At 41.0% G+C, this 288,358-nt stretch overlaps 1 protein-coding gene and 1 long non-coding RNA gene across 12 annotated transcripts; one reads left to right on the forward strand and one right to left on the reverse strand.

Moving 5' to 3' along the window:
- Window positions 1-42,136: 42,136 nt before the first annotated feature.
- FAM110B (family with sequence similarity 110 member B) lies at window positions 42,137-166,544 on the reverse strand. Of its 11 annotated transcripts, XM_084864306.1 has the most exons (5): window positions 166,185-166,544; window positions 145,266-145,325; window positions 134,711-134,873; window positions 98,243-98,328; window positions 42,137-45,968 (listed from the first exon to the last, which is right to left on the reverse strand). In XM_084864306.1, exon 5 carries the CDS (start codon window positions 45,633-45,635, stop codon window positions 44,469-44,471), a length of 1,167 nt encoding a protein of 388 aa, XP_084720432.1. In that variant the 5' UTR covers window positions 45,636-45,968; window positions 98,243-98,328; window positions 134,711-134,873; window positions 145,266-145,325; window positions 166,185-166,544; the 3' UTR covers window positions 42,137-44,468. The 11 variants fall into 11 exon arrangements, with proteins under 11 accessions (XP_084720432.1, XP_084720428.1, XP_084720434.1 ...); XM_084864302.1 differs by lacking the exon at window positions 134,711-134,873; XM_084864308.1 differs by lacking the exons at window positions 134,711-134,873; window positions 166,185-166,544 and adding an exon at window positions 145,923-145,940.
- On the forward strand, window positions 104,211-115,272 carry LOC311611825. The gene is made up of 3 exons (XR_014793152.1): window positions 104,211-104,431; window positions 114,283-114,519; window positions 114,962-115,272. It is a non-coding gene; the product is annotated as an uncharacterized lncRNA (long non-coding RNA).
- Window positions 166,545-288,358: the final 121,814 nt, after the last annotated feature.

Consider the following 288,358-nt stretch of genomic DNA (forward strand, 5'->3'; position numbering starts at 1 on the left):
GTCCATCACTTCCGGTGATCCCCTTAAGGAGCTGTGTAGCCCTGGTGCTTCCGGTTCCCATGACTCTTGGTTATGGTTGTTTAGAAGGCCCAGTTCTGAAGGATAGACTATTTCCACTGGAGGATACAGCAAGTTTCCCATTGAATTATAAGCTGCTACTGCCTCCTGGACACTCAGACTCCTTGTGCTCCAAGAAGATGAGTCACCTTCCTGGAAGGTGCCATGGGCCTTGGTCATCAGGAGGAGGTGGACTGCTGTCACATCACAGAAGAGAGAGGGTACATATGGCATCCAGGTGGTCCCTTGGCTCAACTTTGATGGTAAATGGACAAGTGCGGCGGCCATGGCCTGAGAAGTGCAGGTTTCCCAGGGGCTTTGGCCTCTCGCGGAAGAGAGTCTTGGTCATGCCATCAAGTAGGCCACCAAGAGCAGCGGAAGTGCTACTTGAAGGTAAGGGGAGTCTAGGATGGAGAGTGACAGAGGGAAGATGAGTCATCAGCTGCAATCCCGAGACCAGGAGTAGCGACAAGCATTATAGTTTATGCAGCTGACCTCTTCTTCTTCTTTCCTGAAGAAAGAAAGGTCCTCTAAAATCCCGAAAGAGCTACTTCCCGGCTGACAGGAAGCAATGGGACTAAGTGGCCCAAGGCACAGGCTTCAGTGAACATGCAGGGACACTGCCTAGATGACTCTTGGAGAAATCTAGTTATTGCAGACCATCTCCAGATGTCAGCTCCTAAAGGGTTTGCCTCAGCTGCAGAGTTGCCACTCCCAAAGGCAGTGTTTTTCAACCTTTTTTGGGCAAAGGCACACTTGTTTCATGAAAAAAATCACGAGGCACACCACCATTAGAAAATGTTAAAAAATTTAACTCTGTGCCTATATTGACTATATATAAAGTAATTCTCTTGAATAGGAATCAAATAAACACAAAGAAAGTATTTTATAATTACTTTATTATGAAATATTAAGTAAACAAAATAGTGAAAAATTATAAAATTCTTGTCTTGTCTGCACCTATGGCACACCAGGCAACATCTCGCGGCACACTAGTGTGCCGCGGAACAGCGGTTGAAAAACGCTGCCCAAAGGCATGCCCATCCAATGACTGCCTGAGGCAGGGACATAAAGGCCCAGCCAATACCCACTACTCAGCTAGTCTGTATATGCTGTGCAGCTTCCTGCTGGTTAGGTGAGGCTTTGCTGTGCCCTCACTGTGCTGGACTTTTCCATCTGCCCAATTCTGCCTCTGTCCCTCCTGCCCACAGGTATTGATCTCAGGTAAGTATCCTTCATGCCAAACTCCATCTCAGCATCTGTCTCTGGATAATCTGACCTGCAACAGCTGATGTCACCAGAGGCATTTAGCATGTTGAAAAGTGGTTTTTAAAATCTCCGGTGAGGATTTTGATTTCAAAAGGCCTGATTATCATGCCCTTAATATGAATGAACTCTTCAAACTTCCCTTAAAATAACTGTGTAGCCCTGGTTGATGTGGCTCAGATGGTTAGAGCATCACCAGTGCACCAGAAGATCAACAGTTTGATTCCAGGTCAAGGCATGCACTTAGGCTGTGAGGTTTTATTGGGAGGCAACCAATAGATGTCTCTCTCACATCAATGTTTCTCTCCCTCTCTTCCTTCCCCCTTTCTAAAAATCAATAAAAAGAGCACACTGTGCAGATGGAACAAATAAAAACACACAGCATTGATGATCAAACCCTTGCTGTGGAATTTTACTGTGAGGCCAATGAAGATGGATTAAAATATTAGGCTGGTATAATTCAAAATTTAGCACCATTTTTCTTGATTATAAGCATGGCAAATTGCCATGCTACTGCTGTAACTAGTACATTCATGGCAGAGTTGTATAACTCACTGACATTTCAGCCAATTTTTCATGTGCACTAGATCAGGTAAATTACTAAAACAAGTACCTTTCTCAGCCTTACCTTGATAAACATGATGGATAGTCCTATTGCAGAAATTGGGGAGGGACATAGTATGGGTGGTTGGGTCCTACTAGAGGTTTGTTACTGGGGGTGAGTGATATTGTCTCCATTCCCTTTGAAGATGTAATAAATGTTCTCAACCTTGGTCATAGACAAATGCCCAGACTCACCTACATTCATATGAAATTGAAGTTCATTGATGACTGCCAGGTATCCATAGATCCTTGCTTAAAGAATGCTTGCAATGGGAACTTAATAAATTTAACTGTAATTTCTCACTAACCAGATATTTATAAAAAACCAATACCGAATCAAGCAATTATGTATTAGATGCTATTTTCCTTTTGATTGTTTCTACCAAACTTTCCTGGATTACAGTCCTGACTCTACCATTTACTGATGGCATGACCTTGGGCCAGTCACTTAAACTGTTGATGCCTCAGTTTCCTCATCTGTAATATAGTGGTAAATATAATTTCAATTTCAAGGGATACTGTAAGAATAAATAAGCAATTCATATAAATACCTTAAAACATTTTGGATGCATAAGCTCTCCAAGGGTGTTAGCTACTGTTGTGGCTAGGGGTGGGGTTAAGTTGTCTGCTGTTACTCTCTCTTTGTCCCTGTGAAGAGTAAAAGTCACTTTTTATGTCTTATCTCTGACTATCTGTAGGGAAAAGGCAATTTTAAATTCCAGACTTCACTGCAATGTTTTTTTAATTCACTTGCTGCTCACAGACACTGTAGAAGCAGATTATGAGAGGTGCCACATGCAATACCATAATTAGCAGAAAGTCTAGTTTATTGGGCTCTACTTTCCGTGATGCAAGTTCAATGATTTTTGCACGGTGACCTTGCAGGTGTCATGAAATCAAAATGAAGGTAGAGATTAGCCATTTACTAAATCCTCAAAGATAACATGAAGCCATATAAGGAGGGATTTAGGTGGTGGCTTGTCTATTTAGTACAACCTCTAAGAAGAAGAATCCCTTACTTAAACTTGTCCTTGGTATAATTTGGAATGTAGCTATTAATATATAGTTCTTTTGATTGAAGAAAATCAGCCAGAATCCAGTTGGTAAATGGAAAGAAATAGAGATTAGTCATAATATAAATTAATAAAATATAGTATAAATTTAATTATTTATTTAGTTCTCTCTGAAATGGTTTATATGAGCCAATTTAGGAAAATTTAACAAAATAAAAGTTTCTAAGGTCTTCAGGACTTCCCCAGAGAAAGAAATGGCCAAAATACTATATCCACGTTTACCTCCAGAGGGAAATGCGGGAGACAAAATTGCTATAATTGGATTTTCTCCAAAACATATCAATGTACTTGCTTTTGCAAAATTGTTCATGGGTCATTAATCATAACTTAAGAAATGCATCTCATCTGAAAACCGAAAGATCCTCCTTTGGCCACAGCTCAAATGAATTCCAAATGGCATAGAATATTTAGTTTTCAATTTTCCACAAACTTATTATTGACCCACCTCTGAACATGTCCAGAAATAAATTCCATTTTTTAAAAATTTATTTCTTAAATTTCCAAACAGTGAGAATGATTGAACCCTAGACCATTTTTTCCCCCTCTTCTCTTGGTGTCCATAGCACAACCATGCTCTCTTCAAATGATCCCAATCGATTCCCTGGCACATGAAGCATCAGAAGCAGAACAAATCCTTCCAGAATGTTCTGACCCTAAAGAACCTGCATGCCCAGAGCTGTGGCAGGATCACAACCAGAGGACATCACGAGAGGCCCCAATGCTTTCTGAAAAGTTGTGCTGCTCATGAGTTTCTCTTCAGGATTTTCATCGAATTCTAGAGACAAAATCAACATCTAGGATCTGGAGAATTGGGCTACTGCCTTTATTCCATACCTCTCACAGGGACAGGGGTAGCGGGGAGGGGAATATTTTAACCTTCCATTTACAAGCTGTGTGTCCTGTAGAGCAGCAGTTGTGTTTTTTTTTGTTGTTGTTTTTGTTTTTGTTTTTTTCCAGGCATGATTTTTGCATTTTTTTAAAGCCACATACTTTAAGCTCCCTGCCAAATTTTGTCTGACAATATGCCTACACTCTTAGGATGTAAAATAACTTACATGGAACATTAAATTACATATTTTTGAGAGACCTAATATATATATATTGTTTTCTATAAGAGGAAGAGAGAGGGAGAGAGATATAAAAATATAAAACATCGATGAGTGAGAAACATTGATTGGCTTCCTCCTACATACCCCCTACTGGGGATCAAGCCCACAACCCAGCATGTGGCCAGACCAAAAATCACCAAACTGGTGATCTCCTGGTGCATAGGTCAATACTCAACCAAGTCACACCAGCCGGGTAAGACCTACTATATTTTATGGTAAGAACATAGTTTTGTATTATTCTCTTAGAACTTGTAGAACTTTCTACAGCTTATTTTACAATCCCCAAATATTTAATAATATGATAAATCACGTTTCATATGCATTTTGTACTTGTGCAAACGGTATGTAGAATCAAAAATAGAAATGTGCCTTTGAGCTTTCTCCTTGAGGTGTATTCCACAATGCAGGGATATCGCAGAGTGTCACATTTTCCTACAGATCATCTCAAAACTCCTTCTCCAGTCCCATCAGGAAGTCAGTGATGAGAGAAAATGTCAATATTGTACATTTATATGCTTAAATATCATCTTCACGGGAGCCTGGGGTTTCTGGCTGTTCCGAGTGTACTGCCAGCAGTTGGAATTTGCACAATGCTTGAGTTCAGGTCTCTTGGTAAACAAGAACTCGGTACGTGGGGCAGCTTTGCCTCCCTGATTTATAAGGAGGCAGTGTGTCTTGTAAGAGCAAAAAACACCCAGCCCTGCATGCAGTTGGGAAAGTGATGAAATGCTCTTATTCCAGATAAGATTGTGGATTTATGGATTATGCTCTCTGTGTTCAGCATAGCATCCCATAAAGTGCAAACAGCAAAGAAGATTTCTTCTGTCCAACCCTGAAGGAATGAAGTGATTTCTCCTGTCTAGTTTATGGCCTAACTACTCTATGGCAGATCAGAGTTCAGTGTGGGATGTTTCAGAACCCACGTCCCTTTAGTGTGAAAATGGCAAACAGTACTACTTACTTCCTGTCCCAAGTAAATGTCAATCACCCCCATGCCCGCCCATCAAGTGAGGCCTTGCACTTTTGTGCCCACTCTTATTCAAATGAGCCTTAAAATCCCCAGCTGTGTTGCTAACATGGCTGAAGATATTGATTCCCTAGGTTTGGGCTGTGAGTGGCTTTTTATGGAAAGCATCGACTCAGCTGTTCAACTTGGCTGAACTACTTTACATGCTCAGAATGTGTTGCTTTTGCTGCTGAGTAGTGAAAATCAAAGAGGATCCTTTAGTCTTTGGAAGTCTATTCAGATAACTGTGGAGGTTTTAGTTCTTCCTTGCAGAGCTGGGAAGAGAAAAAGAAAAAAGGACTGCTTTCACCATCAGGGGGTCCTGCCCCATGCTTCCCTCCACACAGAGGCGTGAGATATCTTGTGAAGAGACGGCACCATTGGTGATGTTATTGTAAGCTTTCAGAGCCAGTGTTCACAGAACGTTCCTGGAGTCACTGAACACCACACTTGTCTGTCATAGCCAGCTTAGCTCTGCAGATGAACGGTGGTGACTTTCTTTGATTGTCTTTTTTAATAATCCAAACATTGCTGATTAACCAGGGTCCAGAGATCTTGATAGACAGGCTTTACAATATAAATAAATCAACAAAAACCCTCCACTACACACACCATTTACTTCTGGAATGCAGATTGCAGATTTCCTTGAACCAGAGATGGCTGGGGTTAATGAAAGTCAGTAATAATCATGTGCCAGGGGCGCTCAGTAAGCATCTTTATCATCAACATCACGAGCAAGCTCTTAAACCCTACTCTTGAGACCCAAAGTATCCTCTGAGGCGTCAGTGACCATTAACCTTCTTTGGGAACAAAGCAAGGGCAATAAATTCCTCCTAAAACATGAAGTGACAGTGAAATAGACTACATGACATCAGAGACTCTAGGCATGCATTGACCCCACATGGCCGAGCACTGGCTTTAGGTCCTCTGTGACTTACCAATAATGTACATAGTCCTAACGTGCTGGAGTGGATCGTTTGCTATTCCTTATTATGGGGGTTGTGTGCTTCAGTGCCAAAAGTTTTACCACTCATAGTTCTCAACATGAAGTGCAGACAAGTCCAATCTCAGCAATGCATACACATTTCCAAACCTGAAGAAAGAAAGTGATGTGCTTCAATGTTCAGACTTTGCCATAGGGCTGGATGGCACCGCCTGGCATAGATCTGTGCACACCTTCGCTATGTCTGGAACAAAGCAGATTCTCCAACATTAGAATGATTGTTGTAAACTGGCTTAAAAATAGCAGCTGCACTATAGTAATCTACTCCACTATACTTCAGAGTAGGCCCTCCAGAGAATGAGGTACGGCCACAGGCCAGGCCCAGTGAAAATTGTTTTACATACAGCTATTATTTTAATTCTCACAACACTTTAGCAGTTAGATGTTATTCTCTCCATCTGATAGAGAGACAGAATTCTTTACCTTTATGCCAAACCTGTGCTGTCTGGTGTGGGAGCTGCATGACCAATAATTACATATGGCTACCGAGCACTTGGAATGAGAAATATGGCTAGTTCAAGGTCACATGTGCTGTACACACTGGATTCAAAGACTGAGTATAAAAATACACCAATGATTTTGCATATTGATTAGATGTCAAAATGATATCTTTAATCAGTGAGTTAAATAAAAGATAATATTAAATTTTACATTTTTCTTTTTAAAAGGTGGCAACTTAAAAAAATCTAAAGGCCATCTGTGCCTCTCATTATCTTTCTAAAGGACAGAGCTGTGCTAATCTGTATTCCTTTTTAAAACATCTTCACTCTTACAAATAAACAGCATTTTGTACCTGAGAAATTATTTTACCTTTAAAACAAAACAAAACCAAACATAAGAAAACAATCCGTGATTTAAAATAAAAGGAAGAGTGATAGTCTAGTTTTACAAATTCAAATTATATTATTTACAAATTATAAATACATTTATAAGAGAAGAATAAAAAATAATTTTCCTTTTAACTTTTCTCTTTTAAGATATTAGTATAATTACTTTATAATGTAATTTTCTTAATTTTCCTTAATTTTCCTCAAGTGGCCACTGTTTGTTTGTCTGTTTAGTAGACCAAGTCCAGGAGTATGGGAAAAAGTATTTTACCTTAATACAATATTTTTCTCTCTTTTAAGGTGTCTTTTGTAATCCACTCATTCATTTGAAAAACATGCACAATAATATGAAACCTTTCTGAATTGTTGGCAAAATAAGACAGGAGACTCCACAGCAAGTATTTAAAGTCTGCATGTCTCAACTTTAGGAACATGACATTCAGAATATTACATTTTTTAAATACATTGCACAGTAGCATTTCTCTGGTGACTATCATTGTGTGTGTTGGCTGAAAACAGAGTTCTGATATTAAATCACATGACAACCTCAGGTGTTCTACTTCTTTCTGTCCTCTCTCTGATGTCTCTTTATTACAGTCAACAGAGGTTTTTGTGCTTTTTTTTTTTTTTTCTTTTGAGGCCCTGCACCTCAAGACTGAATGGAGACCACCATTTCCAGGTATCTGAGAATGGTATATTCAAAAACTACTGCAAATTTTTTAGACCAGAAGTCCCACTAGGTTAAAAATACACACATAATCCTAAACCCTTGCTGGGTACCACTGGGAGACAGGCAATAAAAATCAGTGTCTGCATTCACTTATTTCTGAGTTGGACATTCTGTCTTCAGAGACAGCTTTAACCTGATTCTTAGAGAAAAAGACACCCCCATTCCCCAGATAAGGCACACCAAAAAAGCAGTGCTCTCCACTTCCAGGCCAACCATGTTCCAATCATCACTTAAAAAAAAAAAAAAAAAAAAAAAAAAAAATATATATATATATATATATATATATATATATATAAAATATATTGTATATATATATATGTTTATATATATATATATATAAACAATATATATATATATATTGTTTTCAGAGAGGAAGAGAGAGGGAGAGAGAGAAACATCAATGATGAGAATCATTTATGAGCTGCCTCCTGCATGCTCCCTACTGGGGATGAGCCCACAACCCAGACACATGCCCTTGACTGGAATTGAACCTGGAATCCTTTAGTCTGCAGGCCAAGGCTCTCTCCACTGAGCCAAACCAGCCAAGAATCAATCATTATTTTTAATGTGTGAGGTATTTGGGTTTCTTTATTCTCATAATGCATTTTTTTGTGTGTGTACTGTTTATTGTTGTTGATCAAATGATTTAATCTTTTTTCCAAATTCAGCTACAGAATCTGCCTCTAAGACCTCAATGGCAATGAATTTTCCAAGTTCCACAGAATAGAGTATATGCTCCTTACCAAGAAGTGATGTGGTGAGGCCACCAAATCTGTCTTATGACAAACCAACAAAAACAGACCACCATCATGTGTTCGGTCCAAAAGACTAAATTGTCAGGTGACTTTTTAAGCCTATTCTCTTTGTTACATAGGAAAAGCCATATGTAATAAGTCATTCTCTTTTTGTTTGTTAATCCTCAACAGAGGATATTTTTCCATTGGATTTTAGAGAGAGTGGAAGAGAGGGAGGAGACAGAGAGTGAGAGAAACATGGATGTGAGAGAGACATATCGATTAGTTGCCACCTGCAACTGGAATCAAACCTGGGACTGGCCATTCAGTCTGCAGGCTGACACTCTATCCACTGAGCCAAACCGGCTAGGGCAAGTCATTCTTTAAGATACCAAAATGGAAATAATTTATCTCCCTGATATATTACCCTTTTATTACAGGAAAGGTTGAGATAACGGTGCCACTAGTGCAGAAATGACGTTTACAAACAACCAGGAGCTTGCACTGATTCTTTGTTTTTGTGACTTTCATTAATTATTTCCTAGGGAATGATAAAGACCTCATATTTTCCTGTGGGAAGCACATTATAATCACACTCTTTGCTTTCGATGTGTGTTCCAGGGGCCTTGCAATCTGTTTTCCTTCTCAAATAATCTGAGGACACAAAACACCCTTAGACTAGCTTTCTTGTCTTGGAATTTGGTAGGATGCTTTTGAATTCCACCTAAGAAAAAGTGCTTTACTATGGGAGCAGGTTCCAAATATTTGAGTCTTTATAATGACTTCATTCTTTACCTGTTTACCTGGAGTGTGTGTGTGTGTGTGTGTGTGTGTGTGTGTGTGTGTGTTTAATCAAGTAGTGAAGCAAAATTCATCACTGCAATTTACTAGGGCACATATCCCATGAATAAATTCACAACAATTTTATGAGAATGCTGACATCCAAGAAACATGGCAACATGGTGTTAGAATGAATGATAGTTATAGTGTAGGTGTGAAGTGGGACTTCTGGTCTGAAAAATTCGCAGCAGTTTTTGAAGATGCTCGGGGAGAGGCATAGAGTTGAAAAGACACCAGAATCAGGAACAACTTTTAGCTTCTGTTGCTCATGCGAACCAGAGAAAGCTGGGAAATATGACTGCAGAGTTTCTCACCTCACATATGTAAGCGCCAAGATCTTTAATCTATGCAGATCTGCTTCTCAGAGATCCTACAAGAAAGCACCAATTTTAAATATTCGCCAGAATGGCTTTAACTGTGCCCACAATCTAGGGAATCAGTGAGCCCTCTTGGATAAGATTCTAGACATTTCTCCTCTGTTCATATCTTCTCTTCTCTCCTCTCAACCACTACTAAAACAATTTGTGATGAGAATGGAATTAGAGAAAGGGAGTTTTTTTGTTTGTTTGTTTGTTTTTTTGTTTTGTTTTGTTTTTGTTTTTTACCAGGTATATGCTATTAGCATTATGATATAAAGAATTTTTATAATCTTTGCAGCAATACAATGTATTACAGTAAAGAAATTAGGGTAATTAAATTATAAGCTCTTAATTCAAAAGGAGCACACATTAAAGTAATTCCATACAAGTGTACTAGCTGTAACACTTTGTTAATTCCTTCCCAAATATTAGAATAAATACATTTTTGAAAGAAAAATAAAATAAAAATTATTTTTGAGACTTTCAGAACTGTCACTATTAATTCACAGTTATATATCTTAATAACTTTATAAAGACTGGATTATCTCTCCCTATAGAGATAGTATTAGGCTATCCAAAGGGTGAATTTAAAAAAAGATGAATGATAACCTCAAAATTACTTTCATCATCATTTCTAAATAGTAAAGCACTAATACATTTAGAGAATATGTAGGTAAAGCATGGGGAATGGGCCTGATTGTTGGGGGTTCAAATCCTCATTCTGAGTAACCTCTCTGTGCCCACTTTCCTTATTTGTTAAGTGGGGGGTCTTAGCAGCATGTGATTTATACAAGTGGTTGTGAAGAAAACTGAGTGTGTTCATACGTTTTCTGCGCTTAGAACAGTATGCAGGAGATGTAATCATACTCAGAATATATTAGTAGCTGTCGCTATTTGTAAATCTGGTAGTAAAGTGAAAACACTTGGACACTTCTTCAAACTCGGTGTCAACCCATCTGTTAAAATGGAAAACGAATACATCCGCAGTATCACAGGCTGCTTTATTCTTACTGAAAAGTGCCAACCAGAGACCTATCTGCATAGATGCAAAGTAGAGGAGGCAGATAGATATTTGGAAAATATGAAAAAAGTGGGAGCATAAATTACCTTGTAATATAGTATTTTTTTTATCATTTAAATATTGAGCATGTTGATTGTTAAATCGGGGACCTGATGAATATCAATGTTCTAGAACATTTAGAAAACATAATTGTAACATTTTATTTCTGAAAATTCTTTTTTCTTCCTCTATCTCTGATCTGACATAAAGAAAGTAATTTTGCTCGAGATATGATAATAATAAATGGAAGACAAAAACTTTCACTGATTGATTTAGACAACAAATAAAAATCTGAAGTTAATTAAAGTAAAATGGTAAAAGCTTTCCACTCTAATAGAAGAGTCTCTAAATCCCAGTTTAATTTTTCCTGTCATGTAAAATTCCCAGCTTCAATAAAGAGCAGAATTGTTCTAGTCTCTGTTTTTGTTTACAAATTTTATACTCTCTTTTCTTCACTAAAATATCATCAGATAAAAAAAAATCACTGGTCAATTAAATCACTATCCCCAAAACAAATACATATTTGCCTTAAATTCAACAGAGCTTAAAGTTTAAAATAATGAGCTGCATTTATAATAATTAAATGTAAAATGGTAATTTATCATATTTTATTAACAAGATGGCCAGAAATGACTTCTTGTGAAAGAAATTTTTCAATAATGATAAAAGTAATGTAGAAAATGCTCTATATACTGAGAAAAAATTTTAATATTAAGTGGTTAAGCATTTCATAGTTTAGTATTGTTTATGAGAAATAATACTTTAGATTCTTCAGGATTTGGGATGATTGAAAAATTTTTAAATAGAATGGGAATGTAAAGTGAAGCATAAGAAGTACAGTAATTAATCCTAACTAATAAAAGGGTGATATGCAAATTAACCATCACTCTGTCACAAAAGATGGTGGCGCCCATAGCCACGAGATAGCGGCACCCAGTCCTCTCAGCCCTGCCAGAGTTCCCCAGTCCTAGGGGGGTGGCTGCTGAGAGTGAGCAGCCTGGGGGAATGCTTGCCTCGTCACTGCGGCGAGGAAGCAAGCAGTCCACGCCTGGCTACGGATGGGCCTGTGGCCAGGCCAGGGTGCGAATGGGCCTCTGGGCAGCAGGTGTGGAGTGCCCAGGCCCCGCAGAGAGCTACCGGCACACGGATTTGTGTGCAGGGCTGCTAGTATTATAACAACTGTGCATGGTGCCAATTGGGTGCTGCAAATCAGGGGGAACCCTTTGTAAAGCATATGACTATTTAAAAACTGTGCTGTACACCTGAAACTAGTACAGAATAATATTGAATGTAAACTTTAATTGAAAAAAAAATTAAAAACTAGAATTGTCCCTGTAGGTCCATATGGGACGAGGAGGAATCAACCTAAGAGACAAACAGATTGATTGTTGATGCTACTTAACTAGCCATTGTTGTCCATGGGCAAAGGCTATTTGTACCAGTGAACCCCAAGTCAGATCTAATAAAGGAAACCTTGTGAGGCACCACAAGGATATGGCAAGGAAATGGCACCCAGTTCAAATAATGACAGCTCTCTGGGAACAGGTCCTGAAGGCGCTTCACCGGCCTCATTCTGCCTCCAGACCCTGCCAGGTTGCTGTCTTTCGCTACGATCTCTGACTGTTCATTCTTAAGGGTCCCACAGAACTCCAGAGGAGAGAATCAGGATCGAGTAAGTGAAAATGCCACAAAGCTCACTGTTCTAAGATTTAGCTTTTACTTGAATAAATGTTCCTCAGACTGCTGCAAGCTTTGGTTAATTTCCAGAGTGTAGAAAAAAAAAATTGATGCCCCTCCGTTTTGCCAGTATGTTCATTACTTTTATGGAGGAGAGACGTCTTGACTCCACTATTTCTGTAGGTGTCCTCCACTTCTTTGGTCTGATTGAAAACAACGTTAAATCTGGTCTTTCCTAGCAAAGGCGAAAGAAAAATCTCTCCTAAGTCTGCCTTGCTTCCTTTTGTTTAAGTGGAATTATAGTACCCTGTTCAAAAGACTCCTTTTAAATCTCAACCATATTTAGAAAATATTCTCCTTCCCCCACTCTTTCTTTTATTTTCTCCTATGTTATTTGAATCCAAGGACAGAGTACCTAGCACACCATACACATTTGCTCCCTCCTGTTATTTTTTCCTCCTCTCATGATACCCATTTATCTCTGGCCCCAATGTTTGTAGCTGTCTCTTCCCAGCCCCTGTCCTTCAAGGTCCCTGCCTGTGGTGTTTGCGGGAACTCGCCATGCCAAGGCAGGAAGCACTTCCAGACCGTGTCCCTCTCACATCCCGCTGGCCTGCAGCTGCTCCTGCAGCTCAGAACTTTATTTTCATTCTCTCTCTGTCTGATACATCGGTTTCTTTTTTTTCTCAAGGGCAAAGGCTTTCAAAGGGAAAGCTGCTGAACTTGGGATGTGGGGATGGGGGAGTCTGGGAAAGGCCATGGGGTCAAAGCTTCAAGCCCCAGTCACGCTGATCAGATCGGCTCAGCTTTTATCTCCTTCCTGTGCTTAAATCTCCCAGTAGCTCGTCTTAACAAAGTGCTCCTTGGCAAAAGAAAAAAAAACTTTGAAAATTACTTCTCGAAGGAAAAACAACCCCATTGTTGCCACAGATGAGATTGATAGACCACAGAGCCTAATAAAGGAGAATCCTTTATTAAACAATCCTTATTTCAAAGACCAACTTAAAACTCTTGGGTTCTCTAGACCTCTGCACAGCAAAGTTAAGCCTTCTATTTTATAGCTAGAAGTCTGATGCATGAAGGTTCATGCCAGAATGGGCCTTCCTTTTCCTGGTTGCCAGCACTGCCTTTGCTTCAGGCTGGAGCCACCTTTCCACCTTCCCATGCTGCTCAGAGGCCCAGAGCTGCCAGGAGTGGGGTGGAACACCTGCATCATTGTCATGGTGATGATGCAGGGGTCCCGCCCCACCCCTGGTTGCTCAGCACCCAGATACCCAAATTAACTCACCATATTTGTTGGGTTAATTTGCATACTCACTCCTGATTGGCTGGTGGGTGTTGTGAAGGTACAGTCAATTAGCATGCTACTCTTTTATTAGACACATAAGAATATGAATGCCTAGAGAAGGTAAGTGACTTATCCAGGGCCAAATAATGGTGTAGCTGGAGCCAGAAGTGAAATCAACACTCTATTGGCAGGTGTGGGTCTTTCTCAGGGTTCTTTGTCCATAGCATGCTTCTGGCCTTCCTACTTCTTAGCCTGTGAATGTGTGACTCTCCTGCTCCCAGTCTAAAGCCCCTCTCACTTTGTTCTCCTCTCCTTTACGCTTTACTCTCCCCCTTCTCTAGCCTCCTGTGGGTTTAAAAGATGGCAGTAAATTTCCTGATTATTTCAATGTCTCGTAGTTCAAATCCTTAAGATCCTAGATTCAAATCCTTAAATGCCTATTTGGTTCAATCTAGTCAATGGATTAGCTACCCTCCAGATCCCTAGTCAATTATCCACCCCTGGTCCAGTAAATTGTAGCCCTGGGCTTAGCTAGTATAATCATGGCCATCCTGACCTGCTCCTTCACTGGGTGGCAAGTATGCCAAGAAGTGATTGTGGAGCTAATTTTTTAGAAAAGTCATCTTTAGAGTGGTCTTAGAGACCAGTAAGTCTCTTAATGAACAACTGGTATAATTGGTCTGTTGATGAATACTGTCCTATCTCCCTCCCTCCCTCCCTCCTTCTCTGTCTCTCTCTCAATTTATAAGTAATTCAACTACATGGTTAAGGAAACAGGAAAATCTAAATCCACAGTGTGAACCAGTAGGCTCAGTCCCAGGAGAGCTAGTGAGAAGTTCCAGTTGTAGGCCCAGCAGCCTGGCACTTGGGAGAGCCCATGGCGCCCATGTAATCCAAAGGCAGTCATCTGGAGAACCCCTCTTACTCAGGGAGGTTAGTCTTTTTGCTCTATTCAGGCCTTCAACAGATTAGATGAGGCCCACCCACATATGGAGAGCAATCTGATTTCTCCAAGTTCACTGATTTAAATATTAACCTCACCCCAAACACCCTCCAAGTTTACACCTAAAATTAACCATCATACCTGAAATACCTGAAAGTAATACAAATAAATATGGAATGTAAACTGTAATTGAAAACTAAAATTATATATATATATATATATATATATATATATAGCCAGTCATTGGGTGGTGGGGGATGGGATTAACCATCACATCTGTTTTCTAGGATTAAATCCAAAACAGCCCAGGTTCCACAGAGTGAAAGTGATCTGACAGTCTTCTTCAGTAACTCACTTCAATTCACTTTTTATTTACCTCAAATCCTTCTTCCTTTTCCTTACCTAAATTTCTTGAAATTTCACATGCATAGAACTGTCTGGAAGAACAAAGGGACTGCCAAGAAGAACAAAAAGAGACTTTCCTTATGCAGAGGAAAGTGGTTGTGTGATTTTCATAGACTCTTCTTTCTGAAAGGCCCATTAAGGTTCCTGGCAGGTAAACAGAGTCATATTTTGGCCAGTGCATAAGTGAGTGTTTCAGAATGATTCAGTACATTCTGGAGGGCTAGAGATTCCTTGATTATTCACCAACTTTTACATGAACTTCAATAATAAAAGACTTCCAACTAACATGACCAAATAGTGAGATTCCTTACTGAAAAATGCCTTGTTCTACTCCAAGCATGTCAAACTCATGGCCCGTGCCTCATTTATTTAGCCTCTGGTTAGCCTTTGAGTTTGACATGCTTTTTTTACTCTCTCTCCTCTTTCCCTTGCAAATTAGAGTGACCCGTTTACCATCAGTGCTAGGTGAGCTATAAAAATTAAATAAGGCCATAAGACCTAATTCATAGAAACCTAGTATTGATGAACTGATTTATGATCAATACATCTTTCTAAGGTATGTGAGTCTGTTATGCAATTGCTCAGTGTTACTATTGTCACTGTGAAGAGATTGAGTCTGACTGTCGGCGTCTTATTGCTCAGAGGAAGAAAAATCCTCTCAAAAAACGCACCTTTGTAGATATGTGGGCAGTAAAGGTAGGACTAAATGTCATGTACTGTAAACTTGGAAAGGACATAACCATTCTTAATATCATAACCAGAGATATTAAACCAGTAATGTTTAGGCATATTACCCATTACATTCCTGGGGTAATCTGAGGATCATTTTCTTTTTTGGTATGTAAATAAATTATTTGTCAGGGCTTTAAAAAAAAAAATAACACAACTTTCAAGATACTGCCTTCATCTCAGAACTTCTAGACAGAGCAATGCTTTATCTACTTCATAGTGCTGAAGGGCATGACAATATTTTAAATTATTCTGAAAAGAATACAATGTAGAATTCATTTTTTTATGTTATGACTTATGCAATGGCTAATCCGCTACTGAAACAGTGCCACTACTATCAACTTGTGTTAAGCAATGTATTGGGGGAAATGAAAAATTAAAATATGTTAAAACAGCTATTCTCTTTGTACAATGGAGCAGCATGGCTTCAATGTAAGCAGGTGACTATGATAAAACTACACAGATTACAATGCCTGAAGCACCATAGACCAATAAAGACACGAACCGCTGATTATCTGTGGACACCATAATTTTCAAGCTCTGCTTTTGACAATCCTTTTAAGTTAGCCCTAACTTCAGTGTTTTCTAATACTGCCTCGAAATTGCTTTTATGTCATGTTTATACATTGTGTTATGAGGCAGCAGCTTGGGAAATAAATTTTTAAAAAATTTACTTAGAAGATGTTAAAATTGTATTAAATCCAGTAGAGCTCCCATCTTTGTTCTTTTAGGTTAATTCAATTTTGCAATATCAACTAAACGATGCTTTAGAAGTTTGAGCATGTGGCCTCCTTCCATTGCTAGATATGGTTTCAAGTTTCCAGGAATATTTCTAGGTGTCTTATTTCCCATCCCAATGTCAATTCTATAATAGCTACTGAACATAAAGCAGTAAGTTTGTCACTTGGTTCAGTAATATTTGTTGAGATTGTACAATGAGACCTCAGGTAGATGTATACTAAGGTAAGTATGTTGTGCTCCTTATCTTCAAGGAACTCCCAGTCTGGTGTCAGAGAAAGACCCATACATGAATATTTACTGTATAACTTGGCATGTGCACTGATTGTGTCTGTGCAATGTTGTATATAAGCTCAGATAACTGCATGAAGATGATAGGGCCTCAACCAGCATAGATTAGAATTATAAAGCACCTAATGAAGCATGCAATTCTGATTTTTTTGTGTTTCATAAGTCAGCCCAGTGGTAGCCATGATATCAGTTTAATTAATCACAACCCCCATTTTTATTAAAGAAAAATAAACTAGAAAACTTTTGCTTCTAGTCTTACCTTTCTCCAAGCCATTATCCACCATCTCTCTGAGATGCAAATTTGATGTTTGTTTTTCTGATCAAAGCCCTTCTGAGTCTCCTACAGCCTGATTGATAAGGTCTAAATTCCTCCATCTGGTCTCCTTCCCATCTCTGGCTCTCCTAACCTGCCAACCTCATTGCCTGTTACTCACCTTTCTTGTCCCAATTCTTCAGCCATACTCAGACACTACATATATTTGTCAATTCCCACCTCTTAGAATGTCTGTTTGCTCTAAATGATATCCAAACCACTGTGCAAGATATAGCTCAGGAGGCTTCTCCTCTGGGAAGCCTTTCCTTACCTCCCAAGCAAACTGATCCTTTGTGCTATCACTGTAGATAATTTGTAGCTCTGTAGTATAGCAGTAAGTTGCAGTGTCTTTCAGTTATTCATTTATATATCCATCTTCACACCTGGCCTCTAAGCACCTTGACAGCAAAGAAAATATTTTGTTTTTGTCTGCTTGACATCTAAAAAGTACTAAAAAGGAAACTTGTAATGAATAACAAATTACTCTCTTTGCTTTGTCATAGCAATTCAGTGTCTTGTGAGTATTTATTTTCACAATCCATTCCACTTCTATGAAATGGAAGTTTTTATGGTAATTATTATGTTGTTGATAGTCATGATCTGGTAGAAAAAGATGAATTGATAAAATGGGAAAGAGAGGAATTAATTATCAGATCTTGAGGGTAGAGATTAGGCCTTAAGTTAGGCCAAGTATCTTGAGGGCAGAGATTAGGCCTTAAATATGTTTATCTGCCAAGCATATGAATAAAGAAACAAATGAGTTAATTTGGGAAATTAACTATCAATAATAATTCTTTATATCTGCAATCACCATTACATTTTCCTCATAGAATTACTGCATTACTTGAGAAAGGTATATAAAAAAAATGTTGCTCTGTGAACATTATCCAGTAAGGTGATTTGGAAAGAATAATAATAACCCTGTCATTTTCTCCCCCTTCCCCCCTCCCCCTGCCACCTGCCTATAGATAATGATCTGGAAGAGATGTGGTACTAGATACCCTGGAAATAATCAATAAATGGATTAAAGTGAGACTTTAGTGACATGAAAAATGACTTCTATTTGGCCATGCCATCACTCTCAGGGCTTGGGAGAGATCTGAGTCCTAGAAAATCAGCCCATGTTGATGCTTATGGCAATCTACAAAAGGGACTTAAAATTACCAGGTGCCCCAGATTTAAGAGCAGCACCTGCCCCTGGTAAGACCTTTCTTCTCTCACCAAGACTCAGCCCCAGAACATTAAAGGATCCCACAAAGCTGCAGGATTACCAACTTTCTGTTCTCACAATGGGTCCTATCCAAGGAGAACATCCCCTCTAACAGCAAGAGGCCAAGCAGCAAACACTATATGTATTAACTTCTCTCTTTTTAGTTCACTTTCATTAGTTTCTCTATTCCAATAGTTCACTATTAGACCCCATCAAGACCTCCAAGCCATTGACAATCTGTCACATCCTCATGTGTCTACTTCATACATTACCCAGCTTTGAATTACCCAGATATTTCCCAATATAATAAGTCTCTTGAATATACTCTCAATTCCCTAGTTTTGGGATGATCCCTAGATGGATGATCCCTAGATGGATCAGTAAACTAAGGCCCTTAGGAAAAATCAACCCACTGATTGTTTTTACAAGCAATGTTTAACTGGAACACAGATAACTCCCACTAGTTTATGTAGCATACATGACTACTTTTGCACTTTAATGGCAAGTTAAAACAAGCCTAAAATATATAATCTCCAAGACTCTTTCTCCATCATATTCACTTGGAAGAACTCCAGTTTTCCATTTACTCCTAATCTGATCATGAGCAGCAGAATAAGCTGAACAAAACCCCACACCTAAGCTGAATAAGCTCCATTTAAATGCATGACCACGATTTTCAAGTCAGCCTTCAACACTGTCCAAAAATTCAACTTTAGTTCTCTAATCAATTAATCCTTCCATCCTCTGAAATTACTATTTCACTTCTGATCCCTCCAAAACTCTAACTACCCCTTTTCTCTTCTCTTAGAGGATGGCTTTACTTCTCATTTCACTTACTAGTAAAGAAATAATAACTATTTGGAAAAGAACTACCCTGTCTGCCCACCACCAATTCTCCCAACCTGTTGACATATCTGCCCATTTTTTTCTGTGTATCCCTTTCTCACAATGCATAAACTATATCTACTCCTGTGGGTAACCACTTGACAAGTGTGCACAAGGACTTAGATCCAGTAATTAATTCCTCTCTTACCCATTTTATCAATTCATCTTTCTCTACCAGATCATGACTATCAACAACATAATAATTACCATTAAAACTGCTCTTTCAAGAATCCCCATTCCCTTCAGCCTCAGTCCTGCCTTGTAGCCATCCATCTAAAAAAGTCTAAAACATTATAGACTTTTTCTATGCTTCATCTTGAATTATCCCTTCAATCCACTCCATTTCAACTTTGCTCAGGCCTCACAGACTGAAAACAAAGTCACAAGTTCATTGTGCTCAACCTTTCAGGAACACATAAGGATTACTCTCCCTGGCCCCTCTGAAACATTTTCTTTTATTGGTTTTCAGAACACTGTAACTTTCTGGCGTTTTTCCTTTCTCCCTCTGTCTCCTCCATCTTTGTTGCTGCCTCCTCTGTTCCTCAATTGCTAAATTGTGGGAGGTGTCAGAGCTTCGTGCTCAGTCCTCACACCTCTTCATTATTTACACTCATTTTCTAGAGGGTCTTGACTCATTCCATGGATTCAAATATCATCTATATTATGATTCTTACCAAATTTTTATCTCCAGCCCAGACCACTTTTGTGAACTCTATGCTAACTTCTCTAATAGACATCTCAGTCTTAACAAGGCCATGCAAAGCTCCTTCCATGCTTCTTCCCCATTCTTATCTGTTTCCATAAATAATTTTATTCTACTAGTTATAATCCCACAAATATTCTAGACCTACTATTCATCTCTCCCTTATCATCCAGTCCATCAGCAATTCTTATAAACTTTTCCTTTGAAATATATCTAAGTCTCCACCATCACCTCCTATCTGACTTTCTTTGCTTCTTCTCTTTTTCCTTCCTCTCCCCCTACATTCAATTCTTTCCATAGCAGAGGGATTTTATTATAAATATAAGTCTGTGAATATCACTTCTGTGGTGCACACTTTCCTTTGACTTTCCATGATGCAGAGAGGAGAATGCAAACTCCTCCACATAATACGGGAAGCCTTTCATGAACTGACTTTGGTCAGTGTCTCTGACTTCATCTTTAAAGAGGGTCTCCCTTGCTACATCTTAGCCTCATTTTTACTAATCCTTTGATGTAAATGTTATTTCCTCTCAAGGCTTTTACACTCGCTGTTCCTTGGCTTGGGATACTCCTGAAACCTTCTTCATGTGGCTTATCATTGTCCATATACATTCTGTTCAAGTGTCGCTTCCTGAGAGAAATCTTCTCTGACCACCAATCTATCTTCTGCCAGGTCATATTTCACCCACCTACTTTGTTTTTAGTGCATTTATCACCAGGGCCATGGCATTGCACATTTCTTATTACCTGGATCTGCCTGTAGAATGTAAACTTTATGAAGACAAGACAATGATTGTCTAATCACCACTGCATCCTGGGGCCAGGAATAGTGCCAAACATGTGGTAAGCTTACAGTAACTATTTTTTTAAAATAAATAAATGAACTTGTTTATATATGATTCTGTGTCTTTGAAATCATTATAAGGGGAAGAATGAATTTCTTCAAACTAAAAATCAACAGGGGAAGAAATGAATTGCTTTCTGTAAAGAATTGAAATATAGTTTTAGAATGACTTGATATTCTATAAGGCCCATTAAATCTCTACAATTTACTTTTGTTAAGGCCCTTATGATGTGTCAGAGATCCCTTTCTCAGTTAAGTTTGTAGCTATCAGGGGACTTGATCAGGACTTACATTAGGAACGAAAAAAGAAGGGTTGTTAAAGAGTAAATGAAATGAGCTTCTCACATCAAGAAGTAAGGGGACCATTCTGGATGTGTTTGGCTGCCATAGGAAATATTTAATTTTGTTAAGTATTACTTGCCAACAGTTTGTGACTTATACAAGAATGCATTTTCCTTTCAAATATCCACTGAGGTAGTGAAAAATTCTGTGCGACAACTAACTTCTATCAACTTCTAATTTATGGGGGTAGATTTTCCTTCAGAAGAAACCTCCATAGATCAGACCTCACCAGACATACAGCAGACCTTCAAAATACTCCTCATCTACTATTTCTGATAAATGTAATAGCATTTAACAAAAAACATAAACCCCATAGTTCCAATCAAATGAGCCTTTTGTAAATACTCACATAAAAAAATGACAAGTTCAGAGAAGAAAACCTACCCATCTGAAGAAAAACACATGCAAATTATTCACATTCAAGAATTTAGTCACAAAATACAGTTTTAAGAACCAACATATGCATTAGATTATCTCATATACCTACAATTAGGATTTCCTTTACATTCTTTTCCAGCACGGATATTTCTCATGATTATAACTCTGATACACAAACAATCTCACTACTTCTACATTAACAGTGTCACCGAAGCAGCTAGTATAAGGCCAACAGGAAATGAACTACAGTTCTGACTTTATCCCAACAGGAAAGAGATATGTTTATAATTTCCCAGCAGGAAATCAGATCTAGTTCTCTGAGTAGCTTGACAAGATAATGGTATGTCTCTTCTTTCTGTATCACCTTAATATCAAAATAATGGTAACTCAGAGTTTAACAAATAAGAATATATTTCAATCAATCAAAATATATATGCCAAATGTACTTCTATTGTCAGTTGCATGAAAATCAAGTTAATTACTGAAACTATTTGTCATTTTCTTTCCTTGTTTTTCTAAGTCAGAGAGAAAAGGACCAGGCTACAGCTTTAATCATATCATTTGAAAAAGAATTTTCTCCCACCTGTCCTCAAACAACTGACCCACCAACCATTTTTAGCTGGAAGGTGACATAAGAAATAGGTGATACGCTGCTTATATATTTACTTGTAAAAGTGAGCATAAATCAATTTATGCAAGGATGATTTCTTAAATCAAATTTCCAGACTCAGAAACCTCTGCTTTAATTTGCAGAGGCAGACTCAGATTAATTTTCCTCAGAGATACATTCTGTTGCTTTCCAAGCTGAAAAATGTATTCTAAATGACTAATGTTTCAGCGCTATTTTTCCCTAAGCAATATAAAATGGACTTTACATTGGAAGGAGCCTGATTTACTGACACAGCTGTCTCAGCGGGGGGTATTGCCAAGTGCGTCCATATGTGCCGCATTTAATATGCAGCTAGTAGGAGGCTTTCATCAAAACAAATGTGTGAAGCAGTGACACTCCTGGGGGAGTTGCTGGATAAGGAAACAACGAATAGGCGCCCAAAGTTGGCCTGAGTTCCTATTAGAACATCTATAATTCTTCAGCTAAAAGTTTTCTTCATCCTGGACAGGTGATCATTTGGTTTGTGCTAAGTATGGGGTTGAAATTTAACAATGGAGAGGAGAAAGACTCAACTTGGACTCAACCTTGTCCATTTACTCAGTGGACATAGGAAGAAAAAAATGACAGACTCTGTGTTCCTGGATTCCACAGAGAGTAGGCAAAGGGTAAAGGAATAGAAATGGGATTGGTTATATGTCTTCATATAAAGGTTTCTATCCCTATATCTACTTATCTATCATCATCATCTATTTATCTATCTATTCAAGAGAGTGTACACCGATAAGATTTATTTATTACAGAAATGTCTTTGGAGAATACACACCTAGGGAAAATTCCTCCACTCAGTGCTCACACTTCTTAAATATATAACTGTGTGATTAGCTAGGTAATGATTTTGTAGCTTAAACAATAGCCAAACTCTTATCAGCTCTAATGCTAAAAATATTTTTGGAGGAAAAAAATTAAAATTGAGTTGTTTTCTATATCCAAATTGTTCTCGTGTGTTTATTATGTACTTGCATGTGACCCTTGCTATGTCCTCTGACTTTACACCCTTCTGTAAGCCTGATGAAAGCTAAGAGGAACTCCAAAGTTGTCCCAGTCCACTGTGAATGCCGCCCCCATTAGTGGTAGCTAGGCCTTAAATTAAATGAAGCTGTAAGATCTCCTTGAAAGGGCTCACGCAGTTAACACAATGTTTTGAAAGAGTCATTAGAATCATGACTTCTTTTTTTAATTTTAAATATAATAAAAGTAATCTACACTAATAAAAGAGAAATATGCAAATTGACTGTCACTTTGCAATGCCCACAGCCAATCAGGAGTGATTATGCAAATTAACCTAGCAGAGATTGTGGTGGTCCTGCCCCCAGCTGCTCCTGGCCTCTGGGCAGCATGCATGCAGGTGCTAAGTGGCTGGGCGGGGTGGGACATCTGCTATGAGGGGGGGGGGGGGCAGCGAGGAGTAGAGGGAACTACAGGAGTGGCATTCTAGCTGGAGCAAAGACTGAAGGCTCCAGCTGGAGCGAAGATGGAAGGCGGCAGCCAGAGTGAAGGCCTGGGTCCCAGGTGCCAGAAGAAAATCAGTGCTGGCAGCTAGGAGAAGGAAGGCCTATTGCACAAATCTTCTTGCAACAGGCCTCTAGTTAAAATATATTTTCAAACTTGTAATGTGGTGATACCTTCTTTTCTCTCTCCGTGTCTCTCTCTCTCTCTCTCTCTCTCTCTCTCTCTCTCTCAAACATATTTTTATTGTCTCCCATCCCTCTCCCCTTCTTTTCCAGCTGCACTGTGTGCTCCTTCCTCCCCGCTGCCAGCACATGGTTGGCATTCTGCCTGCTGATGGTAAACCAAGGTAGGCTCTCCATAAAGCTGCTGTCAGAACCACTGGCAGTGAGGGATGGCTTCAGTTTTCCTGTCTTCACGTGTTGCTGTTGTTTTCATTTCCAATCTGTTTGTAGACCAGTGTTTGTTTTTTGTCTTTACTCTGTTGAATGAGACATATCCCTGGATCATATGCTTGAATGTCCCAGCCATGTCAAATTGCCATAAATGTTTCTAAATGTCCCTCATAACTTCCACACTTAGCTGTTTGCGAACTAGTTAACCATCATTCTGAAGACCAGCACCAGTCCCCAGGCCCCTCTCTGAGTAGTGCTGCTGTACATTTTATGAGTATCCTCAGTATAGAGTCCCAGGGAGAATCTTGGCCAAAGAAAGCATGCAGATAAGAAGGTGCACTTTCCTGAGAGCCTTCCAGCCACTGAGAGCCAAGGGGCAAAACCATCCTTTTCCTTGTCAGTGGTTTTCTCTCAGCTCACTTGTCCCTGCTTTTTCTGCACAGCCTGGTTTTCTTATAAAAATTACTACAAAAATGGCTACAGATGCAGGCACATGAGTCTAGTATTGGGCCAACTCCAACAAATTCCCCATTGTGCAGCTCAGGGGCCTCTGAGAACGCTTCAAGCCCTGACACCTTTCCAGCGAGGGACTGTCACCACCCGGGAAAGAGCGTGGCCTGTGCCAGACATGTGCGAGCACTTTCTCAGAAGCTCCCGGACTGTCAATAAAAATTCGCTGAGAAGCCAGACAAGTGCTGCAGCCTGAGCATAAAGTATTTATAGGCTGTTTCGCTGCTGTCTACTTCTGGATGCTCAAATAGCTCACCGCATAACCTAAGTGGATCTCCCAATGGCAGCTTTAGCTTCAGCTCCTTCTGTCTAACGTAGGCCTGGGGAGGGATCCAAGCCTGGAGCAGGTGTCCAAGTCTCCGCATCCCTTCCTTCTGCACCTTGCTTGCTGTCCATCACCATGGCTCTCACAGGCCTGGCCTGCCTACACTGGAGATGCTCTTCTATGGGGGAGAAGGGTGGCACAGCAGCTTGGCCCCCCTACAACCTCCAGGGGCTAGTGGAAGGGCATGTGGCAGGGTCACACCCCCTTCCTCTTGTTCTCTGCCCCAGGGGGAGAGTAGCCTCTCTCCTTCCTCATCCCTCTAATGCCCTAGTCTCTCTCTGAACACCCCCATTCTCCACCATTTGGGGCAGGGTGCTCCTTGACCTGTCTAGATTTGACAGCTCAGGTGGGTGCCCCTGCTATCCGTCCTCCCATCCCGTACCTCCCATTTCTTTTTTAGGAAAGCCTTTAAAAAAAAATTATATATTTTATTGATTTTCTTACAAAAGGAAGGGAGAGAGATAGAGAGCTAGAAATGTCGATGAGAGAGAAACATCGACCAGCTGCCTCTTGCACACCCCCTACCGGTAATGTGCCCGCAACCAATGTACATGCCCTTGACCGGAATCAAACCTGGGACCTTTCAGTCCACAGACCAACACTCTACCACTGAGCCAAACTGGCTTCGGCTCTGTGTACATATTTTAACATTGCCCCCCCACTCCCATACATACCCTCCCTCCCCAGAGTTTTGTGTCCATTGGTTGTACTTATATGCATGTATACAAGTCCTTCGGTTATCTATCTCCCCCAGATCTCCCTACCCTACCTGCTGTAATTTGACAGTCTGCTTGTTGCTTTACTGTCTCTATATCTATCTTTTGGTTCATCAGTTTATAATGTTCTTTATTATCCATAAATGAGTGAGGTCATTTGGTGTTTCTCTTTCATTGACTAGCTTATTTCACTCAGCATGATGTTCTCCAATTCCATCCAGGTTGCTGCAAATGATGAGAATTCCTTCTTTTTCATGGCAGCATAATATTCCATTGTGTAGATGTACCATAGTTTTTGGATCCAATCATCTGCTGACGGGCACCTAGGCTGTTTCCAAATTCTGGCTATTGTAGATTGTGCTGCTATGAACATAGGGGTGCATATATCCTTTCTGATTGGTGTTTCTAGTTCCTTGGTATATATTCCTAGGAGTGGGATTACTGGGTCAAAGGGGAGTTCCATTTTCAGTTTTTTGAGGAAACTCCACTGTTCTCCACAGTGGTTGCACCAGTCTGCATTCCCGCCAGCAGTGCACAAGGGTTCCTTTTTCTCCGCAACCTCGCCCACACTTGTCGTTTTTTGATTTGTTGATGTTGGCCATTCTGACAGGTGTGAGCTGGCCGTACCTCCCATTTCTAGGGCCTTGCCATGGTGGGTGACAAATATAAAGTTTTTTTTAATATATTTTTATATTTGTCACCCACTGTCTAATATTTTTATATCTGTCACCCAATTTTTATATATTGCCCCTCACTGCTAATGATTCTAGTTAGATTTTCCTGAAAGAAAAAACATAAAAAAATTGTTCTTTGTAGTCTCTTCCACACCTGGGACTAGGTGAGGCTGAGCGGGGCCACTAGGCTCTGTTTGGGTCAGGGCCAAGACAAAGCACATGTTTATTGGCTTTGTACCATCAATGCTCTTTTAGACAATAAGTCAGTGTGACAGTGAAGGGACTCAACCCAATACAAACAACGTTTACCTGTTCCCAAGCTAATATGATGGGTTATTTCTGAAAAGATTCATTATATATATATATATATATATATATAGTGCAAATTGTACCCTCAGGAGTTTGACTGAGAGATCAGGAGTTAGATTGCTCATTATAACATGTGCTGACCACCAGGGGGCGAAAAGGAATGAAGGAAGGCTCTGCAGGCAGATGGAAGGCCCCCATTGGCCCTGATAGACGGCCAGGCCTAGGGACCCTCCCCATCCATTAATTTCATGCACTGGGCCTCTAGTATTTTATAAGGACATATGCTTTCCAGTAAACTGGCTAAAACTCAGACATCTAAATAAGGCTTACTCTTCATAGAATTTACTATGGGAGATGAATTACACATTCTCACCTAGGTGCCAGTTCCTAAAATATTCTGGAGCTGTTTTTGAAATGGTTCTCAAGATACATTTTGAAAAACTGCATAAGAATGATCAATGTATCATTTACGCTATAGTTATATCTTATTCTAAACTAAAAATAAAATTTGCTGACTCACATCATTCTCTTTTGGTTGTCTCCCAAAATGGATCCAATTTCTAACCATGAGCCTGATGCATGCAAAGTGAAAGGTATCCTATTTCAGGTCTGTGGTCCAAGGTCATACAAGGAGGACAGGCCCTTTCCCGGGATGAGGGCTGATGGAAGCCAATGAGCAGCAGAACTTAGCGTAGAAAGAAGAATTACGGTTTGGTTGTATCCTGGGGGAAGAGAAACCAGTGCACGATCACTGCATCTAACACTGAGTGAAACTCAAAAGTCTAGTAAGTCTCTGAGCCAAAACAATGGCAGGTCTGAGTCCAAAACATTGGCTCTTTAGAACCCCACCTAAGCTCCCCTAAATTCTATTCTGCAGGCAGCTCAGCAGGGCGTGGGGTCCTTATTTCTTGTCTCTTGCTGCACAGAGCCTCATTTATCCCTGCGTGTCTTGCAACTATGATTTCTCACTGGGGCTTGGAAGAACCACATTGTGCTGCATATCATTTCATTTATCAATTTGCTCACTATTTTCATTGACTATTATGCTTATTAGGAGGCAGGCATCGTGCTAGATCTTGGAGCTGTCTGTGTGCTTAAAGTACAATGGAGGGATAAACAAGAATTAGCAACATCTTCATCTGTGTGAATATAGAGACTTATGGAGAAAGGATATTTTTCCTTTTCATCTGATCAGTCCGTTCCCCCCCCCCCTCGCCCTAGTTTTTCTATAATTGTTATGTATTAGGAACCCAGTGCACGATTCGAAATTGCGCAGTGCCGCCCACCCTGGAGTTGCAGGTCCAGCCCTGCCTCCCGCTCTGGCCCTTGAAGCAGCTGAGGCCCCTGCTGTCCTACCCCCGACACTGCATGCACAATCTCCTCCTGTCTGGTCAACAAGTTATAGCATCCTGATAAATGAGCATATTTTATATATATATATATATATATATATATATATATATATATATATATATATATATCATACATAATGAAAACAAATAAGTTTATGTTTTAAAGTGCCCATAATTTCAGAAGGAGCCCTGATTTGGAGAGTCTGAGGGACTGTTCTTTTTTTTTTTTTTTTTTTTTTAAATTTCAGAGAGGTAAGGGGGAGGGAGAGAGAGGTAGAAACATCAATGATGAGAGAGAATCACTGACTGGCTGCTTCTGGCCTGAAACCTGGACATGTGCCCTGACTGGGAATCAAACCAGGTTCAAAGGTCAATGCTCAACCACTGAGCCACATCAGCCAGGCTCTGAGGGACCATTCTTAATACAGTAGCCCACCGGTGGTTTATGCTGGTCCTACTCTATGTGCTCCTCCTGTGAACCAATTTCCAAGGACAGCACGAGTCTAAGAAGTTGGCTGAAGCCCGGTGCGATTAGCCAGTGTCTTTAAACTGACAGACTCTCAGAGACACCATACATAGAGTATTCGTTCAGCTCCCACTAATGCATGAAGATGGGGGATGCCCTGCTCTCAGCTAAGGAGCTGAAGGTCAGACGGGCTGACTTAGTTGGGCCTCACTCTAGGTGTGGCCACCAGAAGCTCCAGGGTCCCCACGGGCTTGGTCTGGCGAGCCTCTCTCCATTTCTAAGGGAGGACCTCTGAGTGGGCCTGTGGCCAGGAGATGGGACACTTGAGAACTGTCCCTGAATGGTCACAGGCAAACCCTTAGCTGACAGAGAGCTGGCCTGGGTGAGGGGAAGTGGTAGGGATGGGAGGGTAGCTCAGCCCCTTAAGGAAGTTAGGGGTGTTGTCTGGGGAAGGTGGGACTGCACAGACAGAACCAATAATGTCCACAGCATGATCTCTGAGGATGGTAGCACACAAAGGAATAACTAAAACTAATGTGGTTTACAAGAGACCAGTTATACCTCCCTCATCTATAATAATACAGGTATAATATGCTAATTAGATCAGACACCCTTCCTGACGAAGCCGGGGCTGTGAGGGAAGCCCGGGTCCTGGGTGCCAGAGGGAAGCCAGTGCCAGTACCCAGGGGAAGGGAGGCCTACTCTTGCACAAATTTCATGCATTGGGGCCTCTAGCAGTAAATGAAACAGAAACAGTGCATGAGAGAAGGGCAGCAGTGTGCAGACCTGGAGTGCACCTGCCTGCCAGTGGCCATGTGGCCAGAGCTTCAGGCTAGGCGCCAGGAAGCCTGGTCATCTCTACAGGCTGCTGTCCTCATTCTGTTGGGAATCCACTCGGTGCTTTCACACAGTAGCAATCAAGTCACAGCAGTGACATCGCTGCTTGACAAAATATTTAGTTGTTCATTTTGAAAGAGAAGAATGGTCGTTAGAGGCTAACATACTCTGAACACTTACAAATCAAAACAACAACAAACTCTAGGCTGGCATCAGTCACTGTTTGAACTGGTTAGGCCAGTGGTCGGCAAACTCATGAGTCAACAGAGCCAAATATCAACAGTACAATGATTGACATTTTTTTGGAGAGCCAATTTTTTAAAACTTAAACTTCTTCTAACATCACTTCTTCAAAAGAGACTCGCCCAGAACGTGGTATTATATTTTGTGGAAGAGCCACACTCAAGGGGCCAAAGAGCCGCATGTGGCTCGCAAGCTATAGTTTGCCCACCAGAGGTTAGGCTGTTAGTCCTAGGAGTGTCCTCGGCTTGCCTCCCGCACCCATTCCTGCCCCTGAACCGTCCCCTTTGTTCTGTGGAGAGCCCGGGTGCCCCATCACTAGCTACGCATCCTTAGGAATACACTCTCTTCTGCCCAATGCCACACTACTGTCACTCACAAGAAATGCTACCGCAGGACGCAGAAGTCCGGGTTGGAGTTTTAAGAAGCTGTGCTGTTCACTGCTTGCTCTTTGAAAAGACAGAGCCATCATTTCCGTTGGCCTGGGACTGACTGGCGTATAGGGAGGGAGGGACCAGTCCGGGTGAGGATTTCTCTGCATTTGCCCCCGGCTGCTGCGCGGCCGGTATTCCAAACTTGTGTATTATCGGTGGGAGCATCCTTTTCCTCTGCCAGTGCTCCAGTAGAAATAAGACCAGCGTGCCTAAAATACTGGTTCCGATGGAGTAAGAACCAGCCAACATAGACCACATGTCAGAGTCCTGTCCCTTCTCTCTTCACACATTCGAAAGGCTCTCACTTACAGAGCACCACTTCACTAACCAAGTATGATTACCCACGCACCAACACGCTCACGCACACACCTATCTGTATGTAAACCCCTGGGTTTAACACTTCTAAAGTGCTCTCAAGTGTTCACTGTCGGAGCATCTGAGCACCATTGGGTCCTGTGCATTGGGTCTTGCAGCTCCTCCAGTTTCCTGGGAAGCTGGTAGTGGGGGGCATCCCCGTGCATGCTCTCAGGCAACGTCTGCAAATGTGCTTGTGAGCACTGAGCTGCTGCCCTTGGTCCGTTTTCCAGCAAACTGCCTCTCTCTGTGTCAAGTTCAGTGCCATAATACAATTCTGCACAACGAGACTGCGTTACTGTGCAGCAGTATACATTTGGTGTAGCCTCATTTCTAACCGATGGAAAGCTGTAACATATGAGGAATTCTATAAAAAGCAGTATTTCAATAAGTCAAGTTCACCACAGAATACAGCACTTTGCAAAACTTCTCTCCCTATCCTCACCTACCCCCCACGTCACTAAAGTTCCTATTACTTTGCTCTAGCCCAGTGGTTGGCAAACGGCGGCTCGAGAGCCACATGAGGCTCTTTGGCCCCTTGAGTGTGGCTCTTCCACAAAATACCACTTGCGGGCACGCACATACAGTGTGACTGAAACTTCATGGGCCATGCACAGAAGTCGGTTTTTGGCCTGGGCAAGTCTATTTTGAAGAAGTGGTTCTAATGCTGAGCCACATTCAAGGGACCAAAGAGCTGCATGTGGCTCAGAAACCAAAGTTTGCCAACCACTTCCCTAGCCAGTTTGGCTCAGTGGATAGAGCGTTGGTCTGCGGACCGAAGGTTCCCGGGGTTCGATTCCTTTAAGGGCACATGCCAAGGTTGTGGGCTTGATCCCCAGTGGGGGACTTGCAGGAGGCAGCCAGCCCATGATTCTCTCTCATTGTGGATGTTTCTATCTCTCTCTCCCTCTTCCTTCCTCTCTGAAATCAATAAAAATACATTTAAAAAAAAGCAAAGTCCCTGTCACTGTCAGAATGCAGCACAATGGAAAACCCAATCGATTCAAGTGATGCAATTCGACCGCAGGTGGTCACAATGAAAGGAGTCGCAGTGTTCAGTTCAGAGTATAGATCGTGGAGCTACGTTTTAATTAACTGCACATTTCTCCGTGACTCCACACTCCGTTTGAGCCCAAGCGGTTTTTAGGACTGCCGTTAGTTTTGTAGGCAGAATAAAAACCAGCAAGTTTTCCAAAGTGAATGGGAGTTAGTGTTAGTGCCCTAACGCCTGGCAGCATGCACCCAAAGTGGGTGTTCCCAGTGAAGCCACAGTGGGGGCCTTCACCTGGGTGCTGTTCCCAGGAAGACGTGACACTGGGCCATATAAGATTTACCGCCAAATGTTTCCTACAATATATAAGTGTTATAAACATATGCAAAGAGAGGTGTTTTGTGCTGGGAAGGCTGGGGGTGGGGTCTAGGGTGTGGTTTTGTGGCAGGAACAGGAAGACTGGAAAGGAGGTGGTTGGCTTTGGGTCTCAGAGGATCTGAGCTGGAAAGGGGCCAGAGGATGTCAGGGACAAGGAGCCGCAGGTGGCTGGATGTCCCCAGGCATGTGTCCTCTCTCCCACTAACCTGTTGGATTTCTCTTTGTGTTAAAAACAACAACAACAACACTGAAATCTGCCAGCCTGCAGGGGTGATTCTTATTTAAATGAATGAAAGGAGTTTTCCATTGGTTAATAATTTCCCAAAGCTCAGGCCCCCATTCTGGTGACAACTCTTTGTGTTTTTCATGGAAAGGTGCAGCAAAGAGGAGGGGAGATACCAGGCCCCATGGTGATCTACTGTGTACACAAATGTAAGCCTCACAAAAGGCCTACTGTGTACACACCTTTTACCTTCACAGAAGGATTGCTGGTACCCACTGCGGACTGTGGACCTGCAAAATGTCTCCATTTCACAGATGATGAAACTGAGGCTGAGAAAATGAGTGGCTGGAAGATCATAACAGGAAGAGCTGGAACTGGGAGCGGCACCTCAGATCCCACATGGGTTTCACCCTCTCCGCTGCCTTTTGGCAGGAGTGGGGAGACGGGAAGGGCCTGGCCCTTCCCAGGAGCCAACAGGGGAGTGTCAGATGTTGCCGCTGGCTGCACTGCCAGAGACTGGAGTTTCAGGTTCTCAGATCCTCAGCCTCTGTGGTTGGCTCCAGTCCTGGTTCCAGATGTTTCTGGCTCTAGCAGACTCCACCCTGTAAGCTTCTGCTGGTCTTCATTGTTTGGTTGGTGTCTGATGTCTGCTCTCCAAGTGGGATTGGTGGCAAAAACTTTCTCCAGCTAACCACTGGAAAAGAACTCTGAGCTCAAGTAGGGTGGCCAGCTCTCCACATATATATGAAAATAGCGTTTATGTAATATATATATATATATATATATATATACACACACACACACACACACACGTATACACACACATATATATATACACATATATGTATATATATGATATGTATTATGGTATCTGTGTGTATCTATAGTTATATATGTATATTATATATGTGAATATATGCCAAATGTATTATTTTATGTATATGTACATTGTATATGTATATATGGTATATGTAGAAGGTAAATGTATACCCACTATATACACTGAGTGATCAGATTATTATGATCTCTGAATGCATATATATATATATATATATATATATATATATATATATACAGGATTAGAGGCCCGGTGCATGAATTCATGCATGGGTGGGTGGGATCTGGCCAGCCTGGCAGGGGGAGGGGAGACGGGCAGTTGGCTAGCCTGCCTGCTGGTCAACCTTCTGGTTGAGGGGATAATTTGCATATTAGCCTTTTATTATATAGGATATACACTGAGTGGCCAGGTTATTATGTGTTCAGAGATCATAATAATCTGGCCACTCAGTGTAGATATGTATATATGAGTATACACAGGTGTTACTACTTTATTATAAAGATATGAAAATTGGTGTTTATTCTGTATTATTTTCTTTTCTGTTTCATAAGTACTGCCAATTAAACAGAATAAACTAGGACTCTCTAACACCGGCAATTTTAACAGTGTAGTACAATAGCTAACAGTAGTAATTAATGATAGGACTAGGTAAACAAATCTATATGTAAGGAAAACATAATATTTGTAAAATGTTTCTTTTGTCATCGACACGGCAGTTCACTTCAGCTTGGGTATCCTTCTGGGAGAGCTGGCTGTCCTAGGCTTGGTTAGGATGCACGAGGGACAGCAGTCGATGGGTGGGCCACAGCATCCTTCTCTACCACCCCCTCCCAGTCCCTCAGCTTACGTCTGCCATCTTTGGAGAACGGAGTTCCCCCCAAAAGGACTCCTGACTCAAATGCACTTCGGAATAAGTTTGTGCTCCCGCTGCCTCTGAGAGAGTCAGGCTCAGACCAGGACCAGAGAACCAGCCTGTTTGTTTCTCCCGGAGTCTCCCAGGTGGCATTGGATTTATAGAACTGTTTTGCCCCTTCGGCACTTATTACTAAATAGCTAACAGGCCCGAATGGATGGCCCTTTTTCTTCCTCAGCCCTACCGGCCTCTGGCAGTTTATTTGTTGTGTCTGCAGCCTAGATTGCTTTCCCCAGTATCTGCAAGGATCTACCCTCACTTCATCCTTACTCAAATGCCACCCCTAGCCAGCCCTCTTTTACCACTCACCCCTTTTCTAGTCCTACTCTTAAGGGTGCATCTTCACTATGTATCTGACTGAGGGAGCTATTTCTTATCTGTCTCGAGAGGTGACCAGAGCTCCCTATGGGTAGGCATTGTGTCTGGTGGGCTTGCTGCTGCTTGTGCAGGCCTAGCACAGTGCCCTGCACAGCATGGTCACTCCTGGAAGGGAAACGGATGGAGAAGGCCGTGTGCGTGCGGAGCTCTGGGCAGGGACAGGACACAGCTGATGGGAGGCCTCTCACCAAGCCTTCCTGGTCTCTCCCCTAAAGTGACCTTGGGTTCTCTCTGCCCCACATTCACTCAACAAACATTAAGCACCGATACCCAAGGACACCATACTGTGACCCGGGCAGTGGTGAGACACTGGTGGGAGCAAGAGTGTCTGTCTTCAGGGAGTACCTCCTGGCGGCACATATAAGGGGGCAGCGAGAGGAGCGTGGAGCAGCAGGACCTCACGAATCAGCTGCAGCCTTGCCACTCGGCAAAATGTTTGCTTGGCTTTGTTTTCTTTCCCCCTAAACATGAACGTGCAAAAAAGCCACTCAATCCCCAGGAGAAGAGGGTTCAGAGCAGATAAATGCCAAAGAAAAGAAGATGCTTTACATTTTCCTTCCCGCTGCAAACCAGCCTTACTATCAGCTGCTCAGCATAGATTCAAATCCCCTGAACGGCCCCCCAAAATCACCAGGATCTTAATTTTTAAAATAACCGGAGTGGCATTTGAGCCTCAGCACATTTGTCTGGAATAAATTCTTCAAGGAACCCAACAGGTGCACGCGTCTAAGCACATAATCATGGAAGCGCAGAAAGCACAAGCAGCCATCTCGAATGTTTGATGGGATTTAAACGGCATCAGGTGGTGAATTAAACGCTGAAAACAAAACCCTGGGAGCCGGGAATGCGGTGCAGCTCCCAATTCACGGGTTCCTCCAACCAAAGCATTCTCAACAGGTGGAAGCACACCCACAAACTCTCAGCAGAGGTCTTTCGGGGGGGTGGGGTTCGTTTTGTGTCAGGTGCAGAGCTCTGAGACCCTCTGAGGCATGTGATACCTGCACAAAACACACCCAGTCTTTGTCCAGACCCAGCGGAGTCCTCCCCTGCGGCCACTGACATGGCCCCACTGCCCCCAGCCCGGTGCAGCTGTCAGTTTGTTGGGAGAAATAGGAAAAGCCTTTTGTGAAATACCCACAGGCCCGTGAAGTTACAAATGAAACATTTCACCGTTTTCCATGAAAAAAAAAAAATGCTCAGCAGCTCAAGTCCTTCACATGGTCTAGAGCTCAACAGAGGAAAGCGATGCGACTGAGCAGAAGCCGAGCTGGTGATGCACAAAAATAACTCACCTGGCTGCTGTCCTCCTTCCTGATGGCAAAGGGACAACCACCGGGAGCGATGACGCACGCCTAGAAATCCTGGAAAGCTCCAACTTATTTACACTCAGGAGGCAAAGCATGCGGCCTCGGCACTCAGGGAGGTGCCATGTGAGTTCTCCCCACTCTGGTCTCCGCCGCCCACTGGGGCTCCCATATGTTATCAATTAGGAGCCACCAAGTTCAATTCAGCGGAGGGAGCAATTGCATTCACACACGCTTTGCCTTTCTCTTTCCTCCCTCATTAGACTTTTCAGAGAGCAGGATGGTGCACCCATGGCTGGGAGGTCAGTGTGCACACAGTGAAAGGCTCAAATGGGAACTGTTTCTGAAGCAAATCTCCCTTAGAGACAGTCAGGTGGGGGAGGAGGGGTTGGCACCTCAGTGGTTAGTATCCAATAGTGTAACCTTGTGTATGTATTTTCACATAAAGGGGAAACATTTTGTATTTTGGTGAAGAAAAGACATGTGCTACTCCTTGGCTTTTAGGACAAATATGAAGGAGTCAAGATCGAAATCATGTCAGCAGTCTTGGATTGTTCCCTACCTCCACCTCCCCCCAACACAAACACACACACACACACACACACACACACACACACACACTCAGCTGTGCATCTCCCTGCTTGGACTATAGTGCTTGGTGAACAGAAGACTTCCTTTCTTTCCAAGGCACATGCACAGTGAGTGAAAAATGCTCCTTATAAATCCTGTTATAGGAAAGGTCCATACCGTGGGCTCTATTGCCTTAAACAGGCTGTCTCTTTAGTTTCTAGGAAGAAGCTCTTAGTTGCCAAGCCCAGTGCCCATTCATGGAATGATGGAGCCACTGATGGAGACAGGAAGGGGATGAGGAGAAGCTGATGGGAGCTTCCACCGCCCTGAGGTGGGATTAGATGCGAAATTTGGTTTGTGTTCGTTCATTCCAAAGATGCATTTCATTCACCAGTCCTGTGCCAGGCACTGAACTAGTAAAGGGGGTGATAGAATGCCCAAGAAAGACAATAACTTCCTGAATAAGAGAAAGTTGGGCTTTGGCAAGAGCCAGGAAGGAAATAGGCAGTGGACAGAATAATACAAGGGACCTAGTTTACAGAGTGGCAGGCAGGATCCTCGGAGGAATTACAACTGAACTTTTAAGACTCTAAGATGAGAAGGTAGCCCCTTAAAGGTGGAAATGCCAAGGGGGAAATGGACTATGAAGAAGGAGCAGCATGATCTGGGCCATGGGAGCAGGGTGAGAAGAGCTTGTATGTTCTACAACACAGAGTGAGAGTAGAGAGAATGGGGAGCCCCAGGGTCAGGAGGCAGGGCGGGGAGGAGACACATCTATGGGCCCAGGTATAGCAGGTTTTAGTTTGTCATAACTGCAATGGAAGATCACTGGAAAAGTTTAAGCAGTGGAATAACACTGAGTATATCCATTTTTCAAAGATCACCTTTTTTTTTAAAAAAATGGGAATACCATGAAGGAAGTGAGAGCACGGTGGGCAGCCACTGTGGATCTATGGGAAGGGCCCGGGAGGTGCGGTGCATAGACAGACACTCCAGTGTGATTCCAAACTGGCCAGTCTGTTTATCACAGCTGGCAAGCAGTCTCCAATGCATTTTTCATTTTTGAAAATAAAAACTCCAAAAAGTTAGTGCTTGCAATTCTGATTCTGAAACGTATCAAAAGTCTTTTTAAATATCTGGTGAACTACAGTTTTTCTTACCTGTTTTCCAGTGAGTAGCACTGAAAGTTACCTGTGAAAGTAGAGACCCTGGAATTTTAACATATCTAAGAATTTCTGGAGGGCACTGGTTGAAAAGGCAGGCCCCGGGGCCCACTCCCTAGATTCAGCCTCGCATGGTCTGCAGTGGAGTTCAGGAATTTGCTTTGTACGGAGAACCTCAAGAAATGGAAATATGGTGTTTGGGGCATGCTTGGAGAAACTGTGTTAAAGCTGGCCGCGATCCTGCCTCTGGCCTCCATGGACTAACATGGCACTCTTTTATGTGCCTGTTTCTACACCTGATAGATTTTCAACTGAAGGTGCTACAGTAAAAAGCATCTCCCAAATTTTAGGGGGATTACAAGGCCAGGGTTCACACCAGGTAATCATATCCATTCTGGGATGGGGGTGGAGGGCTCTGTTCCACACTGCCCTAGGTCAAGATCCTATGGTGCTCTACCCTCTGGAACTCAGCGCTGCAGTGTTAGGGAAATAGAAATGCAGAGTCTGGGGTTGGCTGTGCCTCCTCCCAGCTGTTCCATGAGTCACTTCCATTCGTGGTTCATTGTCCAACCTAATGCTATGGGGTGTGAAAATACAATCGTCTGGTGAGTAAGGAAGGAGAGGGAAATAGATGCTGGAACCATCTCCAACGTCTGCCCCAGGGGACACAGGAGGGGAGAAATCAGGCCTAGAAAACATAGTTCCTAAGCTCTTGAGGAGCTCTGAGCATCTCTGAACTGTGAAGGTACTAAAATCATATTAAAACAGTGGTAATCATTTCCAAACACTTTAGAGAAATTTCTTAATCTTTGCTAAGTGTTCTGCTATGGTTAATTGAAAAAACAATTAATGTATATTAACAGGAAGTCTCCGAGTTGAAGTTTCTTTAAATAACTAACAGTTTATGAGACAAGGAACACTGCATAGGAATAACAGAGCATATGTTGACCAAGTTGTTCCCAAGTGTTGGAAGGTTATGGTAGTCAGTTCCACAGTTTCCTGACCTGGTACTTAGTGAGGGCCTTGGAGCATCCTTCTCCTCTGCTCCCGCCCCATCTACAATCAACCTGCTCATCACCATGGCCGACTCCTGCCACCTCATTTCCCTGCATCTGTTTCTGCCTCTGTACAATTCTGTGGAGAGGGACAGATGATCACTAATGCCCCTCTCAGAAGAACCTGGAAGCCTCAGTCCTGATTTGATAAACTAGAATGAATAGAGAGTCCCTCACTGGATAGAAGGATCACAATACAGTACACACACTAGTGTGTTAACTTTCTGAAAAATAGTCTGCAATGCACCTTACTGCAGAGGAGCAAGCATGCCCCCCCCCCCCCCCCCCACACACACACCAGGTGCTAAAATTTCATGATGAAACGAGTCTGAAGAGGTGCTTTACTACTTTTTTCACTTATTGGATGTGTGCCTGTGAGAAGCTGCTTAATCCTAAGATCCCGCATGGGCAAATGGGTTCTAATTTACTTCTAAGGTTCTAATGAGAAAGACATGAGATAATGTGATAATTTAGCATCACATCTAAGATTGCTGGTAGTTGTTTCCTGAATGTGAAATGAATGAGATGCTCAATGAGCAAAAGCTTCTCCCATTATTATGATTCGCATAACTTTGTACATTGGTGTGTACTTGACCACGTTCAATTCTGCCTGCTTCTGACAACCTAAAAAGGTTTCTGGAGACTCCTTCCATGTAGAGAAGACTCTGCTGGCAGACTTCATTTCTTCCCCCAACTAAAACTCTCAAGCAGCAGACACATAAAACGTAATTCAGTGAGCTGCTTGGCCCATCAGGCCTTGCCTGCCATCCCACCTGCCATGACACGATGAACCCAGTCTTCTCCTCATTTTCATATCCTCACACCTCAAACTGATGCTCCAAACCCAGCTCTCAGCGCTGTCCCAAAGCCCCGGGGCCAAGCGAACACATGCAGCAAGTGGCTTTGCTCCCATTTTACACATGTGAGAATGGAGGCAAACTCTTATGCAGATGGGTCCCAGGTGTTGGACACGAAGAGGTTCCAAAAGGGGCCTTTGTCTATCTGGTTTTTCCTTCTTCTGGATTTCTGCCAAAGCTAGGGGGCATGAGCTAAGCACATGAGAGAAACCCGCTCATTCAGAACCGAATGTGCAGGCTCTGAGCCTGTGGTCCTCACAGTTCTGCCTGTGAATAGCCCTGCAGAAGCCCATGGAACTCTGCCATTGCACAGGACAAAGGGGAAATGTGACATTTTCAACATGCATGGTAGTGCCCTTCCTGAGTTAAGGATCTATTCAGTTCCTCTGGAGCACGCTTAACTTTTTTATTCCTTCCCCGGTGCATTTTCTGGTCTGACCACACCATGAAAATCCTCAAGGATGGGGGAATGGAGTGATGCTGAATCACCAAATTGTCCAAATGTGTTTCCTGACTATTGAATTGTGGCCAGGCATTCTTCTCTACCGCTTGCCCTTCTAAAAGTCCTTGATCAAAATAGGCAGGATGTGGCTTCAAAACATAGCACTTTCAAAACTGAAAGAATGCAATTCCAACAGCCTTGTCTCTTTGAACTCAATGGGCTGTATGCTACCCCTAATAGAACAGCTGAAGTCTTTTTTCTAACTTTTATTGGTTACCGTTTAGGTAAGAGTGAAATTGCTGAGTGTCTGACTGAGACATGTTTATATATGCAGGCAGCAAATAGAAGCATGAAGATGAAGATGAACTTGAGGGCACTTCTGTTCTCAAGTACAACACTCAGTTTGCCTCTCCTTGTGAGCTGGGCTGCAGGAGGGCAGAGGCAGACTCTGAGACTTTAGTTCAAGTGCCATTCTGTCACTTACTTTCTCTGGGATCTTAGTTAAAGGGCTTAATCTCCTTGGAAATTGAAGTTTGTAACCTCTAAAATGGGGCAACAACTACCCCTTTAGGTTCATTGTGATAACATTTAAAGTGTAAGTGACACAGGACTTGAACGTGTTAGGTTAGAAAAAATTCACTCAACACCTAAGTATTGACCATATACTCTGAGCTGCGTGGTATGCACTGCCCAACTCTGGGCCATAGTTTACAACATAATTCTCTGGTATTTGTAAATTTACTAGGACAACAGGTGTGTTCTTTTCTTGGTAGAAAAGAAACCTTTTTGAGAAAAGCATACCATTTAAAAATTCTCACAAAGGCACAATGTAGGCTATGTAGCTTAAAGGGCAAAGGCAACATAGAAACTCAAAATAATCTCACTGGTTGATAGTTATATTGGATCTTGAAAGAGCAAGGATGTGAAGGACAAGGAGGGAAGAGAAAGCATTCCTCACAGAATGAAAAGCTACTGAACCACAGCAGCAGCAGCGATTTCAAAACATGTCCATACCTTCTTGAATATTCCTTCCTTTAAAATAGGGGTGTCGAACTCAATCAGAGAAGGGGCCAAAATCTAAAATCCAGCCTAAATCGCGGGCCGAATGGTTTACTGAACAGTCATAAACTGACAATGTCATAAACTGACAGCGGAGTGCAGTGATGACAGCGCGGTGCGGGCCACATTGCAAGGCCTGGCAGGCTGGATTTGGCCCGCAGGCCTTGTGTTTGACACATGTGCTTTAAAAGATGAGTTCTACAATAACTCGCCTCCACGAGTGCAGGCTAATTTGGTGACACACACTTCTCAATGAACTGACTGTGGTGGGTGGGTGTGCGTCAGCATACTGGATCACAGCAGGCATCGTGACTTCCTCCTTGCTTCCTTGTGGGTTACTCTCTCTGGGGGAAGCCAGATGCCATCTTGTAAGGATTCTTTCCAGCACCAAGTGAACCATCTTGGAATGAGATTCTCCAGCCCCAGTTGAGCCTTCAGATGATACAGCCTTGGCTGATGTCCAGTCTGCAGCCTAATGAGACACCCTGAGCCAGAACCATATGGCTAAGCCACTCCAGGGTTCCTGAACCACAGAAATGGAGATAATAAATATTTATTGTTGTATGTTGTTGTTGAAGAAATTTGCTACATGGCAATAAGTCATTAACACAGTGGTAACATGTTTCCAATGGAAACTTCCTTTGCTTGGAGCCTGGCACATTGGATGGTGAAGGGGACAGAGAAGATGAGACCTGAAAGCCCAACATTCTTTGTTTAACAAGCTAGGATTTATACTTAACAGCAATATACCCAAGCTGGAGGATATTTTTACATAGAGGACATTTTTACATAATTGGAGTTGATTTTGATATCTCTGGCATGAAACGGGCTGTGAAGAGCCTGGCTGAGGGGGAGGGAGGTTTCCAGTTAGGAAGTTCTAGGAACAATAGTTCAGGTAAGTAAGAGAAGATGAGAGTTAGAATGAAGAGAATGGCAGAGGAGGTGCATATGGGAGAATTGTCTTAAAAATTGCTGTTTTTCAGAAAGAAACCACAATTTCCAGGGCTATCTAGTGCAATCACACTTCACTCTACTTTGTAGAGGGGGAAAAAGTGTGCTGAACTGTATGACAACCCTGTATTCATACCAACATCATCATCATCATCATCACCACACACACACACACACACACACACACACACACACACACACACACACACGGTACTTACTTCCATGCACTAATAGAATGAGCATTTTGCTTAAAAGACTTCACCATTAGGAAACATCTCCCTCTTAGGATTTACTATTAAGCATTTGAACTAGTCCTTTATAAAAACTCTAATTTCAAGAACAAAAAGAAAATGAGTGCCCGCCTTCCATAAAGGGAACCAGAAATAAGGCCACAGAATATTAGACTGAATTATAGTGAGATGATTTATAGCCCCGTTGTAATACAATTTAATGTGGTTTCAAAATGTTGAGAGATTCAATAGGATTTATGACTAAAACAGCATAGGCATAGATATCAAATTAGCAAAGATGTGCTCATCTCCCAGACAAACTGGTTTTCTTAGAAAAAGAATATCTATTTTTGGTATTTCAATAGCCCCAGAAAAAGTGGATATATAAATGCTAATAAGGCTTGAATATTTTAAATGGCCACATTTCTATCCCAATGGTGAAGGAAGTGTGTGTGTGTATGTATGTATGTATGTATTTTCATCCCATTATCTTAATTGCACTGTATAATCACCACTCATAGATGAATTTTAAAATGTTTCTTTTGGGAAGTACAGTTCTAGTTGAACTGAAAATTAATCAGAGAAGCAGAAAGAATTCAAAACCAGTAGAAAGAGAGAGAGTCAAGGAACCAAATTTGATTTTCAGAAGAAAAATATTTATGTACAGTAATAGCTGGGAATCACATAATTTCTGTTTCTGAAAATGACGTCTTAAATAATACTTTCTTTTACATTTACATATTATATGGAATGTTGAAGAAATGTTAACCTTCAAATAATTTGATTCAATAAATACTCGTTGAATACTCAGTGTCCTAACAGGAGATAAGACATTTCCACTAAGAGGAATATTTCTCTTAAATAAAAAGTGAAAATCTAAGTTCCTTGAGGCAGAGACTTTGTTGTTGACCACAATAGTCACGTGTCCATTGTGAGGCCTGAAAAAGGGACTCACTGGACAAGTGACCTGTTGAAAGAAGAATGAATGAATGAGTGACAAATGCATGAACGTGTGTCATGTTAAATGTGTTGGGGCTGTATAAAAATAAGAACAAGGCTATAAATTTCCAAGGTGTGCCTCCACTGTAAGAATTCATACATAGTTACAACTCCAGAGTCTAGCAGAAGATGTAAAAGGTTTTGCTGTTTAAGAAAAGATAAAAATAACTGACGTGTGAGCTAAGGAACAAAGAGGCTGCATATTTTAGGAGCCTTGATGCAACTATTTAGGCAAAAGCACATTGCTGGGGCTACAATGAAGAACACCGATGTTCAAAAATAACTGTGATATAGGGAAAAATAACTTAATTAAACAATGTTTCTTATAGACGATCAAAAATCTGCTTCTGGCTCACATGCCAAAGCTGAACTTCCAGAAAAATACAAAGAGAAACCACCACCATCAGTGCCTGCACCAGAGCTATTTATTAGCATAAGTTTCCCTTCGTTTTCTTCAAGTTTTCATAACAACTGAAGTATGTACAAAGTCTTACAGCATTTACACCATAAAAAAGTTTCTTATTAGCTGACGAAGTCTAAGGTAGGGCTCCTGAATTTCAGAGCGTACGTACAAGAGCAATGAAGCAGACCACTGCATGTGTACCTTTTGCTACACCACCACAACTGTCAGCTGGTTGACAGCTAACTGGAAGACAGGTTATTGGGGGGGAGAAAGGGAACGAGTTGATATGTAGCACTAGAGACCATGGGGGCAAGGGGGACCTATATAGCGTGTGTTTCTAGTTTCCTAGAGCTGTAACGAAGGCCCAGAGCCTGAGGGAATAACATAGGCAAGACAACACCATCACACCTCTCAGATATGATCAGCCACCAAAGGCGTTCACTGTTGAAAAGGAGGCTCTATACCAGTGGTCGGCAAACTCATGAGTCAACAGAGCGGCAAACAGCGGCTCTTGAGCTGCAGTTTGCCGACCACTGCTCTATGCTAACATGGCTGGTATTTCCGTGTGTGTGTGTTCATGTCTTCAGACAGCACAGACCTGCACACTCCCTTGTCCTCTCTCCCAAATAAAACAACAATAAAGAAAGGGCAGGAAGGAGGAAAGAGACTCAGCATGACCAAAAATACCCCCTCTCCCCCCAATTTAAAGACATTGAGTAACAACTTCCGAGTGGCCATTCCTGTCAAAAAGATTAATAGTACTGCACCAACCCAAATCAGAAGACTATCAACAGAACCCCGGACATTCAACCTCCTAGATATAACTGCCTTCATTGTATCTGATTGTCTTTTCTTGGGGTCAGTATTATGCAGAGCCACCAGTTTTTCTTTACACACTACATAGGACACAGGACGTAGCATTGTTGCTCCAACCGTTACTTGAGCAAGGAAGGGGCAAGAGCATTGCAGTGTGTAAGGAGTTAACCTCAGCCTCACCACTTTCTTTCCTCAGAAAACCCAGCCTGGTTCTAGCTCAGGTCAGTTACCCTATCCGTGTGGTTAGCAGATTCCATTTATTTCTCTCTTGTTTGGGTGTCACACACATAGGCAAATTGGCTTTTTTTATTTTATTTCAAAAAGATGCTCCTCTCAACTTAAAAGCCAGTTGGTAAAACTTTTAATTAAGACACAATAGAGCGGGGTATAAAACACAAGAACCACATAAATATTGAAGAAGTCGTATACTGTTTTTCGTGTGTGTAAACAGTTTTGCTTGAGATCAAAGCCCTCACATCAGGTTCTAGCCTGAAACTATTTTTTGGCAGGTGACGTGTGTGTTCAGCCAGGCTCTGCAGCGATGATGGTTGTGTGACCGGGACCGCCGGGGTCAAGTCCCCTTTTGTTGACAGGCATGCAACTTGGAAAACATTGCACAACGAGCAACACAAAGAAGAGTGGAGAAGCTCACAACACTTCAAGGAGAGACCTCACGACCTTCACGACGGCGGATGCACAGACATAGAGACCCACCCCCTTTCTCCCTCCTTCGCACACGGGCACTGTGTGTCTCTTCTTACACGTGGGAGACCTTCTGGGACTCTCTGGCCTGCTTGATGCTATACAACCACTTGATGATCCTGGCATTCCTCTCGATGGCCGAAATGCCGTAGGGCACCCGGTCGTTGGCACTGTCATCGTTCCTAAGGTCGCTGTTGCTGTCCTGAGACTGCTCGCAGTCCGAGCTGATCATGCTGGCGCTGCGGAAGTTGAGGGAGATGATGTCCGAGTTAGCCCTGGCGAAGTTCTCCATGCCGAGGTTCTCCAGCTCCTCGGGGTCCAGCCCGCAGTAGTTGAAGAACCTCTCCACGTCGGCGTCCACGCGGAAGTACCTGTCACTCAGGTCCGACTTGGACCGCTGCAGGGAGGGCCTCCGGCTGACCCCGCAGGCGGGCTCCACGCTGGGGTCGGTGGCCTCGGGGGGCTTCGTGGTGGTGGCCACGGCTGCCACCTTGGGCTTGGGGGGCAGGGGAGGGGCGGAGCTGCTGCAGGGGATGGCTCTCAGGGGCTTGCCACCGGTCACTCTGCGGATGTCCGAGGAGCTGTGGGACACGTGCAGGAAGGACTCTGCAGCCGTCTGCTCCAGCAGCCTCCTGCCCACGTGCGAGCTGCTCTCCTGCGGGCTGCCCCGGCCCGGCGTGCTGCTGGTGCTGGGGTAGACCTTGAGGGACTCGGCGAAGGAGTGTCGGTGCAGGTCGGTGGCGTCAGGCCGGTGGTGGTGGTGGTGCGCAGGCCAGTTCCGGGAGCCGCCGTGCTTGTGGCCGGAGCCCGAGCTGGAGCCCTCCGAGCTGTTGATGATGTTCTTCAGGATCTCGAGCTTGAGCGTCTCCCGGTGCACGCCGCCCCCGCCGCCGCCGCTCTCGGACTTGGCGCTGGGCCCCAGCACCCGGAGCGTCGGGCTGCCCAGCGCGCGCTTGGCGCCGGGGCACACGGGGGGCTTGGCCAGCACGGCGGGCTTCACGGGCTCCTGCTTGGCGTTGATGACCTCCTGGCTCTTGACGTACTTGGCCTTGTCGGCCTCCAGCCTCTCCACGGCGCTGAGCCGCTTGGGGTTGGGCTCGGCCTGCCGGCGGAAGTAGTCGGGCCCCTTGTTGAGGATGCGCAGGGGCACCGCCGAGGTGAAGGTGCCCGCGGGGCTGACCGGCTTCACCATGCTACCTGCCTGCAGGGTCTCCGTGGGCATGGCGGGCGGTCTCTCCCCGGCGGCCGTGTTGGATGCTCTGCTGCGCGCCTCCGGATGCGCTGAACAGACTCATGTACACGGAGCGCAGAGGGCAAGGGATGGACCCTGGGACCAGAGTGTCAGCAGCGGTGGCAGCAGCAGCGGGGGCGGCAGCGCCTCATCTCACAGCCCATTCACCGCCTCGGGGGCTTTCCACTCTCTCTCTCTTGTGCAGGCAGCCCTGGTGCCGAGGACAGGAGCCACAAGTTCCTTGAATCCGCGTCGCCGCCTCCTTTCTTCTCCTCAAGGATGTGGGAGTTTCCTCCGGGCCTTTGTGTTCCACTGCAGGCAGAGCTGAAACACAAAACAACCAACCGCGGGTTAGGATGGAAGAGTGACATCACGGCTGTATCAACCCGGAGCCCCGCTGCGGCGGGCGCCCCGCCTCTGCCTGCCCGCCTGCCCGCCGCCTGCCCGGGTGCCCGCCAGCCCGGGAGGCGGTGCCCAGTCCCCGGAGCGCACCCAGGCCTGGGGGCGAGCCTGCTCCCCCTCGTGCTCCGCAGGCAGCAGCTGGTCGGGCCGGCCTCTGGGAGAAAGCTGCTGACATTTCCCACGCGTGAACGCTTCCAGCCGCCTCCCCGTTGGTGGGAACGGCCTCGGATCACGCCAGGTTAGTTTTACTGATGTCAAAACCCAGGAGATGCTAGGCGAATGTAGAAATGCTGGTTTAGCAAAGCCCAGTTCCCAGTTCATGATCATCCTAAGAATCCCTCTATGGTTTACACTGCAACGTGGGGGAGTGATGTCTCCTTCGCAGTGAAACCAAACTTGTGACTCCATGCTACCCACCTCTCAGGGAACACCTGCGACAAGCACTGCTCACCTCTTCAACAACTAAAACGATGGGCGGGGATGGGATTGGCAGTGCAGATGAAAAATCTTTCAGAAAGCAACGTTTCTGTTACCTTGTTTTTGCCAGTCAATATATCTGAAAATCCTTTCTCCTGGAAACCAAGAATGCCTTTATGAAGTTCAAGCTTATTTTTTAATAATAATAATAATAATAATAATAATAATAAACTAGAAGCACTTTTAGATTAACTATAGAAGTAGTTTGAAGTAGTTTGATTTTAAAGGCTCCATCATTTCCCCCACACACACTCTTAATGAGCAGAAATCAAAAGTTTCTCAGTGGAATGTATTTTCCCATCTCCCCCAAGGAAACAAAGCTCTTAAGATGTCAACCAAGCCTAAGATGTTACTGTAGAGCAGGGGTCTTCAAACTACGGCCCGCAGGCCACATGCGGCCCGCAGAGGAGTCTGATCCGGCCCGCCAGGTATTTTGGGCAGTGAGCGCAGCCGAGGTGTTACAGTAGGAATTAGTAGTTCATATAGTCCGGCCCTCCAGCTCTCTGAGGGACCGTGATCTGGCCCCCACTTTAAAAAGTTTGAGGACCCCTGCTGTAGAGCGAACTTGTATAATAGCTAAGCTTTCCTGGAACTAATTCATGGTTTTCTGAATCTGCTACCTCCCCCCCCCCCCCCCCCCCAACCTCCCACTCCCCTGCTCCCATCCCCAACCAACCAATATGTATCTCTAGGTCTATAGGGAGTTTTTCTACTTGCATTTACCTCTGCAGTCCTGGAAACAACTGCCTTTGCCTGCTCCTGCCGGCAGAGAACACTTAGGAATGCATCAGCATTGGAAAGTAACTGGCTAACGACCCTTTTAGCTCCTTTGGTTATAATAAGGACTGTAAAGAGAGGAATGTATTCATCTAATATATCAAAAACCTAATGCACAAAATAAGTAAAGTGGAATTAACTATAAAACATCTGCTGTCATGGTAAGAAAATGAAGTGTCTATTAATAACGGGGGGAGGGGGGATTGATATTTCTCCTTATCATCCTTTGAAACTCTTAATCTCTAAATGCACCCCTTGTCATGTTTCATTAGAGCTGGTTTTTGTAATCTGCAAAAGGATTTGTTCCAGCAAAAATATTTTCCTGTGCAAGATTTGAGAAGCCCCAAGGCAATTCCCACATAATGATTTTCTTTGGTTGCGTGGTTCCATTATAATACTTTAATTTAGCTTAAAAAAACCACCTCCTCTTATGAAGATGGAGTGAAATTGTTTCTTTGAACGTATTTGGAATGACAGGCCAGAAGAGGAGCCGTGCCCTCTCTGCCCATCCTCTGGGTCTGCCATCCACCACCCTGGGCCCGCCTCGCTGGGAAGATGACCTGGGGCCCCTCCACTAAGGGGCTCACAGTCTGGGCCCCCAGACAAACCCCCTGGATCACCCCCAGGTTTGTCCCCGGGACAGGCCATGTTTCTCACACATCTTCACCGATTACCTCCACAGCTTCCAAAATTCATCCAGGGAAGGGGCACCACCAGGAGGCTCAGGGGCAGAGCGAAAGACAGGATTGGCATCTGCACTCAGCACCTTGCTGCCGATGGACCCCGGCAAACCCCTAGCAAGCAGGAAGAAGGCCCAGTGGGCAACAGGAGACAGAGCTCAGACCTCTTCTTCTGCGGCCTTGTCCCCTCCCCTATGAATGACAAGAGGTGCTTGGACGAGAATCCGATCCCTTCTCCATCTAAAATCACGTGGTTCTGGGGAGCTAACAAGAAGTGAGTTATTTCCAATCTCAAAAATGGCACCTGGGATTGAACTTTTGTATGGCACTTGCTGTTCTTAGGAAAATGTTCTTTGAATGCTGAACTGTAGTTAACATAAAACACCCACTGGCGATAAAGTGTGAAATGGCCTGTTTTCTTTTCTTTTGTTTTTAAAATATATTTTATTGATTTTTTACAGAGAGGAAGGGAGAGGGATAGAGAGTTAGAAACATCAATGAGAGAGAATCATTGATCAGCTGCCTCTTGCACACCCCCTACTGGGGATGTGCCCGCAACCAAGGTACATGTCCTTGACTGGATTTGAACTGGGACCCTTCAGTCCTCAAGCTGATACTCTATCCACTGAACCAAACCGGTTTTGGGAATGGCCTATTTTCCAATTCCATCATATTAGGACCAGAAGTCCAAAATGTCCACCACTCGTGACCAGACTTGCCATGTGGCTCTGACGTTAAGGCAGGCTTTGGTACCATTTGGAACACTAAATAACAATCATTACTCTAACTCACAAGAATGAGAAACACCTATTTTGAACACAACTCCAGCTTCACCCATAGAAGTGAAAACTGGTCATTGCTCATGCATGTTATGACAGAGGAAAGGGTGTATATTGTTTGAAAGAGGGTGTCTGATTAATTCAACTCTAAGTCAACTAACAGCTCAGTGACTCGATCTTAACTGTGAAAAGAAATGTGTTGAATCAGTGAACTTGAAAATATCTTTAGATTAAACATTCTTGGAGGCAAAGAAGCAATTTCAAGAATTCTCAAAGAAGTGATTTTCCAGTTTGCTAACATGTCCGATCACAAAACATTTACAATATGAATAAAATTGTCCCATGCTCCCTTTTGATTTTGGCGAATAGTATTTGTGCTTACTGACTTCAACCTAAGAGTACAGCTTGACTGGGATCACTCTTATGCTTTTTTAAAAAATATATTTTTAATTGATTTTTTACAGATAGGAAGGGAGAGGGACAGAGAGTCAGAAACATTGATGAGAGAGAAACATCTATCAGCTGTCTCCTGCACACCCGCTGCTGGGGATGTGCCTGCAATCAAGGTACATGCCCTTGACCAGAATCAAACCTGGGACCCTTCAGTCTGCAGGCCGATGCTCGATCCACTGAGCCAAACCAGTCAAGGTTTTTTTTTGTTTGTTTGTTTGTTTTTCCCCCATTTAAATGCAAAGAAAAAATAAAATAAAATAAAATAAAAGCAGAGAAACAACCTGGCCACTGAAGTAAAAATGCAGTTCCCCAGGACAACTTGAATTCTTTACAAATGTAATAGAAATGCACTAAAAATATAAGATTGCTTACTGAAGTGTGGACTGTGTTCAATCAGTTAATTGACTAGTACTTTTAACTGAGCAATTATGTGTAAGTAACTAAAAAAGTCTTTTAGTAGAAGATTCAAAATACATCTGATGACTATTAATTAAATAACGTTGATGAAAAATATGGCGGGATTGTCACAGATGACTTCCCACAAACAGCTTCTCAGCAGTTGGATGGAAAACCAATGCTGGGGGGCGAACTGGAGTTAAAGGCACGGGAGACAGGGCACCTGTTACCAGAGCAGCTCTCGATGGAGTTCATGGTACATTCAAGGCAGTGAAAGGGCACTGCCAATGGCTGGCAGAGAGTGTTAGGGGACATCAGGGAGAAACCTACCGAGGGAGGGGAAAAGGGAAGATGGACTTGGATTCTACAATATGTGGAGCAATGGGAGAGCACTACAGGGGAAGGAGGCACCGGCAAGATCCTCCAGGCGGCACTGAGAATTGAACAAGTCTGGAGGGAAGAGTGGCGGGGGACAAAGTCTTAACCCCTGGGTTCTCACTGATGTCAGGTGGGCCAAAAAAGATAGCAATGGAGACAGCTGCGCTTCAGCTGAGTAGGACTGGCGCAGTCCTCAGCTCTTTGTGTGTGTGCAGGGCAGCAGCCTAGTGTGCCTCCCTCACCTCAGACAGGCGGAGGCTGGACTCAGGGCCCTCTGGAAGCAGAGGAGCACGGAGACTGGCTGACAGCCCAGGCCTGAGGGGCTTAAAGGCAGAGCCTGCCATGGCCTCTCCAAACACAGGACGTGGGCGAGGGGAAGCTGCATTGCCATGTGTGCGGGGTGAGGGTGTTCTGGGACCATGCGTGTACCTGGGGGAAGGTAGGTGTCAGTGGTTATCTTAAAAGGAACTCTCACCAAAGATTTTCCTTCCCCGAGGAAAGGCTGTGAGCTTCCCCTAGTGGTCCGAAAGTTCCCCAAAAGTAAGCTGTCTGAAGAACCCCCCTGCCCAGGGGACACCGGATCCAGGAGTCAGAGGTGTGGAGAGGTATGCCATCTTTCCCTTACCAAGCTGTCCCCTCCCCCCTCACATTCATACTCCCACGCGTGCCCTGAGGGGTTAGAAATGGCGCCTAATGCTTGGGAGAAGAGCTAGAGCAGGGAGAGAGGGAAAGCAGGGGGAAAACAACCTTTACTGAGTTCCCTATCCCCTCCTCTAGAGATTTCCAAGCCAACACAATCTGCGCTGGGAGAGGGAAGAGGTCATTCACACCGAAGGGGTTGGAGTTCTGATCATGATGCTGCACTGGGCTCTATGCATGCCTGAAACGGATCTGAGCGCTTTGAATAATTCACAACTCGCTGAAGAGGCTCTGTGTTCCGTCTGAGATTTCAGCCCAGGGTAGAAAGGAGAGCTCAGCAGAGTGGATTCCTAGGGCCCTGGAAAAAGAGGATACTTCCTTCTTCTGTATCCTAAGGAATCCAGGCCAGACCATAAAGCAGGCCCCGTGGTATTCCCTTCAGGCTTTCTGTTCGTTTGCCTATTGACTCAGTGCCCTCTTCAGTTCAGAGCCAGGTCCCGGGGTCAAATGGGTTTCTCGGTGCCCGGCGATGTACAGCCAGGAGACCCTGAGCAAGCAACTCGAGCTCGGGGCACCCCAGTTTCCTCATGTATGGAAGGTGGACCGCAATGGTCCCCACATTTCTTGGGGCTCATGTGAGAATTCCGCGAAGTACCCCATGGCAAGTGCTCAGTGTGGGATTCGGCCCCCAAGTGTGCTCAGCGAGTGGGAAGCTGTTATTAAATTTCGTCCCCGGTGTCCACAAGTTGGCACCGATAATCACCGTCATTAGGTTTCAGGCTGTAGGGTAACTGAATGATCTTTTGTCCTAAAACGATTCCATTACTCTCCTCCGGTGACAGCGCGTGCACTATTTCTGTCAAAGTGGGTTGACTGTGCAGTTTCTGTTCTCAAAGGTCACTCGCGTGATCCCATTTTTATTTGAGTTACAAGGAAAATATGCGGTTGCAAATTTCAAAGCTAACACTTATGTGAGTGTAGCAGGCCACAGTAAATAATAAAGCCATTATTGGAAATGAAATCAAACCAAAAGTTGCTCGGGGGGAAAAACAGCAGGTCAAGCCTCAATCCACGAAGGTGTCTCTGAAGTCATTTAAGAAAACTCGTTTCCCGTGCTTTGTAAGCAAACCCGTTACTTAAAAAAGGTTATGGTTTCTCTTAAAATGCCTTCCTCCCATTTAAGACACTCCAAATGAAGTAGAGAATAAGGCCAAAAAATAAAAAATCACGCTCTGATTAAACACCTCACTTTGGCCGGAGGTAAAGAAAGTGTTGCTCTGAGAAGGCTGACTTGAATGAAGGTGAGGGAGTCCCCCCTTGTACCTAGGATTACAAAAATGGGTGCTGTGCACAGCCAGGGCCCAGAACGTTTGGAAGTGGAATGATTTGCTTGATGAAAATAACTAAAAGTAATTAAAGAGGAGGGCCACTAGAATTCCTAGTGAAAATCCAAGAGGACTGCTTGCCTTACCCAAAACAAACATAAAGTGACCCCACTGTGGGCCACTCTGGCCCCCTCCCAGAGGGAGCTGTACATGGCTAAGTTCAGTTGTGAGAATGTGTAAGGCCACAGCCAAACTTTAAATCAACATGGAGCTCAAGAGACCATCGTCTTCATCATAAGCCAATAGACTTAAATCACAGGTTTTAATTATTTAATATATATATATATATATATATATATATTATTAATTTTTTTATAGAGAGGAAGGGAGGATAGAGAATCAGAAACATTGATGAGAGGGAAACATAGATCAGCTGCCTCCTGCACATCTCCTCCTCCCCCAAATGGGATGTGCCTGCAACCAAGGTACATGCCCTTGACTAGAATTGAACCTGGGAACCTTCAGTCTGCAGGCTGATGTTCTATCCACTGAGCCAAACTGGTTAGGGCTAAATCACAGGTTTTAGAAGACCCACTAGTTACCTGAGTCCAAGTGTTAGCTGTTTTCCCCAGTTACAGGGACCAGGAGTCCCTTCAAGTGGCAGTAATCACATCACAAGGAACTCAAGGATTATGAGCTCTAGAAGCATTCATGGAGTTTATAAAAACGTGTGCTGAGAGCTCACACTCACCAGCCCATCCATCCTCCCAATTACCCTTTAGGCCGTAGGGGTGTCGAACTCAATCAGAGAAGGGGCCAAAATCTAAAATCCAGCCTAAATCGCGGGCCGAATGGTTTACTGAACAGTCATAAACTGACAATGTCATAAACTGACAGCGGAGTGCAGTGATGACAGCGCGGTGCGGGCCACATTGCAAGGCCTGGAGGGCTGGATTTGGCCCGCGGGCCTTGTGTTTGACACATGTGCTTTAGGGAGTGGTCTGATCCGCCTTATATAAGTAAGAGGGTAAGGACTTGTGAATGGCACCCGCACAGCCCTGCTCAGAACCCAGGCTGTGCAGATCTGGGGACTCTGCATCCAGTTCTCCCACCAAAACCGATTTTGAGCATCTGTACTTTGCATATTGCTTTCTCCTTTAACTGTGAGAAAATACCCTCTATGGCAACTGCATAGCATATACAATAAGAATGGTTAAGATTACCCTAACTGGTTTGGCTCAGTGGATAGAGTGTCAGCCTGCCCACTGAAGGGTCCCAGGTTTGATTCCAGTCAAGGGCATGTACCTTGGTTGTGGGTACATCCCCAGTAGGGGGTGTGCAGGAGGCAGCTGGTTGATGTTTGCCTCTCATCGATGTTTCTGACTCTCTATCTCTCTCCCTTCCTCTCTGTAAAAAAAATTAATAAAATATATATTTTTTAAAATGTTAGGATGGCAATAGAGCAGAATATTCAGTTCTGCAAATATTTTTAACTTCTAGTGGACAGCCTTGGGGCAAAGAATAAAATATGCTCTAAAATAAATATTAAAGTATTCTAAAGTAAAGTAGTGAAATACTTAAATTTGACAGGAAGGAAAAGTAAAGAGCATTGTTTTCGAGAATGAACCATGTTCATTGTGAATATAGTAGGTAAATTGCTATATAAACTGTTTAGAAATTACTAGTTAATAGGAGCATTTCTTATTAAGCATCTATGATGCCCCCAGAACCATACTAATGCATGTCAGAGATGTTTAAATTCAATCCCACCAATATCTCTAAAGCAGGTATTATTATCCAAACTTTGAAGGTGAGGAAATTGATCTCCAAAGACACTAAGAAAGTTGTCTAAGGTATTCAGCTCCAATGGGCTTTATATTTAAATGTTATGGCTCAGGAATCCACACTAATTATGTTTTAGTTCCTAAAATTTACTCTTTTGGCCATTTACTGCTTAGTACCAGGTTCTCCCATAAGAGGAGGAAAGGAAATCATTTAGCTTGTTACAGCAAATAACCATGCTCCTTGCTAATAGCGTGAATGCACAAGCATTCACGGAAGACGTTTACAAATTGGCTTCTATTCTTTCAGTTTTCTTCCTTGTTACTACTGGCTGCAGATGTATCAAAGTTAGCCAAACTTTGACGAAAATAATGATGATTAAAATGAGTAATCAGACAACGTAAGACTATGGTTTCAATCTGTCTTACTCCACAGGGCATTTGGAGAGCAGGGAATCACATGTTTTTTAATTGCAATATGTACTAAAGCTCCCATCCATGCACATCACTGACCTGCACTAACATGTGCATAGAATTAAATAAAATGCTAAGTACTCAGAAGATCTAGCACATTATTTTATATTGTAAAGGCTCAATAAAAATGCCGGAAAACAAGCTCTGGATTTGAAATAGCACTGCAAGTGCCTCCTGGTGATTGGAGATCATGGTGTAAATGAATGCACAGAAACTGCTTGTTCTCAACTTGAGGAACGTATCGGCCCTGACTTGTACTGAGAACGCAAATCTGGTGCAAAGAGAAATCAATACAAGATAGAATTTTAAAGCAGAACCAGTAGGTTCACTAAATATATATATATATATATATATATATATATATATATACACACACACACACACACACACACACACACACACACACACACACACTGTTGGTCTCATTTGCCAGGAACACCTGGAATCATTTTCCATCTCTTGAATAGCTCTTAGCACATCAATTGTTAGAACGATTAGTGCTTTGCCTCAAGTGTGCTCAGAAAAGACAAACAGTCTGTTTTCATTTTTTGGGACTCAACCTGAATGGTGGGACAAATAATACGTTTCAAAATAAGACATGGAGTTGACAGACACCTTTGTCTGCAGCACATATTTTAATCTTCAGCACTTAACACTTCTGACGTGAATCATTTTCAGGCTGAGAGCTGTACAGGTAAGGCTTCACCACAATTTGCACCTGAAATGCTATTTTTGGGGCCAAGTGACAAGGAGCTGGGAATGACTCATAAATGCACTCCACCTTGCCTGTGAGCTCGCTGGAACTTAAAACAGCAGGCAGTGTGTCTATTTGTGTCTGGAGGCAGGCAGAGGGGTAGGAGGGACATGACCGAGGGAGGCATCCAGGCCTCCATTCACAGGTCTTCTTCATTCTCTGCCTCCATCTTCTGCTCCCTGCCCTGGAACCCCTGCCCTCCTGGGCCAGACCCAGGTCAGAGTCTTCACAGCTGGAAAAACTCCCCAAACACACTGGGATGCTTTTTTCTGATTTCTTGGTTGATGTCCATGTCCTCCCTGACACTTCTCTTACGGTTTTATTTTTTTATTTTTTTTATCCAAACCATTTATTTATTTATTTATTTTTTAAAGTATATTTTATTGATTTTTTTTACAGAGAGGAAGAGAGAGGGATAGAGAGTTGGAAACATCAATGTGAGAGAATCATCGATCAGCTGCCTCCTGCACATCCCCTACTGGGGATGTGCCCACAACCAAAGTACATGCCCTTGACCGGGATTGAACCTGGGACCCTTCAGTCCGCAGGCTGACGCTCTATCCAAACCAGTTTCTGCTTTTATGGTCTTTATTATGAAAGCAGCGGTGACCCCTGCCCCTCCTGGCTCTCTCCCACCCCAGCCCAGTAGGGGATGCTGGTGGACAGGAGAGTTCAGACTCTCTTGTAGGAACCCTTGTCTGATATCGGTTCAGTTCAGGATGTGTCTTTGCCTCAGCTTAAAAGAATAAAAAGTTTAAACTACCAAAAGGTTTTGCTTACTTTCCCCACCTTCCTACTCTTGCTGCCCAAACAAACAAAGCTAGCTCACCTCCTAGGCTCTCTAAGGGTTATGACCACTGAGAAGCTACAGTCAAAAAGCCAATCTGATAAATGCTTGGAATAAAAAACTACAGGCATTGCTGGATGGACACAACAAGCCTGTCATTGGATCCGCCCCTTCTGCCTGCAGTATCCATCCTAAGACAATGCACTTTTTCTGCTCTGTTTCTGGGTGCTTTCACTTTAAAATGATACTATCTGCTCATCTTGATTCATGTTTAAGCTTCTCATTCCTGTTTACTAACGAACAATGACTCATCCAAAGTGAAAAAAAAAAAAAAAAAAAAGAGGGACTTAAGCCTTTAGAAATAGTTTCCCACCCCCCTTAGTCTTGAGTATTTCTTCTGTTTCTTTAGTGAGAGATGGCATTTTTTCTATTTTTTTTTTTTTAACATGAAAGAGAATAATTTTGTTTGTGGATATTTTGTGCTTCGTGATCTCTCAAGACTCTGTGCACAATCTCGTACGGCTGAGAAATACAGCAGTACCGATTATAACCCGCGTGCCTTCCCCTGCCAGACCGGACGGGCACCGTGTGTCCATCAGCCTCGCCAACAGGTACCATTCATCCCTCTTAACAGAGGGGGGAAGTAGGGCTAGAAAGGTGAAAGAGGCTTCCCTGCAGCTAGTGAGTGGAGGGAGCTTGCTGTCAACCCCAGGCCGGTCTGCCTCCCACAGCTGTGCCCTGGGACTGCTGCTACCGCCATGGACATCTCCGAGGCTGGGAAGGGGGGATGATCGGGATGTGAGCCAGAAAGGGAAGGAGGAAAGAGCACCCGCTCGTGCCCTCCTCACTGCCTCTCGCCCATAGGATGCCAGGTCCCCAGGCTGCTTTCATAACAAAACCTCCTTCCTGCCGCCAGGGCAGAACCTGTGCACCCGCTGTTGGGAGAGACTGTGTTAGCAGTACGTGCTGTGCCGGAGGATAAAACGGTGAGGGGGAGGAAGAGGCAGGAAGACGTTCTGAAAACTCTGTGAGAGGCAGGCATTCATGAGACATAAAATAATAGGCCCCATAAATCCAGCTTGTGGCAGTGACAGTGAGAGCTCTTTGTTTGGTAAGATTCTCTGAGGGGCTATCCGCATTTGACTACACCCTCCTTGGTGAAAAACAATTATTCTGAAGTCTTCCTAAGGAAATGAGATTACTGAAAAAATAACAACCCGGTTATCACCTGATTCTATAAAAATCAGACTGTTTTGAAGAAGCCTAAGCCCACAGAAGGGCACGAATCCTTCAGACCACGAGGACCCCCTGAATGTGACATGGACAGCTTCCTACAATCCCCACTCCTCAAGGGAAGGAACTCCTATCGGGACATGCTTAAACATGTTTATACAGACATAGGATCTCGATGCAGGTAGCGTCACTAGTGTTTACTGAGCATCTACTATGTACCAGGCAGTGACCAAAATGAACTATATGTGGAACTCACATATTTGGCAATTAATAAGTTAAATAAATAAATAAAAATATCTAGTAGGATAAGTACAGGTGCTAAGAGGAAAAGGAGAGCAAGGATTTAGAATAGTGGGATTTATTGTTGACTTCAAAAAGAAGAGTTTTGGTAAAGTGATTGGCAGGGTTCAGGATAGAATGAGAAGACACTGGGGACAGTGTTGACGGCTTATTTCAGGAATTTTCATATTCAGTGATAGCTGGAGGGGTGAGCAGGATCAAGAGAGAGTTTTTTTTTTTTTTTTTTTTTTTTTTTAGATAGAAGAAATCACAATATATGTGTATGATGTTAAGAATAGTACGGTTGCCGAAACCGGTTTGGCTCAGTGGATAGAATGTCGGCCTGCGGACTGAAAGGTCACAGGTTCGATTCCAGTCAAAGGCATGTACCTTGGTTGCAGGCACATCCCCAGTAGGGAATGTGCAAGAGGCAGCTGATCGATGTTTCTCTCTCATTGATGTCTCTCTCTCTCTCTAAAAATCAATTTAAAAAAATCTTGAAAGAAAAAGAATGATGTTGTTGTGGGAATGTGTACTAGAGCCAGTGAGCTAGTAATTACCTTCTAGGAGATTCTCAACTGTCACTGAGGCAAAACCTAACAGTAACAGGAAGCAGCAACTCTCCATTTCCTTTTCCTTCTGCCAAAAGCAAGTCATCTGATGAATTAAAACTTTAACTCCTACAAGACAGAGCAAGAATGTATTGCTTCTGTGAATTTAAAGTTTACCAACAGGGAATCAGAGACCCTGGGGGAAAAACCGTCTAGAATCTGTAGTGTATGTAATAGCTAAGGAAGGGAATTCAGTCATTTGACAAGTAGCAGTCAAGTGCCTCCATGTGCTGGGCACCATTGTGGGCTCTGGAGAGAGGGATGTGAAGGAAGCAGACGTGTGGCATTCGCAGACAGGTTCGATTCCAGTCAAAGGCCTGTACCTTGGTTGCATTCGCAACATTCCATGAAGTACACAGCAGATTCTGAGTGACGGTGGGGAGATTCTGTGGCTGGATTCTAAGGAACAAAGGCAAGGAACACACCACTAGAAAGTGGGAGAATACTCACAACCTTTTCAATGGAGAAACAGAGGGCAAGGTGTCTGAGAGAAGCAGATTATAGAGGGCCTAGTGGGGTAAGTTAACAACGTGGAAAGGAGAGAGACTGGTCCCTGGAGGAGAGAGCATAAGGAAGGGGCCAGTGTGGCTGCAGCCTCCAGGTGGTGGGCTCAGACAGTCCGATTCCCCACCCTGGCTTGTTCCACCTTTTACTACTTGAAGGTCGCTCTGACCTTCAGGTTTCTTACCTGTGCCATGAGAATGACACTGGGACCTGTCTTACTTAGCACAGGGGACCATACATATTAGCCACTGTTCCTTCTGATGAGCTGGAGAAAGTACTATTGCAGACTGATTTAAGGAAGAATTTTTGAACAAGTGAAAGTGTCCCTATTGGAATTAACCCCTTTGTCAAGAGTGAGCTTTCTATCTCAGGAAGGGTTTGTGTAGACACAGGCCTACTATCTTCCATTCTACTAACATTTAAGAAATGTTAGCGGGGGTTCCTAAGGGGTGGGAGGGTGTGGCAGATAAATGTCAAGCTTCTTTCCAAAAAGTTCTGTGTATCTTTGGAACTTTTCTTGCTGCCCAGGTTCAAAGCAAGAAGAAAGGAACAGGAGGACGGGGAAGACACGAAGACAGAATGTGAAGACAGAAAAGAGGAAGATAAAATGTAATAAGCTATTATGTTCAGAAAGTACAGGATGTTATAAGAAAGTGGCAAGAAGGCTTTTGATAAGTGGATCAAGTCTCCCAAGAAATAGACAGCAGAGAGGAAGAATGAGCAAAGTGGGCTAGATCAGTGATCAGCAAGCCTAGGCTCACGAGCCACATGCGGCTCTTTGGCCCCTTGAGTGTGGCTCTTCCTCAAAATACCACAGCCTGCGCGAGTCTATTTTGAAGAAGTGACATTAGACGAGATCGGGCACGTTCAGGGGGGTATGGCCATAGACACATTAGAATAAGTTTAAAAAATTTGGGTCTCAAAAGAAATTTCAGTCGTTGTACTGTTGATATTTGGCTCTGCTAACTAATGAGTTTGCCGACTACTGGGCTAGATGGATGTGAAAGAGAAAGAAGAGGGAGCAGGACACCTCCTCAGTGAGGACCACGGACACCCAGCGGGACCCAGGGAGGCTGCCCACCTTCCTTCCCACTCTGCTCCAGCAGCCCCGGGTCTGTGCCACGGTTGATCCCCTACATTCTATTTGCCCCGAAATTCTTGTGCTTCTTATACAGCATGTTTCTATGTATAGAATGTGTAGAGTTCTTCAAGCAGCACCCAGACTCTTAAACTGTCCAATGAGTTTAAGGGCTGACTCAGGAAATCATCACACAGCAGCCATTCATTGACCTACGGGGCTACAAAGGGGTGGTTGATACCCGGAGGCCAGAGGCAGCTGGATGGTTAATACAGTAAATGTGTTAAGTGTTCTATCTGCATATAATGTGTCAGCCTTTTTTGAGATCACGTCAAACTTCAATTCTTTTTTTTTTTTTAAATTGTATTTTTATTGATTTCAGAGAGGAAGGGAGAGGGGGAGAGAGATAAAAACATCAATGATGAGAGAGAATCATTGATTGGTTGCCTCCTGCATGTCCCCCCCCCCTTTTCTCCCCCTACCCTCGGGGATTGAGCCCACAACCCAGGTATGTGCTCTTGAGCAGAACTGAACCTGGACCCTTCATTCCATAGGCTGATGCTCCATCCACTGAGCCAAATCAGCTAAGGCCCAATTCTTTAGGAAACATTTGTCCAACAACTGCAGTGCAGTAATAGTTATTAACCTGCAGTCAGGACCTCATATGCTCACGACAGGAGGCTGCTGGCTCCAAACTGAGAGATGTTGCCAGAAGCCACTTCAGATGCAATGCCTGCATCTCCAAATGAACGTTTTGATTCATGTAATTTCCTCCTCCATTAGCTTAGAGGGACTCTAATTCTTCTGTGACATTCTTTTTTTTCTTTATTGATTTCTAGAGGGAAGAGATTGGATTTTTCTCTTTTGTTTAATAGCTTTAAAGATAGACGGAGGCTGTTAAACCTTCATCTGTTTTACTTACTAAGGCTCCCCAGGATCACTCCAATTGTTTCTAAAATTCGAGGAGGTTAAAGCCTTCCTGTGTTTACAAGAATTGCTAGAAAAACATTTCAATAAGTGAAGCCAATATATATATGAAGACTAAATTACCCCTTTTATCAAGCCACAATTGACCATTAAAATAAAATTTATCTTAAGGAGACATTGGGAAAAAAAAAAAGAAGCTATATTAAAAAAGCTTTTGTTCTCCTCAGGAAATAGTTCAATAATCCTCTAACTTTGGGACAAAGAACTATCAATATTCAACTTCTCATTTTTCAATGCCAGCTTTTTCAAACATTATGATAAATACTCTACAGTGACCTACTTCTCCTGACACCAAAGAAAAGTGATATGTCATTCCAGACCCATTTTTCCCACTTGCAGGGAGGAAAGAATACTTCCAAAATCATCCTTCTCTGACAGATGGAAAAGGCTCTTTTAAATGAAAATTAAAAAAAAAAACATATCTGAAAATTAATTATGACATGTTCCCTCACAGCTGGTCAATGTAATATCACCTTGGATTCAGCTTGCGCCCTGGAATTGGAATGTTCTGATGGTCTGGGAATACTCAAATCAAAGCCTTGCAGGGAGCTAAGTAGAGAAGTGATAAAAGGATTGCAGTGATTTTTCAAAAAGCAGCATTATCTGAGGGAGGACCTGGTGTGAGTCTCCGCTGAAACCAATGAAGATACCAAGAGGGGCGGGGGCACTGAATGCACGCAGGGCTCAAGGCGGTCTATGTTTGCTTCCTGCTCCCCTATCTTCTAGCTCGGTGATGTTGGGCAGGTAAATTCCATCAATATGCTTCCAGATTCCCACCTGTTAAGTGGGAATAATAACAGCACTTTCCTCACAGGATGGTGCGAAGCTTACATGTCACTGGATGGAAGGCACTGAGCTTGGGGCCTGGCATACAGAGGCAAGCACTAAATTTTTACAGTCAAAAGTACTGGAAGTACTTGGTATTGTTAGAAAATCATTTCCCTGGTCAATTCATCATTTTCAAAGCACATGAAAATTCTAGATGTTCTTGTGGAAAAGAAATTCATCAAAACCAGAACTGGATCTATAAAGTTCTTTCTTGGGTTTTGAGAGACATTTCATTACATTTTGGGAGAGCTGCCATCTTTGCTAGGTTGAGTTTTCAGAGCATTGATTTCTCCATTTAATTTAAAGTCTGACTTTTTTCATCAAAGTTTGATAGTTTTCAGCATACAAGTCCTATATTGTTTTGTTAGCTTTACCCTTAGTTATTTTATTTTTTGAGCCATTGTAAATAGTATTATTTTTATAACATTGGTTTCCATGTGCTCATTGCTAGTATACAGAAACACAATACCTTTTTATGTTGACCTCGTATCCTACAACCTTTAGTTCTAGGGTTGTGACTTCCTTTTTTAAAGATCCCTTAATATTTTCCAATTAAACAATAATGTCAGACAACATAGACAACAAAGAAAAAGTAGATTTGAACAAAGTGAGGGAAAAATGGAAAGACAGAAGACTGATTACCAAGCAAAACTTCCCAAGTTATATACAAACACAAGATTATTTTTATTTTTAAAATTTAGTGGAAAGGCAAAAGAACTATAATAACTAAAACAATTTTAAAAAAGAAAAATAAAGTGTGAGGAATCACTATGATCAATTTCAAGACTTATTAGATGGCTATAATGATCAAGACTATGTGGTACTGTGGAGATCAATGGAACAGAGTAGAGAATCCAAATATAGACCACAATGCAGTTAATTTATTTTGACAAAGGTACAAAAGCAATTTATTGGAGGAAGAATAGTTTTTCAGTAAATAGTGCTGCAGCAATTGAAAATCAATAGGTAAAAATACAAAACTCATACCTATGCAAAAATTAACTCAGGGTCATAGACTGACTTGTAAAACCTTCTAGTACTATATAATTTTTATGAGAAAATGTGGGAGAAAATATATTTGGGAACTGGGGCTTAATGAAAGATTATTATATATGCTATCAAAAGCATGATTCAGAAAAGAAAAATATTGATAAATTTGATTTATCAAAAGGTAAACACTTTTGCTCTATGAAAGACCCTGTTGCAAGGATGAAGACACATGCTATATAGACTGGGAGAAAATATTTGCAAAGCACATACCTGAAAAAGTTCTAGAATATATAAATAACTCTCAAAATACAACTTTAAAAGACCAAATGATCCAGATAATAAATGGGTAAAAGCAATTAGAAACAGCCAAAATGTCCCTTAATAGGTGAATGGTTAAATAGACTATGATTAAATAGACTGTGTTATTTGAAATTGTTTCTCAAAAATATTTTTCATGTATAAATTCTATATAATTCACACAGAATAATTCCAAACTTCAATGAATTCCTACTCCAAAATGAAGTGCTTTAAACTTATCTTGATAAGAGATGTTAAAAATCACCATTCAAGAAAAAGGATTTGGGTCAGAACTGACTTCTTAGTCTCCCAACTTTAAAAAATTGAACCATTTTTCTTTTTAAATTCCCCAGTTTCCCTGTAATCTACTTAGAACAAGATTCGGAAATAGCATATTTGACATTTCCGAAGATTTTCCTCATAATTCTATATTTTAGATGACCCCACTAATAGAGATGTGCGTAAAGTATTGGGAAAATTTTTAAAAACACAAACTTTACAAATTTAAGTCCTATTTACTTATGGAACTCTTTTCTAGAATTGGTGATAAAAAAGGGGGTTTTCCTATCCTTTGGGGTATTTCTTTTTAATATATTTTATTGATTTGTTATAGAGAAGAAGGGAGAGGGATAGATAGCTAGAGACATCGATGAGAGATAATCATCGAACAGCTGCCTCTTGCACACCCCCCACTGGGGATGTGCCTGCAACCATCCCTTGACTGGAATCGAACCCGGGACCTTTCAGTCTGCAGGCCGACGCTCTATCCACTGAGCTAAACCTGTTTCGGCTGGGGAATTTCTTAAAACAGTCCCAGTTCAGGATATATCCTTCTGGTCCCAAGGGTGCAGGCTATTACTGCTTTCCCAGGACTTAAAAAAAGTATAAGCCAAAGACAATAAAAAAGTCTAATGAGAAACATTACATGTGCAGTGTGATATGAAATCCTAACCTCTATTTGACTAGCCTATTATCCCTGTTGGGCTTTGAGGATGAAATTTTTCTGCTAGAAAGGGCAACCCCAATATGAATCTATTAGGGCTTTTCTTAGCAATGGCCCACTGTGTCTTGCTATCAGGAAGCGGAGGATCTCAGTCAGATCTTACAGTCAGAAGGACCCATCCAGTCCAACTCATTTTACTGTGGGGTAACCAAGTATCCTAATTAGTTCAATACTAAAGGTTCTGCCAGGACATGTGGTCTCTAGTCTGTATGCAGAATAAGACCAACCCTAATTATTAGCCCTCCTGACCATGAAGATGTCACTCAGGATGGTCTTCCCTTTTAAAGCTGAATGATCCCTACTTCCATTATCACTTTTTCTAGTTGACATTTTTACTAATTACCCAGGCACACCCCCACCTGCCTAAGAGCTTGAAATAGATAAGAGCCAACTTACCAAAGATGCAAAAGAGAACAGAAAATTAAAAAGGTCTTTCCCCCCCCCCCGTATGGATATCATATCTTCCTCATTTGTAAAGAATCAGCAAAACACATTTTCTATATAAATAGAATGAAATTGAATCCCTGTCACAAACACTATTAATTAACTTAGAAATCTGCTTTTATTTTGTCTTCCAAAGGAAGTCTGAATAGGAGGAAACTGTATCAGAATCAACAACCAGGACAGATACAAAAACGTCTGGCAACTGACAAGTTCTTTCTCAAGGAATCCATATAAAGCACAAGTCATGTTAATCAAATAACTTATAATTACTAACAGCGTATAAAATCTTTACCATATTATGTTCACATTGAGCATTTCCTCAATTATACACAATGATTTCAAAAGCGGAAGCTTCGTGCGGAGAATGTTAGCTAATGGTACTGACTCTTATAGGTGGAAAATAAGTGAAATACATAAAGAAAGTAAAAAAAGAAAAATATCCCAAATGTTACTTTTCATTCAGAATGGTAGCATGAATTTATCTCCTTTCAGTCTCAAAAGAAAAAGAAAAAAAAAGCCTGTTAAAATGAGAATAAAGTCTTAAAAGGGGCAAGAAAAGCACAAGAGAGACTCACAGCAGACAGATGAGCAGTGCCTACCCTAAGGGGACAGCCTGTGGAAGTTAGATCTGGGAGTCTGCTGGAAGATCCCAGGACAAAGCCAGTGGGTTTTCCCTCACGTGAAAGAGGCAGGACCTGGGAGCAGGACAGACCCAGAGAAGCGGCGTAGAAACCAAGCTGAAAATATGGAGTCTGGGAAACTCCAAAGCACTGGTAGGCCTGAGACACACATCTATTACCCCTCCTCGGCCAGCACTCACAGGATTCCCGGGTTGGCAGGGATGGCTGAAAGCATGGCTGAGTTAAAATGATGGTGCCATGCCCTGGTCAGGTAGCTCAGTTGGTTAGAGTATCATGAGATATGCCTAGGTCAGTGGTCAGCAAACTGCGGCTTGAGAGCCACATGTGGCTGTTTGGCCCCTTGAGTGTGGCTCTTTCACAAAAATACCATGGCCTGGGCGAGTCTATTTTGAAGAAGTAGCATTAGAAAAAGTTTAAGTTTAAAAATTTTGCCTCTCAAAAGAAATTTCTATTGTACTATTGATATTTGGCTCTGTTGACTAATGAGTTTGCCAACCACTGGTCTAGGTTATGGGTTCAATGTCCAATCATGGCACATGAAACAACTAATGAATGTATAAATAAGTAGAACAACAAGTCAGTGCCTCTATCTATCTATATATCTATCCATCTAAAGTCAATAAAGAAAAATAATAGCCCTAACTGGTTTGTCTCAGTGCATAAAGCCTCAGCCTGCGGACTGAAGGGTCCCAGGTTTGATTCCAGTCAAAGGCATGTACCTTGGTTTCGGGCACATCCCCAGTGGAGGTTGTGCAGGAGGCAGCTGATCAATGTTTCTCTCTCATTGATATTTCCAACTCTCTATCCCTCTCCCTCCCTCGCTGTAAAAAATCAACAAAACATATTAAAAAAGAAAAAAAAAATCAAATAATGAAGGTGCCAAGCAGTGGGGTATTCCACTCCTTCTTCTGCAGAGCTCTCCCTACAGAGTATCTGGAGTTAGGACATGTCCCACAAGGAATTTTTCTCCCTCTGAAGAAAGTGATCAGCCTTGGGTAGGTGTTGGGTGGAGGAAGGGAAAGGGAAATTGGGGGAGAAGGGGCCTAATGAAGTTTAGGGGCTCCAGTTTGCAGAAAGCTGCCTCAGCTTTGATTATACAAAGTGCACACCTATCAATAACTCCCACCTTCACTCATGGAGACCCCTGCCTGATCCTCAGGAGCTCTTTCATTTAAAAAAAAAAAATGTTTTTACTGATTTCAGAGAAAGGAAGAGAGAGGGAGAGTCAGAAACATCAATGATGAGAGAGAATCAGTGATCAGCTGCCTCCTACATGTCTCCTACCACAGATTGAGCCAGCAACCCGGACATGTGCCCTGACCAGGAATCGAACTGTGACCTCCTGTGGTTCATAGCTCAACTACTGAGCCACATGGGCCAGCCTCAAGAAGTCTTTTAGTGTGAATAAGCAGCCATAGCTCCACCACAAAAGCCAGAGACCCAGATCACCCAGTAGGGAAAAAAAAAAGGAACCCAGAGGACCATGGAATATTCAAAGGACATTTGAAGAAAACTTTAAAAGGCCTATGAAATTAAAGAAATAACTGAAGCCATTGTAGCCCTAAAATAAAAACCAAATGCTCTTTTTGAAAAAGGCAAAATAAGCATCGGAAATTAACTACTTAACAAAAATAAAGGTTCCACTGAAGGGTCTGAAGTAAAATAGAAAGCTGCCTAAAAAATAGAGCAAAAATCAAAAGTTAGAAAAATAGAAAAGAAATGATAAAAAGTGAGAGTGTCTCACCCTTTCCCCTAAGTTTTAATACTTAAGTAATAAAAATTCCAGGATAAGGGAACAGAATATGAAGGGGATAATTTAAAACAATAATATTAAAAAGTCAGTCAAGTGGAGGTATACAGGCATCCAGAGCCAGAAATAGCAGCCCAAAGAATAAAGAAACAAATGAAAAAACTCCACACGAAGTTATGTCCCTGTTAACTTTCAGAACATCAGGTTAAAGAGAGGATCTTTAAAAGCTTCGAGAGGAAAACAGGCCACAGGCAGGAACCAGGACGGCATTGTTCTTTTTAAAAGCAGTGCCAGATTCCAAAAAACTTACGGTGCAATGTCTTCAAAACTGAGAGCAAATAGCTTTTTAACCTCTAGTGTTATATCAGGGTGATCCTTTCTCAAACACAAGGATGGAATAAAGACACCTTTCAGGCATGCGGGCATTTAAAAATATACTTCCCAGGCACATAGGTGGCTTACAGAGGATGTGTTTTGTAAGGTGGAAGACTAAACCTAGAACGAAAAGATACAGGGACCCAAGAAAAGAGGTCCCGCCCCAAACCCAGGTGCGGTCAAGGGCGATTCTAGGGTTCTGGGGACTGGAAGTCCCAGCCCAGCAGCTGCTGAGCAGCTTAGAGAGCAAATGGCCCAGAGATGGCCCTGGGGGGAAAGAGCTCCGGGAAGCAGGCATGGATGAGCATTTGTGAGGAATTACCAGAGGCACGTGGCAGAAAGGAGGGCACATTTGGGGGAAATGGACTCTGGGTATACTAGAAAATAAAGCCAAGGACAAAAGGAGGCCTCGAATACCTTTGTGACAACCGGAAATTTTTCTAAAAGAGAGGAGTTATGCTTGCAGTATGTGGAATGTGTAGCTATATTATATTACCTATAATAAAATCAACTTAAAAATAAAGTAGTTATAAAGATTCTAAACTTTATATAATTTTTGCTGCTTGGCATATTGCCTGGGCTATTTCAGGGGGAAAAACAACACAACATGGGTTTAACAAATACCTATATCATATCTGCCTATAGGACAAAGTAAACTTTTTAATTCAAAATGTTACATACAGAGCATGCTCAGTTGGGTGTTTGGAATCTGGGCTCCTCCTACTGACTAAAATGCAAATAACTTTCTCTTAGTTTTGATGAACTCTTCTAGACTCTCAGTCCCACATCGGAATTAACCAAAGGCTTTATTATGCTGTCCTGTCAGGGAGAGGACTTAAGCTGCATATAGTGGGGTGCATATGGACTAGAGATCAGTGACTATATTACCTCATCTGACCTCTCCTCAGATGTCACTTCCACAGACCAGCAGCCACATAGCCTCTGGACTCCCATCATGCCCCATCCTGTCACCAAGTTTATTTTTCTGCATGAACTTGCCATGAACTGAAACCTTATTCATTCATTATCTGTCTCCTGCACCAGCAGTAAGCTCCATGAAGACATCGTGGTGTCTGTTATTCACCCTTTATCTCCAGCACCATTAATATTCAAATGACTGAGTGAACAGCGGGTAGGTGGAAAGGAGAGGTGTCTGATTTGCCTCCAAAGCAGTGTCCATTGAGCATCCCTTCCCTTCTCACGATGTGCACGCCCCATAACGAACCTTCAAACTCCACCCCATGTGGCTGTTGTCTGGATGGGCAAGGCATGGGTCTATTGAACAGCTGCCTCAGCGATTCTGATCCTAGTCACTCCCCCAGGGTTTTAAATAACCATCACCTACACTTAGAGCCCAGTTACTTCCATTCTCATTTGCTCACCTTGGATATCTCATGGATCCCAGAATCATGTACTTACTAAATTGGTAGGGTCTCAAGTCAAAACTTCAACAATGTGGGCTGGTATCCCTCCCTTTGAGTTCTCCAGCACTTATCCTCATCTACAGCAAAGGGGCGGCCACTTCCGGGATGGGGTCCAGCAGTATGTAAGGGCATATTCTGACACAACTTTCGACATATGTGTATTCCTTCTATAATTTTCGTGACGCTGAGTACCCCTCATACTCATGAGAATGTAGAATTAGGCGCAGCTAAGCACGGTGCAGTGCATATCCCCACCAAACTCCGGTACAGCGCGTACCTCCACCAAACTCTTCCCATACCCCTGGGGGTACGCGTACCACACTTTGGGAAACACTGATAGAGAAAGAAGTTCACCTGTTGAAATAGGAACAGTGTTCTTGAGGTACCCTGTCTGAATTTCTTTGAGTAGATAATGGTTATATCTATGCAGTTATTCTTATTTCTGTATTCTCCATCATTTTTCACTATTCAACAATTTACAGGATAATTCAGACAAAAAAAAAGCTAGATCAAAAAGATCAAAAGGAAGGCACCCAAAGGTACAAACTTCCAGTTACAGAATAAATAAGTAATGAGTATATAATGTGTACATGTTGACCATAGTTAATACTGTATTACATATTAAAAAGTTGCTGAGAGATCTTAAAAGCTTTCACCGCAAGAAAAAAAATTTTTTTTAAACTATGTGTGATGATGTTAACTGGATTTACAGTGGTCATCATTTTGCAATATATACAAATATTAAATCATTATGTTGTACACCTGAAAACTAGTATAATGTTATATGTCGATGATACCTTAATAAAAAGGGAAGCATCCAGAAAAAGTGACCTATAAAGATTTCCTAAAGCAATCTCAATAAGAAAGCAGCGTATATGCACAGGGTATATTTTTTTAAAAAAATATTTTTATTGATTTCAGAGAGGAAGGGAGATGGACAGAGAGAAATATCAATGATGAGAGAGAATCATGGGTTGGCTGCTTCCTGCATGCCCTCTACTGGGGACCGAGCCTGCAAGTGGGGCATGTGCCCTTGACCAAAATCGAAACTAGGACCCTCCAGTCTATCCATTGAGCAAAAATGGCTAGGGCTGCACAGGGTATCTTAAATAATGATAAAATATTTATGTGCAAATGCAGTGTGGTTATCTTCTTTATATCTAACCAAAGGGACGTGCCTTTCCTCAGTCCTCATTCTATTAGAAACCACATGCCCTTGCGGAAGTTGTCTGCGGGAGTCACAGAGTCACGGACACAAGTCTGGGAGGCAGGATGTTTTGCCCACTTGTTCAGTGACAGTACAAAAGTTGACTCAAAGAATGAGCTTAGAAGTCAGAATGACCTTGGCTTAACCTTGGGCTCCATCATTTACAGGCTGCATGTCCCGAAGCAGGTAATTTACCCACAGCTGAGTCTTGGCTTTCTTGACAGTGGAAAGATGCATAACCTACCTTACCAGATGGAGGCAGACTTAAAACTAGACTTAAAGCACTAGGCATCATGCCAGGCCCAGAGAGCACCAAAGGGTTGCACCATCACAGCCATTACCTATCCTCCTTCTGTACAGGTCAGCCTGGGAAGCAGTCCGATCCTGAAGAATGCCTGCCCTTAGGCCAGTGAGGGGAACTACAAGAAGACCTCAAGAACCCATGAAAAAAAATAAGGAATATATTTCAACCAACTTCTCAAAACTGTGCAATGAGAAGCAAGCTATTTGGGGTGTTAGATCTTCTTTCACAATGACAAATTTCTCTGCCCCTAGTCTCTCCAAATTCAAATGAAGATAAAACAAATTAAGAGAAGGGAGAAGGGAAAGTAAGGGAGGGTGGGGGTAAGTAAGGGAGGGTGGGGGGAAGGGGAAGAGATCAACCAAAGGACTTGTGTGCATGCATATGGGCCTAGTCAGTGGCCATGGACAACAGGGGGGTGGGGGCATATGTAGGGAGGGGTTTGGGATGGGAATGGGGGAATAAGGACAATTATGTGAGACCAAAATCAATAAAAAAATTAATTAATTAAAAAAATAAATAAAGAGATTTGCTGATTGGTAAAGAAAACAAAACAAAACACAAAACAAAACAAAACAAAACAAAGGGAGAGAAAGAAGGGAGAGTGTGCAGACTGACTTGCTTCAGCAATGCTGCCTGCATTTTGCTCGCTCCATCTTGGGCTCCCGAGCAGCCTTCCTGAGATATAGGGCGTGCGGATGGGCATATATCAGACTGTGTTTTCTGGCCACTAAAAACAGACCGTGATCCCACTTGTTCAGATAAATCGCGAATACTATTAATTCAGAATGTTCCAAGTCATCTCTAGGAATACTGTCTGTAGGCAGTGTTGAAATGAGAATCTAAAAATGAGACTGGACGGCTAGAAGCACAAATGCGGTTAAGAGGTTTTACAATTTGTCATTGTTACTGCTGTTCCTTGAAGCAAAGGGAAAGTTTTCCCCAGGGTGCATCAAACTATTGTCTGAAGATATATCCGTGAAAAAAAAAGAGAAAAAAAGAGAAAAAAAAGTACTTTTCAACCCATACTTTTAATGTCCAAAAAGGAACTTTTGGAGTTTTTAATCTGTAAGTGGCCTGGAAGGTGTCCACAGGAAGCTTGTGGAGCCTGCTGTTTTGCAGTTGATAATACGAGTGTGTTGACTAAAAAGCATACGCCTTACTGCAGCCTTTCCAGAAACATCCTAGTTCCTTATGCCACGGCTGTGCCCCCCTTACCCTGCTTTTTGAGGAGTCTCTGTGTGGAAATAAAGACTGGTGATAAAGCTTCCCACCAAAAGCTAGCCACTTGGTTGAAGTGGCTAGCTTTTGGGGTATATTAAAAATATACCCTCCACCATTCTGCCAAGATGGCGCCCTGACGTGCCCTTTGGTTCCCCCAAATCCTGCACAAAAAGATTCCATTTCAGGATGGGAAGAGTTTAAAATCTGAAATCCCTGGACTGTGTGGCTAGTCTCCCCTCTTTTAAAAAAATATATTTTATTGATTTTTAAAAATATATATATTTTATTGATTTTTTTACAGAGAGGAAGGGAGAGGGATAGAGAGTTAGAAACATCGGATGAGAGAGAGACATCGATCGGCTGCCTCCTGCACACCCCCCACTGGGGATATGCCCCCAACCAAGGTACATGCCCTTGACCAGAATCCAACCTGGGACCTTTCAGTCCACAGGCCAACTCTCTATCCACTGAGCCAAACTGGTTTCGGCTAGTCTCCCCTCTTAAAGTCAGTAGCTCTCCAGAGGTTTTTGGCTTTTGAGGAACGACTCATACTTCTTGGCTTATCCGCCTGCAGAGCCCTTACTGGAGGGCCCTGCATTTCCAGGACAGAACGTGCTCATTCGTCAAATGTGTGGCAAATGATATCACAGGACAAGGTGGATGGGGAGGGGAGGAAAGAGAAAAATAATACACTGCATTAAGCCCCATGGGATAATGGAAATGGCACTGTTATCAATAAACAAATAGATGACAACTGGATAAACTTTTTAAAAACTTAATGACATTTGCCCAGCCAGTATGGTTCTGTGGTTTGGTGTCAACTTGTGAACCAGGAGGTCATGGTTCAATTCTCAGTCAGAGCATATGCCAGGGAGTTTCAGACTCGATCCCCAGTAGGAGATAGTGCAGGAGGCAGCCAATCAATGATTCTCCCTCTCCCTTCCTCTCTGAAATCAATAAAAATATATTTTAAAAACCCAAAATGATTAATGCCATTTGTACACATTAGATATATCTTTTTCATAGCTAAGAATCTTATTCTAGAATCCTGATATCCTGATACAGTACTCACATTTTGGAGGCCAAGATATTTCATAGCATTACATAATTTTTTATTAAAAAGAGATATTTTGCTTTTGATTTACATTTTAAAAATGGTGTCCTGTATTTAATGTCTTTTTGTTTTCTAACACAACGGAGAACTCAAGTCTCTATTAAGTTTAATGTAGATTAAATCAGGGAATTCCAAAAATGCCGAGTTATAAAGACAGACTATGCTTATTAATGTACATACTTGTCAGATATGTACTACATTATAATAACGATTATAGCATGAAATCCTAGATGGTGCTTACTATGTCACAGATCTGTTCTAAGGTGTTTTACAAGTATTAACACATTAACTCCTACAATAACTCTATCAAGTAGGGGCTATTCCTCTCCTGCATTTTACAAATGAAGAAACTAAGGCCCAGAGATGTTAAGACAGTCAGTAATTTGCCATGAAAATACTGGCACTACCAGAGCTAGGAAGTGGAGCTAGAATTTGAACAAGGCAGCGCAGCTCCAAGCTAGATGCCTCTGCTGGTCACCATTTGGCCAATGAAGAAACCGAGTTGTTGAGGGGTGAAGGGCGCCCTGGCTTTGGCATGGTCGGTGGCTCTGGGCTCAGACATAAACCCCGAGGCCTCTGCGCTTTTCCCTTCCTTAGTTTTCTCTGGCTCTTCTCCTGCATGTTAGTTCATGGATCGTTGTACTGGGGAGTAAACTTGAACAAACTACTCTTTGTTCCCATATCCGTGTCCAGCTGCCACCGAAAAAGAATCACAGAATCACAAGTTAAGTCTTCCCGTGGAGCTGAGTGCGCCTTCTGCTTTATTAGGCTCAGAGAAACGGCTTCACTTAGATGCCCTAATTGGTTTACCTACTATCGATTTTTCCTTTTCCTGCTTAAGGGATTCCGGACAGAACTGCATAAAAATGCGATACAATAAACCTGTCACAAAAGCAGCTCTTTGCTCTAAGCCATCCCATGGGGTCCTGAGACATACTTCCCGGCCTTCTCGCTGCTTTTCTTTAGGTCTGGAGGGAGCTGCTCGGATTAGAGGCCCGGAGGCGGCCCCCGAAGGCTGAGTGCATCATGCTAAGGAGAAGCTTGCAGTGGTTTTGGGTTAACAAACTGGTCCAGATCCTCTGCGATCTGTTATATCCTCCTGTTGCTGGAACCCAGAATGACAAGCCTGAAGGGGAATAAATTCTGGACACGGGTGACAAGTGAGGTCATTTACATGCTCGTCTTTTCCTAGGCAGCTACATGCTCGTTCATTCGTGCTATCTGGTTTATTATCATGACGCATCCAAATGTCAGTGTCCGGTAGGAAGAGAACTCCCAAATCTGGACAACTGATTTGGGTTACTGAGCTATTCAAGTATTAAAGGACCTATCTGGTCTGGATTTTAGGGTTGGCATTTTGTATATTCAGTAGATACTTGAGCATTTCCTACCTCCAGGATGGTTCTGTCAAACAGAAGGGGCTTCACTGGAATGTCTTAACCACGCTTTGAAGGGGGTGAGGGAGTGATCTAAGATGATGGACAAAGTCCAGTGCAGAGGGCTGCAGGCACAGGTGTGGCCAGCATGGGCGGAAGGAGGCGGGCAAGCTAACAGCATACTGGGTGCATGCCATGACCAACTCCACGTCGAACAGGCACCACATTGGCATTTTGAGCCCAGGAGGGAGGGCATGAACTTATGAGTTAAAGGGGCTCCTGTGGATGCTCTGCTGGGAAGAGGGAGCAGGGGGCCAGGATGAAAGCAAGGACCAGTCAACAGGCTATTGCAATGGTCCCAGGGAGTTGTACACTGGTTATAGTAGTGGGGCATTTTCTGGATAAATATTAAAAGTGGAGCCAGCAAGATTAACATGTATGTATTTATTTACTGTCTGTCTTCCATAATAGCATTAAATTCCACTGGAGCAACTTTGGTCTGTTTTTTGTTTTGTTTTCCTTTTTTGTATGTGTGTGTTGTTATTTTCTTTGCAGCTCAGTACCTTGCACATCCGAGTCTACCAATATCTGTTGAATAAGTAAATGAACCTGCCAAAGGTCAAAGCCCTAGCCAGTGGCTAAGCCAGAATTCTAATCCAGGCCTTTCTCACTTTCAAATCCCAGTTTGGAACAGTTGCAATTTTGCTCTAACAGACTATTTATCAAGAATAAAAATCACCCCCTGCCCTCTAAATTATACTTAGTGTAATTCGTTTCTCAATATCTGAATGGAGCCCCTGCATCATTGTCAATCTGCGAACAGCACTGATGAAGGGCCAGACATGGAAAATTCCCAAGAAACTCCCACACAAAACCTGACTAGCCCAGCTCTGGCTTCAGGCTGTGTGAGTCCGGAATGTATTGTCTAGTAAAGATACCATATAAGTAACAATTCTGCAGTTACACAGAGTGCACGCAAGGAGAATTCCTTTCTGTAGTTTTAAAGAACATGGAAAATGATCCGGGAAAGTGGTCTTTAAGACACTCGGTGAGGGTGGTGCCCAAAGAAATATTTTGGAAAATACTGTTAGTCCAGACGAGTCACAGATTCTGAGGAAAGTGGATTTTCCCAGCATTTACAGTGACCCAACTACTAATTGGAACAGCCACCACCAACAGGTAGCCCCAGAGCCCCGGCTCCTCCAGAGGTTTGGTGCCCACTGAGACCGGTTCTCCTGCTGCCTTCAACCAGAGGACCGCACAGCGTGAAGTCGGAGAGGAAACTGCTGGGCTTAGACACTGCCCCTCCCTGGCCAGCTAACTGTCCTTCAGCAAGATACATACATTCTCAGTGTCTCAATCTCCTCACCTGTCAAAAGAGCTAAACTATTATCCATCTCCTAGGATTACTAAGTCAAGATGAAGTAAATTAACACATGCCCAACATTTAGAACAGAGCCGGACTCATATTGATAGCTGAGCCGTACTGAGCCCTGGTTACGTCGCCCAGTGTGTGGGTCTCTCACTTCAAATTCATCCAAAGTCTCCCAACCTTCCCAGGTAACGGAGGAGGGAAATCTCCTCCTGGTGTCTGAATCCAGAAGGGAAAGCCTAGTGTCCTGTGCCTGGGGTTGAAGAGAGAGATGAATGTGGAGTCTCACATCAAGCAGGTAGAGTCCCCGGGGCCAGTGGGAGGCTGGCCGTGAGGACAGAGGCCATGGGATGAGCTCACTCGGAGAGGATGCCAATAGCTCTTTCTGAGTGTTACACGCTCCAAGTCCTGAGAATCCATGGAGCTATGGATTCTTGTGTCCTCAGTGGAATACATAATTACTTGCTGTAATATCACAGGACTCCTGAGGAACTGCAGCTGTGGCTTCCAGGAGCAAAGCTCTCTGACCAACGCAAGCCCTTCTCCTGGAAAGGGGACCATCATGGTCAGGCTCTGACAGGACTGCTGGTTCTGCCTCCCGTCACAGCCATCGTCTGGGAGTGGAATCTCCCTGTGCAAATATTAGCCTTGAGTTGTGAGTGAGTATTCCCCTTCGGAAGGGACAGGGCATGTTCATGGAAGTCTCAGAGGGCAGGCTAGAGCAAACTTGTTAAGTTTGCAGATGACATTCAAAGCAGGGCCCAGTGTGAGTTACTTTAAAACACAAATACCCAAATAAAGGGACGGGAGGCTGTGAGGGAGCACTAACCTTTTCAACAATGATGGGGAGGTCACTGACACTGTCCTCTGACATTTATCTTCTTTGTTTGCTAAGTCTTAGCCAAGGCATGAAGCAAAGCAGTGTGCAGATGTGGACGCCAATGAAATGCCATGAAGATCCGTGCCCGGAGGCCCTTCTTTATGAATGAATCACTCCGAGAGATTTCTTCCCTTCATTCGAGGGAATCTTAAACAATCCCTTAAAACCATAAAGCTAGATGATATTTCCTATGGGTACGATCTTGGAAACACACTGCTAGAAACTGCTCCCAGGTTTAATGGGAACTAGTGCCCAGCTGGAATGAGGCCGGATTAGGCCAGGCTATCACCACGAGGCAGGGCCACACGCCCACCTGAGAGCCCTGGGACTGGGCCCAGTGGGTGCTCAGCAGCACCCTGCGCTGTGCAAAAGAGAAATCGCAGCCATGTGAAACTGAGCCATGGGATGCATGGGAGTCATTACTAATGCCACAAACAAACGCTCATGGTAACAGATTGGATACTCAGACTAAAAGTGATTTTCATTATTTTAATCCTCAATCACTTCCTACTTCAGGGAACAAGGGGCTTGTGTACACGTGGGGAGTGGGGAGAATGGGAAATGGAAGCTTATGTCCTCCACTCACTCACTAACTTTGTTTAAGAATCAGAAATGCTTCTTTTTTAAAGAAGCATTTGTGATGGAATCTTTGAAAAGTAGTTTGCATGCTTGCACGTCTTCCCTGGATAATTCATGGCTATTGCATTAGTACAGAACACAAAAGTATGCCTACAGATGTTTACTTTCTTAGATTTCTGGTGTTCCACGTGGAACTATTTTGTTAGTTACTCATTGTCTTGTTATTCTTGTGTCCAAATGTCTCCCAATCCATTCGTAATTCTTGCTTCTAATCTACTAAGTCTAAAAATGAGATAATGAAAAATTTTAAATTCACATTAACTATAAGCCCAAAGGCATGGAGTGAACAGTTTAGGAGTGAAAAGCATTATTTTGTGCCATTATATTGAGAGAGCCATTTTCTGAGCACAAGATTACTTTTTAAACAACAAGTAGATGAGGGTTGTGTCTGGAACAAAATTAATTTATATATTTAGAATGTTGCTTTTTGTTTTCAAAAAGAGATATGCAGGATTGTAAATACATACAAAACATGAAGTTATTTTCATAAAGATTAATTCACATTATTTAAACACCCAATATTTTTTCTAACATAAAACTTAGGAATTTCTACAATAATATCCAATCAAATCAGTTTTATAGAATTAGAAATAATGCTACCTTCAGAAAAGAGAACTTCCGAAATGACATTTAGAAGATCATATTTGGCCTATTATAATTTGGACTCTCTTTTCCTATAAGCATCTGTGCTACTCCTTAAAGTGTTTGGCACAATTTCACAGCAGTGTGCCAGGGACACACATTCAAAAACCTAGTATATAATTGACTTTCTGTCGAAATTGCCTCAAAAAATTAAAAAGAACTGTTCCTATTTTAATCTCATTTTCTATCCTGTTTGTCTGCATGTGAAAGAGAAAAGGAAGTGTAATACTTGGCTACCAACACAATCCAAGCCAACTTTTGAAGTAATTTTCCCTGAATAAAAAGAATCCTTGGTCAGAGGCTCTGGTTTGTGGTGAAGAAGGAAATGTTAAATAAAAATAACGCTTCCAGGAGAAATGTATTTAAAACACTGTTCCCTTTCCATAAAACGGAATTAAATTTTCATTATACACGCATCAGTGAAACATTTCAGACTATATTCACCTTCTGAGCCATTTTGAGTTATTCATTCTCCAAAGAAATTTAAATTTTAATCATCCTAAACACTGCCTTCCCCTTTTCTCCTCTGCAAATTAAAATGCATAATAATGGCATAAATTTCATAAATAAATAAACACAGATTTCTTTCTTTCTAATCATAGCATTTAGTAACACTTTCTGGCTTGAGGCATATTAGACTTGTAAGTACATTTCCGCCTCTAAACAAATGAGTCTGATAATATAATCATTTGCCTCGAAGAATTTCTTGGATAAATAACTCTAAACAGTGCGAATGTAAAAAAAATTGGATATTAAGCAGATAGCAGGTTTACTTCTTGCCAGCCCCAAATTACAGATGACTTCTTCTGGATTGAAGCTTCGGGCCTTCATGGCCCTATCTGGGTTTCTCAGGGAATTCTGTGCACCTGTGCTAGTTAGCAGATAGTAATGGAAGAAGCATCAGAGTAAACACAGAGGCGCAGTGTTCCGAATGTCCAATCTGGCTGTGACTCCCGCTACAGCCTCTGAATCCGTAAATAAGTTACAACAGGCTGTTTCCTCCAGGCCTGTCCCTCACCCATAACAAACTAGAGGCATGGAAGGGCAGATGCATGATTGCAGGATGGCGGCATGTTATTCAGTCTAAGGCAGTGGTCGGCAAACTCATTAGCCAACAGAGCAAACTATCAACAGTACAACGATTGACATTTCTTTGGAGAGCCACATTTTTTAAACTTAAACTCCCTCTAACACCACTTCTTCAAAATAGACTTGCCCAGGCCGTGGTATTTTGTGGAAGAGCCACACTCAAGGGGCCAAAGAGCCACATGTGGCTTGAGAGCTGCAGTTTGCCGACCACGGGTCTAAGGGTTAGCAATGACTTCAGGCTGGGATGATACTGGCTCAAGCGGCCACTCTGATGTCAGTGGGAATGCCTGCTGGCCCTTCTGGGCCTCCATCAGTGTCCTGGGCACCTTGCCACTGTTCAGGATTGTTGACCCAGTTTCCCTGTGTGTCCTTCTGCTGTGGCATGGGAGTACACAGCTGGGGATGGGTACAGCCACCTGGGCAGCAACGAGCCCTCTTCCCCAGACTGCCTGCAGGTCCCGCCTGGCCTGTCACCAGAGGAGATGCCTACCCAGGATGAGTGCTGCAGAAAATGAAATCACCCTTTTCCAAAGCCCTTAACAGAAACAGCTCCCGCGTCTTCCTTGGAGGCCAGCAAGTAAATCACGCCCTGGAGTCTTTAAGAATTCTATTTACAGAGACTCTCGCCATAGCCAAATGTGTGTGGCAGGAAATATGTTAATTTTGTAAAATTGGATTTTAGTCTTTTACTCTGTAGCTACTTGGGAATGGATTCAAACTTCCATTCACTCACTCATCTGGTCCTCTAATAAACGTTATCTAGGGGAACAGGGGCTGTGGGCCAGGTGTGGGGCTGGATGCCCAGGGTAGAGGTGGAAGTAATAAGCAGAAGAGACAGAGGACTGTGTAGCCCAGTGGGGAAGATGAGAATGAAGCAGGCAGACAATCATCATGTGATGGGTCAGTGGTAGGCAAACTCATTAGTCAACAGAGCCAAATATCAACAGTACAATGATTGACATTTCTTTTGAGAGCCACATTTTTTAAACTTAAATTTCTTCTAATGCCACTTCTTCAAAATAGACTCGCCCAGGCCATGGTATTTTGTGGAAGAGCCACACTTAAGGGGCCAAAGAGCCGCAGTTTGCTGACCACTGTGATGGGTGATGGTATGGATCCTCTCTGTACTAGTGACATCCTGGGCAAGATAGCTCTTTCCTCATCTGTTGGCATTTGTAATGGGGTTGAGCAGGGTGGATGGGTGAATTGAGATCATGCATGTCAGGTGACTGTCCCAAGTGACACTCGGGCTGCCTCTGTCCTACAGGACTCTGAAGGTCTTTCCAGAGTTAGTGCTGGCTCAGGTTCTATATTCCCCACATTTTTATTTCTGAAGTAGCCCTTGTTTATGGATGTTGTTAAACAGAACAATAATAATAACCCGAATCTGAGAATTAGCGAAGGATGTTCAGAGTCCCATTTCAGATTCCCTGTCTTTACTGTTACCAGTATCTTTTTGGTCCTCATGGTAATCTTCACTTCCGGTTCAGGCAAAAACTATTAAAAGAGTTAATTTTTAAAAAATATATATTTTATTGATTTTTTTTATTTCAGAGAGGAAGAGAGAAGGAAAGGGATAGAAACATTGATGAAAGAGAAACATGGATTCAGCTGCCTGTTGCACACTCCCTACTGGGGAGGTGCCCGCAACCAAGGTACATGCCCTTGACTGGAATCGAACCTGGGACCCTTCAGTCCGCAGGCCAACGCTCTATCTCCTGAGCCAAATCAGTCAGGACTAATTTTTTTTTTTTCTTTATGAGGCTGATGAGTATGATGAAACAAGTCACATGGAAAATTATAAAATAGAGGGCAGATCCCGCAAAGAACAAAATCAACTGGATTCCTTGCTATATGACGGCTGAAGGGGTTACTTTAGTAAAAAGTTGGAAAGGGCAGGAGGAAAGCCAATCTTTCCCATCTCGGAGAGCTATGATTAAACCAGCTTCATTCCCTGAATGTGATTAAATCAACCTTTGAAAGCACAAACATCCCCCCAGGCTTTTCATTACTGTTTGTGACCAAGCATGCTGCCAGTGTGAGGCCGGGCAGGGAACAGCAGGACCCTGTGGGATGCTGGGGGTACAGGGAGCATTCTCCCATACTGTCATCAGGTTCCTTTCTCTGACGTAGGCCATAGCAGAGGAACGAATGCATGAAAAATAACTCAGAGCCTCTAATATTAGTCACTATACTAACATCTTTCAAAACCAACCAACTTGGATATTTCAAATTCAACAAATGATAGTATTTCTTGTGAGGTTTGGATGATACAAGGCGGTTTTAATTATTTCAGAAGTTTTGAAATCAACACATTCTGCATGCATACTACAGAACACACACTGCAACCCACAGCTTGGTGACTCCATGCTCACCCCCAGGAGACCGCGGATGTGAGTGCTAACGCTCCAATCCATGTCATTAAAACTTGCCATGTTCAGTGCAGGGACTTGGCTGTTTGCCTTATTTTACAGTGAAAACAAACAGAAAGAAAATGTTTATACTGCAGAAATAGTTCACAAAAGCACTGCAAAAATACGAGTCTCTGAATATTTAATGTCTGAATTTCCTGAAAATTAAAAGTAAATATTAGAAAGTCAGAGAAGTTTTATAATCAGCAAGGCACCTGCCACTCTATAACTTGCCTTTAAAGAGCTGGGAAAGTACCTGAAAACACAATATTCAAGGAGATGTATGAACACATTTTTTTTTTCAGTAAAAGAAAAGTCCAAAAAGTAACAGAATTTGTTTGACTAATTTGCATGACAGATGAAACCCCCTTAACTTTTTAAGGTTCCGGCTGTGTAAAGAACCATATAAGCCGAACCCATGCACCCTGCACTCCATTATCAATGGTAAGAATGATGAAGGTTCTGGAACCTTTAAAAAATTGTGTTAAAACTCTGCATGGTTGGTTACAAATGTACAGAGAAACGAACACTATAATTGAAAATACTATAATTGACAACATAAACACACTGAGAGTTTATTTTTCTGGAAAAAATTATCAGGAACTTTGTGAATATTCAATGCTTGCCTTCCTCAACTCATCCTATCACACACGAGCGAGGCAGGCACCTTTCCTAGGCCTTGCTGAATTGTCACAATCCTCACTGGATCAATTTCCACCTTATTTTATTTTTTTAGTTTAATGCTGTTATTTTATTAGCTTCTGCTATTTAATCCTTTGTACTTTCAATGTCATAAATATCTCCGAGAATTCCTTTCCTGTGGAGCTTTTGATGGCATCACTTCCTCTGGGACAGCTTTATTCCCTTTTTCATCACCACATTCCACCTTTACGCTGTTATGTTCCCTCCCTCAGCTCCTGTCTGCATGCTAGTCTTCCCAATGTGATGGCAGTGCCAGCATTCACACAGTGAGCTGAGCCTTCTATCTGCCTTGGATTTGAATTTTACTTCCTGCACCATCACTTTCGTTGCTTCGCTGCCCTTCCACCTTGGTTGGCCAATTCCCTTTAAAACACACACACACACACACACACACACACACACACATTTCTTTATTGATTTCAGAGAGGAAGGAAGTGGGACAGAGAGATAGAAGCATCAATGATGAGGGAGAATCATTGATTGGCTGCCTCTTGTACTCCTCCTACTGGGAATTGAGCCCACAACCCAGGCATGTGCCCTTGGCCACAATCGAACTTGGAACCCTTCAGTCCACAGGTTGACTGAGCCATATTGGATAGGATGGCCAATTCCCTTTTGAAGTATTCATTTTTATAAAACATCTCCTTATCATGTTGCAACAAGGAAGCAACATGAAGCAACATGACTACATGTTTTTCCCTTTGGGAGTGAACCGAATAACAGATGTGCAGTGACCCATCCCTGATGGACCCTGCATGAAGTGACCTGATTGATTGTCCATCATGATAAGCATCTGCTATTTACAGAGTGATCTGTGGATGGAAGAGTTAGCGACGCAGTGTGCACTCTATGCAATTACAGTTAATGTACTATGGGAACTGAAATTTAAACTGCGGTGTTGACAACTGGGTTTATTTAGCTAACAACATGTAATCAAAATTCATGCTAACTGGAACCATGTAAAAGCAAAGAAAAATAATTGGGCAGAATTCAAATCTGCTAGAAACTTTTGCTCTAACTCTGTGGGCTGCAATGGAGTATTTCATATTTTTTTATGCTGCGCCAACAACCAGATTCCCAAGCTTTACCCAAACATTCAAAGTTGGAAAAGACATCTGAATACAGGAAAAAATGAGACCTTCTGCGCCGAAACCGATTTGGCTGAATGGATAGAGCGTTGGCTTGGCGACTGAAAGGTCCCGGGTTCGATTCCGGTCACGGGCATGTACCTTGGTTGCGGGCATATCCCCAGTAGGGGGCGTGCAAGAGGCAGCTGATCGATGACTCTCTCTCATCGATGTTTCTAACTCTCTATCTCTCTCCCTTCCTCTCTGTACAAAATCAATAAAATATATTTTTTTAAAAAGTTAAAAAAAAATGAGGCCTTCTGAAAAAGAACCCAGCCATTCTTTTTTTGTTGCTGTTAATCCTTATCTGAGGATATTTCCCCATTTATTTTTAGAGAGAGTGGAAGGGAGGTGGGGAGGGAGACCCTTCAGACTGTGTGCGGACACTCTATCCACTGAACCAAACCAGCTAGGGCTCAACCATCCTTTTTAATGCAATAAAAACTGGACCATCAAAACAACAACAAAATAACACTATATGCTGACTGTTTTATATCTATCATCTCAGTTAATGCACACAACCCCAAGGAAACAAGGCTCCGAAGTTAACTGGCTCACCAGCGTCACCACAAGAGTAGGTAGCAAAGCTGTGATAAAACCCAGGTGTATCCAGCTCCAGAACTTGTCCTCCAACTTTATGTCCATGGAGCCCAAAGCAATTTCAGAAAAATGGCAAAAATCTTTGCAAGAGTCCCTCCCCTCTAGAAAGGACAATGCCACCCGGAGCACCTGGTTCTACTGCTGTTTACAACTCTCCTCTGCACCTTTAATAGTTACCCATCTGAGGGCCCGCTCAGTGCCCAGGGAAGGCAAAGGAAGACATCTGTAGAGACTGATGGGAGAGAACCCACAGCCTACTATGTGCCAATAATATCATGTGGCTGATGCAAGTTACCCAGTTAAAATTCAACCTGTATTCCCAGAAGATAGACTGGTTTTCTCCATTAATAAAGTATTTTTTTCCCCCTTAAAAAAATCACTGAGCCTTGTCAGTTGAGAATCTTTTTTGGAATATTATTTCAGACAATGTAATTTTATTTTGGTTGGTTGTATTCGCATAAAAAATTCAATTTCAAATATTTAAAGAGCATTAAAAAAGTAATAAAGTCTGATGATTTTTTTTGAAAATACATAACTATAATATAAAACTAAGGGATTTTAGTATAAAAACTGTGGGGAGTAATTATTTTAAAAGCAGATAAATATTGTCTTACCAACATAGAAGGCTGCAAACAAATTATTGCAGTTCAATTTTAACACATATGGTCAATTGTATATGATATAAAAGATGTCTGTAGTTATTCTTTCATTTAGTCTCATTCCACCCTCTAGCATTCCCCTTCCTGGGTACAAAGAAAATCATCCTTATGTAAAAAGACACATTTACATTTCATTTTTTATTTGCAGTTTCAGTGGATGAGTTTCTACTTTGTCCAGGAACTCAGGGTCTGCCATCTTTTCTATTAGACTTTCTCAAAACCCACTGCACACACTTCACCTTGTGAAGGCTCCACTGCAATTCTTGACAACAGACCACTTGGAACTAAGTGCTCCTTTCTGACCACGTGATTCTGCATTACACTGTAAGAAACATCTTATCTAACCAATGTGCTTCTTAGGTTGAAAGATAAACTTGGAAATTGAAGTCTTAGGAAAACATCAAAGCATGAAACATAAGTATGCTGAGAAGCAGAGGTTAATGAGCTGGATATAGAATCAAGACCTCTCTGTCCTATTCTTCCATTCATTCATTTTGCAAATAGGAGTTACTGAGTGGATTTGAGTCCTAAGCACGGTGCCCCATGCTGAGAAGTAAGGCAAAACAGCGGCACAGGTCCAGCCTCTAACACGCTGCACTCCAGCTCCGCAGGCAACAAGGCAATTAAAGGGGAAGTGTGATACATCATCTGCTAGAATCATGATCAGAGCACTAGGGCAACTTGAAATAAAGGCACTAAAAGAACAGTGTGGGGCTGTGGGAGGTGGAGAGAGGGGTTTTCTAGAAATGGATTTCAAAGGACCAGAAGTTCATTTGAATCCTGATTCACATTCACAGTCTACGGGGTGCCAGGTGAGGAAACAGAATGGGCTGGACCAGTGATTCCCAAAGTGGTCGATATCGACCCCCAGGGGTCTATGACAACCTGCAAGGGGTCTACGTCAGCGGAAAAAAAATTTGGGGGTCCATGAAATGAAAATGGGGGTCCACAATAGTGGATCTCAACATACACTGATAGTACCTATTTACTTACATCATATTATCTTATAATATAAAAACATATAAATTATTTATAAAAGTACCTATGAAGTAAAAAATTTATTATGTTTATAAAATTGTGTAAGTTGTAGGATAAAAACCTGCACATAATGATATACCAGTATCATCTTGTTACAAGCATACGCGCAGTAAACATTCTTGCCAATTTTTGTCTCAAAGCTTCGCGAACTTGCACCGACTTGTTCAATTCGTCACTCTATAAATATGAATGTGAGAAAAATACGTTCATTCGTTTTCTGAATCTTGAATAGGAAAGTGCTGAGAAAATATTAAAAAAAATATAAACTGGTAGTTTATCATACAAATTATAGTGAATCAGTGTTATTTTCTTTGAGAATGCCAGAGAAAAGTAGGTACATTATTTTTTTATTAAATTTTAACACTAAACTTTACTACAGTTAGAAATTTACAAAAAAATCAATATCAGGTAAGTAGGGGGTCTACCCAAAACCGGAAAACATGGCAAGGGGTCTACGGCACAAACAAGTTTGGGAACCTCTGGGCTGGACAAATAAAACTACTATGACTCATTTTTGCACCTTTGTATTTCCTGGAAGGGGCCAAAGTAATGAAAAGGGTGGGATCTGGGGCATTGTATCTGTACACTTTATAACCAAGGTTGGCTGATGTCTGGGAAGTGACATGAGTATTTGCTTATAGAAATATATGTCATAATTTATGTATAGCATTAATTGAATCAACTGTATGAACTTCCTGCCTTCCCCACTTCCTCCCTTACAAAGTTTTACAATTTCAAGGAGTGAAACTTCTCAAGTGTCCTAGCAATGGTTACTTGGCATATATGAAGTATCATTATTAGCAATATCAAATGTGACACTTTTCAGATGAGGAATCTATTTACAACTTGAATGCTTTTCTTGCAATAATTTTAGCCATTCAAAAGCTAGATATTAATTTCAGATTTATTTTTTAATACTAGCACAGAGTTAATGTTCCTGAAACTAGCCGGAGGGATTAGAAGCTAGTGCGTGTGTTTCCATGGAAACAGACTGCCTTGCCTTGGAGAGATCATTTCATACATATCATATAACCCAGCAACCACACGGGAGAGAAGAGAAATCTGCATTTCAGGTTTTTAGATTCACCATCAATTTTGATTTTTGGTAGAATTTTTATTTTTATTGAGAATGCAGATAGCATTCATGTTAGGAAGTTACCTAAGCTTAATTAAAGAAAAAAATTGAATTTATTGGGGTGACATTGGTTAATAAAATTATATAGGTTTCAGGGGTACAATTCTATAATATAGCATCTATGTATTGTTCACCACCCCAAATCAAGTCTCCATACATCACCATTTCTCTCCCTTTTTCCTTTTCTATCTCCCCCACCCCCTTCCCTCTGGTAACCACCATACTGTCCTGTGTCTAGCAGTTGTCACCTTTCCCACCCACCCCCCTTGAATTCTTTACTCTTTGTCTGTCAACGACCATCGGGCATGTGTGCTGATGGACACATGGTAGTGATCAAGTCACCCGACGCTTTCGGCTTTCACTTTCATTCATGCTGCGAATCACAGGACACCCGATTACAAAATCTCTGGATCCTGAGAGGAGGGGCTGAGCCAAAGGCTGGACATCGGCGTCACCCTTCAAGGGATGAAACTCAACAAGTGGCTGCTGTCCAGCTGGGGCTTCAGGAACACCAGCTGGACAGCCGAGTAGTGGCAGCGGACCAAGTGACCTGGAGAAGGACCACGCAGAAAGCATGGACCAGCGAGGCTTACCCCCCAACTAGAAACAAGTGCAGTAGATGCCCCAAACCTGAAGCTGGGTGGTCGCAAACCCCTAAATTAGGACGCCATCCTTGGGGCTAGTTTTTTGTTTGTTTGTTTATATATATATATATATATATATATATATATATATATAAATTTTATATATATATATATATATATATATAACAATTTTATATATATATAACAATTTTATATATATATATATATATATATATATATATATATATATTGATTTTTTTTTTATAGAGAAGAAGAGAGAGGGATAGAGAGTTAGAAACATCGATGAGAGAGAATCATCGATCAGCTGCCTCTTGCACACCTCCCACTGCAGATGTACCCACAACCAAGGTACATGCTCTTGACCGGAATCGAACCCGGGACCATTCAGTCCAAAGGCTAACGCTCTATCCACTGAGCTAAACCGGTTTGGGCTATTTTTAAAGAAAATGTTTTCATCCTCCTGTGCCTCAAGTATAAGTCTGGCTGGAGAGATGAGCATGTTCACCTTTTGGAGTGGCACTTACTTTTGGCCACTGCAGAGCTGAGTGACCATCTAAGGGGCAGGATTTACTGGGAGGGCCCTTGAATAGGAGGGCGAAGGCCCAGCCAAACCCGCAGTGCACACGGACCCCAAGCAGCAAGCAGCCCCACAGGGCTGGGACTCAGGGGCTTCGGTTTCCCCATCTGAACCAAGAGCAAGTGAGAATGAAGTGAGAAAAGCCAGGGGAGAGCTCACAGTGGGGAAAAGTGCACAGCCTTGCAAGCATCCAATGAATGTCAGCTGCTGTCATTATTCTGGTTCGTGTTATTAGTATTGTTAATACTGAAAACTAGGCACTGTCCTCTGCTGGGCCTTGTGGGGTAAAACTCAAGACAATCTTTATAAAGGACGAGAGAAAAGGACTGAGATCCTGAAAGAAACTCTCACAAGAGTGCACAGACACTTTAGCTTGATTTTGAATAAAACTAGAGAACTGGAGATAAGCTACCGAATCTTGCTCATGGAGGACCCCTTTGGGGACGAGAGCACGAGATCACACTTCAGATGCATAATGAAGAACATTTTTTAAAAGATGCCATTAATGGTGAAAAAAATGTTTTTAAGGTAAAAAATTGGTTTCAGTGGTATTTTACTTCCATGAAAATGTTTTCTTCTAAACGGTGACCTCGTGACCTGAAAATAAACAGGGGCTGTGTGAACTCTTATGATGAATAACTTTAACTTAGAAGTAAAACTTCTCATCGATGCCTCCATATAACATCTGTCCCTCAAATTTTCTGTACTGTATCATTACAACGCTAGGATGTTTATGCTCTTTCTGCCAGTGAGTTTCTTTTCCAATTGTCGTAATTATGTTGGCCGTGATCCAGTTAGCACACCAAGTAGAATAACCTCGAAGTAAAAAATCATGGGCTCCAATCAGAAACAATTACCAGGGGAAGACATGTACTTTGGATAGTGGAATAGTGGCTTTAAGCTCAGATTTGATTTTTGTGTGTATAGAGCAATAAAATAAAACAAAACATAAAGTAAATTAAACCACAAAACTAACCTACTCTGAATCTAAGGCCCCTTGCTTTAAGCTCCACAACAGAGGAAAGCGACAGTCAAGTATAAGCACTAGACATCAAAATACATCCCAATGCAAAGAATAAATTTGAGAGCGCTAATTTTCTCTGAACTGTTGAAATTATAGCTTAGCCAAAGATGACCTTCAAGCGGTGACTTTATGATCCTCGTACACTGAAGGTGACCCACTGACGCCAATAATGCACAAAGGCAGAATCTGATGGGCGGTATTAAGGCCACGTAATTGATATGAAATAAAACCATTCATCTGCGAAGGTTTTTAGTTTAGCTTCTCCCTGCCCTTTGCTGGACAATTTAATCCTCATCCTAAACTTGAAAGCTTCCCTGCAGAGTTTCCACCACTATTAAAGGAATATTCATGGCACAGGCTCTGAGCCTGTCAAAGGCAGTATTTATGCACATGAGGCCATAAAACTGTTGTAACAAGGAAAAACGCTGCAGATTTACAAGAGGAGATGTTTACAAGGCAGCGAGTTGATGGGCATGGGTTTCACCTTGTGAGACCTCGGAGCAAAAAGTCAGTATAAAAAGCAGAAACCTCTGTCCTTGATGGTGTTTGGACAAAGGAGCGCTTCCCATTGGAATGTGGAACTCCCATACCCTCTTGCTCTTCCCCTAGGATGGGTTGCACCCAAGATGAGGACGGGACTCTGACAGGGTGCTCAGTGTTCCTGGAATTTCCACCCACATTCTAGTGCACACATTCAAGTGACCTTTCTGAAGTTTGGGAAATGAAGGTGGAGATGGAGGAGGTCATAGAGGGGATAATTGATGATGGGGGGGAAAAATAAAAAAATAAATAAGATTTAAAAAATAAAGGTTGGGCAATGAGAGAAGTATTATTTGCTCATTAAGCTGAGTGTTTATATTCATAATATCCCATAAACAGAAGCATATACAATCCCTTTACTCAAATCTCTCCCAAGAATAAAACACTATATTATGGAAAGATATATTTACTGAACTCAGAATTTAACCACAAAAGAGGAGCCATTCTGTCAGGAATGTCATTTTGTTGAAGGAGTTCTAAACTGGATATGTGACTTAAAAATATGTGGCTCTGGTGGAACTGGGAATTCAACTCAGTAAAATCATGACATCTACGGAGAGATTGGGCAAGTGGGAAAATTGTTTTATACAGACTCACTCAATATATGCGTGCACGTCATAAAATGAGATTTGATGAAAAAAACAAAAAGTTGTGATTATGTGTCCTTTAAAATTGTGAAATTATTTATAATCCCAGGATAATAGGTGTAAAATAAGTAGATTTTTTTAAAGTATCTTGTGCAATGATTAAAATAGGTACCATAATAAAATGTACTTTTCCATTTAATTTCATTTTAGCCGGCATTTACTGGGCTTCGCCTATGAGCCTGGTGCTATTCCGCCAGGAGGGATACAACAGTGACTGAAAAGGCTGCTCTGCCCGGGGAATCAGACGAGAGAGCAAGAGATACCACCTGGATTGAAGGGGCTGTTTCAGTGCAGGGATGATGGGACGTGAGGGACTATGGCACCACCACAGAGCCGCATGTGGGGGTATGTCACAGAGCCCCAGGGTTAAATGAAGCCATTCTAGAAGCAATGACCTCTGGGAAGGCCTGGGAACAGTACAAGCCTGAGCCCAATGGCACAGAGGGCTTGGTATTCACAGGGACTGTGGGTCCGTTGACCATCCTAGAGGAAAACCCTGTGTGTGTAGGGGGTGGGAAGGAGGGAGCGGGGAGAGAAGGAACAGTAGAGGTAGACAGACTGTTGTGGGCAATCTTTTATCCAAGTGAAGGGGCCTGAAACTGACCTCCTAAGTGATGGGAGCCATGAAATAGTGGGGAACAGGGAGCAACTGGATACTGTCCATTGCTAGTGTGCTGAACCGATCTGAGGGGCCAAACCCCAGAGAAAGTGGGACCAGGGTCTTAACTGGGTATTTGGTACTGAGCGAGGGAATAGGGACTTTCTCTTCTAGGGAAGTCTCTTGGCCTTCCCCAGCAAGTCTATTTCTGGGGAGCTGCAAATTAATTTTGTAACCCAAATAATATTTCCTCATTGACGATGTACTCATGTTTATATTAATTCCATTGATTTTCTTTTTAATTGGCATAGGTCCCTAAAGGATAGAACTCAGAATGCAATAAGAACCTTGATGTTCAGTAGTCTTCAAAGTATTTTTAGCTTCAGAAGCTTCCCCGAAGTGAAGGCTTTGTGGAATATTATCAGTACAGAAAATAGACAGGTGCAGAGTGATTTGGGCTGGAGCAGGGCCTCACATCTCAAGGCCCCATCAGCCTTGAAACCTCCTAGTCAAGTACCTCAGGGAACAGAGAGTTTGAAAGCCACTGCTGAAGCTGAATTCCTTCCTTCTACTCACGAGCAAGTGAGGAGCTGGTCCCTGGCAGAGGTGTCGTTTTCGAGTTGTGATGTAGAAGGAGGCAGAGGGGCTTGTGGTCTGGCTTTTCCAGTTGGGAACCACGAAATTTTGAGAAGGCATGCTTCTCCTTTGCTTTTGTTGTCTCATCTATAAAACCCAGACAATAGTTCCTCTTACCCATCAAAACTATTGAAATGCAAGTTCTTTGTAAAATGTGTTAGTTCAGTGGTTGGCAGACTGCGGCTCGCGAGTTTGCCGCTCTGTTGACAAATGAGTTTGCGGATTACTGACCTAGACTCTCGATTCCAATAATTACAGGCTGTTATTGTTCCTTGTAATTAAGCCCCTATCCCAGTGGTCGGCAAACTCATTAGTCAACAGAGCCATAGTTTGCCAACCACTGTGTTAGTTTATGAAAGAAAGAAAGAAAGAAAGAAAGAAAGAAAGAAAGAAAGAAAGAAAGAAAGAAAGAAAGAAAGAAAGAAAGAAAGAAAAGCAAATTGCTGCTGCTGTATCAGTGCCTCAAATCAGAGAACTGGGAGCAAACCAGGAACCTGGGTCCCAGATGCCAGGGGAGCCATCCAAGGGCCACGGGATGAGGACCGAGGTGATGTACAGCACTGGTCTCTGCAGCCACGATGATCAACAAACCCCGAGTGATTGCTTGGATGGCACCTGCAGCAAATTATTTCGTTCTGAGAAACCTCTTGTACCTCTGATCTGCCAAGAGACTATGGTTCCTAAAGAGAAAACAATTATCTCCAAAGTCTGAGAAACACCTGGCACACAAAACCATCACACTCGACGCACGCTGGCAACTTGTGTGAGGAAGCTGGATCGGAGCCAGACAAACTGGGGCTCGAATCTCGCCCCAGGATTCCCTGCTTTGTGCTGACAAGGACCTGTCCTGAGAGCTGTGGGAGATGATCCACATAAAGGACTCGGCATCACCGCTGGTCCCCGGACACGCCCAATAAATGCTCAGCACAACACCAGCCTCCAGTCTTCTGCTCGAGCGACCTGTCATGTAAGTCATCACATCCCAGAGCTACCTGCCCACCAACATCCCCATCTCCGCGGGGAAACACGCCAGACGGAAACGCACTCTGAGCATCAGCACCCACTGCTGACCAGCGAGGAGGCTGGAGACTGAAGAAGGCAACTTGTGAAGGATTCTGCACATTGCAGCAAGAATGCACATGTTTCGCCAAAACCAGTGTGGCTCAGTGGATAGAGTGTCAGCCTGCGGACTGAAAGGCCCCAGGTTCGATTCCGGTCAAGGGCTTGTACCTTGGTTGTGGGCACATCCCCAGTAGGAGGTGTGCAAGAGGCAGCTGATCGATGCTTTCCTCTCATCGATGTTTCTAACTCTCTATCCCACTCCTTTCTGTAAAAAAATCAATAAAATAAAATAAAAAAGAATGGGCATATTTCAAACAGAAGTGGCACTCCCTACAAAATACCCTAAGAAGCACACAGCAGTCTCACTTCCGAAGGAGGCAACGTGCCAATGAAGTGGACAATAAAGTAATAAAAACTGCATATTACTTTTAAAATATAAAAACACTTCAGAGAGCACTTCAAAACCATGTCTCAATAATCTGAAAAGAGATCAACTGGGTGCAAATGTCTAATATATAAAGTGATGTGAGACACAGTTGTATTTAAGATTAGTAAGGTACACTGCAAACATATACAATGTCAAGTACCATAATAAGATCCCATGAGAAACCCTAAAATGTTGCAGATCTGGCTTAAAATGTCTTCAAGGGATCTCTCAATTTCCTGTTTCTGCATGGGAAAATTTTAAAAATATATTTTATTGATTTTTTATGAGAGGAAATGGGAGGGATAGAGAGTTAGAAACATCGATGAGAGAGAAACATCAATCAGCTGCCTCCTGCATGCCTCCCACTGGGGATGGGCCTAAACCAAGGTACATACCCTTGACCAGAATTGAACTTGGGACCCTTCCGTCTGCAGGCTGACTCTCTATTCACTGAGCCAAACTGGTTAGGGATGACTGGAAAATTTAAAATTACAACCTACTATATCACTTTTCTTAGTCACTCAATCGATTGCTTCATGAGCAAAGGATGTTAACAGTAAGAGAGAAAGATGCTCTCAAAGGCTCCAAATGATGCAATTTACTCAGACCTCCCAGTCCTGGAGACTCCTCCCCTCAGAAGTGCTGAAGGTCCAGTTAGGACAATTATCACTGCACACAGCTATTGGACTCCAGGGCAGTGGGCAATGCCACCTGGGCAGGCAGGCAGCACTCAAGGAAGGCAGTGAGGAGTAACAGCTATAGGAAAGCAGAATGCAGCACATTACATAATGGGGACAAGTCCTTGGCGGGTTCAAAGCAAAGAAAAAATATATATCTGGTGTATGCTTCTGGGGAGAAAGTAAGCGTCAGTCTTAAAATGCTTTCTAAATTCATGTGCCAGGTACACTTCAGGGCAATGCATTATCCTCTCTAAAAGATGCCAGTTTCCTGAAGTGAAACTTTTTTCAGGCTCAGGTTCAAGAAACGTATGCATCATCCTGGTTTATGACAAGCCAACGGTCAAATGTGTAAATGAAATCTATAAAGGAATTAGCTTTCCAGCATTTTCTTGTACTCAATGGAGGGGCATGACCAAGAGATGAAAGAAGGGGCTCTCTTTTCCTTATAAGTACAAGATAAAATGTGGAGCCACAAATAAAACCAGGAGAATAAGAGAAAACGAGGCTCTGCTTTTTCTCCTAATTTTGCCATCTGCTGCCAGGTTTAGAGCAAAGATGCAGAGCCTGAGATGCAGAGATGGCAGTGGGCTGGGGAAGAGAGTCATGAATCCATATGCCCAGCCTCTGCAGGCCTCCTATGACCATGCATGACCATGCTGACATACCCTGTAAGGCAGTGTCCTTACACTCGGAGGGAGTCCTGGGAGAACAGAAGGTGAGAGATACTCCATGGGCTCTGCTTAGAATCTAATGCTACTGGGTGGGAATATTTACCATATTTCTCCTAGCAATGGTGCTATGAAAACTCCACTGGCGCCTGAGAGGAACCTCTTGGGAAGTAATCCATGAACAGGTGAAGAGTGGCACTTCATCACCCTCTCTTCACCTGGAAGAGGGAGACTGGTAGGTATTCAGGGCGTTAAGCTTACCAGCAAGAAGTCGTGATTGAAAAAAACAAACTGAGATCCAATTTTTTCCTTCTAACTGGATAGAACGAAAGCATGAGAATCTTGTATCACTTAAAACTCTGACACTATTTATAGGCTAATTGTCATTTCAGTGATGCTTCAAAATAGTTTTTTCATCTATTTTAAAAAATATATTTATATATATTTTGATTGATTTCAGAGAGGAAGGGAGAGGGAGAGAGAGAGATAGAAACATCAATGATGAGAGAGAATCATTGATTGGCTGCCTCCTGCACGCTCCCTACTAGGGATTGAGTCCACAACCGAGGCATGTGCCCTTGATAGGAATTGAATCTGGGACCCTTCAGTCTGAAGGCCGATGCTCTATCCACCAAGCCAAACTGGCTAGGACAGTTATTTTATCTTTTACATGAGGTGCATATCAGCAATACATTCCACTACCTTCTTTTCTCCTCCATAGGAGATGGGAAGGTCAGCCAGCCAGGTCTTGGTCACAAGCACCCTTCCAAAGGAGTCTTGACCCTCAGGAAAAACAGGCTGCACACTTCTCAAAATACACAGAAAAGACCCTGGCATTCACTGACCCTCCTATGGTCTATTAGAAAAGACCAAAGCTTTGACCGCAGAGTTCAGTAGTGGAACATTTCCTCTGCTGTAGAATGAACTATTGCTGAATTAACCACACTACTCTTATGCAAAATCAGGCTTCAGTGCTGCCTAAAACCCATCACTTTCTTGGACTTCACATTTTCTTCACTTCCAACTCCAGGACAAATAGTTGTCCCTCTAAAGTTGTTATCCCTTCACAGCAATGACTGAGAATGTGACTCAGGAGCAGGAAACATTTCTTATTCCCAGTGGACCCCAAGTGCATGAGGCACCAAATCCACATTTGTTATGGAAACAATGAATGGTTTACATGTAGAGCATGAAGCCTGTGAGTGTGAAGAGCGGACGGCTGCACTCACTCCCTATTTTGCATCAGCCCTGATGTGTGGTCCTGTGAGATGGTACCTCCTCCAAAGTGAAGGATATGGCAATTACTGAATTTAGGCCAATCATAACTAATTGAGTTGTTGAATGTGAAATGCATGAATCTCTAGGGAACACTCAGTTTGAGCTAAAAAAACAAAACAAACCAAAACAAAACAAAACAAAAAAACAACAGAACATATCTAAGTAGGATTTTGTAAACAAATCCCTATTTTAAATGCAGTTGAGAAGTCCAGACTTAAAGGGCCTTTGATAAAGCTAATTATGCCTTGATTACTCCCTACTTTGATTAGTTTAACATTTAGGATAGAGAGAGAGAAACATCAATGTGTGAGAGAAACATTGATCGGTTGCCTCTCATACATGCCCCAACCTGGCATCAACCTGCAATCCAGGTATGTGTTCTGACTGGGAATTGAATCACCACATTTTGGTGCATGGGCCGAGGTTCCACCCAACTGAGCCATCCTTGAGGCAGGCGGACCAGCACATAGCTTAGTCATGAGTGGTTGATTAAGGGACAGCAATGCAAATGCACGATGGATGAGGAAAAGTCAGCAGGGCTTGATGCCTGATTGGGCCTACGTGGTCCAGCACCAGGAGTTACTTACTCACCAGGGCTCCCTTCCAGAGGAAGGGCTTTCTCACTGACTATGATGGTGAAAACTGTCTCTTTTTGACCAGAGAAAATGCTTAGCAGCTCTGTTTTCAATGTGTCCTATCAAGAATTAGACCCATAACACTCAAGTACAAGGAAGACATACATTTTAGCACAAGGATAGACCAAGAAAGATATGTAAAGCTATAAGAGGAGGTGTGCCCAAACACTACCCCAAAAACAGAGACCACTTTTAATCTAGGTGTCTTCATGTATTTGGGTGGCTATAACAAAATACCACAGACTGGGTGGCTCCTAAACATGAACATTTATTTCCCACAATTCTGGAGGCTGGCAATCCAAGGTCAAGGTGCCAGCATGGTGTGTTCTGATGTTGGCCTTCTTCTGGGTTGTTAATTTCTCACTGTGTCCTCATTGGACAGACAGGGCTATGGACCTCTCTGAGCCTCTCTGATAAAGGCACTGACCACTTTCCAAAGGTCCCACCTCTTAATGCCATCACATTGAGTAGTAGGATTTCAACAGATGAATTGGCAGGGGACACGAATATTCTGCCCACAGCACTGTGGAAGAGTGCAATAATTGCACAGGCTGTTAAAGAGACAGACCGGAGAGGAGAGAGTACGCTAATGCTCACTGATCACACAGTCCTGATGGACTTCACATCTCTCTGAACTTCTGAGGAGCCAGAACACAGGAACCCTTTCTCAATCCACACCTACTAATAAGAACAGACACTTAACAGGTTGGAGAATGAAGTATGGAAGCACTGACAGTCTAGCTCTTCTCCTGGCATAACTGCAATCACTCTGTATCTCTAGTGTGTGTGCTGTTATGGTCTCCATCTCTCATTTCTTAACTTTTTGTTCTCTTCCCTTCTTTAATTAATTGAAGACTTTCTGTGGATTCTAGAATATTCCACCAGAGATCCATGTTTCCTTGTCATTTTCTCATTCTGCCTTCTCCACTGCACAGCTTCCCCAACCAACTTTCCCATTCCATTTGTGACCCATCATCACACGGAAGTAAACTGGTCTGAAAGGTCTGGTAAAGGTTTGATAGAATAGCCATGGGAGACTTGGGTTTTATACCCAGCACATGTGTTGCCATTGGCTCCCTTTTGGTATGAGGTTTAACTCTTTAATTCTGGCATCCTCATCTACTCAATGAAGATTCCAATACCTGTTCTGGCAGGCAAGTGGAGACTGTGATGAAGCACATGGCACCTCCAGCACCTTCTCCGAGAACAGACTTTCCACAGATAATGTTTCTGCTGATCTTTGTAGGAAAGCTATGATGACACTGACAATGGACTGATTTATATTTGCAATAGTCATGTGTAACTTTTAAAAAATTAGGTGCACATAGTAATTTACAGAATTTGTCTTTCACTTGATTAAATATGCCAAATAAATTGGTAATTTAACAATTTAATTGTAATCAATAGTGACCTCTTGAACTTCATAATAAATATATGTTAAATCTAAAACAGAACTACACTTTCCATGTGAATATAAGAGTGTTTTATTTCAGAGAGGGGAACAGCCCTATGTCTATACTTTCAGCAGCCTACTGAATTCTTATAAATATTAGTAAGCAGAATAAAACTAAAATCCTAGCTACTTTTTTTCCAGAGAATGTCCCCTCCTTTCTCTCTCTCTCTCTCTCTCTCTCTCTCTCTCTCTCTCTCTCTCTCTCTCTCTCTCTTTCCCTCTCTCTCTCTCTCTCTCTCTCTTTTTTTTTTAAAGCAGCAACACAAGGTCAAGAGCTTGGCTCTGTTCGACTGTCTGCTTGGGTCTCATTACTGTGGCCGGCTCTCCCTGGCCCCCAAGGACACCTTGCTCAAGGTCAGCTGAGACGGCTTTGGAGGAGCCACACCTGACTGTCCTGGTGGAACCTGAGCTCTGAGTCATTCACTTGGCAAAGAGCTGATCTAGGAAAAGGCAAAAGTCAGAGAGATTCTGGCGTGAAAGACAGATGAGTCATGGACAAGAAACAAATCACTCTCGATGGAGGACCAACTTTAGGGAACATTGAAATGGAGAAAAACAGTGTTTGGGGAAAACTAGCACTTATTTTTGGTCAGGACCATTTAACACACACACACACACACACACACACAAATAAATAAAAATAAATAAATAAATAAATATCTGCAAAAGTTTGTTTATGCTCCCAGCAATTTCTCAAGTATCTACCACTCATGCTATAAAGGAACAAAAAATCCCTCCCAGGGAAGTTGTGAAAAAGAAAACTTTCCAAGAGGAACTATCAATTACTTAAGTTTGATAAAGATAAGGAGAAACTAAAACCAAAGGGAACATTATAACCTGAAATTCCAATCACATTAATAATGGATAGAAATTGGTATTGTATTCCTTTAAAGATGACTTACACATACATACATACCTTACACAGGAGGTTTTATATTTTAACTTCAAAAAACTCAAAAAGTTTGACTGAAAGACTACTACAAGGTCATTTTATGCCTTCATTTTCTTTTTATTTTATTTATTAATTTTTTAACATGGTAACACTTTTAAGAAAGATTTGTCCTTGTATTTTAAGAACAAATCATAAATACATGAGTTGAGGAGTAGTGAAAGAAGTTGATGACAATATAATACACATATCTTTATAAGACCCCAGTTTTAATGAACTTTAAATGAAAAAAAAAAAAAAAAAAGGCCCAAAATAGTTGAAAACATTTGGCCAATAAGACAAAAAATATTCTTTTCACAATATTTTTAAAGCACTAAATATTCCTATCTTATTCATGGGAAAACTGATATAAAACCAACTTCAAGTAACTCGTACACAATGATCTATTCAAGAATTAGATGTAGGGGCCAGCATTTAGTGTGGACAACCCAGGTGACATTATGTTAGTGAATCACATGGTTAAACCCTTTTTAATCTTCCTAGAGCAGGACCTAGCTAAATAATGATACCGACAAAGCTCAAGATGGCTATGCCTGCAAAGGGAACGGACTGTCTTCTCCAGATAGTTCCTCTGGGAGGGAGGAAGGACGGGCCTCCACTTCTGGAATGTCTATGTGTGTCAGGCACTTCCAGAACTATGCCATGTAACCTTCCCCAAACCCTGACTAGCTTGCTGTTATTTTTATAATGACACAGGTTTTCAGAGAAAATCAATAACTTCTGCTGAGAATGGGTCAAAGCAAAGCAATATACTTACTTGAAAGGAATGAGTACTTCAGGGATGGTAGGCAGAAGTCAGGGGAATCCTTCCTTTCTTAAAGTACTTCCTGCAGCAGGAAGTATCTGAAATTAGAGAAATAAAAGACTGCCATTGTTGTTTTATTTGACAGAAGTAGGCAATCTATTAAATATATATGGCAACAGAAAATGATAACTCTTAAAAGTCTATCAGTAAGTTTTAAAATACAAATAACAAACATAAAGGTAAACCAAAATGTGTTAGTTTTTATAAACTTCATTTAAAGCCAAGTGTTTTGCTTCCTTCAACTGTGTTTTTTTAAAAAAAATTCTCACCAAAGGATATGGTTTTCATTGATTCTAGAGAGAGAGGAAGGGAGAGGGAGAGAGAAAAACATTAGTGTGAGAGAGCAACATTGATTGGTTGCATCATGGATATGCCCCAACTGGGGATCGAACCTGAGACGGTTCAGTACACAGGGCAACACTCAACCACTGCGCACCCCAGCCAGGGCTCAGCTGTATTTTTTTTAAGGAGACATTCAACCTTAGACAGCAATTATACAGAAAGGAGAATATAAACAGCCAGTTGTGAGAAGTCATTTAAACAAAGGTCTCCAGGACTTTATCTCATTTCTGGAACCGAGTCAATCCACCCAAGGTTGATAGATAGGGTGTTAAGAGTTTCAAAGGGTCTTAGAGCCCATGTGGTACACAACCCCCACTTCAGACCAGGAACCAGAGGCCCACTCAGGAACCAAGTTCTGTTCTAGGCTCTGGGGGTTAAGACCAAAATCTCTGACCTCTGAGTCTATACTCCAGAAAGAGGAGACTAAATATAATAGATACTATCTCAGAATGTCCCACTGGGCTGGAAGGTGGAGACATCTGAGCAAAATCCTGAAGGCAGTGAGGACATGAGCCATGGGACTATTGAGGGAAGCAATTTCTTGGCAGAGGAGGGCAGCCAGGGCCCCAAGGAGGGACACAAGAGTGGCAGCTAAGTCTGTGGTAATGGATAAACCAACCAATGGAAAGCAGGTGACAGGAAGCTAGTGAAGGTTAGAACCTTGGGGGATATCTACTTAAAAGGTGGTAGGAGCCCTAGCCAGTTGGGCTCATGGATAGAGGGTTGGCCTGCAGACTGAAGGGTCCCAGATTTGATTCGGGTTCAAAGCATGTGCGAGAGGCAACCACTTGATGTGTCTCTCTCACATCAATGTTTTTCTCTCTCTGTTTCTCCCCTTCCCTTCTATTATCTCTGAACATCAATGGAAAAATATCCTCAGGTGAGGGTGAGGATTAACACACACAAAAGGTGGGTAGGACAGGAGACTGGGAAGGAGCAATCAGAGACAGGGGACACAGGAGGAAGGTCATCAGGGTTGGAGAGCTGCTGCCTTTGACAATCAGCTCTGAGGACACTTCCCACTCAGGGAGTAATGGCTGGGGAAGGACGGATTGTGGAAAAGGAAGTATGGAAGCCTGACCAGGGCAAAACACTACAGCATTAGGAGGAATTTCTGACTGCGTGCCCTGCAGCATTGAAAATTTATTTTCATGTACACATTTTACCTGTGACCCTGATAGTGGACTTGCCTCCCAAATTTGGCAAGGTTTAAAATATGTCCAAATTCAATTAAGTGTATTAGAAAAGCAAAAGGCCTTAATCATAGTAAGATTAAATGCAAGTGTTATGACCGAAGCCCACATTTTACAAGCTTGTCTTTAATAAGCATGAACAAAACAAATGACTTTAATAAATAAAAGAGTCTGGTTAAATAAATGAGTCAACAGGCATCCAACAACAAATGCTAATCCCTGGCAATGCCAACAGTTTCAGAAATTATCACTAAATTACTTAAGAGTACAAGAGTAATGAAAGTATTTTGTAAATTCTTTGAGATGCATTTTTAAACTTTTACATACATTTAAAATTTTTTCAAATCCCATGTGATATAAATCTATTAAAATAAATAAAAGGACTTCCATGCAACATCTAATGTGTATTCTTAGAAGAGATAGAAGAAAAAATTACAATTTATACCTTTGACCACTGATCACTGTTTTGAACTGTGCAGTTCCGCACTTATAAATGGATTATTTTTCAATAAATGCCTGTTTTCTATCCTCACTTGGGAGTCCGTTGATACAAAGGGCTGACTGTATGCATTGATCTAGGCCATTTTATATCAGAGACTGGAGCATCCTAGGATAGTGGTATCTGGGCGGGGGGGGGGGGGGGGGGAAGGGGAGGAGTCCTGAAGACAATCCCCTCCCTCCCCTCCCCAGAGATAATGAAGGTAGTTAAGTTTTTGGGTAGTCAAAAGCTATATGTGGATTTTGGACTATGAGGGATTCAGTGTTCCTAACCCTCACCTTGTTCAGGGGTCAACTTATTACATTTACTACAGGTCACAAATAAGACACATGACGAACCTGAAAGTCAATATAATATATAGATGAAGAGATCTGTGGCCCACACCAACCCCCACTTAACATTAACTGTAGGGAATGTGGTTCAAGATGGATGGGAAACGGTTCATTCTGGATCAGGCACTACCAGCTCTCTTATCCCGAAGCCTTCTGGCTCCCCCAGTCCCCTCTGTAGAGAGCTAGTGACCCTGCATGCACTCACCAAGCTAAGTGCCCTGTTCTGCTCTTTACACTCCCTATTATTTGTTTGCTGTCTCCCCTACATAGGCTGTTGCTTGTGGGGTGGGCTGTGTCTTCCATCTTTCTCTGGCTAAGACTTAGCACAGAACCTAGCACAGGATAGGTGCCTCTAATTACTGAATAAAATAATGAAAGAAAAAAAAATGCACTTCGATAACAGGACTAAGGTCTCTTGAAATGTTTTTCAATCCAGGAAACTTAGGAGGGTCAACCCTGAAATATTTATTGATTGCTAACGACAGATCTTCCTCAGTTCTTTTCATATCACAAATGGCCAAGAGGCCAGCCACACAGCCACCCATACTCCTCCATCCAATAGCAGGCAATACCCAGTGCTCCTTTCTTGTCACAATCAGTTCAGGCCTTGCTCAGCCCAGCTGCTTTGTGGCACATCATACTCTACAGGAAGTGACTTTTCATTTTCAAACTGATGGCCACTTTTACAGCTGTGATCATAAGTCGCTAGGAGAAAAACTTCGCAAGTCTTACTTATAACCGAGACTGTCTTAATTTAAAAATGTTATATGTTTTATACTCTGGTACATGCTAATAGACCTATTTGATGGGTCAGAAATGTCATTCTCTCATCAGAAAAGAGCTATGAGATTACAAAGAGGGGAGAGAGCAAAATGTTAAAGTGCCCAAGGAATCTACTTTTTACTTTCTTATCTCAGAAATATCTGAAGATTCTTTTTACTGTAGTTTAAAAAAGGTAAGAAGAGATTCAGCTGAGGTTAAAAGTGCAGATTTTGCAAAAAATGTAAGTAACATTTTATTTGGTGCTATTAGAAAAATACCCCTTTAGCATACGGTGGAAGGCCCTGTAGGCCATCACAGTGCATTACCCAATATACATACATGTACCATTTATGCTACATTTTGAAGAAGTGCCTTTCAGGCACCAAGAGTCTTTTAAGACCCAGCCCTTGGGAGTCAACAGCACTTAGAATACCCCCACAGCTTCCATGGCACACAGCTTAACACAGGCCTGAGCTCATAAAAGGAGGCTTACTAGTACCATGTTTACACCTGACAATAATTTATTTTTAAAAATTATTTTGAGAGAGAGAGAGAGAGAGAGAGAGAGAGAGAGAGAGAGAGAGAGAGAGAGAGAGAAATATGAAAGTTAAACATCCATCAGCATCAGCTGCCTCCTGCATGCCTCCAACTGGGGTTGAGCCTGCAACCCAGGCATGTGCCCTGACCGGGCATCCAACCAGCAACCTTTCCATGCACAGGAGGGTGCCCAACAAACGGAGCCACACTGGCCAGGGCAACACTAGTTTATTTTGAAGGCACTCTACTTCTTAGAGATTCTCGAAGACCAAGGTAATTCAGGAAGCAGTTTGGGAGATGAAGAGGGGGAGACGATTATAGAATGACATCAATTTGTTCTTCCCCAAATGAGTGTCCAAGCTTTACTGTGGGTACAGAGAATGAGGGAGTGAACCGGGAGAGCAGGATCTGCACACGTGAACAAGGGCATCATCGTTGCACTTTCTACCACTGCTCTGCCCACTTCTGGAATCGGAAGGAGGTGGGGCTTGTTCCATGGGAGTCCAAAGTAGAGCACCCTTTCTCATGTTCATTTCAGCACCCATGGTACCTTAAAACAAAGCACTGCAGATGGTACCTTAAAACTAAGCACTGCTTAAAGTCATAGAGAGCCTGTATCACAATGCATGACTATCAACCTTTCTTATTATACAATAGATGACACTGCATTACAATACACGATAAAGTTTCATAATATTCCTTATATTTCCTTAAGACTAATAATTGGAATGAAATATTACATTGGATGAGTTATTACCTTCAGAATGGACTAGGGAGGGGTGTGGGGAGGAGCAGTGGAGCAGAGTTAGTGATCTGAAGTTTTCCTCAACCAAACAATACACGGAACCCCTGTAACCCATATACGGTTTTAAATCAAAGCATTTTTTTTTTTAAACAAAGTGCTTAAATGGCCACGTTTGGCTTTTTAGGAGCAGGGGACTAATTCCTGACGGCTTTCGGATATCACTGGGCTCTCCACGGAGCGCAGACGCATGGTGGCAGCCAGCCAGCCGTGTGACTGGTGACTCCGTACACAAGTTTCTGTGGTCTCCACGATCGGAGACTCTGAGCATATCCACGTTCAAGTTTGAGGACTAAATGGTAGCAGGGGGCTCTTATGAAATAAAAGAGACCTCGATGGAGAAGGTACACAGAGAAGCAAAATCAATGCATTTGTTTGGGTTCCTTTAAGCTCAGCCCTGGCCACTTAAACAGGTTTCCTTCAGAATGGACCTTCTTTATTGCACAAATTTTAAGATTACTTATTGTGTGAGGTGGAAAATAATCCAGGCAACCATTCACAGAAGATTTAAAATGTTGCCAGACATCAGTCTGAGTGGTAAGGACCCCACCTTCCTGTGATGAATTTCAACTCCGAAAGCAACATCCCCGTTAAACAAAGCCCGGAATCAAACATTCTCTCCGGCACAGGTGAACACACACACCTATACACATTTTTGGCAGAATGAGATACGCTATCATCCCCCTTCGTGGTCTGAAGGCTTCATGCAAACTACCGACGGGGAGACAAAGAAAACCATCCAAAATGAAGGCTGCGCTCAGCTTCGCAGAAACAAAAGCACTTACTTCCCTCAGGACCCGGCCCCGGCCCCAGGAGAACTGCTGCCCTGTCCTAATTCACGTGTGTCTCCCCGCACTCTCCCAGCCTGCTCCTTATTCGGGAGAGCCTGGGCTCGGTGCACACACAGTCAACCGGGTCCTGCAACGCCCCTCCAAAGACACCTCCATCGATGCCACCTCGGGCTTCCCAAAACAGAAGGGAGCCAATAAGACCACATGCACGCCTGGCTCCAGGTAAAAACAATCTCCCTTCATGCACCGAGCGACAGGCTGTTCACCAGCCAAGGTGAAAACATATTGTGGGACGGAACGCCGGGCTAGGCATGCTATGCACAAATAAAAGCAGATCATATTGAACAGAGGACAGGATGAACGCGCTTCATTTCATGCATGCCTGGGTTTTTCCCTGCGAGAGAAAGACTCGGAGTAATTACCATGCACTGAAACTTCCTCCCTGATCTCCTCGGGCAGCTGGCAGGGGCTGACTGCCGATGCTCAGTCTACAACAAAGAAGGGCGCCTTCTCTTCGGTGCCTTGCTCCTCCTGTAAGGCTGCCAGCTAAGCACCTCCACCGCCGTTGCCAGCGCACAGTGGAGTCGCTCTGTATCTATGTCTCCGGTGCATAAGGAGTCCAGTGGAAACCTATCAAGCCGGCGAGCAGCGATGCTCGCAGCCAATGAGCAGAGGCTCGGGCGGAATCCAGCACATGCTCTCTGAGGCGCAGGCTGTCACCAGCGTTTAGCAGGCTGCTAATCTAATTATAGCGAGTTTGCTAGCACAAGGGCTACTGGAGCAAAGCACCACGAGCAAATTAAATTTTAATAAATTAAGCCCCAAAGACAACAGCGTCTTGATTTCCTGTCATGCGGAGGATGAATGTGCCACCTTGTAAACTGTAAGTGATTTTTAAAGCGCATTCTTGCTTTTCTTCCAATCCAGAGAAAACAAAGAGGGGTTATACCCCTCACGTCCAGTCCAGCTGACTTGCACTGCAGATTCCGGCACGGAGGATAAATGGCAAAATCAATGCCGCGAAGGTCTTAGTGCTGGTGCTGTAAAATCTGAGTCTTACTTTATTTACCCTGATTAGCAATGTGCCACTTATTTGTCCTAAAGTGCTAATGAGTCTCCAATAGACTTTGAAATCCCATGTAATTTCCATGCACAGTGGAAAAGTGCTCATCAAGGTGCCAAAAATCATACTCCTGAGAAGAGTAATCAATAATAATTTAGAGCTACAAGAGATGGAAAGGATACCAGAAATCACTGTAAATTTCTTTTAAAAGAAATTTGCCTACTCTTGAATCCAGGTAAAATGATTATGGAGTTAAAATTATTGTGGAGTTTTTGGATGATCTTCAATAAAGTATTAAATACTTTGCCTAGATTAAGCCTAAAATGATGACCAGCTATCAAATAAGGTATCTTATTTTGAATCTGTTCGGAGAATAAAGTGGAGTGGAACTTATACCAAGAAAAACAAAATGAACATCCAATTTTCAAAGTAAATCTGTTAACTTCTATGATTTCTAATAATCAAACAGCACTTGATGATATAGTCAGTCTAATAATATGTTGGGGTCACATTGAAAAGTTTACACGACCACACTGTGTATGTTAACATTTATCTCTTCAGGAAATGATCTGTGTACTTCTTGCTTGTATGCTCCTTGACCTCTTTGAGTTTTCCCAAGCCCTTCCATATCATATTTACAGCACATATTTTCAATAACAGAAAAGTTTTCCCACTGCACAATTTAATGGTAAAATTAGGTCTAGGAGCCAGATCCTGTGAGAGGCAGTTTGAAGCCTGGGTGAAGAGCATACATTCTAACAGCCATACCACCTGTGTCTACATTCTGGACCAGCCACTTCCTACTTGTGTGACTTGGGACTAGTGACTGGGTGCCTCTGGGTCTCAGAGGCAATAATGGAAGGCATCTTGCAGGACTGATATTGAGGATTCGGACAAGGCCTGGCACAGAGTGAGTTCTAAATTAAGCTGTTATTAATAGCAGCAACCTTTTCACTACATCGTATTGTCTACCTTCTTTCCCAGGAACACACAACTCAAAAAAAAGAAGTGTCTAAACACTTCTCTGTTGTACAGTTTTGTCAGAAACACCATTTAGAAGTAATTCATAGTGACAAGCTGGCGGCAGGCTTGATTAATGGTACAGAGCCATTATGGGGATTCACTGTGATAACCAAAATTATTTCTCCAACTTCTTTTTTTTTTTTTTTTTTAAATATATTTTATTGATTTTGTACAGAGAGGAAGGGAGAGAGATAGAGAGCTAGAAACATCGATGAGATAGAGTCATCGATCAGTTGCCTCTTGCACACCCCCTACTGGGGATATGCCCGCAACCAAGGTACATGCCCTTGACCGGAATCGAACCCGGGTCCCTTCAGTCCCCAAGCTGACGCTCTATCCATTGAGCTAAACCGGTCCCGGCTCTCCAACTTCTTTTTGGCTAAGTAACACTCTCTAGGTTCACTTAATTCTATATGAAGCAGTCTTAAAAGGAATATTCAGAAAAGTAAGAGCTTATAATTATATTTCACTAATGACTTGCAATATAGATGAAATGATATTATATATTTGAAAAGTGTTTTCTATGAAATATAAACCAAGGAAAGTTTGTAATGAGGTGTTTGATTAAATTTAAAATAAAAAAAATTATGGGAAAAGAAGAGAGAAGTTAGCCAGACAAATGCAACTTTTGTCCCTGCAGCCTATATATTTATTAGTTCTCCCTTTCTCATAACTACATTCTACAAATTTAATAGTCCTGGGGTGATATTAATCAAATCTGTTAAATTGTTAAACTTATTTTCCAGCCCTGACTCAGTGGCTCAATAGGTTGGAGAGTTGTCCCATATACCAAAAGGCTGAGGGTTCAACTCCTGGTCTGGGCATGTACAGGAGATGACCAATAGATGTTTCTCTCTCATATTGATGTTTCTCTCTCTCTCTCTCTCTCTCTCTCTCTCTCTCTCTCTCTCTCTCTCAATAAAAACACAGGGTGTCCCCCAAAAATGTATACAGACTTTAACAGCTATAGCTCAATTTTGAAAATGAAATGTATTTTAATAAACATTGCTTTTATAATTATTTAAAGTGGGTGATGATTAAAATTTTTTTAAATTTCCATAATTCCCAGAAATTGGTATGTTCTACCACTCAAGCTCCAATCCAGTGATAATATGCCAACTTCTCATTTCTCTACTCTTGTTTCGCTTTGATTTTTTTTACTTGAAAACCTTTACAAAATGCTAACATTCTCCACAGCCTTACGTCCTGCTCTAAGAAACCAAATATTCCCAGGGATTAATTAGTAGCCATGGAAAAGGAAGACTGACTCAGAGGCATTTTTCAATCTTTGTATACCATAGACTGTTTGGGAAATAAACCAGAGAAAGGAATGGTATGGCTCATAAACTTTAAGGGGAAGACAGCAAAGAAACCCACGGTCCATAAATTCAGGAGTGAAAAATGGTGTACCAATGCAGACATAAACACGAACTTGCAAAACAAGATGGAGACATGCCTCTTAAAGAAACTGCCACCTCCAAGCAACATCCACGGAACTACCAAAGTGCAGTCACCATCATCCGGAGCTCCAACTCCAGGAGGAATTGGCTCCCATGATTTGGCCTAAGGCACAGCTCCCTGGTGGCTGCCAGGATACAGACTGGTAACACTTCTAGGCATTTATTTCGGAAACAGCCAACAGCTCTGCCTTCCTCTTCATTTAACAGACTGCGAGCTCAAAACAGGGCACTGTTTTAAAAAGCTGTTTCATTTGTCTCAGGCCTGTTTAGTATAAGACATTAAGCAGATGCATCCTAAGAAAAGGCCACTATCTTTTCTTAGGTCTTATCTTTCGGCATATTTACTAAATATTCGTCTGAAATTGAGTATTAGCTTGTTGGTAAGCTTTCTTACTACCATTCGACTAGCTAGCTCTCTATATTTTTTTAAAAATCTCAGGAATAGCACTTTTATCTTTGAATTTCAATCAACTCTCCCTTGAATCTGAAAAAAAGTATTCATGGACTCAATAGCTTCAGGCACCTACTATGTGCAAGGACGGTGCTGGACGTTGGGGACACTGAAGGCAAGGAGACCGTATTCTGATTCCCACTGGACCGTCCATTCTCATTGGGAAGATAAACATGAAGTGACTCATTAACAGCTGAGTGGTTCTGGTGGGGAAACTGCTGGGACGTGCAGGCTGCTGTGAGAGCACTTTAGTGGGCATGGGGGGGAGGGGTGTGGTCTATGACTGAAGGAGGCTTCTGGCTGGAGCGTGCGTGAAAGGCAAGGTCCTGGAGAGCCCAAGACCCAGGAGCCCAGGACGGAGAGCAAACAGCTGGGAACAGCTCCCACAAGAGGAGGAAAAACGCCAGGCAAAGCCCTCTGGAAATCTGATGGCTGACTCATTCCCCAAGTGCTTTCTAGGAATAGGTTCCCATGATCTTCCAAGTCAGAACCCTTCATCGCACAAAGAAGAAAAGCGTGTACATGTCACGTGTGCTACACTGGGCAAGTAGGAGCAGGCGGTCACCAGAGAAATGATTGACCTCACTGACGGGGTTTCTTTCTTCACGGTCTTTGGGATTCTCTAGCCTGGGAGAAGGAGGAGAGGAGGGCCTGTGTATTGAGAAGTTCCAACAGAACCTTCGGCTTTCTCCCCTTGCAAATGAAATGACTCGTGGCTCCCACACATCTTTAGACAGGTCAGAATATTCTGAACAGAAGTGTCTCAAGTTCAGTTGTTTGTGAAACTCCATCTCGCTGGAAGGGGCCCAGGGCAGTGGTTTCTGCTCTGAGGAACAGGGACCTGGGCGTGGGGAGGCCCGATCACAAGCTGGGCCACCAGGGCTGACATTTCTCCCATTTGCTGCGGAGCTCCCAGCTCAGGTCTATGCCTCAGTGCTGCCAGGAGTGGGGGAGGGGGCCAGCAGTCCTGGGTGGCCCCCGTATAGAGTGATGGGCCAATGAGTAATGCAATAAACAGCCTGTCAGTAGCATTTCCACGGTGGCATCTCAGGCCACCAACACGAACTCACTGCTGGTGGAACTGGGCAGACGTGCTAGCAAGCGGCTCCCCCAAGCCTACGTGAGGGGCTCTAGCACACCGCCCACCCCCACTACGAGGAAAAAGAACAAGGGTCCAAGCTGTGAAAGTCTCCTCTGGCTACCAGGAACTGTAGGACAATTGCTGGGCAAACAAATGGGTAACTGGTGCCCACACATCAGCTTTTTTAAAGAATGTGGCATCTGGGGTACTCAATGCAGTTATAAGGTGGCTGGGCTGAGAAAAACTGAGTCAGGCTGCTGGAGATTACTCCAGCGGCTCCAAGGGGCATGCATGGTCCTCGGCTCCTCCCTCTTTTCAGAGTCTTAGCATCAGACTTGCTTACCATGAAGTGACACTCCTGCCTGAATGGGGCCTCGGAAGTTCCTTTGTATGCTGTGCAGTCAGCCCTCTGTGAAGCCTCCCGCTGAGAAAGATGCATATGTTTGGACAAGTGTCTTAGCAGGCTACATACATACATAGACTGCATGAATCCTCTCTGTGGGGTGCAGTTTACCATCTAGTTGGGCATTGTTCAGTGTCTCCTCAAAGCCTTTTTTCCCTTCTAGTGATTCGCATTTTATAGTACTGGTGAAGGGCAATGGAAGGGTAGAACAATGAGATAACTAAGGAGTTTTGAATTCGAGGGGAGCTGTTGCTTGTTGGAAGCTACCCATTGTCTTCATTATCAGAGGAGTGTAAACAAGGAGCCCGGAACGGAGCCGGAACGCTGGTGAACCTTGAGCCCAGGCAAGGGCCAGAGCTATGCACCGATTGTTTAGTTGAGTAAATGGTGGCTCAAGCCAATTTCCTGACCAAATAGTCTCAGAGTAAATCTTTACTAATATTTATTGCCCTTTAAGACAGTCTGTCTGTTATCAGAATTTCCTGCCTAAGGGTAATATTGTGTATCCAAAATTGAATAAAAGGTTGGCAAGACCTGGGCATCAGCGAAGTTCTTCCACTAGAGTTGGATTCTCCGCCTGGCCTCCAATTTCCAAATTATTATTTATTATCTCATCTCTGTCATTTGTGTGCTGCCTTTCTCCAGATTCTGAACCCTGAACCATGTGGGATGGGGTTCACACAATTACTACAAAATTAAGAACAGAAGCTCTGGCTACCTTGTCTATCTGACCACTTCACACATTGTATCCATGTGTAGGCTGACGATCTAGCTGCAGCTCACACACGCTGGTCAGGGGGGGCTTCCCAGGACCCACCCAGCCTTGCACAGCTGGACAGCATGTCACTGGTACTTGACCACAGTGCTTAGCTGGATTGTCTTCCGAGGTCCCTTTTCCTTGGCCACTTTCCCGCTGTAGCCTCTATAATAAACCAGTGAGGTCTATGTGAGCTCAGCCTCTCTTGCCAAGGATATAACTGCATTCTTAGATATAGAAGCAAGAAGTCACATGATAGAAGAGAAAAAAAAAAGATTTTCTTAGGTATGGCACTAACCCTAAAAAAGATTTATACAAACAAAATTTATACCTGCTATGTTTCATACCTTTCAGACCTCCTAACACACAGCACCCGATCCCAGAGGGCACAAGTACCACGTGCATATAGAGGTAGCAGGCCACATAGGTCTGCCCAGCCCCCGGACCTCCTCATGTCCTAAAACTACCCAGCCAACCCCTGTCCTCTTAAAAAACATGACCCCTGCTCATACTGAGCTAGTCTATATATATAAAAGACTAAGTGACCATTACGACCAGACTACCGCCCAGTAGCTATGACACACTGACCACCAAGGGGCAGATGTTCAATACAGGAGCTGCCCGTGGTTATCAGTGCACTCCCCCAGCCAACCTCCCATGCTCCCTCCCCCCAATTGGCCCTGATTGCCTGTGAGACCGAGGGACCCCCACCTGTGCACGAATTCATACACTAGGCCCCTAGTGTTTTTGTTTTTGTTTTTTATAAGAAGCATACACGCTCTCCTGCCTGCTAAAGCAATGGTAACTGCTACGTTCCACAATTAAGAAAAACCCACAGGGGCTTTTGTGCAGGTGGACACAATTGAGAAGAGAGCTGGAATGTGGTAGTCCTGCAAAAAAAGGCATTTCCCCACAAAGTTGAGAAAACTAAAGGGTTAGGGTAACACAAAAAGTTTAAAAAAAATTTTTTTTAAATATATTTTATTGATTTTTTTACAGAGAAGAAGGGAGAGAGATAGAGAGCTAGAAACGTCGATGAGAGAGAAACATCGACCAGCTGCCTCTTGCACACCCCCCACTGGGGATGTGCCTGCAACCAATGTACATGCCCTTGACCGGAATTGAACCTGGGACCTTTCAGTCTGCAGACCAACGCTCTGCCACTAAGCCAAACCGGTTTTGGCAAGTTTTAAAATTTTTATGCATTAAGAAAAGTCTTCAGTATGATGGTTACAGTCTCATTTCAGGGTTCTACTGTGTTTCCCCGAAAATAAAACATCCTCCAAAAATAAGACCTAGCGCATGGAAAAATAAGACATTCCCTGAAAATAAAATCTAGTCATCTTTGGGAGCAAAAATTAATATAAGACACTGTCTTATTTTCGGGGAAACAGGGTAGTTCACAAACACATTCTTCTTAGGAAAGCATCTTTTTTATTCACCTGCCTTCTAGAGCAGCTCATTTTTATCTAAGTTACTGTTTCTTAATTACAAAGTCAAATAATCAATTACAGGGAATTTTTAAAATTTCTCACTGCACACAAATTTAAGCATTGCATAATAAAATAACTTTTACATTCTCTAGAAATAAAAACTGCCACCTTCCCTTCATTTACATGTATACGGATCTATAAGTCAAACACAGGTTCATTCATGAGCTGATGAGGTAGGATGCACATCGGCATTTCATACAAGTGCAAGTACCTATGGGTATCAGAACACACATGTCCCAATGAACGGGCATCCTGGCAGTTGTACACTAATGTTTCTGCTCTGCAAGGTTATATCCTGAATGATAGTCCTTGGGAAAATTAATACTGCAGCTCTGGCTCAGTGGGTTGGGGCATTGTCCCATCTACGGAGTGGTCTCAGGTTTGATTCCCAGTCAGACCACATACCTAGGTTGTGGGTAAAATTCCCAGTGGGGGTGCGTATACAAGGCAACCATTCGATATTTCATACATCAACGTTTCTCTCTCTTTCCTTTTCCCTCTCTCTAAAACCAGTAAAACACATCATCAGGTGAGGAATAAAAAGAAAGTTAATGTTGCTAAGAAAAGCTATCTTTAACATCTTCAAATAAAAAAAATTACTTACTCCTTGGGCATACTAATTGTGTTATTATTAAATAATTTTATCTATGATAATGTAATAATTATACTCAGTGGCCATTTTATTATGCTCTCTGAACGCATAATAATCTGGCCACTCAGTGTATATCCTATATAATAAAAGGCTAATATGCAAATTGTCCCCTCAACCAGCAGACAGACCAGCCAACTGCCCATGTCCCCTCCCCCTGGCCAGGGTGGCTGGACCCTACCCATGCACGAATTCATGCACCAGGCCTCTAATACACACACACACACACACACACACACACACACACTGAGTGGCCAGATTATTATACATTCAGAGATCATAATAATCTGGCCACTCATTGTAGATATAATAACCTAATAATCACTAGGTATAATAATAATTAGATATAATGATTAATATGATCTATGAATTAGGTTGCAGAAGTAGTTCTGAACTTATTAGCTTCCCTTCTGTTCTCAAATCATACCATGTTTTTTCAGACACTGATAGGAATCTTCTAGGATGTGAGCCTATTTACCTCATCAATAATCTCTCTACTATGAAAAGGACCCAGGACGAGACCCTCTTTCTACTAACCATCTGATCGAATCATTTCTACAAAGCTTCGAATTAGAATAAGTGTACGGATGTCCTAAATTTCAGTTTTGTCTCCCAAAGTGTAATGCCTTCAGATTTCAGGTACTAAGTAAATTTTCTATAACTTCAGAAGTTCTGTATCTCATCAGCACTGGTTCTTGAGTGGATCTCTACACTGTTGTCCAACATCAGTATAATCTCCCATGAGTAATGCATGCTGTTATTTTAAGCAAAAGCTTCATGGAAGAACTACAAGTATGCATGGCATGAACATTCATCACTGCGTTTTAAGGTTACAAACTTTGAAAGATTAGACTTTTATCTAAACAAATATGCAACTACAAGAACATGATTTGTTATGAAATTCAACTTGGACCTTTCTGACGCTTTCAATGTCTTGAAAATAGGTCATACAGAAACTTCCAAGGTTATATCCTGAATGATAGTCCTTGGAAGAAATTAATGTTGCTAGAACAATACCTTCTCATCTTCTACCCCTTTATATTTTATCCTAATCTAGCTACTTTCCAGCTGCTAACTTTGGGTACATTACTTAACATCTCTTCGCTTGAATTTTCTCATCTGTAGCATGAGGACAAAGAAATTATTTACTATATAAAGAAAGCATTTAGGGAGTGCCCAACATTTTGCAGACATTATCTAAGTTCTTCCTGCTTGGCTGATGACAAAATTAAAACATCCCGGCCAAGTGATATTCATGCTATTAGAAAAACGATCCCCTTTCCTGACCTTTTTCTGACCCAGAAAAAGAAATTATATAGTATAAACACAACCATCATGCCCTGAGCACAACCCAGATGGGACATGTTATACTGGTAAAGAGTTTGTTAATAACATCCAGAAATTCTGAGACTTAAACAAGCACAACTTCCTTGCTGGGGTAATTTGCAAAATGTTCTTGAAAATCTTACAGATTTTGTAGACCTTTAACCCTGGCCATTTGCTTTGGGAAAATATCCTAAGGAATTTTTATTAATTAATTACAATTAATTAATACAAATATTAATTCCAAATAGTAGAGGATATACGCAAAAAATATGGAAGCCATGTACTTATCATAGCATACTTTCTAGAGCAAAAACACAACAGCCAACATGATTACATAAACGATGCCGTATACATAAAAGGTAATGTTATGTTGTGCAGTTCTTCAAAAGTGATGTTACATATCATGAAAGAATATTTATTAAATGGAAATGTAGCTGACTAGTAAGTGGAAGTCATAAATCAATGTATGATGCCATTGCTGTTTACATGATCTGTCTGTGTACATATACATACATCTCTGTGTATACATGTGGAGAAAATATTTAGGGGCAAGGCCACAAGGTGAATAGTTCTTGTCTCTGCATTGTTGGCTTGTCTGAATTGTTTAATTTTTCTCTTCACATTGAACATAAACTGCTTGTTAAAACTCTGTATTTTCCCCACCCATGGGGAAAACTTTGGGTGGTAAGTTTTTCATGAGTAGCCCCTCTAAAGTCTCTGGCTTGGAGGTTCAGGCTGCCTGACATGCCCTGGTCATGGGATCTGTCCTACAGTCAGTCTACATGGTACAGCTTGGCTTTGTGTGTGCTAGTATGTGCACCATCAGCAAACGCGACGCTGATGTAGTAATCGTTCCCGGCCATAAATCAAACCATTAGGGTGGGAATCTGGATTATCGGTCTATTTGCTGATTATTCTTAAACATTAGAGCAAGCCTCTGTTGGCACTGGGGCAAGTGCGTCCTGCTAAGTACGGCTCAGATATTCTTTCCCATAGTTATTTGGGTAATTTTCTCCTTTTATCTCAAGGCATTCTTGTACACGTGGAAGATATGGCCAGGTTTAAATGCCTGGAAAGAAGCCAGGGAGTTTCAATGATGGAGAAAATGGAAAATAATTTCTTTGGCTACGAAATTAGAAACATTAGCAGGATTCAAAATTGACTGGAACCTTGGCAAGTTTCTGAAGCTTTATGGATTGTTACTGCGATAGAGGGAATCGAGTTGAAATTAAGTAAAGCCATCATCTTTCGCCACGTCTGCCTATGTGAGCTCTATTTTTACTTTCACAGTTTAAAAAACCTTTAATGATAGTTTCGTGTCATTAATAGATAACGATTGGATGGTTTTGTCAGAAAGATATTTCCATTTCTGTGTGTAGATTTTAAAGGTAATTTTATGATATATCTAGGGATCAATTTTAAAGTTCCACAATAGAAATTAATAGGCAAATGAATTGTTAACAGAAATTTGCCTTGAAGTGAATTCTGCTCAAGTCCACCTTATATAGTTGAGTGTAAAGCCAAGATTTTTTTTCCTACTGAAAATAATTACATACACACACCCTTTCTTTTTTGACTGTTGTTTTTCGTAAATGGTGACTACTGTTCTGTAGTTGATTCCCTGTAGATAGAGAGATCCTTTCCCCTGTTTTCTTTTACAACAAAGAAATGTGTTGTTTTTTTTTTCATTATGTAACCCCATTTAAGGCAGTGACGACAATCATGGGACCTTCTTTTGTTTAACAAGTGCTATCCTCCTGGAAACATGTACCACTCACCGACTTTCACAGAAAAAGGAAGCGTCCTTCAAGAACGAGAAAGAAGCTATCAGAAGGGAAAGAATCCTTTGTAAATCTGAACATCTGAATCGTTTCTAAATAAAGGAGAAAATCTGTGTCACTTATTGAAGGTAGTTTCTTGGCTTAACAGTTTATGCTTTATGGACACAATAAAGAAAAAAGCTATTCCTCCAAACGTTCCTGGCCCAGTTTGTAAATCGGACGTTTGAAAGACGTTTCTGCAGAGGTGGGTACTCTCTATGTAGGGCACCTTTTCTAAGCAGTTAAGTATCAGAGTTTCAGGGGGAAAACGCTCATGGCAAAGATTAGCTTCATTACGTATTACTTTTATCTTGTGTATGTTATTAGCCCTGAAAGTGGGAGTGATCTGAAGGACATGAGTTCACCTTAAAGGAAACTTTCTTGGTTTTCTCTTTTACTTTGTTTTCAAAGTCAGATTACAAAGGAATTTAAATTTCAAGTGTTCGATTACATTCCTCCTGAATGACTGCTCCTATCTTTGCCAAGTCAATGCTCCCATTCAGGGAGAAGCTATTTTAATTCCACTGCAGGCAGGTCCTCTAATGAAGAGGAGACTGAAATTCCTCTTACGTGGAATAGCACATGACGAATGCTTTTTATCATACAGTCTGAGTCAAGCTCACGTAAGTGGTTGTGCACTAAATTATATAGAAGCCTTTTGAATTAATATTGAAGGAATGTCCTCAAATGGGAATAAATAGCGTAAGGTACCCGACAGGAGTCCAGAGGGCAGCAAGAGAAACTGCCCACCTGGTTTCTTGATGGCATTTGCCTCTTTTATAGACTAAAGAAGCTTTTACAGTTACCCTTCCAACCAAGGGTAAACACAATTTTCACATTTTGCTCTTAAACAAGAACAAAAACACAATTTGAATATGGGATATGAGTCAATGTCAGGCCTTAAAAAGATGATACCTGGTGTTCCTTTATCTTGAGCACAGGACAGGGTGGTGTAGGAGGGGTAAGTCTTAATTACATTTTGTCTACAATGGGCACAGCTCATGCACACATAGGAGTGGGCCCTGCCTTCTCTGTGAAATAAATAGAAAGACACAGGCCTTGATCTCCATTGGCAGTGATGGGTGGTCAAGTTGGTGAGAATTAACCCTCCAACTCCCTGAGATGCTCCAGGTGAGAGAGGCAGGGCCTGGCATAGATGGGCACAAGCTTCTTGTCTCAAGACCCCTGCCTGGGACATGCCAATGGAGGAAGGACAGTGAAGGAAACATTTTCTTGACTTGTAATTACGACTGTTCTAAAAATTCCCTTGTTTTCAGCAATGGACAGAATTGTTTCTATGCCTTTGTTTTATCTTTTTACAAAATAACTTAATGTCTGTCCTCCCCAGATACGCTGTGTGTTGTGTACCATTTGGGAGAGAGTATTTTGCAGGGGAAACAAAAACCCCACTGGCAGCCAAGAAGAAGCAATACGAAAGCATTTCTATTAAACGTCGGTTGGTCTCTGTTGTGTGAAATTAAGCGGAATTTTGGTTAACTTATCCTTTTGGACTTACTATTTCGGGGCTGCTCTTAGTGTGTGCTCAATCATGCCTTCAGACATACTTCTTTTCAGCCTTATTCCGGGCCCTCAATTGCAGTGAAATGACATAGTTCTTTTCAGCATTATTCTGGGACCTAAATTGCAGTGAAATGACATTTTCCTTTTCAGCATTATTCCTAGACCTAAATTGGAGTGAAATGACATGAATTGCACCAAACTTTGTAGATCTGAACACACTGAAGTCACCCAAATGCAAGACATTCCTCATTTCACTTGCAAAATTCCATGTCAGAGACGTGTATTAGCGATGTTTCATGCTCTGTGGAAATGTGAGCCACTGCAGGGAACCTGGATGGCGGCTCCTCCGTGCTCGCAGTGGGAAGAGAGTGTCCTCCACCCACACAAGGAGGGAGGCTCTTTCATGAAGACAAGTGAAATTCCATCACAGTGGTGTGAATAAGAATAAACAGGTCAGCGAAGCAGAAGAGAGAGCTCAGAAACACACAACTAATTTTTGACAAAGGGACTCAGACAATTTAATGGAGAATGAAAAGTATGCTCAACAAATAATGATGGGACAATTGGATAGCCATTGGGGGAAAAAACAGTAAACCGTGACCACTATTTCACACCAAAAATATCAACCTGAGGCGGGTCGTAGACCTAAACGGTAAAACTTTAAACTATAAAGCTAGAAAAACACAAAGGAGAATTTTGCAATTTTGTAGGAGGTATAAATTTCCCAGAATCACAAAATAGACTAACCGTAAAAACAAAATGGCAAACTGTCCTCTAAAAGTATTTAAAACTTCTGCTCAACAAATGACATTGTTAAGACTAAACTAAAGAAACTAGACCCAATACATACATCTGGAAAAAGGTCTTTTAGCCAGAAAAAATAAAGAACTACAAATCAATATAAAAAAAGATGAACAAACTATTATAAAAAGGGCAAAAACATGGACATTTCACAAAAGAAGATATATATATATATATATATATATATATATATATATATATATATATATACCTATAAAAATAGAAAAGGCACTTCATGTCATTAGTCATGAGGAAATAGTAATTAAAACCACAAGATGACACTATTCCATAGTCACTCAAATCACTAAAAAAATAAAGACAATACCAAATGTTGGCAAGGCTGTAGAACAACTGGAATTCTCACACACCACGCATGGGAAAGTCTGAAGTCAGTCAAACATTTACCCATGACCTAGCAATTCCACCCAAGGTAAAGGAAAACTTATGTCCCCCAAAAGACTTGTTTGACAATGTTTATAGTGACTTTATCCCACTCCCCACCTGGAAAGAAGCCAAACATCCATTAACAGAAGAACAGGTAAGCAAACTGAGGTGTATGCACACATGGGATGCTACTCACCAATAGGAAGGAGCTACTGAGACTAACGATGAATCTCAACGACATGATACTAAATAAAAGGAAAAAGCACAAAGCATAGTCACTATGGCACAGTCCACTGGACTAAAGTTAAAAACAGACAAAACTACTTTATGGTGATAAAAATCAGAACAATGATTTCTTCTGGGGTGTAAAACGGGGAAGTGGCTAGAAAGTGGCAAAAGAGAATTTGCTGGAGGGATGGAAAGCTTTTATCTTTAAGAGATGGTTATGTGAGTGCACATATAGGGTGCCCTCAAAATTCCTGCACTCTTTGAATAATTATAAAGGCTGTGTTTGTATTTCAACTGCGTTTTCAAACTTCCAGTAGCATTTTAGGATGATTTTCCTTTGTTCAAAGCTTAATCTGGCAGAAATAAATGCCGGCTGAGTTATCAGTTGTTAAAGAGTGTATACATGTTTTTTTGGGGGGACACCCTGTATTTGGTAGAACTTATTAAAGTGTATGCTTAAGATCTGAAAATTTTACCTTAAAAACCACCCCATATTATATAAAAATAATATTGTAAATATAGTCTTACTGTAAGTCTTAAAATTTTATTACTAATTTGATATCCTAATAATTTTTTTAAAATTCTTCTGAACCTCTGAGCTCTTATATGTAGTATGTTATATTCATATAAAGAAAAAATTATGATGTAATTCTATATGAATTTACAACAGTGATAGTTTACTTATTTGAAAACTGGATTGTGTGCCCTTTTTATTCAGATGATTTTATCAGGAACTAAGAATCCCTTGGAAAGCTTATTTCAAACAGTCAGCCACTGGTAACACCTACTTAAAGCACCTTTTCTTCAGTTATTTTTGTCTCTTTAGCTTTTACCTATCCAATTTTTCTTTTATTTGTCTCATGCTTATAATAAAGCAGTTTTCCGGAAGAAAGTATAGCATAGGGAATATAATGAATAATCTATCTATAATGATAAAAGTATAATACGCTAATTAGACACCAAGTCCTTCCAGATGACCTCCGGATGAAGCTGGGACTTGAGGGAAGCCGTGCTGGCAGCAGGGGAAGGAAGACCTACTCTTGGACGAATTTTGTGCATCAGGCCTCTAGTATTGTAATATGTACGGTATGTATCGTGTCAGGTGGGTATGAGACTTATTGAGGGATCACTTCATAAATTAATATGAAATACTATTAAAAGTCAATTGTAATTGAAGTTTTTTCCCCAAAATTTTAAAAACCCAAAACAAATTAAAAAACCCAGATGCTAATGAGCATATTAAATTATAGAAGGCATTAAGATAGTCTGGGGGTGGAATATCTGTTTTATTCCTTATTAGTTAAATGAATTTAGATTAAATTACTTAATTGTTTATGACTCAGTTTCTTGAGTAAAGTACTTGTGTCAATAGCTATTTCATAGCTTTAAATGGGAAGCAGGTGAGAGCTGCCCTCCCTCCCCCCACCGTAATTAATCAGAGGGGTATACTGACTGTACACAGCCACATCCAGATGGTTCTAGAACATAACACTGATAAAATTCCTGTCTCCATGGAGCAAACTGTTCCCACTGATACCACCTATGACAATTCCAAGCAATACAGTCTAAGAATGAGGTCAGTCTTTCACTCAGCAATGGCCCAGAACCGCTAACTTTGACTGAATACATCCCATGTGCCTGGTCTCACATGAAAATGCCTTCATCATTTAACCCTGGCAGCTTTCCATGATGCAGATATAGACTCAGAGGTCATAACCTCCCAGAGGCACCAGCCAGTGAGTGGAGGAATCAGGGGCACACCTGCAGTCAACCCCAACATGCCGTGGAAGCATGAAACCGCACTGTTGTTCCTGAGCTTCAGAGCCTTCCCAGGGCATTTGAAGGCTGATTGAGGAGGGAGTGGGAGGGTCAGAAATGGAGAACTCTCCTTAGAAAACAGTGTGCTTTGGAGAATTTGGGTCCTCAAGCTTCATTCATGCAGTGGAAAAAGTAAGAACAATGAAAAGGGCAGGACCTTCAGCTTTATTGCTTAGGAAAGTAAACAACAATCTAATTTCCCAATCTATAGAAAATTCCGAAGAGCAGACTTGCTAAAACTGTATTTAGCTGCGTGTGTGTGTGTGTGTGTGTGTGTGTGTGTGTCCAGCTCCTCTCAGGGACTCTACACTCAAGCCCAGGATTTCCTCAGCCATGCCAGCATCCTGCACTCCAGGACCCCTCACCAGGCTGCCCAGGTGCTTTCCCCAAGGAGAGCAGCAACCAACCACAAGGGCCAGCGGAGGGGAACAGAGCCCTCCAGGCAGCCCAAGACCAGCCTTTGAACCGTGAAGCTGGTGTGTGTTCATGGCCATGAACTCAGTCCTCAGCCATGGGGTGCCTGCAGCTATAAATCAAGCAGTCATTAGATTTTGTAGCATTTGATACAACCCCTCTGCTGCCCTCGTTCACCAGTTCTGGACAGGAGAGAAGGGCAGTCCGCCCCCATTGAGAAGGTAGGCTTCCTCACTTTGAGCCCTGTGTTCTGCCTTAACCCCCAAAGCACAAGATAGCCAAAGAGAGAAGGTCCTCTCAGGGTCAAGGTGGCGTGGCCATTCCCTGCAATTACCCCAGGAGCGGGGAGGAGAGACCACTGGGATTCATCCCTGTCACGTTGGGACACACGTTACAGGCAAAGGCCTATGGAAACGAAAGAGCAGTTCAAATAAACTGTACCACAGTATGGAGATTTAATCAACCAATCAGAAAAGCATCGAAATATCACAAACGCATGCACACACAGGAATCTACGCAAACTTAAGTTCTCATTTGATGTTATTCAAAGTAAATTCACCCTTCACTTTAGTCTATAAACATGTCATCTCGGGGGATTTATTAGCGAGACCTCAGGAGACAGATGAATTATGCCTCCATGAAGATTTTAGTTTCAAATGGTGTCAAGCACTATGAAAATTCAACCTAATACTTAACACTTAGAGTGACTTGAGGCTTTTAACTTTACATTCCCATACATTATGCTTCTTAAATTAAATAGATTTTGGTCACTGGTAAAAATTGAAATGGTACTAAAAAGCCAAACAACATTTAAATTTTATTTATTAAAATAACCATTGCCTATTTTCTTGATGGATGTTTCCTGACCACTTCTAAAATCTAGAGATGTGAATTATTCCAATATTATTTTATGACTGAAACTTTTTAGTTTAATAAGTTATATATTTGCAACAAGAGGTTGACAGGCTTTTTTTGTAAAAGGCCAGAGTGGATATTTTAAGCTTTGCAGGCCAGAATCCCAGCTCTGCCACTGCAGCGTGAAACAAGGCAGTCAACAAACACATAAACAGATGAACATGACTGTGTTCCAATAAAACTTTATTTACAAAAACCAATAGTGGGCTGGTTTTGGCCCGTGGGCCACAGTTTTCCAACTTCTGATGCAGACTAGACTAAAACAGTATAGAATCTTATCTTTAATATATACTGGAAATTGATACTTCAGAGTGAAGAAAAAAAAAAAAAAAAACCCCACACACAAAAAAAACCACCAAAAACAAAAAAACAACCTATAAAAAGTAACTCCTTGTATCCAATGTTAGATGTGGCAAATGTTTTTTAACTTTCCTGAAGTTGCTGATTTTTATAATGAAACAAGATTTGAAGGTGTTTATCCTTCCTTGCTCTCAGCACGTTAACAGGTGTTCATGCTGATCACAGCTGGAAACAGACAGAGCATGTCCCATGTGTGACTCCAGAAGGCTGAGCATAGTGTCCTACTTACACGGCACGGCTTCACCTGACCAGGATTGGATCTCAACAGGCCCAAGGCACCTCCAAAAGAAGCCACTTCTGTCACTTAAGAGCACAATTGCTTCACTCAACTTCAAAAGGGCACTCCAAATGCCATGCTTTGAAAACACGCAAGACACTGAGAGGAGCAGAGAAAAGCCGGTGTAGCCTGCTCAAATGACACAAAAGAATTGTGTGTCCACCAAGTTTGAGGACAATGGATTAAAGTGTAATCTTCAGATCAGGAGCGGTAACTATTTAAAATGCCAAAATGAAATGCAATCCCAAATGAAAGGAACAAAAAGACAAGCAGGTGCTGTAGTGCGGTGAGAGAAGAATGACTGTATTCAAATCCAGCCGCTGATCCAAGATCCTCAGCAGAGCACCCCGGCCCCGGGTCTGAGCAGATGCTCCGGGCAGGCCGGGGGCAGGGAGGGGGCACAGTTATGCCGGACTTCTAACACTGCCAGTCCGGGTGCGGCGGGAAAGCGCTGCTGCTCTTTGACCCCGTGGCTCACTGTCCCGCGAGATACGCCAGCAGGACTGCCTTGGGCTGGCATCTTCACTACAGAGGGCAAACCACTCAAAACACAAACGCCCTCGGGTGGTCACTCATGTCCTTTCTGGAAAAAGAGAGGCTGCAATGTCTCAGTTCCCAAAGATGTTATAGCACCATCCATGTGATTCTCTTTAAAAAGGGTACTACCTGGAGAAGGTAGCTATTCAATATTAAAGAAACCATCTCATCATGTGGTGTAGAAAAATGGAGAACTACGCCCAGAAAAACAAACAAACAAACAAACAAACAAACAAAGGACTGACAAAGGGATATGAAATAATTGTGAATTCTGAAGACATAAGAATAAATAGGTAACTAGCCTGAGAAAGAAATTTACAAAGTAAAGCGAGTCCTTACATAAAAACCTGTATCCGCAGCAGCAGAGTCTTTTGCTTTTGAGGGACATGATTCCCTCCGCTCTCACAAGCCTCTGGTTACAAATACATACTGGTCCCATGGCAATAAATGTAAATAAATGTAGATTTAGGGGTAAATAAATGTAGATTTCAAAAGGGTCCACACGGGACTTCCACCAACTGCTCTGTTCTTTGCAGTTCCATCCTCTCCTACCTACGGAGTCCTGAGGGCACCTTCCTCTCCTTGTGTATCCAATTGTTGTGTTTCACTGAAGGAATACAGTAAACTGAACCCAGCTAGCGGTGGGCCTGCTGTAAAACCCATTCTGAAAAAGACACCTTGATGGTTTACAGACTTTGTAGTAATGAAGGTGAGGACAAGAAAGAGGTAGATAAATACTTTTCTGGCTTTACATCTATTTGCCTTCAGGATGGAGACATATGGCCTTCTGGGTGTTGACTGCTTCTAATCTTCCAATCAGATGGGGGGGGGGGGGGTTCCTATCCAGATTTGCTCCCCCACCTACCAGGGTCCAATATATAATTCTGTATATTAAAAAAATTTTTAAGTGAGCTGAAGTTTTGGAGAGGAAAAGAAAAATATTTTAAAAAATATTTATTTATCTCTGAGAGGAAGGGAGAGGGAGAGCGAGAGGGAGATAGAAACATCAATGATGAGAATAATTGATCAGCTGCCTCCTGTGTGTCCCCCACTGGGGATCAAGCCAGAAACTCAGACATGTGCCCTGACCGGAAATCAAACTGTGACTCAACCACTGGGCAACACTGGCTAGGAAGAAAATCATTTTTTTAAGTCAGGCCAAATCAAAAGCATATAATAAAACATAAATGTCATTGAAATAAAATAATTGAAAACATTTTCCTGGAGCACCAAAGTTTGAGTCTTAACCTCTTTTCTTGCCTATCTGTGGTGATCCTTTTAGGGACCTCATGGCCCTGGATCCCATAATGTGCTACTGACTTCCACACGTATGCCTCCCGTCCACCTTTCTCCCCTGACCTCTAGACTTACATGTCACCAGCAGCTCAAACTTAAGGATCCAAAACTGAGCTGCTGAACCCCCTCCCTAACTTGTTCCCACCACACCCTTCTCTGCCAGTTAATGGCGGCCAGAAACCCTGGCGTCATTCTTTATGTTTCACTTTCTATCACCCCATACCCCCTAGCTGTCATGAAATCCCATACACTGAACTTTCAAAATCATTCCTGAACCTGGCCATCGCCCTCCACCTGTACAGCTGGACCCTTAGCCCAAGCTGCTATCACTGTGCTCTGAATTATTGCACCTGTCTTAAGGGTCTTGCCCAGTCTTAGCTCATCAGCCACAGAGACCCTGCAAAAATGAGGGTCAGACCATGTCACTCCTCATCCAAAACCCTCTAATGACTTCTCATTCCCTTAAGGCCAAAGTCAAAACCCAAATAACAGCCCGAGCCCTTCCCACTCTGGTTCCACGCAAACTCTCTGACCTCACTTCCAAGGGCATGACTGCCCCTCCCCCACCCCCTTTCAGGTCCCCTCTGCCTCAGGAGCTGCTCCCTCTGCCTGGTTTCCATTCTCCCCGTTCTTGACCCAAACATCTCCTTCTAGTAACACCTTCCCTGCACAGCACCCCCACCCCCACCTCCCACAATCTGTATCAGTGTTCTATTTTTGTGCAACAAACTGCCAGAAACTGCAGCTTCAAGTCACATAATCACTCTCTCTCAGCTCCCATCAAGGGCCAGGCCTGGCTTAGCTGGGTACTGAGCTCAAGGTCCCTCAAGGCTGCAGTGAAGGTGTTGTCTGGGCAGCCTTCCTTCAGGCAGTCCAGGGCTCTCCTCTGAGAGCAGAAAGTGGTCCCTTGAGGCTAGAGGGCTGAGTCCCAGGGTCCCTGGTGGCTGTGAGAGGGGCCACTGTCATCTACAGGCAGCAGGCGATCCTGCTGTGGCCCTCTCACGGCTCCTCCTGCAAGGCCAGTGGGAGGACCTGCTGAGATGAAGCTAAATGTCTCATGTCAGGGAACTCCATAATCACAGCAGTGATCTCATCATGGGCACATGCTCTGAGAGTCCCCTCACCCAGGACAGGGACAGTGGAGAACTCTGCCTGCAACCATGTCACTCCAGACACACATACATCTGTCCCCCATCCCCGCTGTCTTTTCCTCCCTCGGACTTGTTATCACTTGAAACAGCAACCGTGTTTATCTTCTGTAGCTCTGCTTCGTCTCACCGAAACATAAGCCTCGCCGGAGCAGAACTTTTTCAGGTTCTGTTTACAGCTCTCTCCCCAGCCGGGAGAAAAGCTGCCCCTGGCTCAGAGCCGCTTACCAATAAATATTTATTGGATGAATACACGGCTCGCTAAGTAGGTTTGCTTCAAGCATATTAGCCTCTCCACATCCCCGGTCCTGTGACCTCTTTCTTCTGCCTCTGAGCTGCAGCAGAACTGTTTAGTCACAAAAGAGGAATCTACAGGCTCTCTTCCCCATGGTAACAAAGCTGTAGAGTTCTCGTTTATTTATAATTTTATCAGCCAACTGTGTGGCGAGAACTCCGCATGGGGAATTTGTAAAACCAGCATTTTACCCTGACGTGAGACCAGACACAGTCACTGTCCACTTCCCAGGCTCACAGGAGACTTCTAAGGGTGGTGTGTTGGTTTAATCTTTTAAAAATTCTTCAAGCAGTGAAGGAAATAAGAAATAAAAGTCAAGCTCCCTTGAAGACCGACTCGAAGGAAACAAAGAATAGGTGACTGGGTCGGTGATTTAAGCAGAGAGAGAGAAGTATGGTATCCGAAGCAATGAACATCCTATCGCTAAAGGAATAAATGTTACCGATCCATTATCCACGTCATTTAAAGAAATGTTGCTTCTTGCAAGAGGCAGTGGAACAGGCAAGGCCAAAAGCTATCAATGTGAAATACAACTCCATGTAAAACACACATGGGGTATCCATTTCACCCCATGCGCCTCTGGTAGCATCGTTTTTAGGGGATTAAAAAAATGTACAGCGCACGCACTTCAAACAGTATTCATCAACCCAACTGCAAATGCAAATTCTATGCACACGTGGCTGCTTTGGCTGCACGGAACCTGAAACTGCACGTACACGGTTTCCTCTAACGGAGGAAATGCTACTCAGGTGATCGCAGGCCAGTGAGGGCAGCCTGTGTTTCTCCTGCACCAGCTGAAGCTTCCCCTCTCTTATTTATTGAAAAAGAAGAAAAGCTCAGGATGCCTCTCAGGAAGTCTCTATCCTCTCTATAAACTCATGAGATGAGTGAATAAGCAGAACATAAACATCTTATTTATTTTGCTAGCTCCATTACTATCAATATAATTCAAGGAACACAATCAATTTCTAATAAATGAGCATCCACTTTTAAATGCCTGGCTGGTTTCTGTCTCTGGCTTCTCCTCTAACCATATAGGTTAGAGGAGAAGCCAGAGACAGAAAGAAGCCAGTTTCTAGGTTAATCTGCCAAAAAACAGTGATTCTGGCAGGTCAACTCCTCCAGTCATGAACTCAGGGAGGCTCCCCATGGCCTGGTTTGTCAAGTTCATAGCTCTCCCTCTGTCAAGTTCGTAACCTGGATTAAGCCCTTGGTGAGGGTCAGTTGGGTTTCTCTGTTAATTGCAAGAATGTACACTTGACTCCAGTCCTCATCGGGCCAGGCCCGGGGTGATTGGCTGAAAGAACACAGATCAATGGATGAAAACCACAAACTCCAAACCGTGAGCCCTACTGACTGTGAAAACATATCTCCACACGAAGAACAGACTGCTTCTCTCTCCCTCGGAAACCAGTATGGCTAAGAGGGAAAGAAGTCCATAAAGCATGGTCTTCAGCTTCTCAAAGTCAAAGAAATGTATGCCTGGAGGTAGATGTGGCATTTCCCCATCACCTTGACGGAGCTCTCTGTGGAAGCAGAATTCTAACAGGGTCCCCAGGAATTCCCAACGCCCTGGTGTGCACCCTGCCTTATCCCAGGACAGTAAATATAAGATACTTCAGTCGTGTAATTAAGTATGTTCTATGGCACATTAATCTTAAAATAGGGAGATTTCCCTGAGGGGCCTGGTTAAATCTCCCGAATCCTTTAAAAGCAGAGACTTTTCTCTGGCTGGTCACAGAAGAGAAACCAAAGAAATGAGAAGTGCGGGGAATTTGGTGAGGAATCCTGCTGTGTGATACTGTGAGAAAGCCTGTGAGAAGGCCCAGGGCAAGGGCTTCTAGAAACATCTAGAAACTGATGCCAGCCCTTGGTCCATAGCCAGGAAACGGGGACTTCAGTCTTGCCAAAAACCTCAATGAGTTTAGAAACAGATGCTCCCCACAGCTCACGGGAGATACACAGTCTGGCCAACTCCCTAAGTGTGAGACCTGGGGCAGAGCATCCTGGCCACCTGTCAGCTCCAGGACTGCGAGCGAAGAAACGGCTGTGGCATTCTGTGGAATTTTGTCATGCAGCAATAGAAAACCAATATGCTTCCTTCTAAACCAAGCCTCAGTCCATTCACATAAAAATAGCATTATCCCAACAGGACTATCTACTGCGCTCATGGGCATGAATGGGTAACCAACAATTGAAAAAGGAAGAAAAGCTCAGGATGCCTCCCAGGAAGTCACCATCCTCCCTATAAACTCATGAGATCTGTGAACAAGAAGAACATAAATATCTTCAATGACGGGGACCAGTCTAAAGACCATCATGTGTATGCAAGCAGTATTTCTCAGAAATGTTAAAAATAGGAGTCAGCCTTTCCAGGATAGTGTGCTAATGTTGACATCGATAACAGCAACATCAATATTATAATTTATTTAGGTTTTGATGCCATGTATTGGGAAAAAGTGTTCATCTTTTATTCATCAAAATAGTAATTGATGATCTATGGCATTGAGTATCCTTTGTATCTGCTTGTTGAGTAATCCCAGGGGATACTAAGAAAAACATGCCATCCACCTATTATTACAAGAAAAGTGAATATTAAAAGGTACTTGCCTACTGCTTTTCTTAAAGGCAGACATTAATTGCTAAAATACAAATGTTCTGCATCTCACTTTGCTTTTTATAAGCAGCCCTGCTATTATTTCAATTTATAGACATGTGTTTCATTTCTACTCTCTGTCAGGCCTCTGCTAGGCACTAAAAACAGAAACACAAGTCATTCCTGATTCCTAGCCCACAGGCTATTGAAAGGAACAAGCCAATTAAGAATTGAAATAAGCAATTTCAATTGGTACAGTATTAGTGGTATGTGTAATGAATAAGATGCAGTGAAGCCTAGGAATTATAACATGTTTGGTGTGATGGTGCTGAGAGATCAAATAAGAAAGTGTTTCTCTCCATCCATCTGTCTGTCCATCCATCCATACATTCATCCAAGATTATTACAAGCTAAACAAAGACACCTGACCTAATTAAGGGAAGTTCTGACATGTATCATGTCCCTAAGGACAATGATCAAGTATATTTTTATTAAAGAAAACTAGTTTTCTTATGATATACTTCTAGCCATAGTCTACTTAAGTATGAAAGGTGGTTGATAATCTTAATCTGTCACAATTAAGTTTAAACATCTCTGATAGCCTAAGTACAACCAAAATTTGATCATGGATGGATACATTATTGTGTCCCCCTAACATCTAAAATTCTCCAAATAGAAAGCTATAATAGAACCAGGCTAATTCCCACAAACAGAATAGAGTATATGAGAGTTTGGGACCTAAATCAAACACTAAACATATTTCATTCCTGACCCAGCAATATAAAATGACAATAACTGTATTCTTGGGGAGATCCTTGGTTAAAATAGAAAATTCTAAATCTTACTTGTACACACACACACACACACACACACACACAGTATCTATCATACCAGTTCTGCTGGGAAGGAGTGAAAATCTTAATCCCCATCACCCTGCAATGGCTTTTTCTTAAGTGAAAAAATTCCCCATGATAAAGCTTATTTGGAATTTATTTTAAAAGAATACACCGTGGTTTCTCACATAAGCCATTTAAAAATTCCACCACTAAAATTATCCCTAATAAACATTTCCTAAACGTAGTCATCAAAGGGTTGACGTTTGCTGTGTGCTAGATGAAGCCAGGGATGCAAAACATGGTAGCTGGCACAAAAGGAACGTATTGATTGAATGCAGTGAAAAAGACAAGACCTGGCCCAAGCCCTTAAGTGGTTTACATGTCAGCTGTAGAGATATGGCTCATAAACACAAAAAATTAAAAAGCAATAATAGGAAACAATAACAAAACACCACTGAGTACTGTACCCTCAATTATTAAGATAGTAAATTTTATATTGTATTACAGGGTTGTTGTTGGTTTTTTTACCACCGTTAAGAAAGAAACAATAAAATAATCCTCATTCATAATTTAAAACTGTGAGATCTTAAAACAACACTATATTCGAGTTAGAGCTTTGTTTTTAAGAGACACGAGATGACACTTCTGTTTTCCTGACTATGGTCCATTTTCTTCTTCTTCTTCTTCTTCTTCTTCTTCTTCTTCTTTTTTTTTTTTTTTTTAAATATACTTTTATTGATTTCAAAGAGAGGAAGGGAGAGGGAGAGACAGAAACATCAAAGATAAGAGAGAATCATTGATCAGCTGCCTCCTGCATGCCCCCTTCTGGGGATTGAGCCTGCTACCTGGGCATGTGCCCCAACCTGGAATGGAACTGTGCCCTCTTGGTTCATAGGTCAACACTCAACTACTGAGCCACACTGGATGCGCAATGATCCATTTGTAAGAGAGAGGAGGACAGCCTCCCTTCTTCACACTGAACAGAGAGCAGGAGAGCATCACACTGTGCAAACCCTGCACAATGGCAACCCTTCTTCAAAGTCATTAAGCAACACAAGATGGGCAGAGCCGAACACAACCAGTAGGCGATGCCTGCTGAGGGCTTTGCCCACCTGGCAACAGGGTCCCCCAGGGTTGTGCTGCTGGACATTGCACAGGGGACTCAGGAGAGCCAAGTGGAGCACACCCTTTAATTAGTAATGGGGTATTTCTGTTCATGAATATCACATTTTACTAACTTTAACTTAATAACTAATGAGTAACCATTCATTCCCACATACAAACAAAAGCCTAAAGACAAAGCAGCCCCTTTGCTGGCACTGGTCTACCGGCCTGTTAGGAGTCATCTTATTTAATTCTCACTAGAACCTCATGAAATGGATACCAGGAGACCACCAATAGAAGAATGAGAAGAGAATGAGGCCAACAGAACAGTATAGGGTTGAGGTGAGGATTAATATGTTATGCTCATTAGCATTCTGCCAGGCACAGAGCACACAGTTAATTAAGTGGCAGGTATGACCATTACGTGGCTAAGTGAAGAAAAGGGGGTAAAGACTTTAAGTAATGGTGTGAGCAAAGGAAATGAACGGGGCTTTCAGAAGGCATCCAAGACCACAAGTAGATCAATATAGCTGAGAAGAGGGGTTCCAAGGAGAACAGTAATGGCTGGAAAGGCCATTCGAACTTGACTGTGGAAGAAGATGAGAACCTTCCACATCTGGGCCCTTTACCTTCCCCTCACCCCCAACAATCTTGGGAGAAGGTAAAAGGATTTTAAGAGTCAAGGGAGCGTGAAGAAAATATTGCATCAAGATTCACTGACAGGCAACATTCAGGGTGGACTGAAAAGGGAATACCCGAGGGGCAGAGGAACCAATCAGAGGTGGCTTCCCCAGCACTCTGTGATGAAAGAAGATGGGGAGGTCACTTGGAACGTAGGAAGGGCAGGAAAGGGCAAATATGGGAGTCAAAGAACAAAAATACGTAATGAGTGCATGCCCAGGACTTCAGGTGATTCCCCAAGGCTTTCTGAAGATGGCTCCTCAGCAATGGAAGCTCAGTGGTACTCCAGGAGCAAGGCCAGGAGAGAGGCTGCTGTAGCAGGAATATCCAGAGACCTGTGTGTGACACTGTAGGTTTGGGTTTGGAGCGGAATGTCAATTAAGTGGTCCTAGCAAGTGGCGTAAATGTTGAGATAATCGATGGTGAAGCACAGCTGGCAACAGGTGTGAGGACGAGGTGTGAGGGTAATGTTCCCTGGTGAAGGATGACCAAGTAGCCAAGCCTGAGACTAGTGGATGCTCAGACTGAGCTCATCGGAAGAGGGTCACCAAGGAGGGCAGGGAGGAGAGATGACAGACTCTGACCTAGGAGGACAACAGAAAACAGAGCAAGTCACAAGGTACTGAGGCCAGGGAAGAAGGAATGAAAGTGTCCCTAATATACAAACCAGGACCAAGATCCCAGAGAAAGTACAGCAAAGAGAGAGAGAGCCCAGGAAGGCCAGAGGGGAATGGAAGGACAAGGATGACCAGGGACAGGATAGCGGAACACACCCATGGGAGGTGGGAGGCAAGGAAGGAAAAAACCCACTAGGGGAGCGAGAGTGTCAGGGCTCAGTCAGCCAAGTGAGGAGAATAATGGTGAATCAATATTAATATTCCTTTTAAAATACAAAATATGCAGCAGCACCAAAATATCTCCCACCAGGCCTGAACATTCAAATGCCTCTATTTTTATCCTCAAAATATGAACAGATAACTTTCCTAAAAAGAACTTGCAGGTGCTTCAGAAAGGGACTAAGGCAGAGAAAAACCGCTGCAAGATATGTTTGCTAAGCACTTCACTGCTGAGTGCCTGTAATAATGAACTATGCTTGAGCCTTCTAGAGTTCCAGGCTGGGTTTAAGGATTAGTAAGCAAGTATTTAAAACCAGCACTGGATTTCAACAGATATATATATATATATCCCCTAGAGAATGTGAATCCATTAAACTTTTATGCTAATAACCATTCTGGAGAAGTTGAGAGTTAAAAGAAAGAAACTAAAGTTTAAATTTAGTCCTAATTTGGCATTAAATAATTTCCCCCAAAAAATTCTCAAGTTGGTCACCAAGCACACTAACCTCTTACATGAAGAAGCTATTTTTAAATACACTAAGATCTCCATAATCATTACACACATTAAATAGCCTCTCAAGTTTTACAAGAGAGCAGTCATTTACCAAAACAAGTATAAACTGTACAAAGACAGAATCCCTCTATTACTGTTTGATAGGAAATTACCCCTTCAAACACTTAAGTACCACTGCTTGGTTAATATCGGTTTAAACAGAAGAAAGAGAGAGAAAGCAGAAGATGCCAATGATTAATTATGATCTCATGAGTTGACCTTGCCCCTGGTCAACTGCTGGGCCTCAGTGCCCAGAACCACAGCCCAGGCTCACTGGCCTCTGGGGGTGACACGGAGGAGGTGGGAGGAGGAAACAAATGCCAGTTTCCAGGGACACCCAGATACAGCTACAGCTAATGAACACACTCCTAGTCCTCAACCCTCACTCTAGGCTCCCTACCCAAACACAGCCGTGATGCCAGCCCCCTTCCCTACAGGTAGGCCAGGACTCTTGGACTAAGGCGTAGAATAATTTCACCATTAAAAGTCCTGCTGATTGCTCTCGTCACTGCTTCCAAAACATCTGGAGTATCTCGTTCTTCTTGTATAGTCATCACTATTTTCATAAAAAAGAAACCTACCGGGCTTCCATTTTCCACCTAATTAGGTTCACCCCTGGAGTACCATTTCAGTATGGTTTGTAAATGCTCCCTACCATCACTGATATTTTCTCTTCATAACTCCCCCACCAACTTCTGCTTTGCAAGTGTATTAACACTATGGCTGTCAACAACATCAGCTCTATAAATCTGTTACACACACACACACACACACACACACACACACACACACTACACACACACACACACACACACACACACACACTCATATCAATCATATTTATAACCCTGTGTATTTTAAAGTAATTTCTCTCTAGTATTTGTAAGACCACCAAGCACTGCATATTCAATTAGACCATGATCAATCAATAAATTAGGGCCTCCCTGTACATTATCATTTAGCAGAATAGAGTAAGACTACGGACATAGCATTTAAAACTGCACAACTAATGGCTGCCTGACTTGGCATCAATCACTCTTCTTAGAAAAGTGAATATGGGCTGGTGATACAAGCTGAAGGTAAGAATGCTGGGAAGGCACACCTGTGTGTTCATACAAGGTAAGATGTTCAAACAGCTTCCATAAAGGGGTCCATGCGCATTCACACATCAAACCAAATACAAAGGAATCAGGAAATGTGGTATGAATTTCTCAGAGAGGCAGGACAGCACAGCACAGCAGTTAAGAGGATGGCATCCTATGCCCTAGCTGGTTTGGCTCAGTGGGTAGAGTACTGGTCTGAGGACTGAAGAATCCTGGGTTCAATTCCGGTCAAGGGCATATGCCGCAATTGTGGGCTCAATCCCCACTATGGGGTGTGCAGAAGGCAGCCAATCAATAATTCTCTCTCATCAATGATGTTTATATCTCTCTCTCCCTCTCCCTTCCTCTCTTATACACACACACACACACACACACACACACACATACACACCGTATTTTCTGGCGTATAAGACGACCCCCTAATTTTATAGTTAAAACATAGGTTTAGGCCTATATTTGCTGTATAAGACTACCCTCCACTTCCGAGGCAACACCAGTTCTTTTTTTAATAGACCTCCTCTCTGACTCTGGCCAATCTGAGCAGGCTTTTTACTAGAACACAGTGTAGCTTTGGGTACAGAACATGTATAATTTGCATGCATAAAAAGCCTGCTTGGATTGGCTGAGTTAGAGAGGCGGTCTATTAAAAAAAGAACTGGTGTTGCCTCAGAAGTGGGGGGTAGTCTTATACAGCGAATATAGGCCTAAACCTATGTTTTAACTGTAAAATTAGGGGGTTGTCTTATACGCCTGGTCGTCTTATATGCCAGAAAATACGGTGTGTGTGTGTGTGTGTGTGTGTGTGTGTGTGTATACAGAGAGAGAGAGAGAGAGAGAGAGAGAGAGAGAGAGAGAGAGAGAGAGAGAGAGAGAGAGGGAGAGAGAGAGAGAAAGGGGCATTCTAGAGCCGGTCTCATTGGGTTCAAATCCTAGTGTGATTCTGGACAAGCTATTTCACTTCTCTATGCCTCAGTTTCTTCATCTATAAACTGGGGATAACAGCAGAACCTAACCCAGAACTGTCATGAGTCTGAAATGAGGTAATGTAGTTAGAACAGTGCCTGCAACAGTAAACACCATGGAAGTGTTCAGATTTGGAATCAGTGTTTGGGGTAAGAAAATCAAAGAGATCAAATAACTCCTCGTGGGTTTAAGCATTAGCCTGTGATTCATTTCAGAATGAAAATGAAAGTTCTTGACTTACAAGAAAGTCTTCATTAGGCCACACTGCTTTGCAGGGCAACTTTCTGACAACAGTAAAACCCGTGACTTGCAGTCACACTCCTAAAAAGCAAACACCCCGGCATCTGAGTGCTTTGACTATTGACACAGCCGTCCCTAACGGGCCACCGGGGTTGATGCACGTGGCACTCTGAACCCATGAGCTGCCAGGACCTGGGCTGACATTTACTAGCTGCCTCTCCTCCTGGGGGAGGCACACACACCCCGTGGACAAACAACTCTAGTTGACATAACCGGCCGTCAATAAGACTTCAAAATTCTAGGAGGGAATCAATGTCAACGTCTCTTGGGTTTCGCCCTGGTGAGGTGTCTACTGCTTTTCTTCATGTTCTTTAAATATCAGCCAACCCCTGGTGTGTTACACCTGCACCTTGGAAAATCATCTCATTCATTGCAGCACAGACAGCGCCGGCTCCCGGTGCCCGAGGGAGAAGCCCGTGTGATGAAGATGAACATGTCACGCAAAGTCTCCGGGGCGGAAAGGAACAAGGCCTCTTTCTGCCATGTGAAGTGGGACAACGAGAAGTCAGAAACAGTCCTGGCATGTTAATGAGCGATGTTTTTTATCTGTTTCAATTCTCATACAAAGACCCAGGGAGGGGAGGTGTGATACCTGGTTTTCACAAAGATGCTAGCCTTTAGGTAGTAGCAAACAAAATACACACACAGGAAACAAGTCCTATGTTGGCACCTTTGTCTGATGTCTGAGAAGAGCACGCAGCACCGCCCCAGCAAACCTGGGCACACAGGGCACACTCTATCCAGCTGAACCGGAAGAGTCCAGAGGAGCTTCAGGGGCTGTGTCAGTGTCGCCTCACTAGCTCCCCTGCCTCGAGATGTGAGATGGGGAGACCCTACAGGGCAAAATTAAAATATGTATTACAAACATTTCAGGTAAATTAGAAATCTGAATAAACTAGGAATATACTGTGCAATACACTCTGTATAAAAAGCAGCCAAAAACCCAACGGGTCAGCCAAAAACCCAATGCCATCTCTGAATAACAAGAACATTTTACCCACGATCCTCATTACTATTGAATTTAACCAGAAAAATCAGGAAAAAGCACCCAAACCTTGTTCCTCAACAGCTTAATGAAAAATGCATATGTTCTATTTTTAAATCAATTAACATCTGTGATTTCTAAATGTCCTCATCAGAAATGCAATTGGGTGTAACATCCTGGATCAACTACAGAAAATGGTGTCTAAAAAGAAAGAGTAGCATTACATTTTTAATCCAATGTTACTTGTTTTAACTTACTGGCTTGATGATAGTAGGCAAACCAAATACTGTATGGCTTATAGAACAGAAAAATCAGAAGCTATTTCTCTTTGTGGTAAACAAGAGAAAACTATAGTTCGGAGAGGTTATACAGCTTATCTGAAGCCAAATCTGACTTGGTACTGAAGCTAGACCCCTGCTTATTTCACACAAAAAAAAGGCCTGGGGACTAGGAGACAAGTTCTATTCCTCGTGCTGCTTCTTGACTGAAAGCCAAAATTCATTCCAGGATTACGGAGTCCTAGAGCTGAAAGTGGGGGAGTGGTGATACACACACTCCTCAGGGAACTCCTCACTTACCAGATGGTTCACGCCAGGAAGTGCTGTTGACCCGAATTCTCCCTTCACCAATCCCTGTAGCACAAACCCTCAGTGCCACGTGTCTGTGACAGTTGGTGATCACTATGGTGGGTGAATTTCACCTTCCAAACTAATGCGCTCACTTTCCCTACTTGGCAACAGGACCCCCCAGCTTAAGATACACCTGCTGTGATTCCCTTTGGCTGTGTCTTCCCCCAAATATGCAGACACTATAGAATAAAAACAAATCAAGATGAAAGAATATCTGCTAATGTGTTGGCTGAAATATCACAACCAATTATGAGATGGGGCCCACCACAAATTCAGTTAGGTGACATACATAATCACAGTACACATAAAGTATGTACATAAAAACATATTATCACGATAGGATGGTTTAAGTTTTGGTAAAAAGAGTAAACTAGAAGATTGGTAAACAACATCATGCTTTAAATTAAGAGGGTGGGCGCAGTTCTTGCCAGAATGAACATTCCCACTGAATGTGTATTCACATGGCTAAATGTCAGGGATGCACCCTAGCAATTAACATTTTCCCATTTCTAAACATCCCGCTTAATAACACACACACACACACACACACACACACATGCACGTCCTTATAACTAAATTTTTTTTTCACCAATGATGTCATATGCCAACAAGGTTGCTGAAATGATAGTAGAGAAAGAAAAACTATAAGTGAAAATTTCAGGGCTTATTAAAATGAGGACAGCCTTGGCCAGGGTGTCTCAGTTGGTTGGAGCATCGGCCTGTCCATCAAAAGGTTGCTGGTTTGATTCCTGGTCAGGGCACACACCTAGGTTGTGGGCTCAATCCCCAGTTGGGGCACACAGAGGAGGCAACCAATTGATGTTTCTCTTACATCAATGTGTGTGTGTATCTATTTCTCTTTCTCTGTCTGTCTCTCTCCCTCCCTCCCTAGAATCAATGAACATATATCCTCAGGTGAGGATAGAAAAGCAAAGTATAAACTAAGTGGTCCTGACAAAGAAAAAGACCATCCAGAAGCTCAAAGGTCTCCACGTAAGTGAACGCCAGTATCTCTTTGTGGCATTATTTCAGGTGTGCTCCCATGAAATGCTCAGAGAACAGCAAACTGCTTTTGCTTCGCTTTGTTCTGCTCAATAAATACACTGTCACTGAATTCGCTCTTTGGAAAGAACAATTCATGCCCTGATTGAAAGGTAAATGTTTTGCAGGGACAAAAGGAGACCACCCACAGAGAGCTGAGGCAGATACAGTGAGTCCAAGAAGAAGTGACCTTCAGGCCAGGAGGCTGACCTCCCTCTGGTGACTCAGTCCACTCGCAGAGTGGGCTCCGAACTCTGAAATTCCTACTGCAAGTCCCGCTGTCCTACACACCGACAGACGCCTAACACAGACTTTTATGGTGACAACTTATGAAATTACTAGGACCATGCCGATTCAGTGTGATCCCATGTGAATGAGACTCTACAGGGGTTGCTAGCAGGTGGAAGGGGACAAAAGGAAAATGGAGCTTTTTCCCTACCTGGCAACAAGATCCCCTCAGCTTAAGATACACCTGCTGTGATTCCCTGGTGACAAAGGCCCTGCTCCCTGGGACTCGGCCTGTGCTTCTGCCGGGCGGCCGGTCCCCCTCTGCCAACCAGCAAAGAACACGTCGCATTTACTCTTCCAGCTGAATTCATGGGACCTAAATGCTCTGCATTTGCAGCATGGCCCACACAAGAGGCTTTCCTGGGGAGCCGGTCCCCCCACACTCTCAGAGTGAGGCTGACTCAGGCTTTGTCTCCTGTCCCCCACGCAGGGCCAGTGGGGCGGGGCCCTGGGACTGCCAGCAGAGCCAGGTTCACTGTCACTCAATCCCGGGCACCGCAGGGCACAGGGCAGAATGACCTCCACAGGACATGGGGGAAGCGCCCTTTCCTGAACCCAGACTGCGCTTCTCCGAGGCAGGAGCCAGGCCTTTCCAGAAGGTACTGAGAGTGCCCAGGGCACATCTGGCCAGTGAAGTATTAAATGAGCAAATGCAAACACATGGCCACTTAGGGAACTGAATGCCAGCTCCGATCCTACAGGTCTCAGACGAAGCACATCTGTCCCTTGCTGAGGTGGGTCCTACAGCCTGATCACTTTTAATGTGATGGAAGGTGCTAGCTACTTTCCTTAAATATTTTCATTACACAAAGAATGCCCATGTTAAGCATAGCAATAGAAAGCAATATATTTGCTACATTCATATAAATATATGAAATGAAGGTAATTGTAAAATCGTTTCAGTTTTCTCCTCCGTCAAATCGAGGAGCTCAAGTTAAATCTGCTACAGCTCTATCTTAGACACTCCGTGTCCCTCATACAGAAAAGACGCACAGTTCTGAGCAAGGACAACAGTCATCAACAATGCTCCCCGGAGTTGAGGGGGTGGGTCGCGGCAGCTTGGCCACCTGATCCAGGGTGGCCAACACCTGAGATGTGGGATTTCAGTGAAGAGAGGCGACAGTACATTTCTATGCCATTAGCAGTCATTCGGAGAGGCAAAGAGGACACGCTTCCCGATAGGTACATTTGCCCTCCTTTTGAAGATGAAGAAGCACAAATTGGGAGAGCGACAGGTCAGAGCAATCTAGAATTCACGTGGTCCCATTCACCCAGCACTTCAGATCCAGACAGTCCCTGCTTGTGTCCCACGGGGCGATGCCTATCTGTTCAGGTGCCAGAGACCAAAGACAGAGAGAGGCCTCAGAGATGAAACGCTGCCTGCAGTGGGTGGAGCGACAGAAGGAAAAACAAATAAGAGGATGAGGTTTGGCCGCCTGAACAACAATGAGAGAAAGAGAGAAAAGAAACGACTGTTTTCCAATTCTCATTAACTTAGGGAACAAGTCAGAAAACATGGCCATGCACGGTAGTCACTGAAAAGAGAGGCTGCTAAACTTTGCTAAAAAACAAATTTACCTTCATGACTCTGAAGTGTGTGACTTACACTGTAATTCAATAAAATAAACAAATTTTCCTTTAGAGGAGGAAAGTCAAATTACACATTTGTGTACAAAAATCCGAAATAGGGCTTATTATTATTATTATTATTATTATTATTATTATTGAGAATCATGTGTAACAATGATTTAGGACAGGCTTTATAGAAGATTAATCAGAGCCTAGGATTATAGACTAAGTTGGAAAAAAACCCCACTTAATATACTTGTTCCTTAATGCCATTTGTACACAAAAGGTCTATCAATAACTTTTTTTTTTATTGATTATGGTCTCACATAATTGTCCTTATTCCCCCATTCCCATCCCAAACCCCTCCCTAGATATGCCCCACCCCCACTCCCCGTTGTCCATGTCCACTGGCTAGGCCCATATGTATGCACACAAGTCCTTTGGTTGATCTCTTCCCCTTACCCCATCCTCCCTTACTTTCCCTCTGAGGTTTGAGAGTCTGATCGCTGGTTCTCTTTCTCTGGGTCTGTTTGTGTTGTTCGATAACTTAATGGTCTCAAAAAGCCTTGAAAAAACAAAATATACCATCAGATGTTTTTCTTCTTCAACATTAAAATAAGGTAAAAAAAAAATAAGTAAATAAATAAAAGTATGACTGGACATCGATAGGGAAAGTCAGTCTAGAAAACTCTAAGTTTATATTATAATACATACATTTAAGAAAACAGACATTCATGACTTAGAGAAGAAAAATTCAAATGTGGGGGCACTGAAGGGTGTGAAGAACTGTATATTACTACATATTGAAACACACTCCTGCTTAAATGGTTTGTTCTTTGATGGCTCTCAGGTCAGATCAATACTAAAAGCAAGTAAGGAGGCAAACACAGTAAGAGTTTAAATCAAAGGTCACATCTGGTGGGGGAATGTGGGGGAGAAGGAGGGGATGGGACCATTCATTTATCCCATTCACAGTAGCAACTAAACTAGTTTTCAGAAACTTCCGCTTGGCACTCCTACCAATTTTGAGAAGTAGCTGTACTGTTTTTACTTAGTTTGACCTCAAGACACATCATAACCTGTGACCACATAAAGTCAAAATTTTGAAAGTTATGCAAATTTCACACACATAAAGTCAAAATTTTGAAAGTTATGCAAATTTCACACACACACACATCAATGAAAAGAGGTTTGGCTCAGTGGATAGAACATCAACCTGTGGACTGAGGGGTCCAGGTTCAATTGCAGGCACATGTCTGGGTTGCGGTCTCCATGCCCATTGGGGGTGTGGGGGGGCGCGGTGCAGGAGGCAGCCAATCAATGGTTCTCTCTCATCAGTGATCTCTCTCTCTCTCTCTCTCTCTCTCTCTCTCTCTTTCATCCTTTCTGAAATAAATAAAAAATATATATATTTTTAAAAGAGGCTAATATCTACCATTGAGAAGAACACTAAGCATGTTGAGGAGCCTGCTAGATTTCTACCGTGATGAATGAGCCTTGGCAGATGGAAGAATATTAAACTGCCTGAAACTGGAACTTTCCTATGAAATGCAACAATAATACTGTTCTGGGCCAGAATATAGTGATGATGTTAATAGAGGCAGATTTTTCCCCCCTCAAATTAGCTGAGAGACAATGTAGAAAGAGCACTGACAAAACCATCTCAGCCGTGGATTTAAGTCGTGATCGGAGATGCATCACCAGGGATTCTAGCAGACAAGCTTGCAGCTCCCTCCCCAAGGTGTGTACTCTCCCGGAGGTGTGCACTAGTGATGCATGGATGGGGTCTACCAGAACACAAGCCACAGCAGCAGGAAGGGCAGAGATGATGCATTACTGCTCAATGCCGGTTGCTGCTGGTAGTTCAAATTCTCATCAGGACCTCTGAAGAAGTAGTCCAGCCCCTGCACAGGAAGGCTGTGAGAGCGGAGACAGACCTGGACTTGCTCAAGGTCAACCTCAAAAGGAGGCAGGAGGTGGCGGGGGGAGATAGGGAGTGGGGACAGAGGCAAGAAGAGGGAGACTCCAGACCATCAGCATCCTAAACTGAGGATAGAAAGAACAAGAACTGCATTCAAATACACACAAAAGATCACCCCCACTCCAATGTCTTTATTTATAGTTTAACCTGTGTTGCAGTAATACTGAAGGCACATTTGAAAAGTCATCATATTCTCAGCGTTCTAACAAAGGCGTGCTCAGTTCTCCAATTCTCTTGCTGCATTTTTAATTTAGTTTCCATCTTCACTGAGCGTTCCCAATGCCAGACACGGGTACAAAGATAACAAGACAGGCTCTAATGCCAGAAGGGCTCAAAGACATTCACTTTCTAAGGTGACTCACAGTCACTTCAATTATATACTCTTTTCTTTAAAAGAGTTTCTTAAGCAAGTAATGTCATTTGTTTCAAGTGTATAAAGCAACAACAACAAATGTGTAAAACAAATGATAAGAAATTTTCCAAAGCACCAAAAATTCAAATGCGCTCTTGGTGCAAAGTAGAGGAAAAAGAATATTAAAGTTTTTGTCTAAGCCTTATTTAACTTAGATATAATAGAATCAAGTGCTACTAAATTTCAGCTTTATAGTTTTGGAACAGCCATATAGCATGGGTGATACTACTTTGGTATACTTCACAGTTAAGAAAGATGAAAGAAAGGCACTATCCAAAGAGAGAGACCAAAATATTTTGGTCTCTAAATTACACATATAGTATATTGTGATCATATAGGGCTAATAGATTCTAGTGCTAATTATTCTTATTCTTAAGTGAGTTTTAAAATTTCATAAAAAGCCAAGAAAAAACTGCCCTTTTATTTAAAAAGTGGACACCGAAAAGAATAAAAGAACTATAAAAGAACTACATACTCTTCTATTCGCTCCAACAGTCAATCATAACCAACACTTTTATGAATTAGCCTGGCCAGTGTGGTTCACCAGTTGAGCATCAATCCAGGAGTGAAGAGGTCCCTGGTTTGATTCCTAGTCAGGGCACATGCCTGGGTTAGGGATCCCCAGTGGGGGCTGTGCAGGAGGCAGCTGGTCAATGATGTGCCTCTCCCACTGATGTTTCTATTGGGTCGGCAGCTAAGTAATTGCGGGTTTCACACATATATGGCTTCAGTTGAATTTTTAGTTTGCAGACGTAGTACAAATGTAAAACACATTTTGTTATTTGATAGTTGGCTATTCAGCTGTTAATCAGTAAAAAAAGTTTTTTGATCTGTTTTGTAGTTTTCGTTTGGCGTTCGTTGAAAAATGGAAAATCAAAAGGAACATTTTCGTCATATTTTGCTTTTTTATTTCCGCAAAGGGAAAACGCATCGCAAGCTCATAAAAAGTTATGTGCTGTTTATGGTGACGAAGCCTTAAAAGAACGGCAGTGTCAAAATTGGTTTGCCAAATTTCGTTCTGGTGATTTTTCACTCAAAGATGAAAAACGCTCTGGTCGTCCAGTTGAAGTTGATGACGCCCTAATCAAAGCAATAATCAATTCGGACTGTCACAGTACAACACGTGAGATTGCAGAGAAGCTTCATGTATCACATACATGCATTGAAAATCACTTAAAACAACTTGGCTATGTTTTAAAACTCGATACATGGGTTCCTCACGAACTGAAAGAATCACAGTTAACGCAACGCATTAGCAGCTGCGATTTGCTAAAGAAACGTAATGAAAATGATCCATTTTTAAAATGACTGATAACTGGCGATGAAAAATGGGTTGTTTACAACAATATCAAGCGGAAAAGATCGTGGAGCAGGCCAGGTGAACCAACTCAAACAACATCAAAAGCTGATATTCATCAAAAGAAGGTTTTGTTATCAGTTTGGTGGGATTACAAAGGAATTTTCTACTTTGAACTCTTACCACCCAACCGAACGATCAATTCTGATGTCTACATTGAACAACTAACGAAATTAAACAATGCAGTTGAAGAAAAGCGGCCCGAATTGACAAATCGAAAAGGTGTTGTATTCCATCATGACAATGCAAGGCCACACACATCTTTGGTCACTCGGCAAAAATTAATGGAGCTTGGTTGGGATGTTTTGCCACATCCACCATATAGTCCTGACCTTGCACCATCTGATTACTTTTTGTTTCGATCTTTACAAAACTCCTTGAATGGTAAAAATTTCAATAATGATGATGATGTCAAATCGTACCTGATTCAGTTTTTTGCTAATAAAAACCAGAAGTTTTTTGAACGTGGGATTATGATGCTGCCTGAAAGATGGCAAAAGGTCATTGATCAAAATGGGCAATACATTACAGAATAAAGTTATTTAGTTCCATGAAAAAATTGTCTTTGATTTTCTTTTAAAAATCCGCAATTACTTAGTTGCCGACCCAATATCTTTCCACCCCTCTCCTTTCCTCTCTCTCTAAAAATCAATAAAAACATATATTTTTTAAAAAAACTTGTATGAACTAATTTTTGTGACCAAAAGTATAGAAATGATTTAATAAACCAGTGATGAGGTTTTTAAGTAACATAAGCTGTCGATAAATAAATGGTACCATCTGGTTGACAAGCTACACTTGCAGCCATTCTTGGCAAAGCCTGCTTGACATCAGCCAGCATTCAGGGTCACAGTGTGAACACACTAGCTGATAATGCTATTGTCATTTTACCATTATCACTGAGGCTCCCACTTGTTGGGTACACTGTGCGCCTGGCACAGTGTATTTTATATACGTCACCCCATTTACTGTTTACAGTAACCAGGAGAAGTAGATGTTATTATCTCCGTCTGAAGATGATGACGGCAACAAAAGCTACGAACGGGAATTAAACATTTCCATAGTCTACGTGGCAACTCACTCATTTAATGCTCACAGGGCTCCTATGCTATGGGTACTATGTTATCCTGACTTGGTAGGTGAGGAGACTGGGCATACAGCTATCCCAGGGTCCCTTATGTCATATGTGACAGAGTCCTGACGCTGACCCCAGGTCCTCCTAATGCCAAAGCCACATTCTTACCCACGAAACCCAAGGAGTCCGTCTCTCCAGCCCTTGGTCCCACCTGTGAGAAGAGCTATAGTAACAGACAGGAAAGGAGCCAGGTCTGGTTTGACCTGAGCTACACCCCACAATCCACAAGGCAACTCATAAATATAGGTGGGACCCTCCCCCCAACTTTCTCTGAAGAACCTCACAATACGGGAACTGATGTCCTCCCTCAGCTGGCCCAAAGGCCAGGGTCTCTAACTGACCAGAGCACAAGGCATCTCAGAAGAAAGAGCCTCAGTCTGGACAGATGCCCCATGTCCACTCAAAGGTCATCAGCTGCTTAGTTACACTGGCCCACTAAGTGCCTGACCACACTAGGCTGTCGGTTCTGAGCAGCTGAAAGTGTGAAGAAAGGAACACCTGGGTACATGGTGGGATAAGGGCTGTTGGGATCATGGCACATGGTTTTTGGATAGAGTGAGGAGTACCACTTGGGGGCAGGGGATCAATTCTGAGGGTGTGTGAAGAGGTTAACAAAGGCTATGGGAAAAGGCACCATGGCAAGAAGCTGTCCCATTAGGAGGAAGACAACTGAGCAAGCTGTCCACCGACTCACAGTTGTCAACTTAAGGAGAGACAGAGACACTACAAAACCAGGAAACTGGTCTCTCAAGAGCCATCTGGAGCGGATGCACTACACCAATGGTTCCCCTAAGGGAGACATTCCCCACTCCCACAAAGCACCAGGATAACGGTGCTGGCAGACTGGGCAACACCAGAGTCCAGCTCTCCATGGAATACTGGGAAAACAAATGCACTGGTCATGCCACAGCAGGGAAGCAGCAGCTCAGCTACAAAGTGACTACAAACACCAGCAACACGAACCCGGCACACGAGAACGCCAGTGGTCCCCGACTCACAGAAACGGCCATTTCAGTTAGCAATGGCCAAGAAGAACAAGAAAGAAAATACGGTGCAAGAGTTAGCAGGAATTACAAAACCACCTTTACCGCAGATATTTTTGCCCACTGAGTTGAGGCACTTATTACAGACAGAGCGCCTTTATTGACAACATTAGCATATGCATAGAGAGGAAAATAATTAACATGTGTAGTCCAATTTAATCAATTTTACCTCAGGGGAGTGGCTTTAATGTCCATAGTCACATGCAATGGTACAGATAGGTACCATTTCATCCTTTTGAAACATGTATTATGTCAGTGATTGGGAAAAGAAATATACCAGGTCTCACACCACATGAGAATACTGACAATTTCACAGGCCAGCAGACAGTAGACTGCTCCTGCTTTACTCATCCCCATGAGTGATCCCGATTCTAACGGTCCAAAGTGGAGAGGTCAAATATCCACAGAATTCGAAGGAAAAGCCACTGCCAGCAAACACCCAGGCAACCTCAGAGAAGGTCAGGAGAAGTGCAGGGGTCTCAGGGCCAAGAGGACAGTGGAACAGTGACCAGCTCAGGACAGACTCCACAAATGGCTGAGAATGAATACATGGGAGGAAGGAGGAGAAGGGAGGGAGCGGGGAGGAGAGAAGAGTAAGGCTGACAGAGAGGAGGCAGGAGAATGGAGACAGGAGAAGGGGCAGGAGGGAGGAAAGGGAAGGGAAATAAGAAATGGTGGGGCAATGGGAGAAGAAATACCTAAATCCTGTCAACAAATAGAAGGTTGTGTCTATGATTATCAGAGTTATACATGAATTTAACAATATATTTTGAACACGTAATTACCATTTATTTTCCTCTCGGGCCTCAGAGAAATGAACAGGATAGGTGTCCAATTGGGGATTTCTAGAAGAAAAGGATATGGAACACAAGTTACCCTGGAGAATAAAAGTGATTAGTGTTTAACAAAAAGATAGAGTGACAGTAAAGCAATAAACAGACTGTCAAATTACAGAGGGAAGGGGAGGGAGATATGGGGGAGATAAGAGATCAACCCAAGGACTTGTATGCATGCATATAAGCATAACCAGTGGAAGCAACACTCTGGGGAGTGAGGGCATGTATGGAGGGTTGGGGGGGGGGGAGGGGTAATGGTAAGATATGTACACATATAATACCTTAATAAAAAATGAAAAAAAATAAATAAAAATAAAGTATCATTAAAAAGAAACTGATCTGTCCCAGCCAGGTGGCTCAGCAGGTTGGAGCGTTGTCCCAGTGCCCCTAAAGGTTGCAGTTCAACTCCCAGTCAGGGCAAATACCTAGATTGTGGGTTTGACTCTCGGTCAGGATACACACCAGAGGGAACTGATTAATGTTTCTCTCTCTCTCCCTTCCTTTCTCCCTAAAAAAATCAATAAGAACATATCCTTTGGTGAGGATTCAAAAGGAAAATAAAGAAACATTTTCATTGAATAACAAAGAGTACATTTCCTCATCTACCTGAGAAAAGATTGGGTTCAAATCTTCTTTCTAACACACAGCTGCTCTTACAAACTCTAAATTGATTCTAGAAGGAAAAAGAAAAAAATCAACTACAGGATAGGCTGTGCCTTTAATGGAAAACAACCCAAAGGAGGCTGTGCAGTGCCATTAGCCTGAGCCCCCCACGGGGCCTCCCACCAGGCCCGACACAACATCCCCAGCACAACTTGTCACAAATCCCGCAGGAAAGGATCTAGCCTTCTCACAAACAACCACAAACTGGGGAGGAAAACAGATACCTTACATTTCAGAAACTTTGTTCATGCTTGCAAGGGAGTAAAATATTACAAAGCAGCATTTTATCTTGTCCTCCAAATGCAGTCTAGTCCCCAGGTGAGCTCACAGACACGCGCTTCCTTCTCCTGGAGCGGGGACAGCCCTTGGAGGCAGCGCTGCACCCACTTTTGAGCAGAGGGTATTCCATTGCTAAGAAAGGAACAGGTAACATGGACCGGGCGCGTACTCAGACCCAGAAATAACATGACTCCCTTTTACAAAGGGGGAAAGACATGTCCCTAAGGTCTTCTGACGCCTATTCTTTGCGTCTTTTTTCCTTTCATTTTCATCTGTATTGGGATATGCTTCAATAAATCATGAAAGCGATTGTTATCGGTACATCTGGCCACTCCAATGAAAATAGCATCAGCCTGCGGACTGAAGGGTCCCAGGTTCGATTCCGGTCAGGGGAATGTACCTTGGTTGTGGGCACAACCCCGGTCGGGGGTGTGCAGGAGGCAGCTGGTTGATGTTTCTCTCTCACTGATGTTTCTGGCTCTCTATCTCTCTTCCTTCCTCTGTATAAAAAATCAATAAAATATATATATTTTAAAAAAACTTAAAAAAAAAAAAAGAAAAGAAAAAATAGCATGGTGGAAAATGGAGCCGATTTCTCCACTAGCATCTGCTTTCGGCATGCCATCATGCCAACATCTACATCTTTGTCTACAGAAAAGTGGGGGCTCACAGACAGGGATCAAAAATGCTCTGAGTATAATAAGTACACTTTTTAATGAGATTTACTCTATTTTGTATGATTATAGAAGAAACCCATATTTTCAAATATTTTAAGGAGGCGCTTGGGACTTCAACAGATGATGGCGAAGAACCCTTCATCAAGATGGTCGCCACCATTCCATCCTCCTCTTACTTTTGGAGCGATGTGTAAGGAACGATTTGCCAGATGTTTACTAGTAAGCCTGCAAATCTTGACCCAGATTTCGTTTGGCTTCATAAACAAGCAAATAAATAAATAAATACATGGCTGGCAATGTCTATTGAAATATGATAACAACTCAGATGGATACTTCCCCCTCTCACATTTAAAACTTTCAAAATGATCTATTTTTATCTGTCCCATTACCTAGCAATGTTCAACAAGAACAAAAAGTAAAAAATGAATACTGGATTAAAAAAGGATATAGACTCCCAGTTTATGGCTCTTTTTGATTGCTTACTGCCTACAATTTAAGATTTTATTTTCTTTGTCTGCTAAAATGCATGGGATCCCAGGAATTAAAAAGAATAAAGTTGTATACGTTTAATATAATGTTAGAGAAATTTTAACCGAAAATATCTTTGGACCCAATTAAATTGATTGTGACACATAATAACAAAGTAAAAACATTTTATATTTTACTACTTTGCAACCAATATTGTTTTTTTTGTCCTAAATATCGTATCAAAAATTCCTTTTCAAATTTATCATTATTTTTGCCTTTCCTTCTCACATTTTTTGAAGAGAGAAAATACCAGCTGAACTCCTACTCTAATGATTCAGAGAGAGAAGGCTCACACAAGTATGACTGGGATGGGGGAAAATACCACCTGTGAAGAACATCAAAGTGGCCATATGACATCACAACCATCCTAATAAAGACAACTGTGAAGCTAAGGGATTGTACAGTCATCTGCTCCTGTCCACTCATTTCACAGCAGAGGAAATGAAAGATCAGAGTGGTCAAGTGACCTCTCCAAAGTCACACAGCAAAAGTGGTCCTAGAACTCAGATTTCCTAGGTGGCAATCCAGTGCTCCATTAGATCATAACACATTATTTATTCCCATAAATAAGTTAAGAGTTTATCATTTAATCTCTTTGTCTATACATCTATTATTCTACACAGCATGAACACAAGTCAATTTAACTTTATGTTAATCAAAACACGAATAATGTCCAAGAACATACTCTGCCTTTCATTCCACTGATAAAGCCAGATTAAACAATGAGTGAAAAATCTGAAATGAAATTTGAAACACTCTTAAGGTTGTTTAACCTAGACACATCTGTTCTCAAAATAGAATTTCCCTTTCTTATTCATAGTCAAATCATAATCATAGCTTTGTTACAATACAGTTTCAAGTAGATTTCATAGATAGCTATCAGGTAAAATGTAGATGTTTTACAGTCAAAGCTTAGATAAGCAGATTTTAGTAAGAATTTCAAGATAATATACTATTAGATCCATCAGTTCAGACAGAATTCTTAACCTCTACAACTCTGGAATCATCCAAGAGCACTTAAGTTGCATAGGTTAGCAGCTTATTATCAATAGTCATTTCTTTATTCCCCAGTTATTTGCTTTACAGTGCTAGTTGCAAGGGAACCAATAAATGTGTGATCACTTGCCTGCCTACTTTAGATTGATGATGTAAGATAATTAAGGAGGCTTTCATGAGTCAAGGTTTGCAAGCCATCAATGTACATGTTCAAATATGTGTTAGAAGGGTAGTGAGTGAATTCCCATGTGCTTTTCCCAGAGAATAAGAGTTGACAGACTTAGTAAAGAGTGTATGTTGGGAAGCAGGGTAAAGTAAATTAAAATAGGCCAACAGATAACAAAAGAACCCTTCTATGCCTGCCCCAAAGAACAAAAATATCCATCAAAAGGAATTCTTTTCTTGAAAATATGTCAGCCACAAAATACCTTCTTTATATTTCTTCATATAAACGAAGTAATTATATTAAAATTCAGTGCCAAACAACTCCACTGGGGAGGGAAAAAAAGACAAGCTTTAAACACACTTTCAACAAAGAAAATGAACAAATGTCAAGTAAGCACAAGAAGAGATCTTCAACGTAATTAGTTAATAGGGAAATGCAAAATAATACCTTGATGAGACATCATGATACACTCGCTAGAATGGCTACATCTAAAAGGCAAATGTACCAAGCATTTACAAGAATGTGGAGCAACTGAGATTCTTATGCAACGCTGGTGAAAAATTCAGCATGTTACAGGCACTAAGACAAATAATTTGGCAGTTCCTTATCAGATTAAACACCTACCATGTGACCAGCAATTCCACTCCTAGGTATTTACCCTCCATGATACAGTGGGACTACAGGACTCTTACTCTCACTTCAGCTGTTTGAAGATACACAGGGTCTTTATGCTCACCAAGCACATGGAACACAACACTGTGTTTTGGTTTTCAAGAGATGAATCTGTTTAGCAATGCTGAGGTCTGGGGTTGCCCTGCAAGGGGAGAAGTATAATTGGAGTTCCCTTCAAGGGCTTTCCTGAGCAGGTGGCAATGATTTCAGGCCAACAAATCTCTACTTCATCGTTCTCTTTAAAAAGCTATTCAACTCATTAATAAGCCAGGGTACCAACATCAACCCTGATATTTTCTGCTATCCTACAAAACCTAAGCATAGAGTTAATAAAATGTAATACAATCTACTGGGCACTTTAAAAAAAAACAACAACAACAACAGGTAAACATAGGCTTTATGAAGACATCATGTTATTGCATTTTTTATTGTGGTAAAATACATATAGCATAAAATTGACCATTTTAGCCATTTTTCTAAGTGCACAGTTCGGTGGCATTAAGCACTTTCACACTGTTGTCCAACTACCATCACCAGACACATCCAGAACTCTTTTCACCTTGCAAAACTGAAATTCTGGACCCATAAACACACCTCCTTATTCCCTTCTCCCTTCAGCCCCTAGCAACCAGCATTCTACGTTCTGTCTCTGTGAGTTTGACTACGTTAAGTGCATCCTTTGAAGGGGATTATACAGTATTTGTCCTTCTGTGACTGGCTCATTTCACCCAGCATTATGTCCTCAGGGTTCACCCATGTGTAGCATATGTCTTCTTACTTCTCATGTCACAGGAGAATGACATGTAGAGCCAGGGGCATCTCCCCAGTGAGGCCTGCTGAACAGACAGGCAGAATGTAAATCACTGTGTTCACGAAAGCAGGATCCAGAGGGACCAGCATCAACAGCACCACAGAGTGCTGCTCAGGGCTCCCTCCTTTCTGAGCAGCACCCCTGAAACCTTCAATGCTGGTCCCCAGCAAGTAAGCAAGTTGAGTCTGTGCGCCAGGCCTCCCCACCCCCATGTCTGCAGGATAAGATAGGATAAGGTTTCACTGAGAACTGAACTTTTCAGAGTTAATGTTTGCTGTATGCTATCTTTAGGGCTTCGGGGAAATTAATGTCAATATAAATGACTGGCCAGGAATGATTTACACTACCAGTAAGCACCAAATTAATGGTTCCATTACATGGAAGGCTATTTTGCTATCTTAATGGTGATACTAACTTGCACGATTAAAATAACACAACTTACTCCATAAAATATAATATTTGTTATTTAATCTTTTACACCAATTTTTGGCTGTTTGCCTGTTTTATGTAACCCTTACTTCCCCAACTGTTGTTTCACAAATACAGTCTTTGAATTATTTTATGTCCAACCCCAAAGTGATGTCCATGAAAAAGCAGGTATTGGATAGAATACTGCTAGTTGATCTAACACATAAAAAATAAATTGATTAATCTTTTTAAAAATTTGGTGAAGCAAGGTATTTATTTATAGCTTAGTGGTTATAGGGGTATGCTTTGCAGTTAAATATGCAATCCCAAATTTAATCTCAGTTCTACTCAGGGTTGATCTGTAATAAATGACAATATACTTAATACCACTAGCTTAGAACTATCATAAAAGAGAGTAAATAATCAATTTCATTTCAACCATTAGTAATAGTGATGTTACTGCAAAGGACTGAATGCTTGTGTTCCTTCCAAATTAATATGTGGAAATCCTAAACCCCAATGAGATAGTATTAGAAGATGTGGAGTTGGGTAACAAGGCAGTCTGCAACATTATTAAAGATCATCCTTCAGGAAGCTTCCCTGGGCAAGAATCTGACCTATAACCAAACAGTTCAAAGAGCACCAGGAAAGGGCCTGGTTGGATTAAATGAGTTCCTCCCACTCACCCTCAGCCAGCACCAGCTCACCAGCCACCTGGCTGAGCCACCTTAGATGAAGCTCTCCCAAGCCCCAACAGCCTCCAGGAACTGCAGTCCATCGGACACCTTGACTGTGGCCTCCTGAGACACCAGGAATTCCCACAGAAATGCCAAGATGGGAAGGCTTTATCATTCTGATCTCCTCCCAGTGATTTGGTTTATGTTCCCTCCTGACACTGAGGGAACAAGCGCTATGGGAAGCCAAGAGAATTCCCCCCAACCTGTTCTGGACACAGCAATCAATACAACATTATCCTGAGAACTGGGTCCAACCAGTTGCAGACATAGCCATGCTGTCCACCATATCTCTGTGTTCTTGAATTGTCCGGGAGCTTATCAGAGGAGACGTTTCAAATATATTACAGAAATCCAAATAGAAGTCTGTAGAACTGTTCTCATCTTCTCGCCCAGTAACTTTATAAAGAAAGAGGTGTCATCTGTTCCTAGCGAAACTATTCTTGCTTCTAGTTACTACTCCTTCCTTCACTACAAGTACACAGCCATCTGCTTACCACTATGGCTTAGTATGCTGCCAAGGATAGGGAGTAACACCCGGGAATTGTCACTGGAACAGCTTCCCATGGAAATATAATGCAAGTCAAAGTGTGGACCAAGTGCGTTATTTCAAATTTTCTTGGAACTGTATTAAAAATTAAGAAGAGTTTGGTGAAATGAATGGTTATAATACCTATACTTTAGCCCAAAATATTATTTCCACGTGTAACATGAAAATATTAGTGAGCTGTTTTATGTCCTGTTTTCAAACTAAGTCATCAAAATCTGGTGCATATTTCACACTCGCAGGACATCTCAGTTCAGGTCTGCTACCTACACTTAGCTCCGTAACCACAATGGCCAGGGCCACCACACTGAACAGCAGAGGCCTGAGATTTCTTGGTGCTTTCTGAAAATAAGCTTCTTTATCTTGATTCTGGCACCTCTTGTCTACGACACAATCTTTCAGGATATAATCATTCGGGATACCTTGATCCTATCTGTTCAATCTGGAGCTGCAAACGACTCTCTGAGTAGTGGAGTGGTTTCAGACTGATGCAGATTTCATTAGCTGCTGTCTGAAATATGATTTATGCCCCTCTATCAAGTCTTTCCAAAATGATAAGGCAGGGACAGACTTCTACGCCTTTGCATTCAAGTTACTTGAATATCATAGAAGATGTAATTGTTTCTTCTGTTCTTTTTATTCGGACCATAGAAGGTCAAGGGAAATTTGAGAGGAGACAAGACAGAAGCCTCTTAGGATAATCAAGATGGCATGAAGCAGAGAGGAGGAAAATAGCAGGTGCAAGGGCAGGACTATGCCCAGGAAAGGGACTGGAAGCTCATGGAGGCCAAGTCTGGGAGGACCTGGACCAGTGTGGACTCTGTTCTGCACACACAGTCAGGGCTTGGAGCAGCTGAACTTGACCAACTGAAATCAGCTGATTCTGGAGGCAGCACAGCAGACAGGAAAGGGAAGAGGTTGAGGCAGAGAGATCAGATAGGAAGGAAAAGATGACAAAATCCTGAACTCAGCTGGAAGGTGCACCAGGAGAAGGGCCAGGCAGGAGACACATTTCAGGGTCAGAGAGAGGGGAAGGCCCAGGATGTGGTGATTTCAAAAGAAATTAGGGTCCTAATTTCAGTATCCTGGTGATAGGAACTGCTAAGCATCCACTGGCAGGAGCGCTAGAGAATATGGGCCTGTCTTCTGCATTCCTGGTGTAAGTCTCAGCTCCAATGCGGGGGAAAGAATTCAGCCCTTTCCAAATGCAAGCTGCTCATGATTCCTGCACTGTTACTTCATAAGACCACAAGCATTAACTAATCTATTGAAAATCTATGAGCACACACTAAACTTGTTACTATGTTTGCTATGTTAGGTTTGAGGGATTTACCTTTTTTTTTTTTTTTTTTTTTTTTTTTGGTAGAAGTAAGTCTCTTATAGTTTTGTTACTTTACATGTCAAAAATGCAAGAAAAATGCCTTCTGATATAATAATCCCTTTGTATTAATTTTTGTTCAAAGGAGAGGTAGAGGGACCCAAAAGCGACAGAGAAAAAAAAAAATGACAAAGCCTTGCTTTTACCCTATAATAAAAAGATGAATCTTTGCTCCATTGACACTGCACCCACCCCCCTCCCCAGTCAAGTAGGCAACAGGCACGCACATGACCCCATTCACAAGGCGCTCTGACAATTCCAATAAGGCCAACAGCACACTTGAGAGGATGGATGGGGTCAGAGGTGCCCCCGAGGGCAGTAACTTGGGGTTAGCACTAGAGAAGTGAAGTTCTAACTAAGAGAGGGCTGAAGATACAGATGAAGTCCTAAGGGAGGGGTCCCGAAGGTCTCAGAGACCCAGGGTTTCCGCATGAATGAAGAATCGGCTTCCACCCAACCAGGCAGCAGCATGGTCCCTGGCACTCAGCCCGCGCTAGAGTATTCACTGACCAGGAAATGGAAATGTTGCCAGTGACTAGGGAAAACACCATTCACTGTATCATCTGACCAAAATCTGGTTTTGGAAAACAGTTCAATTAGGCATAGCATCCACGTCCTAATGGTGCACCATGTTTCAGCTCACCATTCCCTTGGCACTAACCAGCGTCATCTTGTCAGGTTTTTGGATAAAACTCTCCCCTGAGGTTTAACAAAGACCCACAGTCAGCTTATTGGGATCTGCGAAGGCCACATTATCTGGTCAGAAGGCCATCCACCACGGTCACGGTCATCTGCGGCTTGTACCAAACTACTGCCTGTGGTTGATTCTAGTCTGACACCAACCAGCTCTTGACCCAAACAGAAGCAAAGAGGAGACTTAGGAATGACCTGAGCATTCTAAACAAGTAAGTATAAAACGAACTCTCGGAGACATTAATCATTTTAATTACATGTACTAACTCGTTCTTTCTATCTTGAAGCCAAATGTCTCATAAAACAAAGATAAAATTGGGTATAAACAAAAGTACATCTATTTCAGCTAGAAGATGAGGGCACCATCACACAAACACAAAGAATACCAGTAATGTGCTGAGCGCAGTGCCAGGAGCATAGTATTATTGCTAGTATTACGATTGATGGAATGTGCTAATGGAGGAAAAATCAGACGTGTGAGTAATCCAAGTGTTCTTCAAATATAATATAGCACTCAATTTCTTTCTATACTCACTACGATGGACAATAAGTGGTATATACGATCAAAATGTATGATTTTAAGACGCAAAACATTCCCTTACCTGGTTGAAACCTGAAGACCAAACGCATGAGTCCAGTCTGTAAATCAGACATAATTATACAACCTAACTACTATCACTTTAAACTTGAAGGTAAACTGTGCTGGAGAGACACCATGAAGTGGAGACTTAGCCCATCATGGTCACGGCCAAGAACACTGCCTGCCTCCATGTGCCCTTCGCAAAGACCACAGGGTAGGGAGGAGACAACACTGTTTTCCTTGCACAGGGAGTTCTTCTGTGGAGGATCACCGACACTGTCAGCACCTCTGATGAGCACATAGCTCACTAAAGAGACAGTCACAAAACCAAGCACAGGTCCTAAAACGCAGCAGTCAGCGGACTCAATGAAGGGAGTGTTGGTCAGGAAGGTAAAGGTGTAACATTGTTAGCACTTCTGAGGAAAGCCTTGGGGAATAAGAGCAGGACTTAGAGATGGGTACCTGGTCCACTTTTCTAGGAGTCAGATCATTTCAACCGGCTTGGGAAAGAGTACGTACTCTTAAAGAATACTCTTTATTATTCTTTAGTCCCTGAAACGCTTTGATTATCCTACAAGTGTGTGGTGGTTAATGTTATGCATACACTTGACTGGGCCACAGGGGTAGTCGGATATTTAGTTAAACATTATTCTGGGTGTGAGGATGTTTCTGGATGAGAACATTGAATTGGGAAGACTAAGTAAAGCAGGTGGCGCTACCTAATGTGCATGGGCCTCTGTTGAGGGCCTGTACATACAAAAAACAGTGAGAGAAGGGAGAATTCAATCTCTGCCTGATGGGTTTTCTCCTGCCCTCAGACTGACACTTACACCATCCCTCTCTAGAGTCCCCAGTTTGCAGATAACAGATTGTGGGACTTCTCAGCCTTCTTAATTGCATTAGTCATTACTTATAATATAGAGATAGAGATAGAGATATACAGATAAGATACAGATACAGTTAGAGATACACACAGAGATAGAGAGGTAAAAGAAAGAGAGAGAGAGTAAAAGAGAGGTTAAGATTGAGATCCTATTCATTCTGTTTCTCTCTCTATATGAATAATAAATACAATCTTGTAAAATGAAAAATCCAAACTAAAGTGAAGATATTTAAGTATTTTAGACACAAAGTGTATAAAGGTATTTGATAATGCCTTGTGCTGAATTAAGGCCTCAGTCTCTTTATCAGTAACTCACAGTGCCTAAACACCTTTTGGGAAAGGTCCAAAGACGGGACAGAGCTTTTCAACAGCTGAATGGTTCGCTCTGAAATTACTCTGAAAGTGGCATGTGCAAATTGCAATGGAGAATTAACAACCAAAGCAGTTTAGTCCTGTGCTAGTGAATTTTCAAAGGGAAAATAACTGTAGGGGAAACCAAGTGAATCAGGCCACAGGAGCTGGAACTGGCTGCCTGGTGTGAGGGCAGAGCCACTTCTGACTTGGGAACATGGCCCCTATGAAGTTCATACTCAACATTGAACCTTACCCCACATACACACTCTCACACACACTTACACACATACTCATACACACCACACTCACACACAAACTCATTCACACACAACACACACACTCATGCACACAAACTCACACACATACTCATATACATCACACTTACATAAACTCATACATACACACACATGTGTAGCCTAGACACATACACTTACACACTCACTCACTCATACACTCACTCACACACACACACACACAAATACATGATATGTGTGGGACTCCCATGACTTCTAAGGAATAAACACTTAAAACCAATTTCCAAACAATATAGGCAGACCACAAATCTCCTCTGGCACTATCTAAAATATGGCTTCAACTTCCCTCAAAATATACATTTCTATGATCATAATACTCTCCCTCTATAAGAACTGTAAGTATAAATCCACTAACAAGAATTAGAAAAAAATATATAATCTTCATTAAATTAAAGAACTAAGTTACTGGACAGCTAGTCTCTACCTTCAAAGATGATGAGCACTCTGGCCAAAACATTACAAAAAGCATCACAGCCACATACCTGGTTCATGTTGCAGATTAGAACAAAGCCTACAGAAGCTATGAAGAGCACCTGTGACTAATAGTATTTAAAACCAACACAATGACTTTTCTTCTTTTTTCCTGGTCAGTAAACAAGAACAAAATATCTTGTAAAGAAAAACATCTTATTCTTAAAAATTGTAACATTCCAACGAATGGTCATTCACATGAACACGGGCCAAGGATGGAGGAAAAGGATTTTTAAAATCCCCAAACCCCAGCCCAGTGTACAAGGAGCCTCCCAGTCCACCTTGTTGGAACCCTGTAGTCAGAACACTGATGTGCTGTCAGGATTCACTGGTATTTCCCAACACTGCTGAGTTCCTGGTTTCAAAGTGCCTCCTTTTGACAACAGGTGAAAATGGTAGCCGGGGGAAGGAAGATGACCAGTAGATTACGTGTGTGTGTGTGTGTGTGTGTGTGTGTGAGTTTAAATAAATATGTATACACTTATGATTGTGGAGTATCTGCACAAGGATTTGAAAATAAGTCTTCACATTTTATCCACTAACCTGCACCTAAAGACTGCAGTCAACAGGCAAGAAATGTTAAAGATTAAAAAGCTGGAGAAGGATCTATAAGTATTCTTTTTTTCTAAAATGGGTATGATTTCCTTTGGAAAAATACCAATAGCATCAAAATCAAGGCATCAACAAAAGTCCTTTAATTAACCTAATGCAACTCAGAAACCAGACGGTTAACCCGCAGTGCAGAGTGCTGAGTGAGCAGATCTATTAGGCTTCCAGCTACACGCCCCCGTTTCAGTGCTGGCCTCTGCAGTGCCAGGCAGTCTGGTAAGCACTGGTTACTTTTGGTTACTTTTGCCCCACCAGGTTTACTCTTGTGGCTTTTAGAGAAGGAGGTAAGTGGCTGTGAGCCGGCATCTCAGGCACTGGGTAGGCCTCAGGTAACCATTAGCTTGAAGATAAAGCAAGTGACCCCTCTGAAATGCCAGGGCAAAACATAAGCATGTCCAACCACCCCGAGAAACCCATGTTTTCAAACATAAACTCCCTCCTCCTCCGTTCCCCTTCCCTACCACCAAAATTGCTCAGAACCTGCCCACTGAACCTCAGGTACACACACACACACACACACACACACACACACACACACACACAGTCCGGAGAAGCTCCCTGTTTGCTTTTGCTGTGCCTCCAAGGTCCTCCTAATCAGCAAGGTCACCCCTGCATTCCACTGAGTAAATACGCAGTAAGCCCCAGGATGAGGCCTGACACTGTTCTGACATTGTAGCCACAGCAGTTTACCTCATAGGGTAAGGCGACCAGATGTCCTGCTTTTGGCAGGACAGTCCCGATTTTTAACAATTTTTCCAAAAATCGGTACTTTTTTAAAACACCGTGGGACACGGGACAAATTGTTAAAAATCGGGACTGTCCCGCCAAAAGCGGGACATCTGGTCACTTTATCATAGAGTCCCTTTCAACTTGGAGAAATGTACTTCCAACATGGAGACAGATGACACAATCTCAGTTAGGAAGGAGGGCTTTGGACAAAATTAAAGAGGATCATGGGAAAAAAGAGTGGCTGGGGAAGGAGCTACATTAAGCTTCTAAAAAAGGGACTTTCACCCTGCGACCAGTACGATGAGAAGAGACAAGCCAGGTGGAGCCACGAAGGGAATCCATGAGATACAATTGCAAGCATCATCTTACGTATCTCTTAAAACAACCCCATAGAGAGGCGCTGCAGTCCCCATTTCACAGATCAGGAAACGGAGGTTCTATAGCCTCCGTAACTAAACTTCACCCAGATGCAGCCAGAAAACTCTCTCAGACTCTCAGTAACCAGCGTACCTATTTGCTGGCCTATGAGTAAGTGTTTGGCCTGGCATCCCTGGGGCCGGGACCAAGCCCTCACCCTGCTCCAGGATCACAGAGGGAAACAAAGCTTGTAACCCCCAACAATCCACCACCCATTCTGAGTGCGCGCGCGTTGTCTCTGACTTCCCTTGAACCTGACCAATCTGGGCTGTCCCAATTTTTCTGATCTCTGAGACCAGTCGTCTGTAGGGCACTTGTGAGCAAATAATCTGTAAATGCCTCCTCCTCTCCGTTTTTTCTAAAGTATCAGAAAGACGGCTAACATCGGAGTGATCCAGAGGCAGGTGATTCCACTGCACATGATCGCCAGGTCCTCCTAAACACAGCAGTTCCCCCGTGTCTGCTTCATTTTCTGCAGTTTCCAGTTACCTGCAGTCAAACATGGACTGAAAATGTGGCACGGAAAATTCTAGAAATAAGCAATCCCTAAGTGTTAAACTGGACGTCTCTCTGAATAACATGGTTTAAAGTCTCGTGGTATCCCACTTTATCTGGCTCAGGATGTGAATCACCTCTTTGTGCAGTGTCTCCCCAGTAAGAATGAATCCTCTATCTGTGAAATTACCTAATTTGTGAATTAACGTTCATCCTAGGTATGTCTGCATAAGGAAAAAAGTATATACAGAGCACAGAACTTCCCGCAATTTCAGGCATCCACCGAGGGTCTTGGAACGTATGCCCTGGGATAAGGAGAGACTGCGGTGACAGGATTCAACTTGTATCCTTCAGCTACAAACAGAAATGCAATACAAGCCGGCAAGCCCTCTCAGCTATACCTCCAGAATATACCATAGTTCACGGGTTCTAAGACACATCTATTTGCCTGTTTTAATACCTGAAATCTGAACCCGCATCACAACGGGTGGGGTGTCAGAGCTTACCTGGCAGTGTGCTTTCTGTGGGCTCCAGAAAAAAAGACTCCTACCAAGAAGGGCTCCTGGAGACTAACAGGGCTCAAATTTAAAACCAGAGTCCAGTGCCCATTTCTAAACGGGGGATTCTCATGCAAGCCATGCCTTAGGCAGAAGCCTGTGCTAAACTGCTGCCACCTGCACTGACCCGCCTGCCCCCATCCCTGCATGGACCTGCCTGCCTGCACTGAGTTCCTCCAGGCTGGGGCAATCCTTATAAAGGAGTTCCTGGAATATTTCAGCCAATAGGACTGAGACTTTACTGTGCGTTATGAGCTGTGCCACTCGCTATATCTCTAATCAGCATCTTCCTCACACAATCGGAGATGTTCCATTCCAACCAATCGGGACAGTATTTTGTAGACCAAACTGTGAGGATTTTAAATCCCCATTTGCATGAGGATGTACCAGGCAGGGACCAGAAGCAGGGACTTCTCTCTCTGTGAGCCAGATACCCCCTGGCTGGGAGAGCGCGCTTTTAATGTGATCTTAAGCCTTTCCACCAAAGGCTTAAGATCATATTTCCCTAACTGGAGCTGAAACACCAAAGATGTCCTGCCAAGCTGGAGAGGGGCCTCACCTAAGAGCCGAGACACCTGAGGGCCGACTCACAGGTGTGCCGCATCCTAATTGAGCTGTAGCACCGCGGAGCGGCCCACTGCCATGCTGTTCGGCAGCTGTTCTGTATCACAACTGAGCTATTTGCACCGAATAAAGTGACCTTCTCCACCGCACTCCAAATTGCAGACTCCTGTTGAATTGGCACCCATGACCGTCAGTTGACACTTCTTTCTTAGCGGTGTATGTAATAATGATGCAGCGTCATATCAATGTTGTGAGAGGTCAGGAGAAATCCAGAATCCTGCAGACACTGGATTCCCTCCATCTCCTCTTTGCTGCCCTTCCAGCCCACGTGGCACCGGTCACCACACCGGGCTCCTCACCAGCTCCGTGCTTCCACTCTTCCCAGGAATCCATTCTCTACAAAGCAGAGAGGGTGAGCTGCCAGTTCTGAAGACTAGAGCCTTGCCCTCCTTATACCAGAGCCCCCAGCAGCTCCCACTACATTTAGAATAAAGAGACACTCTTCCCATGGCCGACGAGGCCCTTCTGGCCTGGCTGACTGTTGTGCATCAGGGAAGGTTCCACCCACCTTGGGGCCTCTACACAAGCCGTCCTCTCTGCCCGGAGAACTTCCAGTGCTCGCCTCCTTTTTCACTTGAATCTTATCTTACTTATTCTTTGTAAGGCCCTCCCAAACCACCTAGCCAGTTCCCGAATGCCACCCTCATCCTTACTACACTTATGGCTGCTTTAAATGAGCTTATAATGCCCTAGCCCAGTGGTTGGCAAACTCATTAGTCAACAGAGCCAAATATCAACAGTACGACGATCGAAATTTCTTTTGAGAGCCACATTTTTAAAACTTAAACTTCTTCTAACGCCGCTTCTTCAAAATAGACTTGCCCAGGCCGTGGTATTTTGTGAAAGAGCCACGCTCAAGGGGCCAAAGAGCCGCATGTGGCTGGAGAGCTGCAGTTTGCCGACCACTGCCCTAGACGGTTTGGCTCAGTGGATAGAGCATAGGCCTGTGGATTGAAGGGTCCCAGGTTCAATTCCCATCAAGGGCACATGCCCAGGTTATGGCTCGATCCCCAGTATGGGTGTGGAGGAGGCAGCCAATTAATGATTCTCATCATTGATGCTTCTATCTCTCCCTCTCCCTTTCTCTCTGAAATCAATAAAAAATATATTTTTAAAAAATTAGCTTGTAATTTATTTATTTGTTTTATTATCACACCCCTACTTTACATAGCAAATAAATCCTCAAGGAGGCAAGGAGCTTGTGTTTCCTGGCTGCTGTGTACCCTCACCTGGCACACAATGAATCCTCTATAAATATCTGTTTAATATAATCATAATAAAAGAAGTTACGCCGAAACCGGTTTGGCTCAAGCCGAAACTGGTTTGGTTCAATGGATAGAGCGTTGGCTTGGGGACTTAAGGACCCGGGTTCGATTCTGGTCAAGGGCATGTACCTTGGTTGCGGGCATATCCCCAGTAGGGGGTGTGCAAGAGGCAGCTGATGGATGATTCTCTCTCATTGATGTTTCTAACTCTCTATCTCTCTCCCTTCCTCTCTGTACAAAATCAATAAAATATATTAAAAAAAAAAAGAAGAAGAAGAAGAAGAAGTTACTAAACAACAGTCTTACACATAATTTCTTTTGTTTCATTAAGTTCCAGTCAGTGGGATAAAAAAAAAAAAAATTGTTGGCAAGAATGATCATTCCAAAATTTAGCTGATTCCTCCTACAAAAGACAAAGAGTTAAAGCAAACGTCTAATGGGACTCCGAGGGGGAAAAGTACTTTGCATTACAACATAACCACTCAAAAATTTCCCATATGCTTCCGAATTACATTTTTAAAAGCTCTATCTGGAACTGGACAATCTCAAAACCCATTGATCTCACTCTGACAAACAAAACACACCACAGAATTCTTATAATTCTTCTAGAAACTTGTCTGCCAAATGACATATTGCTTCCTTTTGCTTAGGATTCGCTTTTGAACGTCTCTCTAAATTTTTACAGTCTTAAAGTCCCAGCTTTAACAGCAGTTTAAAACTGTTGAATCATCCACATGTTCACTATTTTTATCACCAAACATGCTGAAAGGAAAAAAGTAATTTGCTGTATCTACTCAAGTTCCCTGAAAACAAAACAAAACAAAAACCAAGGCTCATGTCTGAATGCTGTGTTTTATGTGATCCTCTTTATAAGACTCAAATTGCACTGTTAAAAATGTAATTAAAAAAATCACACACAGTCCCTTATCACAAGGGGGAAAAAACACCTAAGGGGTCAAAATAGGAATATGCATGATTTAAGTTTTATTAATTTCGTATACCTAAAGATCATCCAAAAAAACCAGATTTAAGAAAAGATGAAAATGTATTCTGCAACAGTGTTGAACCTTCCTAATATCTTAATTATCTTTGTTAATTGTTTGGATGATGACTTCTAAGGACATTGAAAAACTAAATTTTTTAATACTACTCTCCAAAATCTTCTGTGCAAATTATCCCATAACTTCTGTCAAAATTCCGAACCACTGCTACCTTTAGCTTCTTTGATAAACATTTTGGGCATAATTTGTGTTCTCTTCTGAACAATTCTCAAATATATATATATATATATATATATATATATAATTTGTATTATATTATATATATATAATTTATATATAAATATAATTTCTATAATGTGTTTAATACCAAAAAAATCACCATAAGCAAAATAAATCAGGTTCTGGCTAAAGTATAAAATGTTTAAAAACAACAATAAATATACAGAATGGGGATTGGAGTCAATGTTTCATCAACCAACATAATCCCCTCTGATACTTCTAAGTGATCAAAATGAACAAACCCCCTCTAACCCAAGGGAAAGAAATTCATGGAGGTCCGGGAGCCATAGGCCTCTCGCCAGACTACCTGAGCTACATGGATTACGATTTCTTCACATTCTTCTTCTAAGCCATTTGTATTGGCCTTTCCATAGTTCAGAGAAGTTAAACCCGCTATCCTTCCCAACCCTCCTAAAACAAGCAATCTTTAACATGGTATTGTGAAATTTTAGGTTTCCTCTGAAAACTAAAAAAACAAAAACAAAACAAAACAAAACAAAAAAACACAAAAAAACAAACAGCTCTAGTTCTCCTGTTTGGAACTCTTCAATGGCCAAATGCTACCCAGGAATTTCACAGCTCGTCCCTGAGTTATGAAGAAGAAATCTGTTGGGATCAAACCCCCAAAGAATCCAGTGAGCCCTTCCTGAAGGCACAAACCATAGGTTATTCCTCGTGACGTGGTGGAAAGGCCTATGGCCTGCAGGGGAGCACACACGTCTGGGTTAAAATAGCTACTTATTAGCTACGTGACTCAGCCATGTCACTTCACCTCACCTGCAGAGAGGAGACCAGAGCAAGCATCCTGTGTTGGAGGAGGACAGAGAGTGCCCTGCCCACTGCCCAGGACTAGGTGGGTCCCAGCGCTGGCCCCCATGGGTATCTGATTACAATCTAGGGAACCCGCGTTCTGAGTGTATTCACTTTCTACCTTCAATGCTGTACTAAACCGAAGGAATATACTTTTCTTGGATGAATATACTTTTCTTTGTAGAGGTTCCATCTTCATCCTGAAAAATCTATCTTCTCTGCATCATACGGGGAGTCAGAAAAGGGATATAAATCAGAATGAGTGAGAATCCTCCTACAAAGTTATTTTCTTTAAATCAGTCATGATGCAGGTAGGTTTCTTATCATTTATTTCTCCTATTAGAACTATGGAGGGTGGTGGTGGAGGGGGAGTCCACATTCTTTGGGGCTCCTCTAGGCTCAGAATGGTTATTCTCACTCTATTGTGGGAAAATAAGAGTAAGGATACAGTTGACTATATAATATTTTTATAAGCAGCGTTTGTCTGAACACCTAGAATACTACCGTTTCAGAGAGGAAAATCTGGCTGAGTCTTACAAAGTAAAAAACACAAGGCACAAACTTTTAAGTTTATTCCTAAAAAGATTGTTGGATGGTATCTTTGGGTGAGGGTGTATTTTGGGAAGAGGGCAAGTGACTGGGTTGTTAAATGAATCCCTCCAGTTCTTGAGCTCACAGGAGCCATGTGCCTTCTCCAGCATTATCCACAGCACCATCTACTGCTGCACGGTGCCTACAGCAGCTTTGTGTCTGCACCACGCCTTTGCTTAACTAACTAAACTGTTTAGGGATGAAAAGGATGTCACTTCACAATAAAATGGATTGTGGGGGTGTGAGAGAGGGATTGTCTCAAAATGAAAGTACACTCCTGACAATCTATTAAAATATCTAGGCAGCAAACTCATGGCCAGTGAGTAGTTCTAATTTTTCTTACCTTGTTAGCTATCAATCCTGCTCTGAAGATTTTAAAGCATGAATAAGAATGACATGCTCTGGCTGATGCAGATGTCCTTTATTACCCGTTAGCACGGTGGGAGTTACCTGGCTGCTGGGCCAACACGGTTCTTTCAACTAAGAGCGGCAAGTATTATTCAAAACTCAGAGAACCAGAGGGTTTGGTTCCTAAGGCTAGGCTTCTCCTTAGCTAGTCAGGCTCCTAAGGAAAAGTAGGTCTCCTTATGGTGAAAAGTGTCTGCAGACTGGGTTCAGGGCTGTGTTCTGGCCCTTACCGGTCCCTAGGGAAGACTTACTAAGCCAGCTCTTACCATGCATAAGAATACACAGAACAGCTTGTCAGTCCTAAGAAAAACAATCCAACCTCGGTTCCGATCTAAAATTAAACCACAAGCTTAAAAGAGACTATGACTTAAAAGGTCCGGGATTTAAGAAATAAAATAAAATAAAATACCAAAACATCCATTTTTGCAAACAGAAAAACACACGTAGGTTGATAATAAAAATTTTAAATAAAATTAGCTGACACTTACCTAGCACTGTATTCCGGGGACTGTCCTAAGCCCTTTATAGATGATCAGGTTGACAAAGCATGGCCACTTCCCTGCTCAAACTGTGGCTTTACTGCTGTATGATCTATATAGTAATACCGTAGGTTAAATCCCATGGGGTGATCAACGGGAGGTTTCCCATCGACGAGGAATTCTGGCTTACCATTAACTCACCCTTACGTTAAATAACCATGCTTAAGATCAGGGGTTGTGGGGTCACACAGTAAGTACAAGTGAATGCAGGTATTTCCCATAGAATGACTCTAAGTATAAATATTTTCAAAGCCAAGAAGGGGAAATGAAAATGGAAGCCATACTACTTTATGTTGCAAAGGGGAAAAAAAAATGCTTATTCTACTATCAGATTCCCCTTCTCAAAAACAGAGCTGTGTGTAGTGCTCACAACGCCAGCGGTGCAATGTTGTCACAGATGTGTGCCAGATTTTGCACAGGACGGGGCTGGGGGGGGGGGGGACCCCGCGTTTGCCTTATCTCAGGCAGGAAAGAAAGCCTGCTTATTTTTGGTGGCTGCAAACCTGAGCAGCAACTTGAAAGGGTTCAAGAGCTGGGCACCAGGTGTTTTCTTTCCACTTTCCAGAATGCAGAGTAATGTAAGCAACGCGGCAAAGTTCTCTCCGCCTCCCGCTCAGGACTGAGCAGCTCCTGTTCTCATGACAATCCGCGGGCACCGGGCTGGGCGGCAGGCGGCAGGGCTTCTCCCGGCCTGTGCGCGCGCTTTGTTGCCAAGTTATGAGCTCCGCAGGGTGAAGGGGGCACGCGCTGAGCCAAGAATAATGAATTTCTATTTCAAATCCGTATGCTTTCAAAGGAAGTAGAGACAATTGACACCAAGGCTGGAGATGATTGGGAAGGGGGCAGAGGGGGACACAAACACAAACTTTCAGAGCCTCTGAATTTGCATTCTTGCAAGAACCCCCAGCCAGCGATTAGGAGGTACTGACACCCCCACCAAAGGGTTGTCGCCTGAGGTTAGAGACCTTCCCAGGAGACATGGCCCCGCAGAGATCCATCCCTCGCCGACCCCACTCCTCCTGCAGCAATCAGCGGGCGCGCTTTTGGGGAGCCCACCTCTCCGCCCCGCAAGCCCGGCCCCCCATCCCCGGCGCGGCCAGCGGGTCCCGCGCGGTGGTTCCCGGGGCCCCTGCTCGGCCTCCTCCCCACGGAGCCCGGGACGCGCAGGGAGAGCGGCGGCACCGCGCCTCTCTCGGCCCAGAAAGCCGGCCGGGGTCCCTCCGGGCCAGCACAGCCCCGAGGCCGGCGGGGACCGAGCCCCAGGCCCGGCGGGTCGGTGGCAGGGGAGGACCCTGCTCCTCTCCAGCAGCTCGCAGCTTCGGCATTGTCCGCGATCAGGGCGCGGCGCGGGCCCCCTCCCGCGACCAGGCAGCGGCCGGCGCAGCCTTACCTCGGCGGCCGCGCTCCCCGGTCCCGGGCGGTGCAGCCCGAGCCGGGAGCCAGGTTCCCAGGGCTGGCGGGGAGGGAGAGTCCGGGGCCCGCGAGGGCTGGGATCCCGGCCGCCGCCGGCGCTGCTGGAGGGCCGATCGCGGGCTGCAAGGGCCGCCCAGTCCTCCTCGCAGCCGCCTCCGCGGGGGCCACGGGCGGAGGGTGGACCGGGCCGGCCGAGCGGGCCCAGGACGCGCGGCCGCGGAGGGCCCCGGCTAGCAGCGGCCGCGACGATGGCTCGGTCTGCACCGAGTAGGAGGACTCAGGCCGGCTTCTGCCAGGAGGCGAGGGAGGGAACTTAAACGAGTTGCTGTCGCCCAAAGCGCGTGTCCCCGGGCAGAGGGCACGCCCCCCTGGAGCGCCCCGCCCACCTCCACCCCGCCCCGCCCCCTCCCACTTCCCACTCCCCAGGCCTCCTCCAGGCTTCTGACCCTGCGCCTTCCCCCATTTACATCCCCTCCTCTCACTCTCCTCCCCAAACCCCTCCCTTCCACTTCCAAACCCCTCCCCCTACCCCGCCCCACTTCCAAAGCCCTTCTGTACCCCAGCCCCACTCCCACCCTCTGAAGAATCCCCTGGATTTCAGCTGCCAAGAAGCCCCAGATCAAACCATGTAGCACCTAGACTGAGAGCATGTTCTGTGGCTGTGATTACCACACCAGTCAGCCATCCCATTCAGATCTTTGGTGCCTGACAGCGTTTTTCTGCTGACTAACTTCTCATATACTCCAATGGGCCATCTCAGTGTTTGTAGGCCTAATTTCTGAAGGCATTTTTTTAACATGCTAGTAAAGAATATTGGGGACAAATCTCAAGCACCATGGATGTACGACTGCCCCTAGAGTATGGGCCAGCTGATGTTTCAAAATTAAATAAAAGTTTGGAGTGCATCATTATTTGTCTCCTAATGTTATGGCTTGGGAATGCTTTTTCTTTAGATGTGCTTAATCATGGGGTTAGTTTTTTAGAGGGTTTTGTTATTTTTAGGAAGACGAAACACATTCTACTATAGTTTTTGCTATCTAAAAGATGAACTCCCGTATTTATCAGGATGACTGAATGAGAGGCACTCACAACATAATGACTCCTCTGACATGTTTACCAAAGATTTCCTGTATACCTTTCGTACATTTGAGATGCAATTGCATTCATCCCATTCTCTCAGCAAGTTCATCCATATTCAAATTGTCTGACTGTTGTTTCATTCTGGTTCAGGAATTATCAAAGAAATAAAAATCAGCCTTTCCTAATACATGTTTGGCTACTTACAAGATAATCATTTTAAGAAAGTGACAAGGTACTGGTTTTGAACGGAACCTTCCTCTGGCATACTAACGCACTCCACGTGATCTCAGGTTATGCTGTGTGGTCTCCATTCACCCCAAAAGGCCTGTAACAGTAGAACGAAGTTATTTTCTATTATCCCCATCGCTTCTTACTCCCATAGCACCTTCTCTTACTCCGAAGTAAGATAAACCTCCTTGGCCATGGCAGGGGCATGTGGGTCAGAACCGCCAATGGCAGTGCCTCTCATGTCCCGGGCACAATGGGAGTGAGGGGAGACCTGACCAGGAAAAATGTGCTTTTCCCAAACTGATAAGGCAGCTTCTGAGGCCATGCCACGTCAGCTTGCAGCAGCTGGAGCAGCCTACGAGGCGAGAAAGGCAACCCAGCAATAGAGGCAGGAAGAGTCCTGACAACACGAATGAGCCCCTCCAGGCAGCCATCTCTGAAACCAGTCAAACCCTCGGACTTCTGAGGAATGTACCAGTGAATTGTCTTTCTAGCTTATGCTATTTTGAGTTAGGGTTTCTTTACAAAATGCTCCCTTGTAAAACCAGAAGAGGGTCCCACAGGAGCCATGCTCTGGAAATGAGAAATAACTTCTAGCTTTCTTATCATTAAATTACTTCTTCATGAAAAAGTATGTGCAAAGGAGGTCACTTAGCAGAAAGCCCTAAGTTTTAATAGGATTACAGTTCTCGTTTAGGGTTTTACTATTAGGCAATGTAGAGTTAACATTTTCACGTTGCCTTTGCCAAAACCCCAAATTAATAAAAGATGTGGTTAGAGAACCAGAGAGAGAACAACAAAATGCCTAAACCAGAACATCCCAGTAATTTCTTTTTTTTAATCTTATCAATTACCCCCGTCCCCAATATTTGGTGATACAGGTCATTTCCTCTTTGAACTAAACATTGTATGTCCAGACTTACAGGAATTGTTGAAACTGGTTTATTATGCTGGAATTTCATTTTGTTGAGTGTTGTTCAGAAGTAGGCCATTGGGCTATGCTTGAAATTATTTTATTTCAGGAGATTTTTGTCTCTAAAGATATCCTGTATAATAAAAGGCTAATATGCAAATCGACCAAACAGCAGGACAACTCGTCATAATGACATGCACTGACCACCAGGGGACAGAAGCTCAATGCAGGAGCTGCTCCCTGGTGATCAGTGCACTCCCACAGGGGGAGTGCTGCTCAGCCAGAAGCCAGGCTCATGGCTGGCCAGCACAGTGGTGGTGGCAGGAGCCTCTCCCCTTTCCACAGCAGCACTAAGGATGTCTGACTGGCCTAAACCATCTGTTGGACATTCCCCAGGGGCTTCTGGACTATGAGAAAGCACAGGCCAGGCTGAGGATGCTCCCTCCCAGAGCGTACAAATTTTGTGCACCACACCTCTAGTGTAACCATGTTTGATTCGTTACCTAACAAGCATTCATACACTACTCAGTATGTTGCTTAACTGCACTCACAGGTCACTGTGAACGGTGGGAGTGTTCGTGTCACAGGAGTGGGCCTGGCAGATGGGCATGAAGGCATTGCTCTGAGCCTTGGATTGCAGGTGTGGTTTCTTATAGGAAAGTAGAATACCAGTTCAGTTTTCACTAGTTTTATTTCAGGCTAGAAATCTGTGCATCGGTAGGGTTCTTAGGCCTGGATGGAGGTCAGGGCCAATTAGGGCCTTCCTTCATTCTGTACCAGCCCCTGGTGGTCAGTACACATCATAGTGAGTGATTAATCCCCTAGACTCCCAGTCAAACTCCCAAGGAGACACTTTGCATATTATCCTTTTATATATAGAGATAGGTATGCACCTAGTTGTGTCAACAACTAGTGAAATTTTATGTATAAAAAAGCATATGAGCGCTGGCTGTCTGACTCAATTGGTTGGAGGATCAAAAAGGTTTTGGATTCCATTCCTGGTCAGGGCATATGCCTAAATTGAGTTTGATGCCTATTCCAGGTATGTACAGGAGGCAACAGATTGATGTTTCTCATATCAAAGTTTCTCTCTCTCTCTCTCCCTTCCTCTCTCTCTGAAAATCAATAGAAACATATCCTCCATGAGGATTGTTTTTAAAGGCCATGAGCTGACAGCTGATTGATGTTTTGTTCTCACACTGATGATTTTCTCCCATCCTCTAAAACATTCAATAAAAATATCTTTAAAAAAAGACCATGAGCTGAATAATAATTTATCATAAACATTTTGAGCCTCACAAAGAATATTACAAGGAAGTGAACCATCTCTAGAAACATGACAGGATAGTCTAGGAGGACAAGAAAAGAAAAATTAGTTCTGGAATCTAAGCCCAGCTCTGAGTGCCACTTGTTCCAATGACTGCCTATGATTCCCCAGGGAAAATGCTAGTCACATATCCAGACTTCCCCAACATCCACGTGCTGGGTCCCTGTGATATCTGTGTCATTCTCTTCCCCAAGCATGGAACAGCAGCAGTCTTTCGGTTGACCCGGGCTCGGACAACTCCACCTATCTGGAACTCACCCGGGGAACATGGCATTCACCGGTGGTTCTCAAGCCATGAAATGGAATTGCCTGGAGTGCTCCTAATGCCAGGTCTCCAGGGGGAGGGGAGAAGGGACAGACTTGTATTTTTAAAAACATATATTTTATTGATTTTTTTACAGAGAGGAAGGGAGAGGGATAGAGAGTTAGAAACATCAATGAGATAGAAACATCGATCAGCTGCCTCCTGCACACCTCCTACTGGGGATGTATCCATAACCAAGGTACCTGCCCTTGACCGGAATCAAACCTGGGACCTTTCAGTCCGCAGGCCAACACTCTATCCAATGAGCCAAACCGGTTAGGGCAGACTTGTATTTTTTTTAAAAAGTTCCACCCAGATATTTGATCATCAACCAGGGTTAAGGTGAATAAAGTTTGTACTTTTAATTCCACAGGAAAAGGCCTGAGAAACCCTCCGAACAGACTCCATTGAACTTAGAAGTGCGTGTGAAATTAAAGTTAGTGATTGAATAAGAGCCATGTGTCATTTCTCTGAACAGCCTTCTCTTCTTCCCAGGTTATAGAAAAAGCATTGTGGAATGCTCCTTAAGGGTTTGGGGAGGATTTGCCAGAAACAATACACCGAGAAAGACAGCTCACAGCAAGGCCAAGATAAGAGAATCACTAACTAGAAAAACATTGTAAGTTACTAGGGGATGCCACCCAGAAGCTACTGCAGTGGAGGCTACAGCCCCTCCCCCCCCCTCCCCCCGGGTTATCTCTTCTTGCATATTTCATAATTTATTACATATTCATGGTGATGATCAGAGGAATCAGAACAATTGAATTATGTTCATGAATACTGACCTACATCATATAATATTAAGTAATAGCTATCATTTACTGGTCAGTGTTGGGCAATTTATATGCCCAATTTTTAGTCATCGCAATGACCCTAAACATAAATATTATGACCCTCATTTTATGAACAAGAAGCTCAGGCCCAGGGAAGGTGAGTGACAATCTAAGGTCATAGACCTAGTAATTAGAGGATTAAAGGCTGATCCATGGGACCCCAAAGGACCCCAAAGGCTATATATCTTTTATGAGAAACCAAACTTGCCTGTGAGTCATAGGAATCATCTATCCAATAAGATAGTCCCTAGCCACATGCGGCTAATCCCTGTTAGATGGCACATATAGGAAACCACTTCCATCACAGCAGGAAGTCCTGTTAGATGACACACATGCCTCACAATGTTGTCTTCATTGTCAAGGAAGGCAGTGTCCTCTGTGACTAAAATTTTCAAATAAATTACTCCAACTCCTTTATGTTAACTATTTTGATATAATTCTTTCTAAAACTTGTATTACATTTATGTACCTGTGTCTTAGTTTGAGCAATGATAATAAAAATACCACAGGCCAGGTGGTTTACAAGCAACAGATATTTGATGGCTTGGAAGTCCACGATCAAGGTGCTGGCAGATTCCATGTCTGCTGAGAGCCTGCTTCTTGCTTGATCATAGACAGCCATCTTCTCACTGCGTGTTTACATGGCAGAAAGGGGAAGGGAGCAGGGAGCTCCCTGAGAGTCCCTTTTATGAGGGCACTAATCCTATTCATGAGGGCTCCACCCTCGTGTCCTAATCACCTCCAAAGTCCTCACATACTAATAATACCACTTTGAGGGTAGGATTTCAACGCATGCATTTGGGACACTCAAACATTTAGTCAGTTGCAGCCTGCCTAAATCAGCAGAGTGTACTGAGTGTCTCCTTAAGGCATGCAGGGCAAGGTGCCCAAGTGTGGAGCTTATGCTGCTCTCTCCTCCTCTGGCCTCTGTTTTCCACCTTTACTTTCTGTTTCTCTCAGACTGTGTGCTCGCTATTAGCCACAGTAAAGTGCTTGCTGTCATTCTGCCCTCAGCCTGTTTCCATTTCTGCCCATGCACTCGCCCGGTCAGCTTTTTCTAATTCCATGTATCCAGCTGCCACAGATTTGCAAGGACCTCCAGAAGTTGGATCTCTAATTCCCACTTCATGTTCTGATTGCAGAGAAGTCTTTTTTTTTTTTTTCTTTTTTTTTTTTTCTAGCCTTCAACAGGACTAGTGCGATTAGAAGGGTTGTCTGTGGACCAGCAGTAGTCTGTGAACTGTTTGGTACTGCTCTAGGACAAGATGAGTCTAGAAAGCGAAAACCTATGTATTGAAATGTTTACAGCAATTTGACATTGCTGGGATGTTGTATTGTATTGTATAGTGTGTATGTAATTAACAGACTGCAAAGGATTGGAAATTAAAAACAAAAAAAGTATTTTACCTACTTGACTCTACTTGGCTATCTCTCGTATGCCCCTAATTCTCATGAGCACCACCCATGGTTAAGTGACGGTATTGCTATCCCCCTCACACATCTGTCAGGATCTGGTCAGGGAACAGGGAACAGGGTAAGAATATAGGGAACTCTATAAAAGTGCCAGAGAACTGAAAGGACAAAGAAAGGTGAGTCTACCTAGGCTTTAGCAGGAGGAGGAGACTCTACCATAGAACACAGATAAAAGAGTTGGGAACAGTGAGGGGAACTGATTAATTACAAGGAATAACAAGGACTGCTCCCCAAGAACTGGACATGGAGGGTACACAGGTGCTATTTATTTAATTGAACTAAGCTGACTGCATTGATTTCCTATTCTGTTATTGACACTGAACACAATGACAAATTTCCTGAGGCCCTAGATTGCCAAATATTGCCTATAACAAGTTAATTGTGCAGAGAGGGGGTGCGGGGGGGAGAACTGGCCAGGTCCTTGCCAGCTATAAAACTGATCTCTGCTTCAGAACTGAGGTGCTGTGTCTGCTGTTATAAAATAAACACAGGAGCTCTCTCTTTGATTTTGGCTCAGGACTTCCAGATTTTCAGCTGTTCAGAAAGGATTAAGTTGTCAGAATTTGCTTGCATAGTGTGTGGAATATTAGGTGACTATATATGCCTTCGGAATTCACAGAGACAGTGAAATAATGTACGGAATATGTGGAGCCTTAAACTATTTATGACAAGGTAAACCTAAGCTACTTACTAAGAGAAATATAATCCATCTACTTTGTGCAGAGCTCACTAAATTCTCATTTTTTTCTGGACTCAACAATCAGAGGTTGCATGAATAACCGAAATCTCGAATTTCATTCAAACCTCTTCCTAATCAACTATTAAGCCAGATCATTAGTAGCCAGAAAAGTGAACTAATTTGAACTTTTGTCCTCCTTATCACGACAGACTAGAAATACCAATGAATAAAATAGATAATAAGCAGGAGAAAACAAGGATAAGAGGAAGAGTCAGGGAATAGTGGGCTCTGAGCCACAGAGGGTACTGGTCCATAGTAGCCATTTTCCTATAAAGCACATTGAAGGTGGGTTCACAGATTTATGAGCTTTTAAGATTCAAGGTTTTTTGTTTTTTTGTTTTTTCTGAATTCTTTTTCAAGTGTATATTACAATTTCTAAATGTCTGGTAAAGATATCTTCAGAATTGCATGTAGACATTCTATTTTGTCAGTTACTTGTTATTAATCTAAAGGATAAGCAATGGTTATTTTTAACATTTGTAGAAATCACCTGCAGATTATTGGAAATTTTAACAAAATGTCACAGTGATTTTGGTATAGATGTGAATGTTAGCTCCTTCACCCACTCATTCCTCCCTCATTCATTCTGTCACCAAATCTCTCATGTTCAGTGTTTTCACTCCTGCATCTAGTCATTCCCATCCTACCTGCACTTAGGCTCTCCCAGTTCCTTGTGTGATCACTCAGCCAGTCAAATGTATTCTTTATTACCTCTCCTATAAGAAAAGAAAAAAAAAAATCAACTTTTGAGCAAGTAGCTTAATGACTCTCACTTGTTTTATTTACTCACTAGAGGCCCAGTGCACGAAATTCTTGCAGAAGTAGGGTTTCTAGACCTGGAGGCAATCAGGGCCCATGAGGGCCTTCCAGCTGCTGGCCTTCCTTCATTCCATGCCGCCTCCTGGTAGTCAGTGCATGTCATAGTAAGTGAACAAACTCCTGGTCTCCCAGTTGAGCTCCTGAGGGGACACTTTGCATTGTATATATAAAATATCCTGTTTCCCCGAAAATAAGACAGTGTCTTATATTAATTTTTTCTCCCAAAGTTGCGCTAGGTCTTATTTTTAGGGGATGTCTTATCTTTCCATGCACTAGGTCTTATTTTCGGAGGATGTCTTATTTTTGGGGAAACACGATATATATCACAGATAGCCTTAATTTTCTACTAGTTAGTCTAACCACCAACAGCCAAGACTTTGCAGTAGATATCCTTTGAGAACGTCCATATTTGCAGAATCCCAGCCAGTTTGTCATAGAAGACAAATGAGTGAGAGAAACTGAGGGAGGGAGGTTAAAAAAAACTGAATGGGATGAGGTAAAGTGTCGCTACACCCCAGCTCACCACTCTACCCCATCCAAAAAGTTTCCTTCAAACTCTGCTGAGAAAATACAGGAAGACTAACTCACAGCTGAAATCTTTAGGGGGGGAAAAAGATCAGCATATGTTGCCATTTTGGCGTTTCTGATGGAACAAAAGTACGGCTGCACACATCATAAGCAAGGGCTACACAAGTGTCAATGTGTAATTATGGCATTTTTGCAAATGCACATCTTCCTCCGACAGCCTTTACTTCCTAATTGTTAGTTGAGAGTCTTATCCAAAGTAGTAAGTAGAGCATTTAAACACTGGCACAGTTTTCTCATAATCATAAAGCATAATAATCTCTTGTGAATTTTGGGTTGGCTGGGTTCCCAAACACTTAGCAAACATCTTAATTATGATGTTCTTAGAAGGTCTTCCCATGTTACATTTGATTGGATCTCATATTTCTCAGAACACAAACCTCACTGCACTAATAAATTGTCCTGCTTAATTAATGATATTTGGGTGGTTCCTCTGTAATGTCCCTAGACAGTAAGCTATATGGGAACAAGGGATGTAGCTAACCCTTTTGAAATTTCCCACATCACTTAGCGAACTCAGAGCAGCTGACAAAATTTCATCAGATGCTCACTGAGATAAATACGAGTTGAGCTGATGGCATAATTATGATGTCACTTTATATTCACTGACCTCGCACCCCTAGCAACTGGCATAATATCTCCACACTGCAGCATTTCCTGTGTGACCCGGTCCTGAGTGCCAGGAAGTGCTGTCATCCTGAAAAAGCCATGAATCTGAGCACAGCTACCAACAGCCACCAAATCACCTTTCCATCTGCAAATACACAGCAGAATCCAGGAGAGGATGAGAAGGGGGATTACAGGAGGATCTCACTTTTCCTTGGATTAAAAAAGATTTATAAACTCATATAACCTCCTATGAATAAGGTATTATTTTTTCCCTAAAGGCAATTATTATATTTTAAAAAATAGAATTGTGATGGTAGTTCTTTTACCAAACAAGATGGGAATCACCCAGGCAGGGCTGTGGAGGAGGTGGGGGAACAACAGGAAAATGGACCTTGCAGAATACTGGAAACCTAGATGGAAAGATGTTCTTTGGGCCAGTCTGACAGCTGACTTTACTTTCTCCCCTAGAAGCATATGGCTTTGCCAGTATTTTCTCTACTGGACTATTTTATTTTAATGTAATCTATAATAATAAAAGTGTACCGGTAATATGCTAGACTGTCAGCCGAATGACCTTCTGGATGTCATTCTGGATGTCCTTCTGGATGAAGCCGTGGTGGTGGGGCCAAGGCAGAGGCAGTTAGTGACGATCAGGCAGACAGGTGAGTGGTTAGGGGCAAGCAGGCAGTCAGGCAGAGGGGTTAGGGGTGATTAGGCAAGCAGGCAGAGGGGATTGTGAGAGGGATATCCAACTGCCCATTTAGGCCCGATCCCTGTGGCTGAGGGACCCCTCCCCCTGTGCAGAATTTCATGCACTGGGCCTCTAGTTGATACATAACATTGAATAAATCTAAGGGGTATAACACAATTTGATATATGTATAGACTGTAAATGATTGCCACATTTAATTAACATCCATTACCTTTATACTTACAGTTTTTTGTTGTGACTAGAACTCTTAAGATCTTTTCCTAACACCTTTTAAATATACAACATTGTTAACTATAATTACCATGCTGTACATTATAATGTACCTTATAACTTATTTATCTTTTAACTAGAATTCTGACCTTTGACCCTATTCACCTAACCCCTATGATTGTACAATCATCAATCTGTTCTCTGTTACTATGAGTTTTTGTTTTTGTTTTAGATTCCACATGTAAGTGAGATCATATAGTATCTGTCTTTCTCTGTCTCTCATACTTAAAAATGTCTTTTCAGATCCCTTGCCCATGTTTTAATTGGATTATTTGTAGGGGTTTTGTGGTTGTTATTGAATTGTGTGAATTTCTTATATATTTTGGATATTAATCTCTTATTTGTCATGTAGTTTGAAAATATTTTCTCCTATGCATAGGTTGCCTTTTCATTTTGTTGATCTTTTTTTTTTTTTTTTTTTGCTCTAAAGAAGATTTTAGTTTGATCTGATTTGACTTGTTTATTTTTATCTTATTGCTTGTGTTTTAGGTGACACATCCAAAAAAATAATTGCCAAGACCAATGTCAAGGAACTTTTTCTTATGTTTTCTTCTAGGAGTTTATGGTTTTAGGCCTCGCATTTAAGTTTTCAGTTCATTTTGAGTGAGTGGGGATTTTGTGTGTGTGTGTGTGTGTGTGTGTGTGTGTGTGTATGCGTGTATGTGTGAATATGTAATTGAAGAGACAATGTTTTCTACAGTTATCTTAAAGTTCATTTGGAACCACAAAATACTCTGAATAACCAAAGCAATCCTAAGAAAGAAAAACAAAGCTAGAGACACCATGCTTTCTTATTTTAAATTATATTACAAAGCTATAGTAATCCAAACACTATGGTACTGACATAAAAACAGTCATATAGATAAGGGAGCAGAATTGAGAGTCCAGAAATAAACTCATGCTGATATGATCCACTAATATTCAACAAGGGCTCCAAGAATAGTCACTTGATAAAAAATAGTTTCTTTAATATATTCTTAAATCATAATTTTATTTCTTTCAGAATGAAGATGTGAGCCCCACATATAATAAAGCATAGGTAGAAGAAGTACTGTCTTTTAATATCCTGAGAGATGTTTTTATATATGGGCTAGGCTATCTTGTAGCTTCATCTAGGTGGTTATATACATAGTCTATATTTTATCTTCTTAGTTAATTAAATTGGGCTAATTAAAGTGCATATGCACCCATACACACATTTTCCCCACCAGTTATAGTCCAACTGACATGTTGCATTTCCATGTGGGTTTATAAATACAGAAAAGTCATCTTATAGACATACAACCTACTTCCTAACATGCATTTAACTGAGCAATATATTGATAAAACAGATATTATTTGTTTTCCTGTGCCTCAATTTCTAAAAAAATTCTTTTAGAAAAAAAAATATATATACAGTTGTTCATATGGAAAATAATATAATAATTAATAAATAATAATTCAAGAATAAACTGTGTTTCACATACTCACAACTATCAACCTACTTTTGCTCCACCCTGTATGTATATTTGTAATTTTCATTATTTCATGTGGTTAGTAAAGTCTAAAAGATACTGTAATGTGACTGAGAAATAATCTAGAATATATAGTTATATGCTATTATGAAAGCTCTTATATGATTAATTTGGCATAAATTAATCAATTTTAGCTTTCCTAAATGATGACTTTTTTTTAAATAGAAATGTCACCACAAAATCTTTCCCTATTTTGAAACATAATACTTATTTAAAAGCAATATGCATTTTTAATGCTTGCAGACATTGTAGACTGTGAAAAGCACTTAATTTTAGATGCCAGTTATACTACATTTTGTTTTTATCTTTTAATTCTATTTCATTCACGTGTATCTTTAATAGACAGTTTACTTTTTATTGTTTTATCTTAGTTTCCTTGTTTACTAAATGAACTGATTGGTAAGGACCATGTACATTTGGACATCATGGGTCATAACAGATTGACTCGAAAAACATAAGAGTTTCAAGGCTACTTAAGAAAGGAGTGGCTAAAACCGGTTTGGCTCAGTGGATAGAGCATCGATTCTGGTCCAGGGCATGTACATTGGTTGTGGGTACATCCCCAGTGAGGGGTGTGCAGGAGGTAGCTGATCGATGTTTCTCTCTCATTGATATTTCTAGTTCTCTATCCCTCTCCCTTACTCTCTGTAAAAAATCAATAAAATACATTTTTTAAAAATAAAATAAGAAAGAAATGAGTGGAACTGAAGCTTAAAATTTTATCATATTCTTCTCTGCACTCTGGTTTCTGCTTGGCTGCCATACAAAACCACACAGCCTCCATTGCCAGACTCCACAGCCCATGCTGCAGATGGTGCCCCCTGCGGGAGTGCACATACCAACGCTGATGCTAAACATTTTTTTTCTTGAAGTTTTCTGTCTTTTCACCCCACACATTCTGATTTCCTGTCTCATACAATAGACCTAATGTTGTAACTGTAAGTGTACTGTGGAACATTTTGCTAAATGTTTTCTGACTTATAGTGATACTAGAGGCCAAATGCATGAAATTCGTGCACAAGGGGTAGGGGGTCCCCTCTGCCCAGCCTGTACCCTCTCCAATCCAGGAACCCTCGGGGAAGGTCTGACTACCAATTTAGGCCCACACAATCCTGGACCGCTGGCTCCTAATTGCTCACCTACCTGCCTACCTGGTTGCTCCTAATTGCCCCCCTGCTGCTAGCCAGGTCACCCCCAGCTGCTCCCTCTCTACTGATCTGGTCGCTCCTAACTAACCCTCTCCCCCACCACTGGCCTGCTCACCCATTACTACCCCCTGCTGTCCTGGTCACCCCCAAATGCCCCCCTCTGCCAGCCTGGTTGCCCCACACAGCCTGCTGTTCAGTTGTTTGGTTGTCCCTCACTAACCCCCTTGCTGGCCTGGTCATAGACAGCCATCTTGTGAGGGCATGATGATCAATTTGCATATTGCCTCTTTTTTTATATAGGATTAGTAAATAACTCTATTATTTATAAGCTTCTAAGTGTAGACTAGTATCTATTTGCCTATCTTTATATATACACATGTATTAATAATTTCATTGAGAAAGCCTTTGTTATGCTTAAGATAGAATGTTTTAAGCAAGGACAAATATATTTAAATGCTGAAGCTTATTATATTTTAAAGGACATTTTGATAAACCATTTATGAATAATAGATTGGTACATGTAGGTTGCAATCTTCTGCCCTTATTGTCACAACAAAATAAAACAATTACATAATTTATGGCAAAGCACCTTGCTCAAAAATGTGTCCTGTCATAATGAGAGATTTTTCTAGTGATTCACTCACTAAATTGTAGAACATTCATTCTGCATAGGATGCAGAAGGGTTGGGCGAAGTCATAAATAAATGACAAAATGTGATTTCTATCCATGAGTGATTTTCTATTTATTTTAGAAACAGAATATACCCAAGGGAAAAAACTGAACAGATGAACAGGTCAAATAAATATAATGCAAAACAATTTCAAATAAGTAGCAAACAGATGCCATATAGAGACATCAGTTAGAAAATGATTATGAAAGTTTCCTTAAGGAAATAAAGTTTTAATAGGACCTTATGTAATGGGAAGATTAAACAGAAGAGGGTAGGGTTTTTCTGATTGAGAAATTACAATTGTAAGTAAAATAAGGCCAACATCAGAAAAATATAACTACTTGTAAGAGTAAATGGAAAACAAATATTTTAGAGAGGAAGACAAGTTCAGAAATGACAAAAATAAGAAACATCAATGAATGGCCAACAGCAAACCAGCCTGATGGATGATTGCATCTAAACAGTGTTTCATAAATTCTAGATGGTACTAAGAGAATCACTGGGCATTTATCTCTAACTTTAATATAGAATACTATTATTGAATAGTGTTGATGGGCATAATTAAATAATAAAATAAGATTTTAATATACAAATAGGGATGGGGATAATTGAGGTATACAATAATATAAAGCATAATTATATGACTTAATGTTCAAGCATAATTATATGATTTAATATTTTTAGATAAAACAGATGTTTGAAACTGTACATAAATGTGATTATATTTTTGAAATATCTTAATTTCTGAATATTACAGATATAGCAAAATAATGTGTCCCTATGAATTTTCAACATTCCAAAGAAAAATAAAGCAGCAGATACTTATGACTCCCAAAACTAAATACAAAAAGAAGTATTTCTTTTTCTTATTAGTGAAATTGATGCGACCACCATCAAAGGCAACATAAACAAAATCAAATACACTGAGTGGCCAGATTATTATGATCTCTAAGTGCATAATAATTTGGCCACTCAGTGTATATCCTATATAATAAAAGGTTAATATGCAAATTGTCCCCTTGACCAGGAGTTTGACCAGCAGCAGGCAGGCCAACTGCCTATGTTCCCTCCCCCTGGCCAGGCTGGCCGGACCCCAAGAATTCATGCACCAGGCCTCTAATATATACATACATACACATACACACTACACACTAAGTGGCCAGATTATTATGTGTTCAGAGATCATAATAATCTGGCCACTCAGTGTAGTTTAATGATATCTGGGAAACACTTATTAAAAAGGTACTTTATTTTGAAAAAATGTAATGTGTGGGGCATAAACTCTGATGCAGTACACATACTAATTTAACTCACCCTCAATAAGAGTAGAAGAATTGTGTCATGTAGAAAAGTTATAAATTTTTTTTTGTTATAAGCAAATCTGATACACTAATAAATCAGAATTCCTCCTCTTTGTCTTTCCTGATTGGCAGGTCTGACTTATTCCATATAATCCCACGAATAAATGACTTCAATAAACTTAAAGGCATTTTACAATTTGTTGGGTTGGAACATTTTTAATAGAAGGTAGAACTATAAGTTCTTTAAGAGAGCTTTTATAAATAAAAACACCTTTAAGCAGATAGACATTAATTATTCAGGAACTATTTCAGCATATTGTGTATGTATGATAAAATATTTGCGAAAAAATCAACCATGTAAGTTACACGATACTATAACTACACCCTGTATGATGAAGGACTTACTGTATTTTTCCACACATTGAGGCCAACCACATAATGTACAAGTAGTGGAATCACTCCAGCCACAAATATGCCTGCAAGTTCCAGCTTCTGTTCCTTTGAATTTAGTTGAATTTCTTTATTCTGCAGTGATAAGAAAAGTTTGAAAACTCTCCAAAGAGAATCCAAGAAAATACTGTCTATAAGAGAATTTCCAGGTACTTATAAGGTTGTTTGGAGGACAGCAATGTATGAGGTATCATTGATGCTTCACCAAATAACAGCTAAAGCCTTCCAGTCATTTACAAATAATGGGATGGATCAGAGAATCTAAAACATCCCTATGCTGAAGATAACATTTGTGTGACTGTATGTAAATAGACTCATAGAATTCACAAAGCAAGTGAGACATCAGAAGTTATTTACTCAACCAACTATAAGCATAAGTTCCCTGTCATGTTGTTTTATAAGAGGAAGTCAATATTAAAAGGAAGACATTTTCAAGAAAGCAAAGATGATTTTTAAGGGAGTTGGAATTAGGTTATGGGAGAACTGAGAAGAGATAAAACTCTTAAAGTTTATGAGAGCTTTGTGGTGGGGCAAACAGCAGGCTGATGGATTGTTCTGCATGTCTGTAAAGGACTAGGCATAAAAAATATCATCAATTAGAAATAGAAAATATTCTATTTTACTATCAGGAAGAAGTTCATGGATTTAAGAAGAAAATACTTCAAAACCAAGTTAGAAAACAATTAGTACTGGGTAATTAAGACCATCTATTAAAAGCAGAGGGCCTTAATATTCTCTAATGTTAAAACAGTGTGATATGTCTACTAAGTGAATTAAAACTCTCTCATATTCCTGATGTAAGGCCAAAGTATAACAGAAATGCTGTTGATCCTATTTTGGGATCAGCAAATATTTCAATTTAGTTAACAGAAGAGAACAGAGCAAGAAGTGAAATTTTCAAAATTTGTATATCATTTTCCTAGTTAAAAAAAAATGTTGATCCTTTCATTTAATACTGTGAAAATTAAAAAGCAGATTTCTCATTAAAAATGGAGTCTGGAGGCTAGAAAAAAGAACTCATGCACCAGGTACTCAACACACTGCTGACCCCAAAAGGAAGAGATATAACATTGCATATCTGACAGGATGTGACACTTTGTCACCTCCTAAGCAGGAGGCAGAAAAGATTCCTCCTTGCTCAGTAGTAGCTCAGCCCATGGGAGACTGTCAGGACTCAGCCAGTGAAAAGTTACTACACTTTGAGCTTCCAGTTTTCTCCAATGGCCTCTTTGTTTACAACAGCCAGTCCTAAATCTATAAAAGGGTACACCTTTCCTTTGTTTCTCTGCACTTGGCAGGTGGCTTGCCATTAGATGGCATGTCTCAAATTTAAATTATTTGTTCTTCTTGCATAGGTCCATTTTGCTGGAGAAATATCTGGCTATTTGTTCAAGGTCAACAGTCACTTATAAATGATTGGATAAAATATGCATAAAGGAAAACAAATAACATTTCAACCATTTTACTCAACTGCCTCGAAAAATAAGAATAAAGTTGGAGGAATTTTACTACTGTGTTATGCTAGGGCTTGTTAGAAAGCTACAGTAATTAAAACATAAAGTAAAAGATTGGCAAAATGGATTACATGAAATTAAGAAATTCTGTTCATTAAAAGAAAAACCACAAAGGGGAATACTTCCCAATACATATGACTGACAAAAATCGCCTATGTGAAATATGTAAAGAATTCACAGACAACAAAGAAAAAACTTGAACAGGATTCACAAAAGAAGATAATAAAATGCGCAGGAAGCATTAAGCATATGCAAATATGTTCATCCTCGTTCGTAATCAGGAAAATGAAACTAGTTAGACTCTGAAGGCAAGGACACTTGCTCTGGTTGGGAGGATGGTGCTAAGATGGGGTGCTCAATCACTTAGAAAATGGTGATTCTTGAGTTGAGATCTGCAGGACACAGTGGAGCCAGACAAATGAGTGGAACATTCATGGCAAGGAAAACACTAGTGCAATGGCCTTAATGCAAGAATTAACTTGGCATCTTTGAAGGACAGGAAGAAAGTTCATGAAAGTTTATTCATTGACTCCCACTCCCCCCACCTCCTGATTTGCTAATTGTGCCCGAGGGCCTAACCTGCCACAATTTGCTTTCTTTTTGAATTTTAATTTGCTTCAAATATACTTTTGCTCTCAGCTTGATGTCATTTGTAAATTTAATAAAAATGTATTCTAGTCCTAACCGGTTTCAATGGATGGAGTGTCAGCCTGCAGACTGAAGGGTCCCAGGTTCGATTCCGGTCAAGGACATGTACCTTAGTTGCAGGCCCATCCCCAGTAGGAGGTGTGCAGGAGGCAGCTAATCGATGTTTCTCTCTCATCAATGTTTCTAACTCTCTATCCCTCTCCCTTCTTCTCTGTAAAAAAACAAATCAATAAAAAATATTTTTAAAAATGTATTCTATTTTTCATGGAAGCTATTGTTAATATTTTGAATAAGACCAAGCAAAGCAAGAATAAGTCAAAGTAGAATCTACTCAAAATCCTAATTCAGGGTAATATTCAGTAAGTACAGGTTTGGGGGAAGAGATTCACAAATTCACATAACTATACAATTCTTCCAGTTGCTATTGTGGAGTAATTATTATAATAATAACTGCCATTTGTGAGTTATTAATATGACAGGGCATGGAATTCAATTTTACATAGTCCTCTAAACAACCTTGAAAGTGCTGTTCATAGGAGGAACTTGGGCCTGAGGAGTGAAATGAATTGTCCGAGGACAACAACTAGGAACTATAGAACAGTTAGACCCAGAATATAGGTGTCTCTCCTTTCCTGAAAGTAGAGCGTTCCTCCAAAACCCTTCTTAAGCAGCAATGGTGTAAAGAGAAGAAGCGATTACCGTAGGACACATCTTGCTAACAGCTGCACAAACTAAATCAAGATAAAGTACAGCTGCTCACAGCTAGAGTTCCAAGCCCTGGCGGCTCGGTGCTGAGATGCTGAGTGGGGTTTCCAGGAAGGGGCCTGGCGGGCCTCTCGCTGTCCAGGTGGGTGCTGCCTCTTCTGCTCGCTGCAAAAGAAACACATTGTTTTCCCATTTTGCCTTTTTTTTTTAAAGCGAATATTCTCTTCAGATTTATGTTGGCTAGCAAACACTAGCCGCTGGTTAGGAGGAGTACAAAGTTACTAGGTTAAGTACCAAGTAATGTAGGTCTTTCGTAAAAGCAAACTTTCAAAGAGCAGAGGCTGCTTGTATACGAGAGCCCCCCTGCGTGCACTAGAATCTCCCAGGATTTGATGGAAAAAGCTATTTCTTCCTTTGGGGCTGAGCTTTCCTGAGATGACCTTGACCTGGGCCTTACTCACCACCCTGATGGCTTCAGCCAAGCTACATACTCTAATATTTCTTAAACTAGATACCGATCATCCTGTTGCTCCTTGCCTAGAATGTGCCTCCCCCATTTTCTCATCTCTACATATTTTTTTCTAAGACTCTTTATCATCTAATTTTTTAAACTTTTTTTTTTTATCTCACTCCAAAAATACCCCGTTCCAAAGCCCCAGCAAGGCTAGTTTGAGAAGAATGATCACTACCTCTTTCCTTCTAAGCTTTGCTGATGGCGGGGAGAATGGCACTATGTGTTAGACCTTTGGGATCAGACCTTCGGTTCAGCAACCTCGGTACTTGAGTTCTGGTAGGAAAATATTCAGAGCCAAGACTCAAACTATAAGAGAACATTTATTTAGAAAATCACAGAGGTGGAAGAAGTGAGTGGAAGAAGAAATGGACTCAGGAAACAGGTTTCAGAGGCAAAAGAAGGGCCCTTGGAGATTAGGTGAAAGAGAGGTAAGGAAAATGCACCCAGGAGGAAAAGAGGGGGAGGAGAGTGGAAAGGTTAGGGGGTCTTCAGTCCTAAGGGCTTTTAAGGGTGAAAACCTTAAGGGGTGGTCCCAGGGGAGGATCTTAATAGACTATTCATCAGCTTTCTAGCTGCGGCCTTTTAGAGTTGTGGTCTCCACTGATTGGTCAGCAAGGGGGGAGGTGGCCATTACTTCATGCAGCTGGCCTGGCATCACCCATCGGCTTTGCTTCTTTTCTGAGCCTGGAGCTGAAATGCTATCAAGGCCTGGATGTTAGCTTTAGGAAGGAAAAGGTAAGAGGGTCTGAACTGCATGACCAGTGATATGAAAGGGCAGAGTTTCTAAACCCCACGACTGGCTATGGCACCATTCTCCAAAGTGATGGATCGGTCAGTTACCTGGTGGCAGGGTGACTATTTTGAACTACTTCTAACATGGAAGGGGTAGTGTTTTGTTTTCACATCAACAGTTTGGTATTCTGTATATGGATTTGTCTTCCCTGTACACAGTGCTTCTGTCAAAACCATGATCCATGGACCTATAGAATGTCTTATTCATCATCATGGTATTTAATTCATCATTGCTTTTGAACAAGGGACTCACTCCCTAGAAAATGCAGGCTAGCAAACTGTTACCAGATGGAACTAGGTTCGATTATTCACTAGTTGCCAGCCTAATGGTAACTCTGAGATTTTATGAGAAGGAACTTTACTGCAAGTCAGCAAGCAAGGAACACACTGGGGATCTCTCACAGAGCAGTACATCTCCAAACAAAGGGAGATCATGCAGAAACTTCCAGGTGAGCTTCATCATCATATGTAAAGGTGGGGATATCCCGTGCCTGCACAGTTAGCAAACATGCCTACACATACATTGCATGTTCAAAAACGGTGGAAAATGTCTGCCTGTGGGTGGCAATTTCAGTACTATATTGAGGGTATAATGAGAATGTTCATGGGGAGGTCAGTAGAGGGGCCTCCAGGCCACTTCATCCAGCTCCAGCTGGCATGAGTTGGATTAATCCCCTGGTTCTGCAGATCATCCCGGGCTCTTCCTTGAAAAGACAGGTCTGGCAATTGTTCAAGTCAAGGATGGCATAGGTGTGGAAGAAAGTTTAACTAGTTAAGCCTCAGCCTTTCTGTTAAACTGTTAGTAAACTTAACAACATTTAGGATGATCTAAGTGGGTCTACAGGTTAATCTAAGCACATTGATAAATTAGGAATAAAAGTTTATATATGCTAGGCTATATCTAGTGTGTATGTGTGTATGTGTGTGTGTGTGTGTGTATATATATATATATATATATATATATATATATATATATATATGTAGAGAGAGAGAGAGAGAGAGAGAGAGAGAGAGAGAGAGAGCCTACAAATGGGCCCAGGCTCATGGAATTTACTGGTCTTCCATGTTCCCCACTTTCCTGAGCCAACTGGTAGAGGGACCTTTTGAAGACTCACAGCATCAGTTAGGTGGCAACACGCTGGGGAGCTGGCCGCTTTCTCCAGGTGCAGCATTTATTCTAAATAAATTTCCCCCACACCCAGGAATCTGGAATGGGGAAGGTCTTCCTCTGACTTCCGTTGATTCATGAGAAAAATTTGTGCTTTCTGTTTCTGCAACTTTAGTCTTTGTTTATCTGGAGATCTTCATTCCAAAGGGAGAAATCTTTTCACCCAGGAAAACAACGGTGATCATTAAGATGGAAGTTGAGACTGTCCACCTGGCCACTTTAGGATCCTCTAGCCCAGTGGTCAGCAAACTCATTCGTCAACGGAGCCAAATACCAACAGTACAACGATTGAAATTTCTTTTGAGAGCCAAATTTTTTAAACTTAAACTTCTAACTCCACTTCTTCAAAATAGACTCACCCAGGCCGTGGTATTTTGTGGAAGAGCCACAGTCAAGGGACCAAAGAGCTGCATGTGGCTCTTGAGCTGCAGTTTGCCAACCATGGCTCTAACCAATGAACCAACAGACAAGAGCGTCATTGGTATATTGGCCGGGATGATTGATCATGCTCATTAAGGAACAATTGAGTTGCTTCTCCACAGTGGGCGTAGGGAGCAGTATGTCTGGAATGCAGGAGTTCCCCTGGGTCACTTCTTAGCACTTTCATGTCCTGAGATTAAAGTAAATGAAAACTACAAAACTTCAATTCAGGCAAGACTGCTAGTGACCACACCAGTTAGGAATGAAGGTTTGGGTCACCCAAGAGTGCTCAACCAGCACTGCCGGAGGCATTTCCTGAAGGCGAAGGGAATTTTGAATGGGCAGTGGAAGTATTTAGTTCTAGATACCTGCTGTGACATGTGACCATTTTGAGAACTCAGTACTGTAATAGTACTATAAGAGCATTTATTCTTTTTTTGATATGCATGATTGTATTAGCCAATATTGTGTTTTCATCCCCTTTCCCCAAATCTTCCTATCTCACAGAAGATGCGTTAATATAACTTACATATATCTCGGTATTTAGTAACACGCTATCAAAACAGGAGAGTGTGAGTCATCTGAAAGAAGAATGAACCTCAACTTTAAACAAAGAAGGGTCTTTGCTTCTACATGAGGGAAAGGGTTCCCCTCCTTGAATCCTTTCCTTCAGCTTCTACTGCTGAGCCGGGGGTGTGCTTATTTCCACAATTCAGGATGCCAGCTTCTCCTGCGGGGCATGCACTTCATCGCGATGATGGCAGTGAAAACTGACAGGGCCCGGCATGTCCTCATGAGTTCCGGGCAGCTCAGGCTCATGAGTTCCAGTTTATGCTCATGGATTCCAGCTTGCCTTTGCTCTTCTTCACTTTACATCTACCTTACGTTCAGAATTGCCTGCCCGTGTCTTCAAGTTCCAACACTAAACACAAAGAAAACATGGAAAAAGCCTCAGAGATTCCCACTATATAGACTAGTATAAATGTTGTACAAAATCATCTGTACCTGAGAGGAAGGTTAATGTTGACTTAGTAAAAGGCATTTGTAGAAAACACCTTATGTTTCCACCCTTTCTTCTAAAGCAGTCCCACCTTTCTTAGGGCGGCTCCTTTCCTTTTACCCCAACCCTGGTGACAGGGATATAGGATACCGACTGTGCTGGTCATATTACTCTGTCCCCTGCCACTGAGACGGGCATGTAACCCAAGACAAGTCTCTCACAGTCAAGATTAGAAGGGAGTTGGCTTCTCTGTCATCTTTTCTTTCTTTATTTAGAGCCTTTGGGATGTGACTATGGGGCTGCTGGAAGCCTTGTTCCCCTACTGCACTTAGCATAAAGCTGACAGGAAGAAATGTAAGATGAAGGGAGGTCAGAGGGAAGAAGGTATGGAGAAAAGGAGAGAGGCAGGAAAAGAAGGAGAGAGGGAGGAAAGATGGGGGAAAGAGGAAGGAAGAGAGGGAGGGAGGGAGGGAGGGAGAGAGGAAAGAGAGATATTGCCCCTGCAGCCAGCTTCACCTCTGCCCTAGCTGCAGTGCAGATAACTGAGCCAATACACTTCCCTCTTTGGTTTAAGATGATTTAGGTTTCTGTCATTTCCAACAGACAGAGTCTTGACTGGTACAATATTCATTTAGTGTCATTCTTTTAGATTGCGGAGAGAGGTGAGACCTGTATTATTCTCTTTGATCTGCTGCATTCTCATTGCTTAGGAAGTAGTTCTTTTTGGTCCAGGTTAGATGCATAAAAGACAAGATCCCTTAGCATGTATTTCTTTGAGGACTTTTCTTTCTTCTCTTGCATGGAATGTTTTTCCTTAAAGTTTCTTTGCCTTTTAGAATGTGGGCTATGTTTTTGACGGGATGTTTCAGTCCCTATTGGGTAGTAGGGATGGACAGTTCAAATGAACAAGTTACAGAAATCAAAATATTTTTCCTACTTCCTCTTCCTAACCATACTGTACTGGTTTGAGTGTGGGATGAGCCATGATTTTTTTCCCCCCTCAGTTGAGCCCTCTCATTGCAGCAATTAGTAAAAATTTGTCCTTGACTCCTGGCATATCATTTTCTGTCTTTCTCATTTGCCATGCAGATATAAATGTGTTTTTATCTATTTTTTGTGTGTTCTATCTCCAGATACTAATGGGAACTTTATAAAAGTTGAACCACATGATGCTTGCCCTCTTCCTTGTTAAAATGGGAAGCCTGGCAATTCAGTCTTCTAAACATGCAAAATATTCCCTGTGTCCATCAGACTAGTAAGTCTGGAGACAATAGTCTTCCATTGGTGTTTCTCTGTTATGGAAACACAAAGGTCTGAAGATTTATTTGATGTCAAAATGTCAGTTGTTGCCGAAACCGGTTTGGCTCAGTGAATAGAGCATCGGCCTACAGACTGAAAGGTCCCAGGTTCGATTCCAGTCAAGGGCATGTACCTTGGTTTCAGGCACATCCCCAGTTGGGGGTGTGCAAGAGGCAGCTGACCCATGATTCTCTCTCATCGATGTTTCTAACTCTCTATCCTTCTCTCTTCCTCTCTGTAAAAAATCAATAAAATATATGTTTTTAAAATGTCAGTTGTTTTTAGGGGTTAAAGAAGAGACATTTCTGTACAGATAGGCAGCTCACCATCCCCTAATGGGGCTGTTAACAAGATCTGCTGACTGTGTAAAATTGGTCCAGTTACCAAAAAATCATAGAGCAGAGTGCAGATGAAGAATATCATTTGAGGAAGCACTAGAACAAAGAGAACACATCTGAGCAATAAAAAGCCTGCTGAAAGCACCCCCAAACGTGACTCAAAGTGCTCCCCTGTGTTGGCTTCTCAGGTGCTTTTTCCAAGTAGCTGACCTCCAATGAAGGATGCTAATTGGGAAGTTATGGTCAGAAAGGCTAAGGGGTTGGGAGAAAAGTCATGGAAGAAATCACTTGCTCTTGGGATAATTTTCATTTAGGGGCTTAACTGTTTTGTTTTGTTGTTTTTTTGTTTGTTTTTTTCTGGAAGTTCCAGGATTTATCATTTGACCTTTGCTATAAAAGGATATTCTTATTTGAATTTAGAATCGTTGGGGTAATCTTGTCTAAGATTTACACTGTACTTCTGTAAATGCCTTCTATATAGGAGATGTCCCCCAAAATGTATACATACACTTTGAATAATTATAAAGGCAGTGCTTACTAAAATACATTTCTTTTCCTAAATTGAGCTATCAGTTGTTGAAGTGGTATACATTTTTTTGGGACAATCTGTGCTTACCTAGAAAGAGCAAATTAACTTAAAGGCACAAGAGCCTGGAGAATGTGTCTACAGACTTATGCAGGGCAGAAGGCACAGGGAAACTCGGCTCTGAAAAACTAGCTTCTGACCCCACACCAACCACAGGGCTCTGAGAATTCCATCCATATTCCTAACACGCATGCAGAAGGGAATAATAGCATAAAACTTGAGGTCATAATATTTGTTATAAACCCTGAAATATTCTTCCATTTTTCTTCTGTCAGAAAATCTGCTTCCCATAATGAACATCTACTTAAATATCCCACAGCTGGCTGGCTAGCTTTGTCTTTACACATTATGAATCTCTTTTATTTATGCTCAGAGAAATTATTCTTGAAGAATGGATTTGTAAGTGAACAAATATTTACATTCTGAAATTTAGGATGTGAAAGAATGCATAGTCAACGGTTTACTCTTTGTTATGTTTCTTCATTTTTATATGCCTTTCAACTAGACTGAGGGAATATGGCACAATGATTAATAATCTATGTAAGACTTAGAAAATTTTTGAACATATGTGCATAAAGCACATTAAATAGTAATTAAATTCAGGTCAGCAGGATGGAAACCTTCACAGACCTCTAAAATAATTATAGATACATTTACTAGGGAATCTTGAATATAAATTTTAATTGGTTTAGTAATAGTTCTAGTCACTATTTATTATGTAACTTAAAAATTATACAGTACCTCACTGATGTTTCATAAATTTATTATTAGTATAATTTATTTATTAAAGAAAGTGAGAAAACTGTACTGTTAATCTTCATGATTCAGTCATAAATCTTTACTGTTTTGCAATTAAACACGTTTTCAATAAAGCTGAATATACTTTCCCCTGAAATTTATCCTCTCGGGCTTTAGCCACTCCACATTCTTAAGATTATGACATATGTCCCCCTATGAGCCATGTGCTTTTTTAGATTCTTAAATAGAAGGTCTCATTGAAATGTGAGCATCTGTGTGTATGTGCCAATATATCTTGAGAGATTTATTTTTATCTTTCCAAACAGTATAAATGTCAAAGACTTTTCAATTATTTATTTACTTATTTGCTTAATCAGAGAAGAGCGATTCCTGAGCAAAATGACTGAGAAAGTCAGACTGGTAGTGATTATGCCAACAGTGTCCATATAAGGTGCTTCCTTTCTCTTGTCCTGATGGGCTTCCAAACATTCAGCAACTTCTATTGGCCTTTCTTTATCTCTTTGATAAAACTTGTGGGAATGACACAAAGATAATAAAGATACATTTATTCTCTGCACTCAGGGTTAATAATTGAGCATCACAAAAAGTGATATTTAAAGAGAGCACATATGCAAAATAATTCAAGGAACTCCCCAAAGATTAATTTTATAAAATATTATTTTTATATAGAAAACTACATAGAATTTTCAGCATTACTCACTGAATTAGCTTCTCATGGATATTTGATACATATGCTTAGGTGAATAGCAATAATCCACAGGCTGGACTAAAAACACAGGCCAGTAGAAAACATGTTTGTATATACTTAGTTCCTTTATAGGGTACATATGATTTAATTACTTCAGATTCATACTGGATCCCCAGCACTCCAAAGAGGTGAAATCCTAATTAGAAATATGTTAATGAGGAAAATCTTCTTCAGTTGTCCAGAATGTATTGATTTCTACAGCAATGAATCAACATGTATCGATAAATATGTATGGATAGATTCTTTCCTTCACTCACAAATATTTATTGGCTGCTTATGTGCCAAGTACACTTCTGGTGCTGGTGACACACAAGTGAACAAAACAAACATCCCTGCCTCTGTGGCGCCAACATTCAAGTTTTGGGAAGAGATAGGAAGTCAAATAGAAAGTGACATGCCATTTAAAGGCACAGGTGCTCTGGGAAGATGTAGAGCAGGAGAGAAGGACCAGGAGGTCGGGGGGGGGGGGGGGTTTGGGGGCATGAAGACCTGAAGCTGACCATGTGGCTATCCAGCCTAAGAGCTTCTGGGCCACAGGGCACAGTGAGAGCCATTGCCATATGGCAGGAGTGGCATGTTTAAGGCCCACTTGAGAGCCAGCCTCACAGGAACATGTGACATGGGGGCAGAGGACAGGAAAGCAGGCCAGGCAGGTAAGGAGGGGGCAGCCCTTCTTAGAGCCCATTTGCTGGGCAAGAAAGAGCTGCATTTGGAAATACACTCTCACCAGTGTATGAGTTCATCTTCCATGCATCGTATTGGGGAAATGAACAGAGTTTTGACTAGTTCTAATAGAAGTGGGAAGTTTCTGTCTGGCTCTATCAGAAAAAAGAAAAAAAAAAAAAAGAATTCTGTTGCTCCCAGGCTGAAGTGGGGCTGTGTTATGGTTTATCCCAGTGCACATCTTATTTAATATGCACTGTAGTTGCTGATATGGTTTTGACCACAAAGTTCTCAAGGTCTGTGATTTTAAAGTATGAAGCCTTTCAATGCCATGTCCTTGATGCTGATATAATTGAACAGAACAAGGTTTATTATCTGCTACCCTTAAAGCTTATTAACCAGAGAAGCTTCGGCAGATTCACACAGCATACACACGTGCCTGCACAATCTTGCCATTAAGTGCAGTAACTTTATCAAATATTAAGGAACCACAATAGGTAGGCTATTAAAGAATGGATGTCAAGCCATAATGACCCACAAAAAATCAGTTACTTTTTGCTTCTTAGTTTGTACATGAGAAGAATCGGTGTGTACAAGTGACGCTTGTAGCTATAAATATTATTTGATTTAACCTAGCAATTTGGATCTGCGTGGTGGTGGAGTTGTAATAGCAAACTATTTGGAAAACTTTCTACAGCTGTGTCTTAATTCTGAATATGGTGAGCCCCATATTGAAGGTCAGTCAGCCCACTTAGAGGTCACTCATCATGTCCCTATTTCCTAGAGACAAGTTGGAAATGGAGCATATTAAAAGGACCCTTTCCGAGCTGAACTTGAGCCATCGATCAGGGAACCACAGAAGCTCCAGGATTACACTGAGCCACCCAGTGTTTCCTGGGAAGCGTTGTCAGTTCACGTTGACATCTGCAGAGCATGTTTACTGTATCCCTGTTATTGATCACACTGAGGACCCATCCTTGTATTTCAACTTCAAAATTTCCCTAGGCTGAAAATGTTATTTGGCTAGAGATTTGTCAGGCTGCATTGTTGGCCTCCATTTAAAAAATTGCATCATCTTGAAATGCATCAAATTCAAGACTTGTGAGAAGTAAGCCTGGAGAGGAATTGAAAACTGAACCTCACCGCAACATGCACAGTTTGCAAAAGGAAGTCTCATGACTAACTTACTTTGTCATTATCTGCTTGAAGTGGGTTTGGAAATGGCATTCATCTATGAAAACAGAGATTAAGTCTTAAAAATGCAGTATAACTCAGGGACACTTCTTTCTTCTCCAAGTAGAAATATTGATTTGAAGATCAGTGCAGTAACAATCAGATAAATGAAATTAAGCACTGTAATATAATACTTTGGTTTTACACAAGAGTATTTTGAATTTAATGATGTTTCGCAGACCACTAAAATATTTTCATAAGTGGATTTTTCTTAGCTAAGAACCACTGTATTAACATTTGTTTTAAGGAATCCCTTGAAAGTATTTTTTTTCCTGTTACTTGAGTGTAACTCAAGATCTCTCAACTGATTTTTCTTTCCTACTAAACCTTTGAAATGAAAACAGGAGAGGAACAGTTGTTTAACCTACTGATATTTCTATTGTACTTAATAGCAATTATTAGCATAATGAAGCAAGCAGGCATAAACTTTATAGCCAACTAAGTTATTATCTAGTCTAATTAATAAATCAAAATTATTTTTAAATGGCATGATTTGAGACAAGAGAATTTGTCACTTCTATAAGTGAAAATCTATGAGTTTGATTCCATGAGATTTTGGAGACTTCAGCTTAGAGTAAGAGATTTCTGATTCGAAAACTTTCCAAGTTCCACTGTGTCTGACTTGCTTCCTTGGGGTGAGAAAGTTATTACTAGAGGCATTCCTGAGGACAGAGTGTAGATGATACTCCCTCAGAACCTTCCAAATCTTAAACTAAGAGTCCAAGTCCCGGTGGGGGCTTGGCCAGGGTTTTATGTGTGGAGAGGGATGATTCCGAGTGCAGAGACACTTCCACAGTAGCTACCAGTTCTGCTTGGTGACAAGATTTAGTTATCTCTCCCACCTTTAACTGACAAAGAAAGTTTCTTGCCATTTTGTCATAGCGAGCTTAAGAAGCAGCCTCATGTTCTGGAGAGTGGATGGGGCAATTCTCTCCTGTCCATGAGGTGGGTGAGAGAGGAAAACGCCAGTATCCTTCTCTGATGACTGAGTCTAGAGCAAGCTTGGTGAGCACCTCCAGTGTTTATAAGGAAGAGACTTGTATGCACTAACAAAACATAATAATGACAAAATAATTTGGGAACTAAATAGTTTAACCTTGGGTTGCAGTTGGTCAGAGGAAGAACCAAAGGACAAGAAGACAGAAAAGATAGAGGAAAGAAATGGAGAAGAAAACCAGCTATGGCCATTTCAGCATATGCCCCTTATAAACTAAGACCTAACTCTAAATGGTAATTTCTCTTTAAGCAAGGAAATAAGAGGAAAAAGAGATTCAGAGAATTGGAGAGAACAACTTGAATCAAGTTTCTAATGCATGTGCCTTCCCCATTGATTTTCTAACATTTTCCTTAAATTAACTGGGATGAGACATCTTTGATTATTTTTTTCCCCAAAGTTAAGCTCTTTTTTTTTTTTTAAATGATAGATCAAAGAGAGTTGCTAAGGTCTGGGCTTCATCAACTGGAGATCCAGAAAAGTGGGATTTTGTTTTGTTTTCCGTTGTTTTCAAGTTTCTATAAACAACTCTTTCATTTTTGAGTTTGTATTACATCTTAAGAAGTACAAAACATTGCAGTAAGAATTCTTCCAGTAATCCTTCTATCTCAGTGGAAAATAGGAAGTTGGGAATTTATGAGGCAAAAAGAGCAGATTTAAGCTCTCTCCAATAACTTAGCTACTGCTCTTACAAATAAATAGGTTCAGACCAAAATAGAAAAGTTGGTAAAGTACACATATATTTGATCTTGGTTTATTTTACATAACGCCATGCTAATCTATTTTATCACTAATTTTATTGTGAGTCTGCTTTACTGAAATACTAAGAAAACCTTCTGGCATACAAAACACATTAAAATTGATATAATTCTATATTTCTCTTCTTTTTAGAATAAGTGACATTCCTGTTCTCATGCAACTGAAGATCCATGACTCAAAAATATAATAATTAAAAAAGCCACATGTTGCAGGAAAATGGCATAAGAATTAACGCATCCTTCAATCTTCTACCTAATTAAGTCCTTACAAAGGGCAACCTCAGGGATCACACTTAATTAGAGCGCCTGTGCTCTTCTCTTCTGCAGACAAAAGAGCATTGAGCTGAAAGGGGATGAGCTCTCACAATCAAGTCTCAAAGAGTGGTAGTTAGCAACTGTTTGAGATGAATGCTCCTAGTATTGCAAGTTACACGGACAATAGACAGGGCGTGTTAAACAGCCTTCCCTTTAAGTGAAATGGGAAGCACAAAGTCTGTACTTTTCCAAGTCCTTTGGATTAGAATTTGGCATAGCAGGTTGATTGTGCTGTAGCTCTCTCATGTATCCTCTGTTCACCACAGCACAGCCACTCTGGAGAATACACACGGCAGGACGAAAGGTTTTGTTCCCCCACCATCTGAGACCATGTCATCACTCACAGACGCGCTTCTCAAACACTCAATATGACAGTGACCTTGCTAGACTTGCAGCATTTCAAACACCACAAATTTTCCATTAGCATTAAATCCAATGGCATCCTTTGCTATATGACTAAAGTAATTGAGAATTCTTGAGGAACCCATTTATATGCAACTATAATACATGGAATCCTACAGAGATGACTATCTATCCTTGTTGGAGGAGGCAACAGAGTCAATAGAGCCACACACCTGTGCAGTTACAATATGTTTGGGAAACCTCTCAAACACTGGACTAGAGTGTCTATAGCTCTGAACTCGTCGTAGCTGATGGTCCTGTCTGCACCTCTGCACCCCCAGGACGTGTCCCCTCTCTGGTGCCCCCTCCCCAATACTGGGAGCTGAAGCACAGCTAGACAGGGATGTGTCTCCCCACCACATTCTCTGCAAGTGGCATGCTTTCAACAATTCTTTGAGGTGACTTGTTGACAGGATGGTTAAAGACTATGAGGAAGAAGTAACACTAGAGGAGACATTGTGAAGCAACGTGGTAAGACATGGGGACGCTTTGCCAGCCTGCTGCCTGTGACTGGCTGGCTTCCCGGGGTGTTCAAAGCTTACTCCCTCTGCCTGTCCTCCTGGTCCAGAGGAGCCTCCTGTACTGCACAGGACAGACTAGATATGCATTTTTATATTCCGCACCTGAGGATATTTTTTTCCCATTGCTTGTTAGAGAAAGTGGGAGGGAGGATGGAAGGGGGGGAAGAGAGAGAAAGAAACATTGATGTGAGAAACACACATTAATTAGTTGCCCACCTCTCGAGAGCCCCGACCACTGGGGATTGGACCTGTCACTCAGGTACATGTCATTGACCTGGAATTGAACTTGTTACCCTTTGGGTGCATGGACTGCCATTCTAACTACTGAGGCACACTGGCCAGGTGTGTGCAATTGCAATAGTTCTAGAGTAAATCTGTCTTTGCTGCTTTAACTTCTCAATGATTCTAAAGAGGCTACACAGTCTATGTGTGGATGATAATCAAAGTGAATCTAACTTTTCAGTTCAATTCACCAGGCATTACTGGGATACAGGGCTCAATAGGCGATTAACAGATTAAATAAACCTGTCCCTGTTCTTATGAGAAGATAAGAAAATTACTACAGGGGATGAGAAGAGTACCTATATGCTTTTTTCTTCTTTAATGAATAGATATTTTTATTTAATCCCTTTTATCACTATATTATATAAAATAATAAAAATACTAAATTACACAAAAGAGCAAATTAAGGAAGTAAAAAAGTCACCCATAATTTTACCACGTGGGCATAACACTATTGACATATGTACTTCTGGATTTTTTTCTAGTTCTGTGCATACTCTTAAGAAATCAACTTTTTGAGGTATAATTTACATACAATAAAATACATCCATTTTAACTGCGCAGTTTGATGAGTTATGACAAGTATATACAACGTAATTTCCACTGTTATTAAGATACAGAACATTTCATCATTCCCAAAGTTCCCCCTGGCCCATATAAAGTCTATACTACAAATCTGAGGCATGAACTAATAATACTTTCTACAACTCTACATTGTTTTTGCTTTCCTAGATTTCACAAAATGAGATTGTACAGCATTCACCCTTTTGTGTCTGACTGTGTTTGTTCAGCATAATTAATTTAGCTTCAGCCATGTTGTTATATATATCAGTACATCATTTGTTTCCATTGCCAAATAACATTCCATTATGTAAATACACCATAATTTGTTGCTCCACCCAACTGTTATTGAACAGTTTGGGGCTATTATGAATAGGCTGCTGCACATTCAAGTACAAATCTTTGTGGGGATATCCATTTTCATTTGTTTGTGATTAAGAAACTGCCAGACTGTTTTCCAACGCATTTGTACTATCACTTGTGAAGGAGTTCTTGTCCCCCTCCCCCAAGATAGAAATCAAGAGAGGAGGCAAAAACAGAGGCAAAGAAGGGGGTTGCTGAAAAAGAACTAGAGGGAAAAGGGAGAGAGAGGGAGCTTGATGCATCAAGGGAACATCTATAATAATAAATGTGTAATATGCTAATTAGACTGGACAGCCTAATGACCTTCCAGATGTCCTTCCAGACGACCTTCTGGATAAAGCCAGGGCTGTGAGGGCCGAGCTCCTTGCACGGATTTCATGCACCGGGCCGCTAGTACACTAATAAGAGAATATGATTCCCTGAACTGCTGCAGGGTTCTGGCTTATATGGGACTCCATTCTGCACGCAGGCACAGAGCTGATTTTTTTGCTTTGCTGGTTTCCTCTGTGAGCTGGTTTGCAGGACACAGGTGCACAGTGACTCCCTGCTTTCCAGGAACTCTGCTTTCACAGACAGGGACAGGTGTGGACCAGCACATGTGCAGAGTGGAGCTCTTTGACAAGTTCTTAAAGAGAAATTTCATTAGTAGGAGAATGAAAAAGTAATAATAATAATAATAATAATAAGCCACCCCACCTATTAAAAAGAGGCTCAGTTTGCCTCAGTACCATTTTTTAGACCTGACAGAAATGTATGCCAGTTTCAGTGGCACCACATCTTTATCAACACATATTTGAGAGGGAATATTTTTAATTGCAGTGGGTGGGTATCTCTATGTGGCTTTAATTTTAATTACCCCAATGACTAATGAGTGGTGCATCCTTTAAATTAACTGATTAGCACTTGTTCTTTTGTGATGGAACTATTAAAATCTTTTGTCCATTTTTATTAGTTTCTGTTTTTTTGTTTTATTAAATTAGCAGAATTTTTATATATTCTGGATACAGATTTTTTGGTGAGATTATTGTAGTGTCTCTATGTTCTTCTGGTCTGTGGCTTGCCTTTTCATTTTCTTAATATTATCTTCTGAAAAAAAAGACATTTTTTATTTTGACAAAGTCCAATGTATCAATTTTTATTTCATGATTTATTCTTTTTGTATTCTATCTACAAAATATTTTCCTACCCTTATTTCATAACTATATCTTATAATATTTTTTCTTCTGAAAGTTTAACAGTTTAAATTTTAGTATATAATTCACTTCAAATTAATGTTTATATTTAGTGTAAGACAAAAGTCAAGGTTTATTTCTATTTTATTTTAATTTTGAATATAGATACACATCATTTATTGAAAATACTTTCATTTCATCACAAAATTACGTTGGTACTTGTTGAAAACTACTTGTTGAAAATCTATTGCTCATATATAAGTATAGATTTATTTATGTTCTCTCTTTTTTCCTATTAATCTACCTGCCTACCCTTCTAATACTACACTATTTTGATTATTGTAGCTTTATAGTAACTCTTGAAATCAGAAAGTTTATGTACTTTGTTCTTTTCAAAAAAAATTTTTTTTGTCTTTCTAGGTCTTTTTGTACTTCCATATACATTTTAGAATTTAGCTTTTTAATTTCTATGATAAAGCTTGCTGGGGTTTGATTAAGATTACATTGATTACAGTGCTTTTCAATAGAAATACAATGTGAGACACAGGTAATTTTACTTGTAGTTTTATTTATTTATTATTTATTGGGTTTTTATTTATTATTTTTTTAGAGAGAGAGGAAAGGAGAGAGAGAAACATCAATATGAGAGAGAAACATCGATTGGTTTTCTCTTGTACCTGATGCCACAGGATCGAACTCAAAACCTAGCCATGGGCCCTGACTCGGGTTGAACTGGAAACCTTTTGGTATACCAGATGACACTCTAACCAACTGAGCCACCCAGCCAGGGCTAGTTTGTTTTATTTATTTATTTTTAATAGACTTACTAGGCTGATGAAGTTGCAGAATGAGAAAAATGAAGAGTATTTGAATAGGCAGCATAGTTTGTTAGAAAGATCATGGAATTTGTAGATAACATATTTAAGTATCTAATCCTGGCTCTATTTTGAGACATTTGGCAAGTTCTTTAGTCAGTCTGAGCTTTGGTTTATTTATCTGCACAATGGGAAGGATAACATAACTTGCTTTTTGAATGAGATAATATATATATCAGGAAGTAAATCATTAAAATTAATGGGAGGAGAGAAAATCCTAACTCATTGGAATCCTTTGCATTTCATTCTTTGTGGGAAAAGAAATGACTTGTAAGAATGGCTCTTATGGAGTGTAGACACAGTGTGTAGTGAGCAGAAGTATTGGATTTATACTACTTTATCAATACTATATAAGCCGAGGACTAAGATAGGGTTCAAATATATTATTTTTATTAATAACTAGATTCACCTCTGACAGGCAGGGGAAAGGGTGAATAATATGCTGGCATAACAGAGAGGACTCCATAGGATGAGAGAGAGGACAGAACAGAAATCTGTCAATGACCCTCAATAGATCTATATCAATTAGAGCATAAAAGCAGTGGTCAGTACTGTCCAAGATCAGACAGACAAATTCCGCCCACCGTAAACTTACTGAGGAGTTCCTGGTATCTGCTCCATTGGTAGCTGAGTGCGAAACAGTCCCGTTGCTTCCAGCAGTGGGGAGTGTTCTCATCTGTCCCCAGCTAAATTGTTACTGCTTTTATCTTCTTATTCCTTGCTGTTGGGCTCAGAATAAGGGAGAGCGAGGAAGCAAATGATAAACACCATTTATCTTAGTGCTCTGCCTCTGTCTGGCCAACTGTCAGTTTCCTTTCGACTAGCTTCCAGGTAAAACACAGCTTTGACAGAGAACCAGAAAATGGATAGAGTTCTTGAAAACCATGAAACCTACCATGAATCATTTCAGTTAGCAAAAGCATTTGATGTCAGCAAAGCATTTGCCAATGTGTCCTGTAATCTAAACGCAGATAAAAGATGAAGTCACAGAGTTTCAGAATGGAAAGAAGTTATTCCCAGTGGGTAATATTTGCATAAACACAGTTGTTCAGATTGCTTTTTTTTTTTTTTTTTGGCAGGAATTCTCAAAATCTTCCCTGTGCTAACACATTGTAAATCTCCAAGAAGAAAGTAGTAAACAGTATTTCACAAACTTGTAGCATTCATATTCCCCACACTCCTATCCTTCCACTGGTTTAATGTGCTTTTTTTTTTTTAATATATATTTTATTGATTATTCACAGAGAGGAAGAGAGAGGGATAGAGAGTTAGAAACACCGATGAGAGAGAATCATCCATCAGCTGCCTCTTGCACGCCCTCCACAGGGGATGTGCCCGCAACCAAACGTACATGCCCTTGACCGAAATTGAACCCGGGACTTTTCAGTCCGCAGGCCGACGCTCTATGAGCCAAACCGGTCTCGGCTGGTTTAATGTTCTTTAGGACCCATTTTGGGAATTCTTAGAATCTTTTAGGGCTCCGTGTTCCATAGAATTCCGTGGGTAGGATTCAGAATTCCTGTATGAAAATGTAACCTACCGTGATTCTTTTTCTGGTTGAATGTTATTACTGTTTAAATAGAAAGATATAGGGGATTTCTTAACTTTTAAGGCAACTCATTCAATTTGAAGTCAGCATTAATTTTTGTATGTGTTAACTTATGTACTTGATATGTACAACCTAAAAATCATATAGGTTAATTGATGTATTCCAGCTGTCTCACTGTACGGGTTAATGAATGTGTGTCAATCTCAGCTTTTCAGAGAGTTGGTACCTCATCAATAGGATTAGAGTAACTCTTGTCATATTTAATATGTTCTATCAATCACTTAAAGCTGGGGTTGGTGAACTTTATCTTTAGAAGGCCAAAGAGCCGAAGCCGGTTTGGCTCAGTGGATAGAGTGTCGGTCTGCGGACTGAAAGGTCCCAGGTTCGATTCCGGTCAAGGGCATGTACCTTGGTTGTGGGCACATCCCTGATAGGGGGTGTGCAAGAGGCAGCTGGTCGATGTTTCTCTCTCATTGATGTTTCTAGCTCTCTATCTCTCTCCCTTTCTCTCTGTTAAAAATCAATACAATATATTAAAAAAAAAAAAAAAAAAAGAAGGCCAAAGCGCAAACATCTTAAGCTTTGCAGTTCACATGGTGTCTGTTGCACATACTCAACTCTGCCACCAAAATGCTAAAGCAGCCATGGACAATGCTCCAAGGAAACATCTACGAAAGCAGGCAGCAGGCCTGCTGTGGCCCTTGGGCTGCACTTTGCCATCTTGTGACTTAAATGAAGACAAAGGACACGGTTATCAGACGTGCAGATAACACAGAGCTGTGAGGGACACATACTGCTTTGACCTAGCACAGGGCCGGATACAGCTAACATAGTAGCTCTCTTTAGTGTTATTGCCATTCTCACCACATGATTGAGTTTCCAAATGACCTTAAAAGGGTGAAAAATGGGCAACCCTCCCAAGATTCAAATTTGAAAGGATATATGTCCCTACCCCATAGTTTGAACAGATAAAATATGAAAAATATTGTCATGAAAAAGAAATAACCAGGACATGTAAGAGGTCCTGAGGGAGCAACCAGGTCTGATTTGAGTCAGTCAGAAACTCTGAAAAATAAAAAAAATTGTTAACCTGACAAATACTCGATTTTATGAACTGGATGAATTGAGAGGAGTTTTACTACAGGGGAAGAGTTTGGGGTTTATACAAGGGTGGGTGGGAATGGATAAGAACATTGAAAACCCAGAGAAAACCAAAAATGTGTCCAGGGACTATGAATAGGATAAGGCTTGACTCAGCTGTGAGGATTGCATTAGGATTTCACGTGACTCAGCTGTGATGCCTGCATTCCCTATCATGATGACTTATACACTAAATATCTATAACCAAAACTGTGATTTGATAAATAATGTGGGCAGGATGACTTAGTAAAAAAGAGATAAAAATCTTAATCTTCATTAGTGTGAAGTCAACAGATAATGCTGAAAGCTACAGAATGAAACCCTATAAATGTGTGGAGCAGAGGAAGGCATATACTAAAGGAGTCCCTTGAAATTGTTGCCTCTGGAGGCAGGGAATGGGAAAAAGGGAGCAGGGCATGATAGTGTTGCTTTTTTCTAATAAGGCTTTGACAAAACAACTTGCCTCCCAGAGCTTTTGAATAACTCTGATTAAAAGAAAACTACATTAGAAAAGATATGGGTACAAACAATAGGGTGGTGAAGGCCTGGGGCAGGGAGAGACTGGAGGGAGGTGGGGAGGAGGGGCAGGCTAGAAGTGGTTCAATGGAGGAAAAAAGGAAGCATATGTAATACTTTAAACAATAAAGATTAAAAGAAAAAGATATGGGTTCAATTCAGTTGATCTCAGAGTATATTCCAGTGGCGCTGAAGAGCCTAGTCTGTGTAGGATGCAAGTGGTTGTGATCCGGATGCATTTGGAGTATTATGCCCTCTAGGTCCATTTATTTTTAATAATACTGCTATTACAAATAGCACAATGCTCATATCTTTACAGAGCAAGCTAAAAGCAGAGATGAAAACAGGAAGAAAATAAAAATAAATCATAATGAGCCTCTGATAAATGCTTTTTCTATTTCATTGAAATCCGTTTCAGATTTTTTTAAGAAATGGAATCATACAGAGTTGTAGCTGATTTCATTCTTTTTATATTCAGGAAAAATATGAATATATTTTTATATCAATACATACATATGTCATAAATAACTCAATCTAATTTTGAATATATAATTTATTGTGGGTTTTTTGTTGCCTTTTCTTTTGTCTATTACAATCCTTATTGCATTAAACCTGTACTGAGTTAAATTTTGTATATATCCTTAATTATTTGCTTGGGACAGTTTTCTAGAAAGTAAATTGTTCATTCAAAATGTATATACGGATATTTTTTAGACTAAAATACTAACTGGGCACAGTTATGAAATATACATTCAGAGAAGTGGGTACAACATATATGTCCAGTTAATGAAGCTATACGGTTAATAGCATGCAATCACCACTAAGGCCAGAAATAGAACATTACTCACACTCCAAAACATTCCCCACACTAGCCAGACTGTCGTCCTCCCCTAAGGCACCTCTATTGTTTCTCAGGAGGTAAACACTGTCCTGGGTTTTCTGGTAATGGCTAACCAGAATAAAGCATTTGAGGGAATAGGAGGGGTCTCTTCATAGAGGTAAACTACTCCTGATATGGGAATTTTGAACTGGAACCCGCGCCAGGTTCCCCTGGGCAGGATGGTTCACAGGCTCTTGTCCAATGGAGTCAAAGAATGACACCATGGATAGAATGGATAGAATGGATAGAAGGTGGTATAGCAAAGGTGAAAATGTACTGAAGAACAAGTACACACTCCCACATGGGGAGGGGGAAAGAGTCACGCTGAGTCCCTTTCCCTGTGGTTTATAAAGGCTGCAGATCTTTGTGCCTTGATATCCCCTCTGATTGGTCACCATCCCCTTCTGATTTGGTCACTATAGCAACTCCTGAGCTCAAAGGTCAAACCTCCCATGGGACATGTGAGGCTCTCCTCCCTCATTGTTCTCCTTTGCCCTCTGGGCTTTCTTCCCCCTTCCCTTTATTCTGTAAATATGTACCTTTTGCTACCCCCAGCTCCTTTATCTTATGGAAATGTACCCATTTGCAACTCTGTAGCTCTGTTTTTTCCATGGTCCTCTTAATTTTTAAAATTTCCTAAACCTGCCTATTTCACCCCCCAAAATTCCCATTTTACCCTCCCCCCCCCAAAAAAAAAACACAAAAAAACAAATACAAAAAAACCTCCTTTCACTTCTACAAAGGAAAATGTGAATTCCTTCTATCTGGTTCTAGATAACAGAGCAAGTTTCTATAGAAACTATAGACAGGTTCCAATTAAATAGGAAAACAATATTTCTAACAATTCAAGTGATCTAAGCGACACATGTGCTGCTTTGGGGGTGAGGCATCCCCAGCGCTGGAAGTGTGTGTGCAGAGGGCAGAGGATGACCGGTGGGGGGAAATTACGAGATGGGGCTCCTGCCGTGGGTGAAAGTTGGATTAGACGACTACTAAGGCCCAATCCAACTTCAAAGTTCTCCTCTGAGACCTGCTCAGGTGCTGAAGGTGACCTGACTGACCCGATGACAAGACGTGCACAGAGCACCTATTATCCACAGGGTGGCTGCACAGCTGTTTTCCATTTCCACTGTTGACAGCCCAGAAGGAAATGGCTTTTGGTTGCTGCAGCAGAATTGTCAGAGGAGAGGAAACGTGGACAGAGTCTGACGCAGGAGAGTAACTGCTGGGGGTTTGTAAAAAGGTTGATGCCTGTCTTTCTCTTTTGATCAGCACAGAGTGCCATACAACATGTAGAGGCTACATACCGCCAACTTTCGCCTGTCATCTGTGACAGCCTGGATAGAATTTGAGCATGTTATGCTAAGCGAAATAGTCAGAGAAAGACAAATACTGTGCAGTATCATTTAGATGTGGAATTTTACAAAGTGATGGTGTTTAATGGTACAAACTACTAACAAATAGGAAATAAACCATATAGATCTAATGCACAGTATAATGGATATAATGTATATTGTACTATCATGATGCAATGTGATAAATATGCAACCATAATATAATATATAACCAAATCAAAAAAGCAGGCTGTACACCTTAAATTTAAAGAGAGTACTCCTTGTGATTTTTCTTTCTTTCTTTCTTTCTCTTTCTTTCTTTCTTTCTTTTTTTTTTTCTTCTGGTTGCCTGGTTAATTCTGTAACATACACCTTAAAGTTAAAGAATGTAACATGTCAAATTTATTAAAAACAAAAAGAAATTGAAAGAAAAATATTAATGGTTGTCTTTCTCTAATGACGTAGGCACACCTTGTCATTCAACATGAGGAGGCTGCATACCATCACATTTCAATAATATATCGTAAAAATAATTATATATATACTAGGGGCCCAGTATACAAATTTGTGCACCTTGAAAGGAACTGTGGGCTGAGAGGCTGTGGTGGGCACAGGGGTGAGTCTTGGCCCATCTTCCATGGCCCTATTCAATCCCTTCCACTGTGGTCCCCGGTCCTCTGTCTGCTGGCAGCCCCACTCCTGCCATTGCTGCTCTGCTCACACTTGCTGACAGTGCTGGTCCCATTTACACCCTCTGATGTGGTGGAGTGATTGGGGCCAACTGCTGCCATGATTGTCCCTCAGGAGCAGGGGGAGGTGGAGAAGCCCTCAGGGGCTATCAGGGCTGGCAGCTGATACTTGCACCCACTGATGGTGCCAAGCAATCGGGCCCATCGCATGCAGTTGGTACGAGCGGGGCCGGCACTGGCAGCAGATGTGAATGCCAGTTGAGATCAGGATGAGCAGTAACCACCAGAGGCTCGCCCCAATGACAGCAACCAGTCCCAACTCACCTGCTCCACCATTTCGCCTCAGCCAATGCCTGCCATGTACTACATGCACTCCCTGGTGGTCAGTGCATGTCATAGTGATCAGTTGTTTGGTTGTTCGGTTGTTCTGCCATTCAGTCTATTTGCATATTAGGGTTTTATATAAATAGATATTTGTTAACATTAAGAGATAGTTCCCATGACAACTCCTAACAACTTGGTGTGGTCTAAGACTCCAGTCATTGAAAATAGTCTCGTACCCTGGTTGAATGAGATTGATTATTTAGATGAAATGTTCCTTCATTTAGGGATTCCTGTCTCTTATACAGATTAAGAAAGTAGAGCCAGTAAAGTTAAATGCTTTTCCTAAAGTCACACATTGAATAAACTACCAGAAAGGCCATACCCCTTTTTCTCGTCATACAACTTCTGTTTCTCCATTTAGGGCTGTTGACTAGTATCTTGAGAATTAACAGATTTTGGAAAGGTAACTGTCACTGAAAGAAAGTTACATCTCTCATGCTTTTAATAAAATCTTAAGGGAGAAACCACTTTAATTGCCTTTTAAACTTTCCTTATGAAAAATTCTATTTACATTTTTACTATGTTTGAACATTTGTGACTATTTTGAATGGAACAAAAAGTGAGAATGAAAATTTTTGTAAATCTGATTATAGACAAAGGTAGGAGGGATCTTAGACAGCATCTAATTATAACCTTCCATAGATGAGAAAATAAAGATTAATTATTGGATCATTTCTTTGAGCAAATTAATGAACTTCCTACTATCAGCACCAAATTTCATTCCATCATCATTCATCATCATAAACTGAGCACAACTATGTGCTTCATGTTAGCAAAAAATGGTTTTGAGGGCACTTGATTTCTCCTTCAGAATACATAAAATTATCATAAATCCTTGAACTACATTCACTAGAGTGATGTAACTGTGACCAATTTTTACATTTTCTTTAATATAGCGTACCTTTAGGAAATATATTTTCATTTGATTTAGTTTTTTTTTTTTAATCTGTGCAAGCTTGTATCATTATATTGCATGTAAAATCTGAAGTAAAGTTTAGTCATTGATGCTGAATTAGTTTCATAGGCAGTTTTATTGATGGTCAAAGAAAAAAACTTTCAGCAATTACTATATCCACATACTAGTATATTTCACATCCTTAATTTAATTAGTATATTTAGAAATCATAAAAGGGATGTCATATAATACACTCACTGATGAAAGCAGCTTTTAATTAGAATTATAACTGAATTTCTAGTTTCAATGTATTGTTATTAATAAGTAATAATGTAGCTATTAAGTTGGGAAATATAGAATGGGGAGCAATAAAATTAAAAACACAAAAGTTCTTAACTTCTGGGTAAGAAAAACATTTTTGTATTTATGTTTTAAGGATCAACCTTGGGTGGTGGGCAGACTTCTAAAGATGGTCTCAGGATTCCTGTCCTCCGGCTATTCAAACACTAATCTAGATACCATTGTGAAGGGACTCTTAAGGTGGAATTAGGGCTACTAATCCACTGACTAGCCTTAACATAGGGAGATTATACTGGATTATGGGAATGGGCCCAGTACAATCCCATGGGATTTTAAATGCAAAGAGGAAGATAAATGGTTAGAGTGATGAGACACACAGGACAGGCCAGAGGTTCCCACTGGGAGATGGACTGGTCTCATTGCTGCCTTTAGGATGGCGGGAGAGGGCTGTGAGCTAAGGATTGTGGAAGCTTCTAGAGCAGTGTTTCCCAAAGTGTGGTACGCGTACCCCCAGGGGTACGGGAAGAGTTTAGTGGGGGTATGTGCTGCACCAGAGTTTGGTGGGGATATGCACTGCACCGTGCTTATCTGTGCCTAATTCTGCATTCTCATGAGTACGAGGGGTACTCAGCATTATGAAAATTGTAGAAGGGGTACACATGTCAAAAGTTTGGGAAACACTGCTCTGGAGGCTGAGGAGGGCCCCTGGCTGAAGGCCAGCCAGCAAACAAGGACCTCAGAGCTACAGCTGCAAGGAAGTGAAGTCAGCCAGTACCTGAATGAGCTGGCAAGCAGATTCATCCCTGGGGCTCCTCAAAGTGACCAAGCCCCTCTGACACCCTGACTCCGCTTTACGGAACCTGGAGCAGGGACAGCAGATGAGCCCACTGGGCTTTCTGACCTACTGACTAGGAGGTGATCTATTTGTGTTGTTTAATTTGTGGTCCTTGTGATGACAGTAGTAGAAAACTGGTTCAAAATGCACAAAAATAGAACCATGTTCCTATTATGGAACTAAAAGGAACCAATATACTAAAGGAAGAGTGATGAGGAAAGAGAAAAGACAGTAAGAGTGTCACTTGTTTTCTGACAGCACATATGCTTAGCCCCATGGAGTGGCAGCTTTTCCGTAGGAACTGGAGTAAACAAGTACCCTCTGTAGTCAGAGCTCTATAATGTATCGCAAGGTCTGAGCAGGTCTTCCAAGCCGGGAAACTGTGTCAGAACTTAATAAGTATGATACTAAAAATGTCAGCAATTACCACATATATTTCATATCATCCAATTCAGTTCGTATATTTAGAAGTCATAAAGGGATATCATATAAAGTATTACACTCAGTCTCAACACTCTGAGAATAAATTTGCATTTTATGAGGCTAAACAGGTTTAGATTTCCTACACGTGGAATGCTAGTGTGTATGCGTGTACACGCGCACACACACACACACACACACACACACATCCAACAAAAATAAATAGTTAAAGGTGCCAGGACCTTAGTACACTCTTCATGGCCAATTTTGGTTGATTGGTCAAATATAATAAAATGTAGGCTCATTCATAGATCTGATTGTCTAGTGTGTGACAGGTAGGAGGTAGGTTATTATGTGCCACTCTGTGACCTGGAACAATTTACCTAACGTTACCGTGTTTCAGTTTCCTCACTTGAAAAATGGGAATCAAAGTACTCCCTGCCCGAGGGATGATATGAGAAAGACGCGTGTTAATATGCACAAATGCCACCCTGGCCAGTGTGGCTCAGTTGGTTGGAGCATCATCCCACACACTGAAAGGTGGCAGGTTTGATTCCAGTCAGGGCACATACCCAGATTTCTGGTTCAATCCCTGGTTAGGGCACATATGGAAGGCAATAGATAGATGTTTCTCACGTTGATGTCTGTCTCTTTATCTCTCTCTCTCTCTCTCTCTTCTTTTCTCTCTCTAAAATCAACAGGAAACATATCCTCAGGTGAGAATTAAAATATATGAACACACACACACACACACACACACACAGACACACATGCATGCAGTGACTAGAGTGGTGCCTGATACATGGTAAACACTGTATAGCAATTAGCTATGGATATTTTTAATTTCCTACTGGTATGAGAATGCAAATATAAAGAGTTGGTCTTTTTTTCTGGATGGACAAGGCTGCTAGGATGTGTGCCACAAAGTATAGGAACGAGAGAGAACTTTCAGGGTAGGGAATGCTCAGGGAGTTTTCCCAAAGAAAGCGGCATTTCAGCTGGACATTCACATAAGCAGGATTCGCTGAGAGAAATGGGGTCAGGTGAGAGGGAAGTCAGTCAGCATAGAAGACAGATCTCTTGGCTTCTTAGAATCTGGTGGACACCCCACTTCACTTGGAGCAAGCAATTAACAACAAAGCATGCTTTCTTGATAACCTACATCAGGCCACCGACCCTCATTTTGACTCATTATGGCTTTAGTATTCAATGATCACATTAGAGCTTTAGGAGATCATTTAACACTTTCAGTAGTTTTTACAGCAAATTTTACTAGTCTAGGGAGTTGCTTGCACCTGTTTCAAATGTCAAATTTGTATTTTTCTTTATTAGAGCCTGAGTAAAAACATTAACAATGCATATATTTTAAGAGGCAAGTAGCAAAATTTGGTATGTATCTTCTCTACTGTAGAAGCTATCATGGACACATGTGTGAGAATGTAGTTAAAAATGCCCTAAATGTGTTATTTCCTCTCCCAAGTCTTTCTGCTCAGCATCATGGATCTGGGTGACAGGTCACTGCTGTACTCTTCTTGTTCTTACACTGTCACACACAGACTGTGTCATTGTTTAATTCCTAATTTAGTAAAGCTTTTTTGTTGTTATTTGGAGCATTTTCCTTTAACCTCAGCACCTTAGATGTCTTAATGGCTAATTAATGTTTTTAATAATCCATGTCCTATTTATTGATTTTTACAGAGAGAGGAAGGAAGATGGAAGGAGAGAGAAACATCAATGTGAGAAAAAAAAAAAAAACTTATCTGCTTCTTTCTGCTCACCCCACACTGGGAATTCAGTCCCAAACCGGGCATGTGCCCTGATTGAGAATCAAACTGGCAACCTTTTGGTGCACAGGATGTCACCCAACCAACTAAGCCATACTGGCCTGGACCATGCCTTCTTTAGAAACCTAAAGTCACATTTAATTGGCTTTAGCAGGCAATCTATTGACATAAACCATCTCAAAATGAATTACACTTCAATTCCTTAATCCTCAATATTCATATGATAGCTATAATCATAAAAGCATAATATACTAATTAGGCCAGATGTCTTTCTGGATGACCTTCTGGACGAAACCAGGGCAGCAAGGCAGCCGATGCCAGCAGCTGGGGAAGGAAGGCGTACTCTTGCATGATTTTTGTGCATCAGGCCTCTATTTAATAATAAAGATAAATGAAATTTATGATGCTAATGAATGTCAATATTTTTAAACAAATACATATTAGAAATATATTTGAACACAAGTGCCCTTGGTCTAGAACTTGTGTGGAGATGTTTGAATCCCAACATTCCCCCCCCACCCACTTTTTTTTTTGTTATGGTAAAAAAATTCTAAAAAAAAGACTTTTTATTACCAAGTGGAATTAATGCTGTCAAATTATTATATTGATGACCGAAACTCAATGCTTCCAAGTGGTACCTAAATCAAGTGTTAGCAGCAGTATACTAAGCACTCACTTAGGATCTGTGTTAGGAAATACTGTGAGCAGTTCAGAGAGCAGTGTTTTCCATGTTCCCTTCACTAAAATGTGCTACAGTGGACAGCATGGTGCTAGGCCCAAAGTCAGATTTTGGAAAACATTGCAGGAAAATGGCACTACTATTAAAATTGTGTGTAGAAAGTTTAAATTTATTGCGGTATCTTTGAAAGGCATTTTAAACAATTACTGGCTTGATTAATTTTGGATTTTTCCCTTTTAGTTTCTAAGACTGGTAAAAAATATAATTGACCACCAAAAGAAGCCGGGTTTCTAATTCTCATTCTATTTCTGAGCCAGAATTAATTTCTATTGCTCTCTCTCTTAATCTGGATTGATGTGGACATAATGAACATGTCTCAATTCACATGGGTTTTCATTTTATATTTCAATGTATAGCAGTAGTGTTGGGAAGAGCAAAGTTGGCCTGAAAAGCATGAAAGCTATATCCATCCTTCCTTCCTTCCTTTCTTCCTTCCTTCCCCTCTCCCTCCATTTATCCCTCCCTCCCTCCTTTCTTTTCTATTCTTTAACTGCATTTCATGAGCCTCATTATTTTAATATTAAAATTAAAGAGAAAGTAGTTAAATATTTACAATTACTCCTGAAATCATTTATTTATACTTAAAATATCTTTCACCTAACGATTTAGTCTTCTTTCCAAAGTGAACCTTTTTTTTTTCTTGCCACTAATGCAACCAAGAATGAATGTTTCACTTTAATTGGGAAAACATAAATTGACTTCTAACTACCAGACTGGGCATTCATAGAGATACCATTATCTCTAATATTTTTAAAGTGGGATTTGCTTTTCCAAACAGTCTTGTTATCAGGGCATGGCTTCACTCTAGTCACGCATCATTAGTTATTCACAATCAGCCTTAAACAGATGGGCATGTCCTATCCGAGAGGCAGGCTCCTTCTACTTCAGTTCATCATCAGAGCCCAGCTCTCATGCAGCTGCCAGGGGCACTTATCTTACTCCCCAAATGCTTGTGAACTGGAGGTTTCGGACTCAGTGCTCTTTGAAGATCACACACTAACTGCAGTGTGCTCACAGCCTAACACACGGGAGATTGTTAGAACAGCCCTGCTGGTTCCACAGGTGAAGCTAATAAAGCAGATGCCTAACTAGAAGTAATTCCACGATGGCTTCCAGGAAGCTAAATTCTAAAGACTTTCAAATTGAAGGTTTGACATGGCCAAGGAGGATAGTGATGCAGGTGTGTTACTCAGTGGAGGAATCTTAGCCCCCTGACTAGTCTCCCTGGTATTTCCCTGTGGGAAAGCCAGCCCTTGCTGTGAAGAAGTTCACCGTCTGTTATGGGGAAGGCAGGGGAGTAAAGGAATGATTGCAGAGAGTTTGGGATGAGAAAGCCTTTCTCTTTGCCTAGAAAGAGTTGCCTGGGGCCTCAAACAAAGCTTTCTCCTTCTCTCCCAGGGCTGACCTTAAACCCATATGAATCAGTTGATAGCAGAAACTAAAAGAAGCCCACGGAGACAGAATTTCAAATTATACCTGAGCCATACCAGTCACCACTCAACTGGATTAAAAAGTGAACATTCTTGCAAAAGTTAAGGTGTGTGTGTTAACTTTACCAAATTTACTGTTGCCTTCCTAACACCATACATAGAGGAATTTCTTATTTATATATATATATTTCATGGCAGCAGAAGAAAGGAAGAGGGAAATAATGTTTTGGAGGAACTTTTGGAGAGAGTATTTTCTAAGGCACAATATTCTATGTGGCAGCTGGGCTGAGGTAGTGCTGCATTCTGACCAAACTTCCATTCTATTGCTCCATTTGGGAACTGAATTAGGCTCATCCTATATAATAAAAGGGTAATATGCAAATTGACTGAACTGCAGAATGATCAGTTGGTGGGGGTTGGGACTAGTGAGAAGGTGGCTCCAAGCCAGCCAAGGCAGGTGCCAGCAGCCTGAGGGAGGAAACATCGATGGGGGGAGGGCAGTAATAGCAATATTGAAGTATTTCTTCTAATTAATTCACTTTCAATGTGCACAAATTCATGCACTGGGTCACTAGTAGTTTGATAGTGGCATATCTTACAGCATGGAAGTTAAAGTCAAGTTAACTAGAAGAGGTCACGTGAGTTATCATGCTCATCTACGATGTGTGACTATATTTTAAATACTCTGCAATGTATATTATTATCATCAATGTTTCTGCCAGTTGAGGATTTGGCTATAGATTGGCCTCCTTCCAGAAAGCCTTAATCATTAGTGCCCCTCCCAGCACCCCCACATGCATTTGACCCCTCCTTCCCGTAGGTTGCATTTCCCTGTCTGTACTGCTTCCTCCACTGCGGATTAGGTGTGCTTACTTAGGTCTGTGGTATTGGACTAGACTAGATCAAAGCTTCTTGGAAACCAGGTCAGCTTCCATCTCTTGTGATTTACACGCAGCATAGTGTGCTAATTAATTAGCATTTTTAAGAATCCTAACTTTAGCATTTTTAAGAATCCTAATTTTTAAAAGGAATCCTGTATGCCTCTTTCCTGAAAACATTGCTTATTTTCTTGATGGAATAAGTTAACCTTTCCCTTATTTTCTAGTAACAGTGGTATTTTATTCTCTTGGACCCAGGACTAAAACTTAAAAAAAAACAAACCAAAAACCCCCCCACACACACAAACACACACACACACACACACACACACACACACACAAACAAACAAACAAACAAAAAACCCCAAAACAAAACACACAACTGGGATTGCCAACTTGATGGGAGCAGCATAAAGAAGACTGCAGTACATTTAATTTACAGTAAGGAGGAGAAGTTGGCGTGGTGATTCAGTAAAATGAGAATATAGAAAGTTAAGTATTTCAGAGATTAACATTCCTAAATCCCTGGCTTTGACAAAACTAGTTGGCAACAATTAAAATAAGTTAGTTATAGAGTTGCTGTCAGGGGGGAAAACAGCTTTATACCTTAACAGATTTTTAAAAGACATTTTTCTAGCAGTTTTAGGCTTATAGCAAAAGAGAGAGGAAGGTACAGAGATTTCCATACACTGTCTGCCCCTTCCACATGCATTCTTTAACTTATAGGGGTTTTGCCTTTTATATGTTGGGTACTCTCTGAAACAGGTTAGGCAGCACTTTGCAAAAGTGAGGAAAAGAACCCAAGAACTTTGTAAATGTCAAAATCTTGAGAGATTTAAGATAGCATCGAGTGTAGTTAAGGGAGAAGGTTCACTATAGTACATGTATATTGAAATCAGGCCAATGTCTTTATTTATAATCTGTGTTTGCTGAAATAACATTCTTTGCTAGTGCTAGAATTTCACTGAATTTTTAATGGAGGAAAGTGGTATTTGTAGTCATCTAGTCATCTCTCTCTTTTTTCTTTTTAGAGATAGAAAGACATCAAGGTGAAGATAAACATTAATCAGTTGCATACTCTGCACAACCCTGGACTGGGGGTCAAACCTGCAATCCAGGCATGTGTCCTGACAGGGACTCAAACCTGCAACCTTTCGAGGTAGTGGACAACATTCCAACCAACTGAGTCACCCAGACAGGGTGTAGTCATCTTATGATTTAATTGCTACTTCATACTTTCTTTTTTGGGAGGTTGGGGGTGGTGGTTATTTTTTAAGAAATGAGGAGCCTTCATTGAAAATTGCATTTTCTAAAGAAAGCAATTTATTAATCCACTGAACTCTTTGGAAATAAATTAAGTTGGATTTCTTTTGATTAAAATATAGAAGCAGCTGAGACCGGTTTGGCTCAATGGATAGAGCGTCGGCTTGGGGACTGAAGGGTCCCGGGTTCGATTCTGGTCAAGGGCATGTACCTTGGTTGCGGGCATATCCCCAGTAGGGGGTGTGCAAGAGGCAGCTGATCGATGACTCTCTCATCGATGTTTCTAGCTCTCTATCTCTCTCCCATCCTCTCTGTACAAAATCAATAAAATATATTTAAAAAAATATATAGAAGCAGCTTTCCAAATGCCTACAACATGCAAATTAGGGTCAAAGGTGGCTTGTAGTGAAGTGTGAGAGACAAATGTACCAACTGACAATGGCTAGGCCACATAGGACAACAGAACTCTGTCCCACAACCTCTGCAACAATTAGCCCAGAACCATCAGGACTTGGTCAGAGACTGCCAGCTTCCTTATTTTTTTGCTGCTCCCACTCCAGTTTCAATTCAGGCCAACCAGAGAAGACAGATAAGTTCCCCCAAATAATCACATGAGATATCTTGCTCTAGCTTTCCTGCCTCCAGCTCCCCAGCCTCCAAGGAGGGCATTCCTGAAACATTCCCTTTCCTCCACCATAAAGCTTCCCCACTCTGCTGCCTGCCTTGAGCCTCTGCCAAACACTAGTGACGCTGGTGGCTGACTCCCTTGCTATAACAAGCTCTGAAAAAATAGCCTTTGTTTGTTTTCATTTGTTTATTTCCCCAAGGGGAAAATATGTAGTAGAACTCCAAGTTTTTGGAAATAAGCTGAAGAATTCTCACTCTGAAAGAAATAAATGCACACATTTATGAATCCTATGTAATAAAAGGCTAATATGCAAATCGACCAAACAGTGGAATGACAGGTTGCTGTGATGTACTGAACACCAGGGTCAGATGCTCAACGCAGGAGCTGCCCCCTGTTGGTCAGTGCGCTCCCACAGGTGGAGTGCTGCTCAGCCTGAAGCCAGGCTCATGGCTGGCGAGTGCAGCGGTGGTGGTGGTGGGAGTCTCTCCCACCTTTGTGGCAGTGCTAAGGACCAAGAGTCCTGGACTGTGAGAGGGTACAGACTGGGCTGAGGGACCTCCCCGCTTCAGTGCACAAATGTCATGCACCAGGCCTCTAGTATTAAATAATATTAAGCTTTAAAAACTGACTAGTAGGTTACTACTTCATAGTCTTTAGTCAAATGTAGAATTAAAAATATTATGGCAGTGGACGTTACATTACAGAGAGCCAAGGAAAGACCTGCACCTTTGGGGCCTTTTACTGCCCACTAGTGGGCCCTTCACACCTGGCCAGTTGCCCCCACACATCCTTAGTTGAGACTTTATCATTTCTACTCGCAGCTTGGTTGACGGACTTTAATGTAGCAGATAGAAACCAAGATGTTTTCTTCTCAGTGACCATGTCACTGAATATGTTCTTTGAAATAGGTTGCATTGTTCTGTGGCAGCTTGTTGGTGTAATTTCAAATTGACTTACTAATTTCATGACTTGGCTAAAAAAAAGCAGGCTAAGTTTTCAAGGGCTCCTCTTCTCTATTTTTAACACGAAGAACCTAAAGACTTTGAACTATTTTTAATTTTATTAAATTTTTTTTTTTTTTTTTTTTTTTTTTTTTACAGAGAGGAAGGGAGAGGGATAGAGAGTTAGAAACATCAATCAGCTGCCTCCTGCACATCCCCCACGGGGGATGTGCCTGCAACAAGGTACATGCCCTTGACTGGAATTGAATCTGTGACCCTTCAGTCTGCAGGCCGATGCTCTATCCATTGATCCAAACTAGTTTCGGCAAGACTTTGAACTCTTAATATGTGTCAGGCCCTCTATTTGATGTTTTGTGTACTTTATCTCATTTAATCCTCCCATTTATGCTGTAAGGATGGCCTTATGATCCCCATATTACAGATGAGTAAACTGAGACTCAAATTGGTTAAAATAATTTAGTCAGTGAAACAGAACCAATAAGGGGTGGAGTCAAGATCTGAAAAGGATTTCTCTGACTATCCCCTCAGCAGTCTACTTCCTCTTAAAGAAGATATAAAATTAGAGATGACTCCAAGTTCAATATGGGAATGGTCAAGCCTGGGAGAGGTAAGTTAGGAGAAGAGGGAGGGGGCTGGTAAATTTAGTGTAGAATATAACAAGTTTGGGAAGACCACTAAATGTCTGGATAGAAAGCTACTCTGGAATATTACTTCTGTACACCAATTTTCAAATAACATATATCAAGACAATGACAACATTCGTTGGCAGTTACTATCCAGAGATGTTACATAACCTGTGCTAAGATCCTAATGGAAAAAAATGTTTCAGGAAGGGTTCTCTTTTCTTGTCAGACAGACTTCACTTGCCATTAACCCCAAAGCATATCTGCCTCCTTTTTCCTCTTTCCCTTTAGCACCGGTAGCTTTCTCTACCTTTACTTCTTTCACCTCCATTTGAGGTATTTCCCACTCTGCTGAGTCGTACAGGCTTCGGAGGTTTTATTCAAATCCAACAATGATATAGAACTGATTAAATAAGCTACTCTCATCTGCAAAGAATCAAAACATTCAGAAGAGAGATTCAGTTCAATACTTGCAATAAGAACACGAGCCAGCTGGAGAAGTTCTCAGATTAAATCTAATTCAACATGATTTAGACAAAGAGTCCCACTGGGGACATAACTTACCAGTAAGGCTCACACTAGAATGCCTTGCCGTGCCAAATGAATGCAAGATACATTACCACTTTGAAAAGCAAGAGCTGCGCACAGTCTCACTGAGCAGGACTACTTTTATACGGGCTGGGGAAGACCCTTGTGCTCGACACTCTGAGCTGAGTCCTTCTAGACAGAATTTGTGAAAATTCCTTTTGCAAGAAGAGAGTTTCCTGGAAGGTTGGGGCTCATTATTTAATTGTAAAGATAAGGACTCACCACAAAGATGTAAAGAATGTGAAGCAAGCGTTGGAACTAGAAAAACAAGTATAAATTGTCTTCCCCACCTGACGGTAAACTGTAACACGAAGAAATACTGTATTAGCTGATAGGTGGTGACCATAGGATATCATGGGTTCAAATGTTACAAAAATCTTGGCTCAACCCCATTTTGTCACTTAGCGGTGTGACTGTGAGCAGCTTACCTAAACTCATTGAGTGAAAGTATGCTAATCCATAAAGGGGGGATAAATCCACTTTCCTTTTGGGGTTGATTATTCTGAGCAGAACAGGAAACTAGTAGGGTTTCTGGACAGTGTGTGGTCTATTTTACTCCAGGATTTAGAATCTATGCTTCAGCAAAGTATGAGTGAAAGTATACCTTTTGCCTTCTGATTTCATACATGTTGCCGGTATCAGAACAGGACATTGGCACCACTGACCTGTGGCACAATCCTATGTACCCAGAAATCGGGCAAATGTTTTTGGGTTCCCCAAAGACCTTGCTGGCTTTTTCTCACATTGCCTCGTGGTCAAATGCATTTTTTTTTTTTTTTACTTGGGGGTGTGTGTGTGTGTGTGTGGGGGGGGGTAGAGCATAGCTTGGAAGTCATAGGTAGTCTGAATTCAACGTGGCTGATCATCTTACAGGACTTTGATGGGAGGGGCAAAAGAGAAGTAAGGAAAGAGATAACTTAAAATGTTAATTGGAGCTCCTGAGATATAGTATAGAGTAGGGTTCAAGATAAGGCTCTCTTGGTGGTTCCCAGAGACACTTGTGGATTTTTGAAAATCTACTGGTGTCTGAGTTAGAGGTACATTCCAAATATACTGAACTGGAATTGGAGTTTGAGGAAGATATCAGGAATAGGAAACTATTTTTTTTTTAAAATGCATTCTTTCTGTTTGCCTTAAGGAAAGTTATGTTTGTTTCACTACTCTTTTCCAATTTTAGCTTTGTTGATTCTTCATATGGTGTTTTGTTTTTTGAGATAAATTTAGACTTGTAGAAGATTAGCAAAAATAGAACAACTCAAGCAACAAATGAATAATACAGATAAAATATTTATATCAATATAAACTCATGGATATATATTTTACTTTTTGGTCTAGAATCCAAAAATTTTGTTTTTTATTTGTTGATCAAATTTTTCTAAGGCCATTGGAAACATTTTTAGGTTGGCTTTTGTGCTTTTTGCTATGCCGCATATTATCTTTTCCTTTTCCCTCCTTCCCCTTTTCCCTTTCCCCCTTCCTTCTTTCCATCCCTCCTTCCCCCTGCCTATTACTAATTTTTTATTTTCCAGCTCTTTCTTATATTTTGTAACCACAAGATCCTCCAGGCACACCTTTCTAGCCTCATTCCAGGAATCAACCATTTCTCTAAGAATCCCTGGTTTCTTTAATTGGGGAATGTATTTTTTTTCTTCTTAAATATTTGTAATAATTTAGCAGTGAAATCATCTGGGACTGGAAGTTCTTAAAGCAAGAATTTATTTATTATTATTTTTTTAAAATATATTTTTATTGATTTTGTACAGAGAGGAAGGGAGAGAGATAGAGAGTTAGAAACATCGATGAGAGAGAGTCATCGATCAGCTGCCTCTTGCACACCCCCCACCGGGGATATGCCTACAACCAAGGTACATGCCCTTGACCGGAATCGAACCCGGGACCCCTCAGTCCCCAAGCCGATGCTCTATCCATTGAGCCAAACCGGTCTCGGCTAAAGCAAGAATTTAATTACTTTAATAGGTAAGGGCTATTGAATTTATCTATTTATTTTGGTAATTTGTGTTTTTCAAGGATTGATTCACTTCATCTGAGATGTCAATTTTATGTGCATAGTGTTTTGCAATAGTTTTATATTTTTCATTTAATATCTCTGGGATTTGTACTGATGTCCTGTCTTCTTGATATTGGTTATTTGTACCATCTATGTGTCTTTTCTTTCTTAGTCAATATGGCTGGAGATGATATTTTCAAAGTATTAACTTTGGATTCATAGATTTTCTCTACTAATTCTTTGTTTTTTTTTATTTCATTGGTTTGTGTATTTATCTTTATTTCCTTCTACTTGCTTTAGGTTTAGTTTCTTTCTTTATCTAATTTCATACAGTGAAAGTGTAGATTATTGATTATTGATTGTCATCTTTTCTAATATAAGCATTTAATTTCTACAAATTTCCCTTTGTGCGCAATTTTACTGGCATGCCACAAATTTTGATATTTTTATTTTCATTTACATTGAATTTAAAGTACTTATTAATTTTTTTAGACTCCTTTTGTGACCCATGGATTATTTAGAACTAAGTTTTTCATATTCAGCCATTTGGAGATTTTCCATATATCCTGTTACTGATTTTCCATTTAATTCCATTATGGCCTGAGAAGATATTTTGTATAATTTCTATTTTTTAAAATTTGGCTGAGGTTTGTTTTATAGCCTGGTATAAGATTGCCTGGGTTTGAACTCTGTTGTTGCTATGGAAACTGTCAGTATGTAGTTATACTGTAAGATATAATTTTCTTTTAAGGTGGGAGTCTGCTGAATTTTGAGTTTTAGGTCTTCCCTATGCACTGTGCCTCAGAGAAGATTTCTTTGAATGTTCTTATTCTTTTCTTGATCTCTCCCATCAATATTCTGCTGGCATTTATTATTTAAAGTTTTTGTTTTTATTAATCCTTTGGTTTAGGCATGCATTATTTATCTGAGTCTTGGGGGTATGAACTCCCTCTTCCCCTGCCTTGACTGCAGTTGTGAAGTCTTGCTCCTTCCTAAGTGTCGAGCTAACTCATAAAAGAATCTGGAGGCCTTGACTGGAAATAAATGATAAAGATGTATTCAATGGTCTCAGAGTGTACAACTTTGAAAATTGCAAAAACCCTGAAGGGTTCCAAAGAAGAAAGAGACGTTAACACTTCTTACAGGAAGAAGCGCATTCTCAAGAATAATGAGTCCTGCATTCTTATCCCTAGGATGGATCCAGGATGGGTATCAGTCAGATGTCAGGCAGTCTGGATGATGGATGCAGGTGGTCTGGAGGATGGGTGTCGGGGGGTCTGGTCATGTCCAGTAGTCTGGGTAATGGATGCCAGGTGGCCTGGATGTTTGAGCCCTTCGCAGGGTTAATAAGAGGCTTATCTGGAGGTTCGGTGTATATTCAGGCATTGATGCAGGACTGGAAAGCTCAAAAAATTTAAGTTCTCAGGCTAGTTAGAACAAGAATAGAATGATTTCCTCATGCCTACTTGATTTTAGTAATTTAGCAGCTTCACTGCAGTGACTCCATTCTATGTCTTCACTCTACTTTTCAGCAGGCTTAGGTTGTCCTCTGATCCCTTCCTCTAGCTGCCAGGAGTTTTAAAAGGTGCCTACGGGCAGCAGGAGTGACTTGCCTCTCCTGCACTTCTGCTCTTCGCCTTCATGTCTTATCATGGCGGATGCTTCTTGATGCTTCTTAGGAGTCTTTCTGATCTTTTCTGTGAGCAGCCAATGGGCATTTGTAGAGAAAGCATCTGTTAGTGGGTGCAAGCTCATTTTCTGCAGCCCTTGGGGGTTTTGCACTGTCTCGCTAGGCCACACCTGGCAGTCACCAGCTTTTCAACTACTCTAGCCTCAGACTTTAACTGGTGTCTGGCTGGCTCTGCCACATCCAACTAAGTGTTCCTGTCTTCTCTCTCCTGGCATGTGTCTTCTCTTTTTAGATTCGGGACCAGTTATTGCACTGCAACTTCTACAATGGGTTCAAAAAGTCATGACTTTGAAACGAGCATGGCTGATTTTGTTATAAGGGTGGGAATAAGGGCTTTTCAGCTCTTTGTATCCTTGGGTAGGTACAGGAACTCTTTGCTTTTTAATTCATGACTTTTTGTACTTATCTTTATGCCTTGTATCTTTTATTCTTTGGGTTTATTTCACTGTGCTTTATTCTCTCCCATATTTCAGAAATAATATGCTTAATTCATTGGAAAAACAGTAACAACAACAAAAACAGGTCTACTAGTACATGCTGTGCCTCTGTAAATTATTAACTCAAAGCTAAGGATGGCAACCTTACTTTGTGACTATGAATGATCTTTCTGTGATAGTATTTTAGTTTATGAAATATTTTAAATTTATTTTAAGAGAGAGAGAAAGGGAGAGGGAGAGAGAGAAACATCAATTGGCTGCCTCTGATAGGCCTCCTATCAGAGATCAAGCCCACATCCCCAGCATATGCCCTGACTGGGAATTAAACCAGCAACCTTAAGTACACTGGATGCTGCCTAGCCTACTGAGCCACACTGGCCAGGGCCTGTGATAGTATTTTTATTATAAGGGGGATTACTGTAAGGAAAAATGTGTGCTTCCATGCAAAACTATACATTGTCTACATATAACACACCCTTCAGAGTTATCTGATTCTACTATTGCCTTTGTTTTTGAGGTATTTTATAACACTGCAAGTAGCTAAGAGGCTCACAAAATAATTCTTATCTATAGACATGCAGATTCTGTCCTGCATGTTAGATAGAAATTCATCTGTTTTTCCTCTTCCCCTGTGGAAAACTGAGTTTTACTTCTATTTGTACATTTTTTTTTCAGTCTTCCTGATCTATAAATATGTTGATTATTTGGATTCTCTTTTAAACAGTTATAACATCTGCTTGATTTCCTCACTGATTAATGAATAGAATAAAATCATTAACATGTGTTCAGTTTCATATCTCTATGAGAGCCCTGATTTTACTAGTTATCTTTTCAATGAAACTTTTCCTTTAGTTGGCATTTGTTTGATTTATTATATGGGATACAGGCTGAAAAACAGTAACAAAAATCTCCACCGAACTGAGGCGTAAGTAAAAGAGAAGTCCATTTCCATCTAATCTTCAGTGACTGGAAGGTGGGCAGTCCAGGGGTTATCAGATACCTCTGTTCCTGTAAGGTGTCTGGGGACTCAGGCTTCTGTCTCATTGCTCTGCTGACCTGTAGGTGAAGACCTCATCTATGTAGTCAAAGATGGCTCACTCTATCCCTGGCTCCTTTTCTCTTTTTCCATAGGAAGGAGGGAAAGCAGTGTGGGAGGCATATGTATTCTTTATAAAGACTCGACATGGAAGTTGTATAAGTCATTGCAGTTCACTTCCTACTGGCCTTGCCTAACCACAAGGCGGTCAATAAATGTGGCAAGGTATGCAGGTGTCCATAATATCTGGATGGGGTGGGAGGACCAGACTCTGTCCTAAACTTGCCTCCAGTAAATCTGTCTCCACCCTATGTCTATTTTGAATCTTATGATTTTAGTTTTTAAAGCAGGGGTTAGCAAAGTTTTTCTGTGAAGAGCCAGAGACTAAATAGCTTAGCCTTTGCAGGTAAAATGTGGTCTTTGTTACAGCATATCATCTAAAACTGTGAAAACCATTCTGAGTCTAAGACCATAAATAAAGAGGCTGGGGGCTGGTAAGGGCTGGTAAGGGCTTGTGGTAAGGGCTGGTAAAGGCTGGTAAGGGCTTGTGGGCTGTCATTTGATCTTACTTATAAACAACATGAAGTTGATCTTACTTATAAACAACATGAAGTTTTTCAAAAACAAACAAAAAAACACCTTTGATTAATTTTTGTCTTTTAGCTCTGTGATTTAACCCATTAGCTTTTATTGCGATTTCTGATACATTTCCTTTTATGCCATATTTTTCTGTTTCTTCTCTTCCTTGCTATCCCAACCTCCTTTATTTGGCTTTTTTGGATTGAGATTTTAAACTTTACATTTCCATTTTTTTTTGTTAATCCTTACCTAAAGATATATATATATATATATATATATATATATATATATATATATATATATATATATATTTAGAGAGAGAGTATAAGGGAGAGAGAGAGAGGGAAGGGAAGAGAGAAACATCGATGTGGAAGAGACCATCAATTGGTTGCCTCTCACATGCACCTAAAGGGCCAGGGATCGAACCTGCAACTCAGGTATGTGCCTTTGATTTAGAATCAAATCCCAAACCCTTAGTTCTCAGGGCAGACTCTCTAACCACTGAGTCACACAGGTCAGGGGTTAACTTCTACTTTTTAAATCAACACCTGTTTGGGAAATTACATGCTTTAATTCAATTTAATCTCGTTATTTTCAGGTGCAATTTTTTATTCTATCACATATTACATAGCCTCTGGAAAACTCCATTGCATACTTAAAGGGAAGATAAGAGTAAAAAGGCAAATAACATCTTAACATTACTATAAGAATAGTTTTGATCTGATAGCCCTTTGATAATGCCTATGGGATTTCAAGGGATATGAAGAACATACTTCGGGAACCTGAAGTTTTAGGAACTAGTATTTATTTTTTTAAGCGAATTATCCTTCTGGGCATATTTGGCTGGGACCCAGAGTGGGATCTTCAGCAGCTAAAAAGCATTAGATGTTTTAAAAGGTGAGAGAGGACCTGGAGTAGGAAACAGCTCAACTTTGCTTTCTTCACTATTTCTCTTGGGGTTGATATTTCTGATCTGCTCCTATATTCAATTTCACCCTCTTTTCCTACCAAACTCTCTGAACTGCTCTGCGATGCCCTTTGTAACATTCCAGCTTAGGATCCCAGATAGTGTGTATTTTAGAAAATTGGTAAAAAATGTGGTTATTTAAGAGAAATAACATGCTCACACAAAATCATGCTAGTAAAATGAGTCTGTGTCCTAGTTTCAAAATTCTGATTTGTTTACATAAAAATTCAGCTTTCACTATGTATAAGTTATGAATGAATTTTGACTTAAATCAGTAAAAGTCAAATTCTTCAAAAAAATGATCTATAATTACTAAAGCTGAGTTTAAGTCATGAAATGTATTGGAAGCCACTTTATCTTTTATTTTTATTATTATTGTTATTAATCTTCACCCAAGGGTGTGTTCATTAATGAGAAAGAGAGAGAGAGAGAGAGAGAGAGAGAGAGAGAGAGAGAGAGAGAGAATAAAGAAGAGAAGTGAAGAGAAAAGAGAAAAAAAATCCATTGATTGCCTCCAGTATGTGCTCTGACTGGGGATTGAACCTGAAATCTAGATATGGGCCTTGACAGGGAATCGAACCCTCAACCTTTTTGGTGTAGGGGATGATGCTCCAACCAACTGAATCATCCAACTGGGGAGTTAATCTTTTAAAAAATATGGGCAATTGATATCTGAAAACATTTATATATTGGATATTTATGTATAAGGCAAGCTCTTGGCTGAAATCTTTACATTAAGTGGTCTTTTAAACTAACATATATCCTAGCTAAAGCACTTGATTTTCTCACAATAAGTCTTAGTATCCAAAATTATAGTGTTATCATCTCTGAAAAACAATAAAGCCTTGATTTTTATGGTTGATTAACTAGGTTATTGCAAATCACGTCAACTTTGAGTTTGGCATATCTCCCAGAAAGCAAACTTCCCAGGCTAAATTCAAAGTTCCTTTTTCCATAACAGAGATCTAAATTCATAAAATCCCTTGAGGTTTTTTTGCATCCAAAACAGACATTTCCCAGGGTTTCATATGGTTTTCTGGAAAGCTCTTGACCCAACAAGTAGTTCCATATGGAGGCAACTGAGCTAATAAAGCCTCATTTCCTGTGAATTCATCGTACTTCAGATATTCTATTCAAATCATTCTTTCAGTCATCGGTGTCCCAGCCTGTTTTGTTGAGGGAAGTTAGAATCATCATCAGTGACCTGACAGAGTATCTTACTTATTTTTTTTTTTTTTTAGCAATCAAGTTAGCAGGGTATGTTATTTCGAGATTTATTAGGTGACTTTGGTAGCTTGGTAATAGAATCTGCCCAAGAATAAGCGGCAATTAGGTCTTAGGTATATGCCATAGCAGGAATATCAGGAACGTTCCAGAAAAGTGTGGCTTTTGGGGCAATGGAAAACTCAATGCGATAGTGATATTTTAAGTTTGAAGACTTATATTTATTTCAGTTTTGCCTGGAAAAATCACTCAGTCTTTTTGTAGTAGATGCTGTCTGTCAGTGTTCCACCCCAACCCTCTGGAATCCCTTTGCCCTTTTCTTTGCATCCATCCCCTAGCTTGTATGTGCTTTTGCTTCTAAGGATTGGCACATATGGATGTCTTTGTAGAATTGTTCTTGGTTCTTGGATGCAACTTATACCCATTCCAGAGAGCTCAAGTTGCCTGGCAGCTTGCCTCCCCCATCTCCCATTGCCCAGAGGCAGCTCACCCCTAACTACCAATGATGGGGACTACCAGAGCAGGTGGGGGAGGGGCATAAAGGTCCCCCCTTCCCCATTCCCCCTTCAGAGCTCTCCTGCTGAATCAGGCTGAGACTGGGACTTGGCCTGAAATCACACCTGGGTTCTATCCCTTCTAAGCTGGGGTACTCTTTCTCACTGCACAGGACTACTATAAAAATAAGGTGACATAGCATTTGTGGGCGGGTTGGTAAACAGTAAGTGGCCTGGCCAAAAGGACTTGTTTTGGCCCCAAAGCAGGGACGTCACATAGATAGGACTACCTGAAGCTCTAGGTTGATATTTTAAGCCCTCCTTGTGCTTAGCAAATTCAAATAGAAGGCTCTCCCCTCCTCAGTCCTGCTTCCCTACCTACTCTGGTGTGTCACATGAGGCTAAGGCAGATTTCTGCATCAATTTACTTATTTTATCAATGCTGAGATATACTATTTTGTTTCTCTTCCTCTTTATTGCTTTCTGGTGTTTTACGACAGAAGAAGGCAGGGAAGTCTTACCCTTTTAATTTCAGTGCAGAAGTTGCCATTTCACAGCTGTTGTCAAGCCCTGAGTGACTCTAAGGTGGCATTGTCATGCCAGAGAAGGAAGCTCTCTGATGCAGAATTGCTTCTGGAAAGCTGGGTTATTGGTTATTCAGGGCATACTCCTCTCCTTGATGGGCAAGGACTGCCTCCTTTACAACACATCTCAGCCTGCCACAATATGCCATCCCTTGACCTACAAAGAACCCCAAATACAAAAGTCTGACAGGTGAATCCCAACCCTGACCTGATTGTCTATCAGAAATAACCACTGTTGGGTTCTTAATTAAACCATTTGGATTCTGATTGGCTTAGCTGCCTTCCTTCATGAAGTGGCAAAGAGGGCTGTAAGTTACTTTTGCCTGAAATATGTGTCCTTCATCCTCTATGGAGTTCCTCACCTGGGTGCTAATTCTTGCTGCACAGGACTACTGTAAAAAGAAGATGACATGGCATGTGTGGAAGGATTGGTAAATAGTTAAATGGCCTGACCAAACTGACTTGTTCTGACCTCAAAGCAAGGGTGTCACCCCCCGAATAACCTCCTCAGAAAACACATATTCCTGAGGATCTCAATTGGGTCTCAGACTTATTTTCCGAATGCAAAGTTGAAAACGGGCTCTTGAATCATTGAAACTATGCATTAGGGGGTTCATTTTGGTTCATTATGGACTAGTCTTTGTGCTCTTGTCTTAAAACCTAACTACCATATGTGACACTGTTTCCATGGTGAAATGTATTCCAGATCCAAAGAACTGCTTTAACACATGAACTTGCTAACTACATAACTTGTCCCTAAGCTGCACTCTGCCTACATGTGAGAGCGTGCTCATGCATTAGAACATGTCAGCGCCACTTCAGCTGGCAAAGTGACAGGCACGGGAAGTCTCTCCAATGCAGCAGAGTGAAGAGCACAGAATCTGAGGAGCCCACATCTACTGGAGTTTCAAAGGCTCCCTTAGAAGGTGCTTGTCTACGTGGAAGATTTAAAAGTTATTTTCTCATTAGTGAGGGACTAAGCAATATAATGAAAAGATTTGCCTCTTTCTATGTCATGAGTGGGAGATGAGAACTTTGGACCAAACACTTAAGTTCTTGCCCTTCATTATTTCCATCTGAAAATTGGAGATTAAAAGGAAGTGCTATCATATATATTAATTTAGAAAACATTTAAAAAATTTTATCATCTTTATTGTTGAAAATATTACAAATGTTCCCTCCCCCCAGGCCTTTACTCCCCTCTCACACCCCCTCCCCAGGCCTTTACTGCACTATTGTCTATGTTAAGTGCAATAAACCAGTCAGAGAAAGACAAATACCATATGATCTCACTTATATATGGAATCTAATGAACAAAATAAACTGACAAACAAAATAGATCCAGAGACATGGAAGGCCAGGATGATAGGTGTGTGATATTATATCAATCATAAAATTTTAAGTTAGAAAAATACCACTTCCCTCTCATGCTTACTTATACTATCCCTTCCCCTCCACATATTTCAATTATTTGTCTTATTCACACAGGTTTTAACTTCTGAAGCCACTACAACTTTAGTCCATTCAGATCTGTACAGTTTCTACTTCTGGTCATTTAATGTCACAGCGGTTTTCTTGAGCTCTCAATTAAATATTCGCACTCTGACTTTGCAGACTCCCTGTTTGATGGGCTCCCTGTTTGAAATAGATTATTAATAGTTTATTTTCAGTTGAAAAAGTGCAAACAGAATGACAATATTTTCATGAATATTTAAACGTTGCTGCTGCAAGTGCTCTTTATCAATTGCATCCAGAGGCCTTATTAAATATAAAGAATTCCAATCTCAAGTGCAAATAAATTTAGAACATATATTAAGTCTTAGTAAAAATAATTACATTCTTATTAAGGGGTACACATGCTCTAGTCAGTGTATCATCTTGGGAAAAGGGTGAGATTCAACATTCTCCGCCTGAGGTGCTTGATGAAGTAAAGTTCTGTCTTCAGTTTCCCTGTGAAATCTCACAGCTGCTGGAGAGTAAGAGAGTGTCAACTACCGGAATTGCCATGGTTAAGAGTGGATTGTTTTCAAAACACAATGCACAGAAGCCCAGTTCAGCAGGCAGCAGCTGGGAGAGGCCAGTGAACATCCTGGGACTTTGAAGGTCGTGGAGAAGTGGCGGGGCTGTCCAGCAGCCCCTGAAAGACTGATGAACAGATGACTCCCACACAGTTCCACTGTCCCGGAGAGGGCTAAGGAGTTTGCCCGGCTGAAGAAGCCAAGGAGCCTCTATTGCCTGCCTCATTAGGCTTTTATTGAAATTTTTATCTTTAGATACAGTCAGTAGGGTGAGTAACCTTGGGAGGACACATGTGTTTATGTTGCCCTCTAGGCAAGGGCATCCAGGGATTAAGCATAAGGATTCCAGAACACACTCAGGGGGCTGCGCATGCACAGGCTTGTTTGGAAAGGTCAGGGAATAATTAGGGGCGCCACCTTCGACATTCCCCTAAGTCTCCCCTAAAAGGAAATTCCCATAAACAGGTTGCCTTCCACACACTTCCCTTCTATCAGAATGTCCTCCTTACAAACTTTCCAACCAAGTCTCTTGTGCTCTCCAACAGAGAAGTGCCTTCGAAGTCATCTTTGGGGAGGAAGAGCAGCATTCTGGGCTTTGCACCCTTGGTTGAGCCAATGTGGCTTCTTTTTAACCTGTTTTCTACATCTTAAATATTTGTGGGGTGTGTGTGTGTGTGTGTGTGTGTGTGTGTGTGTGTGTAAGAAGAGTTTTACTCCTCCAACCTCCCCTGCAAAAAAGTTTAAATGGGAACCACTCAACCCAGCTTTTCAACAGTGGGGTTTTAGCTCTTTCCCTCAATAGTATGTCCTCTGGGGTCTAAGGAGAGATTGTGATTTGGAGTTTGGGGCTCTAGGAGGATCTCTTCCTAACAGTGTTTTATTCATCAATTAATCCATTTATAGAGCTCTACCTGGGTCATCTTGTGTTCTAGGCATGAGGGCTCTAGCAGTGAACAAAAATGATACACTTCTTGTCCTATGGAGTTAACCTTCCAGAGGTAGAAAGTAAAAATGCACATAAGTACATAATCTGTTATGAGGTAGTGATACTTGTGGAAAGAAAGAAAGCAGAAAGGGATAGAGAGAGATGGGGGCTTCTGAATGAGGACAGTCTTTCCTGAGGAGAGGACTTTTGAGCAGTCTTAATTGTAGTGAGTGAGAGGGTAGGCCATGCAGACCTCTGGGGGCAAGGAGGTGCAGTAAAAAAGAATCAATACATACAAAGGCCCATGGGCAGGATTGGGTTTAACTTTTAAGAAACCCAGCATGGAGGTCGATGGCTGGTTGAAGTGAGGGAGAGGCAGAGTGGGAGAAGGGCAGAGAAGAGATCAGGAGCCAGGTCACGTAGAATATAGGCAATCAGGGTCAGAACTTCCTTACAAGTGAGATGGAAAGTCTCAGGTTTGTGCAATAGGGTCACCACTTTAAATTATGGCTTGCAGAAAGTGAAGATATTATAAGTTAATTTTAGACTATTATAATAAAATCATTTATTTGAATAAAAAGAACTGTCTCCCAAGAGACACAGATTCAAGTAGCAACTTAAAGGGTACTCTTCTGAGATAGAGGAGGGGTCACCTTTTATAGAGAACTTTCCTGCCCACAGTTCCCATTTTGATTGTTTCATGTGCAGTTTTAAGTAGTCTAAATCATGCAGTTCTGATTGGTTGGTATAGATGCAAATGAAGGAGCGATTTGTGTAGTTGAGCTTGAACATGGCAAGTCTCAGTCCATTGGTAGAAAGAGGAAGTCAGAGTTTTCCTGCAGTGATTGACTAAGCAAGTGGGGTCCAGTGTGGGAACCTCAATCTGAGGTTCTTCCTCATACACAGAGTATGTGAGGTGCCCCTGTTGGCAAATGACCATTAGACTCTTATTTATACAATTTTGGACCTTGGTTGGTCATGGGGCTTCCATCTCAGCAGATAACTTTTTTCTTGGACTTTATACCAAGTGAATTTTTCTTCCCAAGGTCCTTGTGTGTGATAATCCAGTATTGTGGATGTAGAAAGAATTATTTAGAAAAGGTTATGTCCATGTGGTTTATAGAATATATTTTATGGTCTTTTGTTCTCAGGGGGAAGACATTTAAATACAGCCAAATCAGAAAGATGGAATCAGTTTTGAGAAAAGCAAAAGATTATAAATGCTTATTTGACAAAGTAAATCTCTATTCAAAATAGGCTGTCAGGTCATTAGATGCCATGCAACTTAGCAGGAAGAAAAATTAATTTGGAGAAAGCACTATTTAAAGTAAATGCTACAGAGCCTGAGGCAGGTGCCCAGTAATTAAAGAGATAGAATTAGTCTGTCATTATCTGCCTTTATTTTTCAATAAAAAGAACCTTCATTGCCAACTAACAGTGTGCTCAAATATTTAGGTTAGTTTGAGAATTGAACTTAGAAAGAAAAAAAATTTAAGTTTGATTCTTTAAAGTTTGATAACTTAAAGAGGTCTTAAACTATTGTTTCACAGTCTTATTACTAAATCAAAAGCATGTTAAAAGAATCTATTTGAATATGAGACTGTATTGAATTTAAAATATAAACCACACAGGTGTGCTCTCTATTCTAAAGAGTCTAAATGAGTCTTGCCAAAATGCTTCTAGCATAAGGATCCCTTCTCATCTCTTTCCCTATACTCTGCTTTTGTTTATATAGCTGGCCTATTGACAGCTGGGTAGTTAAGCTTAAATAAAATCAATATCCTCAACCACTCTGTTCTAAATTTCATTTTGAAAAATAAGAAAATGTTCCCTTCCACAGCCTACCTATTTCTTGTTCTAAAAGATTTTTTATTTTTACATAAAACAGTGATTGACATGATACATTTTTCATTGCTACTTCAACTTTCCAATTTGCAAGTGGAAATACCAAAGTGTCAAAGTTTATCAACTGATTATTTCTTCTTTCCGTTCTCTTTAAATAATAAAGCCAGTTGGGGGTTTAGGGAAGGCAGGTGCTGAAATGATGGAATCTGTGAGACTCAGACATAAGAAACTGTACATAAGTACTGCATTCTAGCTGATATAGGTGTTTCCTATGGGATTATAGGTTAAGTTATGATTTTGCTATGCGTTTGTACTAGAATTGAGTGATTGAATATGTAGATAACAGATAGTTTTCTGATTGTTTGAGTGGGAGGTTACTGTCTGTAAGAAGGGAAGGCGAGAATTATTGATGCCCAGTATTTCCTAAAGTGTGGTACGCCGTACCCCCAGGGGTATGGGAAGAGTTTGGTTGGGGTACGCATTGCACCGGATTTGGTGGGGGTACGCATTGCACCGTGCTTAGTTGCGCCTAATTCTACTTTCTCATGAGTACGAGGGGTAGTCAGCGTTACAAAAATTATAGAAGAGGTACACATATGTCAAAAGTTTGGGAAACACTGGCAATGGATAAAAGTTGGAGATATCAGTAGGATCTCATGGCTTGCTTAATACAGATATAGATGGATATATAGATGTAGATGGTTACATATAAGACGTACTGATCATTGTATAAGCCAAGTTAGTACATATATAGTTTATATTGTATATGTCCTTGTTCTGTTAGCTGAGGAGCCCTAGAAGAAATGATACCCCATTAGCAACAATGATCTTGATCTATAATACCATCCTCCAATAAAAGGAACTAAGGCTGTGTGGAGAAATGGCTAATTCTAGGACTGAGGCAGGACATAAGCAAGATGATCCTGGAGCATCTTAGAGTGCCAGAAAATAAGACAGTGCTAAACAAACAAAAACAAACAAACAAACAAAAATACACTCATAATGACAGTTTTGTGTCAAAGAAACATGAGTCAAATGAAAGAGCTCCTATTGCTTAAAACAGAACAACTTGAACAATAAAACAAATAAAGTAATATTGCATTATAACTTAAAGTTTAAAATAAATATCTATGCCCTGACCTCTTAGGTTTTGGGTTCAGTCCGCAATTGGGATGTGTATGGGAAGCAATCCATCTCTCTCTCTCTCTCTCTCTCTCTCTCTCTCTCTCTCTCTCTCTCTCTCATAAATAAAAAATGTCATATAGTAAATATCCATGATTCCATTTAATATAAGTAAAAAAATAAATAAATAGATGGGGGAGAATAAACAAATTGCCTATGCAGATGCTTTGTTCTCAGGGAAGTAAAGTATAACTCCCTACTCCTGAAATGTGGGCTACACTTTGCATGATGTATTTCTAAAAAGTACAGTATGGAAAGGGGAGAAACTATAATAAATTGATAGTGATGAACCTGATAAACTACCTCAGCCACATGGTCAAGTTCACCATCATGTGATGAAATCATGTTGATGGTATATACTCTTGACATGATGTGATAAAAATGGCACTTTATCGCTGTGATTTTCCTCCCCCAAATATATAACCCAGTCTAATAATGAGATAAGCCTCATAAAAATCAAAATTGAGGAACATTCTGCAAAATATATAAGCAGTATACCTCAAAACCATCAAAAACAAGGAAAGTCTCTGAGACACTATCATGGCCAAGAGTAGCCTAAAAAGACAGGATGACTAAATATAATGTCGTATCTGGGATGGGATGCTAGACAAGAAAAAGATCATTAGGTAAAAACTAAGGAAATCCAAACAAAGTATGAATTTTAGTTATCATACTAGTTTACCATATTGGTTCATTAATTGTAACAAATATCCCATACTAACACAAGATGTTAGTAACAGGAAAAATGGGGTGGGAGGTATATGGGACCACTGGAACATCTTTGCAATTTTTTTTGTGAATTTAAATTGCTCTAAAATAAAAGTATTTTAAAAGATGAATCTAATTAAAGCTTACAAAAGCAATTCAAGTGCCTTATTAAGCTAAGATGGATATGATTCTTCCTAACTCTTTCTGTGTGCTTTGTTTTAGTGTAATTAGAAAAGTACAAGAAATTGAAAGAGAACAGAACCCTTAATTACCTACTGAAAGCTATGTCTGGCTGCCTTCTCTGTGTCCTCAGTAAGTAATAAGAACATTTTAAAGAAAGGTCTGCTCTGGAGGGAACATTGAAGTTGAAAAAAATAAAAGAGAGACAAAATGCTTTCTCCGGTGTTTTTATACTGCCGCTGTAAAAATGTTGCCCCTGCACATAAAAACATATTATCTACTGTAATCCCCAAAGAATATTCTTCGTATAGTCAGTAAATAAATGTCTGGTAGGTTTGAGTTATTCTCCTATTACTACAGGGCTTAAACTGGCAAAGCGCATGTTTACAAATGTTAGAAGTAAAATGTTTAAATGCTTAATAATGCCCTGTAAAACCGTTGAAACAAATGACCTTTTAAAAATTAAATGGAGAGAAAAAAATAAATTTTTAGTACATATGTAAGGACAGTCAGAAGGTTCGTTGCTCTTTTCTAGGTTTTGTAACAAACACAGTTTTCTTTAAATACAATATTGATTATTTTATTATCAAATGCATAAACCAGATCTCAGTATTTTTTTCTCACACTTATTACTCTGGACCATTTTGAAAGATGATTTTTTATGTGTGTCTGGAAATATAAAGGACTGTAATTTAAAGCACACTATACAGTTTACCTAATAGATTTTGACAGTGGTACTTTATCAATATTTTACTGAAAATGAAAAATGAACCCCAGACCATTTTATTTATCCTCTCTAGAGCCTAGTAACCTACTGCTTTGCTCCAAGGGAAGTCCCAGTTCTTCTAAAGAATATGGCCTTTGGAAACCTCTCAGGAAAACTCCACTGCCATCTGGCCACCTTGTATTTATGTTTCCTTTAAAGCCTTTTAGTCAATCCAAGACTGGTGACACTTTGCTCTGGGGAAAGCTTGGTAAATAAGGGTTTATTTCAATATACTCCATTTTGGTATCCCCTGAAGAGACTAGGATGTTGGACATCTGACCTGTTGAGAGGAATGAAGGTTATGTTCTAAGAGCAGCCTACTGGGACCTTCTTATTAAGGTCTGGCTACGTCCTCAGATACCACAGAGCCCAGGTCTGGAGGTCTCAGCTCTGACAAGAACTCCCATAACAGTGGGATCTGCTCCTACCCACTGTTACTGCATTTGGGTAAATCCTTCCAGCACTTTAAAGCTGAGTTTTCTCACATGAAGATGTGAGAGGCCATTTCCCCCCACTGTCTATTAGTTTTGTTCTTTCTCAGCTTCTTACAACCTCATTGTACAAATTTAGGTGAAGAAATCATAAACCATTATTCCTTGTGAGAGGCAAGAGAAAATCTTATATGAGTACAAGTGATGTGTGCAGCCAACAGATGGGGAAGTGCATCGCATTGCTGTTGTATAGTATGTGAAATCAAGAGGAAAAAATGGCAGATTTCTTTTTCCTGTCTATCTACTACAAAATGTGAACCCCAAATCTTGAGAGGTACTTTGGCAGTTTTGTCAAGACCTTACTTATAAGTGAAGGACAAGAATGGAATGAACAGTTAGTTGGCATTTCTAAGGATACCACCAGATATTTTTTGAACATAATCTACTATTTCTATAACCATAGCAATAGTTTTCAAGGCAATAAAATTTATACATGTGTAGAGAGATAATTGTTGGGATGGAGGGTATATGGAGACTTTCACTTTACTAGCTAATGGCAAATCCTTTCCCAAAGTGGTTGCACCCTTTTGCAATTCTCTGGTCAGTGTTTGAGAAGTCTCACTGTGTCATACCCCTGGCCACACAAGCACTGTCATTCTACTTAATTTTTACCCATCTGGCTGGTATGCGATGACTTTTCACTGTGATTGTACTAGTTTCCTATTGATGTTGTAACAACTTCTCACAAACATAGTGATTTCAAGCATCACAGATTTATTATGTTATAGTTCTTGGGAAGTCCAAAACCATTCTCCCTGGGCTGAAATTAAGATGGCAGAGCTAGTATCTTCTGGAATCTTTGAGAGCAGAATCTGTTCCTTGCCTTTCTCAGCTTCTAAGGTCACATCTTCTATTCCTGCTTTTGGCCTTCTTGTCTACCTTTCATAAGGATTCTTATGATTACACTAGAGGCTCGATGCACAAAAGTCATGCAAGGGGCTCAGCCCTCACAGCCACAGTGGCTGCCTCAGCCCTCGCAGTTCTGGCTTTGTCTGGAAGATCATCCTGAAGTTGTTTGGCTGTCGGGTCTAATTAGCATATTATGATTTTATTATTATAGATTGGGCCCTTGTGGATAATCCATGACAATTTTATATCAAAATCCTAATTTAATCACATTAACAAGTATCCTTTTGCCATGTAAAGTAACATATTCAAAGTTCTGAGGATTAAGTCATAGATATTGTTGGGAAGCCATTATTCTGTCTACAGGAGTAGTTTTACTTTATTTTATTTTTATATTGAGATATAATTGACATCTAACATTATATTAGTTTCGGCTGTAGAAGATAATGTATATGCTGTGAAATTATCACCACCATAATAAGTCTAGTTAACATCCATCACCACATATAGTTACAATTTTTTTTTTCTTGTGATGAGAACTTTTAAGATCTACTCTCTTAGCAACTTTAAGTATTATTAAGTATAGTCACCATGTTGTACATTACATTTCCAGGACTTAATTATTTTATAGCTGCAAGTTTATACCTTTTGATCCTCTTCACCCATTTTGCCCACTCCTGTTTCCCAAAACACAGTCAGTTTTCTGTATCTTATGAATCTCTTTCTGACTTATTTCAGTTAGTGTCATGTTCTCAGGTCCATCAGTATTGTTGTAAGTGGCATAATTTTCTTCTTCTATGGTTGAATAATATTCCACTGTGTATGTATATCACATTTTTTTTTTTTTTACTCTTTCATCTACTGATGGACACTTAAGTTATTCCCATGTCTTGGTGATTGTAAAGAATGCTCCAATGTATATGGGAGTGGTGCAGGAATTTTTTTTGCATTATTATCTTCATTTCCTCTGGATAAATACCCCAAAGTGGAATTGCTGGGTCATATGTTAGTTCTACTTTTAACTTTTGAAGGAAATTCCATACTGTTTTACTCAATGGCTGCACTAACTTACATTCCAACCAGCAGTACACAAGTTTCTGTTTCTCCACATCCTCACCAACACGTTATTTCTAGTCTTTTTGATAATAAGCATTCTAACAAGTGTGAGGTGATATTTCATTGTGGTTTTAATTTGCAATTCCCGGAGGATTAGTGATCTTGAATGCCTTTCCATGTGCCTATTGCATTTGTATGTCTTCTTTGGAAAAAGTCTATTTAGATCTCCTGCCCATTTTTAAATTGGATTATGAGGAGGTTATTTATTTATTTATTTATTTATTTATTTATTTATTTATGTGTTGCTATTGAGTTGTGTGAGTTCTTTATATATTTTTGGATACTAACCCTTATCAGATATATGATTTGCAAATATTTCCTCCTATTCCATTGGCTGTTGTTTTCATTTTGATGATAGTTTCCTTTACTGTGCAGACCTTTTTAGTTTAATATGTTTGCTTTTACTTTTGTTGCCTTTGGTTTTTCTGTTAAATAAAAAAGTGTCATGGCCCCAACCCATGTCAAGAAGTTTACTGTCTTTCTTCTAGTAGTTTTATGGTCTTAAGTCTTTTGTTCACACCTTTAATTCATTTTAAGTTGGTTTTGTATAGGGTGAAAGACTGGTCCAATTTCATTTTGGGTGTTTTTTCAATATGTTTATTGATGAGACTGTCTTTCCCCCCATTGTATATTCATTGTAGGTTAATTGGGGATTTACACAGGGCTTATTTTTGGGTTCTCTATTTTGTCTATTGATCTATGTGTAAGAGTAGTTTTAGTATGCATTTCACTGAAATGTCTTCTCATTACTTCTCCCTTTAAATTTCCACCTTACTCAGCAAAACACATTTTCCCAGTTAAAGAACACATTTTTTTTTTTTTTTTTTTTTTTTTTGCTGGGAGGGCACATTCCATTTTGAGTAATGGCTCATTTCTATTGCTTCATTAAACACATTTTTTAAGCACTTCTTAAAAAAAAAAACACACACCACATTGATAGGAGTTCAAGACCAATAGGTAGACAAGACTATCATAGTCCTTATTTACCTAAGTTTCAATCCTGCTCAGCTACAAGCCAAGCACTGCCAGTAGGGCCTACCACCCCATCTCTGTCAGGGGTCAATCTACATCCCTAAATTTTTCTCAGATATACTTGGGATTTTCCCCTATGTTCATTTTATCGTTCCTTGGACATTTATGTTTTAACTGAAAAAATAATTGGCTCTCTTTTTCTTAAAAACCATACTACTTCTTCCAAAGAACTGAGTGTGGAAATTATATTTTGGATGAATTTTCTAGAAGGCAAAAGGTATTAGCTTTCATCTTTCCTAAACTGGATATTTTTCATGTATCCAGTCATATAGGTTTTAAAAATACATAAGCTCTAACATCTGAAAATTAGAATTTGTTAAAATTAAGAATTTATTCAGGGGTCTTCAAACTACGGCCCGCGGGCCACATGCGGCCCGCAGAGGAGTCTGATCTTGCCCGCCAGGTTTTTTGGGCAGTGAGCGCAGCCGAGGTGTTACAGTAGGAATTAGTAGTTCATATAGTCCGGCCCTCCAGCTCTCTGAGGGACCGTGATCTGGCCCCCACTTTAAAAAGTTTGAGGACCCCTGATTTATGTTAATTAAAAGACACTTGGAAATGAATGAAAAGGCAAGTTAAAGTCTTGGAGAAGATGCTTGTACTACATTTACATAATATTCATATTTCAATGCATAAAGAATGCTTCTAGCCCTAGTTGGTTTGGCTTCATGAATAGAGTGTTTGCCTGCAGATCCAAGGGTCCTGGGTTCGATTCTGGTTAAGGGCACATACCTTGGTTGCAGGCTCCTTCCCAGCCCGGGTCCTGGTCAGGGTGTGAGCAAGGAGGCAACCAATAGATGTGTTTCTCTCACATCAATGTTTCTCTCTTTCTTTCACTCTCTCGTCCACTCTCTCTAAAATCAATGGAAAAATATCCTCCAGTAAGGATTAACAACAACAACAGAAAATAAAAATAAATAAAGAATACTTATAAATTAATGTGAGGAAGGCATTACAGTGAAAACAAATGGGCAAATGACAGGAACAGACACTTCACAAAAGAAGATCTCCAAATGGCCTCTACACATATGAAAAGGTACTTAATGTATAATCAGGGAAATGCAAATTAAAAATATGCTTACTCACCAGCAAGATTAAAATCTTAGGAATAGACAACACCAAGTGTTAACCAGGATATAAACAACTGTAATTTTCTCTCACTGCTAGTAGGAGTGAAAATTGGTATAGATATTTTGGAAACCTCTTATTATCTACTAAAGCTGAACATAAACCTGATTTATGTTCCAACAATTTTCATCTTCATTATTTACCAAATAGAAATTAGTGCATTTGGCTGAAACCGGTTTGGCTCAGTGGATAGAGCGTCGGCCTGCGGACTGAAAGGTCCCAGATTCGATTCCGGTCAAGGGCATGTACCTTGGTTGCTGGCACATCCCCAGTGGGGGGTATGCAGGAGGCAGTTGGTTGATGTATCTCTCTCATCAATGTTTCTAGCTCTCTATCCCTCTCCCTTCCTGTCTGTGAAAAATCAATAAAATATATTTAAAAAAAAGAAATTAGTGCAGTTGTCCACCAAATGACATGAAAAAGACTATTCATAGAAGAGTATAGGTAAAGAACCCAAATATCCATCAAAAGTGAAATAGACATGTAAAGTTGTGTTGTGTTTTTAAAGAATAAACTATAACCACAGAAATAACATGGATCAATTTCATAGGTAATTTTCAGTGAAAGAAGGCAGGCACTGAAAAAGTATATGCTGTATGATTTCATTTATCTGAATTTTAAGATTCAGCAAAACTAATTTATGATGACAAATGTCAGATAACAGCAGTTAAAAATAGTCATTAAAAGGTAAAATTATAGTTAAAAATAGTACTTTTCTTTTTTTTTTTTTTTTGTTTTTTTGTTTCAGTCTCCTGTGCAAGGAATGTTCCATACTTTGATCCATGTGCTATGTATGTGTACATACATTCATTGAGCTGTTTATTTAAGATATGTTCCCTGCACTGAAATGATGCATACCTCAATACAACAATAATAGGTTAAGACAAATTTTTAAATACTAATATGTCCACAAATTCTTAAATATGTAGCCTCATTTCAAAAGATGAATCCCACTTCTTCGCCCTTTGAGGACTTTGAGATGCACTCCTAGTGAGTGGAATGTGGCCAGAGTGAAGGTGCGTCCCCGAGGAGACTAGGCCATAAAGAACCCTGGGCCTTTCTCCTTGTTCTCCCTGGTGGATAGCTCACTCACTCTATGGGGGTGGGAGGAAAGGTAGTCAGCCACATCCACTCTAGTAAGACACTCCTGAATTCCTGACCCTCAAAAATTGTGAGGTAATACATTTTTGTTGCTTCACACTAAATTTTAAGGTAATTTGTCATGGAGCAGTAGATAACTAATATACCCCTCCACTCATGAATCAGACGATTTAGACAGGAAATGATGCTTCAAATTTTTCACCTGTCCAATGGGGTTGAGAAAAGAACTTATCTTCTGTACACCGTGTAAGTATGATCCTCTTGGAGAAATACTGACAGCATTAGCCAAAACAGCCATTCACCAGGAAGCCCTTCACAAAAGCTGCATGTGTAAAAAATATAGAAGCTTGTTCGCTCAATTTTAAATCTCTCTATAGTTTCTTAAAAACTGTTATGACTTAATTACATCTTGAATTGAGATTCTCAAGTCATGACATTAATCTGGAAAACATAACAAAACAAAAACACAACCTAATAATGTAGTATTAACATCCCAGGCAATAGTGGTCTTGGAGGGGTGGTGGTTGGGTGGGAAGGTGAGGGGGGCAGACAAGAAATCCTTTTCAGACCAGACCTTACCTATAAAACATCAACTCTTCCTTGTTCAAAGAGAAAAGCTTTATTATGGTAATTAAAAGATATTATTCTCTCAGATTTTAATTTTATCTGCCTCCTGAAGTCCATCCATTAAGTTATGGTGGCCTTTTCCTAAAGCTGAATGTTATACTTACATGGCAAAGAGTAGATGGTACTTTAATGAAGATTTCTCTCACAATTCTTTTTTTTAATCCTCAGCCAAGGGTATGTTTATTAATTTCAGAGTGAGAGAAAGAGAGAGCAAAAGAGAGAGAGAGAGAGAGAGAGAGAGAAATGAGAGAGAAACATCTATTAGCTGCCTCCCATACACACCCTGACTGAGGATCTAACCCTCAACCGAGGTATGTGTCCTGATGGGGAATTGAACCCGCACGCAACCTTTTGGTATAAAGGATGACACTCCAACCAGGTCATCTGGCCAGAGTTCAGTCACAATTCTTAATGATAGGAAAGTGAGTCATAGCTCTCTGACATTACGTGTATTTGGGTACAATATAAAAGGTAAAAGCAAAATATTGCTTGATAAAATTAATACAAGATGATTCCTATTATCCTCTTAAATCAAACAGATCATCTAAAATAAAGAATACATGAAAAAATTTCAGGGTAAAAAAAAAACGCTCGCCCAAACGTGTTACTATGGATAGTGTATTTAAATTACGCTTCAGCGGAAACCTGGATAGAACGTCAGTTTGGGGACTGAAGGGTCCCGGATTCGATTCCAGTCAAGGGCATATACCTTAATTGCGGGCATATTCCCAGTAAGGGGTGTGCAAGAGGCAGCTGATCGATTACTCTCTCCCATCGATGTTTCTAACTATCTCTCTCCCTTCCTCTCTGTACAAAATCAATAAAATATGTATTTTTTAGAAAATAAATAAATAAATAAATTACGCTTCAATTTTTTCCAACTAGAATATTTCTTTAGTTCTATAGAGATTTAAACCTTTTACATTCACTTAAAGCTGAATAATGTCTTCAAATTTTTTAGTTAAAACTTTTTATTCATATACTTTTTAATGTGGGCAAAGCAAATGATCTTTTTGGAGTATAAAATTGTTAAAACTAAGTATCTGAGAACTGTCTGGAGGATGCAGATTTGTTCACATTCCATTCTGTCTGCTATTTTTGCCTGAGCTCAAGTTTGAAATACAAGCCATTAAAAAGGAGGTCAGCATCATGGAGATATGAGAACAGCTTTGATTATAGTTATTTCTGTGAAAGATAAAGATGATTTATCTTGTGCTGATTATAGGTTTACTTTCCTCTCAGGGCAAGTTTTAAAATCATTTCCAATTTTATTAGTAGTGTTAAATGAAATCATGCTTGCATTTATTCTTCCTGATAAATTTTGACTGAAATAGAATTATATATATATATATAATTATAAATTTATAATTATAAAATATATATATATATTTTAAAGGCCCAATGCATGAAATTCTTGCAAGGGGATCTGCCCTTGCAGACCCGGAAGGTCGGAAGGTCGTCCAGAAGGTCGTTCAGCCATCTGGTCTAATTAGCTATAATAGAAAGAGAATGCGGTTTGAATTTGCACTTTCAGGTACAATCTGCTGGTGTCATTTACTGCATTCCTCTCTGAGCCTCCATTTCCCCATCTGTTAAATGGAGCTCATGAGAATCACTTCATTAGGTTCTGAGGATGAAAAGTGAAGCAGTGCTTGTAAATCTTGCAATGCAGTGTTTGACTATGGACAAGAAGAGCAAAGAGGTGAAACAGACAAGATAAACTAGCAATATACACTATAAAACTTTGATAATAAAACCCTTAAGGGAAGCTGCAAAAACATAATAAAGAACCCAAGGAACATGATGGACAGTTTAGAAATGTATCTATGGGGAATTTGATATATGACAAAAGTGAACCTTCAAAACATTGGGGAAGTGGTGAATTTTCAGTAGGTGGTATTGGGAATAGTCCCTAAAGCAAATAAAGATAAATATTTTTCTGACTTTATTTAAAAAGGATAAGTTTAGATAGATTAAAGATCTTAATAAGAAAGACAAAATCAAGAGTCAATAGTTTCCCTACTAATTATTTGTATCACGATTGTTTGACTACTCTAAGAAGGTCATCTGGCTTGTTTCTAGTTTTGCTTTTCTTTAAAATATATTTTTAATGATTTCAGAGAGGGAGAAAGAGGTAGAGAAAAGATAGAAACATCAATGATGAGAAAGCCATTGATTGGCTTCCTCCAGCAACTCCCTCCTTCCCCCACTGAAGATCAAACCCACAACTTGGGCATGCTCCCTGACTGGGAATCGAACCATGACCTCCTGATTTGTAGGTTGATTCTCAACCACTGAGCCATGCTGGTGGGGCTTATTTCTAGTTTTTGACTATCACGATAAAGCTGCTGAGAACATTTGTGTACGGGTTTCTGTGTGAACAGAAGTATTCATTTCTCTGGGATAGATGCCCACAAGTGAAATTACTGGGTCACATAGTAATTACGTGTTTAGTTTTGTAAGAAACTGTCAGACTGTTTTCCAGAGTGGCTGTACTGTTTTATATTCCCACTGAAAACATGTGTGTGATTCACTTTCTCTGCACCCGTGCCAGCATTGGGTGTTGTCAGGATTCTGCATTTCAGCCACACTGACGGGTGTGCAGTAATTTCTCCTTGTGCTTTAATTGGCATTTCCCTGAATGCTAATGATATTGAACATCTTTCAATGTCTTTATTTGCCTTAAAATGTACTTTAGGGGTTAGGAAAATAGTTCATTTGAAGAATCTTGAAGCAATAAATACTGGAATGGGAAAAAGAGTACAATACACTTATTTGACTGGGCAACTGGAAGCATTTAGAGAGAAGCCAGAGAGGAAAAGCTTGCTTAAAAAGCCAGAGGAAGAGGATAGTGAAAAATAGACTCTTGAAGCCAAAGACATCCTGCTTTTTTCTTCTTTACATCTGTTTTTTTTTTTTTTTTTTTTTTTTTCATTTTCATTTTCATGGTCTACTCTTAACCTCTAATGACACCTGCACACCAGCAGCTATTGGTGAGGATTAAAAAAAAAAAAAAAAAAAAAGTACAGGCATTCATTTTCCAAACACAGGTCTAAGCAGTAAAAATGAATGAACAAACATGACTTGATTATGTCACTGCCCAATCATGGGATAAGTACAGGTTTGTTCAGAAGAGAGAATTTGAAAAGGATTCAAGTAAAATGTTAGGCGACAAGCAGGAAAAGGACTGGGCAAAGCTTGGGATGTTAATTGATGCAGTTAAGCTTAGCCCTGCAGCCAAGGCAAATGTTAGAGGGAAAAGTGGAGTCAGTGCCAGGACTTCAACTCCCAATCCAGGCACTGAAAACTGAATTCGTATCCAAACAAAAGGCTGGCTCCCCCACACCCTTTGCAGACACAATTGTGCATGATCTCTTCCTGTCACACAATTTCTCTAACGCCCTCTGAAAGCTCCATTGCAAAAGAATCAAAAACCAGATCTGGACCTTGTAGATTGAAAAGTATTACTTCCCTATTATATGGGAAATTCCCCAACAGCCTTGTTCAGTTTGCTTTGACGATTGAATGTGGCCCCTGTATTTTAATATGCTCTTAAATCATGCAATAGTTAAAAATGATTTAAAAACCCAACAAAAGTGAATTTTTATTGTTAGCCTGAATTTCTTAGGATCACCTGGATTTGCGAAGAGATTGCAAATTATTCCTTAAATTCTAGTGGCTGAATGTAACAAAAATTTGTTTCTTGCCCTTGCCACATGTCCAGTGAGGGTTGGCAAGGAAGGACTCTGCTCTTTATGGTCATTTGAGAGCCCAGGTGAGTGCAGGGTCCATTGTCCTGAGGTTGCATTATTAGGCACGTGCTGTGGCCCTAGCCATTTTATAGTGAAAAATAGTAGAAGATCCTTGAGACAAAACAAAAAACAAACACATTAAGAATTCTTGAATGCTACTGCTTGAATAAAAGCACGCTGCTTTGAGGAGGAAGTATTCATCTATTCTGATTATGAGACAGCCCCTGAAGGAGATAGAGGAGTAGTTTCCAGAAGGATTTGAAAATCTGGGCCCTGGTTCTCTTCCTGGGTGAGGAGAGACAGTAGCGTGATCCTGCTCATCGGCTTCATCAGGATTGCATTTTGCCTCAAAAGGGAAAGGAGCAGGTCCACATATATCTTTAGTTTTACAGCCCTGTTTGGCAGATAAGATAGCTGTCATCATTTCAACTTTAGGGATGGGGGATAAGGTAGCTCAAAGGAACTTGAGCTAAAAATACTAACTGAGCTGTTGTTAGACTGTGTGGGTAGAGCTCCGATAAGACAAAGTGTTTTGTCTCATGCGTGTCCATGGGCACAGGCTAGCAAGATGAAGAGCTAGGACAGGAATCCCAATTTCCTAATTTCTGGTCAACAGCTCTGAACTCTGCAATGTATTGTTTCAGCTACAGGGCAAATGTCAGGTGTGATGAATGATTCTAACAATGGACTCTTTCATCTCTGAGTGTGGGTAAAGCCAATATTCCTTAATACTCAACCTGACACTTTTAGCCTGGCTGAGCTGAGACAAAGATACATCTACATAAACATCCTCCTCCTCTTCCTCTTCCTCTTCCTCCTCCTCCTCCTCCTCCTCCTCCTCCTCCTCCTCCTCCTCCTCCTCCTCCCATATCTCCCCCAACCTCCTCCTTCCCCAACCCAGGATCCACTTGAATCTATGGATATACACGTGGGAACATGTGCAATTGGTGAGGGAGGGAGAGGGTTTAGTTGAGAGTGATAGATATGAAAGGGACATTCTGGCTACTATTCTGCAGATGCTGTTTGAGAAACCATGTCTGTGGATGTTTGAAAGCAACTTTCATGAGAAACATGGCAGTATTCTGTGCAAGAGGTGAAGACTCTGCCCTCACAGAACTATTCAGGGGGCACTTTGTGAGTGTCAAGAGTAGTGCTACAAGATAGGCAAAGCCACTTCCCGAAGCTTCACAAAAGGCCTGCACATTTTAGGGACTTTCAGAAACTGCCTTTTTGGCATGGACAGTGACATTTTCATTACATGCTGTGATGGTGACAGGGCTTTTCCGAGTGGCTTTATGCAGACAAGGACAAGCGTGGTTGGAGGAAAGTGAAGACAATAAGAAAGATAATGCCACCTGATTGGTGTGTGAGCCCATGGAAGGAACCTGTCCGAGCTCTTAAAGAAATGAATGGAGTCTATTTCAGTAGGGAGAAGGTCATGGTGATGTCTTGTGATTGTGTATGAAGTCAATAGATGTTAGGATTACATGCTTTTAATATCATGTACACTCTCTTCAGGGAAAAAAAATCAGCCAACTCAAGCCCATTTTAATTGTTGAATTATTACCCACCTAAGGAAGCAATTGCTATTTTTAAGATAAAAATATTTGCTGTTTTTTAAAATGAAATGCTTGGGATAGTTTTAGACAATGCCCCTCAGCACAATTTCGTAAATAATTATGCAGAATATTGTGCTTGGAAGCTGGATGGAGCTCCATGAACCAAGCCCTGCTTGTTTGAGAGCCCAGAAGTGTGTTCAAAGCACATTCCACACAGCTGGTCCCAGCTTCATTCTGAGGTGCTTCATAGTTTTTAAGGGGATGGCTTGTTTCTTTTGTACTTTGGGCCATTAAGTGTGGCCATGGCATTGCACAGCGTTTCACAGCATGAACATGAACTCTTTGGTCCAATTGACGTGCCCTCTCTTGCTGGTTGCGATGGATGGCTGGCACATTCTCTCACTGAGGAGGCATTCAGAGACTCAGCAACGGGGAGTCTGTATTTCCCATTTATACAAACTGTTACTTCATTAATTTACATGAAGAAGTCGAGTATTTTCTAGGGAGCACCTACAGCACAAGCCTCATAAACTATGGTACAAAGGCTATCATCCCCATAACTCAGTAAGAATCTCTTATTTTCTTGTTTGGGAAGTACGACTTAAAATGGTTTTGCTACCAGAAATGACAGAATATTTTCAATTGCTTTGTCATTTTCTCCCCAAAGAACTTCACGATAATTTTAGGCTCCCCTTACTCTTGTGTGGACCTTATACCTTTAAAATAGCACCTGCTTTCTGTGATGGAGATCTTCAAACTTGCATAGGCCAAGTTAGGAGACTGCAGAATTAGATTACCTACTGGTTTGAAGGAAACCTAAACATTGACATTGTAGACAAGGTGATGAAAAATACAGTAAAACCTCAATATAGTGGATTAACTCAGGTGACGGGGTGTTCATTAAAAACCCAAAGTCTGGTTATATAATCAAGTATGTTTTCTGAATATGTTAAGACATTGACAAACTAGTTTACTTGCTGTTATTTATGTAAAGTTAAGTATGCATGAAAAGTTTAATTTCACAGAAAAGTTTTCTATATGTGTTACTGTAATTTTAAGTTTTTTTTAAAAAAAATATTTTATTGATTTTTTTACAGGGAGGAAGGGAGAGGGATAGAGATCCAGAAACATCAATGAGAGAGAAACATCGACCAGCTGCCTCCTGCATATCCCCTACCGGGGATGTGCCCACAACCAATGTACATGCCCTTGACTGGAATCAAACCCAGGACCCCCTCAGTCCAGGACCGACGTTCTATCTACTGAGCCGAACCAGTCTTGGCTTTAAGTTTTTTTTTTGTTTTTTTTAATAAATATATTTTTATTGATTTCAGAGAAGAAGGGAAAGAATGAGAGAAATAGAAACATCAGTGATGAGAGAGAATCATTGGCTGCCTCCTGCAAGCCCCCTACTGGGGACAGAGCCTGCAACCCTGGCATGTGCCCTTGACTGGAATCTAACTCAGGGTCCTTGGTTCACAGGCTGATGCTCTATCCACTGAGCCAAACCAGCCAGGCCTGTAATTTTAAGTTTATGCTGAAAAGGTCTAGCACACATAGGCATTCACTAGTCACTGTGTGGAAACAGATGTACATGGCAGGGTGTGGCTTGTTGCAGGAGGGATCATGAGCCTGCACTAGCTAAAATCGCTGCAGTCACACCATGTGATAAAAGAACCAATGACCCCTCTGACAACATGGTGTGATCACATGCCAATCATTTCTTGAATATTGTTTATGAGTGGTGACTCTTGGATTTAAATATATAGACCATAGTTGTAGATATGTAATATTTATTATGTCAGCAAAATTACTACAGTGTTTTTTCCAATATATGGCTTATTTGCTCAAATTTGTTAAAAATAACAGTGAATTAATAACATAAAATAACCTGATAATTTAAGTGTAAGCAAGTCTTGGTTAAAAGCATTTAAAAATGATCAGGTTGTTAATTTTCCCATAGGGTGTAGGAATAGGAAATTTTGTTCCTTAAATCTGAAGTGCATTAAACCAAGGTCTACAAAATCAAGGGTTTACTGTATATTATTCCATTTATATGCTTTCAATTCAATTTTAGAAATTTTTTTTTTTAATTTCTGTTTCTCATATAATAAAAGTAATACATGTTCTTTGCTAAAATTTCAAAAAAAATCAAGACATATTTAAATGTTTCAACATTTTAAAAATATTTCTTTTGGTTCCTCAGGAGACTAAACTCTACCATTTTAAGTGATGTTTCCCCCCTTCCCCTGCAAAGCAGTGCTGAGATATAAAGAAGAGAAAACAGAAATTTCATTCAGAGACAAATGTTCCTTCTCCCTTTCTGGCTGTCGCTGTAGGTAGGGGTGAAATTAGCCAAGCTGTCTGTGCTCTCAATAGCGATAAGCCTCGGGCAGGAGGTGACTGGCATCTAAATATGTGAGCTGTGCGAATGCAGGGTTCGCTTTCCCTCAGCACACGATTCACTAGGAAATGTGCTGATTTTCATTTAATTTTGTTAATACTCCTTGAAGGTAGGGAATCTGATTATATAGTTTTACAGCTGTGGAAGCGCAGAGACAGAATTTTAATCCTTGGTCTCCCCTGTGGGCAGAACAAAGATTCAAGCCTGCGTTTGCTGGATCCCAGTCTTTTTTCTTTCCATGGCAACACTTGGCTCTCTCTCCTACTACAATGACTGTCCCTTATGGAGAGTATACTGTGTGCCACCACTGCCTGAGGCATTGAGCACAGAGTGTCTCCATCTTCATGACACTTTGGGAGGTCGCTAACATGGTCCCTGTGCCCTGGAACTCCCTTGCTGGGGAGTGGTGACTAGAAGGGGCCTGAGGGATCTGGTAGGATGGTAGTCATGTTCTCTTTCTTGATCCGATGCTCATTACCCAGGTATATTCCCTTTATGAGAACTCATTAGGTTATTCCTTTGGAATTTCTGCACTTTTCTGTTGCATTTCAGTCTAAAATTAAACAACAAAGCCCTGGCTGGTGTGGTTCAATCGGTGGAGTATCACCCCATGAACCTAAAGGTTGCTGGTTCAATTCCCAGGCAGAGCACATGCCCTGGTTGGGGGCTGGATCCCCACTTGGAAGGGTAGGGGGAGGGAGAGTACAGGAGGCAGCTGATCAGCATTTCTCTCTCCCTCCCTCCCTCTTGCTTTCTCTCTCTGCTTCTCAAAAACAAAACAAAACAAAACAAAACCATACTTGAAAATTAAACAATGAATAGGGTTCCATAGAATCTGGTATAATCAGAAGGTATCCAGTCTTAATGAAGTGATGCATGGGTTTTACCCAGCCACCTTAGGAGTTCTGAGAGAAACCAGATGCACAAAGTACATTTTGTTCTGAGAGGAAAGGGTAATTCAGACCCTTGGCAGGAAAGGTTTCTGTGGGCCAGAAAAGGCAGTGACCAGTTTGGATGGGGGCCTCTGGCAGCTCTGGATTTAAGGAAACATTAATTTTTCACCTGCAAGGCCAACTGAAAGGTTGAGAAAGGTTGACTCTGGCAACCTGAGCTCAGCATTTCACAACGGCCACAGCCTCCACCAGGAAGGTGCGGCCAGACTCAGGTCTCCTTCGAAACAGTCATGTGGCTGCCCTGGGAGCCTCCTCTTCCTATCTGGTTGGTCTGAGAGGCACCATCGGTGCCAGGTCCTGATAATATTTCCAGAGTGGCACTTCAGAACTGAGCACACCAATGGCTCCTGCGAGAAATCCTCCTCAGAAAGGCAATTCCACGTGAACCACTTTGGGAAGGCCACTGTGACACAGAGGGCATCAGTGTTAAAGCTGCTTCCTAAGGCTGTTGCTTCTGCCTCTTGCCCTTTGGTAGTGAACTCATTGAAAACACTATTCTGCTAAAAGAATGGTTTTAATAGTGCCCAAGTTCATTCCCTGGGGGATCTTTGAACATTGGTGACCCAGGATGCTCTTCTTTCCTGTGACAAGGACAGCTCTACACAGGCCACATCACAGTCCCCACTGCTGCCCCGATAAGGACAGGGTATGGACAGGGAAGGTAGAGACACAGCTAGTGTGGAGGGGTCCCTTCTAACATCTCTGTGATAAATGTATTTTCAGTAATAATCTTGAAAGAGCACAAAAATTATAAGGGCTAGAAAAGAAATATAAATAATAAACATTTTATTTTATTGAATCTCCTTAATTATGCTGATAAAAACAATATTAAGTAAAATATACTGAAATGTTTACAAATGATCCAGTTTAGGTAACCATAAAAAATGTTGTACTTTATTTTCTTTTTTTCTAAATATATATTTGTATTGATGTTGGAGAGGAATGGAGAGGGAGAGATAGGAACACCAGTGACGAGAGAGAATGAAAAATTGTATGGATTTTATGGAAAATAGTATGATAGTTACCCCAAAAATTGAAAATGAAAGTATCATGTTATCCAGCAATTCTACTTCTCATTATATACCCCAAAGAATTAATAGCAGAAATTTGAAGAGATAATTATACATTTATGTTTATAGCAGCATTATTCCTAATAGTTAAAAGTTGAAGCAACCCAAATGTCCATTGACAAATGAATAACTAAAATGCAGTAGACACATACAACGGAATAGTAATCAGCCTTTAAAAAAAGGAAGGAAATCATAATACATGCTACAACATAGATGGACCTTGAGAACATTATGCTAAGTGAAATAAGCCAGTTATAAAAGGATGGATATTGTATAATTCTACTTTTATGGCTAATTAGAACAGTCCAATTCAGAGAACCAGAAAGTAGAATGGTGGTTGCCTTTGGCTGGAGAAAGTGGGAAAAGGAGAGTTAGTGTTTAATGGGTACAGAGTTTCAGTATGCAAGATGAAGAGCATTCTGGAGATGGTGGTGATGTTTGCACAACAATCTAAATGTACTTAAATACCCAGCCAAACTGTATACTTAAAAATGGCCAAGAGGGTAAATTTTATGCTCTGTGTATTTTATCACAGTTTTTAAAACTCAGTAGAAAGTGTGCCAATGATTTAGAATTTAGATTAACTGTTTTGTAGAGCAGTATTTTATCACCAGCATTGTTGAGCATTGTCCGTGCACTGGGATAATACAGTGCCAACTGGCTCTCAATTGGTCTTTTTATTCCATCAAGTCACTTCACATGACTTTCTTGGAGTCCCAACTACCAAGTCTCCTTCTCCTTCTCCACTATCGCCTCCAGATCGTTTCTGTCCATGTCACTCTCTCTTGAGTGGCCAAGAGAGGCTGCATCTATTGTGATCCATTTACCTTTTCAGAGCTGAGCAGCCAAGAACAGTGACTTTTTTCTGTCTCCTATTGCTCCTCTCTCGTAGCACAATCTCTCCGTGTTTTTGTGCTAACACAGACATTGAAGCTTGGCTGTCCATCCACTGGGGAAGGAGCAGGGAAGATGTGGGCCAAAAATACGGGGCTTGGAAAAGAGAAAGTCTTGCCATGATGAAATTCAAATTCACAGTGAGGGCAGGTGGGGATGTCATTTCAGCTTCTTTCATGGTTAAAATGTAATGGTATGCAAATGCTCGGAGAGTCCAGGGTGTGCATTGACCTACTTACTGTAGGAGGGACTATTCTACCTCCCATACAGAGCAGGCTGCTCATGCTTTGCCAAATCTCTGCATCCTCTTGAGTTACAAAAAGATAGCAAAACATGCCACCCCAAAATATGCAACTTTGACATAAGGGTTATTTTTGAACTGAAAGCAATTGAGAAAAAGCAAATACAATAATAGCTCTCCATCTCTTTGTTTGCTGAAAAGCAGGGACATAATTCTACAAAGCTGTCCCCTTTCCCTCTCTACCATGAAGGACAGAAGTTAATCACTGGGGAAAACTTTAGACCTTACCAGCCTAGCGATGAGACCAAAGAAATGTCCATGACAATTTTTGCTTAACCTAGTTCTTATCTACCAATAATTCCCCTATATTTGCCTGCCCATTGTTTGTAACCCCTAGAAGCTCAAAATTATTTTCTTTTGTCTTGTCACTTCTCTAAAAATGTATGGTTTTTTTTGTTAACACACTCTATAAGCCCAAGTTCTAACCACCTCTTTGAGTTCTTCATCATTGACTACTCCTAGGTATGTGCACTATGCATGATAATAAATTTGTTTATTGTCCTCTCATTAACCTGATTTTTGTTTGTCTAATTTACAGGGTCTCAGATGAAGAAGCCAAGATGGGTAGAGGAAGATTATTCCTCCCTCCACCCCCAAGTCATGACTACAAAGAAGTATTGACAAGAATGCATATAATCTAGGCTTTGCTGTGCAACTATAGGTAAAGGAGGCAACTGTTCCCTCAAGCTATGCTGACCAAACATCATAGGTCCATACAGTGGCCTGCCTGCCCCACAGCACACTCCAAACTTCATGAAATTGGGAGCTTCAGCATCTATTTGCTTAAATAGTCTTCATATTGAACTATCCCAGTAGGCCTCTTGGTATACCTGATCTCATCCTGATTCCACTGTGTCTTGCTAGTGACCTGAGTATGTTCTTTCTCATGTTCTTCCTTACCTTGGCCTTCAGGCCTTAAGTTCCACCATGATCTTGGTTTTCCAAGGCAATAATTCTGATTTGTCATCAACACCTTGCCACCACAAGGTAAGCTGTCCACCAGTCTGACCTCAGCTTGGATCTAGCTACTTCCACTTGTCTCTCCTGGGATGCAAGAGTGGAAACAGGCCCCTCCCTCCTTTTCTTTCTCAAGGATTTGAAGACATCTACACATTCACTACAAAGAATATTCAATGTGGCCTTATATAAGTTGCCAGTTTTTCTTTCCTAAGGATTTCTAGACTCATTGAGCTGGTCTTACAATTTGGTTTGAGTATCCTCCTTTTCCTCATTCTTCCCATTCCTTCATCTTCCAGTTTCTAGATTCCTCTTCTTATCTAATATCCTGTATCACATGCTTAATCTACTGGGATGATTTTCTAGTTTCATGGCCCTACTAATTGCAGAGAACTCTTGCTCTTTGATTATATATATATACTTAAAGTGCAGCATTAAGAACTGAATTTTTACAAAGAAATTTCTATGTTTCCCTTCAATGGGCTCTGCAAAATGAAGGCTCTCCTAATAGTTGATGAAAATCTATTTCAAAGTTCTAATGCTTGCGGTCCCTGCCACCAATCAGAATTCCCTCTTAGTTGGCAAACAAAATTGTCTTTACATCCCCAGCTTGCTCTCTGTGAGCTACAGAGACTATTTAAAGCCACTTTGATGAGAAGAGCCTCTTGCTGCTTGGAGCATGGGCTGAAAACCAATGTCCTCCTGGACAGATCCATGGCTCTTTCTGTGTAAGGGTGTTAGACTCCTGGCAGCAGCAGCTCATGAGCACAGCTGCACACTCATTTCATAGCTAATGCTGTACAAGCTATTTTTTTTCATACCTACTGTGCTATCTCATTGTGTTCCAAATTATTTTATGTAAAATGTTGATCCTAAGAGATGTCCTGAAATAACCATGGTCTTGAGATAAAGGAAAGTCTAGGAGACCTGTAAACCATGTGCTTGAAGTAGCCACTTGAACAAGTAACAACTCACGACTCTCAATATTTGTCTGTTTTGTCACCATCACACTGGTGTGTATAACATCTTCACTGGAATGGAAATTATGTTCCAGAAAGTTCTAAGAAGTTCAAATTCTGTCCTGTTTAAATAGGGTGCTCTTGAACTTCTGCAGGCTTGGTTTATTTATATAGAGAAATAGAAAGGCCTAGAAAGTAGCAACTTCAAATCTGAAGGGACAAGGATTCTGTTTCACTCTGCTGACATGAACTGTAAGCTCCCTTGAGGGGTGGGTCACCCAGAGAGTGTGTGATCACAGTCTCTTCTCATGCTTCAGGCTAAAAGCTGGCTATCCACCAGAAACACCCTCCCCCTGCCCACCGCCCCCTCCCCCCCAACACACACACCATTCAGGCGCAAAAACAGCTTTTTCTACTGCTTAGTTTCTGTAAAGCAGCAGGTGGCCGTGGTCTTGAGCTTGCTTGCTTCTTACTTGAGCACAGCATCACATGGCAGCAGCTTGCAGACATGAGAGCAATCAGAACAGGGCTAGATGTTTAGCTTGTTCCTCTACTGGTCTTTCACTTGTCTCCTTTAACCACCACTGTGGCTGGAACCTGAATACATTAACTACGAACTCTACCAGTGGCTGAAAAAAAGTTGACAGGTTTATGTGAACCTGGAATGCTACTTTTACAGTCAAATATACAGGGCTCCAGAGTACAGCCATGTCAAGCTATGAAGAGCTACGACCACCCAGGGGTCTTATTAACCACTGGAGCAAAACCATCAGAGGTAGCCCTTTATTTGATCTATTCCTGGTTTATCTCTAATGAGGGTTGGACATAATTCCAATTATTTTACTGGGACAAAATATTTAAAACATTTTCAACAGGTCTATTTGAAGGGATCCTATTGTGAAGGGTCTGTAAACCTAGTTTTTATCTAGAAAAATACAGAACCATTTGGTTATACATTTGCATCTACTCTCTGTGTAGGCAGAAGACACACTATTGAATTAAAGAGAATCCTAGAGGGATGTGTTAGCATAGAACGTATACTCTGTTTTCTCAAAATTTAGTTTAAAATCAGGGTAAGAGCTTAGAAAATTTTAATAATAATAATAATAATAATAATAATAATAATATGCCTTCTGAAATTTAATGATTTCACAACTGTCTTCTAAGGATAACAGTGCACAGCTTGTACACCACATGATTGACTGCAGGGAGAGTGAAGAGTGAAGAGTGTGACCAATGGGCACAGGAAGTGTTGCTTTTGGCCATGGATGTCTATGAGAGGCCTCAAAGAACATTCCTAGGACAGCAGCCATCCCTCAGCAGAACACAGCAGCCCAGGCACCTAGAAAGGGAGCAAATGTAATTTTTTCCCAATAAATGTTTTAGAATGTCAAGTTGTCATTTTAGTGATTGGTTTACCCACCAGAGTGTCATTAACCTATATACTACAACACAAAATCACAAGATTAGTCTAAACATTTAAAACAAAAGTTAAATGGTTTTATGTTTATTCATTTAAAAATACATGAACAAAAATCTTGTATTTAGATTTTTTAAAAGTGTGCTTTTAGGATTAGCTAGTTGCCAATTTTGAGTATACTTATAGAAAGCCAAAGTTGATAATGTAAATGTTTGTAAATGCCTGCCAAATAAAATAGCTTTCATGTCTGGTAATATTATATGCTAATCTACTTTCAGAAAAAGCTTTAAAAATTCAATTACTTGTTGAAACTGGTTTGGCTTAGTGGTAGAGCGTCAGTCTCCGGACTGAAAGGTCCCAGATTTGATTCCGGTCAAGGGCATGTACCTTGGTTGCGGGCACAACCTCGGTGTGCAAGAGGCAGCTGGTCGATGTTTCTCTCTCATCGACGTTTCTAACTATCTCTCTCCCTTCCTCTCAGTAAAAAATCAATAAAATATATATTAAAAAAAATTCAATTACTTCTTATTATCACTAACAGACTAGCTAGCTAAATGCATAAATAAATGCATAAATAAAAATTATCTCCACAAAGCCAGCTTAATAATAACCCTACTTCCCAAACTGTGAACCATTTGTTTTTAAACGTAAAGCGAAATAGAAAACATTGAGATTGTTTAAAAGTGGATTTATGTAACTTCAAGTGGACAGTAAAAATAAAAGGGAAACTGATTTTCTTTCTGTTTGCTGATGGCTTGAAGCACACTTATTTTGCAGAAATTGGTGTCACTTGAATGAATCTGAAGTCATCCATAGAATGAAGAGATGAATTGGAAATGTGTCCAACTTCTGATGCTCACATTTTGAACTACCTGTCTCTGCAGCTGTCTTTCCCTCTTGTCTCATTTGCAAAGGCAATTTCTTCTCTGGTGCTCTAAATCCCACACCTTCCCCTTACTATATGTTCTTTCTTCATCAGTCATTACTTCTTTTCTTTGTTTACAATGCCTCCTCTCTGCTGGCTCTTTCTTCTCAGTTTCAACATAACAGATTTCTCATACCATAAAAACTGCTTCCTCAATTCTGTGCCTGCTTATTTCTCTCCTCTCTCTCATCGTTAAGCTCAAGGAAAGCGGCCTCTAATCACCAGCCTTTCCGTCTCCACCCCACTCTCTCAGTAGCCTTCTGCCACTCAGCCCTCTTCCCTCCCTCTTCACTGAGCCACCCTGCAAAACATCACCAGGGTCTTCCTAACACCAAGCCCAACAAACGTCACATTTTAGCTTGTATCCTACTCCTTTTGCAGCATTTTATAGACAATCTGCTTTTCCTTAACCAATTGTTCTGCCCTTTTCCTCAGTTTGCTCCTTCTCTGCCTTCTTGAATGGCTGCTTTTCCTTAAGGAGTGATTCACATCACGCATGGTTCTCTCCTGGTCCCCTTGACTTCTCACTTGTACTCGTAGACTTCACCATGGCGTTTATGCTGAGAACTTTATAACATCACTAGAGACACAAAGTGCACAGGTGGGGTCCCTTAGCCTGGCCAGTGATAGAGGCCTCTCAGGGGGTCAGGGGGCCAGGGGGCCAAGGGGAGGGACCACGGGAGCTGGCCTGCTGCCTTCCCTGATTGGGGACTTGGGCTGCAGGAGGTTGGCTGGTGAGGGAGGGGAGGGACCATGGGAGGTTGGCTGTGGGAGCACACTCACCTCTGAGGGGCAGATCATGTATTGAGCGTATGACCCCTGGTGGTCAGTGTGCATCATGATGACTGGTCAATGGGTCATTCTGGTCATTCTAGTCATTCAGTTGTAATGGTTGCTTTGGCTTTTATATGTATAGATGAGCTCTTTCTCTAGGAATGCCCATCTGCTAGCAGATACTTCCAGCTGATGCTCCCCAGACACATCCACCTGCATTTGTCCAGACTAAGTCCTCCTTATCTTTCTAGCTATAACTTGGCCTAGACTTCCTGCTTTGCTTTGTGATGTTACTATCCTTCCCAGTCCCCTCAATGAGGAACCAGATGGAATCAGTCATATTTACTCACAACACCTATAAAGTGAGGGGGAATGAGAGATACAGATTAGTGAGATGTTGAGAAGATGTACTCTTTCCCAATTTGCACAGAGGAGAGAGTTGTGAGAGAGCTATATTGAACAAGCCTTCAGACCACTGCAACTGATTTCATTTCTGAGCTCTCACACCTTGGCCAGAGGCTTGGCTGACTCATGTTAGATTGAAGGGTTCACAGTTTGGAAGCAGGCCCCTTTCTTGGAGCTCTGCTTCATGAGCATGCCCAGATTATGTACATGAGCTAATGGAGCTGGGAGATCTGTGAGTCTGGACCAAGGTTTTCTTTTGATTCTTGCACATGGCCTAAGTCACCTGATATTTGTTAAAACTCAAGATTGTGTTGCATCGAAAGGACTTTTAAAAAACTATAGGCATAATAAAAATTATTGTCTGTGGTTATGTATGACAAATATCATACTACCAAGTTTTTTTTCAGTTCAGCACAGAGGCAACGAAAATTAAAACAAGAGGAATGTAGTGTTAAAACCACAAGAAAGGAAAATGCTTTAAGAAAACACCTGTTTTCAAAATCACATGTCAATATTTTAAAAATGTATAAATGAGAAAAACTAACTTTTATAACTTTTTAAAAATGAACTTTTATAGAGTATTTAATCTCTATAATCAAGCTTCTTGAAAACATGGATTTGGTGTCCTTGTTGTATCTTTCATGCCACACCTGTTCTTGGAACATCATAGATGCTGTGTAAAAATTTAATTGTGGTGAAGTCTCCAATTTATCTTTATATGATTTAATTATTATTATTTTTAAATCCTCATCTGAGGATATTTTTCCATTAATTTTTAGAGAGAGAGAAAGACAGAGAGAAACACCGATGTGAGAGAAACACATTGATTGGTTGTGTTGGTATGATCCCTAATCAGGGCCTGGATGAGGGAGGAGGGAATTGAACCGAGGATCCTTCAGTCCACAAGCCATTGCTCTATCCACTGAGCCAAACTGGCTAGGGCCATATGATTGATTTTTAAATGCTAGTAATATTGTCTCTAATGTCACTTAACAGTGTTTCCCAAACTTTTGACATATGCGTATCCCTTCTATAATTTTCGTAACGCTGAGTACCCCTCGCTCCGGTGCAACACATACCCCCACCAAACTCTTCCCGTACCCCTGGGGGTACGTGTACCACACTTAGTGAAACCCTGAGTGAAGAATCTCAAGAAAAAGAAACTAAACAGTTACTTGTAAATTTTAGGCAATTTATTTATTTGTATGCTCTGGTTTTATGGTGATCATTTCAAACAATGTATAAAATATCCAAATATTACATACATTTAATATCTTAAATTTGCATAAATATATTAGGTCTTCATTATTATTTAATAAAATGTAAATAAACATAATAAATAATGTATTATGTTGATAACACATATTTTGCTTCCAGTTGCTGGTGATAACTCAAATCTAAGAATATCAGATTAATATATACAAAGTGTACTTTTCCATAATATCATAATTATCACTGAAATTGCTGATTAAGATTTTAAAAATAACCAACAAAATATCTATTCATTCAAAACCATCTCAAATAATTCTCTATTTTTTCCTTTGGGGAGTGAGCTGGGTCTAAATATAGGAAAAGTTCTAAAAATGATACAGATTTAGAGATATAAATTACAATATATAGATAACTATGAAGAACTATTCAACATCTCAGCAGAAACATAAGCTAGACAAGAGTAGAATCATATTCAATCCACCAAAAGAGAGAAATTACCAGCCAAGAATTATATATCCAATAAAGTTATCCTTTAGATATGAAGGAGAAATACTGACTTTTCCAGATATAGAGAAGCTGAAGGAATTTATCAACAGAAGACATGCATTACAGGAAACACTCAACGGGGGTTATTCTAACTGAAACACATACACAAAAGATCACAAAATTAAGATCAGCAACAAACAACATAAACAGGAATAATTTGCCACAATGAAAACATAGAAGAGGTAGAGGTCTGGATTTTCAAAGGAGGATAGAGATCAGATAGATTAAAAGGAAAAAGGGTTACTGAATATATGAAACTTTTTTTTTTTTTACATAAACCTAATGGTAACCACACACACACACACACACACACACACACACACACACCAAAACTGAAACACAAACACCAAAATACCACATAGGTTACTGAACAGAAAGGTGCTGTAGTGTGGAATTGTTTGATATGTCAGAAGGCATCACGTTTTCAGTGGCTTTATAGGGAAGGAAATTAGAGTAATGAGTTTCCATTAAGTTATGAACATGAAATCGACCTCAGTTGTGCTAATAGAACACCCTAATGTTGGTCCTGGCATAACTTCTAAACTTTTAAACATTAATGCTTTTCATTACTCATAATCACCATTAAAATTTGAGCACTATCCATAAAACTAGACTGCTTTCAGATGCCAAAACGTAAAGCAAGAGCAGTTGGAATTTCTAAATGTAATAAAATGCCAGGCAGACATATGAGGCTATAGTAATGTTCATTTTCATTGACCTTCAGCTCTCTAGGAGCTGTTGGAAGTTTACCCTATCTATTCCTATAGCTTCATTTATAAGTATAACCTCACAATATTAGTTAGTGAGTTTCTGTAAATAAGTTCATCTATTATCAGACCTTATAATATTAGATTATTTCTGTAGATATGATACGATCCCACAAATGGTTTTAACACTGCTATTATGTTCCAAGACTCTGACCTCTTTTTCCCCTCAACAAATTTTTTAAAACTTTCAAGGCTACAGACCTTGGGAGCTGGGGAACATAATAATGGCCCATCTCACAGGGCAGGCAGTGATACTTCCCTCTAATGAACTGGGACTGACCAGATTGAGAGAAGTCTGTGTTGTAGCTGCAGACACCTCTCAGCTCAGCTGCAGGTGGAGGTGACCCAGGTGAAGTGCTCATGATGTGGATGTGAGTAATCCAACCCAAGAAACGTGGGAAGAGACAGGAAAACTGTTTCTTGACCTATGCGGAGGTTCTATTCCAGAGGTGAAAGCTTGTATGGTTATCTCGTAGACATTTGATTACTGAATGTCATTTCCCATACTGCTGGACAGTTGATGTTCTTTGCCCAGGAGAACAGTTTTCAATAGTTGCCTTTCTCTATTTTATAGAAGAAGTTCCAGATTATCTTCGATTTTTTTTTTCATGTATAAATCAGACACACGCTTTCAAATGACTTCTGGCTGCTCTCTCCCAACTTCCCTGTAAAATCCATAGAAAGCAGCATAAAATAGAGATAGAGTTCTATGGAAAATTAAGAAAGGCAGATAAATGTTACCAGAAATAAGGAAAAGCCACTCAACAATAAGGCAAATGGAGGTGTATCATTAAAAATTAAAGCAGGTTGTAGTATACACTTAGCCTCACAAACAAGAGGGCATTGCCTTTCTCAGAATAACTAGAAATATGGTTTCTCTCCCTCCTACTCCCTTGACTGTTCCTGTCTCTGATGCTCTGGAATACATACAGTAACAACAGCAAACAAGTGGGGGGAAAAAAAAACCCCAGCAAGGAACACATGAGCTATTGAGTGAGGGCAGAACAGTATCCTCCATCTCCCGACTCAGACCTGCAATGGAGAATAGCTAGAGGGGGAAATATGGGCAGTGGGCCCCTCCACTTGAGAACTGGGGTTCCCATGTGCAAGGAGCTGAAGTGAAGCCTTTGGCAGTAGAAGGAATACATTCAGGACAATGATCCTTGTTTCATATATTTCACCAGAGTACAGGCAAAACTATGTAAAACCTATATTCTTTTTTTTTTTAAATATATTTTATTGATTTTTCACAAAGAGGAAGAGAGAGGGATAGAGAGTTAGAAACATCAATGAGAGAAAATCATCGATCAGCTGCCTCTTGCACACCCCCTACTGGGGATGTGCCCGCAACCAAGGTACATGCCCTCAACCGGAATCGACCCCGGGACCTTTCAGTCCACAGGCCAACGCTCTATCCACTGAGCCAAACCAGTCCCGGCTAAAACCTATATTCTTTAAAGAAGTTTTCAGTGACCTTTAGGTTGAACGTCAAAGCCATTGTCCATCAGAAGTAATGGAGAAGAAGGAAATTGGGCCATTGTATTTAGAGTTGGGAGACAATGAGAATATCTTGGTCTTTACTCATCTTGTGGCCTCTATAGGTGGAGGGCATGATGGGTGGGGAATGAGAGGAGGGGAGCAGTGGGAGGAACTTTGAAAGCAGAGAGGGTTTTCCTCAAAGGTGACTGGGGTGTTACTGAGAGTGCATCAGGTTTCTCAACATCACTAGAGTCTATAATATTCTAGCATATATCCTCAAGGCATTTTTTTTTTTTACATATAAAAAACACAACAACACAATACAACAGAAAGCCTCACATTTGTTTGGTGCATTGTGACATAACAGCTAAATTACAAGGAAACCACCTCTTCTATTGTCCTTCCAGTTCACACTAATGAATTGGGTGGGTATGTGGGGAGTCATTTTTGATAACCACCCCCAACCCCCTGCCCGGCCACAGCTACATAATTCTAATAAAATGGCATGGAAGTTAATAAAAGTTCTAGCTAGAAAGCAGCAGCGACTCCAAGACTGTGCAAAGCAACTGGTCTGCATGGAAAGAGTGTAGGTCCTTTTTCAGATCAACACTGGGTGAATGCTGCTGAGCACTGGAACTCAGCTGGGAATCGCACTAACTAAGCTCTACAGTGAAGCCAAGGCAAATTCATACCCTGGCCAAATTTCTCCAAAAATAAAAATAAAATCCTTCTCCGTTCCTTAAACCCAGGAACAGAAAACATTATCCTAAAGCCCCAGTGGAATAGCGAGCCTCCTAAAATGTTTTATTGTGGGAACCATAAGAATATTTAGAATATCTCCTAAGTAAGTATCCATCAGTAGGATTTGAAAAAGGGACCTCTTCAATACAGTCCAAAAAGCAATAAGCGAATGGATGCTATTCATTATGATTCTCTCTGTTACAATGGATAGAAAGCCCAATACAAACTGGTGGTAGTAAAAAACAAACAAACAAACAAACAAACAAAAAAATGAACTTATTCCTATACGTGAAATGTCCAGGAGAATCCTGGCTTTAAATGCTGCTGCTCAAATGGGCCCAAATAGTTTTCTCACAAAATGATTTCTTTTATTTTCTTTTCTTTTTTTAAATATATTTTATTGATTTTTACAGAGAGGAAGGGAGAGAAATAGAGAGCTAGAAACGTCGATGAGAGAGAAACATCGACCAGCTGCCTCTTGCACACCCCCTACTGGGGATGTGCCCGCAACCAATGTACATGCCCTTGACCGGAGTCGAACCCGGGACCTTTCAGTCCGCAGACCGACGCTCTACCACTGAGCCAAACCGGTTTCGGCGTTAAAATGATTTCTTGATATCCATATTTTAAGAGAAGAGCCATTTACCAGTTTGTGAGTTCTACCCTCAGAAAAGGTATTTCTTTTGGGTAGAAGGATGGCTGTAAAGCTCCAGTAACCCTGTCAGGGTCTATATAGAAACAGAGCAGCACCTCTCACTCGGCACTTTCTCTTCTATCCTCATTGGCTGGTCAAGTCAGGTGTCCTTCATGGAGTCAGAGTTGCTGGGCCTGAGGATATTCTCACTGATTGGCTTCAGCCCATGACTTCTGTCTTCCCCTGAGACTTGGCAGGTCACAAAGATTACAGTGAATCTTCAAGGTAAACCAGGAGCCTTAGCTTAAAATAATGGAAGTGACAACTGGCAAAGAGAAATAAGAGTGAGATTAAAATAAAGCAGAGCATGATAAAATTCATAACCAATGAAAACAGAATTGAGTGCAATGCACAAGGTCTGAAAAAATGAATGCAATGGAAGACTCAAAACCTGCATTAAAACTAGATAGAGAAGAAGAAATGAAAATATACAAATATGAAATTGTGATATGGAGGGAAAATATGAAAACTTTCAGAGCATGGAGGAAAAGAGGAAATTAAAAGTCATAAAAGGCTGTGAAAATAAGTTTAACTTAACAAGTATGTATTAAAATAGAGAGCCCAGGTGGTGGGCACATGGTGAAATATACAGATCTTGTAACATAGAAACCCACACCTGAAACCTATATGATCATGTTGACCAATGTCACTCCAATAAATTCAATTAAAAAATAGGACAGAGAGCTCATAACTAGATTCACATACCCTGTTTCCCCGAAAATAAGACAGTGTCTTATATTAATTTTTGCTTCCAAAGATGCTCTAGGTCTTATTTTCAGAGGATGTCTTATTTTCGGGGAAACACGGTAGATATAGTCAACTGATGTTTGACAAAAGATCAAAGGCAGTACAATGGATGGAGTAAAGATAATCTTTTCAATAAAAATAATATACTGGGTAGAGTGTAAGGACTATGTGCGGATCTTTTCTTTCTTTTTCTTTCTTTTCTTTTCTTTTCTTTTTTTTTTTTTTTTTTGCATGAGGCTGTCCAGTTGTTCCAACACTATTTATTGATAATGGGAGACTATCCAGCATTGTGGCAGGGATTATATGGGGAATCTCTAAACCTTTCCTCTCAATTTTGTTATGAACCTAAAATTCTCCTAAAAAATAATCTCAAAAAATTATAGGTATTCAGGAGGAAGAATTCAGAATGATGCTAATAGAAGTTATAATGGGGCATAACTGAAAAAGACCTCCCAGACAATAATAATAATAAAAAAGTGTGTTTAGATAACAGTACATTTTTTGGTCCAAAAACTACTAATGAAAAGTGAACTATACTTACATATTCTCCAGCTAAAATTGACAATTACCAGCATAAAGATAAATTCTAATTCAAAATAAAAATCAGACTATCTACAGGGAAATAAAAATAATTCTGGCCAGATTACCAACTTTCAGAAATAATAGAAACTGTATTATCTCAAGAATTCTGAAGGAATCATGTTGTGACCTAGACCTTTCAAAGAACTGCTAGATTATTATTTATGGATGCTGAGAACAGATATGACTGTCATGAAAAGATATGATATTTACCTGCATATATTAAAACGAAAATACTTAGACATAATTCAGCCAACTGAGAGCCTTAGTGAAATAACAATCACAAAGTGTCATGGTAAGTACTTTGGACTAAATGTCTGTGTCCCCCCAAATTTATATGTTACCCTAATGCCCAATGGGATAGAATTTGGAGGTGAAGCCTCTGGGAAGTGATTGAGTTTGAATGAGTTCATGCAGGCAAAGCCCCACTTGATGAGACTGGTGCCCTTGCCAGGGAGTGAGGAGGCCGGAGCTCCCTCCCACCCGATGGAGATACCACAAGTTAGATTCTGTAAACCAGGAGGGTGGCTCTTGTCATGAACCTAGTATGTTGGTACCCTCATCTCAGAAGTCCCACCTCCAGAAGTGTGAGGAAAAGAATGTTTGTTGTTTAAATCACAGTCTATAGAATTCTTTTACATCAGTATGAACTAAGACAGTGTGTAAAGATAAATGGTGAGGCTCCATCAATGATTCTCTCTCATCATTGATGTATCTATCTCTCTCTCCCTCTTCCTTCCTCTATGAAATAAATAAAAATATATGTTTTAAACACAAAAGAATCTCAAGTTATTTGGCGGCCAAAAGCATTTTATGGTCCCAGATCCAAGACTCCCAACATGTTAAATGTTACCCATTAAAAAAAGTTGAAAACAAATCATACTTGTCTATTTCACTTCTTCAAGTTCAAAGAATAATAAAGCTATTTAGAAAAAAATGTAAGGGAATGTTAAGCTTCTTATTATGTAAATAGTTCAGTACCTGAATTAAGGGGGAAAAAAATTCCCCAAATGGTATGCATGCAAAGATTATTATCTTCTTTGTTTCACTTCAGAATTAATAGATTATCTAGCTCATAGGTCTTTTTCTTAGTCCATATTTAATAAAATTAGGTAATTAAATTGCTTCTACTGTACCCAGAAACTGCCAATTGCAAGCCATGAAAAGAAATGAGACTATAAAAATCAAATTTTTCACATCACAAAAACAAACTCAGGGAGAATCTGAGGCTGTTCCCCCCATAGGCTTTGCTCCTGGGTGGGGCTGGGAGAGGAATCTATTTCACTGGCAATGCCATTTTACACAGAATGGTGTTCTGAAGAGAAGCTAATTGAATGACACTCTCCAGAGTTCACTTCGCTTTTTCATAACCCATATAATTTTTATTGCATTGTGCACTGGCCGACATGAGCAGCACATAAATTAGCTTGTCGAGGGAGCACTGTGCACATGTCAATAAGCTATCCAGTCATATGCAGGTGATATCACCAACATATCATTATAACTGAGTCGGGTGAGGGCTATGCAAAGGTGAGGAGCCACCTTCTCAGTGCACCTATTTATCCGAATCCTCTTTTGTTTCAACCTCGCTTTTCCTCCCCTCCTCTGAGTGAAACCTTTGAAAGGACTGTTATCAGCTATCATTAACCAGCCACCTGTCTCCTTGGCAACCCTTATCAAGCTGTACCAGGCTGCTTGGGCTGCTAGTGAGAACCCTCAACCCTGCATTGAATAAGCCGCTTCAAATTGTTACCATCTGGTGTACTGAACTTGTAAAATGTCAGGAGAGGAGCTGTATCTTAGGCAGCCTGCAGTCAGTGGTATGAGAAGATGCATAGGAATTCACTGGCAGCGAGACAAAGAAAGGTAGGAGGAAGATTGACATTTCTTTCATAGCTGCAGCAAAAAAAAAATTCTCCTTGAGTCCCCTTTGAAACGGATGAATAATTTTATGAAGAACGTTAGTCTCCCATTCTGACCAATGACATATTGTTCATATTCTAATTGTCTTCTCTACAGCTCCAACTCAGCTTACAATGCACCCTGTCTAGCCGCTGAAGGAAAAACTGTTCTGACAGATCCATGGTTAAGTCTGAAGGAAACACCATTGGCTGCCTGCTCCCCCCAAACCTGTTCTCCCTTCTTTCTTGCTATGGAGTTCCAATGTTGTTAAAAATCTCAACTCCCAATCCAACACATACTAGCACAGATGGCCCAGGAGTACATCTTGACCAATTCAAGCCAATCCTAGCAATTTTATTCTTTTTGCCGGTGATTGGCTCTGGAGAAGATCCATCACTCGATGCTGGTTAATGAGGAAAGAGGGGAAGTCAGCTGAAGACATCAGAGGGTTTCTTAATCAAAAGGAGACACAAAGGAAAATAACATACAGCTTCTATTCCTGGGGGTAGCCACCTTGTGATCATGCAGATGCTGGCCTGAGGTTGGCAAGAAGAGCGATTACACAACTGGCTTCTTGATGATACTGAGTTGTTGGATACACTCTGAAGCAGCCCAGCATTGGGACTTCTCATAAAATAAGAAAGTAGAATTTCTTTATTACTTATGCCACTTTATCTACTTTTACTTTCAACATCCTAAATACACCCCAAATTCATCCTACCTCTTACTTTCAGTTCCCGGTTTCTCAGAGTACATCTTTTAAAAAAAACCTTGCTTGGAATCTAAAATAATCAAATCTACCTTTACTCACATAGGTGCACCTTTTATTGAACCAGGGATCTGAGCTGGTTAAATGCAAATATTTCCTGGGGAAGCAGTTAACACCAAATTATTTGTCACATTAACTTAAATTCAACTATTGATAGTTCCTGAAGATGATTTTACCCAGAAAAAGACAAATGTCTTTTTCTATAAAGAAGAGGATAGTAAACAGTAAAGAAGCTTGAACTCCATCGGAGGTTCTGAGTAATGAGAGAACAGCAAGAGGGTTAGTGGGATAAGAGAAAGCAGAAAACAAGAGAGGCAGGTTTGAGAAGCAGGAATAGAGAGAGAACTTTTTTAGTAAGTTTATAATTTCAACAGATAAAGAATAAAAAAGCCAAAATCTCTCCTCTCTTTCAGGGAAGGTGAAGGACTATTACCTAAAGTTGATACATCTGGAAATAAATATGTAAGCTTGTTATTTCTAGAGTAAAATGATTTCTTCGGACATTTGAGAGACTACAGGCCTAATCACAGGCCATCCCCATCCCCAACACATGTGCTTTAAAATAAAGACTGGAAGGAGATGGTAGGTATTACTTAATACCTACATATCTAGAAATATTTCACATTAAAGATGAGTACCTAGTGAGGAGACACCTTCCTAGAACACAGCAAAGAACACCTATATGTACCAGCTACCCTGTATTTTATTCTTAAATACACACATACTCCAAGGATCACCACGTCATGAGGAAATAGAGAACCATGGATGATGATTGTAGAAGATTGTGACTTGTTAATAAAACACAAAGCTAATTGAGGAGATATTTATGGTTTAAAGCTTGAGCTAATATATAAATAGATTCTGGAGATCTAATGGACAGCACAGTTATTATAATCAACATAATGTTCATGAAGTTCAAAGTTGCTAAGAGACTAGATCTTAAGTTGTTCTCATCACAGGAAATAAATGTGACATGATAGAGGTGTTTAATGCTATTGTGGTAATCATATTGTCATATGTGTGTATAAAAACAACACATTTTATACCTTAAACTTACATAATGTTATATGAAAATTATATCTCAATATAAAAAGAGAGCTAACAGTAAAAGAAACATGTTTTTAAAAGCTGAGAGAACTTTGAAAAATTTCTAATTAGAATGCTCAGAAAACTGAAAATGTTATTTCTTATAAAATGAGAACAGGGTGAAAAGAATATTCAAAAAATTTGTAAAGCCTTTCAAATATTAAAAGAAAAAAAATTAAGTAGAAGCCTTGAAAAACAAAGTGACAGATTTTTCTGGAATGTAGAAGAAAAACTATTTTAAAAGACAAAGAAATAGAGTGTGAGTGGAGAGACCTATAAGATCAAACCAGGAGGTGTAATGTCAGACAACTAACAGCTTTAGAGAAATGAGGAGAGAAAATTATTAAGAAAATCAAATGAAACAATTTTCTAGAACTTGAAAAGGACAATGGTTTTCAGATTCAAAGGAATTTTACAAAACCCAATGCTTAGAAAAAGGCTACTAGAGGTTGGGTTGGGAAGATATAGAACCCTGCAAGGTAGGTATCTGATGAAAAAGAAGATTCCAATCAACTATTAGGTAACTGATATGATGGAAGATTTTGAGGATACGATAAGGCACATTATTCTTTTATCAAGAAGGAAAATAAATTAATGAGAATCAAAAATAATACTATATACAAACATCACAGGAAAGATAGATGGAAGATAAACATAGCTTATATAGTGACCATCAATATCATAATTGAAAAAAAATATATAGCTTAATTTGGAAAAGTAGCAAAGAGTATAACTGACAACAACATCATTATGAAACTCTAGAGGCCTGGTACATGAAATTCATCCATTTAGGTGTGTGTGGGGGGGTGTCTCTCATCCTGGCCTGCACCCAATCGCAGTCCAGGAGCCCTTGGGGGATGTTTGACTGACTGCTTAGCGCTCACTAGCCCTGAGCCAGGCTTCTGGCTGAGAGGTGCACTGACCAGGAGGGGGAAGCTCCTGCATTGAGTGTCTGCCCCTCTTGGTCAGTGAGTGTCATAGTGACTGGTCATTCCTTCATTCAGTCAATTTGCATATTAGCCTTTTATTATATAGTATTCTTAAGAAGAGAATTGTGAAGCAGAATAAATCCTCATCTTCCATTGTGGAAAGGCAGGAAGTATCTAAAGTTGATAAGTCGATCTGTAACAGACTTCCAGTTGAAACGGTAAATTAACCACATGTAATTATTTTCTTTCTCCCAGAGATCCCATTAAAATGTTGACAAAAATTAAAAAAAAAAATGAAACTAAGATGACAGAGAGTATGGCAGAGGACACTTCAGTAGGAAACAGGATTATCTGGAGTCTTCATATAAGCACTAGACCCACCTCCCCAGTTTTCTCTAACAGAACCTAAATAGGTAAGGCTTTACCCTCATCCTCTTGCAGGTATTCAGAGGAATTCTCTAGAAAGTTCTAACAGCATCAAAGAAAAGACCTTTAAATTCTGCCATCTCAGGGTTACCCAGTATGTGGTCTGGTCATTCCCAGTCACCTGAAGTTGAGTTGTCAGCCCACATACTAGTACAGGCTTCTGAACAGTGTTTTAGTGACCCGCCCTTTTTCTTTCTTTATTTCATCCTTATGTAATATTTGATACACAAAAGAATATGTGATGTATATATAAATTAATAAAACAAACACTTGTAAAACTGCACCTTAAAAGCTAAAATAAGAGTTGCTAAGATATAAACACTTTCTTTATATCTAGTCTATCTTTTTGATGCATTGTCTATCACAGTCTTGGATTTTATATTCATCAGTCTTACCCTTTAAAAAAACAAAACTTGGTGGTAACCTGGGTATAGGCAGTTATATCTCATTGACTGTTAGCAACAGAAACCAATTCTGGCTACTAAAGCAAAGAAGGAATTTGTGACAATGGTGTGGGCATCTATTCTCCCTTCCCTAAGTTAGACTCTATTGGATTCTCCTCTTGCAAACAGTAGAGTTGGAGGGAAGGATAAAAGAGCCCAACTTGGAAAAAATGGTAAAAAGAGCAAAAAGGAGTCTTCCCAGGGCACCTCTGAATGAGCACCATACATTTTCAAGACTTTATTCATCCATTGCTCAAGGTTAAAACTCTAGGGAAAGCAGCTGTTTGGTCACACTTTGGTGATAGGGCAAGCACTTTGTCATCAGGCCCTGTAGCCTCACCTGTCCTGGGCAGAGGAAGAACACTGTTATCAGAAAAGTGACAAATGGATGCTAAGTAACAAAACAACAAAATAGCCAATACAGTCAGAGAGAGTTTTCCATGGATCCAGTTTCTGACTCTTCCACTTACTAGTTGGGTAAAAAGAAAAAAATAAAATCACTTAACTTTATTGTATCTGGTTTCCTTATTCTAATGAAGTGATGTAAAGGAAATCTACTTAGGGCACACCTGCCATATACTTTAGTGCTAAATAACTATTAATTCTCATTATTATAAATATATATTTTTCAAATTCATCATCTATGAATAGCTACTTTTCTCTAATTTTTAACAGTTTTAAAGTTTAATCTCATAAATTTTCTAAGTAGTGTATACCACATAAAAATAATGGTTCCTTCTTTTCAGTATTTATACTTTTGTTTATTTTTCTTGCTTTATATTGCATACAATTTGCAAAGAGAAAAAAAAAATCAATGATGGTAGATGTCTTATTATTATCATAATGAGTATGTCCCTAATATTATCTTATTAAATATGGTTGTAGTTGATGGTTTTTGATCATCATAAAATGATATCTTATCATTTGTAGAAAAATGTTTTCTTTTATCATAATAAATGAAGTAACTTTTATCAATGTCTTTTCATACATTTTTTGGATAACTATAATAGTATTCCCCTTTAAAATACTAATATGAAGAGTTACGTTAATTTATTTCCAAATGTTGGGCTTACAATAAAAATTAGACTAGTAGGCTATATTACACTTCTAATAATAGCTAGACTCTTTTAAACTAATGCATAGATCTAACCTAAGTTCATAAACTCCAATGTCATTTTGTTTATTTTCTATAAATGTTTTTATTCTAACTCCAGGCCTTTGTCCTGCCAGGCTTGAGACTATTTGAAGGCACACCACACATCCTCTAGGCCAGTGTTTCCTAAACTTTAGACATATGTGTACCCCTTCTATAATTTTCATAACACTGAGTACCCCTCATACTCCTGAGAACGTAGAATTAGGCGCAGCTAAGCACGGTGCAGTGCATATCCCCACCAAACTCTTCCCGTACCCCTGGGGGTACAAGTACCACACTTTGGGAAACACTGCTCTAGGCATTTGTCAAGGTTCCAGTGTTTAAAGGAGCACCACTGATTGTCCACACAGGTTAGAGTCAGGTCCCCACTAACCATCATCTTTTCTGATCCCATGGCTCTCTGCTATTTCCATGTCTCTCTTGGGCCTTCAGAACATTTGCAAGCTGAAAACATCAGGTCAACGGTCGTGTCTCTGTAGACACAGCTTGAATTTATTTCTCTCTGGACACTGCCAGCCTGCAGGAATTTATGATCTATTAATCCTACTGCCTGAGTTTTGAAAAGCCTAAAAATGACTTCCTTTCTGTAAAAGGAGCAAGAGCTTTGCTTCGGTTCCTTTCAACCAGTGCTGAAACATGTTTATAATCCATTATTTTAAAAGAACAAAGAAAGGGTAAAAATTAGAAATGCTGTTTCTATATTTAATCCGTTTAAATATTGAAATCTTAACCCACCAATATTTTATTTAAAATTTTACACCCATATTATAAAAAGTTGTTCATATATATATATTTAAATATATTTTATTGATTTTTTACAGAAAGGAAGGGAGAGGGATAGAGAACTAAAAACATCAATGAGAGAGAAACATTGACCAGCTGCCTTCTGCAGCCAATGCACATGCCCTTGACCAGAATCAAACCTGGGACCCCTCAGTCCACATACCGATGCTCCATCCACTGAGCCAAACTGGTTTCAGCTTCATATATTTTTAAATCCTCACTTGAGGATATGATTTTATTGATATTTAGAGAGAGAGGAAGGAAGAGAGAAATGCCTCCCAAACATGCCCTGACTGGGGATCAACCAGTCAGGTATGTGCCCTGACTAGGAATCAAACAATGTGGGTATGTGCCCTGACCAGGAATCAAACCCCAAACCCTATGGTGTTTGATGATGCTCCAACCAACTGAGCCACCTGGCCAGGGCAGTTGGTCATATTTTTTTCTTGGTCTATCTTTGTCAGATTTTATCATCAATATACTAAATAAATTTGGAAGCTTTAAATCATTTTCTGTACTCTGGAGCACATTAACTAAAGTCAGAATTATTTAATTAATTAACTTAACTAGAAACAGAATTATCTATTCCCTGAGATTTGATAGAACTTACCATCTGTACACAGACACTATTTTAGAGTAGATCTTTGACAGGTTTTAATATGTTTTATGATTCTTAGTCCACAGATTTCATTTTTCTTACTCTTCTGTTTCATGCAGCAATTTAATAAAATATGTAACCCTATTGGAATATGGAAGCTAGTGGTCCCTTGTGGCCTCCAGATCTTTCCTGATAGTTCATTATGGCTTCTCTACAAGTTGTTTCTTATTCCCTCTGATCTACTGGCTTATGCAATTATCTACAGCTAATTAAATAGTTTTACGACTCCCATATATTTAGCCAAAATTGCCTTATTATTTCTTTTAATTATCCCTACCATCACTTCAAATGCAATTTTCTGAATATTTATTCTTAAAAGAGAAAGTGGTAGGGCATACTTAGAGCTGAAGAACTGTATTTACAGCCCACATCAGAGAACTGGAATTGGCAGTCCTACAGGACTTCCCTCTAAAACAATGCTGTGATTTAAATACAAATAGTGACATTAGTCAGCTGTCCATTGTTGCTAAAATTTTAAATAATGAAATATGTAATAATGAAAAATACTCAAGAATGAAACTAGGTATGAAGCCCAGAAATTGGTCTCACTACTCTGAGTTCTAAAAATCCTATTAGCTATTCCATTCTCTCACTTTATGAAACACTTATACAATGGAATTAAAAGGCTCACACAAACAAAAATGGAAAATTCTGCATGTACCCAGGAAATAAACTGTAAATTAAATAATCTATACATCTTTAGTATTCTTGATTTTCATTAGGTGCCAAATTTCTCAAGTTTAGAAATATGGTCGTATGTTGCTCAAATTCTTGGTATAGAAATTATTAGTTAAACGTAAATAATTATCTAAATGGTAGAGTGATATGAGTGACACATATATCTGTAAATTGGACCATCTATATATAGAGATGCACAAAAGAATTGATGAAAATTTAAGGTTTCTCTCCTTGCAACAAAATCAAGGTATGCATTGAGAAATGTGATTAAAATTTTAAAACTTGTCCATATAACTATGACTATTTCATTCAACCAAATAGAACCATGTTGCAAAGTGCCCTTTGCCAAAGCAACTGGCCCCAATGCAGAAAAAATCAGACAGGTTTAAAACAAATTAAAACTGCATAATTCTGAGTTCTCAGCTAACGTAACAGAGGGGAAGATGCTAAGACTGTGGTTGGTTGGCTTCTGTACTGGCTGCAGCAGTGAGGACTGTTGCTTGTTCCACTGCTTACTGTGTATTTGCTAGAGATTTGTGCTGACCACTGCCTCGAAGAGTCTGTGACAAAGTCTACTGGGAGCATGTGCAGTTCTGAGCCCTATGAGGGTGAAGGAAAGCATTTCTGACTTTATCTGCAGCTTATGGACCGTCTGCATGTACACACAGAGTGCATTCCATCTCAGTCACCCTCTATCTCTGCTTTTCTTCTTCAGGCCTTTGTGTGTGTGTTCTTATTTTGTTTTGTTTTGTTATTAAGAAACAGACGCTCTTTTCCACCCATATACAGACACAACTGAAAAATACAGATGTGTTCATGCTCCCAGGGACAGCCTCAGGCCCTGGGGGATGGCAGTTGGTGGGTAAATGTTCTGTCCTCCCACCCTACCTGGTAAATACTAGGAGGATCTCACAGCTACAGCCTTAACCATGAACACTGGTCTCATCTCTTTCTTTATCTAGCTTCTCCTGCTCCATCGCTTCTTATCCACTACCTGCAACCTAGCTCTTTTCCCTGTTTTAGAAAATCCAAATGAAGAGATGGATGTAAACTTTCTCTATAAAATTATCAATATTTGTCATTTGGGATTAAATTATTTATCCCTCAGCCATTTCAGGTACAGAACTCTGTGGTGAAAGAGTCTGAAGGCCTTTGTGTCAATTATATTTCAATAAAGCTGGGGATGGGGGGTGGGAATAATAAAAAAAGATAAAGATACTATAATTGTTATTTTTATATAATATCAAGAGCATAGCTGTGCTGTCAGATACTGATGTGTTTTTGTCTCAAGAGCTTAACAAATAATCAAGGCAGTGTCAGTGGACAGCTGTAATCCTGAATGCTGTAAATGAAAATGTGGGATGCTTTCTGTAGCTGTTTTTTTTAGAATAACATTTTATCATAAACACCTTTAAAGAGGCACATAAAACAAGATGATTTTATGGCTTCAGAAGGATTTCAGAATCGGATATAGAAGAGGAGAGGGTGTTAAATATGTGTCAGAAACTAAATGCCCTTTCCAGGAAGAAAATAAGAAAAACCACCTAGAAGTGAAAATGTGATAAGAAGGCAGAATAAACATCACCAGAACTTTCACTTTTCACACCCCTGTTTTTCAAAGCCTGCCTCCTGCAAGCCATTTGTTTTTTTCTGGTTGAACAGCCAACATAGCCCCTGACCCACTCTTTTCACCTTTAATTCATGACCCCTTTCTTGGTTTCCGAAACACTTTCCTTGCCCTTCCCTGGAATCTACGTCCCATCCTTCTCCTGTTTGTTTTCTCTGTTTGTTTTTTTAACACAGACACCTGAGGGATGGCACACTCCCATCAGGAAAAGTGGTTCAACGTGAAGGAGTGAGTGTGCAAGACAGAATTTCTAGTGTTAACTGAATCGCAACTAGGGGTTTCTTCACCAAAAAGGATTTATCTAAGACAAAGAAGGATTGCAACCCAACATGTATAGACATGGCAAGCCATGTGTGCACTCTGCCTGGGGAGCCAGGATGAAGGGGTATTTAACTAAAGAAAGAGGAAGTTAAGAGGAATTTAGGGGAAGGGGTAGAGCTTTATTATAGGCATAAAGTTCTTGTATGCCTCATGATTTCGTACAAAATTTTCATAAGCCCTACCTCTTCCCACAGACCCTCAGGACCCATTGTGCTTTAATGTTCCTTTTAGTCCTCATCATTACAGAACAACGCTGTTTGAACATGTGATCTCCTTAACCCCAGCCAGTGACTGGGATAGGCCACCACAGCAGCAAATGTCCCTCAAGTTCCTACTGAGGGGCCCTGCCCTCAGGGCTGGGGTGGATGGTGAGTGTGAAATCTGGCATATCTTTTTAAATGTCCTTTAGCTCAGATGCTTTGTAGAGTAGCCCTCTATGTCCATTCACTTTCTAAAGGCTTTTTCTCTTGCAAACCCCGAAAACACTGCCAACCAGGAAAAAGCCTTGGTGTGAGGTTAAAAGGGTTGGGTGTAAAACAAAACTAATTTGCTAGATAGGTTTGCAGCATCCCACAAAAAGACAGAAAATAAATTGGAGCTGATTTGGTAGAAAATATCTCATTTTCCAAAACTTGCTGTATGGAATGAGGATGCCAGAGTTTCTTAGCATCTTCAGTGTGTCTGTTTCCTTCTAATCATGAAATGTTGACATTTCAACTTGGGAGCTTGGGAACGGAGGGCCATTTGTAGACTCCGTAGCCATTTCCTGGAAACTTCTGAGTTCACAGTTGACTGGTAAAGTAGGATTTTTCCACTTTCCAGATTTATTTCATATATTTTGCATCAAGTGAGGAAAATGTTTCTATGGAAAAAAAAAAAAGCTTTCAGGAACAAAATATATAAAATCCCACACATTTGCTTCCAATTATTCGTTACCTAATCCTTTGAATGCTAAGCCATATCTGCATTCTGCAGTGCTCACAATTTAATTAAATGCCCTCCTCTGTTAACTACAGAATGACAATGCCCTCATTTCCAAGCAGACTCCTTTGGCTCTGCAGGCTGGATATGTGTTCTGGATTGCATAACAGGGCCCAGGAGTCAGTGGAGGCTCTGTGTTCATGGGTGTCCCTTCATCCAAGGAGACTGTGGCCTGCAAGACCCCACATGCTCTTCTGCACCCTCTCTAGGGCCACATATCAGCCTCCTAACTTAAGGCAGATTGTTTTGTTTAACCATACAGATTTACTTAAAATAAACATTGGATTCAAATCATGCCCCTGGTGTCAGTGTGAGTGCTATCTCCTTTCAAAACGTAAAGAAAGTTGGTGTCTCTGGTTCTGTAGTAGGAGCGAAGCCAGACTCTCTGTACCACCGAACATCTCAGCTACCTCCAGCTCTGGGGGAGAATATCTTTGCATCCATCTTTGGCTGCATTTATCATTATTGTTTTATGTCATCTATGGCCAAGTTGTCATGCCCTTTCTCTTGGCAGTGCATTTTCTCAGACTACAGAGCTCTCATTAATGAGAGGGAGTCAATGCCTATTGCTGTTTTGTTTTGTATTTTGGTTGTTATTTGTTTGTTTTATTTTTGCTAAAAGAATTCCATGTTCAGAGTAAGCTTGTGTTAAAAAGATATGAACATGGCCAATAAATCAACCAATCTGGTTGATGTCAATTCGAAACACTCAGGTTTTAAAAAAGACATTTTTGAATGGTCTGTTTATTTCTGCAATACCTATTTTTCTTATTTTTATTGTGTGTGTGTGTGTGTGTGTGTGTGTGTGTGTTCTTACTTTAGAAGGACAAAAATATTTAAAAAGGTGCTGAGAAACAGCTGTCAATTTTCCAGTGCCTATAGACAGACATAGAGGCAGGTATAAGAGATGATTTCCTGGTAGCACTTTACCTCAAGAAATGTAACACAATTCTAAAATGTCTATGCTGGAAAGTGATATATGGAATATTATGTTTGCTTTCTGTTAATTATAATAGCAATAAAAATTGCAGCATGCTCTTTGCTTTTGTTTATTCAATTATTTAGCAATAGATGGGATTTTGTTGTTTAGCAAGAGATTTATTGGAAATTAAATAGCTATCTTAAAAATTTAGTCGTGATTTCAAAATAAATAAATGATTTGTTGAGGTTTTTTTTTGAAGACTAAGAAGCATAAGAAGGAAATAAATCTCCTTAGTGTTCATGAACGCTAGCAGATATTTAGGCAGTTAACTTTGAACACATTAACAAAATATAAAAATTACAAATAAAAATCATTTTTCTTGAAAATATGTCATTATATAGTAGTGCTTTGTTATAAAATTCTGCAAAATGTATTTTCTCAGTACAAATGCTTCACATTTGTGGCTGGACTTTGCTTAGTGATAGTGGTCTAAATGGCGTTACCAAGGTGTTTGAAGATCAGGCTTTTAGAGAAAAGGAAAGATACCTTGGTAATGTGCCTTAGGAATGCACTAGGAATATTCTTTCCAAGAAACTTGAAATAACTCCTGACCCAGGAGATTTCTGCTACATAAACATACAAGAATATATCATGGCTATATGAAAAATAATGCAAAGCTTGACAGTTCCCCTCTCTATTTTAACCAATAGGCTTATAGAAAATTCTGTAGTATATACTTTTCATTGTGTTTCTCAACTTGTTTACCTCATGCAGCTCACATTTTATGGGGTGCTATGAACAGAACCCAGTGTTTTCATTACGATGCAGCTCTGTGAGGAAGATGCTTGCTTGTCTGGGTGACTATGATTTGGTCCCCAGCTCCTCTCGCCTTCTGGAAGGTAGATTCCTGGCAGGGGATGTTGGTGACACTGCTCCGGTGTCTGGTAGATGCAGCTTGGGTTTTTCTTTGATTATTGTGAGGAAGCTGGGGAATGACAGACTCATCTCAGAGACATCATTATAGACACAGCTTGTAAAGTACAGGGCACCCAGGAACAGCAAAGTCAGTCTCACATCTTAGGCAAAGGGAGAATCAACTTCAAAAATAAAGGGATGGATTTAACGAAGGCGTGCGGTGATTTAGGCGGAAGCACCATCAGCAGGTATCTTATAGCACAGCTCGTTTGTCCTTCTAAGGGACCCTGTGAATCAGGTGTCAAAGGCATTGCTCATAACCATTGAAGGCAGGCACATGTAAAGACCAGCTTAAATGAAAAAGAGTGCTTTAGGATAAATTTTCATTTTGTCTATAAATTGACACTAAATGTCCTGGGCACTAATGCATGGCATTTTTAAAGTATTTGAACATATTTATGTGGAGGAAGTGATTTTTGTATTAATATATACATGCCTTTCCTGCTTCACTCCTGGTTGGCTAGGCTGATCCAAGGCCAAGGTGGATATAACCATAACTCTTATAAAGAAAGTGCAGTAGGTCACCATCCCTGTAAAGTCTACACTGTACACATTAGACTCTCGTTCCATTAAATAATATGTTATACACTTATTGTCAAGACACATGGATTATTATAATACACAAGGGACTCTATGACCAATTTGTTAGTTGGCTGGTACTTCCTATAACCTCTGCCAACCTTTGAGCCAGAGGATTCTTTCAGAAGCTCCTGTCAACTTACAATAGTTGATATCACAAACCTTTGATATTCTCAGCAGAATGTCTGAGGAAATATTTGTTAGCATCCCTTATGGAGTACACCCAAATTGATTTTCTAATCATGTTTCTCACATAAACAACCTTGGCCAACATTTTTGAGGTGATCTAATATTATTTAGGAGTATTTTTGCTTCATCTAGTGTAGTTTGTCAATATTCTTAGAGCCAATTGGAAGTGCTCTGATCTTTGGTAGTTATAAGTGGAATTGTTGATAGCTTATAACTTTTAGTTATCCAATTGAAAGAGTAGTTAGAGATTATAATTTTTGAAGGCTGAGCACGGTTGTTTTAAGTGCTGGCATTTTGTAATCCAATTCAATTTCATTAGGTAAAAATATCACTAGAATAAAGGCATAGAAACTACAAAATAAAGTGGCAACAAAATTATTGTTTTATCCAAGATTATTAATTGAAACATGAAAACTTTTTGAAGTGTTTCTAAAGTGATTATTAGATGCTGAAACATAAATGCAAAAAGTACTTTTTATTTCTTTTAAAAATAATTTTCATTTTTAACTTATAATATAATGTTATTCTTATGAATTAAAATAAAAGTTTAAAGATTTTAAAGTTTACCAGTTAACCGTGATTAGGAGTTAAAGTAGCTGAAAAATGGCATTGGTAAATTTATTGATGATTTAAAAAAAATGTCAGCTTATGACAAAAACAAGTCATCTGCTTAGTATTGCAAAATTTTTACTAGAAGGATGTTATCTTTGTTGCTTATAGTTTTTTCTCTGGATAATAAGCTTCAATAATGTATTTATTCAGTATTTTTTGTTATATGATAAAGTGATTTGTTTTTTATGAACTGCCTATGTTTAAGTACAGGTTCTACCATTTGGTAGCTGTGTGACCTTGAACAAAGTACACAAACTCTTATTCTCTATGTGGCTCAGCTTACTCACCTGTAAAATTAGGATAATAGAAGTTCCTAAATGCTTATCAGCATTCTATGAGTTAATATTCTTAAAGTACACAAAGTAAGTCCCTTTGTGTTTTTTAAAGTGATAAATAATATAGGATAACTTGTTTGATTGTGCTTGTTTTATTGTACTCTGCAGATATTACTTTTTTTTTTAATTGAAGTTTTGTGGGAACCCTACGTCAAGCAATCTATGGGTATGGTTTTTCCACAATCATTTGCTCACTTTGCGTCATCTTTTAGTAAGTCAGGCAGTACTTCAAACCTTTTTGTTATTATTATATTTGTTATGGTGATCTTTGATGCCACTGTTGTAATTGTTTTGGGTCACCACCAACCATACCCATATATGATGGTGAATTTAATAAATGTGTATGTTCTGACTGTTCCACTGATGAGCTGTCTGCCAAATCCCCCCCTCCCCTGGGCCTCCCTATTCCCTGAGACGCAGCAATATTGGAATTAGGCCAATTAAAAACTCTACAGTGCCTAAGTGTTCCAGTGAAAGCAAGAGCCCCAAGTCTTTCCATTTAAATCAAAAGCTAGAAATGATTAAGCTTAGGCATGTTGGACGCCAAGCCAGGCTCAAAGCTCTTGAGCCATACGGCCAGGGTGTGAATGCAAAAGAAAGGTTCTCATAGGAAATTGGAAGTGCTACTCCAGCGAGCACAGGAGCGATAAGAGAACGAAGCAGCGGCTGCTGGTGTGGAGAAAGTGCTAGTGGTCTGGATAGCAGAGCAAACCTGCCACAACATCCCTGTGTCAGCCAAATCCTCATCCAGAGCAAGACCTTAACTTTTTTCAGTTCTCCTCTTCTCTACTTGAGAAAAGGTTACAGCTTGCTGAAGTGCTCAGTGAATGGTGGTTAGCATTATTATTATTATTATTATTATTATTAGCAATAAAGCATTTTAAATTAAGGTACGTACATTGATTTCATTTTTAGCCACAATGTCATTGCACGCTTAATAGACTACAGTATAGTGTAAGCATAAATCTTATGTGCATTGGAAAAAAAAAAACTGTGTTACTCTCTTTATTGCGATATTCACTATTGGAGGTGGTCTGCAACCAGACCCACAATATCTCAGAGATATGTCTGTCTACATGTTTGTCTGACAAAAATAACCTGTTTCCTTTGTCATTCATGTCTTCCTGCCTGCCTCCACCCTCCCTCTATGTCTCTCTCCCTACCTACCTTCTCTCCCTTTTTCTATTCTTCCTCCTTTAAACACATCAGAAAGCCTCGATTACAATAATTACAAGCTGTTGTTGTTCTTTGTGATTAAGCCCCTATCACAGTGGTCAGCAAACTCATTAGTCAACAGAGCGGCAAACAGTGGCTCGCGAGCCTTATGTGGCTTGCAAGCCTCAGTTTGCCGACCACTGTACTAGCTTATTGGCTAACAGATTTTTATTGTTTTACTCCCCACGTATACGTTATCTCATCTCTCTATTTTTGTGCTATCGGTCTGCTTTGGTAGCATAAAGAAACACTGCTATCCGTGGAAATTAAATGCAAAAGAATCTTCACCGAAAAGCCCAAGGTGTTGCCTCACGAAATCATCCTCCTGTAGCTAAGATTAGGAGAGAGGGAACAATTGACATTTACTGACATTAGGAGCCAAAGCCCATTTTTCAGAACTCATTTGAAGGTAACGATGCCCAGAACTTCTTAATAAAGATAATGGGCTGGCATGATTAAGGAATTTTCCCTTGGAGACCTGGTAATCGTGATGGAAAGTCCGATGCCTCACGGAAAGCACTTCAGGTAGTACTTCCTTTCAGTGCTGAGTGTGTGCACCTTGGGATCCTATTAACACGGTGTGAGTTACACAGCCAGGCTGAAGTGTCAAGGTAAAGAAGAAGAAAAAGAGGAGATGATAAAAGGAAAATGTGTTATTCCAGAAATCAGCAGTCTATGTACAGTGCAGAAGGTGCATTTTAAAGATGGCTATGAAAGATGTGACTAGGTGGATTGACACATGGTAACTTGGGATGGGAATGGGGTGGAGGATGCATAGTCTGAGAGGTTGGGGGCGGGTGATGCAAGGAGTGGCTGGGCAGGATGACATTGGGGCATTGGGAAGGAGTTGGGAAGTAGAGGAGGCAAAGGCAAACTTCCCAAGACTGCTCTGGCTCTGAGACGACTTCCTGGGCAACTCATATTTTGAGATGTGCTTGACAGCAGTTGTATGAATTAGGATGTGTGGTACTGTGTTCTACACTGTGTTTCAGGGAATAGGCTCTGGGCTAACTCCTGTTCACACTGGAGAGAGCACAGACTAAATTATATTGCCTCTGGGACAGTGCATTGCATTCACTGGGCAGAACTCAACAGAGGAGCAGATGTAATCTCTGGGTCAGCTAAAGAACAAGTTTACTTTGCCTTGAGAATGTTCTGGATCTACAAAACTGAAATTTCAAAAAGACATTACCATCAAAGTCACCCTCAATATTACCTTATTTCCTCTCTTAGGGTCCTCCATTTAGACATGGAGGCATTTCCAGTTACTATTATGCAGGATGGTAAAATAAATAGGTCTCATTAATATCTCACCTGATCTTTATTCATACCCCTAAGTGTTTTCTATAATTTCTAATCTCTCATTACATATATTAGTAAATATTTATATATATTCAGAACTTGAAGAAACTAAAAATATTTTTATGGTACATTTATGATCCTTATCTAATATTTATTCATTTCTTTTATATGCATCAAGTTTGATTTTCTTCTTTAAATATTTTCCCCTTTCTCTCTAGATATAGGCATTTATTAATTTTTTTCATTCAGTCATTTTTTAAATATATGTTTAGTTATCTTAGAGGAGGGAGAATATAAATTTAGGACAGGCTCCAAATTTAGAATAGTCTCTTAATTTCACATCTTTTTATTTAAGAAAGAATTTCAGTTAATTTGCATTATTAAAAGGAAATTAAATATTAGAGATTTTTTCCTTTATTCTCTTTTATACTACTTAGTATATCTGTATTCTTTCTTTGTAAAATTTATTATATATATTAGTTAATTATAATATATTATATGTAATATAATATATTTTTATTATATATATTAGTTAATGTATAATAGTTAATAGTCTAATCAATCCAGTACTCAGGTTTAACAATGATAGATTGCTATTTTCTTTCATCTATGTTTCCTTCCTCAACACTTTTTTTCTATGTTCCCCAACCTTATTATTTTAAAAAAAAAATTCTAGGATCACATAATTTCTTATATAAACCTTAAGCTTGTATCTTTAAGAAAAATACTTTTAACATAATCAGAAAACCATTATTATACCTATATAAGTACTAACTTAAAGCAAATGCAACAATTTTATAATCCCACCTATAAATATTTTATATGTATTGCCAAGAGATAGGATTAAAAACATAACAATATCAATATCACATCCAAAACCTAACCAATTTTTTAATCATCTTTTAAAGTCAAGTCTGTGTTCAATTTTCTTAATTGTCTCATAAAAACGTTTTTGTAGTTACTTTGTTCTAATTAAGATCTGAAGACCCATGGTGCATTTGGTTAATAGGTTTTGTAGGTCTACTAGTATACCAGTTCCTTCCCCATCTCCTTCAATTTCCTTGTTGAAGAATCTGTATCCTTGTCTTGTCTTTTAACATGTTCATTGTACTGTCTTTTAACATGTTCATTGGCCCTCTACATTTCACTTATCTTTGAACTTAGAGGCTTGAACAAGTTTAATGTTTTGGCAATGACCATCAGGCCATTCAGTCTGCTCCTCCTTGGCCTGTCCCTGCCCTGTCTGGGCCTCATAGGATTCAGAGCCAAATTCTCCAGTGTGAGCTGGTGGGCATGAGACCCAGCAAGGTTTCAGAAGAACTTCTGCTCTGTGGGTTCTGTACTGAGCCTGGCTTGGCCCTGATGGTGGTCCTCACAGTCACATGCCTCACATGGGCCCATCCCTGGGGAAAGGAAAGAAAAGCGGCTTCTAGCTTCTACAAGATGTCCCTGGACTCCTCCAGCGGCATGTTGCAGCCCTTCAAGGAGGTGACTGTGGCAGCCAGTCTCCTCAGCTCTATGCTCATGGCCTCAGCCTCCTGCAATTTCTTTCCACCATTCTAGCAATTTTGTATATATGGCCATGCATATCCGTCCATGTATTTTTACATAGCGTTTTAAGAAGAAAGTGTGAGTTATCTCTGAGCATCTTGGTGGTCTTCCTTCATCTATATCTTCTCTTTTCCTTTCAATTGTGTCTTTGAAAAATGCCTCTTGGATTTTGAAGCAGAATATGATTTTACCTTGGTACAAAATAAAAGAAATATTTGAAAACTCAAAAATAAAAATGGGTAAAACTAACTGAATACAGGAAAAGGAAATGTTATTCATTTTTTGATTGTTTTTTTCACATACATATTTGGAGGAATTGACAGGCTTATGACAAGATGTAACAACTTGTAGGTTGCTGTGGTGATTCTAAGTAGAAAGACTTTAATTGGAAGCTCATTGGAGTTACTCATTGGAGTTTTTATCTCCTTTCCCAAAGAGAACGTGTTTATGTGCATGTGTGTGTGTACAGAAGCCGTTGGTGCTCTGACCCAATCCCTTGTTCCTTATCATTAAAGGGCACAGGATTGGTTAGATTAATCAGGGTCTGTCTGTGGAGCTAGAAAGAAGGAGGTAGGCATGGCAACCAACAATGCCACTACAAACATATTACTGTTCCCAATTATGTCAAATTTAGCTATAATGAATCACTGTGGTCCATATTTTCTCCTCTTCACAACTGCTTGTTCTAATGTCATAGATATAAGGTTCTTTTAAATTTAGTTGGAAACAAATCAATATTACAGAAGGAGGTAGTTAATACAAATGTGCAAAGTCAATTCCTGCCTTTGAACTAGATGGGCCTTGTTATTTTTAACTTATATTTGCAAAGAAAATGTTTTACTGGCTCATTATTAACCCTCAACCTAGCTTCTGAACTGGTCTCTGACAGAAATCAGGTAGTTTATCTTCCGTTTCTAGGAGATACTCAAAGAAGCTCAAGCTATAGGTAAACAGAATTTGTGGATTATGGTTTTAGAAACCCCTCTTTCTACTGTTCCAAAAGTTATTTTTCTCTTAAGAGTAATTATTTATAATAATAATTCTGAGGCCCTTACCATGTATAAGCAGGTGATTATCTAATTGGTGTGGTCATCATACTAGAAAACACCAATGAGTGTGCTGAATATAGTGTTAGGACTTTATGCTACAAGTTCTCAGAGACAAGAGAGGATTCAAATTGTGTCTTTAATATAGTCATTATATCATATACAGCTTGTATATGATATAGCTCTTGTCGGTTGTATTAGGATAAGTGACAGTGTCTCCTTCTGTTGATGTCTGAGACACATTGTAATCTCTCAGGAAGGGCTTTCGTCTATCACCCCTCTATAGGTTTTTCAGCCTGGTCTTTGAGATTTTTGTCATGTGGCTAGTGCTCATTCCAACTTTCTGGAGTCAATATAATCTTTACCCATGTGTCATTAGTTCTGGACATGTAAGAAGAGACAGGAGAAGAATTAAATGTCTGGGCTGCTGCCTAACTCTGAGAGCTGATTTGACAAGAGAATTTAAAGGGTGATAGAGGTTAGTGAATAAAAGAGGATAATATATTTATTCCGTGTATAAAGAATAGCCTCAGGAAAAGATTTGAAAAACAGGCTCAGAAAATTGGTTTCACACAAATTGGAAATGGCTAGATTCAATATGATTTCATTATCAACATCAGTCACCATCACCATCATTGCTCTCATCTCAGGCAACAATCAATAACTAAACTCCTATTTGTTTAGGGTTCTGTTCTATTTGATGGAGATTTATGCCATGATGAGTCATCTTTGAAAAGGGCAATTCAGTAGCCGTTGTGGGTGTAATAATAACACTCTCAATGATTAAGGTTACTGTCTACTACCTACCAAGTTTATGGAAATATATTTATTCACGATGAAAAGAATGGACTGGGGGTTGGTAAATAAAGTAAGTTTGCAAAAGTGATTAAGGGGACACATTTGTATTTCTGTGAACATTTATTCAAAACCTAGTAGAAGGAAGCCCTCTCCTTTAATACAACTACAACTAGGTGTTTAGTAATTATTCTGAAAAATTGATTAAAGTCATCAGGGTATCATCATATAAACCAATCATGACTCAATGTAAAATATCTAAGTTACTATAGACAGCTTACATGAGTCATGACTGTAAAGTGGTGCATGGCTACACAATATAATGCACATGGTGCAATGAGTAATAAACTGGGAACAATGTGAAGAGCCATGTGACAAGATCCCCAGCCAAGCTGACCTCATACGTAGTTGGACATATAATGCATATTTTATGTAAAACTTTATCTTTACCAAAAAATTGAGGGCAACATGTGGAGAGTGGCTACAGTGTTTGGACTAATGAGAGAACACAGTCCTCTAGTGGCCACGTGCAAGTCCCAGCTTGGAGGGCAGAGCCCTCTCAGCACAATTATTGCCAACAGCTATAGTTGTAAGCTTGAACCTATGGTCTGAACACGGGGCCCCACATATCTGAGTGCTGTGGGCTTGATAGAGTTCAGGTGCATGTAATTGAGTAGATTCGAAACCCATGAGAATATTGTAAACATCTTGACCACGCTCTTACTTTGCCTTGTGGCATCTGTTATAAAATAAACATAGGGCTTGTAATCTGTGTCGCTGTCGCTAACTCTCCATTAGGGAGGCTCTCCATCAGAGAGGACATGCTGGCTAGCCACAGCAACGTATAGTAAGCGACCACATTATAAAGAAAAGGGCCAGACCACTCTAGGCAGAACATGCTGATGATGACTGCCCACCCTCACATATACACACCATGATCTAGGATCTTAAGCCATTATCTATCTTGAGTATAAAAAAGGAGTCAAGAAAATTAATTGGAAGATGAGAAGATTTTCTTGAAGAGAGTTAATGAATGGCTCTTTGTCCAAGACCTCAGCCCAGTGGTGGAAGGCAATGCTTTCAGATATTGAAAGTGCTCAAAGGGGAATCTGGGCCTCTGACTCCAAACAATGTGTCCTGAGCTACTAGAATTACTTAGCTGTTGCCAAGGGCCAGAAAGAGAGGTGGAAGAGCACCAGTGAGTCCAAAAAGTTTGAGGACACAGGAAGTGGGGCATGTTTTTTTGCCTAAAGAAGTCTGCGAGTGAGAAACTTCTGGAATTATTCTGATGGCACAGCAGATGGGGAGAATCATAAAAGGACAAGGGTATCTGAGAACTTTTTTGGGCCCAGGAGACCCTTTGAATGTAGGAAGGCTTGAATCACCCAGAGGGCTCCCTAGGAAGGCATAGGCAGGAAAAGGATGGGGCGTTCCAGCAGAGAGAGAGAGAGAGAGACACTCAGAGAGGTGAATAAATCATCAGCAAGAGGGTCAAGTTCACATTGGCAATGGTTCACTTGCAGGTGCACATGGAGGAGATGTCTGAGGAACTTACAGCAGGGCCACGCAACTAAAACTGCAAACGTGCCTGGAGACACATGCAGATTCACCCAAGCAAACCCTTTTTCTCACCTCCTCTTTCTCCTGCCCCTCCAATCCAGAAGGAGCCAGAGGCAGAAGAGAGTTTACAGAAGGGATAGAAAAATCAAGATGAAAAACAATGAGGCTGACACACTTTTCCTTCTCTACTCCAGACCTGAGCTAGGGAAAGGGAGAGCCTTAAATTGGAATAGTTTGACATTGTAATTATTTTTTAGATAGAACGCACCTACCTAATACTGTTTGTGCCTCGAGCCAGCACAGCCAGGTTCGGAGAGCCTGAAAGGGGGCGGTGAAGAATTGTGAAAAGAAAGACAAGAGAAGAAAGCTGTTCTTGCTGATGGAGAGCTAGCAACGGCACCACGGACTACAAGCCGAGTCTTTATTTTATAGCCAGATTCCATGAGGCAAAGCAAGGGCGTGGTTAAATGTTCTCATGGGTTTCGAATCAACTCAATTACAGGCACCTGATCAAGCTTTGTTTACTTGCTGCACCTCCCGCAGCCTCTATCACTCAGCCACGTGGGACCACAGGTTCAGACCATAAGGTCAAGCTTACAACTATAGCCTTGGCTCTCATTGTGCTGGGACTTGCACGTGACCTTGCCACGAGAGGATCATCGTGCCCTCTCATTAGTCCCAGGCTTGAACCTGTCCAAACGCTGTGGCCACCCTCCACAACGCTTAATATCTAAAAGTGACTAGAAAGGCTAAAGAGTCTACCTGAGATTTCCTCCCGATGTGTAGAAAATATCCCCACATTCCTCCCTTCTCTGTTTCCTGCACCTTTCTTTTGTGCACGCGGGTGGAACATTCGCCTGTGCTTCTCACCGTTCCTTTCCTCTGCCTGCTTACCCACCCACCACCTCGCTGTTCATCCTTCCAGTAAATGGAGGACTCTCTAGGGATGATGAGTGCTTGTTGGTAGAGAGAGGAGGAATGGAAGAGAGAGAACTAAAGAAGGAGTCTACAAAGGAATGAAATAAGCAAAAGAAATGTTTTCTGTCAAGATTGCAGAATGTGTCCTAACTGGTTTGGCTCAGTGGATAGAGCGTTGGTCTGTGGACTGAAGAGTCCTGGGTTCGATTCTGGTCAAGGGCATGTACTTTGGTTGCAGGCACATCCCCAGAAGGGGGTGTACAGGAGACAGCTGATCGGTGTTTCTCTCATCGACGTTTCTAACTCTCTATCCCTTGCCCTTCCTCTCGGTAAAAAAATCAACAAAATATATTTAAAAAAAATATATTTAAACAAGCAAACAAAAAAGATTGTAGAATGTGTTCTTGTTGAGACTCTAGGATCTCTATCCATGGAGCCCCTGGAGGCAGGAGCTGCTGATGTGGTTTTGGAGGCAACAGCGTGGCACAGGCTGGTGGCCTGGCACGACCAGAGCGTGGCCATCCCTGTCAGACAGGTTCGCTCAGTTGCCTGCTTAGTGTGTTTGCCACTAAGTTTTTGAATCGAGAAGTGAACTCCAAGAAGAGCGACTTATCTGAAGGCCACAGGCGTTCTTTTATTGGAAAGAATTAACCTAAATGAAAAAAAAAAAACAAAAAAAAACTCCCCCAAGCACATACTTTGGCCAGTGTGTTCATGAACAAAGAAGTCTGTGTGGGAGAAACTATGCATTTGGTTCAACGAAGTGTCTTGGCTTTTCCCAATTGAGTTGCTGTGGAGTTAATCCCAAGACAGGGAGGAAAGATGCTGACCT

This window comes from Pipistrellus hanaki (assembly GCF_964339955.1).
Source record: "Pipistrellus hanaki genome assembly, chromosome: 17".
Lineage (NCBI taxonomy): Eukaryota > Metazoa > Chordata > Mammalia > Chiroptera > Vespertilionidae > Pipistrellus > Pipistrellus hanaki.

What these genes read in the sequence shown, in the direction of transcription:
- FAM110B (XM_084864305.1), bottom strand. Translation starts at nt 45,635, where the DNA reads ATGCCCACGGAGACCCTGCAGGCAGGTAGCATGGTGAAGCCGGTCAGC.